At 59.2% G+C, this 205,090-nt stretch overlaps 6 protein-coding genes across 11 annotated transcripts in view; 3 read left to right on the top strand and 3 right to left on the bottom strand.

Moving 5' to 3' along the window:
- The window catches only part of LOC142035119 (uncharacterized), a 1,978-nt gene extending 1,770 nt beyond the window's left edge, over positions 1-208 (top strand). Inside the window, 1 exon segment of the mRNA XM_075036968.1 lies at positions 194-208. Within this exon segment, the coding sequence (XP_074893069.1) occupies positions 194-208 (15 nt within the window).
- A 62,310-nt stretch (positions 209-62,518) lies between these two features.
- SRCIN1 (SRC kinase signaling inhibitor 1) lies at positions 62,519-111,669 on the top strand. The gene is made up of 21 exons (XM_075036445.1): positions 62,519-62,723; positions 66,055-66,338; positions 79,786-79,809; positions 94,403-94,595; positions 94,967-95,165; positions 95,352-95,445; positions 95,880-96,709; positions 97,095-97,187; positions 97,396-97,439; positions 97,778-97,956; positions 98,211-98,386; positions 98,649-98,779; positions 99,838-99,985; positions 100,868-101,180; positions 101,556-101,805; positions 102,034-102,188; positions 102,306-102,458; positions 103,209-103,337; positions 105,158-106,423; positions 108,374-108,511; positions 111,015-111,669. The coding sequence occupies exons 1-21, from the start codon at positions 62,519-62,521 to the stop codon at positions 111,138-111,140; spliced, it is 5,130 nt and encodes a 1,709-aa protein (XP_074892546.1). The 3' UTR covers positions 111,141-111,669.
- Positions 111,670-114,764: 3,095 nt separating this feature from the next.
- On the bottom strand, positions 114,765-153,222 carry ARHGAP23 (Rho GTPase activating protein 23). 4 transcript variants are annotated; one of them, XM_075036448.1, is made up of 24 exons: positions 152,993-153,222; positions 132,493-132,672; positions 129,276-129,300; positions 128,249-128,341; positions 127,762-127,840; positions 127,411-127,465; positions 125,014-126,469; positions 124,182-124,337; positions 123,939-124,050; positions 123,782-123,839; positions 123,485-123,622; positions 123,059-123,358; positions 121,838-121,899; positions 121,338-121,465; positions 121,044-121,162; positions 120,807-120,962; positions 120,118-120,196; positions 119,641-119,714; positions 119,432-119,521; positions 119,126-119,251; positions 118,932-118,973; positions 118,718-118,811; positions 117,196-117,227; positions 114,765-117,081 (listed from the first exon to the last, which is right to left on the bottom strand). In XM_075036448.1, the coding sequence occupies exons 1-24, from the start codon at positions 152,999-153,001 to the stop codon at positions 116,053-116,055; spliced, it is 4,692 nt and encodes a 1,563-aa protein (XP_074892549.1). In that variant the 5' UTR covers positions 153,002-153,222; the 3' UTR covers positions 114,765-116,052. The 4 variants fall into 4 exon arrangements, with proteins under 4 accessions (XP_074892549.1, XP_074892548.1, XP_074892547.1 ...); XM_075036447.1 differs by lacking the exon at positions 152,993-153,222 and adding an exon at positions 146,217-146,424; XM_075036446.1 differs by lacking the exon at positions 152,993-153,222 and adding an exon at positions 135,784-136,111.
- Positions 153,223-155,920: 2,698 nt separating this feature from the next.
- SOCS7 (suppressor of cytokine signaling 7) lies at positions 155,921-180,985 on the bottom strand. 3 transcript variants are annotated; one of them, XM_075036442.1, is made up of 10 exons: positions 179,989-180,985; positions 174,474-174,538; positions 171,138-171,242; positions 170,200-170,301; positions 169,240-169,370; positions 168,647-168,815; positions 165,326-165,454; positions 162,336-162,471; positions 161,820-161,977; positions 155,921-161,517 (listed from the first exon to the last, which is right to left on the bottom strand). In XM_075036442.1, the coding sequence occupies exons 1-9, from the start codon at positions 180,879-180,881 to the stop codon at positions 161,857-161,859; spliced, it is 1,851 nt and encodes a 616-aa protein (XP_074892543.1). In that variant the 5' UTR covers positions 180,882-180,985; the 3' UTR covers positions 155,921-161,517; positions 161,820-161,856. The 3 variants fall into 3 exon arrangements, with proteins under 3 accessions (XP_074892543.1, XP_074892544.1, XP_074892545.1); XM_075036443.1 differs by lacking the exon at positions 170,200-170,301; XM_075036444.1 differs by lacking the exons at positions 170,200-170,301; positions 171,138-171,242.
- Positions 180,986-182,423: 1,438 nt separating this feature from the next.
- On the top strand, positions 182,424-198,992 carry GPR179 (G protein-coupled receptor 179). The gene is given in 16 exon segments (XM_075036966.1): positions 182,424-183,265; positions 184,150-184,258; positions 185,209-185,311; positions 185,474-185,670; positions 185,876-185,944; positions 186,358-186,467; positions 186,551-186,789; positions 187,248-187,386; positions 187,588-187,693; positions 187,788-187,934; positions 188,268-190,184; positions 190,746-190,832; positions 191,160-192,365; positions 193,890-194,513; positions 195,291-196,099; positions 196,101-198,992. Coding segments are annotated over 16 exon segments (6,852 nt in total). The 3' UTR covers positions 196,249-198,992.
- Positions 198,993-199,118: 126 nt separating this feature from the next.
- MRPL45 (mitochondrial ribosomal protein L45) lies at positions 199,119-203,309 on the bottom strand. The gene is made up of 8 exons (XM_075036441.1): positions 203,227-203,309; positions 202,781-202,979; positions 202,190-202,307; positions 201,684-201,782; positions 200,994-201,042; positions 200,614-200,763; positions 200,356-200,529; positions 199,119-199,848 (listed from the first exon to the last, which is right to left on the bottom strand). The coding sequence occupies exons 1-8, from the start codon at positions 203,281-203,283 to the stop codon at positions 199,789-199,791; spliced, it is 906 nt and encodes a 301-aa protein (XP_074892542.1). The 5' UTR covers positions 203,284-203,309; the 3' UTR covers positions 199,119-199,788.
- Between the last annotated feature and the right edge of the window lie 1,781 nt (positions 203,310-205,090).

Genomic DNA, 205,090 nt, shown 5'->3' with positions numbered 1-205,090 from the left:
TTTTGGAAACATTAGGCAAATCAAAGCTGATGTGTTTTTTTTTTCTTTTTTTTTTTTCCTTTTTTCTTTTTTTTTTTGGGGGGGGGGTAGTGGTGTTTCTTTTTCTCCCCCTTCTTTGCAACAGAAAATATTCGCAGCCCACGGCCGGGGATCACGCAGTGCCCGCTCGGGGATTTCTGTTTTTCCTCCACAGTCCTCCAAAAATTAGTTTCCCCACAAAAATCCCTTCAGAGTGTCTCTTGCCGAAAGGGAAGGGGAAGGGGAGGGCAAGGAGAATCATCGCAGAATTCAAAAGAAAATATTCAGATCTGGCACGGCCCGTTTTGATTTTTTTTGGTTTAATTCCATCAGTGGGTTAAAAAAAAAAAAAAAGACATTTTTAAGGTCAAGCGTATTTTGTATCTATTAAGCGCTGTTTTTCTTGGAGATGGTGAATTGTTGCTAAAAGCAATGTTTGTTTTACTTGGGTTTTTAGCGGGTTTTTGGTTAACTGCGTTTTTTTGTTTACTTCACCCCACCTCCCGTTCCTCCCATGCTGAGCAAAAGAGGGGGATTTCTTCTGTCTCCGAAATATTCAGGTTTTATATCCGTAGCCGTGGACGGTTACAAAAAAAAAACCAACAAAACCCCAACCAACCTAAACCCCAACTCCAAACCCTGCGAGTGTGTAGGAGCGAGAAAAGCCGATTTCGGGGAGTTTGCTTCCGCATCGCATCTCGGGGTGCGCACACAGGAATCACGCAAATGTTTTTTGTTTTTTTTTTTTTTTTTTCTGCCCCGCATGTTCCCCGCAACCCCCTGCTCCCCTCGGCCTGCCCCCCGGGGGGGACCCGCAGGGCAGAGCGGGGGAGAGGGAAGGGGACACGCGTGGGGCGGGAAGGGGGGGAACCGTGCCCGTTTTCCGTGTAATTACCGAGCCCGGAGCACGATCGTTCACTCTCTGCCCGCGACTCCCCCAAATCCGGATCGGGTTAAAAATGTATTTTCTAGGAAAAATAAAATTTTAAAATAAACTACGGGCGGGGTCGGTGGGACGGAGCGGTACCGTGGGAGGGAGCCCCGGCCGCACAAAGCGGGCGGCCGCTTTCCGCGCCCGCGGAGACCGGGCAGAAAAAAATCCCCGGAGATCCGCGCTGGGAATGAATGCTAAAAAAAAAAAAAAAAAAAAAAATTTAAAAAATTATATATATTAAAAAAAAAAAAGCAGCAAACCCCAGACTCTGCAGCTCCGTCTGCCGCGGGCAGGAACAGCCAAATAACTCAGGAATATTTTCTAAGGGATATAATCACCTCGGGAAGTGCGTGCGTGGGGTGGGTGGGTGAGCGGGCAGGCGGGCACCCCCGCGTGTGCAGGTCCACGGATATTTATCTCTGTGTATATATGCATATGTACATGTGGGTGTGTGGAAAACACAGCTATTAATACACGGTATGTGTGCACACACGCAGACATTGTATGCCCGTACGTATTTCTCTGCTCGCACACATACGTACGTGCGTGTGTAGGTGTAGATATCTGTATATAATGCAAGGGGCTTGTAGCAGGGCTGTGAATACAATACAAAATACCTCAAAACTTTCCACACAAACACACCTTGAATGGCTCCTCGAGCAGCAGAACCATCCCGTTCACAGCAAATAATAAAAATAATAATAATAATCCCCTCCCCATTTGTTTTTAAACATGTTTCAAGGCAATTAAGGGATCCAAAAAAAGAGAAAGTAATCTTCCTAGCAATCCCCCAGTGAGAGACTGGAGAGGGGGGTGGCGACGCATTGAAAGTAAATTAAAAAAAAAAATTAAAAAAAGGAAAACCCAAACTGTTATCTGAAATAGCCTGGTTTGGACTTAAAAAATGAATAAACCCAAGCGGTAGTTGGTTGGAAGAAGCAATACCTCTGCGGGACACAATGAGCCGGGAGGAGGGAGCGGTTCGAGTGATACAAACTAGTTCTGGTTTTGAGCAAAAGATCAACTCGCATCGCCAGGACAGCAAAAAGGATATAAAGGCACCTTTATAATGACATTAGTGACATTGCTTTATTTCCAAACGGGTGCAAAAGAAGCAAAAACTGTTTTGTTTTGTTTTATTTTGTTTTGTTTCCATAAAAATGTTTGTCTAGGTAGGAGAAAACCGAAAGTATCTTGTAAAAAAAAAAAAAAAGAAAACTTTTATGAAAGGGTGCTGCTTTTAAAAATGCAGCCTGCTTTAGACTCAGGAAAAATCTCAGCTTGGATACGGTGTGGTGCTTTGTAATCATGGTTTGTAAGGGTTTATTTTGGGGCTGGGGGTTTCAGGGACCTTTGCTCTCTCTTTGTGTTGCTGGATTAAAAATTCCCATTCCTCTGTCCCCATCCAGTGGGTTTAAAAATGTCAGTCACTTCATGGGTGCTTCTCTGCTGGACCCCCAGATCCAGGGATGCTTCTGCCCAGGGATAATTTATTTTTGAGGGGTGCTGTGGATGGGGAGGGGAGTTATTTCCCCAGGCTGGGCACATCCAGAGGCCGATGCTGCCTTTCCCCCACACTCTGGCCTAAAACACGCATTTAAAAATAACCACCCACGGGAGGAAAGAGCCTTTTCCAGCCACGTATTGGGTTTTCTGTTTAGATTTACTGTACCTTTATTTATTTGAAGTTGTTGTAAGTATATGACGATGAAAGTGTTAATTCCTGCGTGCAATATGGAATCTAGGCTGAGAAATAAATACCTTTTTTTTTTTACAGAACTGGCTGATATTCGGCCCTTTTTGTGGGTGTGTGCTGGGGCGGGGGGTGTGGGTGGGTTGGCTGGTGTGCACCCATGTGTGTGGGACGTGTGGGTGCTCTCGGGGGTGCTCGCTTTAGGGGGGGGGTGCGTCGTGCATTTGTACACCCAGGGCACGTGTGTGTGCGCGCACCCACGGAGGTCGCGCGTGTGCCGGCGTGCCATGGAGGGAGCGTGTATCAGCCTGTGCCGCTGGTCTACGTACAGCTGTGGCCGCGCACATCTGGCCGCGTGTGTTTATTTACGTGGTTCGGAAAGCGCGCTCCGCCGCTCGCACCCACTCGCGGGCCGGGCGCCCTTCTGCACGCAGGACCCGCGTGGGACGCGCGCGCCCGCTCCGTGCCCGCTCGCCGGCGTGTTCGCGTGTCCCCGCGTGTTTGCGGCCACGTCCTCGGCTCCGCACGGCGACAACCCTCCGTGCCGTACAGCTGTGCGGAGCGACACGTGTGTGTCCGTCCCACGTGGGAGCGTGTGACTGTGCACGCGTGTGCTTGGCTGCTTTGGGGGGGGTGGGTGCGAGTGTTTCTGTGGACAAATTTTGCCCAAAAGAAACATTTTTTCCTCAACATTTAATAGGAAATCAATAGCTCTTTCCCTCTAATTTGTAGGCCAGAGACTGTTCCCCAAACATGTGTTTCTATTTTGAGGGCCTCAGGAGTTAGTGCCCCTTATGGAAGGAGCGCTCCAGATATATTTTTAAATCTGCCAAAGCAAAACACAGCCAAAGACTGGAAGATCCTGTTGGAGCAGCACTGGTAGAGCCAGATCCAAACACAAACCCCAGCGTAGATCAGAACGAGCGACCCAAAGACTCGAAGTGGTTTTTATCTGTGCAATGTGTTGAAAGGGGCCTAAAGTCTGATATTTTGGATATGAGCTGGGAAGGTTGAAATTCTGACCCAGGAAGCATTTACCCGTCTCTTTCATAGTGAGAAAGATTATCTCTCCAAACCGAGAAAAATGGAAAGAGAAACGGAACGCACTCCCAGTCAGGACCTCATTAGTTGTGATTAATAACTAGGTATTATTCGATTGCCACAAAATCATCTGATGACCTCGCTTCTGCAGGAGGCCAGGTAAAAATCCCCTCCGTCCTTAAAAATCACTGAAACCCAAATTACACCAGAAAATCGATCTGCAAATCACGAATGCGGCGCTTGAAACCTATTTGCAGCTTTTTTTTTTTCTTTTCCCTCTTCCTTTCTGGCAGGGAGGAAAAGAATCCAACTCAAAATGACTCCCATTTAAAAACATTTAAAATTTCGAGAGGCAAAGCTTGGGCAGGAGGCAGCGACCCCGGTGAGACCGCACCGGGTCTAATCGCAGCCAAATGACCCCGCTATTATTATTATTATTATCTTTTAAAGAAGGTAATTTAATAATGACGTTAATTATCTGCAGGGACCAGCACGGGACCTGCCGGGGAGGGGGCTCTGAGCATCTCCCCCCTCCAGCCTGTAGATTTGAGGCTGGTTCATGCCCAAAAAACTCTGGGGAAGGGAGGAAAAAATCTGGAGCCCCAGAGCAAGGTGTGGGGGGAGTCGAGGGAAGCCGCTGCATTTATTTAGTTTAGTGTCAGGGTGTTAATGATAAATTAGATAGCAGAGGAGGGGCTCAGTAAAACAGCAAGCTGTGAGAAAAAAAGCAGCGTAACCCCCTCCCAGGGCAGGCTGGGCTGGGGGCAGGGAGGGAGGGGGGGGCGAAGCGGGGAGGGGGGTGAGGGATTAAGTGTCACTAAAGGCCTTTCATTTACCATGTTTACATGTAGTCAATAGAAGAGAATGGACAAGGGTTTATTGTGAGTTATGAGGCTCTTTCTAACTCCCATGTTATCAATATCTCTCTTAAAAAAAAAAAAAAAACAACAAAAAAAAAGCAGGGGGTGGGAGGGGGAAGGCAAAAAATGAGTTTTCTTAAAAAAAAAATAAAAAAAAAAATTATCCGCCAACCTTTCTGGAAGGTGGGAGCTGGCGGTCCTGGCCAGCCCACAAAGCGCTTTGGAGGATCCTTCAGCTGTTCCATATAAATCTACGGGCTCAATAGGTGGAGTTTATGCTTTTAGCAATTGAAAGAAATTACCCTAAATGAGGCCATATGGGAAACTGTGCTCATCCTCCTCCCCCTCCCCAAAACCGGGGGAGGATTTTGCCTGTCCTTTGTCAGAAAAAGGAGGTTTTGGGGCCGGGGCAGGATCCGGCCGCTCTCCCTGCTCGGGGCTGGTGCGTGGTTTCGCTCCGCTCCCCTTCCCGGACCGGGGGCGGTGGGGAGGGGAGACGGAAAGTGCCATTAAATTCTGCCTTTGGGCTGACTCGCACAGCCCTGCCCGGCAAACGGCACGGATCGGGCCGGGTTTGTGGGGAAGGGGGGGACAGGGGGTTCCCAACGCGCTGGGGTGACCCCCGCGGGTCTCCCACCTCCGGGGCTGCTCCTCCAGGAGGGGCTTGGGGGTCCCAGAAAGTGTGTGTGGGGGTCAGGGCAGCGTCAGCCTTCTGACCCGTTTTACCCCCTTTTCACCCCGATCGCCCCTCAGCCTCCCCGTGGCGTGCCCAGATCCGCTCCCTCTCCCCGGCAGGATCCGGCCCCTCTGCACGCTGGGGCCCTGCACACTCCGAGTGTTTACCTTAAATTCAATTTTTTCCTACAGTTTTACACACTGGGCTCATCCAGCCTTTTAATCAGCTGGAAATACCAGCAACCGCCTGGGCGACTGCTTGTAATTAACCATTCGTTACAGTGGTTAAACCCCCCCCAAATAATTGAAGACATTGCGTTGGAAACTTGGGATCCTGCATGCAAGCGCACGTCATAAAAAAGAAGTGACCCATCGGGATGTGCTCTGAAATCAATCCTCCCCGAGCAGCGTGCTGGATCCGAAGCATCGAGGCCCACGTTTTGCTGTCTGTGGTTTCTAACATGATGAAAAGCCCTCCTTGACTCGCAGCGAAGATCCGAGTTGAGGATTATTTTTGAACTGTTCTTTAACTTCTCATCAGGGATGACTTTGGCAGATAAAAAAAGGAAAAGAACAAAAAATGCTGCTGTTAGATTTATAATTTTATATTCTTAGCTCTAACTAATTTTATATATTCTTAGCATCTCGCTCATAGATCCTGGGCTTACTTTTCCCAGCGCTGCATGAACAGAAATGTCAGTAAAAAGGGAGAAAGGTCAATCCAAAGCCACCGAGGTCTGGATTTGGGGAGCAGGAGACTCCGACGAAGCGTGTGTGGGACCAGCTCGTCCCCTGAAAACCGGCAGGAGCGTGGGGAGGCCAGAGATGCGGGGTGCTGCCATCTCCCCTCCCCAGCCCTTCAGCAGCTGCTTCCAGGCTGGAAAACCCTGAGCCAAGGTTGGTTTTCTGGGAAACAGGGTTATTTTGAATTGTGGGTGTCCGGCATTTGTCCCCTCTGCTGCCCTTCTCCCTGTTGGGCCAGTGCTCAGGTACTCCCCGCCAGTTCCCAACAGCAGAAATACCTAAATACAAGTGGAAGTGAATAATCTCTGACTAGGTAGGGAGGGCCTGGGGGGAGCGGGAAGGTTTTGGAGATGTGAGCGTGTGCTTCTGCCCCATTCCGTGTCCTTCTGGGTGTCTGCAGGACCAGAGGTGCCCTGCAGAAACAGAACTCCCTTCCCTTCCTTCCACCCTGCAAATAACTCCCATTCTTTACCTGCATATATATATATATATATTTTTTTTTTTTTTCTGCTAATTCCCATTTTCCCTTGCATTTATCCAGGTGGGATTCCCTGCTCTGAAAGGTGCCCCAAGGGAAATATTCATACAGGAAAGCTTCTTGCACCCCCAAATCAACCCAGGGACACTGGGTGACGCTTGAGGGTGGCCGGTGGGCACCCGTCACCCACCCTGGGTGGGGACAGGCCCTGGCAGAGCTGTGGGGCAGGACGATGCCACGACACCCCCGTTTTCCCTCCTTCTTTCCTTTATTTTAGGGCTGAGAAGAGGAAACAGCACTGAGGGAACCGGGGATGGAGAAGGCGACCAGGGAGCGCTGGCTGGTGAGCAGCATCCTCGGGGGAGCGAGGCTGGGCAGGATGCGGCCCTGGGCTGGCTGGAAGGGGGGTGTCACCTGGCTGCCCCCCCCAGTCCCCCCTCCGTGGGGGTCCCTAACGAGGTGGCAGGGGCTGCAGGGCCGGCTGTTGGCCCCGCCAGGGGGGGGGTTCCCTGGGTGTCAACTTTCGCTATCTCGCCCTAAAATCTCAGCAGCATGAACTCTGTGAACCCGGGGTGGCACCAGCTGTGCTCCCCCCAGCTGTGGCCCATCCAGCTGTGCTGCTCGGTGGGGGGGAAATCCCCATCCAGTTGGCAATGTCCACCCCTACCAGTCCTGCCTGCGGTGCTGGGTGGGGGGCAGGCATAGAATCATGGAATCATAGAATCATGGAATCATTTAGGTTGGAAAAGACCTTCAAGATCATTGAGTCCAACCATCATCCATGCCCACTAAACCATGTTCTGGAGTACACCGTCCACTCACTTTTTTAATACCTCCAGGGATGGTGAGTCAACCACTTTACTGGGCAGCCTATTCCAATGTCTGACAACCCTCTCAGTAAAGAAATTTTTCGTAATATCTAACCTAAATCTCCCCTGCCGCAACTTGAGGCCGTTTCCTCTCGTCCTATCTCCAGCCACCTGACAGAATAGGGGCTGTATGGCTGGATGTGACCCCAAGGGTGCACAGCTGGGGTGTGAGCACGTGGGATGTGTGTCCCTGGGGTGCAGGACCCCGGGGTGCAGGTCTGGACCCCATACGGGTGGTTTCAGTCCACCACCATGATTTGCGATATTGCATTTGTTTTTTAATCACGCGATTACAGGGGAGATTCGCATCTATTGTGCGCTCTGGTTCCCATTATTTTCATTATTAATCCTTACTGGTCCTACAATTATAATGAAAATTTCAGCACTTTTTCAAGAAAAACACTGGTACCAGGTCTTTGTAAAATACTTCCATGGAGGAGAAACCCCCCCTGTTAATAGCAGTTTGTGACAGAAAATCGTTTGGGCTATGCTGTCAGCATGCCTACTAATACCTGAATAATTAATGTCATACTTTTTTTCCCCTCTTCAAATATTAACATGTTTAGAGTCCTTGTCAAAATTGAACACCCCTGCTTGAAATTAATTGCCAGTAAAGATAAGGCAAGGTACGTGGCTTTCAAAATAGATTTTTTTTTTTTTTGAAATGTGATAAAAATCTGGACAGGAAAAAAGGTATCAGGGAGTACATGGTGTGTTTTCTGCATTACAAACTTTTTGTAGGTAGTAATGTGTGCAGCTGTGTTCGCCTGTGTTTTATGGGTGTTCACGTATGTATGCACATACGTACTCAGCCACTCGCATGGAGCACGTATGTCCTTGTGTGCATATCTATAATTTAATGTGCTGTCGCAGAGCCCTGTGATCTCTTTTGGGATGGGTGAGGGGTACCGGAGCTGTGGGGGGAGCAGCTCCCCTGGGCAGGAGGACCCTCCCGGTGCCCCCCCCCCAGACCAGGGAGGTTGCAACCCCCCCACCCCCAGTGCTGATCCGACCCTGCTGATGGCTTTTCTTCTTGAGGAGCCTTTTGGAATAATTAAATAACATGGCAACTGGAGGAGAGCAGAGGCTTTTAGGGGGAGGGAGGGCTGCTTCTGGGAAACCCCCGTGTATCTGGAGGCAAAGCCCGGCTTGTGCTCCGGAGATCGGAGGAGAAACGCGAGGTCGGCCGGATTGGAGCTGCCATCCAGGAAAATGGAATGACGCCACCCCCCCCATCCTCCTGGTATATATATTTATAACATCCCAAGGGTGTAGCTCTGTCTCTCTTGGTTTAAAACAAAACCAGACAGAGTCTTGAGGGTCAAAAGGGAGGTGGGGGAGGGCTTTTCTCTACCTACCCCCAGACAAAGATCCCTTTGAATCTAATCAAGCAGAAAAGAAACCCCTTTCCTGTGTGTTTTTGTACGAGGGGAGAGGGGTTAGGGCTGCCCTGGAAGGTAAAAGGAAAGGAGATCCCATTTTTCCTTCCAACAATGAGATCTTTATAAATGTTCTCAAAAAAACCCCACCCCAGCAGTGGAAGGACGTTGCTGCGTTTTCCCAGTGGACAAGGCGAAGATGGGGGTCGAGGCGATGCCCCGGCCCGGAGGGGACACGCTGGGGGACGGCGGGCAGAGGACCGAGACGATGTTTGGAGTGAGGGTGGGGATGCAATTTGGTGGTTTATTTTCTGAGGTGGGGAGGGTTTCCAGTGCTCCCACCCTGCTCCGCCACCCTCGGGGGGTGCCCGGCGAGGCGCAGACCTGCCAGCGAAGAGCAGCGACCTCCCGTTGCAGCCCTTGCATACAGCTCCAGCGACTCGATTTCCTACAGGAGATCGTTCCTGCAGCGGGTCTGATCCTGGCTCCATCCAGATCAACCAGAACACTTCCCCAAAGCCCCGTTTCCTATTGTCCGTCACCTGCCAAAGCCCAGCTGAGGGGCCCAAAGACCCTGCTGCTGCTGGAGGATTTTTCCTTCGTGCTCCCTGGATGGAGGGACGGACCACCGGTCCCTCAGGGAGGTGGCCACAGTCCCGGGGCACCGAACTTCTGCTTTGCGATGGTTTTTCTTGGTGACCTTGGGCATCCCTGGACAGAAGCCATGTCCCTGCCCTGTGCTGCGGGGTGAGTGGGGAGACCCGTGCACCGCAGGACGAGGATCCCGCCGGGATGGGCTGCAGGAATTGCCAGCATCACCCGTGGGACCTTCCCAGTCCTGGGGGTCTTTGCTGTGCCGGAGCTTCTGGGGTGCCCGTACAGGAATGCTGGGGTCCCAGCACGGGTGTGTCGGCAGCGCTGGTCTCGGTGTGCTTTTTCTCACTGTCGTAACAAACCCATCCCTGTCTCCCTGCAAAAAATCCCCAATTTATCTATCACTGTACGTGCACCTACCCCCGGGTCTCCGAGGGTATAGTGGTGGCAGGAGCCCTGTCGCTTCCTTCCTCCCCGACGAGCCCCGCTCTGCAGCGCAGACAAGACCTTAGACGCTGCTTTTTACATCCTTTTAACTAATACCACATGACAGTGATTTAAGCTAATCAGTACAACCTCCCCGTGTCAATGCAAGAATCCTCATAACCTCAGTGTTTACATTAAGTACAGCAGCATTTCAGCTATAAAAGCACTTTCAAACTGACATTAACTGCAGTGTAACGATGTTAGATTGACTGGAGTTGGGTCAAATGCCTACCAAAAGCCTGCTAGAAAGAAGCTGCTGTCGAATTTATTGCGAAAGCATTAGCGTGGGGTTGTCCTTGTGAGGCTGGACTTCTCCTGGACCCACACAGGCTGTTCTGCATTTATGCACCCGTGTTTTGTGCCAGCCCCCCTTGCTGATTTGCAGCAGTCCCGCAGCGCTTTGCCGGGCTGGGCTGTGAGCCGGGGGGAAGCTCACAGCAGACCCCTGCCTTGTAGCACCTTTTTACTGCTTTCGGTTGCAAACCCGGTCACCCACGAGGTGCTGGAGGTGGTTGGAGAATCTCTTCGTTGCTCTTCCCTGCCTCGCTGCCAGAGTTGGGTGCTCTGCCGGCGAAAGGGGCCACGTTGGAGCAAAGCAGCCGGGTTAGTTCAAGGTAAAGCCGCTGCTCAGGATGATGGAGGGGCTGGAGACGCTCATGCGAGGGGTGCTGGGTCTGGGTCCCACGCAGCCGTCCATGGGGACACGCGGCCAGAGGCTCAGCCCAGCCCAGCGGCGCGCGAGATCAGGGTGCAAATCCCAACGCCTGCCGCGGTCACAGCCTGTGGGGCTGCTCGTGCTCCGAGTGTCCCTTTGCCGCAGCCCTGTGTCCGAGCGGGAGCTACAGCATGGGGGGGGAGAAACCCCCTGGGACCGGGAGGCTACCGCAAGGTTTCTCTGACCGAGAGACCTTCGGCTGCTGGGAAGTGGAATAAACTGCAGCGCTTTGATTTCTGCCTATGCATGTCCACATCGGCGTTTGCATCATTTCGGCTGTTACGGTGGAAAATTTATTGTTGAAATAATTAAACCAGTATAAAAATGGTGCTTATAAAACATTTTGATGGACAAGATTTGTTTTATTTTGAGAGTGGTGCAGCTCTTCTCCAGGGCTGTGCAGCTGGGTCTGAAGACGCAGATACCCCAACATCACCCTGGGGTTGGTTTTTTAGCACCCTCTTGGTGGTGTTTGGACATATCGAGTTCCCCCAGTCGCTGGCAGGGACGGGTTTCCTGACCCTTTGCTTCAGGTGCAATCTCTGCCCTGATGGAGGGAGCCCCAAACTGCTTCTGTACCTTATCCCGGAGGCCCCCGGCTCCCCCTTTCATTCCCCACGCTCCCCTTCCCCTTTCCATCCTGCTCCATGCCTTTTCCTCCTCTGCATTTGCTTCTCCTCAGGAGGTGGCCAGTGCCCTGCTCCCACCCCAATCCCATTTCAGCACGGTTGTGTTTAAAAATAAAACAAACAAGCTATTAAATGAAAAATCTATAAAAACAAATAAATAAGCTATTATTACCATTTCCCAATCTCCCAAAGCCTCAGTCCTGCAGTCATATCCCCCCGAGTGTTTTCTGGCAACCATAAAGGCAGAGAAACGAAGTCGGAGCACGAAGTCCCTTCCCGGTCCCATGTGTGATCTGGGGGCTTTAGCGGGGACTGTATATCTGAGCACACACACACGTACGCACACGTTTGTATGTACAGAGATATATATATATCTCTCCTGTAACTCTGCTTAATCCATCTGCTCATGTAGCAGCAGCTTTTTGACTGCTATTTATACTTTCCCCTAGGCTTTAAAGCCAGGAGGGACCATGGCTGTCGTTCTCCGTGGCAGCCCTCGCCGTACGACGACCGTCCGGCTGCCTCGCAGTTTTCCGTGTTTCTTGGCTAGCAACATTTCCCTGGGAGAGGGAAGAGGGGTCCCCCAGCACCTCTCCTTTCTGGATGCGTCCCCATGCAGCAATCTGAGAGATGAAGGAGTCTGAGCGGGAGCTCCCCAATGCCCAGGCTGACTTTTGCTCCTCGCTTTGCCAGGTTTCTGGCCCAAAGACACCCATCCTGTTCCCTGGGTGCTACCTACCAGCATGCCACAAGCACCCAGACCCGCGGGGTGCTTTCAGCAGGCCAGTTGGTTTTTTCTTGCATGCAAAAGCATTCCCTGTTCTGTCTCATCCCTTTCCCAAGCGTGTGCACAGGCAGTCTTGGGGTCCCCAATTCCAGCAAGCAGAGGCGAGAGTGGTTGCTCCGGGGTCTCTTGGAGGCAGCAGGCAGAGCTGTCCCTCCAGGCCTTCTGTGTAACCTTGAGCACATCTTTATTTTCCACTTCACCCTTTCCCCCCTTCGCTCTCAGGAGTTTTCAACCTGGCCGCTGCCCTCCCCACCCGTGAACTGTTTCCCAGGGGAGCTGAGGACCCCGCTCAGTGCAATTAAACCAGCTGATAATGGACTTATTTCCTCCATCACCCTCCACGGCTGCTTTAGGAAGAGCCACAAGCCCGTGGGGTACGCAAAACGTGGGGTGACGATGCTCTCGCTGCATCAGCTCCTGCTTCACCCCGCAGCACCAGCACTGCTCTCAGGAGGGGCTGCGCAGCAATAACCTCCCGGGCCGGGAGGGGCAATTTAATTTTTTTTTTTGTTTTCTTTTAAAGCACAGGAGGAACCTAATTAAGAGCTTTCAGGATTTTCCCTGACTTGCTGCAGCTGGTGCTTGCGAGCCCTGCCCACACGGTGGCAATATCTGCCCGGTAAGTGCAGGCAGGACTGGGCTGCCTGTGCTCCTGCTGCTGCTCCGGGGGTCTGCTCGTCCCAGGTAGGGGGGCTGGTGCCCAGAAATGGGGGGTTTTTTGCTCACTTTCTCCGTTGTGCTTTAGCTGAGAGGTGTTGGTGTTGCGGTGCTGGAGGGCGGGGTGGGCTGGGCAGCATCCTGCCTTCTCCCTGTATAGGGTAATGTATGGGGTTGGGGGTACCAGGGGCTGCTTTTTTTTTTTTTTTTAATTCCCAAGGGAGATGGTGGCTGTGTCACCTGTCAAAAAGGGCTGTGGTGGCAGAGCAGGAGGCCAGGGCTGTTGTAGGGGCAAGGTTTTTCTCCTGCCCCCTTCCCCATCCCGGAGCTGCTGCCTGCCCTCCTGCTGCCGGACCCTGCTCCGTGGCCGAGGTGGGCCTGGAGGTTGGGATGAAGCAGAAGCTTCTCCCCCTGCCCAGCCTGAGGCTTCCTTCAAGCAAAGCTCTGGGGGACCTGATGGGTCCCATAAAGCCACTCGGACACTCGCAGCACCCAGTGCCTTGTGGTGGTTGTGGTGGGGTTTGGAGGTGGAGGGTTGCTGAGACCCTCATCCGGGCTGGGACCTGCCCTGGCTGGTCACCACCGGGGTGCTTTCTGGAGATGGGCAGCTTTTTTGCTACGAGGACTGAGATTTCAAAGTGTTTTCCCATTCTTGGTTGGGATAAAAAAGGTGTCTAGTGTTTTGTGTTTTTTGTTTTTTTTTAAAGTCAGTGGAAAAATCCACAGAGCTATCTGATTACTGAAATATTTTTCTTCCTACCACTTCAAAACATTGACTTGATATCTCTTAACATTCCTTCCCTATAAATTAAATTGTGAAATAGAATGTATTATAGTTTAAAAGAAGTAAAATTCCAACACGTTTCTCCTCAGTCCTTTTCCTTTAACTGGAAAACTTCTCCACACCAATTATTTCAGGCAAACGAGTTCAATCTCAACCAGTTGGAATTTTCTATGAAAAATATTGAATCAAAACATTCCCAAACAGCCCTACTGTTAGCAACTAACAGATGCATTCGCGTTCATTAGCCCGAACGCTCGCGAGGAGCTGAGCAGCAGCTTCAGGCTGAGTGCGCGTCCCCGCTCCGAGTCCGAGCAGCCGTGGCTGCGTGCGTGGATTTTGGCAGGTCCCGGTCCTGTGGGCGAGTGTTGGGGAAGGGCAGCTCCGATGCGTGTTTCTGGTGTAGGAAATACCTCGTAAAGGTGAAGGGGACGGTCTGTGCTGTTACCACCCGGCTGTGCTGGCTCTGTGTCTCTCAGCTCCTTCCCTGCTCCCATCCTGGTGGTCTATCTGGGAAAGGGAGGATTTTTGGAGCAGGAGGGCTCAGGGTGGCAGCCACTGTGTTCTTTATTGCACACAATATATCGTGGCTGGACTTGGGGTGTTGTGCTGGGTCCTTGGGGGTGGGCGCTCCTCTTTGCGTGGGGTGGGTGCTGGGGGGGAGCACTGCATCCGCGCGGCCAGAGGTGGGTCTGCCCTGCAGCACCCCAATGGGCCTTAGCCCAGGAGCACTTGCTGGACCCAGCAAAGCTGCTTTTCCAGGATGGCTGATTTTGGGGGGGGGGGGTGAGGGGGTGGGTCCAGGTCCCCCTTTCCCCACTGCAGCCCCTCCAGGTCTGCTGATATTCTTCCTTTTCTCCCCCCACCCATGAGGCTCCTGAGACAAAAGCCATATCAACCACTTTTATTTCAAAACACGAAATAAAATTAACTAGGGGGAGAGGGGGGAGCGAGCTCTTCTAAAGAGCACCAAATTGTGTTGCTATGGAAACGGGAGGAGAAGCCCAGTAGCTGATGCTCTCCTGGGGCTCAAGGGCTGGCTGTACCAGCCGAGATGTTTTCTCATCTCTCATTCTTTCTTCTTTTTTTTTTGTGCCTTTTTTTTTTCTTTTCCCCTTCTACCCTTTTGAAATTTGTCTCAGTGACTTAGCACTGGCCAGCAGCCCCGGCTGCCAGCTCAGGGGACTATGCCCTTTATTTGCCCGCAGGGCTGTGGGCAGGGAGGCTTCCTGCACATGCTGCCCTCTGCCAATGCCTGTCGTCTGCCTGCTTGGAGGCGGTGGGACCTGTTTGGTTTCCAGACCTGAATTTGGAGAACACAGGAGCTCGGGGAAGCACCCCCCATACCCCACTTCTCCTGGCTCTGCCTCCTTGCAGCACCTCTGCTCTTTAGCGCTGTTGCAGCTTTTGAACTAAAAATGTGCTTAAAAAAAAAAAAGCCCCAAACCTCTCTCTATGCAGAGCAATGGGTTCAGGCTTTCTGCAGACTCAGGTGTGTGTTGGGCATGTTTACCTGGGGATACTGCTGCTTCACTGGAGCTTCTGTGTTTTGGGCAAGGCTGGGTCACTCTGAGTGCCCGCAGGTGTAACTCCAGGACCAGGCTGGTGATGGCCCTTGGCTGTCTGCAGGCAAACCCAACTTTCAGTGTTTTTCAGCTAGCTGAGCATCCTCGGAGACGCAGCCTTTCCTCTGCCAGCTTCCATTTTGTAATCTGCAAAATGTTTTGAAGCACTCCTGGCTATTGACCCTCCTGCAAGCCTGCTGTTCCCAGTGCTGGTGCTGTAACTCCCTGGTTTTGGGAGTTGCCAGCAGCGTTTGGCATCTTGCTGGGAGCGAGGAGGAAGGCTGTTTGGACAGCCGTGTTCTCACTGAGCTTTGTTTTTTCTCTAATTTCCCAAGTCTTGTCCTCCCTGACAGAAGGCTGGCGTGAAGGGGAATTGCTGCTGCTGCTGTGGGGTGAGTCCCCTGAGGTCTCCTCTTGCTGCATGGTGTGTGTGCCCTTGGCCTTCCAGAGACCCCAAAACTGGGTCAGAGAGACTCTGGGGAGAGGAAAAAGCTGTTGCTTGGTGTGTGGCTCGTGGCAGGGTTAAACCTGCAGGCGTTGTTGCCTTATCACAGGAGCCTGTAGTGCAGGGACCTGTTGTCACCTGCTGATCTAGACAGGTGAGAATCTGCCACCCATCACTCCCCGTCATCTCTCTGCTTGTATAATTCACATCTTTAAAGGCATTTCAGTCAAAGTAGAAGGAATTGCAAGCTCTTGACTTCAGGGAACCATTGATTGAAATCTCTGCAAGGCCAATTTACCCACTGATCACTCCAAAATCAAATCATTTCAGCCCGTGTTAGAACTTGAAAGGGCGTGTGGATGCAGAGGTGCCTGCCTGGGTACCAGGGAGGGTCCCCACACACTGTGGCTGCTGCCATCTGCCCCAGGCAGCTGTGTTGTGCTGGCTCTGGAAGTAGTTGGCAAAGTATTTAGGGGAGGGGAAAAGTGCTATGGAAAGTAATATTTAATTAGCCCCAAGAGGATCATTAATTGGCAGCCTTAATTTGAAGTCTTGCCAGAGTCTGTTGTATTCCTACACCATTTAGCATAAAATGGGTCTAGAAGCTAATTTGTAGGTCACGGTGATTTGATCGCATATGTAGGGCTGCAATACCCACGGCTGGGCAGCCGAGGGAAGGAGGGCAATGGGCTGGGAGTCACGTACCATATGCCACCTGCCCCATCCCTTGCCCCCTTCCCTCCTTTAAAATAGTGATAATGCCATCACCCTGCTCCTGGCTTTGCTAATGAGGGTTTGTGAAACTCTCTGAGCTTTCTGGAGGAGTGGGGGCTGTGCTCATTGCATTCCCTCTCTCCAGGCTCACTGAACTGCTCCAGATCCCAGCCTGGGCTGGATGTTTCATGTCCTCCTGGCTATATCCCAGGCTGAAACTGGGGAGGAGAAGGCTGTGGCTGGTGGGTTGTGTACTCCTTTAACAGTGCTTACTGCCCAAAGTCATGCCATGCTCATCTTGGGCAATGCTGCCACCCCCTGCCATATATCCATCACAAGCAGCTATCGATAAATTTGTATTCAGAGCGACCTGGCAGGGAAAGGCTGTTTTTCTTTGCTACAGAGGTGAAGCCCCAAGGCTTGGGGAGGCTGAATATCTCACCGGGGAGCTGCAAAGCGTGCACCGCCCCTTGTGCCTTATCTCCATCCCTGGGCAGGGAGAGCTGGTTCCAGTAAGCTGTGTGATTCAAAACCAGCATGGCTGGTGGGGGCTGTCAGCTCGGGGCCAAGGGAAGATGGTGTTGCTTGGGGCAGCAGCGTGGTGGGGATCTGCACCCCATCTCCCTCCTCTCCATCCTCCTGCAGCCGGTTTCTATAGTGACCAGGTACCTGCCTTTCCCCATGGCCCTGCCTGCACCTGATTCTCATTCTCAGCCTCACCCTCCAGAGGCAGAGGGACCGAAGCAGCAGCAGCCCCACAACCTGGGAGCGTGTGTGGGTGCCAAAGGGTCCGCATGCTGCTTGGTGGAAGCACTCGAGTGTGCTTGCGTGCTTCAGTTTGGTGTGCAGATGCTGCTCCCTGCAGCAACACCTGTGTGTAAGTATATGTATATCCCCAGTCCTGCAGGTTTCTGGCATAGACAGAAGCTGGTGAGACCCATAAAGGTCCCAGGTAGGTTTGTCTTTTGTCCTCGATCTGGAATCCCACCTGGTCCGAGGCATTAGTGCCTCCTTATGGAGGTTGGAGGTGCCTGGAAAAAACTCAGCCACTTTTGTTAAGGCAGGGACACGTGGGACCCTCCATGGCCAGAATGGAGGTTACTGCTAAATGCTGGTTTTTGTCTCCTGTCTCAGACCCCGGAGGAGGTCGGTGTGCCAGCCTGGGACGAGAGAGGTACCCAAGTTAGTGGTCTCTTCCTAGCTTTACCAGGGACTTGCTGCTGGGCTGCAGGTAAGTCACTGTCCCCCTTCCCTCGCAGGCTCCCTGGGTGTCTCATCAGGCTCCAGACTCACTAGCAGGTCCCTTGGGAAGCTGTGCCCAACCTCTCCCATGTCTAGATAGCTATCTCCAGAGAACGCCGCAGATTTATTGTATGATGGCATTGGCAAGGCACTGAGCCCATCAGCACGGTCCCCCCTCCCCTTCGCCGGCTGGGCGAGAGGGACCGGCTGCAGCCCTGCTGTCTGCAGCCTGGCCATAAACCACTCCAAAACGCCCAAACAGACAGCCAACCTGGACCTCAAGAATATACATCCCATGCTGTCCTGGTGTGGGGAGTGTGTCCCCCCCTGGGGAGGGTCAGGCAGCCCTTTCCTCGGCCCCGCATGAGATAACGCTCCCAGAAAGAGTTATGCACCCGATCAGCAAACAGCTGACAAGCGGCTCAGTGGGGAATAAAGGCTACAGGAGGTAGGAGATGGGTCTGGCTCGCTTGTTCGCTTTATGCTAAATAGCTGACACGAAGAAAGAGCTCTTCTTTGAAAGAGAAGGGAAATCCTGTCACTGTTGGCACAATTGGATGCTCTAAACTGCAAATCAGTCCTGCTAGTCTCCAGGCAGCCTCTTCCCACATGTGGGTACATCTCCCGGGATAGACAGAGCTCGTCCGTAGCTCTTGATACTCCTGGCATGCTGGGCCAGAGCTCAGCCGTGCCATTACTCCAACCAGTGGGAACCAAACACTCCTAGAATGTGCTAAAGAGTGGTCAAGCAAAAAAAAATAAATCTTGCCTTATTGTGTTTTTTTCCCCCTGTCTGAAATACTTTGCTTAATCTAACAGTCCTTTCCTCCAGGAGGGCTCCTTTACCTCTGGACTTTGCTGCCCAAGGCTCTTGCCTTGGCCGAGGGTTTCTCCTCCCAGACACCTTTGCAGGGAGTCGCTGCCCCATCTCGCGGGGGACCGGTTGCTCGTTGAGCAAATCAATCCTGCAGCTTTGTGCCTGGGTTGGTGGGTCTTCACCTCTGCACAGCTCTGTGCACTGGCCTTGTTAGCTTTGCTAATGACAGCACTTTTCCGATGATAGATGTGCTTGTTTTCTTAGGGAGATGCTTTCTTCTTAAAGGCACACAGCCTTCAATGACAGAGCTAACAAGGAATTGCAGAAGGGGAGAGCTAGAGGGGACCTTAAAAGGTAATTTAATTTATCCCCTGCCCCAAGGCAGGATCAACTATTCCTATATAATTTCTGACAGATATTTGTCTGCCTTGTTCTTAAAAGCCTCCAGTGACGGAGATCCCACTGTGTCCCTGGGCTGTCTGTCAGAGGGCTCTAATAGTCCTTATTATTAGAAAGTTTTTCTTACCATCTAGTCAAAACCTCCCTTGCTGCAGTTTAAGCCCATTATTTCTTGTCCTTTCCGCAGCAGACACAAAGAACAGATTATTCCTGTCCTCTGCTGCTGCCCTTTATGTCTTTGAGGGCTTTCATCATGTCTTCCTTGGTCTCCTCTCGTTCAGACTAAACAAACCCCAGTGTCATCAGCCTCCCTGCTGCCTCCCCACCTTCCGTGGGTGCCAGCGCCGCAGGATGGGGTTTGCTCGGGCAGCTTCAATGGGTGAAGCTGCAACAGCATCCCCTCCAAGCCAGGTGAGGGGCTGCTTGCAAGCAGAGTTTGGATGGGTTTTATTTTTTTTTTATTTTTTTTCTGGAAGCTGTGACCAGCACTGTAACCTGTGTTGGCTTCCTGCAGGGTCACCTGGGAGGTTTGGGGAAGTGGTGGTGCCTTCGTGCAATAGCTATGGAAACTGAAGAGCTGCTGAAGGTAGGGCTGGTCTCTGCTGCAAATAGATGTGTCGCATCTGCCTGTAACCGGGCTCAGGAGTTGCTGGCAAAGGTCGGTCCCTTTTGCTGATGGACCTGTGGCATCCTTGCGTGCATTTGCCACGCTGGTATGTTTTGTAGCAGCTCCTGGCAGAGCAAGACCCGGTGAGGAGAGCAGTTTGCTGGTTGCTGCCACCCTCATCCCTCCCAGCCCCTGGGACCGAGCCCTTGGCACATCCCATCCTGGCCAGGGATGGACACGTCTCATGGGGACAGACAAACACCTCCACTGCAGCTAAACCTGGGGTCCCAGGTTGTCTCCCTGCTCCACAGCCCTGGCCCGCTGTGGATCCTGCCCTTCTCCCAAAAAAGCAGAGAGCGGGTTCTGCTCAGCCAGGTGTGTGTTTCGACTGGTGTCTTGGCTGCACACTCAGCCTGATGTCAGAAAACCCAAGAAAAACAGCTCCCTTGTTCCCCACCTGCTTTATCCAGGATTTCTCCACTGCCAGTGGGGACTCCCCACCCCAGTTGCCCATTTCCCCCATCTTCTAAGCTCCTTTCTGTCTGCTTTTACTGTCCCATCGCATCTCTCCGCTGGCTGTGGTTTCCCTGGAGCCACCCAGCTCCCGCTGCCCTCCTTCCCAATGCTGACCCCCTGGTCTCCTCTTCTTTAGGCTGCAGCTCTGACTTGTGTGTTTAATATCTAATCACAAACCTGCCTGACAGCTCTCTTCCCTCCCGTCAGCGGTTTGTAGTGTAATGACTGTTTTGTTTCTGACTGTCAGCTTTGCAGGAGGCAGTTTGCTGATAATTTGGGAGAAGAAATTTGGAATTTTTCCACACCCACCCCTCTATTCTTCTAGGTTTCCTAAATATATGTATAAAGTATGTATTTTTCAGGCATAGTAATTATTGATGTTTAAGGGGGTTGGTGTCCCCACCCACTCTTCCTGCATCCCTGTGGTGATGAGCTTGGTTTACTGGGATTTGGGATCTTTGTACTTCAGGCATTTTATCAAAGCATCAGGTGGAGGGATGAAACTCCTTGCTCTTCTGCAGTTTGGTCCATTAATGGGAAAAATCACTTAGGAAAGCACTGTGGCTTAGGAGATGCCAGGATTCCTGGCACCAGTGGAGATGAATGCTGGCTCATTCATGTGGGTTGCAGTTATTTCCCTGGCTCCATGTGCAGGTGGGGAAGATCCTGGTTTTGATCCATCCGAGTGTAACATCAGTTCATGCTGACTCTTCTTTGGCTCATGTGATCCACCACTATTTTGTGGTCCGACATTATGGTTCATCAAGATTTTCATTAGGGAAATCAATGAGCCAGATCATCCTGGTGCTGTCTTGGTCATTGCAAAAGCATAAATAATGCTGAGGCCTGTTGTGTCTCCAGGGCAACAGGAGCAACCATCAAATAGGTCTGGTTTCTGTGCAGAATACCCTAAATCTGTCATTCTGGTGAGTTCTGGACTCAATAAACACCATCCCTCTACTTCTTTGCAGACCTTGGTTGTGTGATCATTAATGCCAGCTCGGTGCAATCCTGCCCGGGTGGGGAGAGCGGCGTTGATCCAGCCGTGCCCTGGGGTCTGTGCACGTGTTCATGACTTCTTTGGCTCTGGGAGGAAATCCTCGGGCTTTGCCAGCTAAAGGTTTAGGCAGTAGCTTCTGTAGTGTAGCTGCTCTATATAGTGCATGGGCTTAATTTTTCCTTCCATTGAGCCTGGAAAAAACACTTTGTAGGCTGCTTGGCTGTAACGAGGTCTGCGATTACCTCTGGATCTGGACTCACGGCAGCTATCGGCACCGCTGACAGTGGCGTGGGGCTGCTTTGCACCCGGGTGTGCTGGGTGGATATTGAGATGCAGATGGGTTGTGGAGCTGAAGGGTGCTGCTGAGCACCATGGTGGGCTTGGGCAGACTTAGCTCCCAGTCCGACCTTCTCTCCTGCCTCTGGGCACCATCGTGGGGTCCCTCGCTTGGTGCACGGTGCCCCTGGCATCGCCACTCCCCTCCTGCCTCCAACCCTGCTGACAGGCTCTTTTATTTTTTTTTATTCCCCCAAGATTCACACAAATTGTTTTTCTGTTACAAAATTGCCAGCAATTCCACTCAGTGTGAACTCGGTAGCGAGGCATCTCGGGATTCCTCCCCCTGCCTCCTCCCTCCTTTCCTGCCGTCTCCAGCTGCCCGCTCTCCCTCGGGAGCTGTTTTCATCCCACTTTCTTCTCTGATTGGCAATGTTTGCAAAAGAGAAGGCACCTATGCGTGAGAGCAAGGATGGCTCCAGCTCCTTCCCTTCTCCTTGGCTAATGACAGCCTTCGGCCCTGCGGGATGATGGATGAGGGAGAAGCAACCAGCCACCCGGGTGCCGGCTGCGGTGCCTGCGTGGGTGAGGTGGTTGCCCAAAAACCTGAACCTGGGTGTGCAAACCTCGTGCAGTGAGACAGGTTTTCCATGTTACCTCCTCCGTGCCTGGCGTGCATCCCCTGCACTCGCACGGCCGGGCTCTGGCTGTAGCCTCTTCTATCCCAGGAATATGATTTATCTGCTGCATCTTCTTGACTCAAGTGGTATTGAACGGGCTTATTGGAGAGCTGGTTTCTAGACAGGTTGAATTAGGGGTGGGAGCATGTAAGCACATTTTTTTTTTTAGCTTTCATCTCCTTCTTGCTCTTTCCCTGCTTGACTCTGAGCTTTTTAGGGAGAACTTGCCAGGTCCTGGTGTCAGAAGCTGATGTTGCGAATGGAGCCAGATCAAACCTGCCCAGCTGTGAGGGTTTGGCAGGTCCTGGTTCCTCCCGTCCCTGCCCTGTGCAGCACACACTGCTCTGCTCTGCAGAACCCCTTGGTGTCCAGCCCTGGATGTCCACGATGCTCCTCAGCCCTTGTCGCCAGCAGCTTCTGCTGCTCCCAACCAGACTGGGCTGTGGTTGCCAGAGCTCATACAGACCGTACTCAATGGACACGTCTTAGGATGACGAGGCTATCCAATTTACTCTGCAAATTGGTACCCAGCTTTCATAAGAACACTAAAAAAGTCCCGCAAAGCGCAACAGCTTGTGATAGCCTCCCCACCACCCACCTTCCCTCAGCGGCAGGCAAGTATGGATCGCCCAAAAATAGAGATGAAGAGTCCCAGAGGAAGCATATGGCAGATGGGACTAGATCCCTGACTATCAGGTTTTCTGTCAGTGCTTTAACTGTATGATCATCCTCTCTGCTTAGCTTTAAAGTATCGTGCTATTCCCCATGCTGAGGGGATAGACTCTGGCTGTTGGGTTAATGCTTGCGAGGCCTTCTTAGAACTTGGGACTTAGTGATGTAGAAGGTAGATTAGGGAGGTTTCCCCAACATTTTAAAGCTGTGATGCCTTTTGAAGTCTCCTTAAAGCAGTAGCCACATGCAGAGCAGGTGGGATTAGCTGGAGGAAACCAGAAGAGAAAAAGCATATTGCTGTACCTGAGCATCCCCGGATTTCAAGTGGCATTTTAATACTCCTGTCCTGTGGTAAAGATCTCCTAATACAGCACTCATTCCAACAGTCTGGGTGATTTCCTCCCGTTGATTTTGGGTCATGGAAATGTGGCCAGGCACTGCCTGGGATCACAGCTGGGATACCGCCTGTGCCACGCAACCGCTGCGGGCTCCTTGGCAGAGCCATGAGTTTTCATGGGGGACCAGTGTGCCAGAAATGCCAAGGGGCTTTGCTGGGCCCCCATCTCCTCTTTTTATTCCTTGTTTTCCTTTGTTCATCAGGTACTGGAAGGCGTCTGACTGATGGTTTTGCCTCCTGGGCAGGGTTAGGTTAAGGGGTAAGAGCTGCCTTTCCTGGCTGCCTTCTGCCAGCCCCTGTGAGCTGGAAGTCAAAGTAAAGTTTCTTTTGCAGCTCTGAAATGCACGCTAGCTATGCAAACACAGCCTACTGTCTTCAAGGTAACTTTGTGTTGCAGCTGGACTGTAATCTCTTGAGAGAGCCATTGCTTTTGGGATCCAGGTTGTTTCTGCAATGCCTTGTGCTGCATCAGTATAGCAACAAAACATGCAATGCAAAGGTCCTGGTGCCCGCTGGTAGCATCATGTACCTTGTAACCCCAGGCAGGGCTTGATGCTAAAGAAAGGCAGCACCTCCCACCCTGGGAATTGCAGCTGGTTCCTGCGTGTGACCCCTCACGTACGTTATCTGCCTCTTGCAAACACCGGGGACGTTAAGCCTGGGCAGACCCAGGGAAGGGGGCTCTCGCTGCCCTGTGCACACAGCCATGGAGCAGGTAGGACCACTGCGAGTTGGCTGTGGCAGATGTTCTTGCTAGATACAAGAGAACATGGGCTGCCTCCATCCTTGGCTTTGCTATTGCAGGAAACAAACTTTCATTTAAGCAGTGACTGCATCCAGGATTTAATTAGCTTTGGCTGGCAAGCCCAACCCTGATAAGGTCACATTGAAGGGAAATGTGATTGGCGTTTCCATCCCAAAGAGCATCGTATCGGGAACTCCTTTGTGGCTTAGATGCATGCAGGGAGCAGGCAGGGGTGTGTGAGTACCGGCACTCCTGCCCCGCTGCGGCATTCCCACATTTTTTTGGGAGTGTGTTTTGGTTTAGTTTTCTAGCTCTGTTCCTTTGCGGCTGATGCTCCCCAGTGCAAAGCGCTGAGCTCTGGCAGGAAGGAGGAACGAGCCCTTCCCTCTGTACAGGCTGCGCCCTCCTGGTCGTGGTCCAAGCCAAGTCTTGTCGCATCGGTCCTGGTGCTGGGTGAGCTGAGCTCGCTGGTCCTCTGCAGCTCCCTCTGCATCATGCGTTTGACTCCTGTTCTGCATCCCGTCCAGCTCATGGGGCTGAACATCATCTCTGCAGCCTCTTAAATACCTGCAGCCAGGCAGGCTCCACTCTGTGAGCCCATCTTTGCTAATTCCCAGGGACTGCAGAGGCTCTTATCCCTGTCAGAGCTATGGATATGCCCTTTCCAGCTGCTATCCTGGGGATCAGCCTGTCTCTGATTTAAAGCTGCAGTCTGCTGGCGGCTGCTGCTGCATTTCAGGAAAACAAGGGAGGGAAAAGTCTATCAGAGCTGGTTTCCTCAGGGCTCACCAACTCCTTGCAAATTCCTCTTAGAAACGATTCACCTCACACGTGGCTTTGCCTGCCTCTCTGTCCTCTTACAAATTCAAGGGAGTTTCTTTCCAGCTGAGGGAGAGAGGCCAGGGCAAGGAAACTGGGAAGAAGGGTGTTTTACTGTATAAATCAAATGGAGGAAGTACCATGACCACAGGAAGATGCTGCTGCCTTCATAGGAAAGAGGAGACATGCAGTCAGTTAGCTTTAGCTTTTCAGGAAAAGATTTTTCCCATCCTGTGCATTTTTGACTTTTGAAAAGTTTTCCTCATTTGTACTGGGATGAACCCAAGTTTTCTAGAAATCTTTGCCAAAAACCTTCTTTTTGTATGGCAGGAGAGATAATCAACAATACTTGAATTGCCAAGTCCAGATCAGTGAGTCAGTGGGAAGCAAGAAGAAAACCTCATGCAATGTTCCTGTTGCTTATCGATTGCCGTGGAACATGTCATCCCAAACTGCTGCCCATCGCCTCGCCCTCCCGGGGTGAGCACAGCACGGCACCGGGGGAAAATGGACTTCAGGCATGCTTCGGTATTGACCGGCCATGTGGCTTTGGGCAGAATCGACCTGTCTCTGTTAACCCATATGTAAAAGGCAGGTCCCTGTAACCTCCTTAACTCTTCTCTTTATGTGCTTTGCCGTCCCAGGTGTTGCTGGGAATGGCACCGAGTCCTTGAGCCCCAGCTGGGGACGCCCCGGGACCCTGAGCTCCGCAGCGGGACATGGCTGAGCTGCTGGGATGGGGGACCTGGTCCTCCAAGTTTGGAGAAATGTGTCTTTCTCATCTAGGAAGCCACTGATGTGTCTCCTATCCCTTCTGACCCAGATTTCTGGTTCCTTCTGCTACAGAAATAGCCTTCGAACTCGCTCTTTTTAGGCATTTCCACCTTCTGAGCTCTCCCAGCGTGGCCGCCCCGTGCAGCGTGTGATTCACAGGCGTCCTCCCACCCAGGGCAGCCCCTCGCAAACAGGCTGGTGCCGTGGATGTCATGGGCAGCCCAAGGACCCTCTCGCCTGAGGCAGGGAAAATTCCGCTTCAGGAGAGCGAGGACCTGGAGAAATCCGAGTTATTGCTGGCTCTGATTCGATTCTTTCTCCATCGCATGCTTTTACTTCAGGGCACTGGGAGGAGAAGCCAGGGTCTGCGAGCGCTTGCTACATCTCTGCTGATGACTAAGGATTGCCTCTGTGCTGTCTCCTGGTGGCTGTCTAGCCATCAGCTCAAGCACAGCCATGGTAAATAATATTTAATCCCTGCCTCTGAGTCCTCTACCCTACGCTTTTTCCTTTCTTTTCTGGTTGCTGCAGACAGCGCTGCTCTGCTGCTCTGCTTAGGCTGTGGCATTTACCCGTGAGTGAGGTGTTAGCCGTGACTCAGCTCTCTCCTTGCATTTCCCTTTCCACAGTGTCTTAATCTTAACAGCCCCCCCCCCCCCTTTTTTTTTCTGGCAGAGAATATTGCCCAAACTCCGCTCTTCCCAGTCCCCATCGCTGGGGTCTCCTCGGCTTCTGTCTCCAGCAGTGCAGGGCTGCCCTTGACCTTGACGAACATCATTTTGCCCCAAGCACGCCCACGCTGGATGCTGTTGTGGATGTGGCTCTTCTCTTTGCTCCTTTCTGCTGCCCTTCCTCCTCCCAGCACAAAAAAAAAAAAAATTAGCTGCTGCTTTTTTGCTCTCATAGCTTTCTACAACCTCTCCCCACTTGCCCCAGCATGCCTCCTTCCCTTTTAACTGTCAGCATCTGCCTGTGATCAGCCCGTGATAACTCGTCTCTCTTGTCCCATTGCTGAACTTCCCACCAACTGCCTTGGCTTTCTCCTGAGCTGCCCTGAGGCTTTGGAGAAATCCCTGCAGCACGAGGGAGCCTTCCTGATGGCTCCTGTTTCCCACAACCTTCACTAAATCCTAGTGACTAGTAAGATACCTGTGAACTAAATTAATTTCCATCATCCATACTAATGTCTTCTCCTTGCTGTCCTCGCTGGGACAAGGGTCATGCATGGCTCTGCCAGCACGTCCCAGGCACGGGGGAGTCCTGTGCTGTGACCAGGGCAGGTTTTCCAGCAGGTTTTCCACTTGGCTGCTACTACATCCCCAACATTGTCCTAAGGCCAGGGCCAGCTTGATACAGGGGGCTTTGTTTTTTTTTTTTTTCCCCCTCTCTCTGTTCAATGGAAGACACTGCTATTGCCTCTGAAGCTGGGTCTGCTAGTGGCAAGGCTGGTGGTATCCTGAGCAATAAAAGAAAGGAAGGATTGAGTCAGCCGAGTGTGGTGAGCCCCAAGCCTGTCCTTCCCCCAGGCCACCACGGCTGGGGGTCAGTGCAGGATTTCTTGCCTGGTTAGTAGAAATATCGGTCATCTCTGCAATCAGCAAAGCTGCTCCTTCTAATGAGAAAATCCTCTTAAAGCTGCAGGAAGAAATCAAACCTCGTAAAGCATCTGGCTTTTCTTCTCCTGTATAGGGTGGCTTCTGGGATGACTCTATGGGAAAGGGGGAGGCTCGGACATCTCTCGCAAGGATGTGGAGCGGTCTGTCCTGTGGCTGGGGGCTGCTGCGTCACCAGCTGACAACAGCTCAGCCCCTGAGGAGCAGCACTGCTGGGGCTCTGTCCCCATTTAGTGGCCAGACTCTGGGGACAGCCTTTGATGCAGCTGAAGGTCCTCTGGAGCAGCACCAGGGAGGGTGGGGAGTTCTGTGAGGCTTTAAGGAGCAAAGGGTCCGTGTGTAGCAGGGAAAAATGTCATATCCAGGGTGAAGAGAGAGGACACTTGACTCTTTCAACCTCTTTTCTGCCCCTCTCCTTTTCTTCTTCGTCCTCTTCCCTCCATCCCCCTCCTGCTCAGATGTCCATACATTATGCATCAACAATTCTTTGCCCACACAGCACTTGCGGAGAGAAACCCGGCTACCGGCTGATGAAAGTTAGCGCCTCCTCTTTAACGCTAGCCCAGGAAGCTGGCCACAACCTGCAAAAATTTAACGTAATTCACAGCACATCCCACCTTCCTCCTTGCAGCCTGCGTCTCAAACCTGTGGGGGAGAGGGCAGCCCCAGCACCCCGGCTGAGCTGGAGAGACTGGGCTGGGGATTAGAAGTGGGGGTCCAGCCCCAATTCCCCTGCATAACCTTGCCTGGGTTCCCTACTGTAAAATTTGGGCAATTCTAGGTCACCCCTCCTTGCATGGGTGGCAGAAGGCAGGTCTCCTCGCAGGTGGTTTGCAGCGTGTCTGGTACCTGGGTGCCTCGTTCAGCCCCCAAAAACGTGCCGGCTGTGGAGCACCATTACGAGTCGTGGTCACATCTGTCCTCAGTTGCCATGGAGACTTTTCCTCTTCCCGATGCCCAAAGGAAAGCAGCGGATAATGGCAGCGACAGGGAGCTGCCGATGGACCACGTCACCCCAGGAGCCTCGCGCCGGCGTGGGCTCTGCCGTCCGGCGTCCCAGAGCACGCGAGACGCAGCATCCCCTCCACGACCCGGGTCCGGCTCCCACGGGCTTCGCTCCAGCCGCCGGCTGACTTTAGTGGTGTGACAGCGCTGGGTATTTATATCCAGCAGTCACTATACCTGGGTCAATCCCGGTGGATTCAGACACGCGATCCAGATGTGCGGTGATAGGTATAGCTGTGTCATCCCACCCGTGTGCCGCTGCAGGTGATCCTCAATCCCGGCGTGACCGTGGGTGGGCGAGGATCTGGCTCAGACCTCGGGATCTGGGTTTCCACCTTGCGGCTGAAATTTTTTTTCCTTTCCTAAGCAACACGCTGAGGGTCCAAACTCCCTGACCAAGGCACCTCTTATCTTTCAGGATTTGAATTTCTGCAGTTTCAACCCATTCCCCTTCAAGCTGCTGTGGTTGAAGGTTGTCACCCGCTTCTGCTGCCCACCTCCACGGAGGATGGGGTGGTCACCCCCTTCCGCACACCTGGATTCACTGCGGAAGGGCTGGGGGGACAAGGATCGCTCGGTCTTTGGAGCTTGTTGAGCACACGTGAGTTTCGCAGACCTGTTCCCAGTGGAAATCAGGCGCGGACAGGCTCCGAGAGGGGCTGTCGGCTTCTTCGCGTGTTCCAGATGGGAAGGGATATGGAGGCAGCAAAGGGTCCCTTTCTGAGACGATAAAATCTATTTGCTGGTGGTGGCTTTGCTTATAAACATCTGCCAATACATATATTATTTAACTGTTATTAAGCCCTCACTAGTCACTGTGAAATTGGGTGGCCAACTCCTCCCGGTTTTATCCCGGTGTGGGGCAGACTGGAGAATTTATCCAGGTTCTGCAAAATTTCCCCTCTTCTAGTTATCTTTTATTGCTTGTCCACCTCATTTCTGGAGCATTCCAGCCTCTTCCCTGCATTCCCAGAGAGAGATTTCCATGGGCTGAGGCAGTTGGGGCAGAGCAGGGACCCTGGGCTGGCTCCAGCATCGGAGGCATCTGGCAAAGCCCCTTACCCTGCTCTGCGCCTGTTTTCTGGGCTTTACATTTGGGAGAGGAACAATATGGACCTTATTTAGAGGCTGTAGCAATATAGGTGCGGGTCTGCTATTCTTTGCCCATAACGGGGCTGCTCAGGATTGGGAAATCTGGGTGGAGAGCGGTTTTTTAAGAGGAAAGGGGCTGGATGGTGGCAATACAAATGGTGCTTGAAGGGAGCATAAAGCTTTTCTTCAGCTTTCCAGGTGGATGCTGGAAGAAGATGGAGTGTGTCTGGAGGGGGGAATAGAAGAGGCACATCCCCAAGCCTGCGCGTGGCGGGATGAAGACGCGAGGGTTTGTGCGTGACTGGGTGCATTATAAATGGAAACGTGTGGCTGTGTGGCCGGCGTGGGCGAGGGGCTGGGCACGCGGGTGAGTGTGAGCCTGTGCCGAGGGGGACAGATGTGTGTGGGATGGCTCTGTGTGAAGCTATATTAAAAATATGAGCAAGGCAGACTCTGGTGCTTCAGATGCTCAGGCTTTGCTTCAAAGGGGGACGGAGACGGTGCTGGAGGGCAGGGCTGAGCCTGAGACATCTCAAATTCATTTCATTTCTGCCCCCCCTCCTGCTTTTGGAACGGGTCAGCAGGGATTGCACGTGGGATGGATAGGCTTTCACCCACCAAATTTCTACGTACAGAGCCTGAACCTGTCCCTGCTTTTGACGGTTGGACTCGATGATTTTTTCCAACCTAAACAATTCTGTGATTCTATGCTTACAGCCGTGGCTTTTTTTTTTTTTTATGGACTAAGCTGCCACACACGCAGCAGTGAGACCTGTTGTTAATGTGGGGGACAACCTCAGAGCAACAGCCCCCCCAGGATGCCCAGGTGATGCTCATATCAATGCTCCCATTTACAGCCTCTGCCAGGTGCTTAGTTCCTCCCCTTGGGTGGAGCTGGTGGGTTTTAAGAATGGGGCACAGACAAGCTGGGGCTCTTTTTTTAATTTTTTTAAATTTTTATTTGTTTTTCTTTCCTGAGACCATGCTTGGTGGGGGGCAGGTTTGGCACTGCCTGCTGTGAAGCACCCTGTTAACGGGGGATGCGACTCTCCAGTGAAGTGGGTGGTAGAGTCAGACTGGTAAGAGGAAAACCCTTTTTGATGGTTGCATAGATTGGGAACTCCTTGCTGGGGGAGTTTGCTGAGACCGAGACAAAGGGTATTGTAGGGTGAATAAGAGCATTCTATTAGCCTCATGGTATTAAACTTTTGGGGTGCTGGATCCTCAGGGGTGCTCTGATCTGGCCTGGGTGAGGGGGAGGCTGTGATCCTGACCCCCCCCATCTGTAGGTGGCATTTGTGGCCCTTTGCTGGGGCTGGGTGGCAGGAATTCCTGATCCCCAAAACCTTTCTCACGTGCTGGAGGTGCGAGTTGCCCCGGCCAGCTTGGGCTGCCCAGCAGAGGAGGGAGGATGAGGATGGCTTAGTTCATGGGGAGAGCTAATTAAAGGCAAGGAGCACCCATATCTCATCCTGTGGCGGGTGCTTCAAAGGACTTTTTAGGACAAGTCAGACAAAAAAAGAAATGTATGATAAATAATTGAGATCCGAGGCTCAGCTTTCATGTTCCTCCCGTCCAGGCCAGCCATGAAGGGACCTCAAGCCCCTTCTGCAGGGTTGGGGGGGTTTGGGAGTGGGAGGGTGAAACAGCGACCGTGCTGCTGCGAGGCCGCAGCTGAGCTGGGGAGAGCAGGAGAAGGTTTAGGAGCCTCTTTTCTTCCTTTTCCCTCCTTTATTGGAAAGGAAAAAGGCTGCAGGTCTCTGCAGCTGGGTTGGCATTGAGGGTGTTTTGGGGAAAGCCAGCCCCCATGGGATCCCATTCCCACAGCTCTCACATGGATCCGAGATGTTGGCTCTTTTGCCGAAGTGCCAGCTCTTGATGTCGTGTGGTTATGCGCGATATCTGCCTTCCTTTTCAAATGAAATTCCTCTCCCTTGTGGCTGCGGGACCTTCCTTCTCCATTCCCCTTTTGCAAAGGCTCAGAAAACAGAAATAAATAGACTTGCTCTTGTTGGCTTTCTTCCAAGGAACCTTGGATGTTTTCAGGTCACTCCCGTGATTTTGGGTGGGGGCTGGCTCGTGCCCCCTGCCTGCGGGGTTGGCTGCCATAGGGGAGCCCCTGGGGGCCACGACCGCCCCGTCCTGCCCTGCCAGCCCCCGCAAAGGCGCTCGGGGGGGGGGGGAGATGTCAACCCAGCCTCGTCCCTGGGACCGGCCTCTCGTGCACGTGTTTTTAATGGGTTTTTGAAAACAGGAGATTGCCTCGTGGTATCTTGCATGCAAGGTTATTGGAAGGAGACCAGCAAAGGTCTATAACCTCTCTGCTGATGAGGATGAAGTGCTTGTTTAATACATTTTAGCTTTCAAATATTTCTCCTTAATGTGTTTTTGAAATGACTGGAGCTCTGAAGGGAATATGTAACTTGTTAGAAAATAGATGTGCCGATTAGACCGCATTTCAGCTCATTTAGAGACATTTCACCGCCTCACTTGGATCTGCCGTGATCAAAACCCCTGCCTCTCTGCAAGCTGCGAAGTCGGGGAGCTGTCAGCCGACATCACCCCCCGGTGCGGCCCCGGTGCCAGGGCTGGGTTTGCTGGTGCTGGTGCCGAACGCGTGGGGCTTCGCCGGTGGTGCAGGGAAGCTGTCACAGCATCATGTTAGTGTCGGGTTGTCTTGGCCCTTCCCGGCTGCTCGGTTTTATGTCCACCCCGGATACCCCAAAATGTCTCTAATCTGCTCCTCGGTGGCCAGAGCAGCTCCCACCGCTGGGAGGGAGTGGATTGCACCTCTCTTCTTGAATTTCCCACCTGATGCTCCGTACAAATGGAATCTGCCCCTGGGTTCACGCCAGGCAGCGGTGTGGGTCTGCTGTGGGAAAGCTCGGAGCCTGAGGGGAGGGCAGGATCTGTCCCACACAGGTTCATTCACTTGGCTTGGCAGGTCCCTGGATATGGGATGGCCCCGCAGGGCGGCCGTGCTCCCCTCCAGCATGGGATGGTTCAGACTTTCCCAGTGGCATCTCTCAGAGAGCGGCAGATTAGGATTTGGTATTAAACGAGAGACTTTTAATGCCGGGGGGTAATTTAGCTCCTCTAATCTGCCTACCAGCGAGACACAGACCGGAGGATTTCACTCCGTGTTATAAACACTTCACCTCTTATTACATCTCTGAAGTGCTCCCGGGTCTAATGGCAAATCTTTCCATTCCTGTTTTTCATTCATCTTTTCTATCCCTCAATCCTGTCCGCCCCCCCGGCAGGCAGAGCTCCCCTTCTCCCCCTCTCCCACCACAGCAAGATGCGGTTGCAAGGGTGCAAGGTGGCGATGGGCTGGATTTTGAGATGGTGGGGCTGCCTGGGAGCGCGGGACGAGCCTGCTGGGGTACATCACCGAGCACGTCGCAGCGAGCCCCGTCCCTGAGCGCAGCCTGTGCCAGCCACGGGATGCCCTGACCCCCCCCCCCTCCAGCCACGCGTGCTGGGGCGTCCTGCTGTCAGGAGCACGTCAACCCCATCAAGATGCACTTTGCCGGCGCTGGAAAAGGCTTTTGCCCCACGGATGTTCTCTAATGGAGCCAGCGTTGCCACGTTCCCCCCGTGCCGCTGGGCAGCAGCTCTCCAGCTAATGCAACGCTGCGGGGAGCGCGGGGGCTGCGAGGGGTCAGGGTTAGCTGGCGTCTCCTCCACCTCCCCTTCCCCTTGCTGGGGAGGTGCTGGTCGGCTCCGCAGCCCCTCTCCCATGGGGATGGGAGCAGCGCCGGTGTGGAGGGAAGGGGAGAAAGCCTGCAAGCCCTCCTTACTAGTCCTGGGAAATTGTGCAAAACAAAGCGGGTTTATTTATTTTTTTTTTCCTGCCCTATCCCTCCCCGTTCTCCCTGGTGGACCTTCGGTTCGTTTCTTTTGGCAAGGAAGGTGCCAGCTGGGGTGAGGTGCCAGCGGGGCACCTCTGTGTTCTCGTCACGCTATGGGGGCTGTTCTCCCCCCTGGACCGTGGGTGCCCAGAGCCCGTAGCTGGGTCCCCACCGCGGTGGGCACTGCCAGGCGGGGACCGAGCCTCAGCGCTGGTGCCCTGATGCCATCGGTGCCCTGATGCCATCGGTGCTCTGCTATGGAGGAGCTTTGCTGGCTGCTTGTGCGGGGAATTTGCAGTCTTCAAATGATGGACAAGCCCTGTCGCTGCGTTGGCTGGGAGCTGCCGGTCCCAGGGGGCCAGGTATGGTCATGGCTTTGCTGGCAGCATCTCCACCACCCTTTTTGCTTCGTTTCTCCCGACCCATCTTTACAGGAGAAGCAATACCACTGCCCGTGCAGGACCGTGGCAGGATACCACCCATCCCGCCCCTCTCCCAAGAGACGTGCAAATGCTATTTTGCTGTCCCCTTCCGAGGTATATATCGTCTCAGGAACCCTCCTCCGGCACATCACCCGGGGCTGCCTCTCCTGTGCATCCCCCACGGGTCCGGCTGCCTCTCCCGCTGTCAGTGGGTGATGGCACACGGTGGCAACCGCACGCCAACCCCATCGCTCCTGGCATTTGGGCTAGCCACCTATCGCCGAATAAAACGTTAGGGGCCTTTAAGAGGGAGCGGAGAGGGGGAGCCGTCTCCCCGCACATTAATCTATCATGAGCTAATGTGTTTTTCCCATTTGTTCCTTTGTACATCGCCGAGCTGCGCGCTCCCACGCGCACACACCCCGGCGCGCGCTCGCACCCGCGCTCCCGCTCGCTCGCACTCCTGCCTCTGTCTCCCATGGTTGGCTGGGCCTGAGCCCCTCTCGGAGAGAAAGGAAAGAAAAGAAAGCGAGCAAGCAGAGCAGAAATGGGGAATACACCCTCTCAAGGCATGTCACTCTCACTATGTGCATCCATTCTTAAGTAGCAGGTATTTTTTTTATTTGTGTGGTTTTTTTTCCTCCTCCCTCCACGTCGCCGGGGCAGTGGTGCTGATGACCGGGGAGGGGGGGGAAAAAATCGCTGCTCCCGGCGCTGGAGTTTGCTGGCTGTGAACTGACATCTAGGAAGGGTACGCGTGGGGTTGCGATGCTCCGGAGGGGTGTGCGTGGGGTTCGGCTGCCCACGCCGGGGATGCGGTGCCCCGCCGGCGGCTCCCCCCACGCAGGGGACCGATGGGCTGGGGGATGCTGAGCTGGTGCCGGGGGTGATGCTGCTTCTCAGGATTGTTTGTTATCGGGGCTGCCTTGGTCCGAGGGGATAAAGTAGCTGGAGAGCCGCTGTCCTAGAAACACTGGTGCGGGGAGCCGGAGCGATGGGGTGTTTGGGGGCGGGGGCTCACTGGGGATGCTCGAAGAAATCCGTTATTGTGCCGATGGCTGTTTCAGCTCCGTTGTTGCAGTATTGTGCATTAAACATGATGTTTTGCTGACCGAGCCGGGCTGGATGCTGCTGGGCTCTGGATTTCCTTTCTTTGCGAGCTTGGGGAGCCAGAGGGGTGAGGAGGAGGGAGGCTGCGGGCTGCTCTCCTACCTGCTCTCTCCCCTTTTTTCCTTCCACCCCCCCGCCGCTGCTGAGACACAAAGGGCAGGATGAACTGCGGGGTTGCAGGTCGCCCCTCGTGAGATATTTTCAGCATCCTTGCAGGAGGAGGAAAAAAAAAAAATCTGGTGCATCCCAGGCTGGGCTTGGGCGTGGGGGGGGAGGCGACGGGGAGGGAAACTTAAAATAACTCCAAAGGCTGCCTGCCCTCCCCTTGCCCTGTGCCACGGCCGGCTGCTCCCCGCGTGTTTGGGGGGGGTAAAAGGAGAGCCACGGTGGGGTCTGTTCCCCCCGCTGCGGGTGCACGCAGGAGCAGGCGTGGGTGGGTGTGGGCGTGGGTGTCCACGCGTGTGCACGGTGTGCTGCGGGCGCCAGCGCTGCCCTGCCCCGTGCCAACCCCGGTGGGTGACAGGGACGCTGTCAGGGCTGCGCTGCCCGTGGTTTTGGGGGTCCCTTTGTCCGCCTTTGCCGCGGGGAGCGCCCAGCCTTCGCCCCGCAGCCTCTCCCCTCTTTGTTCTCTCTGTTTTCACCCTGGCTACGGTGAGACAGGCTGGGGAGTGGCGATGCTTCGGCCCCCGCACCCACCCACCCGCCGCTGCGTGGGTGCCCCAGCACCCAACTCCCAGGGAAGTTGGTTTTGGCTGTGCTTGGCTCCGGGAACACGCCTGGCACCGGTCATGGGGCCCTTGGGAGCTGTGCCCCTTCACGGGTGTCTTGGGGGGGTCACATCCAGCCACCCCTCGCTTAAGGATGGAGATGGAAGGGGTCCCTCTGCTCAGCTGGTCCGGGCAGGGGGTGGGTGTCCCCTACCCTGACATCAGGCAGGGAATTTAGCTCTTCCCTAGAGCTGGGTCAGTCCCAGGGACCCCAGACTTGCTCAAGGTCTTACCAGCACCTGGATCCTGGGGTTGCAGATGCTTTTCAGTCCCTTTGGTTGCTCCGTGGCTTTCACACCGCTGCTGGTGTGGGGGCTGCTGTGTGGCATCCCCCACCCCAGCAAACCCAGCCCGGGGTTCAGGGCAGTGCCCCCACCGAAGCTGCCCGAAGCCACACGGTTGCTCCAGCCCCAGCGGTGGCTCTTCCCTCATTTTAATGAGGAATACATTTCCAGTCTGCTAATTATTTCCCACCAGACTGCCCCTGAAGCTGTCAGCGTTCACATGCCTGTGGAAGAGGCTCTGTGCTCCTTCTGACAGGCGCCCTGTTCCCCCAGGGAGCTGCTGGTGGGCTGTGATTCCCCCCCCGAGGGGGCGAGCGAGTGAGGAGGGGGAGCAGGGCTGCCGAAGGGCTGGTGTTTTTGTGCGAAGGGAGCTTTAGTCTTTGTCAGGAGCTGTCTCTCCCCTCCCAGGCAGGATGGGCAGGGAGGGATGCTCGCCCAGTTTGTTTTTTCTGGAATGTCCTGGTCATGGTCTGGGAGATGCTCGTTCCCCTCCTGGGGAGCTGGGCTGGAAGGGGAGAGGGTGGGGGACAGCCTGGGTGGCTCTGGTGCTAAGAAGTGGCTTGGTGATTGCACTAGACTGGGAGGTGGTGGGGTTAGCGCTGGTGGGGGGGTTCGCATTGGTGCCAGGCTCAGTCCTGGTTCCCCATGAACGAAAGCTGCATAGCTCCCCCAAAATGTGGTTTTTTTTCCCTTTAGGGAAAGGGGGATAAAGGCACCTCTCTGCTGTGTTGGGGCGGGTGTGAGCCCGGGGCATGAACCTGCTCCATCCTGGCTGGAGACCTCCGCCCCAGGGGGGAAGTCACGTCTGTCCCCTCCACATTTTTTTCCTCCCTTTCCCCTGGCGCTCGCAGCATCAGCCTCGCAGCAAAGGCCCAGCCTGGTGGGAAACACCCACCAGCGCCTGCCTCTTTCTTTTTCCACCAAGAAATTCTCTGTACCGAAGCCTTGCCGTGGGAGCAGGGAGGCCCTGGGTGCCTTTTGTTGTTGTAGGGACCCAGGTGGGTGCTGCCTTGGGGGTCCCCACTGCCGCCTCTGCTGGGGGGGAGCAGGGCGGGAGGGACACAGCCCAGCAGTGCAGAGTTTAATTATAGAAATTGATTCTCCTCGTTGCCACGCATCGATCCCAGCCGGGGTGCACGGTGGCTGCCTCTGCACCCCAGGGACACGCCTGGCACGCACGGACACGCGTGAGCGACGTCCCACGGCGCGGAGCGCAGCCCGGGGCTGCGGGGAGCATCCCCACGCAGTCGGGGCTCGGGGACTGGGGAGGGGGCCGGGGCCAGGCTGGCTGCGGTCCGTTTTTGGGGACAGAAGAGGAGGCAAACGGGTACGGGTGTCCCCAGGGTGCTGTGTACACGGACAAGTCTGTTTAAGCTCCTGCTGTTAAGATTTTATTTCCCAGTGTGTTGGGGGAGGAAAGAGGGAGGCTGCAGGTTGGGGGGGGTGTTTTGGAGAGGCTGGAGGGTGCAGCAGAATGCGGTTTGAGCCAGGCATTGGGAAGCTGTGGTGTGCAAACGGGGATGAAGGAAGGGTGCTGTGCCAGGGTCCCTGCTCCTGGGGGGAGTCACCTCTCCAGAATTTTGCTCTGCCCCCAGTGCTGGGGTAGCATCCCTGGCTTGCTCTCACTTGCAGTTTGCGAAGCACAAATTGCCGCTTGCTCCAGCCCTGCGGCTCTTGGCTTGGAGGTGCTGGACCTCCAGCAAAGCAGCGTGATGGGGGCCAGCACCCACGGTCCTGGGGGGCTGCGCTCGGGAAGGGGCAGTGCTGGCGTGGGGCTGGATGGGAGCTGGTGGGGAGGTATGAGAAGGTTGAAGAATCTCTTTGGTGCCAGCTCTGTGGCTGTGAAGTCCTTCCAGCACCAGCGCTTTGCTCAGTTGGCTCTTTCCCAGCAGCTGTGGTCAAGTTTTGTGACTATTATTATTATTAAAACACCTCTAGGTGCGGGAGGTGAGAGATGCCTGGTCTGAGGTCCCTGGGGTGGAGTGTAGAGGCTGCTTGGCCAAGCTTTGCAGAATTGTTGGATTCAAAAAGCAGTGAGCAATCTTGTTAGCATCATCTGGGGAGGCCTGGAGCCCGCAATGGGTCCACGTGAGTGGGTCTTACCCACCAGACAGGCTCCATCTCCAGCAGCCTCCAATACATGTGGATCTGGGGAGGTCCCAGCTCATCACCGCCAAGATCTTCAGCTCGAGATGGGAGAGCGCGTGCTGTTACCCATCAGCTGTGCTTGCTCCCCATCAAAGGTCCTCATTAACCCCCCTCCTGGCTGTGCCAGGCTGCAGGTGCACCAAGGCTCAAAGAGGCACTCGGGAAAGGAGCTTAAATGCTTGTTAAAAAATTACTGATTTGCTCCTCGCCGCCCAATGGGGATAATAAAACTTTGCTGTCAGCTGTTTTTATTTTTTCCCTCCCCCTGCATGGTTTCCACTTTCAGAATAAATGCAAATGAAGATTTTTTTTTTTTTTTTTAAAATTCATCTCCAACAGAAGGACTGATAGAGAGGGCTGGGTGGGGGCGGGAGGAAGAGGAAGGGGGGGGACAAACACTTATGATTTGTTTGTTTTTTTTCCCCCCTATGCTGAAATGTTCTGATTGCAAAGGGAGGAGGGCGAAGGAAGATGATGCGTTTGGGCTTCTAGCACAGCTAATAGCTCCAGGCTGGGAAATGTAGCATCTGCATTCCAGCCCCAAACTGGGAACCAGTTTTCAAGCATAACTGGGAAAGGAGAGTCAAAGAGCAGCTTCTCTTCCAGTCCCACCCCCGTAGCCCCTTGCTCAGGTCACCCCACGCTCTCTCAGCGCCCAGACCTCGGAAAGGGCTATCCGAAAAAGGCTGGGCCGTGGCCGTGGATGGAGGCGAGGGCTCCCCGGGCTGCCGACACCGCTCCTCCTCACCCGTGGGTGCTTCCCTGCCCTCTGCTCCAGCCGAGCCCGCAAACGGCCGCTTTGGCTGGCGTTGTCGGATCTCCTCCACCTCAAGTTCATATATTTCAGTTACAGCCTGTTAAAAGCCTCCATGTTTCAGGAGCTGCCCAGATTTACGGCTCCTGTCCTGCGGCCAGCTCAGCTTTTCCTTGAGCTGTAGCTCTCGCTCCAGAGCTGCAGCCCCCCCCCCAAAGCGCCGTGGGGCAGCCCCCAGCCCCCTGCCCAGCTCTCGCTGCCCCACAAGCTCTCACCCACCTCGCTGCAGCCACTATGATGGGAAACAGCTTTTGGCTCCTGACCTGCCAGAATTTCCCCCAGTCTCTCCTTTCCCAAAGTGCCCAGCATTTTCCCTGTGAGCGCCCTGGGATTATGGGTATCAAAATCTTAGGGTCAGTGGCTCTCCTTAATTGGCTTAATTACCCATGGGAGGCAGGCATACCCAAGGTGGGGAAGAGATGCTGTAACTCCCAGTAGCTTGAGTCCCAGAGAGATGGTTTTGAAAAGTGGTTGTGGCATCTGGTCTGGGTTTTGTGGTTTTCTTTTTAATGGGAGATTTTGAGCTGAAATGGGACCAAGCGCAGAACGACAGAGGCTCGGATCCGGTACCCGCCGGAGCTGGAGGGAGCTGGCAGCTCGCCGTGGGAGCGGGCGGGAGGGATGGAGCGCTGGGCTGGGATTTTGGGGGGATGCATTGCCCAGCGTAGGATCCCCTGGTCCTTTACAAGCCCTGTGGTGGAGGAAGGGGAAAGGCATCAAAATGGAGAGGTGAATCCAATGATGTGCAGGGAGGAAAGAACCATGCAGGGACCTGGCCTGGGGGCTGCGATGCTGGGTGCGCACAGCAGCCAGGGTGCCCTGGGTTCCATTTCTTGCTCTGACACGGATCTCCAGCTGGATGCCAGGCACGGCACCGCAGGCCACGCACGTTTCTAAAGCGCTGGCATGTTTCAGAAGCCAAATTCCTACTGAATTGGTGTGCATAAAGCACACGCATCTCGCAAGCCCGTAGTCAGTCTCGTGGTGCTGCCTTGCCCATCTCCTGCCCTGCCTGGAAGCTCCTTAGTGACCCTGCGTGCTCCGAAATCCCAATATTTTGGGGTACCCGGAGACAAGACTGCCTTAGAGAGAACTCCCTGCTCCAGCTGCCCAACACCTGGGCTTGGCGAGCCCTCTCGCAGCCCTACCGAGGGGCTTGAGTCACGCCGCTCTTCCCGAGCATCCCCTCGCTCTCTCCTGGCTCCGCGGGCTGGAGCCGGGGCTCGCAATCCCATCCATCTGTCAGTGGCTCGGAGGCGGCTCGGCCGAGCTGAGTGGCACAGTAATAGGGTGTGAAACAACCACCTGTCAGTTGACTTGCCTTCTGCGGCTGCCATGGCGCTTGGCAAGGGCAGAGCTGGAGATGAATAAACTCTCTGCTCCCGTGTTATTTGGAGGGATGCTGTCACGGCACTCAGGGTTTTTATTTGGCTCGGTGGTTTTATGTTAATGAACCAGCTCTCTCGCGCTCCGAAAAGAGAAGGGAAAAAGTGTCACTTTGGATCTTCATGCATGGAAAAATACAGCACCTCCCTCCTGCAATTAGAGTCGGATCTCTGGGAAAGCGCATGGGGAGGCAGGCAGGGCTGGAGACATGGGTGTCTGCCTCCGCCGAGGCCGCGCCGGCTGAGCCCGCTGCGGCCGTCTCCTGCCCCGCTTTGGCCAGCACGTGCCTTTTTCTGGCTTCAACATTCTGTTTGCGGTGACCTGCTAAACCCACCCCTGGGGGGGGGAGGCCCAAAAAGCCCACGTTCGCTCCTCTTCCCGCATCACGTGGATGAGACCATCCCAGGCTGCTCTGCCTCTCCGGAGGGCTGGAAGGGCAGCGCTGGATCCTGGCAGCTCCTGACCACGGGAGACCGTGGCGATTTCAGAAGAGAGGAGGGCAGGGTGGTTTTGGATGACACAACCTCCTCCCAAGTGCTGCGGGCTGATCATTTTTGCTTCCCAGATAATTTCTTGCTTCCCAGATGGTTTTTTCCCCTGTGGAGCATCTCCAGCAAGGAGGGACCTCCAGCCCTGGGGACCAGCTGCCGGCGTCTGCGAGGGGCAGTGGGTACATGGAGGGGGGGGCGATGAGGAGGGGCACAAGCCAGATCCAGCTCGGATCAGTGGGTATCGCCAAAGAGCGTGAAGCAGAGAGGAGATGCGGTGAGAGCTGCAGAGCCACGGTCCTTCTCCAGCCGACCATGCCACGCGTGTGCCCGCGGCACGGGGGACCGGCCAGCCCCGTACTGGGTCCCTTGTAGAAGTGGGGGACGAGGTTATGGGGGCCACATCCCAATAGCCCCGCGGCCACCAGAAAGCAGCGGAGCAGAGGCAGCGCCTGCCTGCTCGGCCGTGCAACAGGCAGCCCTGGCGCTGCCTGTGGGCTGCAGAATCTGTCTCATTTCAGGAGGATTAATGATTCCAGCATAATTTGAAAAACATTATATGGCTCATTAAAAACACATTGCCCAGACCAAACACAGAGTAGTTGCGTGTTTCCAGCCCTGCCAGCTCACCTCCCCGTGCCAGCCCGTGGCATCGCCCTCTGCCCACTGGGCCGCAGGGGATGATGATGAGGCCGAAGGCTGCGCTCGCCACATGTGGAGCGTGCCTGGCTGGGCGCATGCGGGGCAGCCGTCCACCTTTCCTTCCTCCTCCAGCTGCTTCTGGGAGCACTTGGGGGGAGCCAGCCAGCTTGGGCACGGTCTCCCCTTGGGATTTTTTGGCGACGCTGAGGTGTGGGTCTGATTTGGGGAAAAGACATCAGAGCACAGCTGTTCGGAGCATCCTCTGCCCTCCCCTCCCTTCTGTGGGGGGCGAGCGTGGGAGGCTCCCAGGGGGTCCTTGTCCCCTCAAAAGGGACCTGATGTCCAGGGCTTGGGAGGGCGAAGGGGACTGTCCGTGTCTCCTTCCCCCCACACCTGCTCCGTTTCTCCCTCCTCCCTTCCCGCATGCCGCCTCCTTTCTCTCACCTTCGCCGCTTCCTTTCAACTCTCTCCATGGTGGAGGGGGAATCAAAGAGGCGAGCAGTTTGGGATTTTCAGCCCTTCCTCATCCGCTGCGCTGCGTGAAAAGCAAAGCCTCTAAAGGACACTCAAGGACATCGAGATGGTGCCTTCCCCACTCTTCTCCCTGCCCTCCTCCTCTTCCTCTCCTGCAGAAAGCAATGCCCTGCTCCTGCCCCACTGAACCTGCCTCGGAGAACGGCCCGTGGCTTGGCTGGGCTGATCGTCCACGGCTCCCGGCTCCATCTGTGCCACTATTTTGTCCCCCCCCAGTGTGAGCTGGCCCAGGCTCAGCGGTGTGAAGCGGCCTCTTCTCCATGCACGGGGTCCCTCAGGGCCAGGTGGCCGCTAGAACTCTTGGACAGGGACCTGTGCTGCTTCTTCAAGACCTGCATGAGGATGCAAAAGCAAATAAGGGCTCCTGCTCCTGCTGAGCCCCGGGGAACCGGTACACACGGGCAGCTCGGGGCAGGATGGCTTCGGTCTGGGCACTGCCGGGGTCTCTGTCCCCAGGATGCAGCAGGACCTTGAGCGAATTTGTCAACCACCCTGCGACTCGGTATCTCAGCCAAAATAACTCTGGGGAGGTTGTGGTGCTCCATGGATAATAATTAGTTCTTTTCAGCTGTCAGTGCCAGCTCTTCAAAAAAGCAAGTCTGTTATCTCCTTTCCACATGTGGAGAAGCCAAGGTGCTCCTAGGACAAAGTCCTTGGCCCAAGGTCACGTAGGGTGAAGGGGAGACTGAAACCAGGAGCCGGGACCTGCTGCCGGTGTCTCAGCGTGGGAGGCTCGGCGGCAGGGGCAGTGCTGTCCGCTGGAAACACCCCCAGCTTTTTCCTCCCCCAACACCAAGAAAATCCTGAGGATGAGGTTGGAGAGCTCAGTCTTTCTCCATGGAAAATGTTGTGTAAGAGGAGCCACGTTTGTCCCCCTCCTTTTTCAAATTTCCACTAGAAAAGCTGTATTTCGTCACTCAGGTCTCACTGCAAGCAGGGGAGAGGAAGGATGTTCTTGCAGGTAAGACCTACCTTCGGGAGTGGGAGCATCGCCCCTTGTGCCGGGGTTCGGCAGGTCGCATCCTGCCTCCGGGCTCTGCTGTGTCTGGGCAGGCTGGCAGGGCTGGCTGGGGTCCCTGGGTCCCTCCGGGCACCCGTGGCTGAGCACCCTGCCCTTGCTGAGGGCTGCCGGGTACCACAGCCACTGACAGCAGCAAATTCGCTCCGGAGTGTTTCCTGGCATATTACAAAACATGGCATAAATAATTAAACCTGAACTGCAATTATCAAAACAAATGAATAAAGCGCATTTAGGAAGGATTTTCCACTTTTATTTCGTGCTTCTTGTTTCTCTCCCATTATGCCTTTAAGATTATTTACTCTCTCTGGGCGTGAAATCCATTCCTGAACCCCGAGCCTTTGAATCCGCACCCAGATCTGCAGGGATGCGCGCAGCCCGGGCCAGTCCCGGCAGCTGGGGGTGGGGGGAGCTGCACATCCCAACCAAAATCCCCCCCGCTTGGGTCTGAGGGTGAAAACCCACCGCAAAACCAGGGACGATGGGGCTTGGCCGAGCCTCAGGCCGCCCTGGGAGCATCCTGAGCGTGGCATGGCAGAGCTCCAGCAGCGTTGCTGAGGCCTTCAGTGTCATTTATTGGGGTTGCAGCCACGCAGGGGTTAGAAACGGCATTCATCACCCCGCTACCCTCCTCCTCCTCCTTGCTGGGCAAAGGGGGGCCCCCGCAGACCCCCCCCACATGAGCTGCCCGGTCTTTGCCCTGTGGCTGAACCCCGAGGGCAGCGATGGAAGAACTGACACCCGAGCGAGGACACAACGGAGCAGAGCTGGGCTTGGGGCGAGGGGACAGATGTCCCGCGGCCGTGGGCGTGATGGATGAGCTGAACTGCCTCCCGGCGCTGGGCGCAGCTTTGCCCGCTCGCCAGCAAAGAAAGAGGTTCTTGTGGGTGCCGAGGTCTCGCCGGCTCGGCTGTCCCCTGCCCGCCCCTGCCCTTGTCACCCCGCTCCTCCAAGCACGAGGGCTTGTGGCGGGGAGGAGATAAATCACCCCATGTCCCTAAAAACAGAGGCTCGAAGCAGCTCTGGGCTGTTTTGTTGGCAGCCAGGCACTGCCTGGGCTCAGCCGCCTGCGGGCAGGATGCTGCGGGGGTCCGGACCCGTGGGGCAGAGCCGGGGGAGCCCCGCACAGCACCTCTGCCCTCCCCATAAGCACCCATATCAGTTTCTGCCATTGTGCTCGCTTATAGGGAGCATGTCAGTGTGAGGTTGGCCCCTACCAGTAAGCAGGTTCAAACTGGAGCTGGGAAGGTGCTTTTCGGTGCTGGGATTTTGGAGCTGACATTGCCCAGGCTGGGAGCTGGCAGGTCCCCTGCCCAGGCTGTGCTGCTGCACACATCAGGGCACAGCGAGGTTGTGCTGCTTCACGTACGACAGAAAGGTCCAACCTGAGTATTTGCCGGGAAAAACACCCCACAATAAGCCCACCTACTCTGATTCTCCCTTGCTCTTCCATGCCCACAACTCCTCTTCCCAACAAGCATCCCGCGCTTGGGCTGGGAGGCTGAGCGGGGCAGGGTCCCCTCGGCGAGACCCCGCAGCAGCTGCAGAGCGGGGCATTTCGGGATTTGTCTGCAGCCCGTGTGCGTGAATGTTTGCCTCCCTACCCATGGGACCAAACCCCCTGTGAGCAGGGGAGACCGTGCCCAGCACCGTGGGTGTGGGGTAGAAGGGGGCTGCCGCTCTCGTGCCCCCACGGCAGGGCACAGCCTGGCTCCCCATCGCTCTCCGCGCTGTGTTTCATTCTCAGATGCTTTCTGCTGCTGCTCTTTTGTTTCAGATTTATTATGTGTTTGCTTGCTGATTTATTTGTTTATTCCCCTCCATCCCCGGCAAATTTTCCCACCTGGATTGCGTTCATTCATGAATCTCCTCCTTTCCTGTCCCTAACCAGGGCTCGATCGAATTGCAGGAGGGAAGAAGCCAGGACTCTGTTCCCTTTGTTTAAAGTCTCCAGGTCAGTACCGGGGCCGGGGGCCAGCAGCGTTCTCCTCCCCACCCTGCTTTTGTTTCATGTTCGATGTTCGCTCCTTCCCCGACCCTCTCCCGGGTACAGGGATCGTGGTGGGTGAGGGCAGCACCTGTAGCTCGTTTCTCCGGGTGTTTATAGGAGGGTGCTGCCTAGTTTCTGGTTTGCATTGATGATTAAGGCATCAGCTCCCACCCTCTTTGCAGGGGAGGGAGGGTTTTTGAAGTTGGGGATGGTGTCTGCAGCTGGAGGCATCACTGGTGCTCCTGGAGGGACTGGGTCTCTCTCCACCAAATGCTGGAACTTGCTAGGTTTGAGATTTTTCCTTGTTGGGAATGGGAGGAGAAAGCTTTCAAAGGGGAATGAGAGGAAGATGTTGGCTCTCTGGGGGTTAGGTGGAGAGGCAGGTGCCTTATCTAGGAGCCGGCTGTGGAAGTGTGGCTGGTTTAGAAAAGCTGTAAGAGGGGAAATGTGGTGGAATCTGTTCAGTAGCAACCCCTGCTGGGTCTGTCATAATAATAGATTTTATTTCTGTGGCATCTGTCGGCCTCTAATGGGCTGGGTGTTCACATTTCTAGAGATGGTTCCAGTGCCTCGGCAAAGATTTCAGCATTTCTTTTTTGGGAGGCTGAGAAGTGCAGCAGAGCCCTGTCAATCAGGGCAGCAGCTCTGAGCTAAAATAATCCCAAGAGCAACAGCAGCAGCACCGGTCAGTCCTGATCCAGGTGATCAGGAAACCACTTGCCTTCAGAAAAAAATTCCTTTTCCTCCAGCAACATCCGTGCTCTCCAAGAGCGCATCCCATAGTCATTCCCCAGGGCTGAAAGCTGCAGGTATCACGCAGCATCCCTGGAAGGACGCCGACCCACGCCATCCCGTTTCCTTCTGCTTTAGGCTTATTTATTTGGGACTTCGGTGGCCTCCTGCCCTGGAGCAGGTGGATTTTGTGTGCTGGTGCCAGCTCGAAGATAAGGGGAGCTGCACCGGCGTGTCTGTCTGTCTTAAGGGATGTGCGTGGCTGTCAGGCAGCCGGAGTCCCAGCACAGGCAGGGCTGCGCCGGGGAGGACAGCCTGGAGGTGGAGGAAATCAAGCTTGTAATACATGGGGTGTGCCAGGCCTCCCGACACGAGAGCCTTCTCGGTGTAAAACCAAGGCGCTGGAACAGCACGCTGTAATTTAATTGCGTTTCCTGCAAACGCCTTGTTGAGTTGTAATGAACACATTATCCTGAAATGGGAGTGGGGAAGCAGGATGAAGACAGCAGCCTACGGCTGGGCCGTGCATCCATATGGGGATCTGCCCCGGGTGCCGAACGCTGTTCTAGCTCGTTTGCCGTCCCAGAATTACACATGCAATTAAGTTTCTGGCTCCAAACAGCGTGCACGCTTGCCCCTCAGCTGGAGAGCAGATTGCGTGGCTGCTTCCTCGGGGCCGTGCGGGAAGGGAGGCTTGGAGGCTGTGCTTGTGGCCGTGGCTTCTGTTGTTCTTTGCAGGAGCTGGGAGTTGGTTTTCTGGGCTGGAGGCACAGCCAGCCCTGGTAGTTTCATCACTGGTGTTTGTGGGGAGGGCTGCAGGTCCTGCTGATGCTGAACCTCAACATACTGGGGGGGAAAGTAGTGTAATGGTGATGCTTTGTTGGGATTCAAGTTCTTGAATGGGTCAGGCAGCACCTGGAGGTGTTAAAACCAGCACAAGGAAGGCTGAGGGGAGGGGGTGAAGGTAATGGGTAGGGTCTGTGGGATTTGTTGGGTTCCTGGGATCTTTTTAAGACCAGAAAAGACCCTTCTGATCACCCAGTTTGACCCCAGCCGCATGACAGAGGCCGCGAAGTCTTGGCTGTAACTCCTGCATCAAGACTATTACTTCTGGCTGAGTGGACATTTATCTTTCAGAAGGATGCCCTGCCTCGGTTCAAAGGTAGGAAATGATGGAGAAGCCACCCTGCTCGGCGCAGGCTCTCCCCAGCCCCGTTCAACACATTTGCCTTCACTCTTGTCTGTGTTTCTGACGCTTCAGCTTCCAGCTATCAGATCTTGTTCTGCCTTTGTCTGAACAAGATTAAAGAGCCCCCGCTCTCAGAAGCTGCATCCTTGCGGATGTGAACATACAGATAGTTATAAGGTCATCCTGCAGCTGTGTAACGATGCCAGTTAATGAGCTTGTCTCCCATGGAAAAAAGGTGGTTTTGACCCCTTCTGAAATGTTGTTAGCACCTGCTTAGGCTGACAGACCTGTGGCTCGGTGATGGAAATCAGCACCGCTCTTTCATCCCATCTTGGGTTCCGGCAGCGACGTGGCTTGGGATAACCCTGGAGGCAGCTGGGGAGGTTTTCGAGGTGTTTCGGCAGCACGGAGGCTTGGCTTTTGTTTCCTGAGTCTCATTGCAAGCCAACAGGATGCAATCGGGACTTATTAGATGGAGCTGAGCCCTGGGACCTAGCGGGGGAGAAGTGAGGGATTATCTGTGATGGGGCTGAGCCGGGAAGGTCCGCGCAGCCCAGACGCTGGGGATGCTCGGCTCGTGGCTTGCCTGGGTGAGGGGGCAATAGCTGTGGGCAGGGATGATGCTGGCTCATCCAGACCAGAGGGCAGGGGGTCCCCGCTGCCACGGTGTCCCCCTGGGACAGGGGAAGGGGCTGTCCCCATCCGTTGCCCAGTGGTTCCCACTTACCTCTCCCCTTACCAGGGCTCCCCAAGTCAGGATGCTAAACCAGCCCATGCCGTCTAAATACTTTCCCTTGTCAAGCAGCCCAGGGAGGAATAATTCAGAGAGTCAACGGCTTTTTAATATCTCTGCTTCAAGTCAATTTTCAGTGCAGTCTTTTGCCTTTTAATTAAAAATTATTGCTTCTCCCCCCGCATGCATCTTTCCCCCCTCCTTTTAAAATCAGCAAACAGCCAGCCTGCCTCCCCTTCCTCCTCCTCCTCCACTGGTGCTGTCTGAGCTTCCCAACCACAGGCTGCTCCTGGGCTGGAGCCTTATCGGCTCGTGCCCCTTGTTGCCATGTGGCTGTAGCTCCAGCTCGCCAGCAGCCAGGGACATTCTTGCCTTGGGTTTCCTCTTTGCTTTATTAAAAAAAAAAAAAAAGGCAATGTAAATAGATGCACCAATACCTTTCACTGGTGTAAATCAGGGCTGACCTACTGCAAATATGGTGATTTACACTAGGCAAAGGTCTGGCTTGTTGCACCTGTGGTCAGGTGCCAGGATCAGTGCATGGACCATGGGCAGCCTTCTCCTATAATGCTGGGGGCAGGTAGGAGATGCCCGTTCTTCACCCAGTGCCAGTGAAATTCCAGTGTCAAACCTGGCAGATGCAGGAGCAGCCTCCTGAGCACGTTCTGGGGCTGCAGAAACCCATGGGGGATGGAGTCCCCTTTCCAAACAGCACCCGGAGAGGGATGGAGCTGGTGGCGGTGGGATGAGCCCCAGTGTAACGGGGGGGTGCCTGGGGGCCGGGCAGCGCAGAGCGATTCCCAAAATAGAGCCGGGAGCGGGTGGGAGAGGACGCAGCCCCTCTGGGCTCCCCGTGGGGTGTCTGCAGCTCTGCGCCGACAGGTGCCGGGCTGACGAGCTCCAGACTTGTCAGCGCCGGTGATGTACCTATAATTACTGTCTGATGTGCCAGAATTAGACTGGGAGCTGAGTAGTTTGATGCAGACGTGAGTGTCCTTGGCTGCCAGCGAGAAGTTGAACAAGTGCGAGGCTGCGGGCAGAATAGATTTCCCCCCCATCCCTCCCCAGGCACGGCTGCCTGTGGCTGCTCTCCCTTCCCTGCTGAGAACCAGTTTTTGGGAAGGATGGGAGAGGAGCGGGGTGCAGCCCCCGGCCCGGGGTTTGCGGTGGTGGCAGGAGGGCTTGAGGCTGCTGCTGGGGAATGGGCTGTTGCATCCAACCGGCTGTTTCTTGGAGCGGTGCACGGAACCCCAAATCCCCACCGTGACAGAGGTTGGCAGAGCCGAGCTGTCGGGCAGAGCCGGCATGCCTCTTCCCAGCACTCAGCCCAAACCACGGGGCTGAACTTCCCCATCCTCCAAACCGCATCCAAGCACCAACTGTTCCCCAGCGTTTTATCAGTGCAAACCCCTCAGCTCCTTATTCGGAGCCATGGAAAGCCCCGGGATGGCTGCATGCCCTGTAGCATCCCTTGGCTCGAGGCAGTTCTATCGACCACCCTTGGCTCCTGCATCCCTCGCCCGTTTCTCGCCACGGTTTCTGGTTTCTCAGCTCCCGGCTGTTGCCAGCCACGCTCAGCGTAAGTGACAGGTACCCCCAGCCTGTACCAAGGTATTAAAGCCTTTATCATAGTCCAGGGCCTGTAATTCACAGCAGAAGAACCAATAAATGGGAATGATTCAGAATCGTTTAGCAGCTTCTGCTCAGGAAGAGAGAGACCAGGACCTCAATTAAGCTATTTGTAAATTGTTAATTTAAGCATTTCACTCAGATGCCTTAAATTGTTCCCTCCTGCAGTTTACAAATGGGTAAAGAGCACAGAAATATAAATGGAGCGGTGGGGAAATGCCATTTAGTTACTGTTTTTGGCAGTGGTAATAGCACTGTAGCTAACAGCGCTTTGATTTAAATCAGAGTAAACCAGGGCCTTCTTTAAAGAAAGATCAACTGGGGAGCAGCGGTCCCCAGGTGATGTGGGACCCGCTGTGGGGGTGTCGAGGGTGTGATGCTGTCATGGATTGAGGAGTCGGGGGCTGCCAAAATGCCTGGGCATCCCTGGGATTGCTGAGCCACCATGCCAGCGATGCTTGCTTGTGTTTTTTTTCTATGCCCTGCAAAGTAATTGTTAAAAAAACCATCTCCTTCCTCTGGGTTTAAGCCAGGTGACTGCTTCCCCTCTGGCATGGCTCTCCTGGAGAGGTTTGGCTCTCCAGGCTGGTAAGCCGCAGCATCGTTATCTGGTCCCGATGGGTGCAGCTCCCGGGTGTTGGTACAACCACCCTGATTTACCCCATCCTGCAGATTTGTCCCCAGGTGCTTGAAGCGAATAGTTTGGCAGCGACATAGCTTGTCAATGCTAAAAGGTTTTAGCAGTCATGAACCTCATCTGTGGCCCTTGGGAAATCTGTCCCCCCCTCTAAAGCGCCGGGCAGGAGGGAGCTTGTGGCCCCCAAAAACCCAGCGCCGCCCTTGCTGAGGCTTTCACCGCGCAGGGGATTGCTTTCGCTCTGCAGAGCTAGAATTGAAAGCTCCTTCCAGGGACCTGGAGCAGGACCTGGCCCTGCATCAACTGCTGCCGCAGCTGGCCCTGGTGTATGGTTTTTCATATTCCATCTTTCAGGGTGGAGGCTATTTTAATGCAGAACAGGGCACAGCTCCTGCAACCCCCTCGGTCTGGGATGGGACAAGGCTCAGCTCCGAACCCCATCGCCGGGAGCGGGATTTGCTTGCACCTGCGCTCAGCAAGTGAGCAAAAGGAGAAGGGTGCTGAAGTACTGCGAGCGCAGAAGGACTTGGTGCTGTGCCACGGTGCCGGGTGGGAGCCGGGTGCCGCGGGCGCCAGCCTGGCCCGGGAGGTGTTGCTGCAGCAGCTCGGGGCCGGGCTGAGCTGCCAGGCATCGCTCGGGTTGCGCCATTTGGGGAACAAATTCTCGCTTGCCGCTTCTCTCCAGGCGGGTTTTGGTTTCCTCGCCAGCTGGGGAGCAAAGCCCCAGCCCCACGGGCTCGCCGAGCGGGTGCCGGGGCGGCCGCGGGAACAGCTTGGGGCTGGGAGCGGAGCTGAGCCCCGATCCACGGCGGCACCGGTGCCCGTGGGAGGCTGGTGGGGACGGGGAGGGGAGCGTGCGGCGAGGTCCTCCCGGTGCCAAATCTTCCCCTCGGTTCCACCTGCCACCGCTTGGCAGATCCTGGCTCGGATCTGTGACGGGTCCTGCCAGCACTGCCGGGCGATGCCAGGCTCGGCAGATGTTGCCTGCAGCCTCGATAGGCGAAGCAGCCACGTGGCCCTGGTTTCTCTCCCGCAGATCCGTTCCCTTTGCTCCTCCGAGGAGGCTGAGCCATCTTCTGAGCTGCCTTGACACCTCCAGGTTCTTGCTGGGGTTTAAGGAGTTTTTATTACTCGAGAACTTATCAGCCATCAGTTGGCTGAGTTTAATAAGAAATTACGCTCCCTGGCTCTTCAACTGTGAAATGCATTTAGCTGTGTGATGTCCAAAGGTCTTGAATGGATTTTTTTTTTTTTTTTTTTTTAAAAAAATCTGGCTTCCTCCCTGTACAATACATCTGCTGGTACGGTACAATTACCGGCCCCTGAAATGGAAAAGGCCTTTCTGTCCACCGAGCTCTAAGCTGCCCCGAGGCTGGTGTCCCATCGTGGCTGGGTGAGGGTCTTTTTCCTGCTTGTGATATCCAGAGGACTAGGCTAAGGTCTCCTCTAAACAGCCTGACCCGCGGTCGCAGTCCCCACAGCCACCGACCATCCGACCCTTCTGGTCTGAAGCAGAGCTCGCGTCCTGACGTGGCTTTTCTGGCCCAGTAACGGGCGCTGTTGTGTGAGGAGGGGAACTCAAGCACGGGAAAACATTTCCCAATGGGACACTGATTTCCCATCAGATCTCCACTGCCCGGCTCAGCAGCTCGGTGTCATGCTTGGGTGGGTGCTGTCAGCAGAGGCTCCTTCTCTGGCTTCAAATGCCTTGGTACAAGCAAGGAAAGGCTGTCTGTCTGTCCGTGCCTGTGCTCATGAGGACGGGCAGACCGGCTGCTGCAGGAAAAGCTCAAATCCCGCATCTCGTTCACCCCAGCCACTGGGAATGGGGCCCATCCATTCCCACGAGGTGGATCTGGGTCCAGCAGCCCAGCACCAGGCACGCAGGTAACATTAAGCATCGATCGCGCAGGCAGATCAAACTGGTTTGTTTTTTTGCAAGACCTTCGGCGTCGATCCGCTCCTGATTAACTCTTTTTTGCCTCTCTGAGCATCTTTGGCTGCTTGGCGCGGCAGGTCCCCGGAGGAGCTCAGCATCGCTGCCTGCTCCTGAGCAGCATCGCCCACCCCAGGAGCGGAGCGCTGGCTTAGTCCCTGATATCTTGTCGTTTGAATGATGTACAATAGACCTACTGTGTGCGGCGTGTTAGGGCACCGCATGCATGAATATTGCTGTATAGACTGCGTGTGCTGAGCCCAGTTGTGAGCAGACACAAAGCCACGCTGTCTCTCCCGGCTCGGAGCGGGGGGAAGGCGGCTGTATTCCCACCCGATGACTGTCTCACTGTTCGGATTGCAACAGCAACGAGCGGCGCCGGGGCAGAGCGAGGCTTCATTGTGCTTGGGGCTGTACACAGGCATTGTGAGAAGCAATCGTGTTTCTGAAGAGCTTACAGATTAAATAGGAGCAAGGAGAGGTAACGTGGAAGAATTGGCCGGCCTGTGGAGGGGAGAGCGCTGCCCGGCGCAGAGACCGCGTTCCTCCCCGGAGCTGGCACCGGCGACTGGAGAGGGGTCATGGAGCAGGACATCGGGCATCCTTCTGTCCCGCAGGCAGGTTAGGTGCTGGTGCTGTCTGGCAACGGCTCCTGGGGTAGCTGCTGAGAGCAAAACCATGTCTGGCATTGCAGGTGTAAATGCAGAAGTTTTACCCGATGTGTTAGCTGCTTTTACCAGCCTCTCCCTGGGAATTCCCTTGCTGACACGCAGCCAGTCTGCCTGGCCGATCCCGGCCCTGGTGAGGGCAAGGTGTCACCTAGCAGTGGGCTTTTTGTGTGCACAAGTGGCTCTTGCCACCACCCTGCCAGCTCGGGTTTGTACTGCAGGGAAGTGGGAGCCTTGGAAATCCCCAAAGTGGGAAGACCTACCTCTGGATTTAAAAACAGGCGTTTGCCTCCGTTACTGAGCAAGTGTAGGTGGGCTTCCAGGGTGCGGGTGTAGGTAATGGTGCCCCTTCCCCATGGTGTTGGCAGGAGCCTCATGGGGACCGTCCCCACGGTGTCAGTGCAGCAGTGCCAGGCACTGGTGATGCTGGTGGGACCTGGGATGGTGCCTGGCACCCGCTGGCCCTGCGGCGAGGGAGGTGGTGGAAGGGTCCTGGGGTAAACCTGGGTGCTCGGTGCTGCCCTCGGCTCCTGCTCCCAATCTGGGACAGCTCAGTTCCATGTGAAATGGGGGACGGGTGCCACTTTGTCCCCCAGGAGCGTGGGGACCATCAGTGTGATGGATGTGAGACAGCGATAGATCTGCAGGCAGGCCCTTCTGAGCAGCTCTTAAACTGCAATAATGCTTATTTACTTCTCATCGGCAGAGCAATCAGAATTAAAAGGTCACCCCATCCTCTGGCCCTCCCTGCAGTGGGACTGCAGGAGTGAGCCAGGTTTCAGGGATCAGCAGGAACGACAATTAATCCTCGCCGCCAGCAGTAATCACGTTTGCTTTTCCAGCATAGCATCCTCCTATCACTATACGCTCCCTGTGCCCCCAAACCTCTAGCTTTTCCATACTGTCCCAGTGGCAGGGAGCACAGTGCATCCTCCCTGCCACTCTGGGTCCTGGCACACAGGAGAGCTGGGCAAACTTCCCAGCCCTGCCACCGACCCGCTGTTTGTCCTTGGTCACGTCTCCTCACCTCTCACCTCCCAGCTGCATCGTCCGTGTTGACTCAAAGCTCTTTGGAGCAAGTCCTGCCTCTTCCCCACGGTGTCGGCCCAGCACGGTAAGCACGGCCGGTGTGCCAATCCAAATAACACACAGACTACCGATAATAGAGTCACGATATAAACGCGGAGGGAGAGATGCCCTTGGCCCCAAACTGAGGGAGGGAAGGAGGGGGAAAAGCCCGCCCTGTATGTGTGTGGTGTGTGGGAGCCAGCCCAGCCTCCTGGCTCAGCGCTCTCCAGAAGGGCTCAGCAAGACGAGCATGATTTTTTTTTGGGGGGGTCGTCACGGCAGAGCGTGCAATGAATCCTGCCTGCCTGTGCCAGCTGTGACTCACGGCTGCGGCTGTTCGAGAGCCTGGAAGGGCTCCAGCCAGGAGCTCAGCGCTCCCGAGTTTCTGCCTTCTTGCCCTGCCACTGCTGGGCTCTGAGCCAGGAGCTGTCCTGTCCCCGCTCCATCTGTGCCTCAGTTTCCCCATCTGCAAAATAGGGGTAAAGCTTACCTGCGGGTCTTTGGTGTGAGGTTTCCTGGGCTCTACCAGGGAGAGACCTGGAAGGTGGGAAGGACTGAGGCAGGTGGGGCTCTACGGCACGAAATACCGGAGCTGGGCAGAGCACACGTGGTCATTAGCTGGGATTGCTCTGCCACAGATGTTGGGAGAAATTCCCCGTGCAGGCGGGCAGCGTGGGGGCAGTGTACAGGCAGCAGAGAGCCATCTCCTGAGCAGGTGAGCCATTTCTCTCCAAACAAGGTGGTTCAATTGGCTTCCGTCTAGTTGATGAGCAAAGTGCCCTTTGGTGGGTTTTTAAATCGGCGCAAATAGGGTTTCTCAGAGCGATGCTGAGGCCACCGTGCTTTCAGCTGGGTATTTAATACTTTTGGCAGGTAGAAATGCAGCTCTTGGCTCTCCCGTAATTGTGACCAGTGTCCCCTTAAGTGTGTGTGCGGATGGTTTCGGGACACTGCTGGAGTTTGCTCTTAACTGCATTGCGTCAGCATTTGGGTGCTGCTTGGTGGCAGCTCGACTGAAGGAGATCCTCGCAGGACAGGGCAGGGCTGTGCCGGGGTGTCACGGTCCTGCAGAATTGCCTTGGGTTGGGGTAAGACTGAGTTTTGGGGTACCTGTGGCTGGGTCAGCATCTCCCCAGGACCTTGGGGGAAGAGATATGCAAACACCCCCCTAAAATGCGGGCACAGCCACGGTCTTCATTAGCTCGGGTGGACCAAGAGGAGCTGACTTGTGCCCCTGGCACCTCTCAGATCTTCACTGCCTGTTCCTCCCTCCTTGGGGTAACCTCGTCAGCCCCTGCCAGGGCCAGCCTGGCCGGGGAGATTTCTGGGCAGCTTCGGGAAGGGTCGCTCCAACCCGTACAAGACCCATCCAGCAGCAGGTTGTGAGCAGACTTGGCTCAGCATCGTTAAGGGTCGGATCCGGCGTCACGTCCTGGGGACAAGATCTTTGCAGGGAGACTCTCCTCTGAGCCCTGGGAGGCAGCTGCAGTTTTTCCTTTGCCCAAATTCCCCCGGGGCCGGCGCGGGAGCAGCCGTGGGCCAGCCTTTGCGGACAGCGTGGGACTCGGGGTGACCGTGCCCGGTGCTGGGCAGCTCGATGGCATCGGGGAGGCAAACAGGCTCTCATGTCCCCAGCACCAAGCAGCCCTGGTGCTCTGTATACGTGCAACCTCCAGGCTTGCACCCGGAGCCGGGGTGGATGTGGGAACGTGGGAAAGGCTCCTTGAGCGGCACCGGTAGCCCGTGGCACGCCGGTAGCCCGTGGCACATTGCCGGTGGGCCCTTGATTTGGCAGGGCAGGGAGGGGGCAGCGAGGCAATCTGCAGGCGCTGACGGCTGTGCATGGCTGTGCACTGGCTCCTGGCTCCCAGCCCATGTGATGTGTTTGAGGGGGCACGCTGACATTTCAAGAGGAAGGAAAAAAAAAAAAAAAAGAAAAAAAAATACCCAGAGACCCACAGGGAGCTCTGAAACGCCTGAGCCAGAAAAGAGAGCAAGAGAGGCAGACGTCCGCACGGAGCGGAGGGATAAAACCGGGCAGGCAGGGAAAAGTTGCCGGGGCAGGGAAAGGATGTGAGCGAAAGTGCCGGCTTGGAGCGGGGAGGATGCGATGGCCGGTGGCAGAGAAACTGGGGCAGCGACCGTCAGCCACGGAGACGGCCCCACCGTCCGCGCCGGCCCACCGGCCACGCGTCCCTCGCTAGCTTGGGGACAGGAGCGGGGACCGATGGGCGACGGGAGCTGGGTGGCAGCAGATCGCAGGCTCGGGAGCTCCTGCATCCATCCGCGCCGTGCACCGACACCGCTCCGGCTCCGCTTCCCCGTGATTTGGCTCTGGATGTAAGGCGACAGTTGCCGTGTGGTTAAACGCCGACCGATTGCTGCGCGTACGCTTCCTCGAGGTCAGTGCCGCGTAATAAGGTCGGTAACAATCCACCTAGCTGCTCGCTTTCGCTGCATACATGTTTAATAATGAACCGATTCTGTATTTAATTAACATAAACAGCTAATGCAACTCGATATGTCTCCTTAGATTTAACTTGACAGAGACGGCATGTTGCTTTAAATGCCAAGTGATTAGTAAAACCATATTTAATTTGGTTTAAACATATGCAATAAGATGCATGTGTTTGTTGCACAGATTTTTGGAGCCGTGCTCCGAGCCGTCTCCCGGTTCCTCTCGGCTGCCTGGGTGCGACCATGCTTCCTCGCTGGGCAAAGCATCCCTTTGGCGTTTCCCCTAGAGCCGCGCCGAGGCTGCGGGAGCAGGAGAGACCCGCCGAGCCCGGGGACTACAGGCTGACTCCGTTGCTCGTGGGTATGAACCTGGGGGGGAAGACGTTGGGAGGGGACCGCAGGTTCCGGAGGTACTGGGTGATGCTGGTCCCCGGGGGACGGTCCCAGCCCCACGCAGGTGGGTTCTGCCCCGGGGAAGCGATGGCGCGGGCTGGGCTGGATGCCCGGTGCTGGTGGGAGGAGGCGGGCAGGGCTGCAGGCAGCTGCTGCTGCCCTCCTTTTGCTTGAATAAACCTCGCTGCCTGGACAGCTTCTGACTGGCGCTGGTGGAAGGGCTGCAGGGTGGAAGGGCTGTAGCTCTCCCTCCGACGTGCCCCGGCGGGGGTTTAGGAAGGGCAGGAGAGAGCACGAGGGTTTGCTCGGTGCCGGCAGGGACGGGCGGAGGGATGGCATCTGCCTCTGGGGACGGTGTGGTGGCCTTGTCCTGGGGTCACCTGCAGCATCCCACTCCGAGGTGGGATGTATCGGGGGATGCGGTGCCAGCCAGGGACCCCGGCGGGGACCGGGCACCTCAGCGTGCTCGTGCCCTGCGGACGGCGGGGGGCACGTCCCAGCAGCGTCCCTGTGCCATAGTTCAGCCAGGGTCTCTGATCAGGCTGGCAGTGAAGCCCCATCAGATCTTACCCCATGTTTTCAAATTGTGAGTGCGCTTTCCTGCATCTAAGAGGCTTTAGACGTGGATCTGAGCAATTCTTTTTTCAGCATCTTTGATTTTTAGCTAGCTGTGACTAACCAGGCTGGCACAGCAGGCTGTGACCAACCACCTACATGCTACCTGTGCGCTTATAAATAGGGTCTGTTCTCCACACCCCATTTGGAGCGTTCCTGGGCTCCTGAGCTCCTCCGTAACACCAGAACAGCTTCTTCCAGGCTCTCCCCCACAGTCGCCAGAGCATAGCATCACCCCATCTCCTGGCAGGAGTCACCCCAAAAGGCAGTGCCCCCCCAATTCCTGCCTGCAGGCTGCGGGAGCAGGGCTCGGTGCCGTGGCCGGACCTGCCAAGCTCCGGGCTGTGCGTCCAAGCACATCGCGATGGCAGCGGGAGCCAAGTCTTCGAAAGAGTTGGGTCCACCCGTGCCAAGACAGAGACGGGCCAAGTGTTGTGCCGGGCTGAGCGCGGCGCGGCTCTCCCTGCAGCAGCCAGCATCACCGCAGTCCCCGATACGCTGAGTCGGGGAAAATCCCCCTCCCGGGTGCTTTCTCACGGAGCTGAGCTCTTTGGTGACTCCAGCCGGAGGCTATAATCCCAGGCTGCAGGGCAAGGCCTGGAAAAGCCATGAGTTTGGCTTGAATTCTTCCCTTAGTGGCTTTGTCATGAGCCCCCCTTCCAGCAGGGATGCTGGAGGGCTGGTTCCTTCCCCTGGCCCTGCCATTCTATTTCAGATGAATTTGCTTTTGATGAGGTGCAGCGCATAGTCGAAGCTCCTGTCAGGCGGCTTCGGCCTCCCGCCAGCGAGCGAGCGGTTAGCATGACTGCACTAATGGCAGGAGATGAGAGGAAGTGATTAGCTTGCTTGAAAAATTGCACCAAGTGCATTTAGCAAAACCGCAGCGCTGGCGCGGTGCATCGCTGTACGCCGGGCAGGGGCATCGCCTGCTCTGCCAGCATGCTTTCCCCTGCACGGGAGCTTTTTGCTTCATCCTTTAGCTTTCCTCTCCATCGACTTGTTGCAGTTTGTCTCTGCCTTTGATCTCAAGCTCTCTGAAGCAAAGCTCGCCTGTGTTTCCAGGCTGGCGTGGTAATTCCTGGGCTGCCGGCATGCATCCCTTGTGGCCGTCCCCAAGAGCGTGACGCAGCCTGCAAATGGCCTCGTGCCTGGCTTTTGGCTATAATTTCGCAGGTGCCTGTGGCCGTGGGCCAGGCTGGAGGGTCCTGCGATGGACCCCCCCCTCCTGGTGCCAGACCGTGCTTCTCCTTCACATTTCTCCTGTTATGGAAGCGATTGCGGTGGCCTTGCTCTGTGTAGTGACTTTCCTTGGTGCCTCATTAGAGGAAGAAATGGTCCTGTTGGGAATTGGTTTTTGATCTTGTTGCGTGTCCCCTCCAGCCCACCCTCCTCCTCCTCCTCTTTGCTGGCCCCCCCTCACTCCCAGCTGGCTCCACGACCTCCCCACGCCACTGCCGCCTTGCTCTGCTTGCGGAAAGATGAGAATAAAGAATGAATCCAAAGCCCTGACCGCAGCGCTCAGATGAGGTCCTGCCTCCAACCGAGCAAATACATGCAACCGCGGGTTATCGGTGAAGGCTGGAGCCCGAGCCTCCCGCTCCCAAGGGGCTGGCAAGCTTTTCCCATTGCTCCATCCCCGGAGCGGTTTTGCACAGCATGCTGGCATGCAGCTTCCCTGCTCTCCGCCACATCACGGGCTGGTTTGGGGGCTGTTTCCCCCTTGCAGCAGGACCCTGGCCCCCCCCCCATCACCCCCCCCCCCCCCCCGCTCCTTGTCCTCCCACGCAGCATCTCTCCCCACCTCCCTCCCTCTGCTCTGGGCTAAGAGGAACCATCGATTTGGTGTCTTGAGGGGACAGTTTATCGCTTTCCTGATGCCTGATAGATTGGAATTGATTTCCAGAGCAATTTGCCTGAGCAGCTCAAGGCAGAAGTGCCCGGGACCCGTACTGCAACCTGGCTTTGCAGGACCATGGTGGGGACGGCTGCGTCTCCGGGGCTGTTCCTGAATCGCGGCACTGGTCAGTGCTGGGAATCTTCCAGGGAGACCCGCAGGACAGGGTGGGTTCTCAGAGCAACACCAGTTCACCCGCCTGCAGGGGAAAGTGGGATGGAGACGGCAGATTTGCAGGTGACGGGGGTCCGAGGCCCCAGGTCCTGCCGTCATTCCGGGCTCATCCCGAAAGCTTCTCCCCTCAGGCCAAGCACAAAGGGGGACCTGGATTCGCAGGGAGACTTGGCTCCGCTTCGCCGCATGACTGCGGGTGAGTCACTGCCCCGCGTCCATGCACGCTCTGCACGGAGGCAGACGCCGCGCTCGCCTGTCTCAGCATGCTGGTGGGAGTCAGCGGGCGCTGCCAAGATGCTTGGAAAACTCTGAGTCCTTTCGGGAGATGCTGAATACCGATCCAGTCAGGGCACTGCACCAGGCATGAAGGTGGCACGTGGCTCTGCCGGTGTTTTTCCCCTGCTCCGACCCTGGGTTTGATCCCCTCGCATCTCAGCATCCCCACCTGCAGCCAGACTCATGCACTCTGGGGCAGACCCTTTCCTCCCCCAGCCCCGTGCCTCAGTTTCCCTCTCCCATCTGTGGCCAGGGGGGATCCCCAGGCTTGGACCGAGCTGGTGCCACCCGGGCTAATCCCATCCCGGTTGCCAGCCGCCGGCTGCGCCGCCTCAAATCGCCTCTGTCGCGTGGGTGGGAGACGAGACCACAATGTGGCTTGTGTTTATGCTGAGAAGAGCCTGGCCCCTTCCATCCTCTCCTCTCCTTTATTTTTATCCAGTGTCCCCGAGCTGCTGGCATCTCCCCAGCCACTGTGCCATCCCTGCCAGCTGAGGATGCAGCCTCTTGCCAGGGCACGCGGGGCTCCTTTCTCCTCCAGTCCCCAGTGGGAAAGACTCTGCCCTGGGCAGGGATGCTCTCCACGCACAGAGGATGCCACTGGCTTCAGCCTCCTGCCAAAGGTCAGGGAGGAAGCTGATGGCAGGGGAAAGATTCGTCCCAGCTCTCCCAGCTATGAGCCATCCTTCCCACACCGCTTTGCCCTCCGTGAGCTCACCCTCTGTCCGTCCTGTTTTCCCTTGCCTAAGCGAGGGCAGCTCCTTTCTGCCTCCCACTGCGGTGGGGATAGGTGCTTCCCACTGCCGGGGTGTCCGAGGGGGCCGGGACATGTGGGGAGAAACCCTTGCTCGGATGCTGCCCTTCCCGCAGGGCGATGGGGACGTTCCTGCCCACCGGCTGCCTCTGGAGCATCCCCTGATGCTACCAAGCTCTGCTTACTGTGCCTGTGGCACAGGTCAGGTCACATCTGTGCCGCTGCAGGCATCCGGAGCGACCCATCCCCTGCCACCAGAGGAGAGGGGTCCGCTCCGTCTGGGAGCTCCGGAGCTCACTGTGGCATTTGCAGCTCTACCAGCTGCTGAGCTCGGTGCTGCAAGGTGAAAGCGGAGCCGCTTGGCCACTATATGATCGGTCACACAAGGCTTATCCACTTACAGACCCCCCCGTATTGCCTTGTCAGCAGAGCCCACCCCACCGGGCTTTTGCTCTTCAGCATCACGGCCGTCTGCCGGGCAGCCACCGCGCGAGAGAGCAGGGATGGGGCTGCCTTGGTGCTGTCCCCTGCGGTCCCTAGCTTGGGCGAGGGTAGGGATGGCTCCCAGCTTGGAGCTGGCAGGAGATCCTGGGGAGATGCTGAGCTGAGGAGATAGTGCGAGGAAGAGGAAGGGCAGGGGCCAGTTCATGCTTTTCAGGCGGCTGCCGCTGTGGGACAGCAGCGTGGTGGCAGGGAGCCCTGCCTGCAAAAACAACCCACAGGGGAGCTGCCGGCTGAGGTGGGCAAGGCTGGAGGAGGTCCTCGGGGTGCCAGGTCCCCCTTCCCTGGGTGACAGCATGGGGGCCGGCCTGGCTTACGTGCCCCATCTCAAAAGAGGGATGTGGGGATGGGGCACTGGGCAGGAGGGTGCTGGTCCTCATCCTGAGCACAAAGCGAGCAGCCGGGCGTGCCGGCCCTGCGCTTGGCGCTGCCGTCCATGCGAGTTAGGAGGTGAACTCGTCTCCCATTTCCATGTGCACGCGTGGGTGTGATAACACCCGGTGAGGTGGGAAGTAGCTGCTGCTTTTTACAGGGCTGGCCAGATGGGATTTCTCCTTCAGTTTGGGTTTTGACAATGACATGGGAATTTATCCGGTCGTTTCTCTGCTTCCAAAGGAAAGGAGCTGCTTGTCAGGGCAGCGTCGCGGAGAGATGCCAGCTGGACCGCCCCGAGCTCCAGCCGGGGAGCAACCAGTGCACACCAACACATTGCATGGCTTCGGACCGGCTCCTCATCCCTGCGCAGCTCCGGCGGCATCGGCAGGGCTGGCGTTATTGGGGTGCAGGCAGCATCCAGGGCACGTAGAGGCTGGGGACCGGCAGGGCCAGGTCTGCAGGGTCGCATCCGGACTGCCGCTGCGCACGGGCACCGTGCCCCTGCCCGCCTTTGAAGAGCCAAGCGGCATCCTGGCCACGGTGCCAGTGGAGCAGGGCTGTGGGGTCTGTGCTAACCCGGCTGGGAAGTTCCCGATGAAATGGTCAGCGGGTGATGTTTTATTTTCCTTGGTTCCACTTGAATTTGGGAGTGAAAGACATGGCAGGGAGCCCGCTGCCTGCTGCTGAGCCTGGGCTAAGCCGCAGCTCGGTGCTGCGGGAAGGGACCCTTGAGGATGGGAGAGCTGCATCCCCCACCGGGCACAGCATGGGCATGGGGGAGGTTTGTCCCGGGACGGATGTTAACGGTCCCTTGTGGGCAGCCTTGGCATCACCTAGCTTTTCCCAGGCGGTTCGGCGCCGGGTATCCATCAGCCTGGGGAGTAAGAGGATGGCAGGGAGGTTTCAGCCCAGCCACCCGTCGGCTTTCACTCCCCATATTGCTCGCCCGGTGCTCTGCGAGGCATTGAGGGGGATGTGCAGACACCCTCACCTTAACACTCATGTGCTGGGAAGGACCCCAGGTCTGTCCCGCTCCCGGCACCCCCAAGGGTGAAACAGGGATACGTTTCTCTGCGGATTGATTTTAAACGAACAGATCTGGCTGCATAAAGCACTGGCGATGGTTGGACCCGTTCGGCACGTGAAAAGTGCTTGTGTCCCCCCGCGGCGTGTCGGCTGCCTTGCCGCTGCTCCTGGGCACGGCTTTGGTAGGAGAACATCGGCAGCTGTGCAGCTCCCAGTGCTTTTTGGCTTTGTTTGCTGGTCCCATTGCGGGGGTGAGACGAAAACCTGAGGCAGGTCCCGGAGGGCACTCGTCCATCGTGCCCCCATCCCCAAATGAGTGCAAATAGACCGTGGCTGAGCCAGGGACAGGGACCCCCTAGGCAGCAATGCCTCCAAAGGTCCCTTTACCCCAGCAGGTCCCGGCTTGGGCAGGGGCAGGTATTTCTGGGGTCGGCTGCGCAGCACAACAGGAGTTAAGTGCAGCCAGAGCAGGAGCCGTGCAGGCTCTCCCTGCTCTTCCAAGCTATTGCTCCCATCTCCAAGGGCCTGGCAGCAGCGTGGCAGGGAAGGGGTTAGTGCTGAGCGGGGCTCTGGGTGCTGGGCAGCCTCCTTGGGTGCTGTGCAGGCAGCAAGCTGGCAGCGCAGCAGCCGCAGCCTTTGGGAAGAAGGCGAGTGCATCGCGCTCTTCCCGCTGCCTTTAATGGCCGGGCGCGGGGGAGCCGCATCGCTCCGAGGGGCTTCTATTCTTTCGCCTCCCTTTCTCCCCAAATGTACTCGCTCCTTCCCCTCCCCTCGCCCCTTTTTGTACAATTGCTTTCTTGGACTATTTTTCATGCTCCGCTAACTGCCGTTGCTTTCACGGCCCGTGTGAGCCTCGCTGCCTCATGAAGATTTATGAAACTGCAGTAATAAACTGTGTTTGAAAGATCCTCTTTATGATAAAGCCCTGCCAAGCTGCTGGCGGGGGGGAATCCGAGCGGACCGTGCCACCGATCCTGCAGCCGCTCTGACCCGGCGTGGCTCTTGCGGGGCAGCACCCGCAGCACAGGGCGGGTTTTTGGGGGCCTCTCCCACCCCCCCCCCCCCCCCCCGTCTCCCAGCGAGGGAGCAGGGAGCTGGTGGAGAGCTGCTACTTGGACTGCAAAGCCCCAGTCCTGAAGAGCATCACCCAAAGCACGGTCGGGCTCCGGTGCCTTTGGTGCCGCTGCTTCTCCCGGGAAGGAGGCGGTGGCCGCATCCTGCTAGGAACCCAGGCTGTGGTCCTGGCACGGGTGACACCTCTGCCGGCAGGTAAGGAAGATGGATGGATGAATCGGCAAAGAGAATCGTGCTCCTTTAACCCCCCGCTGCTCGGAGAGGGGCTTGCCAGGATATACCGTGGGATTTTGGCTGTCGTGGGAGCCCTGCGCCCGGCAAAGGAGCCGCCTTCAGCCCCTGGAGACCTGGGGGCTGCCTCCCCCGTCCCACCGAAGCAGTTTACCGGCCGCCGTGGAAGCTGTCCTGCACCCGTGGGTAAGCGATGGGATGGTCCCTGTGCGGGGGACACGTCCCGGAGGGGCACCCTGTTTGGCTGGGCTGGGGCAGTGCCAAGATGGGGACTCCGGGCAGGCTCCGGCCACCAGCCTTCCCACCCCAGTGACCTACTTGGAAGCAGCCCTGGGAAGCACTTTCCAGGGATCTTGCTGCTGCCGTTGCTGGCGGCGGGGCAGTCCGTGTGTGGGTACCACTGCTCCAGCATCAGCGCACGGTCCCGGCATGGCAGGAAGAGAAACAACTTGGTGGGGGGATTTCGGGTGGCAGGATGTAATTATCCCCCTTGGGGTGAGGCCAGGAGGGAAGGATTAACACCCTCTTTCCATGCACCATGCCAGGGAAGCACGAAAGAGCATGGATGGTTTAAGGTCCCTTTCCGAGGGAGCCCCTGTACCCGAGTTGTTGGTCGTTCCCTTATCAAATGGTGTCTGCCCGCTCCAGGCTGGGATCTGGAGGGGAAGGTGGCTGATGTGGGGACAGGTACATGCATGTCTGTGGTGGCTTTTCCTCCTCTCACCTTAGCGGGAGAGATTATGGGGTTCGTGGTGCTGGGGCTGCCTCCCCCTCCACCTGCGCCGGAGCCAGGCGAGGGATGTGGGAGCGGATGCGGCGCAGCTGGGGGTGGAAGAACCCCCGACAGCATCCAGCTTTGCTCTGACCCCTGTGCAGATTGTGCAGGGCTTTTCAAACCATCCTTTTTAGTAGTCGGCAGAGAGACAGCGAGCTGGCGCGTTCCACTCCCGGAGCATGTAATTAGGGAGCGGGGAGCTGCATGCTGATGCGTGGCTCGGCAGCGAGAGGAGGAGGAGGAGGGTGGGAAGGAGCCGGGAATGCAGCCTCAGCCCAGGGCTGCTAAACCCGGGGGCTGGTGGAGGCACCGCGGAGGCGGCTGCAGGGAACCGGCCCCTCTTGCATCCCCCAAGCCCCCGTCCCTGCATCTTCCTCCGGCTCGAGGCCTCCTCGCCGCCACGCTGCTGCTCTCCCCAGCGAGGGAGAGGAGCTGCAGCTCCTTCCTCCCAGCCTTGTCACTGCTGTGGCCGGGGGCTTTCGGGGTGCCCCGTCACCCCTCTTTCGCAGCCTTCCTGGGTTCATCGTTCCCATGGGATGCAATGAGGCTGGGAGTCCTGGTGGCACTCAGGATCCAGCACCGCAGAGGGACCGGTTTGGTGGGAACGGGCCACGCTGGGTGCCCTGCCTGCACCGGGGGGGATGCCTGGGGTCCCACTCCCCCTCTCCTCCACCTTAGACCTGAGAGCTCCAAGGATGCATCCAGGCACTGCCAATGGGCACCCGATGCTGGAGCTGGGATGGGTGCTGGGTGCTGGATGTGGCCCCTGCCAGCGCATCTCCGCTGCTTTACCATCGTAGAGCAAGCGCTTGAGCAACCGGCCGAGGGCAGGAGGGAGTTTTCTGCCTGGCAGCAGCAAACCCTGGGCGAGACGTGTGTGTTATGGGTGGCTGTTAGGTGAATGGAGAGGTGGGAAGGCAGCTCCTGGGGCTCAGCAGGGTGCTACAGGAGAAATTGCTCCGTCTGCGTTTCCCATCAGTGCCGGAGTTTACCAGAGGCTCCTCAGCCGGTGGTACCCGGGGACGCCGGGACGATGCTCTCAGCCCTGCATCGTGCTGCCTTCTCCTCTGCCAGCAGAAGGACCGAGGTGTCCCCTCTGACATCTCTCCCGTGCCACTCTCCCTGGGAGATCTCAGGGTGTTTTGTACGTGGCACCGGTGACGCAGGGACCCGGCTGAGCGAAGCGGTGAGGTGGGGAGGGACCGGGAACTTTGGCTCTTGCTCAAATTCTGCCGCTGTCTTCTGGGTACGGGGGTGACTGTCCCCTGGCTGAGGTCACGCTTGGTGATGGAGCTGTGGAAGGAGCTGGACTGGGTGTTTTCTGGTAGAGGAAAGGGGGGATCAAGCTTTGGCGGGGGGAAGGAAGTGCCTGTAGCGTTTGCTGACAGCGTGGTATCCCCGCCTGGCTCGTAGCAAACTCCCTTGTATGACCTTGAGCAGAGGAGTTATGTCTGTAGCACACGCTGGAGTCCTGTCCTACATTAATAACACAATCAGTTGATATAAAGCTAATACGTTGGGCTGATAAATAATTAAGGGAAAAGGAAAAACCCTCTATGATTTGCTTAACAGGAGCTTGGGAAGGAAGGGAGGGGGGGAAAAAAAGACAAGGAGGGATATGAATAATGGATCAAGGTTAAACGGTAAGCGAAAAAGTAAAGCCTTAACGCGGCGAATCCCTGCAACACACATGCTGCATGTTGCCAAACTAGTTAGCGGCAACAAAGACAGCTCGTGGCCTCAGCACAAGCACGGCGGTGACGGCCGGGACCAGCCCAGGGCTGTGTGACAGGGCTTAGATGGCACGAGACCCTCAAAAGTGGCTTCTTGGGGTGGGGGCTGCTCTGCAGCAGGCGTGGGGCTGGGAACCACGGAGTGGCCTCATCCTGCAGCCACCGAGGAGGTGCCAGGCGCTGGCAGCGTGCAGGGACTTCCAGGCATTCATTACCACTCGCATTGTGCGCGCTCGGCACAACTTCCCTGGAAATTAAAATCACGACGTGCAGCTAATGAATTATTAGCAAAGGGACGAGTCCCTTTTGCCTCCCTGCACGCGTGACCGCCTTGCCTGCCCCCCCTGCCTGCACTCGCTGCCCGCTCTACCTGCCCGGGATGCGGTGAAACTCTGCAAGAGGGCTGGGATGGGGCAGAGCATCCCTGCGATGCCGGGTTTGGTGCCTGTGGGCTGCCCGGGGAGCAGCGGCTGCAGGATGGGGGGCTGACCCTCCGGTGGGGGTACATCAGCACAGGGCAGGCACTGATGGGCAGACACGAGCCTCCTCCCACCCTGGCCCGCATTTAATTTTCTTTTTGGTTTGTCCGTGTGTCCGTGTCCCCCTGTCTGTCTGTGCTCCGGAGCGGTGCCCGGCTCCTGTGTCTTGTCTGTGCCGTTTTAATAACCCAAGGCTGTTTTATCCATGTTTCGGTCTGAACATCGTGGTCTCGGTGGCATCCCAGCCCCTCCATCCCTCCTGCTGCCCCCTGCCCCATCCATCTCCTGCCACCACCAGCCCCGTGCCCGGGGACACGGTTGCCATCGCAGGGGGATAAACCCTGCGCTCACCAGCCCCCTGGTTCTATCCCATTGAGGGATGACCCTGCTCCCAGCTAGGCTCAGCTATCACTTCTAGCTTAAAACCCCCTCCCCATCCCCAAATCTTAGCACCCCACCTCTGCCCCATACCGGCGGGACCACCTCGGGTCTGGCCGTGACCCCGGCTCTGCTCTCCCCTCCCCGTGCAGATCCCGAGAGGACGAGCACCCACATGATCTCGGCGGATGATGCCGAGTACCCGCGGGAATACCGGACCTTGGGCAACGGCACCCGGCGCTTCTCCAACGTAGGGTTGGTGCACACCTCGGAGCGCCGGCACACCGTCATCGCCGCCCAGAGCCTGGAGGCCCTCACCGGCCTCCAGAAGTCGGAGATGGAGCGCAAGCGGGATGCCTTCATGGACCACCTGAAGAACAAGTACCCGCAGCACGCGCTGGCGCTGCGGGGACAGCAGGAACGCATGCGGGACCAGGTAAGGGGCGTCTGCTCGGGGTTGGGGGGGGGACGGATGGACGGGGACCCCATCTTGTGCTTTGGGACTGTCTGGAGGAGAAGCAGCTCGCCGGGGGCTTGGATGGTGCACGAAATGGGTGGCCACTTGCAGCAGCCCCACGGGGGGGGAGCATCCCGCAGGTCTGAGGAAAAGCATCCTCCAGCCCCGAGGGGGAGCATCCTCCAGCCCCAGTGGGGAGTACCCCCCCTCTCTCCCCAGGGCTGGGGGGGGTCGCAGGCAGATTTACCCTGCCATATAGGTGGATTTGATCCCGGTGGCTGTTGGCAGCCGTGGAAAGGAGAGGGACGGTGCAGAAGGGTGGGTGTGATGGCCACGATGGGGAGCTGACCTCGGGATTTGCCCCACGGAAGGGTGACACCCAGCTCAGGTCTGCAGATTTCCGCTGGTCTGCAAACCCCAGTCTCACTGGGGAAGGGGCAGCCTGACCCACGGGCTGGTGTCTGCAAACCCAGTTGCGTGCCTGGCACAAGCCCCCTCTGGGCTCCCCACATCTCTGCAGCCCCCCCAGCTCTGAAGCGGTTGCTCCCTGCCATAGCTCGCATGGTACAAAAGGCTGAAATAAATAGTTTGCCCAGGCAAAGCTTCGTCCCGACCCTCGCCCCCAGCCTGGCTGGAGCTCTGTGGCATGTCTCTGGGCTACTATGGCATGTCCCCGGGCCACTGTGGCATGTCCCCGGGCCAGCCCGCGGTGCCCTGGCACAGCCCATCCCCAAGTGTCCGTGCAGTAGCGCTGGGGGTGAGGATTTAGCATTAATCCTTGTTTGGGCAGGCTGTTGCTGTGAGCATGGGCTTAAATCAAAACCTGGCTGCTGAGCCCCAATGCTCTCCTCTGTGTTATGGACCCCAAAAATTTGAGGATGTTGCTGCAAAACCATGGCCAACCCTGACCTGAGCAGCACAAGTGCTGGGATGGGGGATGCTTTCTGAGCCGGGGGGGGGATTCAGTGCAGCTCCTGGGGCAGATATCTCCCCCCACGCCGGCTGCCCGGTAAGGTGCCAGCGAGGCTGGTGAGATTTTGGGGCTGCAGGGCAGGATGAGCAGAGGCAGCGAGGGGCTGCGGCTCTGCCCCAGCACGTTTCGCTGTGCTGTGCGCGATGCGGATGGGTAAGGGATGCCCGGGGTTTGGTACCCATGTCCCCACAGGGATGTCCTTCACTTTTCTGCTCCCCCGGGACTCAGTCCTCCCCCAGGGACCAGCCGGTCCTCAGGGCAGGACAGTGGGTGACACGTCTGGGCACCCTTGCCGAAAGCAGCAAAGGAACGGTTCCTAGGGACAATATCCATCCCTCGTGCCCAGGGGTGCCCCCCAGGGCCAGGCAGCACCCCAGGGTGCTGGGGAGCCCAGACCGCTCCTCCTTTGGGTAACAGCGATGCCCCCGGTGATGCTGTCGGGGCAGCAATAAATCCCCACCTAAACGGGCACTTTTATAAAAAGGCAGAGGGGAGGGTGAGCGCGGAGCAGCTGGAGGACGTGGCTGGAAAGAAATCTTATATCATCTCCAACTAGACACCTCCCCGAGGGACGGAGGCGACGGCTCCCAGACCTAGCGCGGCAAAAAGAAATCCGGCGTTGTAAGGAAAACCGGCGGGGCCCCGGTGTGCCGCCCGTGCCAAGGCGGCAGCAGCAGCATCGCCGCCTCCGAGCTGCCGCCGGGGCTGCTTTGGGGAGAACTGGGGGGGGGTCCCCACTTTGCAGCCCCTCTCCTTGCAAAAAACTCGTGGCTGGATGCAAAATGGAATAGCCAAATCCTGCACAGCTGGTGCACAGCACCAGCCGAGCATCCAGATTTTGGCTAAGGGGTAATTATTGATGGCAGCTTTGCCATCGCCATCAACCCGAGCGGGGCCAGGTACCGCACATGGGGCACGGTCCGTACCTGCGCTGCCGCTCACAAGATGGAGCGGTGACATTTCCAGCCACAGAGTGATATTTCTCAGTAAATAACTAGGAATCTTTCCTCTCTTAGTACAACTATTTAAAGATTTTAATTTTTTTTTTTATAAGCAGCAGCTATTAAAAAAATCCGGCCCATGTTGACTCGGGGTCTGATAAGCTTTGGAGGATTTGTATAAGGTGAAAGAAAGATGATCTGGCTTCTGGAATTATCTTCTTTATTTCTGAACCCCCTCGCTTGGAGCCATGGGTGCCCAGTGGGACCAGGGGGTGTCCAGGCATTTATTGGCACCAGTCAAGCCCAGCCTGGCTTTTTGGGGCTTGGTTGTGGAGGGGTGAGGGTCCAGGACTGGCTCCATCCCTCCCCGTCCCGGGCAGGGTGCTGGGCAGGGGCACAGCTCCATCCCTCAGCCCAGCCACAAGCATCACCTATTTGCAACTGGTGGGGAAAGAAAAAAAGAAGAAAAAAAAAAATCCTATTTTTTTCTCTTTTTTTTTTTTCTTCTTTTTTCTTCATTTTCCCCACAGGCGGTAAATAATAACGGGGAGAAAATATAACTAGGAACACTGGAAACCCCGGGTGCCAACCTTTAAATGACATTGGGATACAACACTCTGGGCCTGCCTGAAACGTTTGAAACTTGCTTTGCCATTCTAGGGGAGCCTGGCAGGTATTTCAGATCACAGGCTTTGCTATTTTGTTTTTTTTTTAAAAAAATTACATATAAGAGAGTTTGCAAAATCAGAGGTGAATAGAAACATTTCATAAATGTCAACATCCCTTTCAGCGTGGCAAAGCCTGCAGCAAAACGCCATTGTACTCGTGCATAGGAATCGGAAAGCGAGTGTAATATTAATTTTAATCATATGTATATATAACAGAGCAGAAAAACACCAGGCAAATAATTGTACCAACACCCAACAGACTGCTAGCAAATCTGCGGAGAAGTCCAAGGCGGCAGCTAGCTAATTTAAAACCCAGATGGGAGAACACGTTAAATAGGCATGTTAACAATAAAGAGAGGAATGGGAATCGGGACGAGGTGGCTGATGGAGCACATCAGCCGCTGGGCTTTGGGTCTGCTTTTGGGGTAAATCCTGCCCCGCGAGGGGTAAATCCGGCAGGAGAGGGATGGCACGGCCACGTTTCTTGTTTCTCTGGGCATCAGTGCTCTGGGACATATGATTCGGCCGGAGCCACACCACCAGTGCCTGATAGGGAACATTTAGAAAGTTAGGAACGTTTAGAAAAATAACAATATAATGGTGTAAAGGGGGATGGCCCCATTGCCCCTCCCCGTTTGTCACTAATAGCCACATTGCTTTTGGCTGTGCTTTTCTGCACGGGGCTCGGAGGGTGCGTACCGACCGGCAAGACGTGGTTGGCAAATTATAAACCTCAGAAAATAGGGGATTACAAACCCTCCCTTGCCCGTAACCAGTTAAAAGCCTGCATGCCAGCTGTATCGCAATTAAGCCCTGTCTACTCGGGTGCCTTGCAGCTCGTAAGCTGCAGCATGGGGTTAAATACCGCAGTGGAGCTGGAGCAGAAACATGCCTCTTTCAGGTCTAAATAAAAGTATATAAAAGCTTGGATTTCAGCTTGTCCAGTTCTGCTGCAGGAAAAAAAAACAAAAAAAAACCCAGGAAAAGGCTCGAGCTGAGTGTTAACGTGTCGGTGGCTGCCTGACAGCAGCAGATTTGCAGCTGCCCAGAATAAATCCGACTTTGGAATAAATAAATAACAGCCAGCACAGATGTACGTACCCACGAAGCCAGGTCCCTGATTTTTCCTGCCTCGCCAAGGGGCCCCCACGGCATCGTGTGTCGGGCAGGAGCAATCCCGCAGGCAGGGGTGCAGGCAGGAGTGCAGGCAGGTTGCTGGTTTGCTGCAGCTGGCTTTGTGCCTCAGTTTCCCCAAATTAAGCGGGGGTCTTGGCTGCTTCCCCGCTCCGCAGCAGGGTACGCTGCCGCATCGGGGACCTGGGGGGGGGGCTGAAATTTGGGGCTGGGGGTTTGTGCGGCTGGGTCTGCAGGCAGGGTAGGGCAGGGGGAGCGGTGATTCTGCTCTCCCAGCCGCAAGCAATTTTTTTGCGTGGGTTATTCTTGATAGTATTTTGCCTTTTTCTGTAGTGCTGTTGGCTCAGCACCTCCTGGGGTTTGGGCCAGGTATGCAGCGGGGGCTGGGGGGGGATGCTGCAGCCCCCCACTCCCACCCGCAAATGCTTGGACCCAGCTCCCACCGATTAAAAAAAAAAAAAAATTTAAAAATCCCGGTTATTTTTCTTGGCCTTGCAGTTGTCGAGCCTTTCGGGGAGCGAATCCTGATGCGTTTCTGCGTAACTGTAGGAAGGAAAAACTCCTGGGGAACTGGGGGTCCCGGGACCCCGGGGGGGGCTGACGAAGGCCATGCCAAGCCCCTCGCGGGTGGGCAGCCCGGGGGCCGTGCATGAGATGGCACCGGGGCTCCTGCGGGGGCTGCAAAGCCCCCAGGGGTGCTGGGGTGGGATGGGGTGAGCCCGGTGGCACCCTGTGCTGCGGCAGTGTCTCATGGGGGGGGTGCCCACCCCTGCCCCATCGCACCCCCAATTCCCCCCCCCAGCACTCACCCCTACCCCATTACATCCCCAATTCCCCCCCAGAACCCACCCCTGCCCTATTGCACCCCCAATTCCCCTCAGCACCCATCCTGTGCCCCATCACAACCCCAGCACCCACCCCTGCCCCATCGCACCCCCAATTCCCCTCAGCACCCACCCCTGCCCCATTACACTCCCAGTTCCCACCCCCAGCACCCACCCTCACCCCATTACACCCCCAATTCCCCCCCAGCACCCATCCTTATCCCACTGCACCCCCAATTCCCCCCCAGCACCCACCTCTGCCCCATCGCACCCCCACTTCCCACCCCCCCCAGCACCCACCTCTGCCCCAGTTGCCCCCCAGCACCCACCCCGTGCCCCATTACACCCCCAATTCCCCCCCAGCACCCACCCCTACCCCATTACACCCCCAATTCCCACCCCCCAGCACCCACCCCTGCCCCATCGCACCCCCAATTCCCCCTTCCCCCCCCCCGCCCCAGCACCCACCCCCTGCCCCGCCCCCCCGCCCCCCCCCCCCCGGCGGGAGCGCGCGCGCCCCCGCCTGGCGGGCCGGGCGCAGCGCGGCGGCAGGTGGAGTCGCGGTTGCCATGACGACCGCGCCCCTATCAGGGCGGGCGCGCGCGCGGGGCCGGCGGCTGCGGCCGCAGCGGCGGGAGGTGGCGGCTCCGCTCCGCGCCGCGCGCAGCGGCCCCGGCCCCGCCCGCCAACCCCCCCCCCGAGCCGAGCCGAGCCGAGCCGAGCCGAGCCGAGCCCGTCGGCGCTGCGGATCCCGAGCCGGGTTTACCTGCCGCAGGTACCGGGACGAGGGGAGGCCGGTAGGGCGGAGCAGGGAGGTGGGGTGGGGGCTCATCCCTCCGGGTGGGGGGATTGCGGGTCCGGTGTCGCCGTCCCCTCCTGGATCCCGGTGTCCGCCGCCCCTTACTGCGGTCCCCCGACCTCCCCTTCCCCAGATATCCTGGTGTTCCCGCCCCCGCCACCCCAGCATCCCCCTCCCCAAACGTCCCGGTGTCGTCCCCCCCCCCCCCCCCCATCCCGAGATCCCCGTCCCCTTTTCCCAGCCCCATCGCCAACCGATGCCCCCGATCGTGCCCTTCCCCTGGCTGTGGGGCTCCAGCCCCCCCCCTTTCCCTCCAGCCCCCCCCTTTCCCTCTACCCCCCCCCTTTCCCTCCAGCCCCCCTACATTCCCCTTCCCTGGGGGTCCCCCCAGGCTCCCAGCAGGGAGGGGGGGGCTGTTCGTGGGTACCACTGTCCCTGCGTTGCCCTTTGGTGCAGCACCTGGGGGGGGGGGTCCCTGTGTGCACCCCCTTCCCCGGTTGCACATAGGGCCGTGCCAAGTCCCCGGCAGTGCAGCCCCCATCTTCAGAGGGCAGCCCCCCTCGTCACCCGTGTCCCCGTCCCTCTGCAGGGGACACTGCTCCCCTCTCCCCTTCCCGGGCTGTGGAGCGGGCAGCCGGCAGAGGGGCAGATGGTGGTCCGGGCACGCAGCATCCCTGCACCGTGTGGGGGCCTGTTTCGCCTCCAGCTCGTTTGGCCGAGCATCCTTCCACGCGGGGAACCTGCCGGCACCACGAGGACCCCCCCCCTCCATACCCAACTGGGGAGCGGGACCTCCATGACGGGAGGAGAGGCTTGACAGCATCTCGCTCCAGCCCCCCGAAAGGCGATGGAGCTGGGCACACGGAGAGGTGCCCGTCGCCTTGGCGTGAGGTTGGCATCGTCTTGTCCTCACGGGGTGCTTGGCCGGGCTGGGGGTGCCCCCGCACCGGCAAGGCATGGGGGGGACCTGGATGCTCTGCTTTTGCAAAACCGGTGGTGATGGTGGCTTGGGAACGCTGCCTGAAGTGAACGGGTTGGCAGGAGCTTGCTGGGGCGGTGGGAGTGAGAAGCGGGGCCCTTCGTTGCTCTTCCCGGGGTCTGATCTTGGTCTCCAGAGGTGGAGCGCGTTGTGAACCGTTGCAAACTGCTGTAATGGTGGAGGAGAGCGTGCGTGGCTGTCGGGAGTAACATGAACGAGCGTGTGTGTGTGTGTCCGTATGACTGCAGCCGGAGCTGCCTCTATTGATTCTCTTATTTTTTCCCCTACTGGGAGCAATTCCTGGCTGATTAAAAGAGACCTGGCCCACATTTTGCCTGGGAATCGGGTCCCTGGGAGCTGGGAGTCACGCAAAGGTCTGTGGGTCACCCCACTTCTCCTTTGGCTTTATGCACAGAGCAGGGGGGAAGCGGGTCTGGAAGTCCCTGAGAAGTGGGTAATAAATACGGCCGCGTTGGTGACAGCGATGCCGGCCCTGGGGAGGGCATTAACGAGATACCCAGTGGATGCCCATCAGGAATTGGATCCGACTCCATCCTGGCGGCAGGTGGGATGTACCCGGCGTGTTCCCCTCGGCACGCGTGGGCTCCCAGCGCTCCCCGGTTCCTCGCCGCGGTTCAGGGGAGCGCGGTGCCGGTGCTGCCGTCGGGGTCGCCAGCCTGGAAGGGGCGTGCGTATTCCTGCCTCTCCGGCACACACATGGATGCGACGGCGTGAACGCGTGCATCCATCCCTGTCCCACCGCCCGAAGTTTCCTGCTGTTCCTGACCCAAATTTGGCTCCTTCTTGCCGGCAGCCTGGGGGATCTTTGCGAGACGACCTCGGGCTCCTGCCTCCCCCGGTGTCACGGCGCTGGGCTGGCGCTGAGCGGCATTGGGAGAGAGAACGCCAAAAAAGCTGCAGCAGCCAGAAAGGCAGCTTTTCTATTCCTGCTGCTAATGCAGACCTGGCTCCGGCGGTGCTGGCAGCGTTAGGCAGGGAGCGGAGAAGAACAGGTCCAGGTCGGTCTCCATCAGCGGTTGCGTTTCGGTGCCCTCTGCCTCTGTCCCCCCTCCCAGCTTTGCTGCTGGCTGGGCACCAGCTGCACCCCACGGTGCTGGTACCCCCCCCCAAAGGGACCCTGCGGTGGGACGCAGGGGTCGTGGCGTGGGGGGACGCGGCTGCTGTAGCCCCCCTGGGTGACGGTTGCGGCGCTGACCGATCTGCAGGTTCTAGAGGTCCAGGGGGATCCTGCGGAGGATCCGAGCCTCCTCGCCCTTGGCGTGGGGTTTCTCGGGGATTTGCCTGCAGGGATGAGCTTCTCTGGGTTTGGAGGTGCCTGATGGAGGGGGGTGGTCCCCCCAAAGCTCTCGGGGGGCCGGACCCCGGTGCTGTCCCTGGCTGTGAGCGGTGGGAGCCGATGGATGCTCGCTGCCTGCTTGCTGCCGGGTTTACCTTGCCCGTCCCTATTGTGTTGGTCCACCTACGCCGTGCCGTTGCCATAGCTACCCTGCAATCTGATCTGCCCAACTTCTGCCTGCTTTCCCTGCCTTCCCCCCAAAAAACCTTTGGCCCTGCTCCCCTGGCTGCCCTCCCTACACCCCGGGAGGAGGATGAAGGATGGAGGAGACCTTGGCCCCTGGGCTGGGGTGCGTGACTGCTGCCTGCTTTTTCTGGTGCAGGGACCCCCCCCTCCCATCCTGAGCAGGCTGGGGATGGGCTGAGCACCAAGCCTGGACCCCCGGGAACCTGCAAGCACAAGAGGGGTCCCTGACCTTGGACGTGGAGGCCACGGACGGGAGATTTTAAAGCCCGTGGAGGCCACCGAAGGGAGATTTTGAAGCCCAAGCAGGCATTTGCATGGCTGATCCTCAGCAGAGCATTTGTCCTGGTGCATCGCTGCTTGGGGGTGCATTGCTATAAAGAGACGTTGCTGATTTGCTTTGTGTTGGCATCGGGAAAGGAGGGGGCTTGAGTAAGGGTCAGGAGCGCAAATCCACCGATGTCTCCAACGGCGTTTGTGCTCTGATGTCACCTGGGCTGCCTCAGAGACACTGTGTTGTAGGTCAGGGCTGTAATTGCTGCCGGAGAGCTGACGAACCTCTCCCGGAGAGAAGGCTGGTGCGTGGGCGGACAGAGGGATGGTGCGGTCCTGCGGGCAAACTTTGAGCAGCGCAGCCAGGCCAGGGGTCTGCCGGTGATGCCTGCCGTCGGGTCGCTGTGACATTCTGCTATGGCATCTCTGGTGACATCTCTTGACGGCCGTCAGAGCCTCTTTGGGCTGGGGACTGGGGAGAGGTGTAGTAAAACCCAAGTCTCTGTCTAAAGATGCCTGTGCCTGAAAGAGGAGCGGCAAAGCAAGTGTCTTGGTGCCCTTTTCATGGTGGGGTCTGGGTTGGATCACTCACCGAGGCCCCTTAGGAGCCCAGGTCTGATGGGAACGAGCCCCGGCGCTCCTGCATCCCGTCTCGTCTCGCACTGGTCTCTCTCCTGCGTGCTGGGATGCTCGGGTTTGAGAGGTCCTTTTGCAATAATTGCGAGACCTCGGATGGCAATATCTGCAACGCACAGTGTCGGTGTTGCTCTTCACTCTGTCTGGTTACTTACTGTTTGCATTCAACTCTATCTTGTCATTTTGCTATATCCACTTTAATTCAGTTTCTCTTGTGCTGAAAAGCATTAAAAAACTTTAATAAGGAGAAACAGATTAAATTCACTTTACTGTTATTTTTCAAGGAGATTTTTGTGTTTGTCAAGACATTGTGCTTGAGGGCAACTCTATCAGAAACTGGAACTCCTGAAAATGAGTTAATTAAAAAGCCGGTGAAACTGCCTCTGTCTCTCCCTTTGGTGGAGTGTGCTGGGGACGCTGCTGCTGTCCATTTTAGAGGGATGCATTCAGTCCTGCCTTGTTAATCACTAACAGATTTGTGTTATAATTGCTAACCAGGGGAAGTCTGCCTTGGTCAAGGCAGTGACTCACTTGGATTTCATTTACCTCCTGGCTTCTCCTGGGACAATCACAAAGACTATTTTTTTTCTTTTTTTTAACTTACCTCCAAAATGTTCTTCACTACATTCCCCCAGCTCTGGTTTTCCTCTCTTCTGCAGCGTGCATGTGTATTTATGCGGGTGCATCTCTCCGAGCATTCGTGTGTGCATGGGTTCCCACATGGCTGGGGATTCACAGGAGCATCTCAACCCCCATTTTGCACTTGCACGCGTGCTCCAGCTCCTAAGCGCACGCCTGTGCACACGTGTGCACACGTCTGTGCTTTGGGGGGGCCCCAGTCCTAGTTAGCCCATCATTTTGCAGCATCATGGTCATGACTTTCATTGTAATTATAATCTCAGCCTTTGTAATTCTTCATACCTTCTGCACAGCTCTGCTGCAAGCGAGCTGCCTGTTTTATCGGTTGTAACAAGGCTGTCGCTTCAAATCCTCTCTCAGACCATTATCTCCCTTTGATGCTTTTGAAGAGCCAGCGATATGTTAATTCTACCTTGGCCCTCTCCTCTTCTCTTCTCTTTGTACAAATCCACCCTTGCCAGCCTGGCCGGCTGCCGCGGTGCTCGCAGGGGAGCTGGGCACAGCGCTCGGGCTCCGTCCCCTGGTTTTGGGGGACCTGGTGGGAGGTGGCTGCATTTAAGGCTGTGGATGCTTGTGCCACCCTGGTCCCCTGTGGCTGCCATCTCCTTGGGCACAGCCTGTGCCCGGAGTGGGGTACCTGTTCTGGGGGAGCACATCCTCTTTGCTTTGGGAGATTTGGGGTGGGGGGAGGATGAGCAAACGGCAGGACTGGTTGGGCAAAGCGCCGGTGCGGCGTCGGTGCCTGCAAGGACAGATGGAGCCCCCGAAAGATCTGCGTGGTGGTGTCCATCGCCCACTTGGCCCTGGCAGGCAGCACCAGATTGTCAGCCCTGGACAGTCCTGCCTCTCGGCAGGGTACAGGCAGGGCAGGCAGCGCATCCCCTATTCCCCCATCCAGCCCGTAGCCTGGGGCAGAGCTCTGCTTGGGGGGGGTCCTGCACCACTGCCGGTGAAGAGGCTTTTCTGGGGCTGGATCCAGGGAGCTGGGAGAGGATGGGTGCTATGCCATCCCGGTGCGTGCTCTGGGTCACGCTAATCAGCCCAAATCGCTTCCAGAATATTCTTGATTCCCTCCGATGGCACTTGGGGTTCAGACAAGCTCATTGCTAGTTTGATGTGGAGTGGCTGTGTGCGGTGGGGATGTAATTTATGGACTTTGTGATAAGCCTGTCCAGTCATCCTAAAATAATAAATAAAATACATACCAAGGGCTGGCACGAGATAGGATCAGTAATATCAGGGTCTGAGGAAAATTACTGAGAGTCTTCAACAGCAAAATAAAGAGCACGGAGGGGGAAAAAAAAAGTCACAGAAGGAAAAAGTCAGGAGCGTCACCTTCCACCACACACTGTGTCAGGGCCCTTTGGGGACTGGGACAGACTGGTTTGGCCACAACTTTTCCCAGCCTTTTCCCAGCAGTGCTTGGAGTATTTGGCCGAAATATCCAATCCCATTGGGGAGGCCCTTTGTAGCCATTCAAAACACAGAGGAGTTGAGGGGGGTGAGCATCCCCTCGGTGGGAAGGCAGCATATCCATGCCTCCAGGGACCAGGCATCTCTGGCCTGCCCTCCCCGGGTGGGGGGGTCTCTCATCGCCTTCCTAGACTGGAGGTACTGGTGGTGAGGTGGGGAGAACCAGCTGCTAGAGTCTGGCAAGGGAAAGGGATGAAGGATTTACTCGTGTCCATTTGAAGTGGGCTGTGATTTACGAAACGTCCCTCGCGCAGCCTTTCCCGGGAGGCGGCATCCGAATCTGGCCTTGGGGACTTTGGATGAAGGCTGCCGAGCAGAAGCGCGGTTATAAAACTGCTGCCCTGCGCAGCTTAACTCGAGACGTTTCCCCAGTCGAGGCACGGCATGTCAAAAACCCTTCAGGAGCTGATGCAATCCCGTTCACCTCTCGGAGACAGCAAGCTGGGCTCTTGTTTCTCGCAGCTCCTCTAGCCGAGGAGGAGCTTCTACCTGGGGTCAGATGCTTTGGCTCGACACATGGCAGTGCTGCATTTTGGGCTTTGCCCCCACGTACGGCCGGGCAGGTACCGGTGCTGCCAGCCTTGCCTTGCTCCCGGCATCTTGCACCGGGAGCTCAGGCTGCAAAGAACTGCTGGTGCAGCTGGCGTGTTAATTGCTAGATGGGATGGATGGCTTCGTTTAGTACCGAAAGGCATTCTGAGGCGGTTTCTCACTTTCAAGCTCCTGGTGTTTTGGAAAAGCTTTACGTGCCCAGGATAGGCTTGGATCCTGCTGGTTGTTATCTAATAGTGCCTGGTAATCACGGCTCTGGACTTCTATTTCTGGTTCTGCCTCTGAGTCACGGTGTGCCCTTGGAAAAGACCTTTGTGCCTTCAGGCTTGTCTGCATGAAAACACTGCACTCGTTTGACTTAAATCACTTTTAAAACAGTTTTCGTTTGGTTGAGGCAAAACTTGGTTTGGGTCTACTGATGTCTTATGGAATATTAATGTGAACTACATCTTCAATTGGAATAAGAGTATCCTGCTGACACTTGAGATGAGTCTAACAAGTGAATTTGTGTATATACATAGACTAGACCTCTATGTACCTTGTCAGCAGAAGGGTTAATACCCCAGCAGCAAATCTGCTAGTGGATTGTTAAAGTCCTTGGATAAATACTCCACGATGGTCTAATGTTATTGCAACTTCTTCCTCTGCTCCCAAAGCGCTGTGATAGGAGACTCCTTGGCAGCCACCGGGCATTGCAGGGACTGATGGGGACTGGGAGCTTGGTGTGGGAGCTTTCTTCCTGTTTGAAATAATAATAATAATAATAATGAAAAAAAAATCATCCTCTAAGTAACAAACTAGGTTTGCAGCCATGGTGATTTTGGTGGGGAAATAAATGCTGTAAAAAAGCAAGCTGATAGGCAGGTGTGAGAAGGGAGAAAAGAGCAGTCAAGAACTTTGATCCCAATAAAAAGACTGTTGGGACAAAAGCTGCTCTGTACTCATTTCTCTCACCCCACCCATTATCTGCACATCTCGGTGATATCGAAATGCTTCCCCTTCCAAATGCTTCCCCCTCCAGCAAGGTGGATCACGCTTCTTGTCACTAGATCTAACTTCCCTCCTGCTGCATCCTCAAACACAGTCTTGGGGTGCTGCTGCCCGGGCTGGGTGGGCATTAGGGGACCAGCCCCGGGGTGGGATGAAGCTGCTCGCCATGCTGCTGTGCCAAGCGCATGCCCTGCTCTGAAGCCGGCGTGTTGGGGATGCTCGGCCCTGGCGTGTTCTCGGTCCTCGCGTTGTCCTCGGAGGACTCGCTGGGCTCCTGCAGCCCCGTCCTGGCTGTGCGAGCCCGGTGCTGCCCTGGGAGGGGGTCTCAAGTCTCTAAGCCACGAGCCGCTCCGCTGCCCGACGGTGGGTATTGCAGTGAGCCGCAGCTCCGAGCATCCTCGGGATTTTCGGTGCAATCTCCCACTGGTGATTATCAGTGGGTGGTTTGGGAGAAGAAAGCTCCCGAGCTCTCCAGCTTGCTGGGCTGTAAGCAATGCCAGCTCCTATCATGCACTGTAGCACATCGGCTTGACACCGGTGGAAACGCTGCGGAGAAGCAACAGAGGGAGGTAGCAGGGGCAAAGAGGGGGGGATTGGAAGATACCTTTAAAAATGAAAATTATTCTGGCTTCCAGCACCGACTCCCAGGGCAGCAGTCTGACCAGCACGTGCCAGGACAGTGTGGGCATCCCAGTAACTCCAGTAGTGATGCTGGGCTGCCGTCCTGCTCCCCCCCCTTTGCTCTGCTTCAGTTACCTTGCACCCTGGTCTGCATTCAATACCCATCACCGTCCCTGCCTGCTTGCATGATACTGCTTCCCTTTCGCCAGCCCTTAGCAGCATGAAACTTAAGCAACCCGTTGGGAGGGGACCTTAAGCAGAAATGAGAGCAGGTTTAATGTCGCAGTTTAAAGTCAACAATTCTCAAAAGGAAAACAAAAGTCAAACCAGAATCTTAATGGTATTTTTTGTTTTCTTTTGTTTTGTTGTTTTATTTTTTGTTAGCAACCCAACTACTGGAGCTTTAAGGTCAGTATTTCTGATTTTTCACGCTTCTGTTTGAAATGCATGCACTTTTCCACCCTTGCCTCATCTCTGTGTCTGTGTAGGGGGGGGGGTGGGAGCTCGGGTTTTTTCTTGAGGATTCCTGTGCCAAAGTAGTTTGTTCTCAGCTCAGCAGCAGTTTAAGCTCATGAGAAGGATCTTTTATGCTTTTGGGTCAAGTTGTGCAGCTACAAACCTGTTGTCTGAGAGGGATAAATCTGTGTCCTGCCCTCATTTAGACCATTATCACCCCACAGTCAACTGCTGCTGCTTTAGAGTTATTTCATTGCAGAGCGGACCTTAATTCGGGGAAAAGGACAGAAAAGACCCTGTTCAGGATGGGCTCCGAAGTCCACCTGCAGAACTCCATCCAGGTGCCTGCTCCCAGGCAGAGATACAAGGGTTGCTCTGTTTTCCAGCCTCCTCCTTGGAGGAGGGGGAGAGCTGCCGAGCAGAGCCTGTCCCCCCAGTCGGTGACCCCGCTGAGCTTCCCATCGCACGGCGTGTCGGTCGCTTATCTGCACTTGACTGTTTGCCCAGCACCGCTTTCCCCGTTGGGCTCCTCATCTCCCTCTCCTGAGCTCCCGGTTCCCCGGAGAGCCCAGGCTGATCCCACGCTGATGGGCAGGAGATGCTCTCGGGATGTGTGGGGGGGTTTGCTGGCGTCCCGCTCCCTAAAGCTGGGCTCTGCCTGCATCTTGCAGGAGGTGGGGTTGGCGGAGAAGGAGAAGGAACGGGCTTTCCAATGCAAATGCCATGCCGGACCCCAGAGACCGACTCGTATTTGGCATGTCGAGGGATTTTTAGACCAGACAGCAAAGTTATTTGTTCGGCTGATGGTGTCGAGCCCTGCGGGAGGGGAAGGGGCGGCTCTGTCCCACGTTGGCCATCGCATCTCTGTCTCCATCCTTTGCTCTGTCGCTTGAGCGTTACGGTACCAGCCTGTTCGTCAGGAGGCTGCTGCGGGAGCGGCAGAACAGAGAAATCGTTAGCGTTTGCTTTATTGCACTGGGATCTTTGTGCCTAAACCCACCTCTTCCAGGCTACACAAAGGGGACCCTGAGCGGAGTCTCCTGGCAGCGCGGAGGGTCTGTGCCTGCCCGGTGATTCCTGCCAGCACCTTGCAAACAGTTGCCCTATTGTCTGGCAGGGTGAAGTACGCATGTCATCGCAACTCCCCTTCCTCCCTCCTCCTCGCCCAGGGATGCGGTGGCAACACTTCAAGGTCAGGCGTGTTGCTGGATGACCTTGGCGTGTTGTCCCTGGTGGGTTTGCTCTTCCTGTGGAAAAAACAGGCGCTTTCCTTGGTTGGCAGCGGAGAGCGGAGGAGTCGTAAAATGCATAATATGTGCACTTGTTCCGAGTTTTCATTCTTGAAGTACTTGCAGCATAAAACGCGTGTGAACGGCGGCTCCCCGAATGTTCAGCTGTCTGAGTTCTCACCGGCCGGTTTCAGCCACGTGCTCTCGGGGACATTCCTGGGACTGGGGGAGAAGGCACAAAAGCCTCAATTTTTTTTATTTTTTTGTTTTGTTTTCCATTTTTTTGTGAGCAAGAAATAAAATGGGGACAAACTTTAGCGGCCCGCCCACCCCAGAGGGGTCCTCCTCGGCAGCGGCAGGGGTTTTGCAGCCACAGAGGGTGCGTTTTCCGTAACTACGTATTTTTCCACCCGAGCCTGGAAGTATTTTGCATCGCAAGCAGAGCATCTTCCCCGGCTGTATCAGCTGTGGAAACGCATTACGGGTTAAACCACCCTCCGCTTCCCGGCCAAGGGAGGCCCCCAGCTGCCTGACCCTGCTACCAAGTGGGGCATGAGCCAGAGGCAGCTGGGGATGGCTTGTCACGGGGAGAGCCCTGCGGGGAGGCTGATCCTGGCAAGCAGGTGCTGGGGGCTTCCTCGAGGCCACTGCAGCCACCTGCGTCCCCTGGGGTCTTCTGTAGCTGCAGGCTTGGCCTTCAGCTGGGAAAGCTGCCTCCCACCCCCCCTGCTCGCTCCCCAAAATAAAACTTTCATCAACCTTTAGGTTCCCTGTCGGCGTCCAGCTGCCGCCCTCCGCTGCCGGGGGTGCAGAGCCAGCCCTTTTCCATCCCTCGGCCAAAAAGGGGGGGGTGGGCTGTGGCCAGAGACCCAACTGAGGAGGGATGGAGGCGATCGGATGGTGGGAATGGCTGTGCCAAATTCCTAGGGACACCCAGGGACGGGCTCCCAGGGCAGGACCTGCTCTCCTCCTGCCCTGGCATGCCCCGTCTGCCTGGGGACAGGCAATGGGCAGGTGCTGGCGGCGATTTGGGGCTCTCCAGGAGTGGGCTTTGGGGGGAAAGGGGGGCCCTGCATGGCTGTGTTTGTCAGGCTTAGTGCTGGAGACGGGCAGATGCTCTTGTATGTCGGTGGCGGTGCTGTTATTGCAGAGAGGGGTCCAGGAGATCGCCTTGTCCCCAAGCCCTTTCATCCTCCGCATCCCCCTCGTGTCTGTGGGTTCTGCCGCTGCCTCTGCCCTCCGCCCTGCTCCGTCCTCCTGCCCCGTGCCCCAGCGCATCCCTGGGATTTCTGCACTCGCTTCTAGATTGAGCCAGCCCCGCTCACCTCACGAACGTCCCTTCCCACCAGCTGGCTCGGGCCGTGTGCCCGCACGGAGCCATCGATCCAGCCGCTCCGTGGCCATTGTCACGCTGCTGCCGGTCCCTGAGTCCCCAGGCAGATGCCCGCATCCCTCAGCCGGGCCAGCCTGGTACCCCCTCGCCTTCCCATCACCTAAACCACATCCCAGCTCACGGCCACCATCCCTGACGTTTTTGGGGTGACTCAAAACCACATTCTGGGTACCAGCCTCTCCTGGGCAGGAGCATCTCAGCCCCATGGTTTGCAGGGCTTGGGGGTTCCGGGGACATATCCCTGGATCTGGCCGGGGAGCAAATCCCTCCCCAGGGATGCAGCGGGGAGGGGGCTTCGTTGTGGAGAGCGGGGAGGCAGTACCGAGGGCTGGGGGCTCCCGCTGTGCTAATGCAAGGGGTGGGCTGGCTCCTTGCTGTCACTTGTGAGCTGGAGGAGGAATGGGGAAAACGGAAGGCAGAGCCTCGGAAGAGCTCCTTTGGTGCCAGGACTTTAAAAGAACATCAAAGGGACTAAAGCAAAAGCTAGCGGGGAAAAAAATGACTAGGATGTGGAAGGGAGAAAGCGCGGGGGGCAGGACGCAGTTGTCTTTAAAACAAGTGTCTGGGGCCGCGTCACCCACGTCGGGCTCTAACTGCACAGCTCCTGCTCCAGCAGCGGTCGATGGCTTGATCGGGGCTTCGGGTTGTGGCGGCACGGCCAGGACACGGGGCTTTCTGGGAGCCTCTCGTTTCGTTAGCAGGAGCCATTTCCATCTCACCGGCAGGCTGGGGACTCGAGGCGCTTGCCCAGCCGGTATTATAGGCAGGCAGCAGTATTTACTTGCAGGAGACGAGCAAATACCAGGCAGGCTTAGCTCCTGTAATCCTGCTGCTCCTGCACCAGCCCTCCTCCCCGTGCCCTCCCCGTGGCCTTGGCGTCCGCCGCGTTCCTCGGGGACCGGCGTTTGCTGCGTAATATTTTATTGCTCGCGGGAAGAAGGCATTGGGGTGTACCCGGGAGGAGAGAGCAGCTGCTGAGCGCCTGCTCCCACCTCCTCCTCGCTCTGCTTTTGGGGCGCTTGCTGGTTTTCTGACCTGTCCGTGCTTTCTGGTGCTCAGTTATCTGTTGATCCTGGGTGTTGTCACTATTTATTATCGCAGCAGGGATGGAGGAATGGGGAAACTGAGGCGCGGTGGGACTAGGTGACTTGTTTGAGAGTACCCAGGGGAGGTGCAGCAGCACGACCTGCAGCAGTGTCTGGGCTGGTGTCCCAGATTTGGGGCTGTTTACCTACAGCTGTTGCTGCTGAAGTTGGTTTTCTTTTTTTGCGCTTCAAACCAACCCCTCCGAGCCTTTTTCCCAAGAGGCACCCGCACATGTTTAACCAGAGCCCAACCTCCCTGTATACAGCTGCTAAAGCAAATCATGCCTTAGATGCCAAAGAGCTGAGCCTTGTCACCTGTCACTGTGAAGTCCCCGTCACTAATGCTGCTAACCCGAGCGTCCCCGCCGGTTTGCAGCCTGTACCGGCTCCCCTCCCGTGGTGGCTTCAGCCCAGCAAGGGCTTGTCCCTTCTCCCCCCCATCCCCTTTCTGCTGCTTTCTCACACTTGGCTTTGCTTCCCATCCGCCAGCATCCCTGAAGGATGCAGTAATTTGCTTATTTTTGGAAGATGCTGTCACACAAGGCAGCATCGCCAGAGAGCGGGGATTGAACGCGGCCGCCGCTCAGCCCCAGCGAGGAAGGGGCTGGCTGGGGTGAATGTCCACGCGGGCTCGAGGTAGCAGGGGTGGACGCAGGACTGGCACCCTCACCCCCAAAAATACCTCCTGCCACGCACCCCTCCATAATCCATCTCCTGGGACCCCCTCAGCCTCAGGGGAGGTGCTGGATCAGGCCTGTTTCTGGACACCCCCCCCCCCCCATTTGTCCAGGGTCTCACGGCAGGGACGCTCCTCTCCCCACGGATGCCAGACTGGACATGCCCGGTTGAGTCATGGGGAAAACAACTCCAGGAACAACAGGCCAGCTACCTTTGCTGGGAGGTTAATGATTATCCTCCCTGTGCGAGCCAAGGTTGCACCCGGCGCCAGGAGATGAGGATGAGTAGGCACGGCGTGTCCCCCCACCCGTGGGTGGTCCCAGCTCCAGCCCTGCCCTGGGTGCCAGGACCTTCTGCTGCTCCACTGCCAGCAGGGAGACTGCTCCACCCCTGCACTTTTGGGAAGAAAGCGAGCGTTTTGGGGACTGAACGCAGAGTCCTCAGGTGCGGTGTGGCGGGGACAGCCCTTGGAGGTGCCTTCTCCCGCGCAGGCACCCCGAACCCCTCCGCCGGGCAGGTGCTGCCGACAAACCCCGCTGATGCCCACCCTGCTGTCCGTGCCCGGAGAGGGACGCAGAGGGACCACCACCGTGGCGGGCAACCAGCAGCCGTCAATATTCATGAGGCTGCAGAGGATCCAGGCTTTTAAATATTCATCAGGCAGGCGAAGGCAGGAGGCTGTTGGTGCCAGCAGGAAGGGGAAAAAATGCAGAGAGGGGGCAAGCAGCCACCCGCGTCCCCCGCAGAGGTGGCTGGGCCATGTCCGAGGGCAAAAGAGTGTTTTCTGCTTGGAAACACGACATCTGAGTGTTGGGCTCCTGCTTATCACCTTCAGAGGGCCGGGCAGCTCGTGTGCTTTGCAGAGCAGGAGCGATGGATGCTGGTGTCACGGAGATGCTCGCTGTAGGGGTACCCCGTTTCACCCAGGCGTGGGACCCATCACAGGGTAGCGAGCTCCTGCCCGGCTCCTGCTCACATCTGGCTGCCAGTAGCAGGCTGTGCACATCTGGTGGGGAAGGCCCCTTTCTTTAGTCAAGGGGTCCGGTTTAAAAAACTAATCCGATTTTAACGCTAATCCTGTTAACATTGAGATCAGGATTAATTCTGGGTTAATCGGGATAATCCTGACAAAATGTTGAGCATTAGACACTGGATGAATTATTGCTGCCGTGAGCGGTACGCTTTTAATTTGGCGTCGAGACCGAGGCAGGGTGAGAGGGGTGGGGGCCGGTGGAGGGGGATGGAGAAGCCACAACCCTCTTGGATGGGGGAGACTTGTAGTATTTGATGCTCAGAGCACCCGAAGCCTCTCATTTCTTCCACCTTTGCTGCTGCAGCCCCAGTTATCTCCAGGTTGTCCTCCTTTTCTTCCCAGCTGGGCATCTCCTGGCTTCTCCATCTCGGGAGGCAGGAGCTGGGCTGCTGGAAGTCCTTCCCTGCATGGAGGCTTTGCTGAAGTTCAGTGCTCCTGGCTGGTGGAGCCGGTGTGAAACGCTGCACAAGGGTGCGGAGGGGTTCAGTTGCATCCGCTCAGCCCCTGCTCGCTGAGATCAAGCACCTGAGCTGGGACGTACGGAAGGAGAGTGGCACCACAGCCCTGTGCACGCAGTACTGGGACAGCTGGGCTACCCTCTCCGAAGCTGGTTTGAAACTCCAGAGGCTGGGAAGGCCGGTGAGGTGATGCCCAGGTGCCGAGGATGCTGTATCCTGGTCAGGGATGCTGCGTTCTGGTCAGGGATGCTCCCTGGGAGGGATTTGGAGCCAGACTCGAGGTAAGGAGGCATCTGCTGGGGAAGTGTCCCCTTACCTGGGCTCTGCTCCTCTTACAAAACAGCCGGCAGCTCTTCGCTGACTCACTCTCTGGGAGCATCAATAATTAAGGTTGAGTGGAGTTCATTAGAAATGAATGAATGAATGGAGCGGTTTGTGATGCGCTGGCATCGGTTTGTTTGCAGAGGGGTCAGAGCTGCTTCGGGTGGTGGCGAGAGCTGGGCAGGCTGGGGAGTCTCAAAGGAGTTCTCCAGACACCAACTGGAATTCATTTTTGCAAAGCTCCGCTGTCCCACACCCCGGGGCACATGCCCTCCCCTCCGCAGGAGCCCCTCCAGCCATTACTGGGGCCCAGGAGGGGACCGAGGTGGTGGGCTCTTGTCCCGGCATCTCGGAGGGAGGGAAGGGCAGGCGCTACTTTGCTGAGCCCTGGGCTCAATGACCCCAAGCAAAGAGGTGGAACCAGGTTGGCCTGGCTGAAACCCTCCAGTGATGTTGTGATGGGGTCAGGCTGGCAGAGAAATGGGGGGGGAACATGGCAGGACAGGTATCTGGATATCCCTCCCTCTTTCCCCTGCCTCTGTTTCTTTAACAGCTCTCAGAGCTGCTTAAAAAAAAAAAAAAGTTCAAATTTCAATTAAAATTTTCCTTGGAAATGTTGACAGAAGCAGAGCTGCAGGAGGGACAGATGTTGTTTTTCTCCCAGCTTTGCTAACAGCTTTATTCACTGCTGACCCTCGCTGGCAGCGCAGACTCGAGCCGCCGAGGCTCCGGCCCCACTTCCCTGCACACCCTAAGGGACCGCTCACCCAGGTGGGGTCCCAGTGGGGCTGGGGTCCCCAGCCCCCTTTGGTGCATCCTCCACTTTTCCAGCACCCAGGCACTGGGAGCATCCCCAGCTCCGCAGGGAGAGTCTTTCCCCATCGAGCTCCCTCAGCACAGACACATTTTTCTAAAGGATGGGATGGAGGAGGCTCGGCTATCCCGGAGCAGCCCGCTGAAGCAGCTCTGAGCCTGTGTGTTTGGGGACGGGAGTTACACCTGCAATATCCATGGAAAGGCTTTTCCAGGTGTGGGGAAGATGAATGGGCTGTGTCCGCTGTTTTTTCCCCAACCCTTTGTTTCTGAGATCCATTTACCCAGGCAATGGCGCGGGCTGGGAGCAGCGGTCTGGACCAGGCTTTCAGAGATGTCCCCTTCAGCTCTGGCTTGTAAATATTGACTGTCCCATCCAGCTGCCGGCACGCTGGCCCTGCCCTGCGGAGGCTGCGCTGCGGTGTCACCGTCCCTGCGCTGCCAGGAGGGACGGTCCCTTCTAGCTCCGGTGAGCCAAAGCCTGGGAATTCAGGGGAGGAGGCCTCAGGCACCAGGCTGGGATGTGCACACAGGCAGGGGTAGGGATGCAGGCAATGGCTGAGAGAAATAGGTATTTTTATTCTTTTTTTTTTTGTTTCTAGATAGGGAGACAGAGGCAGGGGTGGAGAAGAGGGGTGGAGAGCAAGGGTCCAAGAAGCATCAGGTGGGAGCCCCACGTGAGGGGTCCCATTGCCCTCTCCCATGGCTACTCCCAGCACCAGCTCTGAGGGATGCTGTGCCAGGAGATGGCACAGAAAGCTGTGGCGGCTCACCCTGGTCCCGCAGCAAGAACCTGGGGTGACTCCCAGCTCGGCGATGGCTCGAGCATCGGCACAGCAGCGATGCCAAAACATCCCTCCCCGCTCCCTGCTTTGCAGCTGGAGGCTGGTGGGGTCTCCTCATCCCCAGCACAGCCTGGACCATCGGGGTGCTGAGCTCCAGTACCCATCCTGAGCGCTCAGCACACCACCAGATGGGACCTGTAGTCAGATGCTGGATTAAATGATGAGAAGGGGATTATGAGGAATTAATCCAGATCAGTGTCCAACCAGGGGCTGGAGCTGGGTTTTATGTACTTGGTAAATAACCGGTTGCGTTGCTTTGCCCAGGGCTGGCCTTGCCAGCTCCATGCCAGCTGTTTCCCAAGCTGGCCGGACTGGATTTTAGGGGGCCTTCGCCTTTATCCCCATCATGCGGCGCGGCAGAAGAGATGCAAACAGATGGGAGCTGGGAAAGTGGCAGCGTGGCAGAGCATCGCGGCTGCCCGGGACCTTTGCAGGGCTCCATCCACCCGTCCAAGGGCGATGCCCGGCCGGCCCCAACGCGCTCCAGTGCATCGTCCCTGCCAATGGGGCAGGATGGAGCGTGAACTGGGGGGGTCTGGGGGCTGCCGCTGGACCCAGCCCTTGCAGCAGCTGCCCAGCGCAGCCTGGGCTGCTTCGCCTGGTGATACTGGGATCCTGGGGAGAGGCTGAGCTCGGGGCCAGACGCTGCCTGTGGCATTAGCACGGCGAGGGCTTATCCTTCCCAGCTGCGAGTACAGGTCTGTATCGGTGCTTGTGGGCTGTGTTCTGGTTGTCTCAGCTGGTTTTTGGGAGGGGAGAGGGGCTGGCTTCTCTGCCAGGACAGGCTGTAGAGCTTGGGCTGAGCTGGGAAGAGGGAAGAGGAGCCGTGTGGTTGGGGACCCCCCCCATACTGCCCGGTCTCCTTGTTGCAAATAATATTCTTACCATGGCTGAAACACCCCTGAGCACCGCAGGTTGCTGAGTGCTGGTGTGTGTGATGTACAGAGGGGTCAGGCAGAAACGGGCCCGAAATGGCTGCTTTCTTCTCGGGTCAAGTCCGACATTGCCCTCGGAGCCCGCTGTGGGTAGGAGCGAGGTGCTGGCGGAGGTTCGACTGTCTCCGCTGTGACAAAACCTCTGCTCCATCTCTGAGGGTCCCTTTGCAGGGTCAGGCTTGCTGCCTGTCTTAGGAAGTGAGCGGAAATATTAATGAGCTCCGGTGGCTTTGAGTTTTGCATGGGAACAGCTGCAGAGTGCCCTGCTCTGTCCCGGGGCAGGATCCTTTCCCCACACATTTTTTTCTTGTTTTTTTTTTTTCTTTTCTCTTATCTTCTTTAAAGTGCCCTGTGGGAGGTCCAGAGCTGCTTCTTTGCCCCAGCTCTCCCAGCTCTGCTCCCTCCAAACTCCTTCTGCCACCTTTCTCTGTGCCCCTGGTGCCTCTGCTCCTCTCCTAAACTTTCCCCCTCTTCCCTGCGGCCATCTCGGCTCTCCATCGAGACCGAGCAGCTCCACTGCTTGTCCCTACTCCCGTGGGATAACTGTGGTGCCCATCACCGCCGGATCCAGAGGAACAGTCCCACTCCTCACCCGGATCCCCCAACACCAGTGGCACCTCAGCTCTTTCCCTCCATCCAGCCCTGAGCATTCAGCCTGCAAAGCCAGGGAGGGTAATATTGGAGAGGGGAAAGGGGTATGGAAGAAGGGAGGGAAGGATGGGGACAAGAAGAAGGGAGGGGGAGAGAAGGAGGAGAGAAGAATCCTTACCTAGCCAGGCAAATATAATGAAGCTGCTTCAGCACTGACAGTAAAGGGATTGTTTGGAGTTTTAGGAGCTAAAAGAATCGCTTAATTGTATCTTTTTTTAGCTCTGACGAGATAAAAGACAAAAGCCCCCAAGTCTCCCTTCGTTCCCCATCCCACCTCTTTTACATAAGACTCCCAGGGAGGTGCGGAGGGGCTGGGGATGCTCCTGTCCCCGCCGGCGTGGGGGGATGTTCCCGCTGCCTTCCTCAGGAGGGGCCTGGGGGGAGCCGGGTGCTTTGTGAGTGGGTTTTCACTGGGAAAACCACCAAAATAGCACCCATGATGCACTCCCAGCTTGCGAAGCTTCGCCGGTGCTTCTGCACCAGCGAGATTTCCTCTGCTCTAGCACGCAGGAGGCTCCCGGGGGCTTCAAACCTCTCCCTGGCAGATAGCGAGCAGGTTTCTCCCCCAGGGCAGGCTGCAGTCACCCTGAGCTTGGTGCCCATCACCCCATCGGCCGCAGCTCTGCCCTCCCAAAAATAAGCTGCTCCACACCTTTCCCACCCGCGGTGCCAGCCGGGGCTGGAGCTCCCGCGCCGCTGTCCCGTGGCCTTGGTTGGCTTTTGTTTTGCTTTTGGGCAGCTGCACTCCTTCGCCTTCTGCTCGTGAACCTGCTGCTTCCCATGCTCCGAACCGTGGCGGGGGGCAGGCAGCGGGACCCCAGGCTGAGGGGAGATGCTGCTGCTGCCCCTGACCCCGAGCTGGGCTCCCAGCACACGTCGCCGTGGCAGAAATCAGCCAGGCATCATATTAACCCTGTGCTGTGACGCTAGTTCGGCAAGAAATGGGTCATCTCCCAGCATGGCGTTGCTGCGGCGCGGGGACAGCAAAGCGGGAGAGCTGCGTCCCCTCCCCTCTAGCCCCTCGCTGCCACCGCGGGTGGGTTTCGGATGCCGCGGGGAAAGATCTCGGTGCCCACAGGAGACGTCGGGTTCTTCTGAAGCTGCAGGAGACCGAGTCCTTCGTGTGGGGGGTCTGGGCTTGGGTAAAATTGCCCCTGGGGGGGGCATAACTGAGAAGGGGAGGGGGCAAAACACCTTTGCTCCCAGGCTGGGGGTCCCAGGTGGGTTTCGGTCACCTCCCTGCAGCGTGCAGAGCTGTGCCCTGGGTGGGTGCGTGGGTGCCAGCATCGATCCTCGCCACGGTCTGGTCACTGGGGCTTTGGTACGCAGCAGGCAGGAGGGAAGGTGAGGATTTGGGGATGGAAAGTGCTCCCAAAGCAGGAGGATATTACGATCGTTATTGCGCGCGTGGTACTTGACTGTTGCAGCCTTTGATATCTCCTCCACGGCTGTGGTGTGTGATGTGGCCCGGGCAGAGAATACCTTTTCCCTTCTGCAGACGGTGGCGAGGGTTAGATGTTTATTTTCATCCTGCATCGGATTGAAAGCTCAGCCCATGCACCCTGAGGACTGGCCCTGGCAGGCACCCGGGGAGCCGGAGCCTTGCATGCCCCCAGGACCGGGGTAGCACCCACAGCCCCATGTCTCCCCCTCCAGCCTGGGGCAGCGCTCGCTGGGGTGACGTTCCCCCGTGACAGCAGGGGACATCCATTCTGTCGATGCAGATGCTGGCGCAGACAGGTCCAGGCACTGTTCATTCCAGGGTGGCACCCAGCAAGGCAGGATTGGGCCCCCACCAAAGCATCTCCAGCAAAGCAGGGATCCTGGGCACCCATTTTAGACTCCACGGTGATGGATGAAGCCGCATGAAAGCGTCAGGTCCCACCGCGCTCGGGGTGAGCCACGGCCTCGGTGACTGCGATCGGGTCCCACCTATTCCGTGGGAGGGCTGCGAGTGCTGCGAATCGGGTTGGGGGGGGGAAGCGGAGCCGACCCGTGGGCTGCCGTGGGCTGCCGTGCCACGTCGGCACCAGCCAGCGGCAGGGGTGGGACGCAGGGTGTGTGGGGGCTGAGTTGTCAGTTAACGTATTATTTTATACCAGGATAAGTCATTAGTGAGGCAGAGCAATAAAAAAACAACTCCCTTGGAGTCGGCTCATTAACGGTCTGCTGGAGGCCAAGGACGGAGCAGCCGCTGCGCTCCCCCCTCGCCGAGCATCTCGACTCCCCGCTGCGGCTGCAAGGCTCCGTGGGCACCCGGGTCCCGCAGCGGCACCCCCCGGCAAAGCCGATGTGGCTGGGGAGAAATGGCAGAGACACCCCCATATAGCACTTTTAGAGTCGTGTCCCCCCCGCCTCACACCGCAGGGTCGGTCCTTTCCAGCTCGCCAGCATCCTGTGTTGGCCCTGGGTGGGTGGCTGGGTGTCCCGTGCCCAGGAGCGGAGGGTCCCGTGCCCACGGAGGGGGGTGTGCGGCTCTTGCCCTGGTGCCAGCGAGGGCTTTGTGGAGCCGCTGGGTCCCTGCTCGGGCCGGGAGAGCACATTGTGCTGAGCATCAGGCTGGAACAGTCCCTTCCAGGCTAAAAATCCATTAATTTCCATCTTGCCCTTTTTTTCCTTTTTTTTTTTTTTTTTTGACTGATGCCATAATTAGCTCCATCAGATGAGCTTAATTACTTGAGGTCAGCTGCAACCCCAGGGTAGAGGCAGAAGGCAGGAGGGGTCCGGGCTCACCTGGAGCAGCCAGCTCTTCCCACCACCACGCTCCCGCAGCCATCCCGCAGGCTATAGGGACCGCACTGTGTTGGGGTGCTGTGCTATAGGGGCTGTAGGGAGCATGATGCATTATGGTGCTGTGCTATAGGGGCTGTAGGGACCGTGGTTCATTAGGGTGCTGTGCTATAGGGACTGCAGTGCATTGGGGTGCTGTGCTATAGGGGCTGTAGGGACTGTGGTTCATTAGGGTGTTGTGCTATAGGGGCTGTAGGGACTGTGGTGCGTTGGGGTGCTGTGCTATGGACCACAGTGCATTAGGGTGCTGTGGTATAGGGGCTTTAGGGACTGCGGTGCATTGGGGTGTTGTGCTATAGGGGCTGTAGGGACCGCGGTGCATTGGGGTGCTGTGCTATAGGGGCTATAGGGACTGCGGTACATTGGGGTGCTGTGCTATAGGGGCTGTAGGGACTGCAGTATGTCGGGGTGCTGTGCTATAGGGGCTGTAGGGAGCGCAGCGTGTTGGGGTGACGCGCGGAGGCACGCACACCGCAGCAGCCCGTAGCAACAAGGATGCTACATGGCAACGCGGTCTCAGCCGTCCTGTGGTGCCACGGGGAGGGGGAGGCAGCGATTCCCCCCCCCCCGTCGGGTAAATCAATTTTTTTCTTATGATTATTTTCTCCAGACAAAACGCATCCTGGGGAGAGGGGGCTGTGAGCCAGCCGCCTTTTGTCATCCCGTGTGAAAGCTCGAGGGCTGTCAAAGCCCAGCCCAGATGTGGGCTCTGGCTGGGGGGGGGTTTGGGTGGGGGGAGCAGAGAGGGATGGATGGAGACAGGGCAGGGTGAGACCCCGCTGGCGCGGAGCAGGGGAAGGAGCGGAGAGGAAAGGGCTGCCAGGAGGGCGAAGCCAGGCTAAGGTGCAGCCCCGGCAGCGTGGGTCGCATCCTGGCCACGTGCTGCCTGCCCCATCCCTGCGCTTCCCTGTGGCCAAGGATCCATCCTGGGTTGGGAGCTGGGGGGGGGCAGCACCTCAAACCCAGGCCAAGACAGCCGGAGACGGGGGACCGCAAGCCCTCAAGGTTTCCCAGGGCTGTGCAAGGGCAGGGAGCCCCAAAAAACCAGCTGCTACGCCCCAAAGACCTGCACGCTGGGACCGTAGGGGAGAGGAGACTGGTGTCTCCATTGCGTTCTGCTCACTGCGGTTTCCTTACCCGCTGCGAAGCCCCCCGCCACCAGCCCCCCGTGGCTGGGGGACGCGCTGGCCCACGTTCAGTCCTGCCCCGCTTCCCTTTCTTAATGTAAGATTTCAAGCATCTGCGCTGCCAGCGTGCTTTGTGCTAAAACAACAACAAAACTAAGCAGTCAATTTTCCAGCAATTAGCTACAGCGAGAACATTTCAAGTCCTAGAAAACCCCGCCCCGCAGGATTAATTAAATCTTCCAATTAATGTCTAATTTAAATGATGATGATGGCTGTTATCATTTCATATTGATTTTTCTTTTTGGTCTTAAAATAGAGCTGTTGTCCCTTCCATGCTGCCTTTTCCACACCCCAGGAGCTGTTTGTTCTCTCGGTTTGATTTGCCAACGTTAAATGCGTGTCTGGAAAATCAAGCCTTGTATTTCGGGGTATTGACAGGCAGCGTTTGCTCCGCTGCCGGGCGGGTACCTGTGGCAAGGGGACTCGGCTGTGTGTTTGGACACGTTTGTGCAGAAAGCCCACGTCTGTAGCCTGAACTTCTATGCAGTGGATATACGCTCGTCCATGTGAAATTGGACTCCTGGCATATTAAATTTTTACCGCTATAAACCCAAACCCATTACTTTCCCCCTACTCAAGCAGCCATAAACCTTGCCGCTGCTTTGCTTCCAGAATAAGGCGGGCATTTATGTTTCCCAGGAGCTGGTTCATTGGTGTAATGGATGTGTAACCTCCTGTAATTGCTAAGGTTATTCCAGTGCTTGCATACGAGCCCTGGCTCCATCACCAGCTAGCTAGCGCTGGTTTTATTTCGAGTGGGTTGCCGCTGGGGGAACTCAAAGGCACCGGGCGGCTTTGAAATGCAGCGTGCTGCCAGCCTGAAGCGGAAAACGTGAGCGAGCGATTGCAGGAGGCAAGGGCACTGTAAATGGTTGTACATGCTTAGAGCAGGAGATGGAAGAGGCCTCCAGCTGGCACTGTATCTGGACCACGTTGGTGTGCTGACTCAGCTGGGGATCCAGGACTGAGCATCCCTGGATGCGGCTTCGCCTCACCCGAGCCGCTCCATCCCAGCACCGACCTCCGGAGGAAACGCGGGAGCAGCGCGTGGCTGCGTCCAGGGGAGCAGACCGGGGCTGGGGTACCCACCGCAGCTCTCCTCTGACCTCTCTCCTCTCCCCTTCCAGACGAGGAGCTCCCGACACTCCCAGGGCTCCCAACCCGGCTTGGCCGATCAAGCCAAACTCTCCTTCGCTTCGGCCGAATCCCTGGAAACCATGTCGGAAGCAGAGCTGCCCCTGGGATTCAACAGGATGAACCGGTTCCGGCAGAGCTTGCCCTTGTCCCGCTCCACCAGCCAGACGAAGCTGCGATCGCCAGGTACCCTCGGGGCTCGGCATCCCCCCCCCGGGATGGGCAGCATGTACCTGCCCGGCAAACGCCAAACATCTCTGCCCACCTCCGCGGGTGGACGCCGGCGTGTGCCGGGTGTGGGATCGGTTTGTATCTGCCCAAATAACCCCAGGAGGAGCGGGAGGCACTGCACGTTGTGCAGCGTGGCCGAGGAGGATGAGCTGCCTTTGGCCTCGCTGGTCCGGGGTGAGGTTGGGTGGCCAGAGGTCCCCGTGCCCTCGCACGGAGACCTCCGTGGAGGTGGGCGAACCTCCATCGCTGACCTCGGCGCACCTTTGGCGTTGCATGGAGAAGGGGTGCGGGCACACCTCACCGCTTTCTGCTCCTTCTGCTTCCAGGGGTCCTTTTCCTGCAGTTTGGGGATGAGACGAGGCGCGTCCACATCACCCACGAGATCAGCAGCATGGACACTCTGCACGCCCTCATTGTCCACATGTTCCCCCAGAAGCTCACCATGGGGATGCTGAAGTCTCCCAACACTGCCATCCTCATCAAGGACGAGTCGCGCAATGTCTTCTACGAGCTGGAGGATGTCCGGTGAGGGTGGGGGGGGCTCAGAAATCCACCTCAGATTGATTTTCCTTCTTTTAAGAGCATGAAGAGCGAGGAAATTAGTGGGATGAAAGCAGAAGGGTGGGTGTGGGTGCAGTCCTGTGGCTGGGACTTGCTGGGGGCTCGGTGGCTGCCTGTCCCAGATGCTCATGGCTCTGCCTCTTCTTTCAGCGATATCCAGGACAGAAGTATCATTAAAATCTACAGGAAAGAGCCACTCTACGCCTCATTCCCAGCCTCGCACATCACCAATGGCGACCTGAGGGTAAGGGGGAATGGGGTGTCACAGGGAGAGCCTGCGGTGTGGGTGCACTCAGCGGGCTGGGACCAGTAAAGAGAGAAAGCGATGGAGACAAGGACTGGTAATTGCGCGTGTTTGTGGAAGGAGTAATGACCGTGATTTATCTTGCCCGGTTCCAGCGTTGTTAAGTGTTACTTTAAGAGAATGGATGTTTGGGGCCTGACAGCAGGGTAATAAACATGATAATTAGGGGATTCATCAGAATAAATCATCCCACTCCTGGGTGGGAATGAGGGAGCTGCCTTTTGCCAAGGCCAGGTGAAGATGCAGAATCTGCAGACCTTGGTCTTTGGAGAGGTGCAGCAAGGCAGGGTGCCAGCCAGGCAGAGCAAGGGCAGGGGGGGCCAGCCCGCAGGGACGCGGTGCTGACCCCCCCACCCCGCCGCCCCTTTCCGCAGAGGGAGATGGTGTACACCTCCAGGGAATCGTCTCCCACCCGCCGGCTGAACAACATGTCCCCGGCTTCCCACCTCACCTCGGGCTCCCCTCCGCCGGTGCTCCAGTCCTCCTCGCCGTCCCGTTCCCGCATGTCCTACAGCGGGGGCCGCCCGCCCTCCTACGCCGGCAGCCCCGTCCATCACAGCGAGCGTCTCTCCAACCTGCCGCCCGCCCAGGGCGTCTCGCCCAGTCCCAGCGCCATCCTGGAGCGCCGGGATGTGAAGCCGGACGAGGACTTGGCCGGCAAGAACGTGGTGCTGGTGAAGAACGAGGGGCTGTACGCCGATCCCTACGGAATGGTGCACGAGGGCCGGCTCAGCATCACCTCCACCCAGTCCCTGGCTGGCATGGGAGACCCTTTTGGCTACTCGGGGGGGCTGTACAAGCGGGGGTCCGTTCGCTCCCTCAGCACCTACTCGGCGGCCGCCTTGCAGACGGAGCTGGAGGACAGCCTGTACAAGCCCAACGCGCCCATTTACAGCGACACGTATGGACCCGGCTTGGGTTTCCGCATGCCCCCCTCTTCCCCGCAGAAGATGGCTGATGGCCGGCTGGTGGACGTGCAGCCGGGGCAAAGCCCGCACAGCCCCTACTCGGGACCCCCCAGCCGCTCCTCACCCGTCCGTCAGTCCTTCCGCAAGGACTCCTGCTCCTCCGTCTTCATGGAAAGCCCCGTCAACAAGCCACGCAATCCCAGCTCCTCTGGTCCTCCGGAGCTGTTTCCCGGCCCCAGCGATCGCCCGCTCTCGGGGTTCGGCTCCCCTGGACCAGCTAAGGATACGGAAACGAGGTAAGAAGGGGCGCGGGGGAAATTCCCCCGTGGATGTGAACTTTGCTGCTCGGATGGTTGTCCGTCGGTGCAGCTGGGGAGGTAGAGGAAGAGCGGAGGAAGGTTTTGCCCTGTCGCCACGGCGGTAGAGGTGCCAGGATGGGTAATGAAGCACCAAATTGTGCGGGGCTGAGGGGAGCGATTGGGGGTAGCTGGAGGCAAGAAGAGAGAAGGAATGAAGGGGGTGGATGTAGCTGGTGACAGCACTGCTGCCGTCTCCCTGACGTCCCTCCTGGGACTTGCAGGGACCCGGTGGGTGGGTGCGGGTGAGGCTGGGACAAGCCTGAGGGTGTCCGTGGTGCCGGAGCCAGCTCCTCACCCGGCCCCTCTCCCTTCCCCATGGCAGGGAGAGGATGGAGGCGATGGAGAAGCAGATCGCCAGCCTGACGGGGCTGGTGCAGAGCGCGCTGCTCCGCGGCTCCGAGGCCGAGACCCCCAGGTAAGGAGCAGGGAGGGTAGGGGTGGGACCCCGGGGTCTCCTGCGGGGAGTGGGATGCTTCCAGCTGGGCTGTTTGCTGCCGAGGCTGGGGGGTCCTGCCTCCCCTCCCCGGGGGACACCAGCCCCCGCCGTGCCCCTGCATCCCCCTGAGCCGGTGAGGACAGAGGTGCCGGGTCCACGCTCGCTCCCCTCCTCTCTTTCGTTGCAGCGAGAAGACAGAAGCCACCAACGGCGGGACCCCCCCATCAGCGTGTAAGTGACTGGAGAGCCAGCCCTTCGCCCCACAACACCCCCTCCCTCTGCCCCGCGGCTCCTGGGAGTCCCAGGGTGGGCACGGGAGAGGGGGCTCTGCAGCCCCCACCATGTGCTGGCAGCCAGTGGGACCCCCCCAGTCCCACTAAGGGGCATCTCTGGGGTGACCTCTCCTTGGAACCAGTGTGGGGGCAATGGGTAGACCACCCAGAACTGCTGGACCGAAGCACGGGGTGGGGAAAGAGAGGTCTTTCCCGGGAAAGCAGAGGAGCAGAGTCTGCAACCTCCCCCCGGGTGGGCTACCTTCCCTCAGCAGCCTCTGCTTGCCCTCCCCGCAGCCACCAGCCGCAGCGGCATGGGGACACCGGTGCCCGCGCCCCCGCCGCCCTCCGCCACCAGCACGCCGGCGGGGCAGCCCACTGCCATCACCCGCTTGCACATGCAGCTGCACCTCCACGACCTGCAGCAGAACGCCAGCGACCTCCGCAACCAGCTGCAGCAGCTCAAGAAGCTGCAGGTGGGTACGGTGGGGGGGGGGGGGGGGTGTCCCCAACCTAGCCCAGCTCTTACTGGGGTGGGTCCAGCACCAGAGCGGGAAGATCCCCCTTTCCCGGTGACTTTGCACGGGGCTGGGTGTGGGAGAACGAGGGGATCCCTCCCCACGCCGAGCTCAGAGCTGTCCCCACAGCGGCCAGCCCTGCAACCCACACCGGTCCCCATTGCGGGGGGGATCTTGCCCAGCCTGAATCCCCCCCCTCCTCGTCCCTGCAGCTGCAGAACCAGGAGACGGTGAAGACGATGCTGCGGCGGACGGAGACGGAGATCAGCGTGCGGGTGACGGACACCATGCGCAAACACGAGGACCCCTTGCAGCGCCAGCGCAGCTTGGTGGAAGAGGAACGGCTCCGCTACCTCAACGAGGAGGAGCTGATCACCCAGCAGCTCAAGTGAGCCAGGGCTGGGCACGCAGCTGGGGAGGGGGTCCTTGCACGCTGATCTTGATGGGCCAGACCCTCCACGGGCGTAAATCGGCAGCTCTGCACGGTGCCAGGCCACAGCCTTGACCGCATGTCTAGCATGAGGAGGGGTCCCCAGCCCGGTTGTCCTCTCCCCTGTGCTGCGGGGGGACCTGCCAGGCTGACCACCCCCTGGGGGTCTCCAGCATCCCGGAGCAGCAGTGACACCCCTGCCCTGCCTCTGTGCTCACAGTGACCTGGAGAAGTCGGTGGAGAAGATCCAGAAGGATTTGGCCCACAACCACCGGCTCATCCCTGTGCAGGAGCTGGAGGAGAAGGCAGTGGTGCTCAAGCAGCTGGGGGAGACGCTGACAGACCTGAAGGGTGAGGACGTGGCCGGGTCCGGGGCTGGGTGGCAAGTGGAGCCTGCCCGCATCTCCCTGCTCCATCCTCACGTGGGGGGGCTGCTCCAGGTTGCCCCAGGGTTTGCACGTTCGCACTTGCCGGTGTGTTCTCCTGCATCCCCAGGGCAGGTTCCCCTGGGTGCCTGTCAGCGTTGTGTGTCCCCTGCAGGCTTTGGGCTGCTGTAGGGTCGAGGGCAGCACCCCACGCTCCTGCTGCCTGCCCCTGTTTGCTCTGCTAGCTGTCCAAATCAGTCCTGCGGACTCTGCCTGAGGTCCCCCCCCTCCAACAGCTCACGGTTGCTTGGAACTGCTGCCTGCCCGTCCCGTGGGACCTTGCACTTGCCCCCCGCCGTGCACGTTGTCCTTGATTTTGCTGGCTCCTGCAGCCTGCCGTCCCTGGGCTGTCCCCATCCTGCCTTTTGCAAACAGACGCCCAGCACCTCGATTCAAAGTGGCAGAGCTCCTGCCTGCCAGAGCCAAGGCAGACAGCAAACGATGATTTGGCAGCAGTTGCTGAGGTTGCGAGAAGCAGGGGCTGCGGGGAAGGGGGGGTTTTTGGGGAGGGCCGGGGGGCACAGGGCTGAGGTAGGAGCAGCTCCGCTTTCCTGCAGCCTTTCCGTAAAGTCAGAGTGATGCTGAGCAGCCGGGATGGCAAGCAGAGCACCAGGCAGGGAGCCAGGAGCAAACTGCTCCGCATCAGCCCCTGCCACCGAGTCCCCGGGGGTCCGTGGTACCAAGCCCCCAGCTCCAGAGCAGTGTTTGGTGCCCATGGATGTGGAGGGGGGCACCTTCAGGGGCTAAAATCAGTGCCTGCGGGTGGATGGAAAAGGGATGATGGGCACGGGCAGCAGGAGGGACACCAGCCCAGGCTTCCCAGGATTCATCCCCTTCCGTCTGGCAAGGTGCTCTTGCCATGGATATGACGGCTGTGACGGTTTTGGTGGCTGTGGGGTGCCCTGGCACGGCCAGCCGGGCACCAGGAGGGGGTCCCTGGCACGATGGGGCCCTGATGACCCCCCCTCCACTCTCCCACCCCAGCCCAGTTCCCCAGCCTGCAGAGCAAGATGCGGGTGGTGCTGCGGGTGGAGGTGGAAGCAGTCAAATTCCTCAAGGAGGAGCCGAACCGCCTCGACGGTCTGCTCAAACGCTGCAAGACGGTGACGGACACCCTCGCCCAGATCCGCAGGTGAGCACCAAGCCCCAACTCCGGCCTCTTAAGCACCTTGGAAGACTCAGCCGGTCTCTTCAGTTGTCCCTGTGCCCCCCCGTGTGTGTGCCGGTATCCTCTCTGTGTCTCGGATCCAAATCCTAAGGGCTGCTGAAAAAAGGCTCATTTTTCTGCTAAGAAACTAAAAAGTGCCCTCGGTCCTTTCCAGTGTGTATGTGAGAACCCCTCTTTTTAAACTGACTTTTCCTTATCACCTTGAAAAAAGCGTGGTCTTATCTCCAGATAGAAAGGCAACCCTTAGCGTGATCAGAAATCTCTTTCCCGAGGACCAGAAAAATGTTCTGCTGGAGAAAAATCATCTTCCAGGTCTAATGATAGTGGCAGGCTGGGCCATGCACCGTGGCTGAGCCTACCTGCCTCTTCCCATTACGAGACCTTTCGGGATGGCTTACAGCTCGGCCACGCTGCAGGAGGAGCGCTCCGGCACCGGGCTCGCCTCGGGCTCATTGCTAGCCTGGTTTTCTACAGAAATGAGCTTATAAGATCATGCAGTGTCTGAATCTGCCTACCTGTCATTCCCCAGCCCTAATAACTCCTGAATCCCAAGGGCAGTTTCAGCCAGATCTGACGGAGGGGCAGGATTCGGAGAGATCCGATTTCCTACGAGGTTCATGAAAGTGGACAGCCAGGTAGAGGAGCTCATTCGTGTGCTCCCCCAAGAGAGGCTGTAGCATCAACTCCAACCCCTTCCTAGACATCAGAGAACCTAAACCTCCAGCCACGTAACGCAGAGTTGCAGGAGAGCGAGGTTTTTTTTGTGGCGTGGCTCGGAAAGGGTGCAGTAACCCCCCCACCCCGTACCGTGCAGCCACCCCAGCACCTTCGCTCTGTCCCTGGCAGGCAAGTGGACGAGGGCGTGTGGACCTCCCCCAGCAACCTCAGCCAGTCCCCCAAGAAAGTGGCCCCTGAGACCGACTTCAGCAAAGGGCTGGATTTGGAGATGCCCACCAGCCCCCCAGTGAACCTCCACCACCTGACGGCTGTCACCGAGACCCTGGCCATGCCCAGCTTTGGGCACAGCCCCCCCCAAACCCAAACCCATCCCTCCAAGAGCAATAACCCTTCCCGAGCTCCGGAGATGGTACCCGCCAAGACCCAGACGGGGCCGGAGACCCCCAGCAAGAAGAGTGCGGACAAAGCTGTATCCGTGGAGGTGAGAGCCTGCGGTGGGTTCCTCAGCTGGGGGGGGGTTTGGGGGCCTCTTCTAGAGGGTCTATCCCTATGTCTCCCAGCTAAAACTGGGGACAGGAACTGGGTCCATCCTCCTCCTCGCTGGGTTTGTAGCCATTGGGGTGTCTGGAGGGTGGGGAGCCCCAGGCGATGCAGCCTTGGGAGCACCGCCGATTTTACTCCGAGGGGTGTGCGGCTTGGGGATGGGGGCAGCGGTGGCCCCCCCTGCCAACCCCTCCCGGGCTCCACAGCAGGTTGGGGGGTGGCAAGAAGAGCTGCGGGTCACCTCCTGCCTGCAAGGGCAGGAGAAGCTGCCGCATGGCTGGGGGCTGCAGCGGGCTCTGCCTGCCGTCCGCAGGCTGCCGAGCGGGACTGGGAGGAGAAGCGGGCAGCGCTGACCCAGTACAGCGCCAAGGACATCAACCGTCTCCTGGAGGAGACGCAAGCCGAGCTGATGAAGGCCATCCCCGACCTGGAGTTCGCTGCCAAGCACAAGCAAGCCACGGGCAGCGGCAGCGCTGCCTCCACGCCTGAGCACAAACCCTCCAAGCCGCAGCACGCACCCAAGTCGGGGGGCAAGGGGGACCCCAACGGCCGCAGGGGATCAGGTACGGCGTGGGGAGGGCTGGGGTCCACCTCCAGATCCTGGGGCTCTGGGGGGGTGCGTGATCCTGCGTGTCCCCTGGCCGTGCCGTCACCGGTGGGTCTCTCTGGGCTGAGCCGTTTGCTGCCCCGAAGGGAGGTTTATGCCCGGGGAGGCAGCGGGAGACCCTCGGGGTGTTGTATTAGAGGGGCAGGGAAAGGTCTCGTGCCCTCACAGCATCCTTTGTGCCCAGACGAACTGACGGTTCCACGGTACCGGACCGAGAAACCCTCCAAATCGCCGCCACCTCCCCCTCCACGCCGGAGCTTCCCCTCGTCCCATGGGCTGACCACAACCCGCAGCGGCGAAGTCATCGTCACCAGCAAGAAGGAGCCTGGTTTTATGAAGGTAGGGAGCGGGGCCGTGGGATGGCTGCTGGGCTGGACTGAGCCGGTCACCATCGGCAAGACCAGCCCCGGCTCCTGGTGCCCCCCACCCCTCACCGCCCTGCTCCCCCCTTTGCAGAAGGCCGAGTCGGAGGAGCTGGAGACCCAGAAGCCCCAGGTGAAGCTGAGACGGACGGTGTCGGAGGTGGTCAGGCCAGCGTCCACCCCTCCCATCATTGCGTCTGCCATCAAAGACGACGACGACGAGGACCGCATCATTGCGGAGCTGGAGGTGAGCGCGGGAGGGGCTGCGGGATGCCCCAGTTTACCCGCACTGGAGGCGATGCCCACCCTGCCCTGTCCGCTCACGCGTGGCTGTGCCCAGCTCCGGGCAACTGCGGGGAATACCTTGGGATCGGGTCCGGTAAAACGACATCCCACACATCGGCACAGCCGCGGGCTTCCCCCTCCTCGCCTGTATCCCAGCAGGAGCGCGATGCCGCAGGGACGGGCAGACCCTGCCGGACCCCTCGCTGGGTTCAGGTGCTGCGTGCCTGGTTCACCGTCTCTCTTCAGCACTTCCACCCCGTCTGGGGCTTTAAACCAAACTCTGTTTTTTAACGCTACGCAGCTTCAGCTGGAGGTTCGCTGGGTTTTGTGCACAGGGCACCCTGCAGAGATCCCACCTGAGATGCCATCCTCAGGCTCTGAGCTCCCCCAGGCTGGCTGTGCCCCACGTCCTCCCCCTGTTTGCTACGGGCAAGGTGCCCAAGCGGGTAGCGGATGGCTTTTCGTTGGCTGGGTTTCCCCCAGGAGGCAGGGGAACCGGTGATGCTGCAGGCAGTGGGACCGGCGATGTTGCTGGCAGCAGAGGGACGGGGGTGTCTCCGCGGCTGATGAGAACAGCCGAAGTTTCGCTCGCTGCCGACGACTGCCAAGCCCTGGTCCTGGCGTAACCCTGCCAAGCATCCCTGCAGGCATGGGCTGCGTCGTCATTACCCTCAAGCCTCCCTCCTCCAACCCCCCGTGTTTGACTCCCCAGGTGTTTCAGAGAAGCTCTGCCTCCCCTTTCCTTCCCAAGCTCCGTTACGATCCGCTCACGGCTGCCGTCTCCCCTGGGCACGCAGACATGTGGCCCAACGGAGCCTCCGTTGCAGCCGAAGGATGGAAGGTAACAGCTCGCTCCGAGCGACGATCCCTTCTCCTGCCGACGGGCTGCACTTTAACCACCTCCTCTCCCGCCTCTTTTTAACTCACTTCTGCTTCTTTCTCTGATTTAACAAACTAATGGCTTCTCTCCACTCCCTTGCTCACCGGCACTGCGTGTACGGCACTGACATGGCACAGGACCGAGCACTAACCCATGCAACAGCAGCACGGGGCTGCTGCAGCTCCCGTCAGGGCCAGATCCTGCAGCTACATGGATGGGAGGAAGGAAGGGGCCACCCCAGCACCGCACCGGGCAGGGCACGGGGAGGGCTCACCGCTCTCATGCTGCACTGGGTGCCCGGGGTGGGTGTCGCTGGAAGGGGGCCGTGGTGGGCGATGCATGTCGTGCCCTGCGCAGGGAGACCCTACTCCGTGTGCATGATGCGGGTGGAAGGTGAAGGAAGGGCTGGACCGGAGGCCAGCGGCTGCTGGGACCCACTTTGGCTTGTGCCCATCACCCTTCCCGGCTGCTGAGCCCGGCTCCCTCCCGGCTCTCCTGCCCTCCATCCTCCCTTGGGATCTGGGGTGGAGAGAGCAGGAGGAAAGAAAAGTGCCCGGAGAGTGGATGGGATGGAGCGGGGGGATGCCCAGGGTGGGAGAACAAGGGGGCAAAGAGCAGGACAGAGGGTGCTGCTGAGCCCCTCACCAGAAAGTGTCTAGTTGAGGTGAGCTCTGGTGGGGGTCTGGGTACATTGCAGGGGTCCCGCTGGGTCCCTCCCCTCTCCTGGGAGACCCAGCAGCAGGGCTGACTCAACCACGGCTTCCCCAGAACAGCATCTCCTCTCCTTGCGGGCAAGGACCCCTCTCCCCAGAGCTTGAACGGGTCCAGCTCCGGCCCCAGAGCTCCGTAGCCATCCCAGCGCTCGTGCCTCCTTCCCTCTCTGCCCCGGGTGCTGCTCAGCCCCCCAGGGCTGGGACACGAGTAAGACACGTCGAGCCAGGGCAGACATCGTCTCTGCCCATCCTGTGCCAGCCGGCAGCATGGAGAAACTGCTGTACTGCCTGGCTCTGCCGTGAGGCCACGGTGCCGGTGCCGGTTGCACGTGGAGCCCCTGCGGAGGCAGCAGCCCCCCGGGCCAGGGCAGGGATGGCTGCAGCTGCAGGGGGGGCACCTCTTCTGCCAGAGCATCTCTCCAGCTCGCCTTCCGAGGGCACGGCTGGCTCTAGTCCCCCAGGCGTTGCACGGCTCCTTGCATCTCCCTTGGGACAAGAACAGAGAGGTGGGGGAGGAAGGACAGCATTTTTCTAGGTGACTTCTTGCTGCTCGGGGTTTTAAAGGGCTGGTGCCCCTTGGCAGCTCATTTGCGACGGCTCGTCCCCTGCCTTCAGCTCTGCTGGGAGCAGCGGTGTCCTGTGGGGCCAAGCAGCCCGCGAGGGCTGGGCTCTGCTCTTGCACCAGTGCCGTGCCAGTTTATACCAGCATGGGAGAAATCCGAGCCGGACTGCGGCAGTCGAGTTTCCAAAGGCGTGCGGGAGGTGCAGCAACACCGACTCATTTTTGCTAAAAACTCCAGGCAAGTTATTGCCAAAATCTCGCAGACCCAGGTTGCCTTAAGCACAGTAGAAAACCAGTCCCCGTCCATGCTGTGGGTACCGATGGGACGTCAGGGCTGGGCAGGAGGGAGCCGAGCATCTCCCTTCATGGCCAAACACCTCCCTGCAGCACTACGATGCCCGGAGACACCAGCAATGGGGGACCCAAGTAGTGTGTGTGGACACGCAGTGCTCCCCGGCAGCTCCCGCTCTCTCCCGGCTCTTAATCTGTCTGAATTCTCTACCTAGGAGCCGTTGGCCCTGGCAGCCCCGGGGAGCAGGGCTTTCTCCCTCCCGCAGATTGTGCTCACCGAGTGGGTGTCCGAACCGCCGTCCCCCGAAGCCGAACCGGAGGTGTGGGTGGAAAAGGGCTGCTCGGAGCACGGGGACCTGGCCGGCAGCGGAGGAGCAGGAGGGGAGCTTACACCCGAGGGGGGAAGGAAATGCTGTGTGTCTCCTGGCATCTCCAAAAAGTCTCCGTCCGCACCTGGGTACCCTCCAGCCTCAGCCCCGCAGCCCCCGAGCAGCCCATCTCGGGGCCATGCCCATGCAACCGGAGAGACGTGGAGGTTCCCTCTAGCAGCCAGCAAGGTCCCGTCTCTCTCAAAGCCTAAAACGAGCTGTCCTGCGGGGGGAGAAGGAGGGAACGCTGCTCTGAACGCTGCCGGCAGGCAAGAAGGCAGCAGCAAGGCTTCTCACCAAAGTCTCTTGGCTGCACAGCCTCCTCGTCCCCGGGGTCCTGGAGCTGGAGAGGCAGCGGTCCCCTCCACCGGTGCAGGCAACAGAGGGTCCGGCGCCGTCCCCCGGTTTCCCGGTGATGGGGACCCCCAAGGAGGAGCCAGGCAGAGCGTGCGGGAGGCATCGCTCCCTCCTGGAGACTCTGCTGGGGTTTGCAAACGAGCACGAAGGGAGGACACCTCACCAGCCCCAGCCTGCCCAGTGCCAAATCCCAGAGCTTTCCCAGGCAGGGATCCAGCCCCGCAGGGAAGCGGACAGTCCCGGGCTGAGCGTCTCCAGGAGCAGGTCGCTGCTTTCTCAGGGCCAAGCCATCGCGCAGCATCGCAGGGCCGGGGTGGCACGGCTCCGGCTGCCGGCGGCAAAGGTGGCACGGAGGACACTGGGGCGGGGGGGAAGGCGGCGGAGGGGCTCTGCAAAGGGCACTTGTCCCCTCACCGCTCCATGACTGCGCGCAGCAAGGAGATTTATGAAGGCACCTACCAGAGACTGGATAGCCTGGAAGAAACTATCCGTGAGCTGGAGATAACCATCAGTGAGATCAGCAGCCATCCCTCGGTTGAATTTGTATTCCCTAAAGAACTGCTAGGACAAGCGGGATCCAAGGATGCCGGCGAGGAGACCAAGGAAGGTCCGGGGGATCTCAAACGCAGGAGCTGTGATGATGAGACTGCCCTGGACCTCAGTCAGACCAAAGACGATGCTCCCGAGAGTCCATCTCCAAGCAAGACCAAGCCGCCTCTGCTACCCAAGCCGCAGCTCCCCCTCGACACGCCGCAGGTTTATTTTCTGTTATCCCTCTTGCTGTGCTCTGCCCTGGACTCACTCTGATGTCTCTCTTCCTCCACCTCTACCTGCTCCCTCTCTGTGACTCTACCTCCAGGCAGAGCCAAGGTGGAAAACGAATCTCCTTTTCTCCCTGTCACTTGAACGGGTTTGGGGAGTGCAGGCAAACAGGAGTGAGACTGCAGGCAGCAGAACTGGTGCCGGTGCCACTGGGTGCCCATCCCTTGCTGTGCATAGCACCGAATTAGACCACAGCTGCCTGGTATCTTCTGCCCTGGCAGGTTTTGGGGTTGAGCACTCCGCTGGTGAGGAGCACGGGGCTGGTGATGAGCACCCCACGGGGCCAGCAAGGGCTGGGTGCACTGGGTGATGAAGCAGCATCCCTTGTTTTGCATAAGCACTTTTCTAATGAACTGCAGTTTGAGCATGGCAGCTGTTTCTCCTAATTAAATCACAGCGCGGGCTCCCTGAAGCCATCCAAATTGGTTTCTGCTGGAATCCGCAGCAGCCGCTCGGCTGGCTGAATAGCTGGGAAAAGAGGGGGGAAAACACCCTGAGCCGCTCCGACGTCAGCCTGCTCCTTTATTAACAGTCAGCGCTGGGGAATAAATCTCCTTTTTCATTTGCAGCAATTATCTCAGCCCCGGTTCTCGGCGACACTGCGGCCCCGTTGCGGTGCTCTCGCTGGGTGAATGGGCCGTCAACCGGGTGTAGCTGCAATTTCTCCTGTTGTCAGCTCCCCCTGCACCGCCGGAGCCGGGCAAACTAGAACCAGAGCTGTGGAATGGATTTATGGCTGTGGCTGGCACGGGCATGGGTAGGCACAAAGCAAAGCTCAGCTCAGGGTTTGGCAGGAGAGGCTGCGCAGTCGGGGCTTGGCTTAGTTGGTCCCGAAAGCAGAGTGGGAGAGGGCAGGTCTTGTGCCACCTTTCAAGGATGCTGCGAGTTGGTTGTGAAGGCTGAGATCCAGTGCCTGCTCGTGCCAGGGATGCTGGGGCACTGGGGAAAGCGCGGTGCAGGCAGGAATTGGATTTCTTTGTCCCGTGGGGTACAGGAGTCCCCGTGTCCCATCCATGGGACCATTGAGGATCGCAAAGCAGGGCAGGCAAGACAGGCAGCGCAGAGAGCTCTGCCTGCGCTGATTTATTGACCTGGCCCCACCGCGATAACCCGTTGGCTCTCTCCCGTCGGAGGTGCAATCTGGGCAGCGATTGCACGTCTCCGGGGCGGCATTGGCACTGCCAGTTTTGCTGCCTGCAGCAGCTGGTCCAAGCCCAGCCCGGGGCAGGCAGGAGGCAGCAGTGATGGCAGGGAGAGGATCCGGGGTGCCCCAGGCAGTGGGGGGACACATGGCGAGCCTGTGGCGTGTGGCATTGCCCGGGCTCCCGTGCGGGCATCGCTTTAGGCACCCACAGTGCCAGGAGACACGCGTACAGGTACCGCTTCCCTCGCTGCTGCTTTTGCAACTCTCTGTATCTCCATCTGTGCGCAGCTAGTTAATAAAAACCTCTGTATTCCCACTGCCGCCGTTTCCCCCTGGAATCTGCTTCTGCCTGCCGTCGCCTCTTTTCCTTTCTCTTGGCCGTGCACCCCTGCCCCGGCGGGGATGCTCTCCTCCTGCCCTCGGTCTCCCGGTGTTTGCCGTGTCTGCCCCTAACTCCCTCTTTGCGTTGCAGCGGTGGCTGTCGGTAAGTCCTGGCTGGTTTCTGAGCTCACCAAAGCGCTGCCCGATGCGAGGGCTCCTTTGGCACGTGGAGCCGGCGTCCCCGGGTTTGCCACCGTGGGCCATCCGGGCAGGGACGGCACAGTGGTGCCGCGGGGGCTCGGCACAGCTCCAGGCATCCAACGCCCGGCGCTGGCAGCGCCCAGCTGCCAACGGCGCCAGTGGGGGCTTCCACTTGCCGGTGTTAACATCTCTTTCCCCCAAATTCTCTGTCCCGACAGAGCGGTGGCGTTTCCATCCCAGCCATGAAGGTGGTGAACCCGGCGTCCCGGCTGAAGCAGAGCCAGCAGGGCAGCCCCGACAAAAGCAAGCACATAAAGCAGCGGATGGAGTACATGCGGATCCAGGGCCAGCAGCAGGTAGTCTATCTCTAGCACCATTCCGGCCGGCTCTCCTGGTAGCAGGGTGAGCCGTAGGCTGCCCACGGCCTCGGCATCTTCCTCCCTACCTTGTACGGGGCGAGGGTGTGGATGGAGGGCACCCTGCGGGTGCTGCTTTCGGGGACTGGGCGCTCTCGGTGTCTCCCTTCGTTTTGGCTGAGCCCGGTGGGGCTGGGGATGCAGGGACCTGGCTGTCGGAGCGCGGGGCGGGCTCTCGCCCCGGTTTGCGCCCAGCATGGTGGTTTCCATAGCTGGCTGCTGGGGGGCAGGGACGCAACTTTGTGCTGAGAGTGGCAAACTCATTACCAGTGTGGTGTGAGGCCGAAGCTGGAGTCACTTGTCCCCCAGCCCTTTGTGCTAGACGGACGGGGCTGAGCCCCAGCATTGGTCCCCTCACCCTGGGGGACCTCGAGACCTCTTTGCAGAACATCTTGGCCACGGCGATGAGCGCTGCAGAGCCACGTGCTTGGCGCAGGGGCTCCAAGGGGCTTCGCTTACCCGGGGCTGGGGCTGCCCAACCTCTGCTGGGAGGTTTCAGAGAGCCAGGACCCTCCATGCACCGTGATGCCGTGTCCGCAAAAGCAGCTCATCCTGGGAGCAGGGCAGGGTGATGGTACCGGGGCACCCGGCAGTGTGGGGAGAGGGTGGGGGGGCCACAGCAGCTGGAAGAGGAGCGCTTTGGGATGGGATGGTGTGTCCCCCACCCTGGCCCAGCACCCACCCCTCTCCCATCCCTGGGGACCGCTCCTGCCGTGGGTGGCGGGGCTCGCTCCCCTCTGTTCTTGCTGACACCCCAGTGCTGGCGGTGGCTCTCCACCTCGCTCAGGCCACAGACAAGGTAACCACAGCCAGTTCCTTGCCCTCAACACCCCCCCGTCGCCTCTCCTCTCTCCCCTCCCAGCCCTCCCCTCCCGTCTCCTGCCCCCCCGGTGGGCAGCAGGACCACGAGGGTGTTCACCCCATCCTCTCCTCCCTGCTCCCCGCTCTGTGTCTCGATCCCCTTCCCTGGGCCTGGCGTTAACAAACCACCCACTAAACCCGATTTTGCTCATTCTGTTGGATCCATAAACCCTGTTGGATAAACTGGAGGTTCTTCCCAGCTCTCTGGAGCTGTAGCTGGGTCGGGGGGGGATTTGATGCAATTTGGGCAAATGTCGCATGAGCAAAATAGGCACCTCGTTCCCCCCTCTGGCTCTGGCAAGAGGGCTCAGCCCCCCGTCCCCGTCCCCCCTTCGGCTGCTTTGGCACCGGGTCGGAGCCACACAGGTGCTGTTTGTCGTGACCGCAACTGAGATGGTCTCAGGGCAGTGGCGAGACGTCCCCGGGCAGGGTCCATCCTCGAGGCTGGGGTCTCCCTGCCAGCCCCCTCCAGCATACGCACGTGCATGTGGGTTTTCACACCCCTGCAGAATCAGGGAGAGATGGGAGGGGGGTGTCCCTCTGCCTCCTGTCCAGGGCTGCCCCATGGGCTGGGGAGCAGAGAAACACCGGCCGAAAGGGCTGTGCTGGGAGCCCTGAGGGGCTGGGAAGCATCTCCTGGTCCCGGGGACCCCAGGGAGGCCACCAAGTCCCCTTCCCCAGAGGCCACACACCAGCACAGTCCCCGCTGCCCACCGTGCTCCTCCTCGCCTCCGCCTCGGGGCACCCCGTGGCAGCATCGGTCACCCGGCCCCTGGCACCCACCGGTGCCCTCGCTGGGGTGGCCGGACCAGGAATTTTCCGCTGCTTCTTTGCCCTCGCTGCTCTCCCTGGGCAAGATTTGGCCCTACACCCACCCAGCAGCCCACCTCCCTGCGGCGGGGGCGAGGGGAGGACTGGAGGAGCCCTCTCCCCATTCCAGGAAGGTTTATGAGCATCCTTCCTTCCCGGCATCCCGGCTCCCTTTGGACCAGCTTTTGCATGAGTAGGGTTGGGTCACGTCACTGCTGGTGGTGATGACACCAGCACGGTGGGCGCAGGGGACCGGGGTGGGCACCGTCACCTCTCGGAGGAGCCGGGGCTGGCGTGGGGGCTGCCGAAGCTCTGCCCCGCTCGGCTGAACGGCACCTCGGCGCGCCCGGTCTAACGCTGCCCTTCTTGTCCCCCCTCCCCGCCTTTCTCCCCTCCGCCCGCCCGCCTCTGTGTGTGCCTGTCTGTCCACATGTCCGTCTGTCCATCTGTGTGTCTCTCTCTCGTCTCTCTCCTCCTCCTCCTCCTCCTTCTCTCGGGGACGTCCCCTTCCCGTCCAGTAACGCGTGGGACCAGCTCATCTCGTGCTCTGTTTGTGGTGGACCTTTTCCAGCTGCTTGACCTCAGGCCTAACTCAATGCTGCTTCTGAACAAACTCCTGTTTGGTTCTTGGTTGTTTGGTTTGGTTTTTTTCCCCCCCCGTTCCTTTTTTTTTTCTTTTTTCCTTTCTTTTGTCTTTTTTTTAAGAAACTGTCTGACTTTCCTCCCCTTTCTCCTCCTCCTCCTCCTCCTTGAATCTTGCTTTTCTTTCTAGGCCGCTAGACCATCTAAAGAGGCTAGTGAGACTTCCCCCGCGGTCTCAGAAAAACCCGCATCTGGCAGAACATCCATCCCCGTATTGACTTCCTTTGGGGCAAGGAACTCCTCCATCTCATTCTGAGCATCCTTGCCAGCTCCACCCAACCGCTCTCCTGCTCCTGGGGCCGGGCTTCTCTCTTCCTTGGGCTCCTCCTCCCTGGGACTTGTCTTCTTGAGGCACCTGGAGGGATCGCCACCCGTCCCTCTCTTTCTGTTTCTTTTTTTTTTTTCCAATGTCTTGCTCCAATGTGGCCGACCTCGTGTCTCGCCTCTGCTCCGCCACGGCCCGACTTGTGTCTCGCCTCTGCTCCGCCACGGCCCGACTTCTGTCTCCCATCTCGCTCTGCAATGGCCAACCAGCCACTTTCTGTTTCTCTCTCTCTTTCTCCTCCCTTTTCCTTTTCTTTTTTTTCCTTTTCGTTTCGGTTCGTTTGGGTTGCTGTTGGTTTGGTTTTTCTCCCTCCCTCCCTCCCCCACCCTGCCATTTTTCTGTTTATTTAAGAGCTCTCAGAGCTTCACTCCACCGGTTTCACCAGCTTCAAGCAAGGAGGACGGCGGGCAGCGCCCGACCCCGCTGCCCGCGCGGGCAGCACCCATCCCACCTCGGAAAAGTGGGAAACGGCGGCTGCCGAAGAAGCCCCCGACACCCCCCGACCCGACCGCTCGTTCCCCCGCCGAGCATCCCGGCATCCGCGACGCCCACCCGCCCGGAGGAGAGGATGCTCGGCGCTCCGGCCAGGTCACGGCGATGGGTGACGGGCAGCACCCCGCCACCCCCGGCGTTCCCGGGGGACGGGGGACGGTGCGAGGGTTGGGGAAGGGGGAGCCGGGAGAGGTGCCGCGGGGTGCGCGGGCGTGCCGGAGGGGACGAAGGCTGAGGATGTAAAATGGGGAGGGGGGGAGATGGAAACGGGTCGAGTCGGGGTGCGCGTCCTCCCCCTCGGGTCGGAACTGAGCACTTTAAAGGGTCGCCCGGGTGGGTGCGATGGCTGGGGCAGAGGGATGCTGTGATGCTTGGGGGGGGGCTCCGACCTCCGTCCCCCTCCCGAGCGCCAAACGCCCTTGGGGACAAGCAGGCAGGATGGGTCCCCGGAGTCCCCCCGCTCCGGCAGAGGTGCTGGACGGGGACCCCACGCCGCAACTGGTGACCCTGGTCCTTCCCTGGACCCCAAACCTGGGGGGCACCTGGGGTTGGGGGGGGGGTCCGCAGGGTGCAGGGCAGGCGATGGCTTGTCCGTGTCCAGCACCCATCAGCACAGCCGAGCCGGTTGTGCACGGGGTGTGCACGGGGTGTGCACGGGGTGTGCACGGGGTGTGCGTGTGTGTGCGTGCGTGTGCGCTGCGTGCGCCCGTACCCAACGCTGCCGCCAGCGCAGCCCAGCCGCAGTGCAACACGAGATCGAATCACTCCTTTCGTTGGCTAGTTTGTCCTTGGGTTGGTTTTTTTAATTATTATTATTATTATTATTATTACTATTTTTCTTCTTTTCCCCCCCTTTCTTTTTTTGTATATCAATCATTTTTGTACAGAAGAACGAGCCTTTTTTGAATAACAAAGAGAAAAAAAAAAACAAACAAAAAAAAAACAAAAAAAAAAAAAATCATGATGCAATTTCTTTGGATTGCAAAAAGCAACTCTTTACATTTAAGTGAAGTGTCTTAACATTTTATATTGTTTTAAAAAATATATTTACATATTATATATATATAATATACGTAATATAAATATATATATAAATATTTAAAAAGAAAAGAAAAGAAATAAATCTCTTCACGTCTGGTATATTAGGGGGTGGGTTTTCTTCCCTGGTTAGACTATAGCTCCTTGTGATTTTGAGAGGGTCGGTTCCTAGCGGCTTGTTAGCCCCTCTGCTGAGTTCGCACCCTCCGTCCAGCACCTTCCTTGTCCCATTCCCGTCCCAGTCCCTCGCTGGAGCAGGGGGTGGAAGGGGCTGGGTGCCCCCGGGGACGCTGACTCCCACGGGTGACGGCCCCCGGGGTGCTGCAGCACCCACCTCCCGGCAGCAATAGCGGTCACTTGATGCGTTTTATTTAATTTTTAATTATTTTTCTTGGTACCAAAGTGAAACACTGTAGCAAAGCCGCAGCTTCTTATGGCCGGGACATGGGGGGGGGGGTCACCCCTCTCCCCACTGTCTCCCCCCCTTCACAGCCCCCCCCCCAACCCACACCCATCCCAGTGCTCCCACGGGGCTGGACGTGCCCCCCTCCATCCTGCCAGCACCCATGGAGGGGGGGACCTGCAGACAGCCCCCCCCAACACCTTGCTGTCCTGGGGGTGTGAGGGGGACAAGTGCCAGTGTCCCCCCCCCCCCAGGGACATGGACATGTGGGTGCAAAGGGGTGTGTGGGGGGGCTGTAATTAGTGCAGCCCCATCCTGGTAGCACCCATGGGTGTGCCGGGACACCCACCCCGCTGGGAGCAAGCTCCCGCTGTTGGGGGGGGGGGCATTCCCTTTGCTGCACCCCAGCTTTGACCCTGGACCCCCCACCCAGGTATTGCCACTGGTGGGTGCCACGCTGCGGGGGACCCCCCCCCACCTCCAGACCAGGAGGGTGGCACTGGGTGATGGGGTGCACGGTGCTGGGCGAGGGGGTGCGCGGCGCTGGCTTGCACCCATTCCCCCCCCCCCCCCCCCAACCTCACCTCGCTGCCCATCAGGCTGGTTTCTCCGTGAGCGTGTGTCTGCGTGCGTGTGCGTCCGTCCTTTCATGGCATCATGCAAACCGTCCGTGAGCACCGAACGCGGTGCCTTCGCTGTAGCAAGAGGACAAAAAAAAAAAAAAAAAAAACAAAACACAAACCTTGATTCTGGTTTAAACTGGGGGGGGGGGAAAGGACAAAAAAAGGAAAATGTTGCAAAAATGGTCCAAAAAAAAAAAAAGGCAAAAAAAAAAAAAAAAAAAAGCGCTGCCTGCATTGTGCATGTGTCGGAGGCGCCCGCTGCATGCGCACCCTGCTTTACTCGTCTGGATGTTGTTTAAAAAAGGCTACAACTTTTAAAAGGACAAAAAAAAAAAAAGAAAAAAAAGAAAAAAAAAATTCCTAATACTCTTTAGAGGCTGTTTTGGGGTTTCTACAACGTCGTGTGTCTCTTAGCATGAATTTTCTTGTGAACTGTTTTAAAAGAAAAAAATAATTAAAAAAAAAAAAAAAAAGGCCTTGCACAGGGCGGAGGCGGGGGCCGGGGGGGGGCTGGCCCCCCGCCGCCCCCGCCCTGTGCCCATCGCTCTCCCTGTGTCGCTGTGGATGCCATGGGTAGTTCTGTGCGCAACGTGACCATTGTAACTTGCAAACTCCGATGACAAAGGGTTGCTTTTTATTTTTCTTTTCCCTTTATTACTTTTCTTTTCTATCAGAGTGTCTGGCTTTAATAAAATTACTTTTTTTTTTTTTCTCTACGGCACTTTTTTCCCCCCAGGTTTGGTCTCTTGTGTCGCTGTGCTGGTGATGGGGTGGGATGGCCCCGACCCCAAGACCACCCTGATCCCACAGCCCCTGGGGATGGGTCAGTGGGTGCTCGGGGGGGGGTCCCTCTCCTTCCCCCCAGGCTCATAGAAAATCTGGGATAAACCCTTCCCTGGATGCTGCCGGTGCTCCAGGACCTGCGGCACAGGGAAAGGGGGGGTCCCTTTACTGAACCCCCCCCAAGCAGGGGAAGCAATAATGGCAGGAAACCACCTCCTTGAATAACCAGTTTATTTCCAATATCTAGACCGGGTCTGGAGTGGGGCGGGGGGGGGAGCGTCCGAAGCGGGGTGGTTTTGTTGGGGTCTGGTTGGGGTTTTTTTTGCAGTTTTGCATATACCGGCTCCGCGGCCGAACTCGTACAACACGCCGGGGGGGGCACATGCAGGAGGGTTTAAAAAGTCAACACTGGTCCAGCACATCCCCTGGTTAGGGCTGGCCTTTCAGCTGAGCAAAACTTCTTAAAAAATCCTTATAAATCCTTTGTAATATGTTACACAGTCAAAGACAATATTTACAAAAAAAAAAAAACGAAAAAAAAAAAAACAACTTTACAGCAAATATTTGCATAACGTATGAGAACGACACGGAGAAACAGTGACGTGACTTGACACCCGCCCCGGCAGCAGCAGCCCGAGCCCGTGGCATGTGTGTGCCAGCACCGGCGAGGCTGGGGGGTCCCCGCACCCCCCCATATCTCCCCCCCCCCTCCACCCCGGGCGGCTGCATCGCACCCCCTTCCTAAAGTGCTTCTGGCCTGGGTGGGGGGGAGCAGGGCTGGGGAGGGGGCCATGCCGTGCCAGACAGCACACGGGGTGCTGAGCTGCTGCCGGATCGTGGCTGCGGCTCACGGCGACGCAGGGGACAGCAGCGTGTGTGTCCCCCCCCCCCCAGCAGCGCGCCCCTCTATGCCAGCCCCTCTCCTCACACCCGCTCCCGTGCAAACACCCGGCCTTTTGGGGACCCCATCCGTCACGCCGAGGGTCACCCCGGTGCAGAGCCCAGACCCCCCGGCACAAAGCGCGCCCGTCGTCGGTGCGACGGCACCGAGGGTCCCCGGGGGTCCCCGGTTCGGGAAGGGTCTCCGGCGAGGGCAACCTCGGTGGCAGCACCCAGGGAAGTGCCCGCACTTCACACCGCCGCGGTTTGGGACAGCGGGGCCACCACCACCCGGGGTGGGGACGGTCCCCATGGGAGCCCCCACCCCAAATCCCCCCCCCAACCCTCCTGGCACTGCCCGGGGGCTGGGGGACCACGGAATGGCCAGGCTGCGGCACGGGACCACCGCGGGACCCTGCCGGTCCCCAAAGCAAGGGGGGACAAGGTGGCTTTGTCCCACCCGCGGCACGGGGGGGGCCACCGAGACTCGTTAAATAACAGCAGCTTGTCCAGAGCACAATTAAATACAAGAACGAAGGCGAGTCCTTAAATTAAACACTGGCTGAAAGGGGGGGGGGGGGGTGGGCAGGGAAGCCGCGGTGGGGTGGGGGGGCATCTCAGGAGGTCAGAGACACTGGGGGAAGCGCAGGGGGGCCGGGGGGCCGGGGCTGCCCGGGGGGGTCTTGGCGGCCGGCCCCTCGCCGGCAGCGCCGGGTTGTGCCGGGGTGGGTGCCGGAGGTCGAGCTTTGGTGGACTCCAGGCTGCTGAGCCCCGAGTCCTTGTCGCGGCAGGGTCCCGGGGACACCTCCAGCCCCCGCGGCTCCTTCCACTCGTTGAAGTTGAGGTCCTTGAGCCCACCGGGCACCACCACGGTGTGCCGGCGCCAACTGCTCTTCTTGCGGCGGGTCTCGGGAGAGTGGGCTCGACGCAAACGGACCCCCATGTCGTCGGCCGAGGCCCGCAGGCGCTGCCGGAGCTGCTCCCGCAGAGAGGGGCGACCTGGGGGGGTCCAGCCCTGGTCCTCTCCGGTGGGTGCCGGGGTCTCACCGGCCGGCCGGGGCCGGCCCAGCTTTCTGCGGGCCAGCGTGTCGCACTGGATCAGGCGGTGGGAGTTGAAGGAAGGACGGCCGAGGGGTCCCTTGTCCTCATCCCCGGTTCCCCCGTCTGCCTGCCCCGGCCGGGGTCGGGCACCCTCCCGGCTTTCCGTGTCCGTCTCCATGTGGCTGAGCTCGCTGCGCTCATCGTCCGCCTCCTCCCCGCGGCTCCCGGCCACCGACTGCACCTCGGAGCACAGGCTGCGGTCCATGGTGGACAGGGTGGAATAGCCCGACACGATGGAGCGGGCGTCCGGCGCCGGTTCGGATCCAGCCCCCCCAGGCTCCAGGGAACTCTCCCGCTCCATCCCGGCCGGGCTGGGGACCGCCGGCTCGGCACCGGTGCCGCGGGAGGCTTTGCCGGGTCCCAGCGGGGCAGCCGCGGTCCCTTCGTCCTCCCGCTCCCGACCCGGGGTATCCCTGCGCTCCGCGTCGTCGTCGGTGCTGCTCCCGATGCCTTCGGCCTCTCTCCTCTTCTTCCTCTTGCGGGCGGCAGCTGAGACGAAGGGGATGGCGAGGAGCTCCCGGTGCGGCGGTGCCTTTCGCGACGGCCACGTGCCCTGGAGAAGACGGTGACGCCAGGATTAGGGATGGCGGTGCCGGGGCTAGGAACGGGCTCCGTGTCCCAGCCATCGCGTCCCTCCCTGCCAGCCCCCAGCCCGGCACCCTCTTACCTTCGGTTTGGCGGAGCCGCTGCAGGTCGAGCCTGTAAAGCAGAGCGGAGAGAACGGGGGGGGGGTTAGCCGGGCTCCGGGGTTGGGTGGGTGCTGGGGAGGGGGTTCGGTGGGTAGAGCTGGGGGATGCCGCTTTGTTCTCCCAAACCGGGATGGGGACATGCCGGGGCCGTCAGAGCGGCTGGCCCCCGGCAGGGATGCCAGCGCCGAGCGGGTTTGTGTGCCAGCGGCTGCAGGAGGTGCCGGGAGGCTGCGGGGGGCTCCGGCGATGCACGGCGGGGGGGTCCCCGGCACCACTCGCCCGCTACAGAGCCTCAAGGTGAGGAGTGGGGATAAGGGGGGGACGGGACACGCAGGCACACACAGCTGGGAAACACAGCCAGGACCCCAGCGGCAGGACCCCGACCCTCCCACAGAGGGGCACAGAGGGGACCGGGGCTGGGCACGGCGCTGTCACCGGGACGGGGTGTGAGGAGCCAGCTTGATACCACATCCAGACTCGGAGCAGGGTCTGGGATGGGCTGGGACAGGCCGTGGGGCTGCCCCAGCTCCCCGGGGGGGGATTAGGGGGCAAGTGGGGACATGGGGGTGACAGGCAGCCCTGGCCCTGCTGCCATAGTGTGAAGGACAAGGACAAGACAACAGACACCCTCTCCCGCCCCGCACGCCCCGGGACGGGGTTAGCAGATGCTGACAACGAGAGAGGGGGAGGCAGAAAGGGGGTGCTGACCCTCCCCGGGGCATCAGGACCCCCATACCCTGGCATTCGGGTGTGCCGGTCCCGGGACACCCAGCACCCATCCCTGCCAGGGGATGCCAACAGCAGCCCCAGCAGCACCGCAGGCACTGGCCAACGACGTGGGAGAACCAGGGTTAAATGATTTGGGGCTCCCCAGGGGTTCGGCAGCCCCTCCTGATGCTGGGGACAGTGGCCAGGCAGGATAGGACCCCCCTTCCCTCCCACCGGTCCCCCCCCCCGCTCCCGCTCTCTCGTGGTCACCCCGAGGAGTTAGTGCGTGAGCAATGCACCCAGGATCGACACTGTACCCGCTCTAGCTCTCGAGGAGGTCCGCTGGAGGAGGAAGAGGAGGAGGAGGAGGAAGAGGACAGCACAGAGAAGTTCAAGGAAAGAACGTAAGAAATCAGTCGAACATCAAAGTCTCCCAGTGTCCGGGTTGGCAGCGTGGGCCGGCGCGGGGGAGCGGGTTTGGGCAGGGGTCCCGTGGGCTGCCGGGGTGCCGCGGCCGGCCGGGTTTGCAGAGGGACGAGGAGCAGCCACCGGAGAGAAGGGTGACGGGAGAGGGTGGGGAGGGGGCTCTGCTGGCACCCCCAGGGGGGATGTCCCCGTTTTCCAGTAAGGTGGGTGCTGGGACATCCCGCTTCAGCACCGTGGCCACGGCGAGCCGGGCCGGCTGCCCGCAGCGGTGTGAGCACGGGGGGGACACGGAGCGGCTGGAGAGGTGCCCCGGGGTGCCCCGGTGCCAGGACCGGAGGGGCCGGTGCCACGGGCACTGCTCCTCACCTGCGGCATCGCCGGGCGCCGCGGTCCTGCCGATGTTGGGGAGCAGGTACTCGATGTTGGGCACGGACTGAGCCTCCTTCTCATCCACGGGGGTCTGCAAGGGGAGGGGGTACGATGGTCAGGAGGCTGCCGACGGCACCCCAGCTCCCAACTGGGGCACCGTACCCCTCCCTGCCCCACGGCGAGACCCCCCCACAGGGAGGACGGGACTCACCTTCTCGCCCTTGTCCTCCTTGTCGCTGAAGAACCAGTCGGACTGTGGGGAGATGGGAAAGGGGTGACAGACCGGTGAGGAGCGGTGGGAGCCTGGCGCAGCCGGGGACCCCCGTCCCCCATGCCCAGGGTGTGGATCAGCCCCCTCCTCCAGCCACACCGGTGCCCACCCACCCACCCACCAATGCCACTTACGTGCTGGATGAGGGTCTCCACGATTTTGTAGCGGTCAGGCATGTGCGTCACCATGTCGGTCATGTTGTCCTCAGATGTTCGCACCAATGTGGGGCCGAACACCAGGGCCAGGTTTCGGGGCTCCATCTGCAACCGGAGCCGGGGTTAGCGCCTGCCCACGGCCACCCCTCAGCGTTCGCCGCTCCATCAGGCACCGTCTCCCTTCCCACCCCACCGGGAGCTGCGGCTCAGCCCAAGCTGGGGGGGGCTCGAGGTGGGGCAGGGGTCTGGGAGAGCCTGCCTGGCCCCGGGGCGGGTGGTCGGTACCTTGTTCTTCTCCGAGTGGTCAGCGATGGTCTTCAGGTGACCCACCAAGAACTTGAGTGTCTCGTAATAGTGACCTGGCAGGTCCCGGATCTGCAGGGAGGCACCAGGTCACCTCTCAGCTCAACCCCTCGCCTTTCCCACCCGTGCCAGCCCCCAAAGAGGGGCTCCGGGCTGTGCCCCCCACCCCAACCCCTGTCCCATCTCCCTACCAGCTTCCGCAGCGTCCTCATCCTCTCACTGGCGTCCTCTATCCGATTGGCCTCGATGAAGTCGTTGTACTTATCTGAAAGCGGGACGTGGAGGGGTCAGAGCTGGGCGAGGGGAGAGGGCACCCCCCGGGGCTGGGGACCCCCAGATGCACCAGCTGGAGATGCTGGGGAGGGGACTGGGTGCCGGTGGGGTCCCACTGGGACAGGGCATAGAAGGGCAAGGAGGGACAACGACAAGGGGACTCAGCGATGAGGGGGGTCTGCAGAGCCCCTCGCCTTGGGTGGGCGCTGGTTTGCTCTGTTGCAGGGTCTGGGGACGTGTCCCCACCACAAGGACGGGTGGGACGGGCTCTGGGGCTGCCGCTCAGCCTGCTACCGGCCATCGACGTGTGGCCATCAGCACGGGGTCATCTGTGGCCACTTTGGGGGCTCCGATGGCCCCCGGGGGAAGCGGACGGCTGGGGCGCAGCGACTTACCGTCAGTGAAAAGGGGCTCGGGCAGCTTTCGGAAGAAGGATTTCAACAGGCTGCTAATGACGTTCAGATCCTGCCACCGCTGCGGGGGAGAGAAGAGGCTGCTCAGAGGAACCACTCCGGGCAAACCCAGGCACCAGCGGGAGAGAGTCCCCAAGCCAGGGAAGTCCCAGGCCACCCACACCGAGGGGGACACCAACCAGCACCACCACGGCCGTGAGGACGGCAGGACAGTTGTCCCCATCCTGCATCTGGCAAGGAAAGCCCTGTACCACTGCAGCACCATGGCGAGATGCAAGGGGACAAACGTGTCCCCAAGCTGCCACCCACACTGCTGCCACCAGCCACTAGGCGGCCCTGCCACTCCAGGGAAGGTGACAGCGATGGAGACCGGGATGATGATGGAGACGGGGATGATGATCATGTTGGAGACAGGGATGATGATGGAGATGGGATGGTGATGGAGACGGGGACGATGATCATGTTGGAGACAGGGATGGTGATGGAGATGGGGATGGCGATGGAGACGGGGATGGTGATGGAGACGGGGATGGTGATGGAGACGGGGATGGCGATGGAGCCATGGACCAGGACAACAGCCCTAAGAGCATCCCAGAGGCATAGGGACAGGGATGGTGATAAGGATGGGGACAGGGATGGGGACGGGGACATGCAGCCCACCCTGCCCTCACCTCGTCCTGCAGGTTGATCTCGGTGGCTCCCTTGTTGAGCTGCTCCTGCAGGCTGGACACCACGGCGTTGTTCCCGGGCACACGGTAGATGCCCATGTACTCCAGCCCTCGGTCCTCTACCACCTTGCAGCAAGCTTCAACGATCAGCGGGACGTTCTGCGGGAACAGGGAGGAGGTGATGGAGGTGCTGGGGCCGTGTGGGGTCTCTGAGGGCTGGCACTCCTGGCGCAGCCATACCTTGTTGTCCGGGGCGGGCTGGCAGTCCTCCAGCCTCACGCCAAAGGCCCGGGGGGCAGATTTCTTGTTTTTCTTCATGATGTTGATGCCCCACGGGGCTTTTTGGGAGCTGCTCTCATCTGGGGAGAAAAAACCCACAGGATCACTTGCTAATGAGCAGGGATAAACGGGAAGAGCATCCCTGCTGCCCTACGGGGACCAGCACGATGGCAGCCCTGGGGTGAAGCTCCCTTGCTTGCAAAGCCCCTGGGTTTGCCACGCCGGGGTGCCCCACGCCGCAGGGGTAGAACCTACCTTTCGTGACGGCCGCATCCTGCCTGGGGGACCGGGGCGCGCTGGTTCCCGTCTGCTTCAGGAACTCGGCTCGGATCCCCAGCCCACGAGAGCCCTTGGGTGAGGAATCGGGCTTGGCGCCCGCGGGGCTGCGGGGAGAGCGGGGGGCTCAGGCGGGGCACGGCCGGGGGCACCAGCCCTGCGCACGGTCCCTGGGCAAAACCTCCCAGCAAATGCCGGCATCGTTCCCGGGCTGCCCGGCATCCTACCGGTGCCCATGGGGCTGCACCCCACACCGGGTAATGGGGGCTACTGGGGAGCACTGGGTCGCTTTAACCCTTTCCTCAGTGCTGGTTTGGGTGAACCGGACCCCGCCAGCATCCCGAGCGAAGCCGGGTGCAGCTGGCACCTCCGGCGCTGCCCCATCAAGGGACGCACTGGCTTTGCTCCATCACTTTAAAATCGAGGCGAATAAAGCGCTCGGGGGGGGGTCTCGGCGCCCACCGCCCCTGGGTCCGTACCTCACTTTCCGGTAGTCGTTTAACTTCTTGTTGATAAGCGCTTGGCTGGCAAAACCGGGGTCCTGGGGAGGCAGAGAGAAGAGGGGAAGGGAGAGCTTGAGCAGCAGGGAGAGCAGGGCATCGCGCGGGGCCAGGCAGGACCAGGCAAGGGCAGGATCGGATCCCTGCTGCCCCGAAACAGCCGGCGCCCGCCGGCGTTCGCCGCCCCGCTGCCGTCTCCGGCGTTCCTTGCCGCAGCGCAGGGCGGCACGCGGGGTCCGAGCCGGACGCGGAGGTTCGGGGACAGGCACGTCCCTCCGCGGCACGCACACCTCCATCTGCGCACCGGCCGCACCGCGCGGCATCCAAAGACGCGCGCCCGTCGCCACAGGACGCTGCCCGCGAGGATCCTGCTCAGCGGCACCACGACGCCGGTGGGTGCCCAAGACGGCACCGAGCGCTCCAACCTGGCAGCGCCTTCCCTGTGCCGACGCTGCCGGCCCCGCCGAGCCTCCTGGACCCTCCAGAGCGGGGCCGTGCCACAGAGAACCAGAGACCGCTCCGAGCTCAACGCACCCTCCAGGGCCGGAGCCTGCCACGACCCCGACACGATTGATCGCCGCAACCAAACGAGGCCGTCCCGGCACCGCGGGGAGATGCCACGCGGCCAGCGCGGCGCCGGCACATCCAGCCCCACGGATCCTCCGCCGGAGCCCGCGGCCGCGGGGAGCAGCTCTCTCCATCTCCGACCCGAGCGACCCATCGCACAGACCGCGGCCGCCCGGCGAGGGCTCAGCCCCAACCCGGCGCCAGCCCCGGCGGCCGGCAGCACCGTGCGGGCACCGTGCCCAGAGCTCCCTGCCAGATCTCTCTCTTTCCACCGAAGGAGACGCGACGCGCCGCGGCAGAGCCGCGCACGCTCCTTCTCCCGCCGCGCCACCGAACGCCGCCGGCGGATCCGGCGCCAACCCTGCCTGGAAGCGCCGCAGCGGCACGCGGAGAGCCACGCTCGCCGAGCGCCCCGGGAGCGGCGGAGCCGCGCTCTTCTTGGACGCCGCGGCGCCCGCGAGCCCCCGTTACGCCCCCGGGAGCGTGGCGCGGGACCGGCGAGCCCCACGCCGGCCGGCCGCGCGGGGGCCGGCCGTGGCCTGGGGAAGCAGCACAAGGCAAAGAGCCGGAGAGAGCCGAGGCGGTTAGTGCCGGGAGAGCCAGAGGCAGCCGGGAGCCCCATGTGGCTCTCACCTCGCCCTCAGCCTTGCTGTTCTCCCTGATGACTTTGATCCAGGCCAGCATGTCTTCCCGATCCTCTGCCTGAAAGAGATATTCACAGAAGTCAGCGGTCGTCAGGCGGAAGACGTGCTTCCTCTTGGTCTCGCTGTAGGAGATGTCCACCAGGCACGCTCGGATGCTGATCGGCGGCTCCTCCTCACCTGGGGCCGGGGCGCAGGTCACCGCCTCCCGCCTGTCCTTGCACAGGTACAGCGAGTGGGCGCGCAGCACGGCGAAGACGCGCTTCCACTGCCGGATGCCTCCACCGACCTTCTGCGGGGAGAAGGGACGGGGGCACGGACCTTCAGGGATGCTCGCCGAGGGGAGCGTCCGCCCGGCGTTGCCGGCCGGGCTTGGGCTGGGGTTGAGGGTGGGGTGGGGGGGGTTGTACCCGCTTACCTTTCCCTTTTTGGTGAGGATCTGCTTGCAGTGGAGCCAGCCCTCCTTCCTCACGGCGCTGAACGGGACGTCCGAGAGGTCGGAGGTTGAGTGTCTTTTGGAGCGGGCGTCTTCGGACGTGCCGAGGCTGTCCAGGGACTGCGGCGGGGGGGACACCGGAGGGCAACATTGGGGTGATGCTGGCGGCACCCCCTGCTCCACCGGTGTCCCAGCCAGGCAGAGCAACGCCGGGCTACCCTCTTATAGAGGTACCTGGGGGGGGGGCACCCCCAACCCTCGCCGTCACCCAACACTCACCCCATCGGTGAAGAAGCTCCTCAGCATGCGGAGGCTGGGGACCCGGCTGGGCATCCTCCTGCGGGGAGAGCAGCCCCCGTGAGTGGGACGGTGGGGAGGGGACGGGAGCCACGCGGTGGCGGGACTGGGAGCGTGGGGAGGGGGCGTCCAGCCCTACCTTAGGATCTTCCCCTCGTCCCGAAATGTGTTCAGACCATCGTCGCAGGACTTGGAGCGCTCGGTGGTGATGGCCAGGAGGTAGGAGGAGCGGCGGCCGGCTTTGATGCTGCCTGCGAGGGGGAGAAGGGCAAAAGCGCACGCTGCTCAGCCCAGCGGGCACGGGACAGAGCTCCAGGGCAGGGGGCTGCTCCTCCTCCCACCGTAGCCCCCAGGACGATTATTCCCCCCCCCCAGCGCTTACTGCAGTCCTGGGAGTAGTGCCGGCTCAGGGCGAAGGCGAAGGTGGGCGAGGAGGGGCTAGTGGCGACGGCGGGTGCCGAGTTCATGGCGCTGGAGACCACCGAGGAGGCAGGGACGTGCTTGGCCTTCAGGTCGATGCTGGGGCTGGTGGGTTCGTCTGTGAGAGGGGTGGGCAGCGTTGCAGGAGGGGTCGGGGCAGGACAAGTCCCTGCCGGGACCCCCCCCCCCGGCGTTTCTGGCAGCTGGGGGGTTTGCAGGTGCCTGGGTTGGGCTGGGGGACACGTTCCCACCTCCAGAAAAGCCAGGGTCCCGTCCTCCCCCTCCCCATCTGGCCCTGGGGTCCTTCCCTGGGAGCAGGCATGGGGCAGGCTGCGGTGTAAGGAGGGAGCAGAGCCGGCGGCTCCCCCAGACCCATTTGGGTCCCCACGGGCAGAAGTGGCCGGGCACGGAGGTCCCAAGTGAGACAGGGAGCGGGTCATCCCAGACGTGTCCCCGTCCCCACTTTGGAGCAGGACAGGAGCACACAGGGCTCCAGTTCACACCCAGCCGTGCCCAGTAAGAGGTACCAGGGGCTGGGCAGGGGGTGCGGGACAACAGAGGGAGGGGTGAGGCTGCTCGAGCCCAAACCCCGGCACCCCATCGCCAACGCCTGCAGCCCTGAGGGGTGCTGGGCGCAGCGGGTCCATTCCCGTCCCCGCGCTGGCCGCAGACGGACGTTCTGAGACGATGCGACGTGTCCTGTCCTCCAAAATACGCCCTCCCTGGCACGGGACTTGCTAAACCCTCCTCCCGGAGCCAGCCACCCTCCGCGCCGGCGAGCCGCCCCGACTCACCGATGAAGGGGATGGATGCCAGCGAGTCCTCGGGGGCCGCCAAGGGAGCCACGCGCCGGCCTTGCCGCTCGGCCGCCGGCCTCTCCCCTTTGCCGCCGGCCGGCGAGGGGTCGCAAACGTCCGTCTCCTTCGCCCCCTCGGGGAAGACAAAGTTCATCTGCCGCAGCGGGGCTGGCACCTTGCGGCCCGTGGGGGGCTTCTGCCGCAAAACCACTTCTTCCCTCCGCTCCTCCGGCTGCTCGGCTACCCGGCTGCTCTCCGGCCGCTGCTCCCTGGGCACGGTGGGGACCGGTGGGGGACCGGTGGGTGGCGGGATGGCAGGGACCACCCTCTCCGGGAGCGGGGCGGCCGGCCGCTGCGAGATGCTGAAGGTGGGCAGACCACCGAAAGCCGGGTCACGGAAGGAAAGGGCGTGCAGCAGCCCGGTGCGGCGTTGGAAGGATGGGCTGTAGCTCCGGTAGCCGATGTAGCCCGAATCGTCTGCGCTCTGCAGGTTGGGCTGCGACGGGTGCTTCTGCACGGGCGCCGGCTCCCGCGAGGAGGAGGAGGAGGAAGGCGCGAAGGAACCGTGCGGGACGGGCTGCCCGGCGGCGGCGGCGGCGGCCCGGCAGACCCTCTCGGGTGGCCAAGCGGAGCGGTCGAGGTGAGGGGAGAGCAGGGCGCTGGGCTCCAGCGCCTCCATGGAGCGCCCGTACCTGCCCAGGTAGTGGTCGGAGCGGGCTCGGGGTGCCCAGCCCTCGCGGGAGGACTGCAGTAGGGTGTCATGCGAAGCGCTGTGGGGCCAGCCCCGGGGGGCCGCCGCCGAGCCCCCCAGCCGGTCCTGGGACACGCTGCGGTAGCGGGGCGGCATGGCGTGCCGTCGCTCCTCCGAGGAGCTCCGTCGCGGCTCCTGGCTGCAAAACCAGCGGGACAGAGCCTGCTGGCACTCCTGCCGACCGGGTGCCCGCTGGCCACCCGTCGCCTCCCGGGGGGTTCGCCCGGCCCCCGCCAGCCCCCCGACACCCTCCTTGAAGCCGCAGTGAGTCCGATGCTCCGGGAGATGCTTGGGGACCCCGTAGCAGGAGGAGGTGGCGGGGGGGATCCCGTAGCGATCGGGCAGAGAGGATGCGACGTTGGTGGGGCAGCCGGCGCGGGAGAAGGAACCGGGGTGCCCGTGGGGTGCGGTGGGGCGCGGGGGGGGACCCCCGGGCTGCGGCTCGTCGGGGCGATGCGCGGGGCTGCCGCCCGCTTCGCTCCGGGTGCTGGCGAGCGCGGCCGTGCCGAGCGGGGACGAGGGGCCCGCGGCAGCGGGGCGGTGGGCGCGGGTGTCCGGCGGCTGGCCCGGGGGGGGCTCGGAACCCCGTGCCTGGAAGGGGTACGTCTTCCGCGGGTAGCAGATGGGAGGGGGCTCGGGGATGCTCTGCGCCCCACCGGAGTACGGCTCGTTGCCCTTCAGGTAGGCATCCTGCGAATACGCCTGCGGAGGGCACGGGAGGTCAGGGTGGGAGGGGGCCGGGGCCACAACCCCCCCCCCCGTTTCCACCGCGGGGGTGTTTTCTGCTCCCCCCCCAGCAACCTGTGAGCAAACCTCCCCGTCGGGGTGAGCCGGCTGCAGTCTCCCAGCTCCCATTTTCCCACGGGAGCACTGAGCGACGCTGCCACCAACACCAGTCCCTCCGCTCTCCCCACCGCCACGCAGTGCCCTCCCCTCCTTCCTAAAATACCCCGGCACGGCTGGCCGGGCCCGGCTCTCCCTTCTCACTTTTCACAGCCGCCTCTGACTCCACGCCTGGGGGATCCTCAGAGCCCAGGGTAGGCACAAACATGAGACTCCCCCCCCTTGCCAGGGCTGTAAGACCCCCCCAGCGCAATGGGAAGGGGTACCCCTGGGACCAAGCAGTGGTGCCACCTCATAGCCAAAGCTGGGGTCGGTGCTGGCAGCTTTGGCAGCAGCACTAAGCAGGAAAGCTCTGGGAAGCAGCTGGGACCTGAGGAGCACCAGGCGAAGCCCCACGCACCCCCCTTGGCTGCCCCCCGGACCCCAGCTCACCGACAGTAGAGCCACTTGGGATGCTCCAAGGATAAGCCAGACCCTGAGAACCAGAGCAACTCGCCCTCCAGCTATGCCTAAGGATGCTCATCCCCCCAGAAAAACAGGGGCCACGTCCCCCATCCTTCCTGCCCCGGACCCCCTGGTACCTCCATCTCTGCACCCGTTGCTCCTCCAGGGATGCTGGTGGGGCCCTGTCCCCAAGTGTCCCCAAGAAAAGGGCATTTGGCCACCCCCACCCAAGATGCAGGAGCGCGGGCAGGGACGGACCAGCCCCTCAGGTTTGGTGGGGCGGGAATGCCGGCACAGCCTGGGGAACCGGAGCCCTGGAACCAGCCTGGTCCCTGGCAGCCGCCTGGCAAACTCACCAGCTGGAGGATGTCCTCATCCTTGGGCATGATGGAGAGCTCCAGCACATCGTCACTGCGGGGAGAAGGGACGGAGGGGTCAGGCTGGCCGGGGTCGGTCCCAACCTGCCCCCAGCAAGGCCAATCTCGTTCAGCCGGATTCCCCGTGAGATGAACGTCCCCGTCCCCACGTGACAGTGTCCCCGGTCCCCTGCAGCACCGCTGCCTGTAGGGCATCCAAGTGACTCGTGGCTCCTGCCAGCCCTGGTGAACACCCGGGACGACAGTACCTGCTGCGACGTGTCCCCTTCGCGTCACCTCCCTGGCTCTGCCCGTCCCCGTGCTTCTCCCAGCCCCGGGAAGGGGACTCACCTGTTTTGGATCAGCGCGATGACTTGCGAGTAGGTTTTCCCGATGATGCTCTCCCCGTTCACCTTGACCAGCCGGTCCCCTGCAGAGCAGGGGGAGAAGACAGTGTCACCGCAAGTCAAGTGGGGAGGTGGTGGCACTCGGCTGTCCCTACGGTCACTCACAGCAGGGTTTGAACACAAACAGGGCTTTTGCCAGGGGCAGAGCCAGGTCCTGTGTGGCACGGGGAGCCGTGGGGATCCCAAAACCAGCCTAACCCATGGGGACCCCGATGCTGCTCTGAGCATCCCAGGCCAGGGACAAGAGAGCAGAGCCCCCGCAGCGCCAGGAAGCAGAGAGAAAGGGGAGAAAAAAGAAGGAATACAAGAAAAAGAGCAAAACAAGCAAGAAAGCCCCTGGCAGAAGAGGCAGGGAATTGCACGCATCCCGCGAGAAGCCTGGAGCCATCTCCAGCTCTGAAAGCCTGGCCGCCCCACGTGCCCCCGCTCACCGGTGCGCAGCCCAGCCTGGTGTGCCGGCCCGTCCTCCCGCACGTTCTTCACGAAGATGGTGTCCATGGGCTCCAGGCGGCTCCGGGGGGGACCTGCTCCCCGGGGACAGAGAGTCAGGGAGTCACCGGCACAGCCGGCTCCTTCCCACAGCAAGAAGCACGCTTGGCCCCTCACGGTAACCTCCTCGCCTCCCCAAGCCCACGCGTGGCAGCCCTGCCTGCACCCGGGACCTGCAGAGCAGGGGTCCTGCCCCGGGTAAAGCCCCCCCCCTCTCAGGGCAGCCCCCTTGGCACCCATCTCCCCCAGCCGCGGCTCCTTTGCAAGAGCAAAAGCCATCGGGCGCTGCAAGAAACCAGAAGGCAGGTGGGCCGGGGGGGGGGTGACGGATGGATGGATGGCAGAGGGAAGGTGCCAACAAGGGATGCTGAATCCCCCCGGGGACCACCCGGAGCGAGGCCAGTGTCGTGTGTCCCCCCCCCAGCCCCGATGGGCACTGGGTGCCAGGTCTGGCTCCCTGGGGAGGGCAGCCTGGGCGCCTTGTCACCCTGCCAGCCCGCCGATCCGTTCTGACGCCTTCACATTCGCTCACGTCACCGTCAGCCTCCGGGAGGAGAGCTGGGCTGCGTCCCTGTCCCCAAACACCCCACGCTCGGCCGAGCCGCCTGCCACGGTGGGACCGGCGTTGGCCACGCCGCAGCCCCTCTGGCTTCAGGACGGACCCCCACCCTCGGGCACGAGGTCTAGAGAACCTCCCAAGGGTTTTGGGGACACCGAGCCCATCTGGAACGCCAAGTGCCACCCAGCTGCCGCCGAAGCACCGCGCCGCTTCACCGCCAGCCGATATTTAGGGGCTGCGGTGCCAGGCAGCGGAGACGGCGGACTGCGTCCCCCCCGGCCGCAACACCCGCTGCCACCTGTGACGGCCACGTTCCCCCCCAGACCCCTACGCCCACCGATCCGGGCGGTGACATCCCCTTATGCGGGGGTCCCCATGGGTCCCCGCTATGCTGCGGCACCGGTGCTCACCTGCTCGGTTCCCGTTCTCCTCCTCCTGCCGAGAGAAGAGAAAAACATTTATTTGGTGGTCAGGCCAGGGCAGCCGCGGTGGGGGAACCAGGTGGGGGAACCAGGAGGGGACCAGAGGGGTACCAGCCCCACAAAAACCCTCGTGGGACCTGTGCGTCCCTCTGCCCTCCGCCGCCCCCGGCTAAAATTACCTTCTGACACCGGATCCGGCCGGGCCGCCCGCGCAGTCCCGCCGGCGGGCAGGGAGCGGGACCCGCCGCAGCCCCCCGTACCCAGCTGCCAGGGAAGGGGCCGGTTTTGGGGCAGGGGAGCAAGAAGGGACCCGGCCAGCCCTGTGGTGGCATCTCACCCTTCTCTCGGACCACCGAGCCTGGCCGGGGAGACCCCAAGCCCCCGCAGCAGGGTCCCGGTGGCAGGGACCCCCTGGAAGGAGACAGCTTTGGGCGGGCGTCCCCTTGGAGGGGCACCGGCCACCAGCGGGGCTATATTTAGCCCTGCAATTATTTGGCACGGGGAGTGTGTCCCTGGGTGGGGGGCTATCTCTGCAGCCTCCTGCTGCATGGGCCAGGCTGCCAGGGCTGCAGCGGGCATCGTGGGGGGGGGTGGTGGCAGAGGGGTCCTGGCACCCCCTTCCCAGCCACGGGCAGGGGACAGCACTGGGATCCACGCGGCTCTGTCCCTTGGGGTGGGAATTGTGTCCGTGGGCTCCTGCCCTTGCCGCTCACATCCTCCCACGGGGACTCCCCCCTACAGAACCACACTGCCCGGCGGGGGGGTTGCCCAAGCTGGGGCAAGGCACTGGGTGCTGGCACCTGTGTGGGGCTGCACCCACACTGCTGAGCCCCCAGCCTTACCACGGAGCCGGCTGCACCCCGGGCTGCTCAGCCCCACGCGTGGGTCCCAAGGAGGGACCCAGGCACCTGGAAAGCAATTTCTCACTCCGTAAGTGCCAGATCCTGCCGGCTCCAGGGGTGGGCATGAGCTCGGCTCCAACCAAGAGGCTTTGCCAGCTGCAGCTCCCTCCCCAGCTCCCAGCCGGTGCAGGGAAGAGGGGACACAGCCCCGATGTCCCCAGGGAGGGCAGGTCCCTCTGGGGTGCTGGGAAGGGACCAGTCTCCATCCCAGTGTGACGGGGGGACATTCCCAGCGAGGAGGAGGAAGGGGCTGGAGGCATCTCTCCACAGTGCCCATTGCACGGCGGGAAGGAAAAGCCACATCCCACGGCGTCGGCACCCATCCGGCACCATTGTGGCACCGTGTGGCTGCCGCGGTGCCACGGCAGGACCGTGGGGGCCACCAAAGGCCCCTGGGGGCACAGACTCGCCCGTCTCCTTGCCCTTCCTCACCCTGTGGCACCCCGGAGCCCTTCCCGGCCCCCGGGGCAGCCCGACAGCCCCGCTCCCAGGGCTGGGGCTGAAGTTGGGTGCAGCGGTGCCGAAGCACGGTGCGGTGAACGCAGCTCTGCCGTCATCCTCCCTGCTGAGTCAACCCCACCGAAACTCAGCCCCCGGACCTGGCTGCCCACCGGCACCCACGGGTGCTGAGCCAGCTGCACCACACCCTGCTCCGCCGGCCCAGGAGCACCGGCTTTGGCTCAGACGGGTGCCGGGAGCTATTCCCAGCCTCTTTCCAAGAGCATCTCTGCCTCCCGGTGCTGATCTGGCTCCTTCCCACGCAGCCGCCGTGTGCTCCCGCCCTGGCGGGGCTCAGTGCTGGTGCCCAGCGCCGCGGGGCAGGATCGGTCCCTTGCTCTCAGAAGGATGCCTTAGGAGCGTGGGGGAGAGGTGGAAGCAAGCGAGTCGGTTTGGAGCAGGTTTGGGCCATCCCCATGACGAAAGCTCCTTTGCAGAAGTCACGCCGCCGGAGACGGGTCAGGTCCGTGTTCCCCGGTGCAGGCAGGAAAAGTGCCGGCAGGAAGGATTTGGGGAAGCAGAATCGGGAGCCTGGGAAAAGCGCTGTGACGGAGGACGCTGAATGGGGACTCCGGCGAGTTGTTTCTCCCCACCCTGTGACTCACTTCCCACTGCAGCTCCCTGCCTGCGGGGAGGAGGCAGCGAGTGCCGGGCCATGGGGCAGCCGGAGCCATGGGGCTGCAGGCAGCCGTGAAGCTCCAGGGGTGATGGGAACATCCAGATCTGCCCAGCCCGGAGCAGGGAAAGGGCTGTGAAGGACCACGCAGCTCCCAGACACTTCTCCCTTCATCTGCATGAAGCTGCCGCTGCAGAAAACAGGGCGAGAGGGGGCGGATTTCAGACCCCGGGGGGCTTGGAGCCGGCGCGGCAGGAGAGCTGGCTTGTCACCTTCAGGTGCAGAGGGCATGGTCCATGCTGGAAGGTGCTGGGTGGTTTTGCCGGGTCCCTCCATCCCAGAGGGAAAAGGTGCTGCCCGGATCGGGGCTTCTCGATGGCTCAGAGGGCGCAGGAGGTGATGACGGGCAACCCAGGGTTGGCTCCCCACAAAAGGCAGCACCTGGGAAGGGTCTGACATGCAGCGGAGCCAAGATGCGATCCCGGCCGCCGAGTCCCGGGGCAGATCCAGCCTGAAGCCTCCCACTGACAGCCAGGGAATTGGGAGCCGTAAATCTGCTGCGCTAGACGTGGTGAGCACCGGTGGGACCTGCCGGCGCTTGCCGGTGCCTGAGGGGACGAGCTGATGTTGGTCAGAGGAGGAGGAGGAAGGTTGCGATGAAGGGCTCAAACAGCATCCTTGGAATCACCCACTCCCAGGCTCAGCTTCGCGGTGGCCGTGTGCGGTTCGCTTCGGCTCGAGCGACGTCCCATTGCACCAAGCCTCTCCCTGGCCTCGGGGCTCTGAAGTGCCTTTTCCTGTTGTTCTCAGGGATGCCGGAGCCGTCGTTCGGAGCTGAGGGATTCTCTCCATTCCCGCAGACAGCCATTTCCCTCACCAAAAGGCTCTGGGACGTCTCCGGAGACGCTGCCGACTTGCTGCTCACTCAGAGCATGTCTCCCAGCAGTTCCGTGAGCTCCTCCATCCCAGGGCCACCCACGGGTGGGGGGCAGCCCCAGGTACCCCAACAAAGCAGGCGACGGACAGTCCGCTTCGCAGCTCCCCGGACCGTCCCTGCCCACCCCCAACCCATGTACAAGCATCCTGCATCCAACCACGGCACCTCAAAGTCCCGCTCCAGCAGCCCTGGGGGTCCCCAAGCCCCCCCTCCCCCAAACCCCAGCCCAGCCCCCCCAGGTCCCAGCCCTACCTTGGCGGTGGATTGCACCGCTGACTCCGGGGGGTAGACGATGAAGTGGCGGAGGGTGAAGCCGAACCCCCCCTGCGAACTCTTCCGCAGCACCACCGTCTTTGGACCCACCCAGGGGAAGGGTCCCTCCGGGGGAGCGTTGGCATTCGGGGACGCCCCATCTCTTCGGCCCGGCGTTGGCTGTAGAGGATGAGGAGGAAGATGTCACTTTGTGAGGAGGGGGAGTGTAGGCAGTCAGCCCCTCCCCAGCCTCCTCAAAGCCCCGTGCTGGGGGCTGAAATCTGCTGGAAAAGCCACTCCGCTCCTTGGAAACCCCTCCCTACTCCCAGCTTGGCGGCAGCAAATTCCAGCCCCCATAGACCATCCCACCAGCATCCCCCGAGACTCCTCGTATGGGATCTTTTGGGAGAAGACGCATGGAAAGGAAATAAATAAAAAAAAAAGGGGGGGAGACAACGACCTGTGCCTGGGGGTCTGGATGGGACCCAGGAGGCAGTGCGGCAGGAGGAGAGATGGGGGCGGATGGGGGAGATGGGGACAAAAAGTCCCTTTCCGATGACACTGCGGTAATAACCTCAGGCAAGCCGGAAAGAGCCGTCCGGGAGGCGGTTGGATGAGTGATGCTTCCCGAGATGGGGCAGGGACCTGGCACTGTGTCGGGCTCTGGCAGGGGACGCTGGCTGGAGCAGCGGATGGGACCAAGAGGGACATGGCTCTGTCCCACGGTCCCCCAGTGTCGGTGTCAGGAGGGGGAACGGGGCCACGGCAGAGCCGGAGCAGCCACAGGCATCTCGCCTGGCACCCGGGCAGGGAGCTTGGCGAGACAGCAGGAATCCTGACACCTTGGCTGAGTTCGGGAGGGTTTAGCACAGCCCCGGCGAGGGATGTTGCTGCTCTCCGTGGCTGCACATCTGGCTGCACATCTGGCTGCGCATCCACACCAGCCCTGCTGAGGCAGGAGCAGCCCCGTGGCCAAAGGGAGCAGAGGGCCCTGCCAGCATCGAGCTCGGCTAAAATCGGAAAAATCGGCAACCTGGGAGCGGGCAGGGACAGGCAGGGGAGCGGCAGCCCAGCAGAAAGGGATCTGCCGGGGTTCTGCCCAAGCGCCGTCTCCTTCCCCGCTGCAGCAGCCGGAGTCAGCCCATCCCGGGGCGAGGGTGTTAAAATTCAGGCGCTGTCTCGGTTCAAGCGATGGATGGAGAGCGGGGAGGGGAGAGGGACGCACAAAGGGACGAGGCACAAAAAGCCTTTGTCTGAGCCTGTGCTGAGTGGGCCTTTTCGCTGCCGGTGGGGAAATCTGAAATCTGACAGCAGCTCAGCAGGGCCAGGCTGCACCCCCTGTCCTGGCACGTCCCGCACGGGGCCCGGCTGCTGGTGGGACTGGGGGTCCCGTTCCCCTGAGGATAGGGTCCCCGTGGTGAGGGTACGGCTCTGGCGCTGCAGCCCACAAGGCATCGCCCTGGCACGGCACCCACAGACCCACTCCATCACCCGGGGAGGGGTACAAGGGCTTCGGGTGCTCGCGGACACCGCGGGTACCCCAAAACATAAAGAGACCTGCAGTGCTCCAAATGCGGGCACAGGAGAGCCAGAAAACCCCACTACAAGCACCACACAGGGGGCAAAGCTCCCCACGAGCCCCCACGCCCTCCCTGCACCGCAGATGTCCCAACCGGTGACCCAAAACCAGATGGCAACGGGCTCCCCACGCTCCCGCAGGGACCCCCACCCCTTCACCCTGGGGCCACGAGCATCCCGGCGCCTGTCCCCATCTGCGCCCTCCATTGTGTCGGCCGCCGGCTCGCTGGATTATTTTTAAGCTGACAGCTGAATGTGCCCTGCTGATTCTAACCGGCACAGACAAGCCTCAGAGAGGGTACGATCGGTGGAGACACCAACGGCAGCACCGACCCGCAGGGATGGGGACGTGTCCCCGTGTCACGGGCACACCGGAGCCGTGGCTACGGTTCCAGCACGCCCGTGACACGGGGACACGTCCCCGGGTGTGGTGTGCCCGTTACAGCATCGGTGGTCCCCCAAACCTGGTCCCATGAACCTGAATCCGGCCTTGCAGCCGAGCAAAAGGAGATACCTGCATCGCAAACAACCCCCCCAGACCGCTTTCCGTCTCCATCCCAAGGTCCCGTAACTCACGGCGGAGGACGGATCATTTGGGAATGCTCCCATCCTGCAGGGACCCAGCGCCCCGACCCTGCTGCCAAGGATGGGTGTTCGCCTTGCCCTGATTAAGTTTCCTTTGGGACTTTTACAGCCTCAACGTGGTGCCTCTCCCCCTCTGGATCCCAGCTCCCCCTTGTCCCCCCAGCCTGATGGGGAAGTCACCCACTGCAGAGACCCTGCAAAGGGCCCTGCAAGGGGGGGGTGGGCAGAGCAAACCATCCCAGACCGCCGTGCCTCAGTTTCCCTCTTCCCCCACCCTGGCTTGGAGCATTTTGGGCTACAAAGCCCCCAGCTGTGGGCTCGGACATCCCCCAGCGCTGGCTCACAGCCCCACAGAAGCTCCAGCTCCCCCGGCAGTGGGGTTGACACCCGATTTGTCACCTCAGCCATTTGTCCTCAGCACCCCGTCCCCCCTCCCCGCAGGGGGGACAGTTACCTCCCGACTTTTTGGTTTTATTTTAACCTCAACCCGGTAATTTCTGCCGTGCTCCCACCAGCTGCGTCCTGCCCCTCAGCCCGGCTCCCCCAGGCCCCTGTCCCACAAGGGCTGCGGGCAGCGAGGATCGGGGGGGGGGACGGACAGGGGACCCCCTTGTTCCTTGCGAGAATGGCTTGTGCAAGCGGCTGCGACAGCCCAGGGCTGGGCACGCCGCCCCTCGGACCCCCGCGCCCAGACAGCCCTAATGCCTGCGAGGTCCCTTGCCCCCCCCCCCAGCATGGGTGTCACCGAGTCCCTGTACCCCACGTCACCGTCCCACCTCGCTCCCCCCCCAGGGGGACACAATGGGAGAGGGAGCTCCCCTCCGGTGTCCCGCTCCTGCAGACCCCTTCTGGGGGGCAGGATCCGTCCCCCCTCCCGGACACGGCGAGCAGGAGCAAAACACCCAGGCACAGCCCTGTCCTTGCCTTTGCAGCCACCAGCCTGGACCCCCCCAACCCCAGCCCTTTCTCCAGCACGGGAGGGGACGAAGGGGAGCTGGGACAGCCCCAGGCCACCCCCCACACTGGGGGGAGCCCCCCCACCCCCTGCCCTCCCCTGCAAAGCATCCCACCCCCCCGCCTCCCCAAAACGAGGCGCGACACGCAGCGTCTCCGGCACGCGGTTCTCACCCGGCGGCACTTGTCGGTGCGGGGGGGCGTGCGGCCGCGTCGGGGGGCCGGGGGCCAGCGGTGGTCCGGGGCGGCAGCGTGGCGACGCAAGCTGCTCAGCCAAATGCAGCGGGGCTCGGGCGAGCTGCAGTCCACCCCGACGGCACGCTCGAAGCGCCAGCCCTTGCCGGCTCGCTCCACGCTCCACAGCCCCTTGCTCACCACCGTCACGGGGCTGGGGGCCGGCGGGGGTCTGGGGGGGCCCCGCAACACCCGCCGGGACCCCCGCTCCCCTCTACCCACGCTCTCCTCCACCATGCGGCCGCAATCCCGGCCCAGCTTCGGCAGGCGAGGTGCGGCGGCGTGGGCTATCAGCCGGCGGCCGGCACGGCCATGGGCTCCACCGCCTCCTTCACCGGCTTCGACCCCCGAATTGGGGAGCACGGCGGTGGGGGCCGGCTGCCGGGGGTGGCGTGGGGCCGGCTGCGCCGCCTCGCATGGCTCGGGCGACGTGCCGTGCTCCCAACCCGGCGATGCCGCACGCAAGCTCGCACGCTCGCTCGCTCGCTCGCACGCTCCGGCGAGCGACGGCAGCCGGCCCCCACCCAGCCACCCGCGTTGTGCGGGGATGGACGGAGGGTGGGAGGGAGGGATGGAGGGATGGACAGAGGGTGGGAGGGAGGGATGGAGGGATGGACGGAGGGTGGGATGGAGGGATGGAGGGATGGACGGAGGGTGGGAAGGACAGAGGGTGGGGTGGACGGAGGGCGGGCGGCCGCACGCCCCAGCTGGGCTGGCGGACTGGGGCTCAGCTGCTGGCAGGGATCAGCGTGCCCAGCCCACCGCCCCCCGTGCCGAGCCAGCCCCCGCCGCCTGCAGTGTCACTTTGCCCGGACTTTCCCTTTTTTCTTTCTTTCTTCTTTTTCTTTTTTTTTTTTCAATCCACCCCCTTCTTCCTCCATCACCCCGGGCAGCATCCCACCCTCCCCGCTTCCTCCTCTCCCTCCTCCCGGCCCCTTCCTTCCTTCCTTCCTCCGCTTACTCTCCACAGGGCACCGGGCGATGGCGGGGACAGGGAGGGGGACAGCCTGCGGGTGCGGCAAGTGTCCCCCCCCCGCCGCTCGCTCAGGAGACGAGCCACCACCGGGCTCTGCGAGGGGGGAGCCAGTGGGGGCTCCAAGACACGCCTGGTCCCCTCTCTGTCCCCAGCACCGGGAGCCAAACCAACAGCCCCCCCAAGCCCCATCTCCCATTTTGGGGGATACCCCGGGCTACAGGCGCACTGGGTCCCTCTTGTCCCCTGGGCACGGAGCCACCAGCCCCCAGGGTTCAATCCTGGCTCCCCAGCGTTGAGCCTGCAGGCAGGGATGCCAAACCGTCCTCGTCACTGGTTCCCAGGGGCTCCCGCTGCTCCGGGGGGACAAAACACCCTTCCCCAGCCCACGCCGCAACCCCTTCGTGCCCCCCCGAACCGCTCTCCACCTTGGCGGCCCAAAACGTGTGAGGAATAAGGAAAACAGCAGCACCTTGGCGAGCCCAGCGCCTGCGGACACCCAACATCCCCCTGCCCTGCCTCCCCCCAACACTGCCTGTCCCCATTCCCGCACGAGGGGGTCCCGCGCCACATTCCTGCCGTGCTGGAGGCCAAGGAAAGGCACGTGCGGCCGCGCCGGGGAAATGCCGGGCATTGCTGGGATTGCAGCTCGCAGCCTTGGGGGCCGGCGGCCCCGCTCACCACGGCCCCCCTCCTCTCCTTTGCCCCTCTCCACCCCATCGGCAGGAGCAGCCCACCGGTACGATGCCAGGCGCCCCATTCCTGCAGCCACCAGCCAGGCTGGCACTGGACACCAGTAAGGTGCGATGTCCCACGGGCTCCCCGCACGCTGGCAGCGCTTCGGGGTTCAGCACATCCCCGGCGTCTACCCCGGCCAAAGCGCCACGGCTCTGCCCCAAAACAGCCCCAGCACCTGCCCTGAGCCCCGACGACGGGCTGGCTTGACTTGGCTTGGTGGCAGCCACGTCCCCAAGGACCCAGCTGCACATCCCCAGCGCAATTCATGGCGCCGTCCCGGTGCCTCCGCACCGGCAGCCCAGGGAGAAATTGGGACGGGGAAACGTGGGAGCCAAATCCCTGCCATCGCCTTCCTCCCCTGGCCAGCCCGACGTCAGCCGGTGCGTGTGCCGGGGCTGGGGAGGGGGGGTCTCCCATGGGAACCACCCCGGGGGCAGCCCCGCGACCCCCCCCTAAGCCTGGGGACAGGCAGCCTGCAGAGCTGCCGGCATGTCCCGGCAGGCAGAGCTGCCCAGGGCAGCGAGACGGGGCTGACACAGCTGTCGGTGTGAGCAGCACCCGGGGGGGGCTTCGCTTTCCAGCTGGAAGGGGGAAAAGAGCAGCCTGCGGTGGGCTGGCTCCGGCCGGGGGTCCCGGGGCAGCTGGAGCCGCGTCGGCTGCCCTGGGGACAGCGGGTCTGATCCTGCCACCTCCGCTCACGCCTTTCCTGGCAGCATTCAAGAAGCAGGCAGGAGCTACCCCAGCAGCCTGGGGGTGCGGGGGTCTGCTGAAGAAGGGGTCCCCAGCCCCCGGGGTGGGGTGTCAAGAGGAGGACGGGTCCCAGGATTGTTCCCGCAGCCCAAAGCGGGAAAGGTCAGGCGGCGTTCGCGGGGGCAGATTCCACCCCGAGGAATGCGAGCGCGCCTGGACGCCTTCCAAAATACTTGTGTTTTGCACAGGAGTGTCCTAAATACGCAGCCAAACAGGAGCAAGGGGGAAGGCAACGCGCTCCCGGCATGCACCGCCGGGGCAGGCGCGCAGGCGTTTGGGGGGGGACACACACACACACGCACCCACTCGTGCACGCGCCCACGCTGCCGGTGGGCTGCAGGGCCCTCTGCCGGCATCGCCTCCCTGCCTGCGCCCCCAACCAAACCTGTTGGGAAACTGAGGCACGGGCTTCGCTTGCCTTCACCCGGGGGGGGGATGTCCCCCTATTTTGCACCGATGCCACCCCCTTGCCCCACGGCTGCTGCTCCTGGGGGGTCTCCCACCCTGCTCGGACCCTGGTGACACCCCCAGGATGGGACCCGGTGGTCCCAGCTTGGCGGGGGTGACGCTCCCCACCACCACGTCCCGGCCCCACCAGCTGCGGCCGTGGGTCCCTGCCAGCGGGGCCATCGCAACCCCTGGCACGCGGCGAGGATAACGTCACGCTCCGGGCAGGAACAGAGGACAGAGGGACAGGCAGCTGCCGGTCCTGCCACCGCCACGGCACCCTGGGATCGGTCCCAGCCTCCCTCCTTCGGCACCGCTTTCCACGCGGGAAGGAGGTTTCTCTGCAGCACAGAGCCGGCGGCGTGCAGGGCCGGAGGGGGGCAAACGCTAATCCCTCCCGAACGGCGAGCTGAGATTAGGGTCAGAAAAATGAGGTTTTAATAGGATTTTCAGGGAGGAGAAAGCCATGTTGAGACAATAACCGATTTCCAGCCCTTATATGGCAAAACTGCTGCCTGCTCCCACCTGCGATGGGTCCCAGTGGGGAAGGGGGGGACTGGAGTCCCACCCGCGCCCCTCGGTTCCAGCCAGCTCGGGTGGCATTTGGGGAGGCAGCACCCCCAAAGGGAGCCAAGACTGACGCTCCCCTGCGGGCAGGGGCTGCTTGCACCCACCCGGGCATCCCAGGCAAAGCGAGGATGCTCCGGCAGCAGAACCCGGCCCAGGGGATGTGGTGGCAAGAAAACGGGGGGGGCAGCACCCAGGTGACCGCACCGGGAGCAGCCGGACAGCCCGCCTGGCCGTGCCCCAGCCTCCAGGATTACCACCCTGCAGGAGAAAGCATTTTAATTCTCTTTAACCCAAACCAGGGCTGAGGAGCTTTGCAGCTCAGCGGGGATTTGGGGGCTTGCTTGCTTACTTGCTTGCACATAGCCGGCGCATGCTCCCCTGCCCCCCGGGATGTCTCTGCCCCGGCATGGCACGGCTGCATCCCCCGAGGACCAGGAGGGAGGTGGGCTGGGAGCCGCTGGGAAGCAGATGCACATCCCACGCGGGAGCAGCAGAACTGGGAAGAGGAGGCAGCAACACCTCAGTGACGGAAAGAAACTGGAAGAGACATCTCCCGGTACCCACCCCGGGCTGCCGGCAGCCCCTGTGCCATGTCCCAGCCTAGGCAGGGATTTATCGGGATGGATGCACCATCCGTAGGCAGGGCAGGAACCCCCATGGATGGTTTTCAGCTGTCGGGATGAGCGAAGCCGGCAAGGCTTGCTCTGAGCATCCATAAAGTTGCCGAGTGGACACTGTCCTCTCTCCCCACCAGCTCCATAACCGCCCGGCTTTCGGCCAGCACCCAAGCACCCACCGAGCCGCTCACAGTGCCGCCGTGCCTGGGCAAACCCCACAGACCTCGCAGGGGAACCAGAGACGGCTGCCGGGACCCACGGCTCAAGCAGAGGCGTGGGTCTCCCCATCCTCACAGCCAGTCCTGGGGACGACACAGGACAGGGGTCCCACGGGAGATGCTGGCCTGGCAGCACCGAGCGGCTGGGTGGGCGCTGCCAAGGGCACGGCTTGACCCGCTGCCATATCCCACCCCATGCTGGAGCCACCTGCCTGGTTGGGGACCCCCACCTGCATCCCCATCATCCGAAGCAGCCAGGAGGGGAGTGACACTGCCTGGGTGACACTAAGCCAAGTGCCAAATTGAAGCGTAGTGGCAAGGAGACCGGAGGAGCTGCAAACTGGCTCTCTGACATTCCTCCCGCTCCGGTTTGGGTGTTAACGTGGGGAAGGAAATTGCCTTGTTCCTTCCCAAAGCAAACTTTTATCTTGACAGCGTCTCCTTCGCAGCCCCGTCGTCAGCCCGTGCCGGGTCCGACCCCTCCCAGCTGCAGCGTGACCAAACCGAGCTCCGTTCTGGCACCCTCCGTGCCAGGGACACCAGCCCCGGCTCTGCAGAGCTCTCATTCCTGCCATGTCTCAAAGCAACAGCCCCGGAGGGCTCCGGCTCACCCAGCCAGGGGGTCCCTAGTGCCACATTCAGAGAAATTTGGGAATGTGGCCAGAGAGCCTCATCCCTTTCCTGACCTCTCCTCGCCAGGCTGCCAGCCCCAGTGCCCACCGTGGCTCTCCGGCCACGTGGCTCTGCCTGTGCTGGTCCCCACCACTGTTGGCATCCCTGGTCGAGGTCCTGGGACAGGACCGTCGCCGTTCATGGACGTGCCGGCGGCCGCAACGCCGGCTGATGCCACCACATCGATACGACCACGTACATGCGGAGCCTGCCCACGCTGCCGGCTCACGTGCCACCTCTGCTCGCGGCCCCACGTCACGATGCCGGGGCAGGATGCGGCTCCAACTCAGCCTTCCCAATTGCCCAGTGCCACGCTCCGCTTGCGAGAGCCCACCGCAGCACCTCCGGCCCCAGAGCGGAGTTACCCGCAGGGGACAGACCCGCAAGGGCTGGGGGATGCTCGCGGCTTCCCAGGACCGCAACCCGGGGCAGCTCTGCCAGCTGGGACAGCCGGAGGCGGTTTTGGGGATGCTGCATCCCCTATTAACGCAGCGGCTGCCTATGGCACTGGTGGTGCCACCGTCCTGCGGCGAAGCCCTGCGGTCTCTTCCCTCAGAGCATCCTCCGCGCCAGCCCCCTCCGTGCCCCCCACCCATGGGTCCCCCAGCCCGCAGGGCTCATCCTTAACACACGGTGCCAGCTGGGAATGTGGCTCCGAGGCAGGGATGAGGGCTGGGGACGTGCACCGGAGCCACACCAGGTCTGAGCTCAGCCCCCACGCCGGAGAGGTTGGGAAACACTGAGCCAGAGTGACACGGAGGAGAAGTTTTATCTCCCAGCCCACGAGGAAGCGGGACCAAGCGGGCTCACTGCCGGGGCTGCCTTCACCCCCAGCTCCTCCTCCTCATTCTCTACCCTGTCCTAAAAACGGCGTTATCGGCAGCAAGCCCTAGAAAAGTAACAGGATTCCGTTTCCTGTTTTTCCCATGGAAACCCTCAAATAGAAGCTGGCCTCATTATTGCAATTTTTTGGGTCTCTTTTTTTTCAGCAGGGCTAACAATGAGCCATTTCCTCCGGCGGCTCCGAGAGGCACCTTGCGCTCTGCTCCCACTTCTCCGTGGCGGAAAATCCTACCCGGGGAGGTCAGGGGAAGGCTGCCTGCTCCTTCCAGCCTCTGCCCCATTCAAGGCCGGGGGCCCAGGGTGGGGGCCGTGGCCGTGGACCCCTCGCACCCGTGGGGGACCCCCTCGCACCTCCGTGGGGTGCTGCCTGCGGACAAGGGCCAGCCTGAGGGCTGGGGTGGGAGCGCAGGGGTGGGCGATGCTCGGATGGGGGGGGGTGCACAGAAGTGCCACATCCTGCATCCCTCACTAGATGGTGAAAATAAAAAGCCGAGCGGGGTCCTGAGCCTCCCTCCGGCCACAGTGAGGACAGGAGGCAGCTTTGGGGACATGGATTTGGGGACAGCCGTGCTCCGGCAGCACCTCCTGTCCCGCTGCAGCCCCGGCACCGACACCCGACGGCGTTTTCCTGAGGTTAGGAGCAGCCCAACATTTTTTCCGCAGCCCACACGCATCCCTAAGCCAAACGGCCAGCCCGTCTCCCCTCCATCACCTCCCCACCCCACCGCTGCCCCCACACCCGGGGACATCAGCGTCCCGCTGCTGGCACCACACCAGTCACCGCCAGCCCCGCCGGGGACCACGCTTCACCCCCAAAAGCACTGGCACCGCAGCCCGGCCCCCCGCCTCGCACGGCAGAAAAAAGAGCCCACTATGTGCCACAATAGCCCGATTGTCCCCCGGAGCCACCGGGCTCCGTCCCACCCGCCCCGGGGTTGCCCCACGCGCTCGGTCCCATCAAGGGACCCACTGTTGCCGTCGGGGTGGCTGGTGAAAGGGGGGGGTGGGCATGGCAACCGTGGGGACCCCTACGCCTGCACCCCGGGGTGCGCAGCAGCGGGTCTGGGGGTGCTGCCCTGGGGGTGCCGCCGAGGGTGGATGTTTTATGGCAGAGAGGGTCCTGCCCCACGGGTGGCAGGGCAAGGGGGGGTCGCAGAGCCCCGGGACCTGCCTGGTTGCCCACCGTGGGGGGATCCAGCCCCCCGGGACAGCACCAGGGGCTGGGCTGGGGGATTACGGCAGGAATCTGCTCCCTACGCCTGGACACGGCTCACCGCAGCCCCGGCTCCCTCCTGCCGCAACGGGGTCTCGAGCAAGGAAAGCACTTGCAGGGACAGGCCAGGGGACCCCGCTGGGTCCCACCCCGGACCGAAAGCAGGATCAGTCCCCACGGTCACCAGTGTTCCGTTTTGGCCACGCTGCAATGACTCAACCCCCATTTTCCCTGGGGGGACCCCAGCTCCAGCTTTGCCCTCCAGCTCCCATTTTCCCAGCACGGCTGGGGAGCGGGACCGACCCTCTGTCCCAGCATCATCCCCCCCCCAGGAGATCAACTTGCTCCAGGGACTGGGGACCCCAGGGCTTCGCACGGCGGAGACCAAACCCGTCGGGCACGTGGCCGATTCCCACCGAGGCGGCAGCACCGACCTGCCGGACCACGCCGCCACGGGTCTTGCAACACACGCAGCCACATCAGCGAAGGCGTGCTCGCTGCGGTGCGGCCCGAGAAGGCAATTAGGGAAGATTTAATGAAATCCTGGGGATGAGCAGCCACGGAAAAGGAGTCAGCCGCTTCGGGTGCTCTGAGCCAGTGCCGGAGACGTCTGGGCTGTAGCCAGGAGGTCGGCGGCAGGTTTAAAGCAGCCACCCTGGTTTGCAACCTGGGGCATCCCAAGCCAGGCTGGCTCCTGGAAAGCTGGACAGGTTTTGGGAGCAGGCAGCACGGCATGGCACGGCACAGCTCGCGCAGCCGGCCCCACCGCTCGTGGCCTAGAGGCAGCCAGGTCGATATTTTCCAACTTGAGAGCTTAAAATAGGTCATCTATCTCCATTCCTTTTTAAATCAGGTCTTGCTGCCTGCTGAAGACAAACTTGGTTTATTAATGGGACGGCACCGACTTGAAACCTAATCTTTTCTTTTTTTTTTTCCCTTTAATGAGAATAAAAGACCATCCCTGGGGCTCAGCGGCTTCCCAGGATGAACCCCCCATCCCTCCATGTTTTCTCCCAGCAAGTAGCTCCACAGGAACCACGGAGAAGCCTCGGCCGCCGGCTCCGAGCACTCCCGGTACCTGGTTATGCAGCACCCACCCGCACCCCACAGCACCCACACCCCGCGAGGGGCACACGAGCCAGCCCCCACACTCCGAACCCAAACCAAGAGCTGTTGCAAGATATCCCCCCTGCCAGACTTGCAACATCAAACCCCCGGAGACCACAGTCCCTGAGCCCTAAATAACGCCCAGCAGTGGTTCCTTGGCAGTTGATGCTGCCGATGACGGCGCCCGGGGAAGAGCTGCCAGCCCTGGGGGGGTTTAGGACACTACACATCACCCATCAGTTCCCCCACGGCGTGAGAGATGGGTGCCAGAGCTGCCAGCCGGGCACAGCGCATGATACATGTCAAGGTTAAAACCGCAGCAGCGGCGAGGTCAGAGCCCTCCGCACGACCGGCGACCCGTGGCTCCGAAAACCCCGACGTGGCCAGCCAGACCCCGGCATGGCATCACACTGCGTGCCCCAACCCGGCGCCGGTGCCAGGTTTCGCGCTTGCAAGGCGGGATTGCGGCAGCAGCCCCGAGCACAGGCTTTTCCTGTCTTTCAAGTTCAGGGTTCAGAAAGAAAGGAGGGGGGAAAAAAAAAAAAAAAAAAAAAAAAGGCGTTAAGAAACTAAATTTGCCGAGCAGCGTTGGTAAATAGGGATGAAGGCAGCAGCCACGTAGGGACAAGGGCAGCAGCTGCTGACCGAAGGGTTGGGGATGGTGGGGCACAGCCCCTGCCACGCAGCCCCGGGGGCGGCCGTCGGGCGGGATTTCTGCTTATGCAGCACAAAATCCTCGCTGGAGGATTGCAAAGCGCCTTCCTCACCACCGTCCTCCCCAGACGCACAGGGGGAGGCAGCGGCAGTTAAAGAACTCCCCCCCCCCAAGTCACCCAGTGCCCCAAGTCACCCAGCGAGCGGGGGGCAGAGGTGAGCACCGAGCAAAGCCCCCACGCTCCACGTGCTGGCCCCCAGGAGGGCACATTTCACCCCAAAATGCAGCAGAAGAGCAGTTTTCAAGAGATTTGAACACCTCCCCCCCCCCCCCCCCGAAAATCCAAACCCCAGAGCTCAGCGGTACAGAGTAAGCAGGGAGGAATCTGAAGAGAAACCATGATTAATGCTCAGCCGCTGCAACGAGCAGCACTCCTCATATCTGAACCATTTCGCACACCCCAATTAATCCTTTGAGGCTGGTTATTAGCCCCATCGCCGGGCCGAGGAAGCCGAGTTCAAATAACCAGGAACTGAGGAACAGAGGCCAAATTCAGCTCTGGGGCGAGGACGTGCAACCTCTGCTCAAATTAGCAGGCGTTCCGCCAGTCCGACACCGCGGCCCGCATCCCCGCCCAGGCACTACCCCGGCGTGCCCCCCGCCACCGGGACCCCAGCCCCAGGTCCCCCAGTGCCGTCCCCATCCCCACCCGACGCCTTCACTGGGATTTGGCACGAAACGGGCAGGAAATGGGGGTTTAGCCAGCGGCTGAGCTGGCCTTCCTTGGCACCGTGCTGCTCCCCAGGGAGACGGGAATCGCCCCAGCGCCCTCCAGTCCAGCGCGGCCGGGCGATGCCGATGCCCACGCCACGGGAGGAGCGTGGAGTAAATACCTGCGCTGCTTCGAGGCCGGGGGGCTGCTCAGAGCTGGGGGGGGCAGATGTAGGGGCAGGACATGACCTCGAGGGGCTATAGGCATGCTGGGGGGGGGTGGTGGTGGTTGCTGCCTGCCCAGTGCCGAGAGCTGGCAGGGATGGAGCTGGCGGGGATGGAGCAGCCGGACCCACAAGGAGACAGCCCAGCCAGGAGTTTTGGAGGAAACACGGGTGGGCGTTTGCGGGGCTCGTCTCGGGGAAAGGGGAGCCCAGCCCCAGGGTCTCGCCTCCACCCCCGTGGCCGAACCCAGGCGCCTCAGCCCCACCGCCCTGCCACGACACCACGGCGGCCGGGCACCGGGGACACAGGCGCGACGGCCAGCGTCGCTGGTGGCACGCAGCCCTGCCCGGACAGCCAGACCCCTCCGGCCCCGCTGCCCCCGACCCCAGGGCGCTGGCTCTGCCCCAGTCCCGGTCCAGTCCCCAGGGTGCCCGTGGGCTCCGAGGACCCCGAGCCACCGCCCAGCACCCATCGCCCAGCACCCAGCCCCGCCGCCGGACCTCGACGCCACGCACGGCCCCGCGTTCCCGCTCCCCGCGCGCCCCGTATCTCCCAGTTCCCCCGGTTTCTACTCGCTCCCCCCCCCGAGCCCACGGCCTCCCCAGTCCACCCGGTATCACCCAGTGCCGCTCACCGCGGGGGCGGGCGGCGGGATCCCGACCAGGCAGAAGGCGATCCCATTCATCGGGGCGCAGCGGCCGGGCTCGGCTCGGTCCGGCCCGGCTTAGCGAAGCTCGGTCCGGTCCGGTCCGGCTAAGCCCGGTAAGGCCCGGCCCGGCACGATCCGGTCCGGCTGGGCTCGGCACGGCTCGGTCGGGGCTGGGCCGGCCCCGGCCCCGGTTACGGCTCCGCCTCCTCCGGGAGCCCGCGGCGACGGGCGGGAACGGGCGGAGCACGGCACGGCACGGCCCGCCCCGGCGGGAGGGACCGCGGGCACCGGAGAGGGGCGGGCAACGGCCGGACAGCGGGACCGGAACGGGCACGGGTGGAGCAGAGGGACGGGGATCGGAGCGGGGGGACCGGGGGACCGGGAGAGGGATGGGAGACCCGGGGACAGGGATGGGAGAGTCAGGGAGAGGGATGGGACACCCGGGGATCAGGACCAGGCAAGGGACACCCGGGGACCGGGATGGGCAGGGGACACCCAGGGACTGGGACAGGGATTGGAGAGTCAGGGATGAGCAGGGGACACCCAGGGATCAGGACCAGGCAAGGGACACCCAGGGACCGGGATGGGCAGGGGACACCCAGGGACCAGGACCAGGACCAGGCAAGGGACAACTGGGGACCGGGATGGGCAGGGGGCACCCAGGGACTGGGACAGGGATGGGAGACCCAGGGATGGGCAGGGGGCACCCAGGGACCAGGACCAGGCAAGGAACAACTGGGGACCAGGATGGGCGGGGGGCACCCGGGGACTGGGACAGGGATGGGAGACCCGGAGATGGGCAGGGGACACCCGGGGATCAGGACCAGGCAAGGGACACCCGGGGACCGGGATGGGCAGGGGACACCAAAGGACCAGGACCAGGCAAGGGACACCTAGGGACCAGGATGGGCATGGGGCACTCAGGGACCAGGACCAGGCAAAGGACACCCCAGGATGGGCAGGGGACACTCAGGGACTGGGATCAGGCAAGGGACACCCAGGGACTGGGACAGGGATGGGAGACCCAAGGACCAAGACAGGGATGGGGTGAGACACCCAGGGATGGGTAGGGGACACTCAGGGACCACAACCAGGCAAGGGACATCCAGGGACCAGGACATAGATGGGACACCAAAGGACCAGGACCAAGCAAGGGACATTCGGGGTCCGGGATAGGGATGGACAGGGGACACCCAGAGACCAGGACCAGGCAAGGGACATCCAGAAACCAGGACAGGGATGGGGATGGGACACCCAGGGACCAGGATGGGGACAGGCAGGGGACACCCAGGACAAGATAAGCCAGGACAGAGGGACAGGGACCCAGGAGCAGAACCGACCAGGATGGGCACAGGAGTGGGCAGAGGGATCGCAGGACAGCAGGACAAGGACCGGCAGGGCGAGGCTGAGGCCAGGCGATGTGGGAGGAGGAGCGTGGAAGGACACACGGACAGGAAACGCCAGGACAGTGGGACAGGACTGACGGGGACTGGCACAGGCAGACACAGGGACGGAAACACCCGGGTTGGGGCTGACGGACAAAAGCTGACACAGACCCATAGGGAAAGGAAACGGCAAAGACGGGAAACAGCAGGACAGACGGACGGAGCCTGGCCTGGCGGACAGAGGGATGGGGACAGCCGGACAGGGCCTGGCGCGGCTCAGGCCACTTGGACCGCAGAAGAGCATCCCGAAGCCATCATTAAGCAGCCGCCGAGTAAATTAACTCCCACACCTGAGTCTCGGGGTGTGAACGGCACCTCAAAGGCGCTTTGGTGGCGGCAGGCGGCCGCGGCACGAGCCCTGAGTCACGGCGGGCTCGGCCGAGGCACACGGCGGGCACGGCCGGGACCCAGCGCCGGCCCTGGGGTGATGGGGGGCAAGGCTGGAGGGGAAACGGAGCCGCACGTGACGGGAAAGCGGGAGGAGGCGCAGGAAACCAGGGAGGAATGACGGCCACAGCCCACGGGGACGCACGGACGCAGGGTGGGGAGGACGGCCGGCCACAGCAGCGCCGGGGCTGGAGCTGGGGTTCAGGTGCCAACAGGGCTGAAATCAAGGGGGGGGCTGAACCCAAGGGGGTTTGGGGCAGGGAACAGCAGGACGGTGTCCCAGTCTCCCACCGCGGCACCCTGAGACGGCTTCTCCGCTGCCGGCGGGTGTCACCATCCTCACCCCGGTCCCCAGCGGGGACAGGGCTCCGTGCGCGGGGCAACGACGGGGTGAGCGGTGGGGGCTAGCCACTTGCTGGCGTAAATCCGCAGAGCACCCCGGGGTGCTCCCGCTCCCGCCGGGCCAGCGCCGGACACGCGGCGCAGCCTGGGCTCGTGCCAAGAGCTCCGGCACGTCCACGCGATGCCGTTGCGCCCGGGATGGTGCTGACCCCGACCCGCTCGCCGAGCCCCTCCTGAGCAGCCATTTCCCTGCCTGCACCCGAGGTTTGCCCGCGCTGCCCCGCACGCCCCGGGGATGCCAGCCCGTGCCGCGCAGCGCAGACCCAGCCGCCGAGCGCAAGTTTTCCGTGACACAATTAAGAAAGTCTGTGTCAACAATGACTTCCTCCGGGCACCCGGAGAAACCTCAGCACCACCAGAAAAAATAAATGACCCAGCCGTCGGCCACCGCCGCGGAAGCGCCGGGAACTCGGGGCTGGAGAGAGGCCGCAGGGCCCGATCCTGCTTACGGGCACGTCCCGCCTGGCTGGCGGCTCCCGCGGCGCTGCTCACCCTCCGCACGCTTCACGCACAGCCGCAGACACGCAACCACAGCCGGATGGTACAGTCAGCCATCCCAGGATGCTGAAAGAGCACCCCTGGGGTACAGCACCCACCGCCCTGGGGTACAGCACCCGCAGCGACGGAGGGCTGGGATGGCGGGGATCTTGTGCTCTGGAGACATGTGGGTGCTAGCGTCCGAGGCGGACCCACCACTGTTGTCCCCTACTCCGGCCTCGGAAACCGTCCCAGCAGCTGGAGGGAACAAACAGTCGGATGCGAGTGACGGGACGTTTCCTCCCCACGAGGGCGCAGCCGGACGCCCGCACCCCGTCTCCGGCCACCCTCCACCCACGCTCAGCACCCCCCGGCCCTGCGGCGGGTCCCTTCATCCCCAGTCCCCCTTCATGGGCCACCTCCCGCCTGCAGAGGAGCGGAGCAGCTCCGGGTCCCGCTGGGATGCGCTGGACGGCTGCCCTCACCCTGCCCGGCTGTGGCAGGACTTGCCAGCCCGGCTGGCTCCACCGCGACCTCTCTCCGGAGAGACTTTCCAGGAAATGTCCCCTCCAGCTGGGTCTGGCACCGAGGGCTGACCCGACCAAATTCCAGCCTTTCCCAGCGACTGATCAATGTGAAGGAGCGGAGATGTCTCCCGGCTGTGCCCACCAGCCACCCGCTCCTGTTCTCCAAATGGCAGCGCCGGTCCTGGGGGGTCCTTCTTGTCGTGTCCCCCCACGAGGGGATGCACGGTCACGTCCTGCCTGGCGCAGAAGAGCCATTGCCAGCAAGACCCGGCCACGGACCCCAGGACTCCTGGGTCCCCACATGGCCTCCCCGGTGCCACCCTCAGCAGGGAGGTGACGCGATCTGAGCCGGCTGCAGTGGCCCTGACCCCCCCCCCCGCCTCTCCGTGCGATGTACAGAGACAGGGATGGACCCTCACACGAGGTCAGGGAGAAGCAGCCATCCTCAGTGAGGGGTGACCCCCGTTCTGGGGTGCACGGTCTAGGGGGGGGGCTCAAGGAGAACCCCCAAACCCCAGCCCCACTCCTGGAGCAGCTTTTCCACAGGGGTCCCCAAGAAGCAGGGTACCACCACGCACCCAGCCAGCCGATGCTCCCTCCCCTCCCAGCCCTCTTTGTCTCCCCCAGCCCCACCCCAGAACCAAGACCCCATTTGCAGCCCCCCAGGGACACCCAGTTCCTCCGTCCCCGTATGCAGGGACGGGATGGCACACCCCCCCCCCCGGCAGGGCGTCCCCAAACCCGGAGCTGCCATCGCCGCTCACCCCACACCCCATTCCGTAACCATCCATCCGAAAATCACCGTCTTGGTTCCCGCCCACCCTGCCCAGTTTAGCAGAACGGATCCATCGCGTCTCAACAGCCCCGGCCCCCGCCCTGGCCCAAATCCCGGCAGCCGGAGAAGCGGAGCTGGGGGAGCACAAGCCCCCCGCCCGCCCGGGCTGCCGCTCCCTGCGGAGCTGTTTCCGTGCCGCAGACAAAGAGAGCGAGAGGGGAATCCTGGCTGGGCGATGGGTTTTAACCTAATCCTACGAATTAAAATGAAGAAAAGCAAAAGCAGGGCGTCGGAGCGGGGCTGGCGCGGCCGGAGGGGCAGCGGCGTCGGGGTAGGGCACGGCGGCAGCACCGCTTGGCCACAGCTCCCCGAGGCCGGAGTGGGACCATACCCTACCCATGGCAGCAGGGTTGGGGACAGGGACGCTCGCCCATGGATGCCCCATCAGGGTGGGGTGTCACCCCACAGCTCGCCACGGCACGGGTGGCAAAGCTGGGTGCACGTCCCGGTGCTCAGCACCCTCCCGGCTCTAGGAAGACGCCTCCCGACCGAGAGCTCCTCTCCCATCTCGGCAGCCATCGCGGCGCGAAGCCATTTTGAGCCGGCGGCGGAGAGACGAAAGGGTTACGGCCCCAACCCCTCCTTCGCCTGCCCGCCAAGCGGGTCTGTCGGGGATAAACAAGAGCAAGGCCGGGGGGATCTGGGATGGGATCGGTGAGGAAACCCGGCAGCGAGGCAGAGGAAAGCAGGACAACACGGCGGGGGGGGGTCTGGGGGGGCCAGCGCAGACTTACATGCTCATCCCACATCAGGGAGGGGCTGAAATCCTGCTGGGAATTGGGGTACCTTGGGGACCCCCTTGCTCCGTGCATCCCCGGCTACCGTGGCCCATCGCAGCGGGGAGACGGGAGGGCGGCCGGCCACGGTTGCCTCCGCTGCCGGATCCCGCCTGCCCTGCCCGGGGTGCCGGCAGGCACATGCCAACCTGCTGCCGCTCACGGCCTAAAATTACCACGGCTCCTCCGAAGGCGTTGCCGCCAAGCGGGGCGGCGAGGAAGACGCGCGGGCTGCTCGGGAGCTCCTCTGCATTGCAGCTGGATGGGCTCGAGGGGGGATTTTTATATTTTTTTTCCAGGTGGGAAAGCAAGCCCTGAGACACGCCGGGCAGCAGCGGGCAGGCTCGGGGGGGGGGGGGGTGGTGGTTTGGGTGCGGAGGGATGGATGCTCGCAGCCCCAGGATGCCGTACCCGGGTTGCAACCCACGGATGGGGATGTCAGCACATCACACGCAGCCCCCGCGTTGGCTTTCGCCGCTCCAGCGGGGCGGATGCGCGGGAGCTCCCGAGGGGTCCGGCGGGGCTGGCGAAGGCGCCGGCGCGCGTTCGCCCACGCCACGCGTTACACCCGCGCTCTCCCGGCCACGGCCCTTCCCCGGGCTCGGGGAAAGGGGGGGGGGGAGCGTTTCACAAGCACGCGGCCCCCAACGTGCGGTGAAACCTCGCTGCGTGCTGGGGACGTGCCATGCCCATGCCCAAAGTGGTGGCTCTGCCCTGGTCCCTGGTGCGGCCCCAGACCCTCCTGCCCCCCTGGAGGCGGGGGGGGGGGCACGCACAAGCCATTAAATCCTGCGCTCGGATCTGGGCCGAGCCAGAAGGATGGGGCAGGTGGCAAAAACACAAGGCAGAGCCCGAGGGGTGCAGAGGCTGCAGGAATGGAGCTGGACCCCTCGCCTGGGTGCACAGCGGCAGGGTGGGGGAGATGCTCAGAGGGGAAATACCCCCCCTGCCCCAGGGAACCGAGCTGGAAAAGCCCCATCCGTGCAGAGCCGTGGTGCGGGGGGGGGGATGAGAGCACCCACGGCTCCGGGTGGGCACTGGGGAGGGACATCGCAGCCTGGCCTGGGTGGGCATGGCGGCCAGGACAGCTTCTGGAGGCGTTGACTGGGAACGGGGAGACAGAGGAAAGACCAACAGACACAGCCTCATCCGAGCCCCCCACCCCTGAGCTTTTTCCACACCCCCCAGCAGACACCCCACGGCTGCTCCAGCCCCTTCCCTGAGCAGAAACCCCTTTCCCCGAGCAGAAACCCCTTTCCCCAAATGACGCTGCTCGCAGCAAGCGGGGCGAGACACACCTCGGGCTGCGACGGAAACCTGTGGCAGAGCGAGAACCGTCCCCCCCCCGGCCACCCGTCCCCTCCGCGTTAGGCGAGGGGCCAGAAACCCTGGGCAGGGTGAGCACCCACGGGTGCTCACGCAAGGACCCCACGCGTGTGTCGCAGCCGGTGGGAGCGCTGGTGTTGGTGGGGCAGGGATGGGACACGGGGGACCAGGGTGGGCAGGGGCTCCAGCAGCGGGCAGGCGTCGGTGGGGGGGGAGGTTGGTTGAAGCGGGGGGGGGATGCTGGGGGTCTCAGGTGGGTGATGTGGGGGCAGCTGGGAGGTGATGCTGGGGTGGCGATCCCGGGGAAGCAGGTGGGTGATGCGGGGGGGGGTGGCAGGGGACAGGGTGATGCCAGGGCAACACCGGGGGGGGGCCTGGAGAAGGCGGGTGGGGACCCGGGAAGGCAAAAGAGGGTTCCCCCAGCAGCAGGTGGGGAGCACAGCGGTGACAAGCGGGGTCGCCGGGGGTCCCGGTAGGAGATTTTTTTTTTTTTTTTTTTTTTTCACCCCCAGCCTCGGACACCCCCCCCCCGTAACGGCCCCGCTCTCCGGGGGTGCTGGCCCCGTCCCGCCCCGCTCGCTCCTACCTGCTCCATGGGACCGCTCAGGCAGCCGGCGCGGCGGAGCGGCCCCGGGCCATGGGCCGGTTCCCGGTGCCGGTGGCGGAACCGGCGCGCCCCGGTGCGGCCCCGCTACCGCCGCCGCTTCTCGCCGCCGCCGCCCACGCCCGGCGCCGCCCGGCGCATCCCGGGAGCGGCGTCATGTGAGCGGCGGCGGGAGGGGGCCGCGCCCGGCCCCACCCGGGGCTCCGCCGCCGCCCTCTCCCCCCCCCCGCCTCGCCCTCCGTCCCAATCCCCCTTCATCCCCCCCTTCCTCCATCCCTCATCCTCCCTCCTCCCTCCATCCTTCCCTGCGTCCGTCCTTCCAGCGCAGCCCGGCATCCTGCCGCCCGCCTTTCCCTCACACCCCCTTCCCCTCCTCCTCCTCCTTCCTTCCCTCCATCCAGCCTTCCCTCCAGCCCCCAGCCATCCTCCAGCCATCCTTCCTCCATCTTTCCATCCTTCCCCATTCCTCCTTCCTTTCTCCCTCCCACCCACACATTCTCCATCCATCCATCCTTCCATCCATCCTGTCCCCCCACCCTTTACATATCCACCCTCCATCCATCCATCCTTCCATCCTTCCTCTCTCCCTCCCACTCACACATCCTCCATCCATCCGTCCATCCTTCTGTCCATCCTTCCATCCATCCTTCCTTTCCCACACATCCTCCATCCATCCATCCTTCCATCCATCCCGTCCCCCCACCCTTTACCCATCCACCCTCCATCCATCCATCCTTCCCTTCTCCCTCCCACCCACACATCCTCCATCCCTCCATCCATCCATCCTTCCTTTCCCACACATCCTCCATCCACCCATTCTTCCATCCATCCTTCCATCCATCTCCTGTCCCCCCACCCTTTACCCATCCACCTGTCCATCCATCCATCCTTCCATCCATCACTCCATCCATCCCCTGTCCCCCACCCTTTACCCATCCACCCTCCATCCATCCTTCCATCCCTCCTTCCTTTCTCCCTCATCCTCCATCCATCCATCCTTCCATCCATCCTTCCATCCATCCTTCCTTTCCCACACATCCTCCATCCATCCATCCTTCCATCCATCCCCTGTCCCCCCACCCTTTACCCATCCACCCGTCCATCCATCCACCCTCCCTCCCTCCCTCCTTCCCCCATCCCTCCATCCATCCACTCACCCAGCTCCCTCTTCCCAGAGACCCCCAGGGGGTCTGCAGAGGTCCCACGGGTGCCGGGGTTGGTGGCTGCGCCCAGGGTTGGGGTAACACCGGGGTAGCGGGTTCGCGGCGCTGGTTGCCCCTGCCGCGAACCGTGGGTTCGTGGCCCCTGGCCCGGCCGCGGCATTTCCCGGCGCGGCGGCCAAAGCCCTCCAGCCTGGGTAAATATTAGCTCGGAGGCAGCGCCGGTGCCAGGCCCAGCGCGGCCCGGTGACCCGCTGGGGCACTGCCAGCACCCTGCACGCCTCGGCCAGGAGCACCCGGCTCCGCGCCCGGCCCCAGCTCCCTTTGCCCGGCCCCGTACCGTGCCTCAGTTTCCCTCGCGTGGCCCCGGGCAGCGCCTCGGTTTCCCTTGCGCGTTTTCCCACGCTTGCCCCAACGCCTTGGGGTGAGCGAGGATGAGGAGGGGCAGAGCACCCACCCCGTCCCTTCGACAGGCTCCAGCCCTGAGCTGGTGTCGCACTGGGGGGGGGACGGGATACCCCGTACCCCATCTCTGGGTCAGTCCAGCCTCGTGGCTCGGGCAGGACTGGCCGAGGAGGGGGGGTGAGGGCTGGGGGAGCAGCACAGCGACACCCCAACGGGCTTTTTTTGGCCGGGGACCCTGCCAAGCTCAGACCTGGCACAGGGTGGGCAACGCAAGAAGCCAGTGATGCTCAACCCCCCGCCCCAGGTCCCCCCGCCTCGCCTGAGCCCACACACCGGGGCCACAGCACCCCACTGGCCCTGGGGACCCATCAGGGTTTGGGGGGTCCCAGGGGCCCCACGCTGCAGCAGCACCCCAGGGGCTGGGCTGGGAGGCGAGCGGGGAGCCCAAGCAAGAAGAAAGCAGCTTTTGTCTGGGGGCTCTGATCCTCGCCGGGGACCGGGGGGAAATTTGCTGCTTTCTGATGCTAATGAGATGTTAAAAATAAGCTCTGCGCAGCGCGCAGCCATGTTGGGGCTTTTCCAGGGCGGCTCGGAGGCGGCTGGACAAAGGGGCTTTTATGGGGCTGGGGGGGCACCGAGGGGGTGCCCCATCCCTGCCCTGGGCACATGGCGCCCTACGGCCCCCAAAGCACCCTCCCTGTCGAGGGTAGTTCCTGGGGTACAGTCATCCCTGCCCACAGCAGCACAACCCTCCTTGGGACTGGGTGAACCCCCAAACCCCCCCCCAGCTCCCCGTTTCTACCAGGAGCATCCTCCCCGCAGGGTTTATGGGCTGCAGGCAGGCGATGGAGGGGGGCCCTTGGCATCTCAGCTCCAGCCCTTGGGGCTCAGCCCAGCCAAGAAAAAAAAAAAAAAATTGACGAGGAAGCCCCAGATGTCAGATTCTGCCGTCTGGCCCCCATCAATGGGGTCTTTGTCCCCGCACAGAGCCCCGGCCTTGGGGACTGTGCCCACGGCTGGGGCAGGGAGGGGGGCAAACCCCTGCACCAAGACCAGGGCACCAGCTGCACCCCAACACCCCCTTCTGCCCCCCCACCCAGTGATGGGGGAGGAAGGGAAGGGGGGATACAGGCTCCCCAGGGCTGTGAGCCCCCCCCCCCCAAACACACAGCAGCTGAGATTGGGGGGGGGCACATGCTGCCCGCCTCAGCCCCATTCTGTCGCTCCGCAGCCTTTGATCTGCCAAACTCGGGGGCGTTCAAAGCGCCTCGGCGCAGGGCAGAGGCGGGGGAAGCAGCACACATGGCTCCTGCAGCTGGGGAAGGGGCTGGGGAGGGGGACAGGGTGAAGTTGGGGGGCAGGAGGTGGACCCAGGCATCTCCAGCCCTTGGGTTCCCATCCCACCCCACAGGGATGCTGCAAGTGAGGGGGCAAAATAGACCCCGGGGCGGGGGAAGTCAGCAGCTTGGGACTCAAGACAACACACAGCACATAAAACAATTTCCAATTATTTTATTTCAAACCCCCACTCTCTTCCCTTTCCCACCCTCCCAAACAAAACAAAAAAAGAAACAAAACCAAAAAACCATCAGTCAAAACGACGATAGAAATGAGTTACAAACACAGAAGTCAGCTCTCCCTCACTGACGACTTACCAAAAAAAAAAAAAAAAAAAGAAAAACCAAAGAAAAAATCTGGGAACTTCACACCAGCTTCCCCAACAGGACCTGCAGCAGTTACTAATGTCTCCACACGAGAGGCCAAACATGCCTATTAATACAATATATACAGACAAACCCACAGGTACAGCCAGGCTCCCCCTCCCCACTCCCAAAAATAACCAAACACACCCAAAAGTGCATTTGTTGTGTTTATATCAAAAACATTTTCTTTTTTTTTCTTCTGAAAGATTGGCCTGCAAGTCTGTTTTTACCATTTAGTAACTTTTTAATATAGTTTATGAAAATAAATTAATCAGCAACTATTTTAATAAATTAAGCACACACCAAAAAAAAAAAAAAAGATAAAATTAAGCAAAGCTGCATTTCTACCAAAGGGTGGTTCAACAGTCCTGGCGATGAGCAGCACGAGGTCCTGCACTCAGAGCTGCCAGTATCTGCTCATTCCTTCTCTAAAGGCAAGTCCGGATCCAGTGTTACTCGCTGTCCACCAGCGATTTTCAGAGTAAAGCCCTGGCTGGAGTGGGGAGCAGCCCGAGGGGCGCTGGGAGCTCACCCCGGGAGGCCACTGCGTTTCTGGGCACCGGTTGTGCTTTTCAGCTGGAGGCACGGTCAGAGGCAGCACCGCTGGGACCCCCTTAATCCCGGGGGGATGTCTGGGATTGGGGGTCCCGCCTGCCCTGTCTCACCTGGAAGACTCTGGATGAGGAGCGAGGGGCCGGGGAGGGGAGCGCTATGGGGGCTGCTTGGAGCACGCCGATAAATCCCTCCATCCCTGAAAACCAAACGGGCTTAGGCAGGCGTCTGGGTCCCCGACGAGCCCTCCAACGGGCAGGCTCAGACCTGATGGTCAATTTTAAGGGTAAAATCATCCCAAGGGCGTATCTTAACTGTGAAGAACAAAGGATAACAGCCAGTTCCCTTCCTACTGGAAGAAGGAAGATCCTTTCTTTTGCAAACCCTGCTTTCCAGCAGTTTCCTCCCCAAAACGCTCCCGGACAAGACTTCAGCACCAGCCATCACCCACAGCAGAGCCTGCCCGGCTGGGGCACAGCCCTGCACATCTCCCTGCACCCACACGCTCCTTCAGGCACATGCACGATAACACAGGTCCCTATTAAAAACACGTTTAGGGTTTAAAAACTGGCCAGATACGTAAGCGTCACATGCCTGGTGCTTTGAAAACCACCGATTCCCTCTCACATGAGCGGCTCAGGTGGTTCCCACCCTGCCCGCAGCAGGTCCCACCCAAACTAAGCTAAGGATGAATTTTTTCCCCTTCTTTTGGCCCCAAGGAGGTCAATGCTGAGCTGAAAACTTCCATGTGAGAACACTGTCCTGGCTTATCTGAATTTCACGCTGCAGGAGCGAGCCAGGTCATTCCCTACCTTGAAACAGGCTGCAGGGAGAGGAGCGGGGGCCCTGCACAGAGCAGCTGGCTCAAGCAAAGCTGGGATCTTGCCAACCTGATAAGCAGGTAAAACACACCCCTCCTGAAGGCTGCACTCATCCAGCTGAAAAAAGCACCATCTCCAGCTGAAAAGAAAAGAGCTTTTCCATGGATACCTTCTGCGCTTTGGTAGTTTTTATGATCCATTTCATTGTTCATCTGCCTGTGGTCCCTGATAGAGGGAGGAGGACGGCAACAACCTCTGCAGAACTCAAGGTTGGACAAAGGAGGCTATAAAAATTTTTTCCAAATCAGCAGGATGAGAGCACCCTCCAGAACCAGCCTACAAAACCATTCCAGGCAGGATACAAACATTAGGTGTTCCTCCCCAACCAGGGATGGGGATTCACTGGCAAGACAGGACTGAGCCACCTCTTTGAGATCTCACCCGTGTCCACAAAGACCATCACCCCCTCAGCAGAGACCACTCTGCTTGCTCCACTCACATCCAGCCTTGAAACAAAAATCTCTGGACCTTTTCCCACTTCCAAACAGCAGATCAAGTCCCTCCCTCTCCTTACACCTAGATGTGAAGGAACTCTAGGAACAGCTTTATTTTAAATGGATTTCAAGAGAAGGCTGTTAACTACAGTTAACCTTGGGATCTTATCCAGCACTATTAGCCACAGGCAGCAGGCTGGCCCTGACCACGCTCCAGCTCCCCTGCCTGTCTTGGAGCAAGGAGAGGTGGAGCAGGGCCCTGGGAAGGGTGAAGAGCATCTGCCACCTTCATGGCAGAGCTGACCCCACCGCTCCTGCGGGTGCAGATTGATGGGGGGGGGGGGTCCTTGTGCAGCTACAGTTGACACCAAGCACGTCAGCGTGACAGGCTGGTGTCCCACCGTCCCCTATCTAACACCCCAGAGCACATCTCCATCATTTCAGCTGCTGCAGACAGACCCCAAGCCTTGCTGCTGGCTTCAATTTGGGGAGGGCTGCCCCTGCCGTGCACAGGGTTCAAATAACAGCAGAAGCACCGGCAGGCTGTTGGGAGAAGTCCTCCCAAGGATAGCGACAGCCAACCAAATGCATGTAAATTCAAGTATTGCCCCTAAAGTCTGGCTGCTTCTCTAACAGCTCCGAAAGCCACAGAGCCACCCCATCCACCCTCGTGGGGAGCTCTGGGGGTACGCAGAGAGATGGACGCAGGGAGCTGAGCAGTGCAGGGCGGCTCTCCCAACCCGCCATGGAGCAGGGTTGTGCGTTTTCACCGCAGGCAAGCCCAGTGTCGGCAGGACGGGCTCTGCACCGATTCCCAGTGCCCAGCCAGCACCAGTTTTCCCTGGTGCGCTCTCCAGGATGGCTGCTTTCCCTTCCCAAAACCTGCCTGCGCCTCTCCCTCCCAGACAGGGAAGGAAGGAGTGAAAATGCTGTCACTACCATCACACTAGGGAGAGGACCGGCTTCTCCCTGGCTTCAGCAAGGGAAGACTCACAGCTCCCCCATTTCACACGTCCTGCAGGCCATCACCTATTCACACGCATCCTTGCCTCCGGGGTCTCTTTTTGGAGAGAAGCTTGACAGGAGACACATGCACTGGGCACACTGTTCTTCGCTGGCATGAGTTGGACACTTCAGGCATCAGACCAGGCTTGGCTCTTGGGAAGGTTTTCCTTTCCAGCATACGGATAAGTTGGAAGATTCAAATCTTCAGCACGTGGACAACCGAGATGCAGCAGGGCGAGGTGCGTGGATATTTGAGTTTCACCTGCAGAAGTACAGATGCTTTTTCCTCCCCCCAACATTCGCCCAGCACGCTGTGCGTTTTAGTCGAAGCAGTTGCATTTATTTGCAGGCTCTGCTGATAACTTGGTGTGAGCTGTAAGTCTACAGCCAAGCGGAGGGAACGCAGCGGCGGCTGTGGAGGGATGAACGTGGGTCCCCGCACAGAGGGGACACAGTAGCTGTAGACTACAGTAGCTCCAATTTCACCAAGGGTCAGGATATGCTATTCAGCATGTCTTGGGGCAGCTCCTCCTTCCTGATAACCACTGCCCCGACCATGCAACACAAAGTCAGTAGTGAGTAGTGTCTGATGAGGTATTTCTACAGATTTTGAAGCTTAGTTATTAGTTTCATCTGGAAGCCAAATCCTTTTTAAAAAACATACTTTTTCTCCAAGACCAAAACTGAGGCCAGAGGTGATGGTGAAGAAAGGGAGGGCATGATTTCTTAGCACCCTTCATAGCAACACTTGGCAGAGGCAGACAATCAGAATTTTTCCAGGCTGCTTTAAGATCCGCACGACTGTATCTAATTCGAGGACATAGATCATTCTCCAGGGCAAGACCAAAGTCTTAGCAGCTCCTGAGTGACTGCAGCCAGCTCATGGGGCACTGACCTCGGATCTGCAGACCCGGGCCACAGACAACATTGTGTTTTCAGACCACACTGTTGCAGGATGGAGCGTTTCCTTCACTCGGGCTGAGAGCACAGAACACTTGCTCATTTACACACAGGAGGAAAGATGCTTCTCCAGACTTCTCAGCATCACTTCAGGCAAACTTTAAACTTCACCATGAAATGCAAACTCTTTGCAGTTGCTGCAGTGGATGAAACAGCAGACCAGCATTTGAAAAGGTGGGGGGTGGGGTATTTCAGCCAGTGCCAAGTCCAGAAACACAGCAAGAGCTACCACCTCTCTTGGCTTTACTGTTTCTGAACTGCTGTGGTTCCGTGGACATCCCAGGGAGAGGAGGAAGCAGCAAGCAAGCAAGCTTGCAGAGATCAGATGCCATTCCAGGAGAACCCTCAGTTATCTGCTCCTCACTCTGAGTCTCCCCAGAGATGCCTCTTAATGCCCCAGCAACTCCTAATCAAGATCCTTCACAGCTCAACAGAAAGCCACTTCATTCACAGCTTCTGGAGACAACCAGAGAAAGGCTAAAAGTGCACATCCCACGGCTTTGCAAGACTGAGATCCCTGTAGCAACTACCTTTGGTCCATGGACTGCTGCAACAGTTACAGCAACAGCTTTGCCACCTTCCTTCCACTTATCACAGGGGTTCAGTAAAATCTTCCAGTGTTTGCTAAGGGAACGATGCCACCTCTGAGGAGCAGTCCTTGTTTCCCCAGTGCAGCAGCAACCATTCCCTTTGGCAGAAGGCTCCATGACATCCAAATGGCTCACATGCTCTTCCTTCCTTGGGCCCAACTTAAAAGCATATAGGACCACCCTGCAAATCCAGTTGCAAAGCTCAGCTGCCCAAGACTAGGTTTGGCCCTTTTCTGCCAAATCCTAGAAAGCAGGGGAGCTGTGCAGCTGCCCGCTCTTCAGAGCTCCATGCTTCCCAGAGGTTATTCCACATAGCTGCACATCATTCTGGCTCAGTCTGCCTCCAAGCAGCTCTGCGGCTGCATCCCCTCTCAGTGAGGACCAAAGAACAGTCTTGCCATAATGCCTGGAGCAGATGATCTTAGAAAGTCCCCTTCTCTCTCCCCACCTTGAAGTTTCCAAGGAAGGATAAAAAAAATTCAGCTGATCATAAGACAGTATTTCTCATGCTGAAAAAAAAAAAAAAAAGACGACATCAAAAATAAAACTTTCAAAAATTTGTAAATAGTGCCATGACATTCTTTGTTCTTCAAGGAGTCCATGAGCTGGGCTCAGCTGTCTCCAAGACCCCTCTCCCTCAAGGCAGGAGCTGAGGCTCTTGTTCCCGTTCTGCTGTGCTTCTTAGGAGTCTTGAACCCTCTTCTCTGTACAAAAGAGCTTGAGAGCAGAAGCGGCACCGCAGAAGCAGGCTTCACCGTCGCGTGCCTCCTTCCCACCACAGCCTGACTTGGGCTACAGGATGGCAACAATCAAATTCCTGGTGGGGAAGAGAGAGGGGAGAGGGATCAAACAGCCCACTTGATGTGGCAGGATCTGCCCCAGACTGCAGCTGGTTTGGCACGAGAGTGAGCACAGGTTTGTGTAGGCACAAATACGCACAAGAAAGTAGCAGAAGCCTTGTTCCCCTCCCCAAGGAAAGTTGGACAATGGTAAAAGACCACGGAGTGAATAGCCATGACTTCTTCGGGAGGGTTTTGTGTTTTCTTTGCAATCAGAGGGAACAGAGTGATTTACATTTGACCCCATGGGCCAGGGCACGGACCAGCGGCACACACGTACCATCAGTGACAGCAACAAGATGGGTGAGGCAGCCTCGCTACGTGGAGGATTCGGTCTCCTGCTTCTGTTTGGAGATGAGCTGAGCTTCCTTCAGCGACAGATACACCTCCTCTTGCGGGTCATAGTAGTAGAACTTGCGGATGTAGGAGATCAGGGGCCTGGGGAAGGAATGGGCAGAAGCTTTAACCCTGAGCCACAGGCACACCAGCCTCCACAAAGGATAACCAGAACCTCTCCCCCAGCCCACCCAGCACTGTCACCTCCAGCAGAAACAGCAGCCAGTACCCCAAGGCTGTGGCATCGGCAGATAACGCCTCACTCCTGAGCTTGTCACCACTCCCGCACGCATCCCTACACACCACGGGACATTTATCTTGCTGTCCCAAGGCTGAAGAATTCAACTATTCCCTCCCAGAGCCCTTGCTGCAGATACAGACACCTTCTCACTGCCTGCTGTGGCGAGGGTCAGGGAGGAAACCAGAGAGACTTGTCCCCAGGCCAGTCCTCGAGACTTACTTGGGCAGCGGGAGGTCGGGGATGTGATCTATTCGGACCAACTGCCTGATCCGAAAGCGGCAAAGGTGCTGAAGGGATTTGACATTGCTGAACCTGGAGACTGGATACAGGAGCTGGACAGGCGTTGGAGGAAGACCTTTGGGAAACAGCAATATTGGAGACAAGTGTTAAATTAGAAAGGAGCCGCTACTGATTCAGAAAGTAAAAGCTGGCTCTTGGGAACAGGAGCTCTCAGCAAGGCTGTGTTCGACAGCACATCTTTCCAGGAGCCCGCTGCTTCGGAGTCGCTTGGGACTGGGAGCCAAACCCTTCCGGGGCGATACCCTTTTGGCTGCAAAATATCTCCAGCCTTCCTCACAAGGCAACAACAGTTCTGATGTCATGGGGTGACTGTGGAAAAGCAGATCCTGGGACACTGCAAGCTCCTAACCATCCTCCCCTCTCCCAGGACTAGTAGACGAAGCATCACTTTATACTGGGAAGCAACAGGCTTTTGAAAGGGTGCAGAAGAAAGCCAAAGAAGGCAGGCAGCATGACCAGCGCGTAGGCTTTGCTCTGCACAACCCTTTGGGTAGTTCTAGCGAGGCATTAAAAAGCTGGGGGATTTGGTCAGCTCAAGCTGTGCCAGAGTTGCTCATTCTTGGGGTCACGAGGCTGGGCACAAAGGCAGAGGCAGCAGCAGCTTCGCTCGAGCCAGCTCCCCACGCAGGGAGCAACCTCGCAGGGCTGAAAGTGAGTTGCATCCAGCTGACGTGTCCCCCCCCCCGCCCGCAACCTCCTCCTCCCCCAAAGTTAAGAGCAACAATCGAGCCCACAGATCCAAGGGGTCGGCAGGAGCACTAGGAAGGATCTTCGGGAGCTGGGTTCATTCACAGCACAAGGTTTTATCTGTCTTTACAGAAGGATTCAAAGCTAGTTACACTCTAACCCCCTCCTGCTGGCTTGTCTCTGAGGGCAATGGAGTGAAAGGAGAAAAGGGAAAGCTCTTCACACTAAGATGGGCTCAAAACTGCTCCAGGCAGCTCAGGAAGCTGTGAGCCAGCTTTTGAGAAACCAAAGAACAGCAATCAATTGAAGGGTGGATTCTCCCCCCCACCCTTATTCTCCTACCAAAAAGGAATTAGCCTCTGGGAGCTCAGCCAGCGACTACAGGGACGCAGCACGAGCTCCGCACACTGTGCTAGCCACATGCCTCACTGCCAGGAGCCAGATGCAAGCTGGAAACAGCCCCCTCCTCTGAGCAGCAGTTAACATTTCAGCAGGAGAAGAGCACTAACGAGCACACTGGGGAGATGCAGATCCTAAATGTTCTCCCACTAAAGCTCAGGCACCAGTGTGAGACTTTGTTTTTCAAGGATCAAGGCACAGCGACTCTAAGAAGCGCCCAGGTCCAATGCTGCACCCAGATGCAGAGATGCAGGACCCAGAGCCAGCAGCACGGCTGGCTGGCAGCTCAGAGGGGGGACCAGGTAGCAAGGGACTCCTCAGCAGGTGCACAGGGCTGTTTGGGGGGGGGATATTTTCTTTTTCAATGATATTTTTCTAGAGTAAGTCCTTTCTAAGGTATTTGCCTGGAGTCCTAAGCCCTCAAAGCCCTCTTCTCAAGGGGAAGAGATCTCAGGATCAGGAAGGTAAAGTATGTTTAAGTTGAAAGGATTTTTTGAAGGTAGGGTACATTGCAAAACCAGCTTTACATCCCTCTCCTCCCCAAAGCACAGCCACATTATAAATCAGCTTTCCAGTTATTGGCAGTGTCTGCAGCAGAGGGCAACACTGAACAGATCTGGGCTGTGACTCCAGCGCTGCTAGGAACCCTGAAGAGGGAACATCCCATCCCTCCTCCCCTCCAGCCTCTTCTAGACCAGAAACTCTTTGGGCTGAATCCTCTCCATGCTGCAGTGTCACAGAGAGGTCGCTGTCACCATCAGGGCCTGCAGGCATGATGGCAATATGGATAGGGAGCAAGTTTACTACAATTTCACTTGCAGATTTACCACAGCAATCCTCACACTCTTCTCAGCCCTGCCCCTCTGCTTCAGTGCCGTCACCCATCTCACCACGGCAGCATTCCCATTCCTGCTCTGTTTTGTTCAAAAGCATCACCACTCACCTGCCCTCCAAATTCCAGCCCCCACTGTTGCTCCCTCACAAGTAAGGGGCATATTTGCCTATTTGGCAGACTCCTCCCTTCCTTTCACGTTGGATTTTTTGGCTAGCTTTCTCATACACCAGGACAGATGAGCAAAAACCAGAAAAAAATAGATACAGAAGATAATGGTCCAGTTGCCTGCCCAGATTTAGCAGGAGGGAGATGTGAGCCCATTTAAGCAACCAGAGTTTGATGGATGGGGAAACAAGCACTCTGCAATCCCAACAGCATGCAATCAAACATGCTTCAACAAAGCTGCACTAACACTCCCTCCTCATTTGCAAGCACCTGCCTGCTGATGGGTTCTGGCATCACAGGCCCCCCCAGGGACTCTGAATCTACAGTATCTATCCCTCGAGGCTCACTTTGAGCTCACACTTGGAAACGCTCCCACACACTCAGCTTAATGTCTCTCCCCCTGACAGCCCCAGGTGGGTCTCAGCTAAAGAAGAACTGAGAAACTACAAAGCCTAGAGTGGTTCGTAAGAACAGCAGTACTGAGACTGGGGGAGGGAAGAAAGCAGGGTTTTAGTAGCCAAATAATTGCTTGTTGAGGGAGTAGCTTTCCAGTCTCCAGCTCCATTTGTCATAGTGTGAGATGGTATCATGTTTCCATGCTCCTGGGAAGAAAGGTTTGGGAAGTCTCCTTACCACCACAAGTAAGTGGTGCTGCTGCTGAGTGAGAGATCTCCGCAGAATCCTTCTGAGAAGTCAGTGGGCAAGGATGCAGACCAGGGCACTGAGCACAGCAGACCAAAGCCACATTAAACTGGCTCTCTGGGCCAGACCAGCAGCTAATCACAGAGCAAAACATCCCCCAGACTCAGAGTGGGAGACTCACCTGGAACCCTGGATCGGAGAAAGTAGAGGAACTTCCCATTTTTGGAGTGCATGATTGCTCTCTTTATGAACTCCACCACAGACTGGCAACGGTCTTCAAACTTGGGATGGCACCACAGGCTGAAGGTCCCTTCCAACAGAACAGAAAAGGTTTCACATTATAGCAGCACTGGCAGCAAGAGGAGACATTTAGTCATGAGTCTGATGTTCTCAAAGACCAGGTGAATGCCCCAGGCTGACTACTTCTCATAGAGTTGGGATGCGGCAGGGCACTAAGAGGAAACACCAGTGGCACCAGCTTGCAAGGATGCTGTTCCACTGGAACCAGTGCTTTCCAAGAGCTGAGGATACACAGAAAGACATGATAATGGGACCACTGTAACCCAAGCATGGCCACAAGTCATGCTTGGCTGAACTTGTAAACAACCTGCAACAACTGCTGGGTCTAAACTTAAACTATCAAAACATTGTTTAACAGAGCATTAGCAGATGCCTCTGCTCCTCCGCAGTATCCCATCAACAGCACTCCCAAAGAAAGCTAGCACATCAGAGCAGTTAAGTCCACACATAGAGGTATGTAAAAACAGTGATCCAGGTGCTGAAGTCCTCTTCTGCAAACCCTATGGCTGTCAAGGATCATTTATTTCAAAGCAGGCATGGGAGCAGCTTCATGTTCTTGCCAGCTGTTTCAAACACCTTAATTCAAGTTGCTGTCAAGCTCGAACCACGGTCAAGATACACTGACATAGTCCTCCCTGTAGTGCCACCGGACACTACGTATGCCTTGAGCTTGAGTGGCAAACAATGAAACCGGAGATGGGCAACACAGGGAAAGCAGGCCCTCTAACCTGTTTACCGATCTCTAAGTAGGTTAAGTTTAAGCCTCAAGTCAGACCAGTCTCACAATCTCTTTGTGCTGCAACCAGACAGCCCCTCCTCGCACCAAAATGCAGCCATCTATCCCCCCCTTACCTGCCAAAACACTGCCTACATCCCCCTCCATCCCCCCTGTATCTCCCTTTCTACCTGCAGATTTCTCAGTGCTCTGGCAAGAGCCAACACAGAGTAGAGCTTCACCAGGAAGAGGAAAATGGGAAAACAAGGGCTCTGTTTAGGACAGAGCCCATGAGGAGCCAGACCCAGGCTCACGCCTGCAGTGGGACAGATTCCAGCAAGAGGTGTGGGACACCACTCATCTGTACAAGCACTGTAACCCAAAGCTAGAAAGGCAGCAGAGTGACTTTGAAAACACCCTGCATCCATGTTAAGAACTTGTGCTAAGGAGAAGGGATAGCCAAATCAGTGGTACCCAGTACCTATTTCAGGCCAGAGAGTTTTTGGAGGATCAGCTACCCCAGCAGCATCACAGGCTCCACAGCACCAACCTGTTACAGAAAAACTAGAGGAAGCAGCTCTGTAGGATCTCCAGCACTCACAGCTTTCTGTAGGTTGGACAGCAACCAGCCATACAGGGGCTATATACAGCCCACAAAATTTAAACCACACCTCCTCTCCCCACAGCTAGTTCTGGTAGGCTTTACTGGGAAAAGACACCTCTCACCCCTGCCACAGGCCAGTTTGGGAGCAGTGAACTGGGTTAGCACCTGCTAAACATCCAGGATCAGCAAGTACAAAAATAAGTAATTCTTCTTGGGAATCTCAGATCTGAATGAGCCCTTAAAACTGGCCAGTAGATAGATGCAAAGGACAAAGCACAAACACCAGCCTCCTCAGCTCACCTAAAAAAAGATAAAGAAATTCTGGTTTCTTCCTCTCATCTACCTGAAACCTGAAGGTCAAGCATTTATCTCTTTACCATTCCCTCAGCCCCACCATTTGTCATCTTCATTGGTTTATCAAACTGCTCAGGTCTGCAGTTTTCCACGCTGCTGCAGCACATTCAGCACAAGGCAGCCAGTCCTGGGGGAAGCACAGGGCTGCCAACACAGACCAAAGCGCTGCACCCAAAAATGAAGTCCTTGATGCTCTGCCACGCCTGGGAGCGCTGCTGTAGGGAAGGTGGCAGCACCAACCTTCATCTGTGCAGCGAGAAGGACAGCTAGAGGAAAGGGAAGGACACCTGGCTAAGGAAGCTCTGAGAATGGACATATCCCGGCCCCAAAATAAGAAACCAGACCAGCAGCAAGAGAAGTTTGCTCCAAAGCTCAATTACGGAGAAGTATCCACCGTACAGGCAGCCTCACATCTCCTCCAGCTGCAAGAGCTTGTAATTTCTATAACAACAGGGTTATGAAAATCCTTCCGTCTTATGCAATGGTCAGGGACAGGGGAACTGGCTCTAGATGGGCTAGAATTAATGCTGGGGCGTCTTTCCATCAGAGGGGCTCAAGACTAGAAGCGCTGCCAGATTTCACTAGCAGAGGTGGAAGACGACATCAGTGGCATCCCTGGGGCAAGGGCAAAAAGGAGAAAAAGATGAGCTTTGCTCTGAAAGGTTGCAAACCACTATTTTCTGCAGCAGGTCGGCTGGGAAGCCTCTGAACCCATTATTTGCAGGCACATTTAATGACAGGGCTCTACAGGCAGCTGTTATTACAGCTTGCCCACTGGTTACAGGGCAGCTTCCCCTCCGGTGCATTGAGCCTCTTGGGCATTTTACTCGGCCTGAGGACAGCTGTCCGTACAAGGGTTCAATATAGAAAACCACATGTGAAGATGAGCAGACAAAGCATGTGGGGCGAGGTGAGAAGCAGCCCATTTAGGAGGGTGACCACAGCAGGAAGAGAGAGCGCGAACAGCATGCCAGGAGTTCTCGGAATAAAAACCCACCACAGTGGAGCTAAAGCCTCTACCAACCGCAGCTGGTACCACTGCTGAGCATCCCTCGGGTGGGGGCGGAGAGGGAACAAAGCAAGGTGACAAGCCACGACATCAAGAGATCACTTCTCATTTCACGGGGAAACAGGCTTTGTTTTGGGTAGCACTGACAGCTACGAATGATGGCTCTTGCTGTACATCATCTCTCAGTGACACGGGATCCCAAAGACCTTGCCATCATCATTTTCTTCGAGTTCAGTTTTCCAAAACAAGGCCAGAGGGCAGGCACAGGGAACTCTTATATGCCCCAATTTTTCAGAGCTATAAGGACAGTCACTGCTTGAGGCACAAGGAGCAAAGTCAAATGCAGTTTCTAAGGCCTCTTGCAGAATCTCAACACAAGAGCAAGGACATGTTGCTGCTGCTCGCCCTCTTTTGCTAGCTCTGCGCCCAGAGCACTGTTTTGGGACCTTGAGATCAGACTGGTCTCCAGCCACAGGCCCCCGCTGTCAGCAGCATCCCCAGAACCGCCTCTGGCTCTTACCTCTATAGTGCTCCATCCTGGTGTGATGGGTGATGCCCTGCGACCGAAAGCTGAGGCTCAGGATGTAACGGGGGTCAGAACTGTCTCGGACCAGAAAGGACCCATCTGGCTTCCCCTTCAGCTTCATCTCTGCATCCTCCCAGTTCATTGGTCCCCAGTACCATCCACACTAGGAAAAGAGACAGCCAGAACATCAGCAGATGCTAGTGAGAAAGATTTTATCAGCAACCAAACGCAATACGATTTGCTCTTGTTAATTCCCTTTAAATGCCAAAATGGAAGTCCCTGGTTGTACCCACTCTGGAGTACGGATGGTTAGGACTCGTTGCTCCAGGATGAGAGCACACCATCACATCCCTTACCACCCAGAAGTGGCGTAAGAACAGATGAGACTATACCACCTCTTCCATGCACAACAAAATGCTTTTCTAGACTCAAAGACCTCACTGGGAGAAAGGCAGGAGGTTTTTTCAGTCCTATCCTAATCTTATACTCCCAGCTCTGTGAAAGGGATGATCAGTCCCCAAAACCAGAGCCTAGACCCACAGTCTTATCCTTCTGTCTGCCACCCCCACCCCCTACATTACCGTTACCTTCTCCAGCTCTCGCAAGCTGGCTGCAAAGCTGCTGGAGTCCGGGCGGTAGAGCGGACACTGCAGGTGCGGGGTGGGCTGGCCAGGCATCGCCTCCATCGGCCTCAGCGGGACAATCCGTGGGAAGGCGTCTGCAGAGGGAGAGACGGCCCGGGCCATGGTCACCCGCAGGGAGCTCACCCCAAGGACGAGTCGCCCCGTCCCCCTCGCACAGCTCTAGAGGTCAGGGCAGGAGGGGCAGTGCTGCAGCGTGGAGAAGGAAGCTGGGCTGACCGATGGAAGGACAACGTCCTTGTGAAGGACACAGCGGGAGTCACTACCTGGCTCTTCCAAGGTGACTAACTCAGTGCCTTCACCTGCTATTTCCTTATGCTAGCTCAGAGGGAAGGCAAGGGAAGTGCCAGGCAGCACAGACTGGAAGGAACACGCATCCTGAAAAAGGGGCAGTTAAAGCCCCCTGGGTCCTGAAGGAAACCAAAAGCAAAAGGATAAATGCACAGGAAACATCCTCGTGCCCCATTCAGCCGGACTGCATACCAGGCTCGCTGTCAAAGCTGGGGCTTCTGCACTGAACCCTGCTCCCACAGCTCTTTCCAACACTGCTGACGCTCAGTAACACGTTATCTGACGCAGCGCAAATCGGGGTGGGCTGCGCTTCTGCTGAGCCCAAGAGGAACCAGAGAAAACAGGAGATGCTGAACCGAGGATAAAGCTGGTGCAATTACGAGCTTCAGCAAAACTACTGTGGGCAAGATGAGCCACACCACACAGAAACCAGAGCCTTGACACAACAGTGCCTGTGCACTCAGCAGCGCGGGACTGCATGTCCCTGAGCGGGCAATGCAGGCAGCACCGTTGCTGTTAAAGCCCAGATTGCAGCCTGAAAGTTTACCAAGAAAACCCCCAAAGTCCAGATCCCTGAAGGGAAAGCCAGAGCCTTGCTACTAAAGCTAAGCTGACCTGGGGCATGGGGTGGAGGAGGCGGAGGCAGAGGGAAAGACTGCAGGGAGGAGCCCATTGGACCCACTAGGACAGATGTAGGCAGCGTCCCACTGATATCATCTAGGAGAGAACAGAGGCAAGAAAGATTCAGAAAACAGGAAAGCGAGCAAGCTCTGCGCTGACAAGCACCTGACAACACGGCCCGAGCAAACCAGTACTTGGCACGGCCTGGAGAAGCAAAGAGGGAGCTTCCCACGGGCAGCTCGCCACCCTCCTCTCGCTTCTGAGTGCAGGTGGCTGCTGCCGCTTCACACCAGCTCAAGAGCCTCGCGCACACATGCTCACACACACTCATAGAGTGAAGGAGTCCATTTTCCAGCCCAGCTAGCTCCTCACATGCAGCTTGTGGCACGAGACAAGCATTTACAGGAGACTTCACAGACCCAGCACACAGGACGTGCAGTTTAAGGTGCTGCTCGCTAAGGCTGACTTTACCCATCCTAAGATGCTCTTGCTCAGAGGAACCTCCTCCAGAGGAGGATGGGGAGCAGCTAAGCCAGGCCCCTGGTGCAGCAGCCTCTCAGGGAGCCTCTGCTTCCACCAACTAGAGCACACAGAAAGGAACCAGCCTCGCGGGGCAATGGGTAGGAATGGGGGAAATTCTCCAAAAGCAGCAGAAATACTACAAAACCAGCACGTTACCTCCCACCTCACATTGCTCCACCACAGCCCTCCCCTCCTGGTTGATCTAAGAGAAAGACTGAAGCTTTCAATGGACAGGAAAAAATCCTCTGCCAGGGAAGCGTGAGCAGGCTTGTTACAGGGTCAGATGAGCAGGCAGCAAGCCCGCTGCTGGGGACCCTCAAGATGCTCCTCCGCCATTCCTGCAAGGGCAGACGGGCAGTTCCTACTCTCCCGTGGGGATGCATGGCAAAGGATGCTCTCCAGGACGGTACCTAGCAGGCTGAGGCTTCTTCGTGGTGGAGGTGGTGGAGTCGGAGGGTGAGGGGAGGTCAGTCCTCGCTGAGAGATGTCCACGTCCACCAGTGACACTGTTTCACCTGGAGGTTGGTGGAGCAAGACTGTTAGTATTGCACTTTCTCCAGGGCATGCAGAGGCTGAGCATGGGGAGGCAGGGGGAGAGGGGAAGGGTCAGTAACCTCTGCAGGGTTTGGAAGATGATCTCATTAGCTGTTTTCAAATCGAGTTTCCATGCTGCACTGCTTTGGAGACACTGATCAACTCCACTACCACAGCCCAAAGGTCAGGCAGAAGGGAATGACACCCGTACGTGTGCCTGAACCCCATCTGAGTCCAGCAGCAGGAGGACATGATGAGGAAGGCACTGCGTGACCTTTTCAGCAGGGAGTTCACATATCAAGCAGAGCTCATCAATGGTGCACAGCGCTGGTACTTCGTATAACACTTGGGAAATGGTTTCACAGGTCTGTGTGGCACCTGCTGGCACAGGACTCTGAGATAACACTCCTGCTAATGCCAGCCTGAGTTTGCCTACAAATACCTTAGATAATCAAACAGAAATACCTTTTAGCCCAAAGGCCGTGAGTGTACCAGCTCTTAAAATTAGTAAGAGGGAGCTGGACAGGCTTTTACATTAAATAACTGGAATTCACTGAAGCCTGAAGGCTTTGGATCCAGGATACTGCTTGGGGAAAATAATGACACAAACTAAGATGTCTAACTTAAAACCAGAAAAGCTTAAAATTAGTCTGAAGTCATGGGAGAGAAATGAAGCCATTAAATCAAGGTCAAAGGATCAGGTTCAGTACTGGACTGATACAGAGTCAAAAGGAAAACACCCAAATCCCAAAGAGAGACCCCTAAGTGATGCTACCACAGCCAAGACATTTTTTCCCCAAAAAAAACAGTCTAACCAGGCTCTGATGAACTACCAACACTGAAACCAAATCATCCCAAACACAAGGACAATGAAATCTGGCTGCCTTAGATTTCAATTCCTGTGGGCAGAGGAACTCCTCTTCTGCTCCAGATACCATACACAGCATCTCCCACCTCTCGGTAAGTACCTGACAACAAATTTACCACACATTACGCAGGACAATATTGACTCAGCTTCCTTCTGCTTTTAAAAGTCCTGTCTATTAATAAGTGATGTGAAGAGGAGTATTTAGGGTTGGTTATTATCCGAGGTACCTTCTCCCTGGGGGACTTATGGGTGTGAGTGCACACACATGCGCACAGCCACTCTTTCATTTCCACACCCTAAAAATAAAGTGGCTGGGCTGCATTCATCTTATACAAACAAAAAGAAAAGACAACCAGACTAAGAGGGGTTGCATTAACTCAGTTTTCAAATCCTTCTCAACACGGCAGGAGCTGCAATGGCAGGCCGTGGTGGACTTATGGAGCCAGCACTTCCAAGAGGTGCCCGAGGAGAGGTTAGGAAAGGCGAAAACAGCCTTCCCAAAGACCTTCGCTCACCCCACACACTAACCTGAAAGGAAATCACCAAGAAACTCATGCAAGTTGGGCCAGGCAGTTGAATTCTGGACCACTTTGGTGGTCCCAGTCTCAGAAAATCCCCTAAACAGCAGCCATTAAAGAAACCGAGACTTCAGCAGTGTAAGACTGGAGAAGTCAACAACAAACCAAAGCAATTAAAATCCAGACATTTACTTTGGGTACACTTCCGTGGTCTTTGCAAAGGAAAAACTCCTATGAGGGCATTGCCGCTATTCCACCAACTGGCAAAAATTGACATAAGTAATTTTAAAAATAGTTAATAGGATACACTAACAATTAATCAAATCAACCTCCCAAATTTAAAGCAAAAACTTGTCACCTCCAGGTTCTCCTCTGTAGTTTCTTTTGAGGAAAAGCAGCTCTGCACGCACATCCATGTACCCCTATTACCGGCACACAGAATTACGGTTTTTATACTCACAACTTCCCCTAGCAACAGCTGACAAAGCAGTAGAAGCAGCTTTTGCTTTCACCAGCCTTGATTTGCTAAATAAACACACATGACACTTAAAGGAAGCCAGTCGCATCACACAAGGAGCATGTCCTCTGCATGCCGCCCTGCTATCAGGACATCAGCTGAAGGCATGTGGGAATGGAGACAGAACAAGCATCACTACAGCTGAATTACCCCCAAGTGACTCCACTTCTGCAAGAGCTGAATGAGCTACAAGAAACCGCAGCAGCAGATCAGCAGCTTCCAGTTACTAGTTTCAGGCAAGTCAAACAAATGCTCTGCCTTGAAGGTCACTTCTCTGAAATTTAAACCAGTTCTCAGTGCAACTTCACCACTGCTCTCCAAAGAGGGCTTCGCCCTACCCAGGAACACAAACCACACACCAGCTCCTGCACCGAGCTCTCCAGCTGCTCTCCACTATCAAACACGTAAACCAGCAGCAAGAGGAGGCTTTCAGCTCTACCCACCGGCTTTTCCTAAGGCAGCTATCACTACACAATCACATTTTGATTCCTTTGCTCTGCAATAAGACCCTCAACATGAATTTATTTTGAATCTGACCTTCATAACAAGCCACATAAAACCCCACAGAGCTGATAAATACTCACTTGTGACCTGAGATTCCTACTCACTCAAGTCTTGAGACAGTATTCTTCCAAGAAAGCCCCAAGCCCTGTGGCTAGGACTGTTTTGACTATGAGCCCACACCACAGGAGGCACATGACCATGACTAGGAGCTTTTCAGTACTACAGCTTTCAGCCACCAGCAGAGCAGGACTTCACCCTCACACCATTTATAAACCATCCAACTTCCAACCCCCAGCAGAAAAGGGAAGGTCAGAAACCAGCAGGATGTGGGGAAAGGGGGGAAACATGCAGAAGAAGAAGGTACTGTTCCACAAAAGAGGTTTCAATTTCCATAGCTGTCATGCAGCAGAGCCGCTGACGTTGCTGTACAGTCCAGGCAGGAAGTGGGGCTTGGTCTTAGCCCCTCTCAAACCACGGGAGGGGAACACCAAACTGCACTTGCTCTACAGGGGATTTTTCCAAACCACTTGGATGCAAGCAGCCCTGCGTGGAGGAAGGACCTTCGCCTCCGAGAGCTCAACTCAAACTTGGGTTTCAACAGGAGGAATTGCAAAATGCTGACGTGCAACAGCCACGTTTTTTACAGCTCCTGTTGTTCAGGGTTTGAGGCCAAGCAGGACAGAGGAACTCTTCACAGAGATCCTGGTTTGCACGTGGAGGCAACATTCAGCATCTATCGTTAAGCGGACACTGCTCTTTTCATGGCAAAGTTAAACACCATACTGTAAGTCTTTCAGATCCTTACCTGTGAAGAGGGGGCTGAACACAACCGGGGAAAAGGCACTTTGAGTTCTTGTCAGTCTGTGTTTCCTATTGGAAATAAGAAAAACATCATTAGTAGAGATGGGGAGATCTGGTGCATCCCCACAGAAGAAAACATGGTCTGATATCTCAAACCAGGAGAGCCTTCACCATTCTGCACAGAAGCTCGAGACAGCTCAATGCTGTGTCCTAGAGCACTCGTAGAGCAGTGCTTCGGCTTAAGTAGGGCAGTCAACCAGTAAAGCTAGGTCTCCGTCCTCTACAAAGCAAATCTCTAACTAGGTAATTAATAAAGTCTTTGGAAGGAAAAACCCCAAGCAAGTATGGTAACTGGAGCCAAGAAGCTGTTTCACAACAGACGTCACGCTATTTCTCTGGATCAGGCATTGCCAAATGCCTTCGACAAACAGGTTGGGTCCCTGTGCAATTAGGGGTTGTGCCTAGAGCGAGCGCATCAAATGCCCTCGCACTGTGTTTGGAGGACACCATCTCCCCAGAGGGTTTCAAAATGCAGGTGAAGGGTAGGAGAGCTAAACCTGGAGCCGTCGAGATAGATGGAAACAGCTAAAAACGCACCTCTGATGAGGACCCACGAATACCAGCAATTTCTGTGAAGCTTGCTTTCTAAACCAGCAGTTTTATAACAATGCTGTAGCCAGCCCTGTGCTCTCCCCACACAAAACGACTCCTTCCAGTACCTTCCCTACTGCAATGCTAAAGGGCTTTACCCACATCTAGGCAGAGAAAATGCTGGTAAACTGAGGCACAGAGTATGGCCCAGGACCTGAATCCGTGGTTGAGGTGAGTAGAGAAATGCATCCCTGGTGCCAGAAACTCACTCCCACCTGAGAGGAGAGCACAAAAACAAAGCTGAGCACAAGCACAGCTCTCGTGTGCCACAGTCTGACAAAGGTCTTTCCAGCATCCACAGTACATCACGCAACGCCCATTCCAGCACTGGGCAGTCCATATCAGTCTGCAGGTCTGTACTGGGTCAGACAAGGTTACCCAAATTAAATAGTGCAACTTCACTGTGCTGGCCAGAGAAACTGGTCCCGTTGCATTCAGGCAGGTGACTGCACCACCAAGATCTAGAGGAACTCAAAGGCCAGCTCTACTCACCACCCAGAACACCCCACTCCCACTGCAAGCCAGCTGTTACAAGGCTGACACTGTTCCTCTTGGATGTCTTCCTCACTCTCCAACCTCCTCCCAGCAAGCGGTGGACCCTGAACCTTAAGCCTGTCTTGTGCTTCAGACCCTGGCTCTGCTCGCAGCCTCCTGCAAAACCTGGACAACGCTTCAGAGAAAACCAGCTCTGAGCAAAGACTGCCGCCCTTCAGGAAGGATTGCACCGAGCAGATGCAAATCAACCACCCCACAGGGAGAAGAAACCTGAGCTCGGGTCTCATATTGTCATGCACTGAAGAGCCCTGGGAACACAGAGCAGATGGGTGCCCTCAGCTTCTCACAGGGCAGACCAAGCGCTTCTCTTGTTTGTGTCCAGACACACCACTGGGTCACACAGCTGTGAATAAATGTTTAATACTATAAGTTTGCAAATAAACATACTAAGACCACTCAGCATCCTGATATATAAAACCCCATTAAAATGTTTGGAAGTGTTTCATTTTAAGCCTCTCGCACCTATTTGAGGTTGGATTTTTTCCCCAAAGGAGAACAATTTGCCGATTATCAGCCACACATGCACACACAAAATTACACTTCTGGACTAATATCAACTAACCTTATAATATAGTAACAGCTCTGTTCCCACCCACTAAGCCAGACGGAAAGGAGCATTGCTGGCATTTTGCGGTTACCAAAACAGATACAATTTATGCCAACATTTTACAGCCATCGATTTCTGAGATTTCTCATTTCTAGCAAGCTCACATCAGCAGCAGGGTGAGAGCAAGAAATGATTCACATGGACTGAATCTCCTACTTCCCAGTCTCCACCAAAACAACGTACTTCCATACTTCTTCCTCCTGCCCTCAAGTTCTGCAGCATCCAAACAATGCTGAAACCCACAGAGAAGTAATTATGTGTGACCGGTACGTGAACACTGCTGCATCAGATCGGCGCAGCCCTGCAGAGCTGGAGAAAGCCAAAGGTGGACACTGCTGTTCAGGAATGTCATGGACAGATTCTGCATGGATTCGTGCACACAAAACTGAGAAACCCCTCGAGCTCCAGCAAATAAGGACTTGTAGGGTCAGTTACCCGCCCAGTTCTGCAATAGCTGAGGCTACTGCCTTAGCAGTTGGTGCTTCCCATGGTGCTGCCTTCACTCATCCCAAGGCACTGTCCCGTTAACACTAATGTGAGTCTTACCCAGCCACCCAGGCTGGCTACATGCTACTTTATGCATGTAATACTACAGAGACACATTAAAAACCCAAGGTCACCAATACAGCTAACTTACAAGACTTGGGTACCAACCTGGCAAGCGATCTGCAGCAGATGCCGGCTGCAGCTCAGATACGCCTGCGCCCGTCCATCTGCAGAACCAGTGCCTAACCCTGTCCCCTTTCCCTCTGATTACCTCTGCAGTACAAATTGCTTCCAGAAAAGAGCAGTTTCACTGATACAACCTTTAAATATCAACATCCAGGCCCTGGGTGAGAAGCCGTGCATTGGTATCTCCACATTTAGTTTCTTAGCCTCTTGCAGCTCGGCAAAGCCCAACTATTGATTTTTAGATAATGGGGCTGGTTTCCTTCCTAACTGCTGCTGCAGGCAGGAGGCAAAGCTGCATGGTGCTGCCTCCAGGACCGGCAGCACGATGGGAAGCTTGGGCAGCAACTCCAAATACCAGGAATTCTGCTTCTTGCGGATGTTTAAAAGAAGAGCCAGACTAGGTAACACCCACCGCAGACCAAGGGAGCACCCTTCACCACCAGCCCATAGAAAGACTTGCAAGTCAGGAACAAGAGCTCGATAGCAAGATGAGCCATGAATTAACCCAAAAGTTGCTCTCAGCCCACCTCATCAGCCACAAGCAACTGCAGCAGCGACTCATGGTGAATGCCAGATCCATCCTACATTAATGGGGGCCACACGTTGGGAGGCAACAACCTCCAGCTCTTAGCAGAGCCAAGGAAGGGTTGTCTGTCCGGTGTCCCTCCCTGCCAAGTCAACCAATGAAGAGGGGTGCAAAGTAGCAGACAGCATTCACTAGCACAGCATTAAGTCTAGCAAAGACCATGGCAGAAAATCGAGTCACTGCACTACTCATCTCCAAACCAAGGGACCAGAGCAACTGGGAGGAAAGGAACTGAAAAGCAGCATCTGCTGAGGCCAAACATTCCCTTCCCAGCAAGCCCAGCTTAGCTAAACTGTGTCTAACCTGCTCATGAGAGTATGGGCATCCCAGCATCCCAAACCACTTGTCCTCGCTGATGAGAGCGGGGCCAGATCTCCGGGGCCAGCAGGAACCGTCCCATCAACACGCCGCCTCCTGGCGGGAGAGATGCCAGCACCAAGCACACCCACCCTGCATGCCACCAGCACAGAAGCTGTGCTCCACAGGAGAAAAAAGCATTGTTCAAATAATCCAGCCCTCGTCAGCAGGAGGGGACTCCTGGAACTGGAAGCAGCAAAGTCGTCCCTGAACCACAAGAGTTGCTGCATCAGGCACCTTGAAGTAACCTTTGTTAAAATATCACCTAATTAGTGTGGTGGAGTTGCACGAGAAGTGACCATTAAACTCCCTGACCAGAGGGAAGACCCGGGCAGCAATACAGAGTTTCTCTGCTCCCAACCTGCTAAGACATGACTTCCAATTCTCCATCGCCTAATCCCAGCGCTGGGAGGTCCTGAGGACTCCTCGCTCATGTCAAGCGCAAAGACTGAATAAACCACAAGCCCATTAGCAAAACATTATGTCATTACAGGCAACTCGGCTCGCTACCGTTTGAGGCCCATTTAGTCATTTGTGGGGAATGAAGCCGTTGTATAAAACGGCTTCACCACCCCATATGCAAAAGCAAGGCTCCTCACGGGCACACGAGCTCTAGGGAGGACTCAAACACCCTGACCCGCTACAGGGCTGGCAGCTGACACAGGAGCTGAGGCTGCCCCATCTCAGAAGCCATCCTCTGCTCCAAAGGAAAGGTAATTTTGGCCTCTGGTACAGCCTGGCTGCCTTTTGGGCTGCCAAAGTGCCCAGTGACCACAAGCCAGTGCTGTGGGTCACACCTGACCCAAGGTCAGCATCCTCAGAGCAAGCCTGGAGAAAGTTTCCTACTCACCCATCAACAGGTCTTCAGCTGCACTGAGGAGGCAACACACCCCAAAAGCCTTACACGAGGCTAATTAACCCCGCAGGGAAAGGACTGTTCTGTAACACTCAGAGTCCATTCAATTATTTAATGCTGCTCCCAGGCTGGCTGCACAGACCTTGGGCAGGCTCTCCTTGCCTCCTCCACGAGGAATTTCAGTTCTGTTGCTGGAAATGTTACAGAAAGTGGTTTCTGGAGCACAGGAGGCCCATCCCGACCGCAGCCTGGGCAGCAGGTACAGGTCAGCCCTTTACCCTCCCCAGCTCATATCTTCTGCTGAAACACGAGGCTGGAGCAGGGCAAGCAGCCGAGGAGTGCCGGAGCCAACAGAACAGGGAGCGGGGTGCAGGGTTCTCACACCAATAGGTCCCAGAATTTGTCCCCCCAGCCTAAAGCAAGACCCAGTCAACCCCGGCTGCCAACGCTTCCTCCAGCCACTTCCTGCCGTGGAACACCGGGAGAGCATGGGGAAAGCAGAGCCCCTGCGGCAGCACCCACCACCACCGAGGCCAGCGCCTAACCGTGATGCTCAAAAGCCTCAGGAAATCATTCTGCAAGACACAGAAGGGCAAGAAGAAATGCCAGCCCCTTGGGTCTCAACACAGTGTCACCAGAGGCTGCTCCCGGGGCACACCACTTCCTCGCTCGGCCAGCGCCTGCAGCATCCTGGGGCTCCAGCAGCTCCTCCGAGCTACCCACCATCTCACCAGTCCTGCTCCCAGATGTTTCTCCATCATCTCCTTTTGGGATGCAGGGCCCAGAGCAGCGTGTTCCTCCTCTGCTTGCCTCTCCTATGCTCACCAACCCCACGTGAAAGATGAGGCCTTGGCAGCTGCTCAGAAAAGGACTGAACCCTCTGAGCCGATGGACAGCCACGGTGCCCACCTGCAGGATGGCACCCGCGCCTCACAGCTCACCCTCCACATCCAGCAAGGTGTCACGGCACCGGTACCCCTTCTCCCCCTGCACCGCGGGGCCGCACCGTTGCACACCCGGCTTTCACGCCGCACTTGGCACCAACCCCAAGGTCTCCCGGCTGCCACCACCGCAGGCGGCTGTCCCCCGCAAACCCTGTCCTGCCACCCCAAACCTCCCCACCACTCCCAGACCAGGGGGGCAGACCCCCACCCAGCTCAGCCTCCCCACCCAGCTCAGCCCCTGGGGCCGGGGATCCCCCACACACACACACCCCTCCACCCCCTTCCCCGTACCTGCCCGCCTCCTGCTCTCGGCCGCGGGCCCCGCAGACGTCGGTCAAGCTGCCGGCGGAGACGGGCAGCTCCCCGGTGCGCCGGCCCTCGGCGGCAGCGGCGGCGGCGTCCCCGGTGGCCGAGCCGCCGCTGCAGCTCTTGGTACGGAAGAGACGGCTGAGGCGGATCTTCAGCGAACCCTTCCTGGCGCCGGGGCCGGCTCCCCCGGGGGCAGCGGCGGGCGGCGGCGGCGGCGGCGCGGGGCCGGTGGCTCCTCTCCCGGCGGCGCGGGTTGTTCCGCGGCCGGGAGAACCGGGCTCCTCCTCGGAGCAGCTCCCGGTCTCGTCGGGCTCTAACGCTTCGAGCACCAGTAAAGCGTCGCTCGTCTCCTCGGCGGCTGGCCCGGCGGGCGGCGGCGGCGGACCGAGGCACGGGCAGGGGCAGCCCGCCGGTCCCTTCGCCCCCAGCCCGGCCGGCCGCAGCCCCAAGGCCGCCAGCTGAAGCTCCAGCCCACCCGGCGGGGCGGTCCCCCACCTCGCCGCCGCCTTGGGCTCCAGAGCGCAACGGTGCCGCGGGCAAAGCAGCTCCCCGCCGCCCGCCGGGCCCCCGCCGCCGCCGCCGCCCGCCGCCGGGCCGCCCTCCTCGCCGGGCCGCCCCTCCGCCGCGTTGCGGAACACCATCAGCTGAGGCGGAGGTCGCGGACCCCGCAAGGTTCCGCCAACCGGTAACGAAGCGACCGGTAACCGTCCGCCACCGGGGCCCAACGACCCAGCGATCGCCGCGCCGGTAACGGCACCGCCCGCCGCCGCGCCCGCCTCCGGGTCGGCCCCGTAGCCCAGCAGGCGGCTGAGCACCCGGTAGGAGGCCGCGGCGGCCGCCGCCGCCTCCCCTTCTCGCAGTTCGGCGCGTTGCATGGCTACGGTCGCCGCATGGTTCGCCGGGACCGGGCCGGACCGGACCGGGCCCGGCCGCCGCCTCCCTCACAGGGCCGCCGCCGCCGCCACGGCGCCCTCCCTCCTCCGCGGCGACGGCCGCGCGCCGCCACGCCCCCCCACTTCCGCCGCCGGCGCCGGCCACGCCCCTCGCCCCGTTAGCCACGCCTTCCCGTCGGGTGTAGCCACGCCCAGTGCTGAGGCCCAACCCCCCCCTTCCACTTCACCGCGGCCGTGGGGATCCCGCACCCACGGGCGGCCCCGGGGCTGGCGTGGCGTGGTGTGGGGGGGGGGCACACACACGGTTGGTGGGCACGGTGGGGCAGCGGTGGAGGTCGGGGCGTCGGGAGATGCAGCCCCGGCTGCGAGGCAGGGGACTTTTTCTTCCCACCCACCCCCGTCCCCCAGGGACAGCGGGGTGAGGTTGGGGAAACTGAGGCACGGGCGCCCGGCACCTTCGTCCTGCGAGCCCTGCACGGCTCTTGCACGGCTTTTGCACAGCTTTTGCATGGCTCTTGCACGGTTCTTGCACAGCTCTTGCACGGCTCTTGCACAGCTTTTGCACAGCTTTTGCATGGTTCTTGCTCAGCTCTTGCACGACTCTTGCACGGCTCTTGCACGGCTCTTGCACGGTTCTTGCACAGCTTTTGCACAGCTCTTGCACAGCTTTTGCACGGTTCTTGCACAGCTCTTGCACGGCTTTTTCATGGCTCTTGCACAGTTCTGGCAGGCAGCACGCCCCACCAGAGGAGAGGGGATGGGGACCAGCTCCCCCCACACCTGCCTGGAGGCTGGTGAAGAGGGAAGTCACCGTTGCATCAGCCGTGGGGGGACCGGGGAGTTGAGCAGCCTCCCGTGCCTCAGTTTCCCCCCCTGCAACCAGGACACCATCTCCCAGCTTGGGGGGGGGAACCATGCTCGTGCGCACCCCCATACCGCACTCACCACCCTCACCCCCACAGGGACATCCCGCCTGTGTGCCATCCACCCCCCCCATTTCCATCCCATGGCCGGGGGGGGCCGGGCACCGCGGGATTGAAACCTGGGACCATATGGGGAACCAGCGGGTGACCTGCTCTCCCCCCTCCCTCCCTCGCCCCGGCTGCCGAGGGGGCCGCAGGGAGGGGGATGCCGGGAGGAAAATTCCCAGCCCTGTTGCCATGGCTTCCCATCAGGATGCGCTTGCATCATGGCCAGCCCAAGGGGGTCAGGGTGCTGGGGTCCCCACGGAGTTCAGGGCGGGGGGCTCCCCGGCAGGGTGGTTTGCCCAAGCGGGAGCGCGGGGGTGAGCGGAGGCGAAGGGGGGGGGGGCTCTGGGCAGACAGCACCAGCAGATGAACATGTTTTGGAGCCGGTGACGTCTGCTCCGGCATCGCCGAGGGAAGAAAACGGGCGGCAGAGCGTGAGTCCGGCCCTGCGGAGCAGAGCTGGCTCCCGGCCGGCTCGGGCATCGTGCCCGCCATGCCTGACCCGGGCCGGCCGGTGGGGCCGCGGTGGGCCGGGGGGCTCCGCTGAGCCCCAGCCATGGGACCGTGGCGGTGGTCGCTGTTCTGGTGCTTCCACGTGGCGCTGGTCCGCGGCCCCGTCCTCGCGGGGGGCCAGAACTCGCAAGAAAGACCCCCGCGGCAGGCAGGATGGTCCCCGGCCCCGTCATCCTCCTGGGCACCCACGCCAGAGCCGGGATCGTCGCGGGACCCCGAGGGCTCGGCGGCGGCGTTGGCTTTCCTGCAGACGGGCGATGCGCAGAGGCTGGCCAGGGCCAACTGCAGCCGGGGTGTCGCGGCGGGGGCAGCCGGTCCCGGCCCCCCCCCGGCGCTACGTTCCGCTTTGCGTGCCGCCCCCGAGGCTCTGGCCCACGCCGCCAACTTCCTCAACATGCTCTTCCAGACCAACGACATCCGCGAAGCCAGCGTGGCCGAGGACGTGGAGTGGTACCAGGCGCTGGTCCGCAGCCTGGCAGAGGGGCACCCGTGGGTGCGCCGGGCGGTCCTCGCCCTCGACGCCCACCCGCTGGCCGCCAAGCCCCGGTTGATGCTGCAGGCGACCAAAGGGAACGGTGAGATCCTGCTGCAGGACGTCTCCTCCACCGCTCCCGGCCTCGGAAACCTCAGCTGGGATAACGAGTGGTTCAACTCCTTCAAGTCCCAGCGGAACCCTCTCCTCCGCAAACGGGTGCTCAGCAATGACCTGCGCAGCATGGAGACCCCCAAGTGGCAGCGGGGCGATAGCTACGTGGGGGAGCCGGGCCACGTGCGGTGGTCCCCCCCGTTCCTCGAGTGCCGGGACGGCAGGTTCCTGCCCGCCTGGGCGGTCACGCTCTCCTCCGCTTTCTACGGGCTCAAGCCAGATCTTAGCCCTGAGTTCAAGTAAGTGGTACCTGGAGGGGTTGGGGGTTTGTGGGGGGGGGGGGTGTAAGAGTGTTTTGGGGGTACCCCGTGGGCATGCTGGGGGGGGGGGGCAGCGGGAAGCATCGCCCTGGGGCGCAGGTAGCGTGGTACAGGGTGCTGGCAGCGTGCCACCCCCCCGCCTGCGTCCCCGTGCACGTGCGCGCGCGCGTGGGTATTTGCACGTCCACAGGCGCGGACCTGACCCCTGTCCCCCCCTCGGTCATCGCCGTGCTGCCCACCTCGGGCTGTCACCCCCAGAACCCCCTACCACAGCTGCGCTGGGGGGGGGGGGGGGGAGCTGCGCTGGGCCCCCTCCTCTGAACTGGGGGGACAACCCTGGGCTGGCGGGTCCCTGCTGCACCCCGGTACCCCTGTGTGAGGAGCCACGGCGGGATGCACTGGGGAGGGAAGGGGACAACTGGTTTTTGTCCCGGAGAGGGGACGTGACCCCATTTCCAAGGGGGAAACCGTGTCCCCCTCTGGGCACCCAGGGAAGAGGGTTGGTCCCGCAGGGCAAGGGACGAGGGACGGCACACAGGGACCATCCCAGCAGCTCCTATCTCCCAACGGGTTGCATTAAAGCCCCTCTTGAGAGGCAGAATTCACACCCAGGAGCTGCTACCCCTGTCCCAGCTCCAACCTCCCCCAGACACGGCTCCAAGGGGGGACATCCCTGACCGGGGCTCCGGGGACGTTGCTGACACCTCGCGTTGCCCAACGAGTCCGTGTACCAGCACCAGCCCCCCCCGCGGCCGTGTCCTCCCCCGTTACCTGTCCCAGAGGCAGTGATGGGACACGGCCACGCCGGGTGCGGGGGGGCACGGGGACGCCCCCCCGGGGCTGACCCCCGTCCCTCTGCACAGGGGCGTCGTGCGGGTGGACATTGAGCTGCGGGACGTGACCATCGACCAGTGCGCCAGCGGGCCGGGCTGGTTCGCGGACACGCACCGCTGCGACCTCAACAGCACCCAGGTATCGGCCACCAGCACCCAGCACCCTGTACGCCATCCCCTCGCCTGGCAGGGCTGGGGGTCCCCCGCACCCAACCGTCCCTGTCCCCCCGGCCGGGCTGTCCCTGCCGCGTGTCCCTCCCTCCGGGCTGAGCTTTATCCTCTCCCAGCCGATCCATCTGCTTCGTTCAGCTGCTCTCGGCACCGCAGCCGAGGGGTTTATTGTGCAAATCTTCCTTCCCCGCTGCCAGCGGCAACGTGTGACCTGGCTGCTCCTTGCCCGGGCACCGTGGGGACGGCCGGGCTCCGGGGGCTGGCAGCCAGTGAGCAAACCACCCCGACCAGTAGCCCCCAGTCCCCTCCAGCGGTGCCCACCCAGGCGAGCCGGTGATGCCCGAGCGTGTTTCGGGGCTCGGCACGACCGGCAGCATTCCTAACCAGGGCAAACCCCGCAGCCCCCCATCTGAGTGCAGATTGGGGTCCCACCCTGAAGACAAAAAGCTGTCCCCAAGTGGGAAAGGCGTCACCAGTTTCTCTTTCCTGCCAGTGACCCACGGGCGATGCCCTCCGGAGGGACGGGCTCTGCTCCCAGGCATCTCTCCAAAAAAACAACAATACCCAGAAAAGCTGCCAGCCCAGCCCATTCGGGGCAGGATCAGTCCGTGGGGGATTAGGGCAGCAGTGCCCTGCCTGCCGCTGCCGTCATGACCGGGCAGGATTAGTGCGCTCTGCTGCATTAGGTGTCCATTTAGGTTTTAGGGAGGGATTTGAGGGCCAAGCTTTGGCTTTTAATTCTTAAATGTTTAACCACTGATTCCTCCTGGGTGTGGGGGAGGACGGCGCAGGGTCAGTTACCCGTGAGCCGGGGGCTGCTGGAGCCCATGGTGCCGGGAGGGATGCGGGACCGCGGGGAGCATACGGGGTGCAGGATGAGCCCTCGCCCTTCTGTGCCTCTCAGCCTGTCTCCTTCAGTGTGTCCCCCAGGAGAGCCGTGGCTTCGTCCTCGGGAGGTACTTGTGCCGGTGCAAGCTGGGCTTTTACGGGGCCGGCGGAGCTGCCAGCGGTGCCCGGGCAGGTGGGTGAAGTTCCCGGTCCCGGGGTCCCCATTTCACCCAGTGACACGTGGCTACAGGAGTGGGGTCCAGGGCCTTGGGAAGCCCAAGCACGTGCCCTGGCAAGAAAAGCACCGCCAAGCCTGGGACACGGTGATTTCACCTGGCTGTCGCTCTGTCCCCAGGGACGGCGGGGGCGGACGGGGGGTCCCGGCTGGCGTGCCGGCCTTGCCGCCAGGGATGCACCACCTGCGAGGACGACATGCCCTGCCTGATCCAGGAGGACCGGGCGCTGCGGGCAGCCATCCTCTCCTGCCAAGCCTGCTGCATGCTGGCCGTCTTCCTCAGCATGCTCGTCTCCTACCACTTCCGACGGAGCAAGGCAAGGCATCCCCTGTCCTGCTCCCTTCCCATCCCCAAACCCCACAGTCTCAGGGGGGGCTCTCAGGGACGGGGGGGGCATGTCACAGCAGCGGGAAGGATGTCACAGCCCGGCATGTTCGGGGGAGATCTCCCTGCCCTGGCTCCATCCCCTCCGGGCACTGGTCGAGGCTCCCGGCTGCATCCTCACACCTCTGTCCCTGCAGAGGATCCGGGCGTCGGGAGTTGTCCTCCTGGAGATGATCCTCTTCGGGTCCCTCCTCCTCTACTTCCCCGTGAGTATCCAGCCAGCCCTGGGGGCTGAAAACCTCTGGGCTGGGGTCTAAGAGTGTTTGCAGCCTGGCCAGCTGCCCCCCGGGCGAGGGCGTCGAGCTGGCCCCAAGCAGGTCACGAGCACAACTCTGCCTAATTGTTAATTTTGCTGGCATGGCCCCCGTCGGCTGCGGTATAAACCTTCTCGGGAAACCAAATCCCTTTTCTCCTGCTGGCTGCGGGAACTAATCCCTGCCCAAATCCCCTCTCCCTCCCGCAAGAGCTGCGGCGGATGCTATAGAGCCAAGAGGGAAGGGCGGCAGCGGGGCTGGCCCAAAAGCGGGCGGTTTCCCAGTCTCCAGTGTTTTGCTGTCCCCCCCGGCAGGCGGGATCCAGCCCCGTGCTGCCCACCGACCCCTCTCCCCCGCTGCCCCAGGTGTTCATCCTGTACTTCAAGCCGAGCATCTTCCGCTGCATCGTCCTGCGCTGGGTGCGCATGCTCGGCTTCGCCATCGTCTACGGCACCATCACCCTCAAGCTGTACAGGTAGCCGGGATGGGGGGGGGGCTGGATGCTTGGGACCCCCAAAGCAGGGACCGGCTGGGGGCTCACCCCTCCACGCCTCGCAGGGTGCTGAAGGTGTTCCTGTCCCGCACGGCCCAGCGGGTGCCCTACGTGTCGAGCCAGCGGGTGCTGAAGATGCTGGGGCTGATCCTGCTCCTGGTGCTGTGGTTCCTGGCAGCCTGGACCGTCGGGATGCTGGAGAACGTCGACAAGAACATCCCGCTGGTGATCCGCACCCAGACCGCCCGCGGGCTCCACTTCTACATCTGCGGCCACGACCGCTGGGACTACATGATGGTGATCGGTGAGACCAGCCCCCACGGTGTCCCGGGGGGTCCCCACAGCCCCAGGACCCCATCCCGTAAACGCAGCGTGTGGGGTTTTCATTTCTTTGTCTGTTTAATCTGCCTGGAGCCTGCGAGCAGGGCTGGGGTGCCTGAGCTGCCTCCCACCCTCTCCTCTGAGCATCCCCAGGACCTTCTCTGGCACAGGGTAAATCCCCCGGTGCAGGCGGCGAGCCCTGGTGGCCTTTAGGCCGGCTGTGCCGGAGGATGCTCTGCGCCGGACCCGCCTCTGATTGCGGCACGGGCAGCCAGGGTGAACGTGCTGGGCTGGATGCGCCCCAAGGCAGGGAGATCCCTGTGGGCAGCAGCACCCACCCCGCAGCTCAGCACCCGTCGCTGCCACCCGGGAAAACACGCCAACACCAGCAGGGTGATGGGGCTGGATGCTCAGCATCACTCTCCCTGCTCTCTCCAACAGCCGAAATGCTGTTTCTGCTCTGGGGCAGCTTCCTGTGCTACGCCACGCGCGCCGTGCCCTCCGCCTTCCACGAGCCCCGCTACATGGGGATCGCGCTCCACAACGAGCTCATGATCTCGGGCACCTTCCACGTGGTCAGGTAGGGTGCGGGGCTGCGAGGGGGCTGGGAACCCAGATTCCCGTCCCCATCGATGCGAAGGAACCAGCAGCAAATCCCTGAAGCCAGCGGATTCCCTGCGTGGGTCCCCGGGCAAGGTGGAGGCTGTGGGGTCCGGAGGTGGGAAGGGGGGGCTGTGGGCTCCTCAGCGGGACCCGGCGCTGCCCTCCTCGCCCCTTCCAGGTTCATCATGGTCCCATCGCTGCACCCCGACTGGACCCTGCTGCTCTTCTTCGCTCACACCCACAGCACCATCACCATGACCCTGGCGCTGGTCTTCATCCCGAAGGTAACGCTCGGCCCAGGGATGCGGGGAAGAAGGGGCTGGGGTTCCCCGGCGTTTCAAGGACCCCTCGACCAACTCACCCCTCACCACCCCCCAGTTCCTGCACGCCGGCTCGCCGCTGCGGGAGGAGATCGCGGCCGAGGTCTACGAGGACGAGCTGGACATGCGGCACTCGGGCTCCTGCTTGAACAGCAGCATCGCATCCGCCTGGAGCGAGCACAGTCTTGACCCCGATGACATTCGGGTGGGTGGCACACTCAGGACCTTCTTTTGACGCTAGCTATGCAGCCCCGCGCAGAGTAAGAGGTGCCTTTTGCAATCTTTCTCTTGATGCAAAGCAGAGGGGAGGGAGAAGGGGGTGCAGGGTGAACCGCCACGGTGTGGGGGGAACCTGCTGCATCTCCTGGGTCGGAGGGACGGGCAGCGCAGGGGCTTGGGGACACGGGGACAGCCTGGCCCTAGGAGCCAAGCCGGGGCTTTGTGGGGTCGTCCCAGCCGCAGCGCCCGTGCAGTCCCATCGTACGTGCTCTCCTCTCTCCCCTCTCTCTGCCGCGTCCCCCCAACCCGCGGCGCGCAGGAGGAGCTGAAGAAGCTTTACTCCCAGCTGGAGGTGCACAAGAGGCGGAAGATGGCAGCCAACAACCCCCACCTCCCCAAGAAGCGCAGCACCCGCCGCAGCTTGGGCCGCTCCGTCGTGCGCCGCGTCGCCGAGCTGCCCGAGGCCGCGGCACGCCGAAGCGGCGGAGGGGAGCGGGTGGGCGCCCCGGCACGCCGCGGTTCCTCGGCCAAGCGGCTCCCCGACGCCGGCGGCGCCAGCCTGCGGCTGCGGGATGACGGTTCCCGGCGCCGTGCCGCAGCCCCGCGCAAGTCCCGCGGCACCGAGGGTCCTGCGCAGGAGCCCTGGGAAAGCTCGCCCATCCCCGGTCCCCCCGGGGAGCCCACGCCGGGGAGGAAGACGATGGCGGAGACCACCTTGGAGCAATCCGACAGCGAGTCCCTCGATGCCGCCCCGCTCGTGTGCAAGTCAGCCAGCGCCCACAACCTGGCGGGGCACGGGCAGCAGCCCCCCTCGCCCCGCGCAGCCCCTTTGCAGAAGTCGCTCAGCGTCGTCGCCGGTGCGCGGGAAGAGGCCCTGCTCGCCGCCAGCCGAGCTGCGCGGCAGGAGTGGTACGCCAGCCGGCGCCTCTCTGCCCTGTCCTCGGAGCACCCCACGGGCCAGGGGGTCCCCAAGAAAGCCGAGAAGCCCCAAATCCCCGGTGCAGCTGATGCCCTCCTGCCAGCCAGCTCCAGCCCCGCCGAGGGATGCCTCCAGAAGGACACGTCCACCCCGGGCGATGGCAAGGTGCAGAAGCATGTTACCTATGCACCCATCAAGAGCATCAGCATCGACAGCTCCCACCTCCCGGGCCGGGTGCGGGTGACGGTGAGGAGGACCCCCCCGCCGCCCCCGGTCCGCTACCAGAGCCTTGGGCAGCACGCCGCACCGGCCGGTGACAGCCCGGAGCCAGCGGAGCTGCCTGCAGATTCCCCGGCACGGGCAGGAGAGCCAGAGAGGACACCAGAGGGATCTGCAGAGGAAAAGCTGGGGTGCGTGTCCCCCCCGGTGGGGAAGGGCAGGCTGCTGACCTCAGCCTCCATCCCGGCACAGGTCTGCCCCTGGGAGCTGGTCCAGGAGGAGATCCTGAGCCAGAAGCAAAAAGCTGCCGAAGCAGCAGACTCGGGGACCCTCGGTGACACAGCGGCCACCCCCTCCAGCCTCAAGCCATCCTCCCAGAAGACCTCCCTCCGGGGCTTGGGACTCGCCATCAAAGCCTTCAATCGCTCCAGGGGGAAAAGCATCCTGAGGGGGAAGAGGGAGGGTGAGGGGAGCCTCAGGAAGAAGGGGCGCGAGTGGGAGGGGGGCAGCAGGAGGGAGAGGCCCGGCCTGGCAGAGATGTCAGTTGTGTCCCTCGGGGGGATTAGCCGAGACCCTGCCGCCAAAAGCCCCGAATGGAGCAGGCAGAGGCCCAGCAGCGAGCCCACCGCCCGCCCGTGGCAGGGGGACGCGGTCCCCTGCCAGCACAACAACAATGCCGGCACCACCTGGGAAGCTGCAGGCTGGGGGGACGGTGGGACAGAAGGACAGTGGGACAGCCCAGCCCCGGGGACAGGCGATGGTGAGAATCTGGCAGAGAAGCCCAGCGCTCTCCAGGGGGATGGGGATGCTGGTGGGGGCCCAGAGCCACCCTCAGGGGGGCACAAAGTCCCACTCGGTGTTGGCCGCCAAGAAGGAGCCGAACATTCCCAGGAAACCCCGGTGGTGGCCAACAGTGGGAAAACACAGATATGTCCCCCGCCAGGGGCCAAGGTTCCCGTGGCAGAGCCAGGAAAGGATGCTCCTGCAGCCATCGTGAGGTTGATCGCACCGAAGGAACGGGGGGCCAGGCCAGCTGAAGGGCTTGAGAGCAGCAGGTCCCTCCATCCCCAGGACCGCACAGAGGTGGAGCAGCCGCATGCAAAACCCATCACGAGCAGCCCCCACCCGTCCACCACCGGTGTGGAGACAGCGGCTGCGGAGAAGTTGAGGGCTGAGGTTTGTTCCCGGGAAGCCCCGGGCATCCCAGCAGGAAGAGGAGCCTTGCTGCGTCAGGAGGCAATTGCTTCCCGGGAGGAGAGAGGGGTCCCACCGGGCGAGGAGAGCCCAGCCAAGGTGCTGGAGAAGGGGAGCAGCCAGCCTGAGCCCCTCAGTGCTGGGGGGAGCTGGGGTACCGAGAGGGTTCCCCCAAGGAGCCGGAGCACAGAAGTGGCCCCGGCTGCAGTGGGGAAAGCCAGGAGAGCTGCGGGCAGGCAGGCAGAGGTCTGTCCTGGGGAAACTCAGGCAGATTCCAGCATTAGAATAGAAATCTGCCCCTGGGAAGAGAGCGGGGGTGAGCACTGGGGGCCGGGCAGAGCCCCGGGGAAGGGCAGCAGTGAGGTGGATGCTGGCCACCCCAGGGAAGAGCTGGGCATAGAGAAACCACTAGCAAAAAGCCCAGAGCTGCTGAAAGTGGCTTTGGAGAAGTCAAGCAGTGTGGAGGGCAAGAGGGCTGAGGTTTGTCCGTGGGAGACCGGGGATGGGGGAAGGACTGTCAGAGCAGAAATCTGCCCCTGGGACGTGGAGGGGGCCCAGCTGGAGAAAGAGAGGCAGGAAGGAGAGAGCATCCGACCAAAATCACTGGGTTTGCTGAGAGCACAGGAGAGCCGGAGCAGCCTGCAAGTGCCCAGCCAGCCCTGGGGCAGCACCAGCAGCGAAGAACCCCCATCGAAACCTGCTCCCAAAAGCTCTGAGCTTTGCTTAGAGGGAACAGCCTTATCCAATGCAGGGAAATTAGATGATGGTAAAATTTCCCAAATGAAGAAAGGGATTTCCCTGCAGAGAGCGGCCCTGAGGGGCACGGGAGAGACAGCTCTGGCTGCAGACAAGGGGAGCAGCCAGCGGGGATCTTCCCAGCCCGGGGAAGGTGCGGAGCAGCCTGGCACAGGGCTCAGAGCAAAACACCCAGCTCTGCCCGAAACATCAGTGAAGCAAGCAGGAACCATTGACAGCAAAAAGGCCAACATTTGTCCATGGGAAGTGGAGGACGAGCCTCTTGCTAAAACAGAAATCTGCCCTTGGGAAGAGCCTGCAGCTCCACTGGGGAAAGAGAGACCGAGTCAGGACACACATGGGACTTCCAAAGGGAAAACCAAACCAGGATCTGGAGGACTTGAAGATATCAAAGCAAAACTGGCAGAGATGGGTGGCCACGGCTCAGAGCACAGGGACACCGGGATCTTTGCAAAGCTCATTAGGAAAAGCCTGGAGAATTCAAAAGCTGATTCCAAGAAATCCCAGAGTGTGGAGAGCATAAAGGAGGAGGTCTGTCCCTGGGAGAGCTTGGGCACAGAGCAGCTCCCAGAAAAAACCCGCGCCGGGAGCCCAGCACTGCCCAAATCACCTTCAAAGAAATCCCAGAGTGTGGGGAGCCTAAAGGCAGAGGTCTGTCCTTGGGAAATTGAATCCAGTGATAAAGCAGAAATCTGCCCCTGGGAGGCGGCTGCTCCACCATTAAGTAAAGAAAAATCAAGACAGGACAAAGATGCTCTGTCCACAGCGAGCAAAAGCCCTTCTACAAGTCCAGGTCTCTTGAAAGAGATTGCAGACAGCACGTCTGGAAAGAAGGAGAAAGCAAGCAGGGACCGTGAGTCCATCTGCCCCTGGGAGAGCCTGGACACAGAGCAGCTCGCAGACAAACCCCGTGCCGGGAGCCCAGCGCTGCCCAAATTGCCTTCAAAGAAATCCCAGAGTGTGGAGAGCCTGAAGGCAGAGGTCTGTCCTTGGGAGGTTCAGGAGCTTGAATCCACTGATAAGGCAGAAATCTGCCCCTGGGAGGCGGCTGCTCCACCAAGTAAAGAAAAATCAAGACAGGACAAAGATGCTCTGTCCACAGCGAGCAAAAGCCCTTCCACAAGTCCAGGTCTCTTGAAAGAGATTGCAGACAGCACATTTGTTAAGGAGAAAGCAAGCAGGGACCGCGAGTCCATCTGCCCCTGGGAGAGCCTGGACACAGAGAAGCTCCCAGAAAAATCCCGCGCTGGGAGCCCAGCGCTGCCCAAATCACCTTCAAAGAAATCCCAGAGCGTGGAGAGCCTGAAGGCAGAGGTCTGTCCTTGGGAGGTTCAGGAGGTTGAAGCCACCGATAAAGCAGAAATCTGCCCCTGGGAGGTGGCTGCACCTCCCTCCGATCAACCAAAGGCAAAGCTGGGTGCTGGGGGGGGTTCAAGGGGGGACAAGCGGATCACGCGCCAGGCAGCGCTTGCCAGCCCGGTGAGATCCCTGGAGAAGGGCAGCAGCGAGCGAGAGGCCGTGTGTCCCTGGGAAAGCTTGGGCACGGAGCAGCTCCCAGAAAAACCCCGCGCCGGGAGCCCAGCACTGCCCAAATCGCCTTCAAAGAAATCCCAGAGCGTGGAGAGCCTGAAGGCAGAGGTCTGTCCTTGGGAAATTGAATCCAATGATAAAGCAGAAATCTGCCCCTGGGAGGCGGCTGCTCCACCATTAAGTAAAGAGAAATCAAGACAGGACAAAGATGCTCTGTCCACAGCGAGCAAAAGCCCTTCTACAAGTCCAGGTCTCTTGAGGGAGACTGTAGACAGCATGTCTGGAAAGAAGGAGAAAAGAAGCAGGGACCGTGAGTCTATCTGTCCCTGGGAGAGCCTGGGCACAGAGCAGCTCCCAGAAAAATCCTGCGCTGGGAGCCCAGCGCTGCCCAAATCACCTTCAAAGAAATCCCAGAGCGTGGAGAGCCTGAAGGCAGAGGTCTGTCCTTGGGAGGTTCAGGAGGTTGAAGCCAGCGATAAAGCAGAAATCTGCCCCTGGGTGGCAGCTGCACCTCCCTCCAATCAACCAAAGGCAAAGCTGGGTGCTGGGGGGGGTTCAAAGGGGGACAAGCGGATCACGCGCCAGGCAGCGCTTGCCAGCCCGGTGAGATCCCTGGAGAAGGGCAGCAGCGAGCGAGAGGCCGTGTGTCCCTGGGAAAGCTTGGGCACGGAGCAGCTCCCAGAAAAAACCCGCGCCGGGAGCCCAGCACTGCCCAAATCGCCTTCAAAGAAATCCCAAAGCGTGGAGAGCCTGAAGGCAGAGGTCTGTCCTTGGGAGGCTCAAGAGGTTGAAGCCACCGATAAAGCAGAAATCTGCCCCTGGGAGGCAGTTGCTCCACCAAGTAAAGAAAAATCAAGACAGGACAAAGATGCTCTGTCCACAGCGAGCAAAAGCCCTTCTACAAGTCCAGGTCTCTTGAAAGAGATTGCAGACAGCACGTCTGGAAAGAAGGAGAAAGCAAGCAGGGACCGTGAGTCCATCTGCCCCTGGGAGAGCCTGGACACAGAGCAGCTCCCAGAAAAATCCCGCGCCGGGAGCCCAGCGCTGCCCAAATCGCCTTCAAAGAAATCCCAGAGCGTGGAGAGCCTGAAGGCAGAGGTCTGTCCTTGGGAAATTGAATCCAATGATAAAGCAGAAATCTGCCCCTGGGAGGCGGCTGCTCCACCATTAAGTAAAGAGAAATCAAGACAGGACAAAGATGCTCTGTCCACAGTGAGGAAAAGCCCTTCTACAAGTCATGGTCTCTTGAGGGAGAGTGTAGACAGCATGTCTGGAAAGAAGGAGAAAGCAAGCAGGGACCGTGAGTCTATCTGTCCCTGGGAGAGCCTGGGCACAGAGCAGCTCCCAGCAAAATCCCGTGCCGGGAGCCCAGCGCTGCCCAAATCGCCTTCAAAGAAATCCCAGAGCGTGGAGAGCCTGAAGGCAGAGGTCTGTCCTTGGGAGGTTCAGGAGGTTGAAGCCACTGATAAAGCAGAAATCTGCCCCTGGGAGGTGGCTGCACCTCCCTCTGATCAACCAAAGGCAAAGCTGGGTGCTGGGGGGGGCTCAAAGGTGGACAAGCGCATCACACGCCAGGCAGCGCTTGCCAGCCCGGTGAGATCCCTGGAGAAGGGCAGCAGCGAGCGAGAGGCCGTGTGTCCCTGGGAGAGCTTGGGCACGGAGCAGCCCCCAGAAAAAACTCATACTGGGAGCCCAGCACTGCCCAAATCGCCTTCAAAGAAATCCCAGAGCGTGGAGAGCCTGAAGGCAGAGGTCTGTCCTTGGGAGGCTCAGGAGCTTGAAGCCACCGATAAAGCAGAAATCTGCCCCTGGGAGGTGGCTGCTCCACCATTAAGTAAAGAGAAATCAAGACCGGACAAAGATGCTCTGTCCACAGTGAGCAAAAGCTCTTCCACAAGTCATGGTCTCTTGAAAGAGATTGTAGACAGCACGTCTGGAAAGGAGAAAGCAAGCAGAGACCATGAGTCCATCTGTCCCTGGGAGACCCTGGACACAGAGGGCTCTTCCACGAGGTATAACACAAGGAGCACAGAGCTGCTGAAAGCGACTGCCAAGAAAGTGATGACCATGGGGAGCACAAAGGTCAAGATGTGTCCCTGGGAGAGTCTGGGCATGAAGCAGCCCCCAGAAAAAACCCACACTGGGACCTCAGCGCTGCCCAAATCACCTTCAAAGAAATCCCAGAGTGTGGAGAGCCTGAAGGCAGAGGTCTGTCCTTGGGAGGTTCAGGAGGTTGAAGCCACCGATAAAGCAGAAATCTGCCCCTGGGAGGCAGTTGCTCCACCAAGTAAAGAAAAATCAAGACAGGACAAAGATGCTCTGTCCACAGCGAGCAAAAGCCCTTCTACAAGTCCAGGTCTCTTGAAAGAGATTGCAGACAGCACATCTGGAAAGAAGGAGAAAGCAAGCAGGGACCGTGAGTCCATCTGCCCCTGGGAGAGCCTGGACACAGAGCAGCTCGCAGACAAATCCCGTGCCAGGAGCCCAGCGCTGCCCAAATCGCCTTCAAAGAAATCCCAGAGCGTGGAGAGCCTGAAGGCAGAGGTCTGTCCTTGGGAGGTTCAGGAGGTTGAAGCCACCGATAAAGCAGAAATCTGCCCCTGGGAGGCGGCTGCACCTCCCTCCGATCAACCAAAGGCAAAGCTGGGTGCTGGGGGGGGCTCAAAGGTGGACAAGCGCATCACACGCCAGGCAGCGCTTGCCAGCCCGGTGAGATCCCTGGAGAAGGGCAGCAGCGAGCGAGAGGCCGTGTGTCCCTGGGAGAGCTTGGGCACGGAGCAGCCCCCAGTAAAATCCCGCGCCGGGAGCCCAGCACTGCCCAAATCACCTTCAAAGAAATCCCAGAGTGTGGAGAGCCTGAAGGCAGAGGTCTGTCCTTGGGAGGTTCAAGAGGTTGAATCCATTGATAAAGCAGAAATCTGCCCCTGGGAGGTGGCTGCACCTCTGCTGGAAAAAGGAGCAGCCCCGGGTACGGCAAACCTCCCACTGAAAAAAGCAGGTGCCTCCAAACCACCAGAGAAGGGGAGCAGTGAGTGCGAGGCCATCTGCCCCTGGGAGAGCCTGGGCACAGAGGAGCTCTCCCTAAAAACCACTACAGGGAAAGAGCCATCCAAGAAGTCCGACAGCACAGAGAGCAGGAAATCTGATATTTGTCCCTGGGAAGCGGTAGAGCTCACCGGCTCAGAGAAGGGAAGCTTCAAACCCAGTGTGCACCCACAGGGAGCTGACAGAGCATCCCCCATTGGGATGGGAAAGTCAAAGCTGGTGGCAGGAGCCAGCGCTGTGTCTGCAACAGTCCTGCTGAAAAAATCCAAGGGCAGATCTGACGGCAAGGCTGAGCACAAGCCCCTGTGCCGCATCCTGCCAGGCATCCAGCCCCCACGGAGCCCCAAGGGAGAGCCACTGCCTCAGGGAGCGAGCACGGCTCCCGTGGCGGGCAGCAGCCCCAGCCCAGGCGCTAGTGTAGCTGAAGTTTGTCCCTGGGAAACAGAAGAGGCTCTGCCAGCATCTGACAAGACCAACACAGACACGAGGAACCTCTGAGGTGTGTCCATGGGAGGTGGAAAGCATGGATCCCACCCCGACCCTCCATGGGCAGGGCAGAGCTGTGTTGAGGCCCCAAGATGGAGACAGGGGTGTGAGTGAAACCAAAACCGATGTCTGCCCATGGGACCACGAGTAGCTCCCTCCGTCCGGCCACCAGCCAGGTGCAGACACAGCTTTCATGAACAGAAAGTCTCAAGCTGAAAGCTGCTGCCTACCTGCACAGCCTGGACAGGGACAGAAGTGTCCACCAAAGCCAACGGCATGGCCACACTCCCAGCAGGCTCCAGTGGTGGCCATCAACCAGCCAGGCTTGGGGACCAACGCAGCAAGGGGACAATTAACATCTCCTGCCTTCATCAAAGCACTCAAGCCAGGCAGTAGCCAGCAAACGCCACCCGTCATTTACCCACAGGTACTTGGGTCCAAGCAGAGCACGCAAATACATTAAAAGACCCGTGGTGCCAGCCTCGTTCGCTTCCACGGACACAGCAGACACAAAGCTGCAGCTTGCTAGCTACAGACGCTCACCCACAAGCTCTCCAGTTGAATGTCCTCCTACCACGCTGGGAGGTTTGTGCCTCCAGCACATCAAGGAACGGCTTGCCTGGCACCCTGAAATATGCAGTCCTGCAGCCTCAGCAAGCTGGACACTGAAACAAGGGGAGAGTCAAACTAAGGGCAGCAACAATGCAATTGGGAGGAAAACAGCTTTCCAGAGTTCCTGCAGCGCAGTTGATCTCCCCCAGCGCTGCTGTCACCTCCACTTTAAGCCAGGCTGGTTTCTGTAAGCACGGCTAGGACCAGGCAGGTTCCAAAGCCTGGGATAAAGAGCCGTTGCTCCCAGCCAGCCCCACGACACATTTTGCTTCCTTGATACAAAGTCATTTATTTTTAAATGTCCTCTGAAGTCACTGAGCCAGCTATAGGACTTCCACATACGCAAAGCAAACCCTTCTGCTCCGTTTCAGTCCAGCGATGCCAGCCCAGTGCTTGAACACTGCGCTTTGGCGATGCCCACCACCATCTCTGTTCCATCAACCGACCTGGGTGGGATAAACCAACCTTCAGGCCACTCCACTGCTCTGCTTTTAGAAACCTCCGCATCCACAAAGGCTGAGATAGGTACTCCTGCTACTAACCTCCTCACTGACTAACTTCACGGCACTGCTACACTTCTAACTCTTGCAGCAACTCAGCTGTAAAAGTGTTTGTCTTAACTAACAATGCCACTAACTTTTCAAAGCACTTTGTTGTTATTTGTTTCTTCTTCACTCGTACCGTGTGTGCATGTGTGTCTGTTCAGCACGTGTGCAAACATGCCCAGGGCTCACCTTCCCATCACAGGAGAGGTTTTTCCAACACTTCCACTGGCACTAGCAAACCTCCACTTTTACAGCCCATCTGTAGAAGCACTGGATGCCTTTTGTCATCCCACGTGTCAACCTCCCCCTGTATTTGCAAGACCTGTTCCTTTGGGGCAGAGATGCAAACAGACTCCTGTATGACAGAGAAGATGCTGAGACCGCAGAGGCACTACGATCTCCAGAGCATCGGACAGGGGTCCTGGTTTGCCATTACTCCAGCCCACCCACTTGCAAATGCACAAGGGAAGGGAAGCGGCCATAAGCATGGGGAGAAGCCTCAGGGTCAGGAAGGCAGCAGCTGGGAAACAACAAAGCCTCCAGTCTCCCCTGGTTGGTCCCTGTGCTCCACTTAGATGGCAGCAAATAAAAACAGCGACAGCAGAAGTAAAGGTTTTGGTTCTCCCTCTGATCTCCACGCAAGGCTGGGGCTCAGGGCTCGTCCTGCCGTTACTTTGTGGTTTACTTCCACTCTCCTCAAAAAGTGGCGTTGCTGTAGTGTGCTGTCAGTGGTCTTCGGGGCTGAATGTCAAACAATCATCCAGTTGTGTAAGTAAGTGTACATACAGAAAATAAAAAGTATTATCTACAGAGTGCACACTTAGCAGCTGATTTATGGGGTGTGGGCAAGACACTAAATATGTTCAAGGAAGAGGTACAACAGAAAGCAGTGAGGCTGTGAAGGAAGCCCAGGAACAGAAATAGTTCAGCTGCAGAGGTTTCAATATTGGCAAAGGAGATGGGAAGCCACACACTGCTAGACTGGAAGGAAAGGCCATTCTCCCAGAAAAGCAGCCATGCCACCAGAAAACACCCTTTTCGTTCAGAGCCAGAGCTGAAGAACCTTGTCCATAGGTCTTGGTTGAGGAGTCACATCCATACCTGCTTGTAAGCTGCCTCAGTCACACCAGACACAAACCAGGCAGCTCTCACTAATTTATTTTAGCTCCTAGCCCAGCTCGCATATGCTGGAGCACTGAATCTCTCTTCAGCTCATGAATGAAGCGTAGGCAGAAGGCTCAATATAGTAGGTTCTTTTAGGAAAGGCAGACAGATTGTGACACCCCTCTGATTTCCAAAAAGATGAAAGGGATTCCATCGCTGGCTCCTCTCCTAACAGAGCATAAAGATGATATTCTGCCCTTTCAAAAGAACATCATTCACAAGAAACACTGAACAACTCTGCAAGCATAAGGAGCCATAACTCTTACAGCACACTCTGTAAAATCTCTTTCAAGGAAGGAAAAAACCCCACACTTGACTCTTGCAAGCTCTGGAAAATGGCAAGACAAGGTTGAAAAAGAAAATGCTTTGTTATTTGATGACCAGTGAGTATTTTGCTCTGTGACTAGAAGTAAATGGAACTTATCTGAGCAAAACAGAGCAAGAACAGATTAGCAGACTCACTGGCTTACTCCCAGCCATGGAAAAAGGCAATCTCTGTGTATGTGTTTTCCCGACCCACACAGCCTGCAAAACCAGGGGACCTGATGCGAATGTCATCATGTCCACAGGATGGTGCCAGCCACTCACTTACAACATCCTATCGCTGAATCCATGAGCGTCTGTAACAAATGCACCAAAACCCATCAGCTATGAGAAATGCTGCCTTTCCACAAGGCATTGGTTGACACGAACGCTGACCTTAGGAGTTAAAAATTTTATTAAATTATCACTGCTGTGCTGCAGCCCCTTTGGGAAGCTTGGCCACTAACAAACACCCATTCAGCAGGAGTCCAACTGCAGTACCCACCCAGAAGAATTTTATTTAAAGCATGCTAGCTGCTCGTCCCTGTCTTCTGTTAAAAAAAAAGAAGCCTGGGAATCAGTTCAGAGAGGGAAGGAGGATGGGAAAAGAAAGTGCCAACACCTAGTGCTGCAAGTTTTAATGAAAGCCCACCAGGTCTATAACACTTCCCATGGAAGTAGCAAATACCCCATGTCTGGACAGACTCCTGCTGCCAAGGACTCTCACAACACAAGTTCAGGACGGAGATTAGCCTAGAGGGCGGTCCTGAAGAGAACAGGCTTCTCGTCATCACAGAAACACAGAGAGGGTTAAGCTGCAGCACACTAAGTCTGCTTGGACAGAGTAAAGCTCTTCTCAGAGCTCATCTGAATCCCTGTCCCAGGCCCCTCTTGCTCCTTTAAAGACAACTTCTTAGTGACTGGAGTCCATTTCTGAAGCCGCTTTGTTTGTTGACTGCTCACTGGAAAGGCACAGTCATATCCAATCCACTACCTCCACAGACATTCTCCACTTCTTCCCTTCAGGGTTGTTTGCACTGCTGCCTCTATAGAGGCTCTGGAACTTCCTACTTTGTTTCTTCATACTCTTGTGAGGGATCCAAGGTTGGGCCAGGAATCATCACCGTCTGAAAAAGCAAGGAACAAAATCAGCACGACGCAGAGCTGCTCTGAACTACTGTAACAGGAATTCTTCCTGTTACAGAGCGTGAGAAAGGGTGAGCAGGGAGTTCTGGCACCGCAAAGGCCTCACACAGGAAGGTGACCAGATGGCAGCAGCATGGGGGAGGACACAGAGGGGGAATGGGATGACATGCCTTGTACTACACTATAGTTCTCACTTCCTTCGTCTCTAGGACCTGTTTTTAGTAACACAGGAAGACAGAGCACCTGCATCACTTTGCCAGGCTATGTACAGGGAGCAGTAACCCCCTAAATTATCACATACATGTCAAATGCCCTCAGCCTCCTATTACAGGCTGATAATGCTACATTAATAAATAGGTCTGCTTGCAGATTAATCCACCATTTTCCTGTTACAGGAAGCTCAGCTTTGGTTTTGTCCAGAACTAACTAGGGATCTATGCTTCATGGGCACAGACCGCCATGCTGGTGCCTTTTCCTGGTGGCATTACCTTAACAATGGGGTCCTTTGGTGGAGCCCACTCTGGAACAATCTTGCCATGCATCCTCCATGTGCCATATGGGTTGACCAAGTACCTCTCAAACACGACATACTCCAAAACATCCTTGGGTACCTGCTCCCCACCATACATCAGCCGCCCAAAGCGGTCATAGATTGCCAGAGTCTGTAAAAAGAGCCAAGAAATGTATCTTGGACTGGAAGCAGGTTGGAGTCAGTTGGGAAACAAAAGGGGCACGAGGGGATGTACCTGCCGTGTGTGCATCCGCACTGTCACCTGGCCATACAGGTTGCCTCGATTCACAATGCTGTCGCATCGGACATGAACCACTCTTGGAGGCTCCAGCGACTCCACAAAACTCCACCGGATGGTCTTGTACCTGTTCCCACGGACCATTTCCTATAAAGAAAAAAAGTAAACAGCAACTTAATTAGGATGTGAATTGAATGACAAGCAAACTACTATATACAATGAAGCATTGATTCATTAGCTATTACTTAGACTTGTGCTTTCCCTCCCAGCTCTGTCTTTACTGTATCCAGAAAAAAATGAGAAAGACAATCAGGTTTAGAGAGCCTTAAAGACCATGGAAGAGACCAAGAACACGCTACATGCTGATAAACACTTACCGGGTAGCACCGCTCTGTCACCAGGGAGTGAAGTTTCTGCTTGTTAAAACTGCAAGCGAAACACACCTGGTTACTTGAATACACATATTGTAAAGAGGCTTACTCACAAATTCCTGCTTCCCCAGAATACACACAATCTACTGGCAAAAAAGAAAAAGCAAAATACTCAGCTGTGATCGCAGCATGAAATCAGAACGTGAACGCAAGCTGGTTGTCAAAACTTCAGGGAAAGACACAAAAACATCCTTCGGAAGCCAGTTATGACCCAAATGTTTTATTGATGTTTGGAATTGTAACCAAGAATGATGCAGTTTTGAAATCTGTTCTATTACTGGAAAGCAGAGCACGCCAATGGAGTATCATTTCATAGCCAAACAACTTCCTGCAGTGTGACTCTGACAGCACCAACCACCCACTCATCTGCTGATAACACCAGTGGTGCAACAGCTCATCTCCCTTGCAGGTCAGATCAAGATGAATTTTCTGCAACCTGCTCTTCATTATCAAAAGCAAGAGGGTACTGACCAAATCTCCAGCAGTCTACTCTTCACAGAGACCAGGGGCAGAAAAAGATAAAGACCTTGTTGCAGAGGAGGTACAAGGATTAGAAAGACAAGGAAGAAAAACAGACCACATAAGCAAAGAGAAGCAGGTCCTACACAACTGCATGAGTCAGAGAAGGGGTCTTACTTTGACAGGCAATTGTGAGCTTCAATAAATATCTCCTGCGCCTTCTCTGGGAAGGTTTTAGTGCTGAAATCTGGATCATGATCTTTTACCTTCCGCAGACTGAAAAGACAAAAAGAGCTCTACAGTAAGTAAAGAACAACTTGGAACCATCTTGCATGTTTCAGATGATGACAGTGATCTCATCTGGTTCAAGCCCAGCTTTTACCAGAGAGCAACTGAGAACTGGAGACTCCCCACTGAGACATAACCTCTAGGTGCTTGTAAAACAGACAACAGCGCTGCAAACCCAAAGAATCCTCAAGAAAATGAGTGCACACTGTATCCATTCACACCAGGATGTGCCTTGCATTCATTCTCACACCAGGGACTCCTGATTAAGTGGTACAACAGCAACAGTGGAAGAAGTGGAAGAAGTGGGTAGAAAACAAAACATGCCATCTCACCACTGCAAGAGAGAGCTGAGCAAAACTTCTGCACCACAGACTAATTAAAAAGGAGGTACGTACGCTAGCTGGGAGGCAGCGGTCTGCCTCAGCTTCTCCACCTTTTGCTTCAGTCCATCTTTGGATAGGGAAGTCAAGCGGGCATCGCCCTCAGGAGGGACATAAGGGTCTATAATATCAGCTGCAGGAGAGAGGAGAAAGGTTGGGGGAGGCTCAAAAACAGCACAATGAAAGAAACAAAGAGGCAGCACCTTAGCTGCCGGGGGCTGGAGTAGTAGGATTCCTCACTGAAAACGTTTGTAAGATGAAATATGAGCAGCCAAAGAATTGCTAGTCTAACACAGCTTGTCAGCAGTGACAGGTGCCTGCTATCTGCTCTCCTCATCCATACGGCCCAGGCTAGGAGAAGAAGACATGTTCAGCAGCAGGGAACGTGACCTCCCTTGCTATTCCCTGTCCCTAGGTACGAAGGGGACAACAGCCTGACACACTTCAAAGGTAAAGCAGGGCAGCTGCTACGCCTCACCAACAAGCAGAGTGCATAGTTCAGTCTATTGCAGACAGCATGGCCACACCGCTTAGGCTAAGTGCTCCATGCTGCTACTTTGCATTAGTTTTGCCCTTGAGAAGAGACCAAAGCAAGCTTTCTACCACCTGTGCAGGCCAAGTAGAAAGTCCGTTCTATACGTTCCTCAGGAAGTACTATCCCCGAAGATCTGAGTCTCTTCTCCTTCTCTTCAGGGGACAGTTCCCTGGCCCATTCAGGGACATAAAACCTCTTCTTCTTCGTTCTCACTGGGACAACAAGACAGGCCGGAGCCGCTCCAGCAGGACGGAGCACGGACTCCGCAGCCTGAGGAAGAGAAATAACAAAGCCACGGACTTAGCCCAACGGCCAAGAAACACCACCAACATCTTGATTTATTTCCCTCCACATCTCCCAAACGCAGAGCAGCTGTACACCTAACGCCACTACTGGTAGCCCTCCCTGTGCCAGGCCCCTCCCCATATTCCCTCGTCCCCGACTCCCCACATCCCTTATCCCGTAGCTCCTCAGCCCGTTCCCCTCCGTCCCTCCTAACCCCGCTCCCGGGCCCCACCTGCCACCACACCCGCAGGCCCAGCCTGCCCAAGCCCGTCTTCATGGCGGCCGCCATCTTCCCCACCGCGCAGCCCGCCGGGACGTGGGAGGGGCCGAAGCGGGGAGGGGCGGGGCCGAAGCGTGCCGCGCGCGGAGGGGGCGGGGCCGGCGGGAGCCCGCGCCGCGGCGGCGAGTGGAAAATTCCATCGGCTGCGGAGCGGGGGCCGGGGGGAGGCTCCGCCCACCAGCGCGCGGCGGCGCGGGCAGCGCGCGGCGGGGCGACCCCGGTGGCTGGTGCAGTGCGGGGAGCGGGGGGGGGGGTCCGGTGTCCTGCAGCGGGCTCCAGGACCCCCCCCGCGCAGCGAGAAAGGGGGTGCTGAGTCCCCCCCAAGTGCCATATGCGACAGGCGAGGGACCCCCCCGCACCGCCCCATGCAGGGGGTGCTGGGGGGGTCGCACCCATTTGTGTGTGTCCCCCCCTAGAGCTGCAGACCCCCCCCTCCGGTGTCCCCGGGGACCTGCGCAGCCCCCCCGGTAGCTCAGCTCGGCACCGGGCGCAGCAGCAGTCGGTGCGCGATGGTTTTGGTGTTGCAGCAACGCGCAGGGGCTGCCGGTGGGGAGGGGGCTCGGGGACGAGGGTCCCACCCGAATGTCCCACGGGACAGCCTGGCACAACGGGATGCAGCAGCTCCGGGGGTGGAGCACCGATGTCCTCAAACAAACCACACTTAGCCCAAATCCTGTTCCCTTGAAATTCCAGCTCCCGGAGCCCCAGGGACACCCTGCGGGGGGATGCTCAGCATCCACCCACGGCTGCAGGGTGAGGCCTTGCTCCGTCTCGCAGACCCAAAGGCAAACACGGCATGGGGGGGTGCGAACCCCCTGGGGTGGCCCCACGGGAGCGGGGGGCTCGTCGGGAGGCTGCGGGCTTTGCTCGCTCCGCCTGGCCGTGCTCCCGGTTTGCTTTGGGGACTGTTGATCTTGGCTACGAGGAAGTGTTGCTCCATCGGACAGCTTGGTTAATGTGTAGTGACGGCTCCACTGTGCCCGAGACCGTTGATCCCAGCCCACGCTGTTATCTGTGAGTGGGGCGAGCCGGGAGCGGCCCTGCTGGGCTGTCCCGGGGGGCACGGGGGGGAGCCAGGCACCCGTGGGTGGGGGGATTGCATCCACATCCCGGCAACAGCTTCGAAAGTCTGGCATGATGCTCGTGGGGGCTCAAAAATAGGAGAGGGGGGATCCTCCCTGCTGCACGCCCGGGAGGAAAACTGGAGCCGGTTTCCTCTCTGGAAAACAGGGCTGAAGCCCCAGGGCCACGGAGCTGGTCCCGGGGCTGAATCACTGGCCCCAGCACCCCACAACCCTGGCGCTTTCCCACGCTCGGGACTTGTGGGGCTGGATTTTCCCAACCCATCCGGCTTTCCCGGCTGCAGAGCTGCCCTGTGATGCCATCTCAGCCGGTTTTACCACGGTGGGCAGCCGTTTCAGGGCTCTCTGGCAGCCCCCTGGGGCCATATCCTCGCCATGGGGGGCTGCTGGGGAGCACGGCCCAGGACCATCCCTGCCTGCTGCGGTTTGGGATGGGGCTCGCCCCAACAGCAGTGGCCTCTGGAGACACCACTCGATGGTGTCCCCAGCCCACGTGTGATCTTGCCCTTGCAAAACCACCACGCGGGGATTTGACACGTCAGGGAGCAAGATCCAGGGCTGGGATTTGGAGGGACCTGAGTATCAGCAGAAGTGGGATGTGCTCAGCACCCGCCCAAAGCTGAGCTGTCCGCACCAGCTCCAGGCAGGGGCTTGGCCATATTTGCCTCCATCCTTGTGCAACTCGCCCCAGGTACGGGGCGAGGTGGGAGGGCGACGGGCAGACCCGCACGCAA

This window comes from Buteo buteo, chromosome 9 (genome assembly GCF_964188355.1).
Source record: "Buteo buteo chromosome 9, bButBut1.hap1.1, whole genome shotgun sequence".
Classification (NCBI taxonomy): Eukaryota; Metazoa; Chordata; class Aves; order Accipitriformes; family Accipitridae; genus Buteo; species Buteo buteo.
The sequence above is the reverse complement of the archived record's forward strand: the minus strand, read 5'-3'. Positions and strand labels throughout refer to the sequence as shown.

What these genes read in the sequence shown, in the direction of transcription:
- SRCIN1 (XM_075036445.1), top strand. Translation starts at nt 62,519, where the DNA reads ATGAATCGGCAAAGAGAATCGTGCTCCTTTAACCCCCCGCTGCTCGGA. An exon ending in GCTAAGGATACGGAAACGAG is followed by an intron (nt 96,710 to 97,094) that starts GTAAGAAGGGGC and finishes TCCCCATGGCAG; the next exon opens with GGAGAGGATGGAGGCGATGG. An exon ending in CAACGGCCGCAGGGGATCAG is followed by an intron (nt 101,806 to 102,033) that starts GTACGGCGTGGG and finishes CTTTGTGCCCAG; the next exon opens with ACGAACTGACGGTTCCACGG.
- ARHGAP23 (XM_075036446.1), bottom strand. Translation starts at nt 136,080, where the DNA reads ATGGTGGAGGAGAGCGTGGGTAGAGGGGAGCGGGGGTCCCGGCGGGTG. An exon ending in ATGAGGACATCCTCCAGCTG is followed by an intron (nt 126,470 to 127,410) that starts GTGAGTTTGCCA and finishes TGCCCTCCGCAG; the next exon opens with GCGTATTCGCAGGATGCCTA. An exon ending in AGATCAACCTGCAGGACGAG is followed by an intron (nt 120,197 to 120,806) that starts GTGAGGGCAGGG and finishes TCTCCCCCGCAG; the next exon opens with CGGTGGCAGGATCTGAACGT.
- SOCS7 (XM_075036442.1), bottom strand. Translation starts at nt 180,881, where the DNA reads ATGCAACGCGCCGAACTGCGAGAAGGGGAGGCGGCGGCGGCCGCCGCG. An exon ending in CAGGATGGAGCACTATAGAG is followed by an intron (nt 165,455 to 168,646) that starts GTAAGAGCCAGA and finishes TTCTGTTGGAAG; the next exon opens with GGACCTTCAGCCTGTGGTGC. An exon ending in TCTCCGATCCAGGGTTCCAG is followed by an intron (nt 162,472 to 165,325) that starts GTGAGTCTCCCA and finishes TGTTTCCCAAAG; the next exon opens with GTCTTCCTCCAACGCCTGTC.
- MRPL45 (XM_075036441.1), bottom strand. Translation starts at nt 203,283, where the DNA reads ATGGCGGCCGCCATGAAGACGGGCTTGGGCAGGCTGGGCCTGCGGGTG. An exon ending in ACCGCTGCCTCCCAGCTAGC is followed by an intron (nt 201,783 to 202,189) that starts GTACGTACCTCC and finishes TTGTCTTTTCAG; the next exon opens with TCTGCGGAAGGTAAAAGATC. An exon ending in CAAAGGACCCCATTGTTAAG is followed by an intron (nt 199,849 to 200,355) that starts GTAATGCCACCA and finishes TTGCTTTTTCAG; the next exon opens with ACGGTGATGATTCCTGGCCC.